We start from the raw sequence: 243,534 nt of genomic DNA, 5'->3' as shown, positions 1-243,534 counted from the left end.
CTTAATAACTCTAAATTTGGAACTCTTAATATCGGTTTAATTCAATTATTTAATTTATTGAATACCCACCTTGTAACAAGGACCAGAGTGAGACTATAAGGGTAAAAAAATAATAATAATAAAAAATAAAAATCTAATAAGGAAACCGGGAAAATACAGTGTGGAGGAACTGATGGAAGACTCATAATCCCAACAGCTGTGAGCTGTAGAATTCCATGAAGTTTAAAATTTTAGAAGCAAGCTTCTTTGACCTGTGCAAAACAGTTATGGGCAGCATTAATCTCCCTGGCCCCAAACACAAACAAAAATAACAATTTTTCTGGCTATCTTTGTTTCCTAAAATAATGTACTTAAGGGAATGTACAAACCTTATGTTTGTTTGTTTCACGGTTTTTAAATAGGCAATATGTGTATGTCTCCGATTTAAATAGCAGAAAAAGGTAAGTGGAGCTCATGCAAGTGGTTGCTTAACCCAAGTTATCAAAGGATCAGCAATCGGCCAAACTGAAATTGGAACCTAGGTTGTCTGAATTCCAGCCTAGAGGTTTCCACATGAGCAGGTTGTGTGTAAATGAATAAACAAAGCCTTTGTGGGTGTGAGGGGGCTCCTGGTATGTAGATGTAATACTAAATTACCATGCATTACCAGTTAACATTTATGGTTTCAAAACTTGTTCCTCTGGAAGGAGACCAGTTTTAACAATGTCAAGAGTGCAGAGCCTCTATATGAAGTTCCCGTGTGTTAATTAAAGACTTTCTATTACAACATGGAAGGAAATCGAGATGGGACATAGAGCGCATCTCACTTTATCCCAGTTGGATTTGAATATTTTATCCCTGACAAAAGGTTCCTTTTGTCTCTCCTCTCAACAGCACCTTCTGGGCCTCCTTCCTGCAGCTCATCTGTCTGACTATTGTCCCCAAAGGGGAGTGAGTCACACCATTTCTACTGTGTTCACACACACATAGCTCAATGTCTGTGATTCTTCAACATTGCCTTTACACAGAACAACTCAATCATTAAAAACAAAACAAAACCTTAGAGATTTTCATAAGAAACACCTCGTATCTCCATGGAGATTTTTTAAAAATGTTAACTTTTGCTTTGTGTGTTTAACAGATGCAGAAGTCCTTTTGTTTATTTCCAGGTCTCATTCTCCTCCCTGCCTGCCTGGAGACAGTCATTACCATGAAATTCACTGTCATGGATGTGTAGCCTTCTTGTTCATTATTATGTCTATCTTTACCTTCATAAACAACTTTTATGAACACTAGTTGTTTTTTTTTTTTTAAGGCATCATGAGTTATATATGAATTTCTGAGGTTTAGTCATGTTGGTAATTGGTGTTCATTTCTACATCATTCCCACCTTCCAATGTGAGCTGTGATGTGACCTATGCCTGACAAGATTTACAGGAAAATGTGTAAATCGAATTTAAAAAATGCACCTAGGAGCACAGCTCCACAGGTTCCTCAGTCACAGGGGACCTGGAAATACATAAAACTGGCATAGAGGTTTTCCCACGCCCTAACACCTCACCCTTAGCACAGGCACTGCTGGGTCCCCAGGACACACTGACTTGCTTAGAATCAGCCTAAGAACCAAAATTTCCTTAAAAAAAGAAATGTTGCTGTACAATTATGTGTTTATTAGGAAAATGGAAATTTTGTCATTCCAGGTCTCTTTTACACAGAGGTTTTGTTGTTAGGACGGCTGGGCCTCCCAATGCTAGACAAGTGCCCCTACCACTGAACTACGTCCCCCAAACAGCTCACCTTCTGATGGGAAACTGTCTTGGCTCAACACTTCACTACTTACTTAAAATTTGAGCACCTTTTAGGACAATTGTGAGATATATATTATAAAAGTTTTCTGAACCGTTTTTAGGTGCACAGATCAGTAGTGTTAAGTAGGATCAAGATTACTTGTCCTGCGGGCTACCAACAGAACAAAAGGATGTCCCTTAAGATTAAGTCGAAGGGGGGGCGAAAAGGAAGAAGAGAAAGGTAAAGGGTAATAATAAAAAGAAAAGCGGCCACGGCTTTGAATGAATGCGGACTCTGCGTGGCTTGGACTAGTCATCCAACCTTTAGGGCGTTTATCTCATCATTTGAAAAAAACGAGATTCGATGTCGATGATCTCTAGAGACTTTTTAGTTCCCAAATCGTCTACGCAGAAAAGAAGAGCGGAGACACTTCCTAAAGAGCAAAAGATGGGGCACACCACCGGTTAGCCACAAGCTTCACCTGTTTAATAAGGTCTTGGCAAAGACGATGCAAATGCCTCCCGGTCCAGGACCCTGCTCCTGTCTGCCGCCGTGTGTCAGCGTGGCGGCTGCAACCGGCAGGTGCCCGCCGCTACCCGCGCCCTGTTCCACCCTCAGTGCCCGCTGATCCGCCTCTGGACCACCCCCAGTCCCGGGGTCCCGAGGTCGGCTCCCGGGCGCTCAGAGCAGGGGTTGGTGTTCTTGCAATGACAGCCTCCCAGGCTGGGTGCTGGGGAGTCGCGGTGCGGCTGCAGCAGGGGAGGCGTGCTCCGCAAGGAGGGCCGCGGGCATCTCGGACGACCGCTTCCCTAGTTGGGGGTCACCACGCTGGTGCAGGACGGTCGCCGACGTCGCCCCGCGCGGGACCAGCACCGCCGCCGAACTCCAGAAGGGAGGCCGGCCGAGCGTGCGCGGCGCGCCTGCGCCGTGCGTGCGCGCGCTCTCGCTGCCGGGCCGCGCGCCCCGGCGCTCGCCAAAGCTCGCGGTCGCTCCGAGGCGCGCGCCGGCGGTCCTCGGCCGCTCGGGGTACCTGAGGGACGCGCGGCCGCCCGCGGCCGGCGCTGCAGCCCCTTGGAGCCCCGCGCCCAGGTCTGTCTGAGGTGAGCCTCGCGGCCTCGGTCCCCGGGGCCGGGTGGGCGGGAAGGGCAGCGGCGAGAGCACCCGACCAGGAGGCGCCGCGGCGGCGGCTGCTGCTCGCCTAACCCCGCCGAGGAGCCTCCAGCAGCCCGGCGCCTCCTCCTCAGGGATCGTTATTCTCGTCGCGGTCAAAACAAAAGCCGTGGGCGCCGGGCTGTGGCGGGCGTCGGGGCGGCTTCCCGCGGGCCGGCCGGGCCGCGGCGGCCGGGGTCGCGGCGCCGAGTTCGGGACTGGGGGCTGAGCCGGGGCTGCCCCGGGAGGCGGTCCACCCCGTCCGCCCCGCCGGCGCCGGGCAACCTGTGCGAGTGTGGACGCGGCGGCTCGCCGCACCCCGCCGCCCCGCGCGCGAGGCCGGCAGGACCAGCGGCTGCTGCGCCCGGCGCCGCGGGGGCGTCGGCGGGAGGACAATGCGCCCCGCTCCGCGTCGCCCGCCCGGGCGCGCCGAGCCGCCCTCGCCGGCCCCGCTCGCGCCAGCACCGGGCCGACCTTTCGGTCCGCAGCCGAAAAGTTGTCCCCTCCAGCCCACCAGTTTGCAAAGTCCGCGCCCCCCGGAGCCGCCCGAGTGCCCCTTCCCCGCCGTGCGTGTGCCCCGGGGCCGGGGCCGCTGGGTCGGGGCACATGGCCTCCGAAATAAAGGCGCCCAGCGAGCGAGCGGGCCAGCAGCGTTGAGTGGACTGGTGTCATTTCGAGAACCGCAAACCTCTTCCTGGAGGCTTTCGATACCTTGGGAGTCTTGGAGTTAGCTGCCTCCGCCTGTAAGAGAAAGGGGCTCTTTTCTTTTTCTAAAAGGGGATTAAAAAAAGAAACAAAAGTGCATGCCATTTTTTTTTTTTTTTTCAGGCAGAGGAGCAGATTTAAACTTGAAAAATATTATGAAGGAGGTCAGTGTTTATCTACTGCAAAATAAGTGAATTTTGGTTCCCTTCTGAATTTACCGGCTGCATGTACAAGTATTCAAGCAAAATCTTTTTTAAAAATTGGATCGGGGATTGAACTCAGGGGCTCGTTCATGCTAGGCAAGCACCCTACCACTGAATGACATTCCTAGACCCCCTCTCTTTTTTTTTATTTTTTATTTTTTAATTTTTTTTAGTTTTAAATTTTTGAGACAGGGTCTAGCTGAGTTGCCCCAGGCTGGCCTCGAACTTGTGGTCCTCCTGCCTCCGCCTCTGGAGTGGCTGGTATCGCAGGCGTACGTCATCACTCCTGACTTCAATCTTGTGTTAGAAAAGTGGTTTTGATAGACCTGGAATATTTATTACTGGAATTGGGTTACTCTGCAAAACCAATACGTAGGAGCAAGGAAACAAAGACCCAGCTGACATGGAGGATGTTACCTCCCCCCTCGGCCTTTTTTTTTTTTTTAAATCCCTTAGTGGTATGTTGGTCACATTCTAGGCTAGAAAAGAAATGCATAAATCCTTAGTTTTGTTATAAAGGCAGTACTCCTGATGATATGCTTTCCATCTTTGCTTTTAAGCCGATCAATATAATCCTTTTCCTCCAGGAAACAAACATCTATTTGAACTGCCAGACCACAGCATAAAGCTAAAAAGATTGTTAGAAATCTTTTGGTTAGGAAAGAAGTAGGTGTAAAAGCTTGCCTGTGTGGGCATAAGATAAAATGTAACTAAAATAACAGCCCTTCTCTTATAATATTCCTTATATTATTAAAATAACATTGTGCCCCCCCCCCCAAGCCTGAGTGCTTTGAAACTATTAGGAAAATAAGTAAATTATTAATAAAGCCAACCATTATACCCCGCTTTCCTCTTCTTTTCCCTCATCCACTACTAATCTTCTCCATCTCCATCGTTCTCCTAAATCTATAACACTGTCCTCTTAATAAAAGAAGAAAGGACTGAGGACTCTTAAGCACTTTTTATTCCTTTTCTCATCTTAACTACTATATTTCTTTGAGCTTTATTGTGTGCTTTGAGTTATTTAGGTGGATTTGGGTTGACAGGAATTTAATAGCCAAGTGCACATTCTTCTTTGGATAGTACAATGTGAAAGCTTTATCATTGGGGAAGGAGAGAGGAATTTTTTTGCTCACAATAGATTGTCTGTTTCCCACTTGACCTCCAGAAAAATTATCTACCCAACTTACATTTCACATTAGTTTGTTAGTAGAAGTTTAAGATTTTATACTCAAAACTACTTGAGCTATTGGTTCATTGGTGTAAGACTTGTGGACTTTATTTTCTTTAGGAGACAGGACGTTGAAAACCATTTTGACAGGAATGGTGTTATCCTCAAGTTTTTTTCTTTGTTTGTTTGGTTTTTTTGTTTTGTTTTGTTTTTACCCCCAAACTCTAGAATTATGACTGCTGAAAGCTGCAGCTCTGTACAAGAAAAGCAATAAGGCAAATTTTAAAAAATGACTTCAAAAATATAGACTGGAGAAATTTTTCAGTATAGATTGGTGAAAAGATACTCAGCCAGGTTTTGAGGAAAGAAAATGATGTTTTTGGAAGTGGTATTTCTTGAAGGCTAGGAATAAATGACGAGTAACAACTCTGTACTGGCTAGGAAAAACTTTTAACTATTGTGACAAAAAAGAATTCCCTCCTTTGCTTTCTAGTTCATTATGCTGAGAACTATTGAAAGTTTGGTGGTCCAAGAAATGTGCTACAAATGAAATATGAGATGAATATAACTGGACTACTAAGCATAACAAATTCTGGTCTCCAAATTTTATCTTAACTGAAATAATTTTGTAAGCAGGTCATACAAATCATACAACCTTGCTAAGGAGGAAGAAGCAGGGGCTTGATACTTTCAAATGAAAATTCCAAGAATATTCTGATGAACAGATTTTAATTGCAAAGGGAAGCTGGACTGGAATTTCAACCAAACCTTGTTTTTAGACCAGAATCTATCCATCTTTTAATTTCCAGTTTTATTTCCAGTTTGATTTTAAAAGCTTGTATGCTATCTTTAGTCTTAGCATTTAATACTCTGTAAATTGAACTTTTAATTCTGAACCCTAGATGTATTTGTTTTTCCTGGGATTATTTTTTTTAAAGCCACATTGAAAGATCAGATTGTTACAAGATGGACTTTAAAAATTAGGTGGAATAGGAGAGATCAGAAAAGAATACTCACTGTGAGTTTAATAGCAATCTAGGTTCTACGAATTAAATAAGAAGTGATATAAATTTTCTTGTAGCAACCAGGAGGCAATATTTTGAGAATCATTATTATTATTTAACAAGATCAGGAAACAAAAAGCTAAAGTCCACATACGCTTTAGGAAAAGAAAAGTAACACTGGAGCAATGAGTATATTCTGAGTGTGTATTTTATCTCTAATAAGACAATAAGATCCTTCAGAGAAGAAAGTGTTATTTAGAGGTAGTCAGTGCCAGTCCTTGTAATGCATTGTCTGAAAGACCGTATCTTTCCTTTCCCACTGTAGCTACTGTGAATCCAACATTTACTTTGAGCCAACCTTTATATGGTATTTTTTAATTGAAAATCAAAAATTTTACCTGTATTTACAGGGTCTCAGGAAAATTAAATCTAAACTGAGAATGATGAAGTGGGTCCCTTTTGGTAGAGCAAGTGTTGTTGAAATAGCATTCTGAACATAATCTTTTGTTGCTGGACACCCTTGGCTAGCCCCTAGGGTCCACTTTTCTCATAGTTTCTTCAGGAATTCAGCCTGCTTTCCTCTTCATGGTTGCTACCTCTTGTTTTTCCCACATAAGTTCTTTGGGTCTGGCTTTGTTGCCATCCTGGAAGACAGTCTTCCAAAGTTGCATTTATTGCTGTCCTTTAGGACAAATACTTAGCTGATCCTATTTTAAGAGTTACAGGCATGCATGCACCACCACCTGGCTTATAGCATTCACTTTTTGCTGGGGCTTTGGTGCCTGAAATTGTTCACTTGGGTTATATTAACCCAGTAGGTCCCTTTATTCAATTGAAATGCTACAGATCCTGAAATTTAATAATATGGTATTATCAGTAAGAAAGCCCTAAATAACTGTTAATGAGTTGTTATACGTTGGCAAGATCTTCTGGGGTTCAGAATCTTCTCTATGTCCTGTAAATGTGGAACTTCAATTTAGAGCTTTTTCATGGATGGCTCTCTTAGAAAAAGTGGCATACTCATATCATCTTCATTAGAAGCAGTTATTTCATTATGTTATTGAAAAATAATTTGAAATATGTATGAGAAATTTTTTAAATGGGTATTCCATTTGATTTAGTTACTAGATGGTCTGACTTAAAGTTTTGAATCATACTGAATTATCATCACATTTTTGCTTATTACCCATACCTTGGCTTATTGCTTTAATTAGCAGCCAATAAAAAACTATTCAGTCAGTATTTATTCTTGTCAGCTAGTCAGAACACATTTATAGATTTTGCAGTTAATTATTCTATATATAAAAATAATGTAACATTGGTTCTTTTATAAAATTTCATAGAGCATTGTTACTATTATTTAGGTAAATTTTTTTATTTGTTTTAATTAGTTATACATTACATTAGAATGCATTTTGACATATCATAGAGTATAACTTCTCATATTTCTGGTTGTACATGATGTAGAATTACACCAGTCGTGTAATCATATATGTACATAGGTTAATAATGTCCAATTCATTCCACTGCGTGTTATTTTTAAATAATTGAAATAGTTTTATTACAGTCCATGCACATATTTTTCCAAAATATTGTTTTACAAACTACTTTTTTTTTTTTTTTACTCATTGTTATTACCACACCAATAAATATAGGTCTGTCTTTTGTGGGGAGTGCTGGGGATTTAATACAGGACCTTCTCATGCTAAGTACACCCTCTGCTGCTGAGCTATACTGCCCATCAGGCTCTTTATTTTTAATGACTATATAATATTCTGTTATGTGATTATACCATAATTTATTTGGCTAATTCCTTATTAGTAGACTCTAAGGTTGTTGCCAGTTTTTTGATATGCTAAAATTTAATTATGCATCATGTGTACTCTTGTGTTTATCTTCTTTGAATAAACAATAAAATAGATTTGCTGGATTAAATTATGCACATTTTAAGTACTTTTAATATAAGTAATCTTTTTTTTTAAAGTATCAACTAATTTACATTGCTTTTGAGAGTGGTTGAAAATATTCTTTTCTTATACCCTCTCCTATATTGTGTTTATTTTTGCCCATCTGATTAGCAAAAAATGTTCTCATGATTGCATTTTTTATTAATGTATTAATGTAATGAAAATTCTTTACTAAAATCTCTATAATCTGCCTGGTTTCTTTTTTCTCACTGCATTCCACTGTTCCCTCCACCCCCTTGTAATAATCATGAATTACAGTGTTACCATATTAAGATCATTGTCTTTCTGCAGTTTAACAGATTTGCAAAAGTGTTTTGAAGCTGGGTGCAGTGGTACATCCCTGTAATCCCAGCTTCTTGAAGACTGAGGCAAGAAGATCCAATGTTCAAAGCCAGCCTGGACAATTTAGTGAGATCCTGTCTCAAAATAGAAATTTTTAAGAAAGGGTTGGGGATATAGCTCAGTGATAGAATGCCCCTGGGTTCAATACCTGGTACCAAACACTAAAAAAACAAAATACATAAATTAAAAAATAAAAGAAATTCTAAAAAGCATTTTGATGTAGGTAATTTGGATGTCATAGTACATAAGGAAACACAAGAAGGTAGGAAGCTTCACTTGCAAGTGAGACAAAAGGAATAAAAGGAAATCAAGTAAAATAGATGAAGTAGGTAGAAGAATAAGGACACGTTTCTTGTTTTAAAAATGCATAAAGGTGTTGCTGAATTTCTTCCTCAAGTTTTCTGTAATTAGTCTTCTCTGAACCATACCTATGAACCCATAAATACTTGAAAAAGAGACTAATCTAAATGAAATTTTGAAATTCTTGGTAACGTGTACAGTCAGTAGGGAGCTATGTTCCCTTTACATTTCTTTAGTTGCAAGTAGGTAAACATGCTGCATAAGCAGCAGACTACAAAGACTGAACTTACATAGATAATTTAATACTTATTATAATCAAATAAAGCTTTCAACAGTTATTTGACAATTAATAATATGCATAATTGGTACCATGCTGCAAGGTAATTAAACTTAAACTTGTTTTTATGTTTAGTATCAGTTTTCTGTAACCAGATCTCAACATTTCTGGGATTAACTTGAAGGAGGAAAAAAAAAAAAAGAGTAGACCAAGGATCTGTCACAGAAATCTCTGGGGTAAAGTATAGGGAGATTTAGACTTTTTGAGCAGGACTATGAGCAGCCTTAGTGTTCCTCATTCTAGAGACCACAGTCTTCCTTTTTCCTTCCACCGTTTTAAGACCATCTACTAGAAATTTGAAAGATTGAGCCACTGTTTTATTTTCTCCAAAGTTTTCTACCTGGAGCTGGAGCTGGAACTGGGGGTACAGAGATCCCAATCATTTACAGTCAACACAGGAGGACAGATTCTTTCCCTGCTCACGCTAAGCTGGTTCCAGGTCTCAAGGTCTAAGCTGTCATTGCTATATGAGTTAGTATTTTAGTTGTCTTATTAGCCTGAGTCTCTAGGAATATCTGAATCTGAATTTCTTATCTTTTCTCACGCTGGACTGACTACAAGAAACAATAATATTTAGTGCATACAAAACAAAATTTGATGAAAACAAAGTTAGCATCATTACTAAACCAAATCAAATTGTGATAGCTTAAAATATGCTTTTTTCATACCAGACTTGCTCCATGCACCCGCTTCCAGCCCTGGCTAAGCATCACATGTATTGTTGCCCTTGGGAAAGTAGGGACAAGTCATTCTAAAGCTCAGCAGAAATGATAACTGTGATTCATTCCTGATTTAAGGGTGATACCTGTTCTCTCTCGAGTCTGGCTGTGTGTAATGGCTATTAGTTAAATGTTTGTAATTCAAGGTCTGTATCTATGGTATTGAATTTTTGTGCTATCTAAAAAGATGATGTAATGTTGAGAAAATTTCCTCATATTACTTTTATAACCTTCTATTTGTCAGCTCATTATTGGTTGATAGAGGTAGCATCTTTATTAAATGTAATTCAGTAATAAAAATACCTAATGTTTGATACTGTTTTACTATTTATAAAGTACTTTTGCATACATTATCTCATAATTCACTCATATATCATTCTGTAAGAGAAGTGGTGGAACATTTCCAAGAAGAAAAATTATGGGTTCATAGACATTAAATGATATGTTTATGTTCACACAGCTAGCAAAAGGCTTAAATTTATCCTTCAATTTATTTTTCAAACCTTTCACATATTCCTTCTGCCAAATCAGTTCCTGTAAAAAAATGTACTATTAATGATTAAAACAGTAATAAATTTTAAATTCAATAATTTAGTTTACAACAAATGTTTAAGTAAAATTTAGTACAAAAGCATAAGAATTTTTCAAAGTGAGTAAGTTGTATCTTGAGACAAATGAAAGATAGCCATCATGGACAAGAAGTTAAACCATGTGTTGTATAAGTAACTGAAGGAAGAAAATCAAATTTGTTTTTAAATACTATTTAAGGACTGTTTAGCATATCTATAGCACAAGTGATAAAGTAGGAAAATATTGTATTTTTATAAGTTACCCATATATTTTTATCTATTAGATCAGTATGATGTCTCATCAAATATTTTAATGCTAAGTGCATAATATTTTGAGAGGAAATGACTAATTTCTCCCATTTTTTAAAATGTTCTTTCAGATATTTCAATCAAAGGAAGAAATAGTTCTTCTCCTAAGATGGAATCTGTGATTTGGGAATGTGGTTGATCAGCTTGATATGTTGGCCAAATGTGCCCTATGTAATAAAACGAAAAGAAGAGACAAGATGATGTCATCTGCCCGTATTGTGAAACCAAAAAACAAATGCCTTTTGTGAAACCAAGCTAACAAACCTCTGACGGTACAAAGAGTATTTAACTTTTGAAGAACTTAGCAGTAAGATAGAGAAGTACTTTCAAGCCGAGACCTGCAGGTGTATATTGACCTAAAATACATACTGAGTAGGCCTGATCATCTGATTCTCATTCAGATCCAGGAAGAATGGCTATGAGTTGGATGGTCTTCTCACTTTGGCTCTTGACTATGTTTGTGGGGCATATAGGTGGGCACAGTTTGTTTTCTTGTGAACCTATTACATTGAGGATGTGCCAGGATTTGCCTTATAATACTACCTTCATGCCTAATCTTCTGAATCATTATGACCAACAGACAGCAGCTTTAGCAATGGAGGTAAGACTTGATCTGTCCTTTGACATATCTTAGAAAATGATATTGCCCTGTCATCTGATGTGTTTGATGAATAATGGGAAAATATTTTTTAAACTATAAATTCAAACTATATCATGTACATTTAAAATTTTATATATTTTGGTTCAGTTGATAGATTGAAAATTCATGTATGGGGAATGCTACTCCAGTTTTACTTTTTAGACATACTTTTACAAATAAATTTGAAGCACTAGAACATGGGAGATAGTAGTCACTCAGAAGTTTAAAATTGTCTAAGTTTTGACACAATTACATCCCTCTTATTTGGCTAATAAAAACTTAAGAAAGAGCAAATTGTAATAACATGCATAATTAAGTCATTAAATATTGAATATAATGTGATTTTTTAAAAAATGAGTTCTTTTGTTCTGCCTTTAAACTTACAAACTTTGGATTTTTTTTTTAATACTGAAAATGATTTCCTGGTCATACCATGTTCACGTCAATATAAGAAGAACTCCCAAGTAACGAAAAAATTTTGTTATGTGGATAATCTGTTTTTGATCTCTCAGATTTATGAAAAGTTTTTGTCTTATTTTGAAATTTTTAATAGTAATTTCTTAGGCACTTCTCAATGATTTTACTTTAGAAACTATGACAAATTAATGGATGTAGTTAATGATAAGTTTAAATATGTGTATATGTGTCTCTGTGATGGTTTTAGAATTGAGGACACAGATATACATACCAAGTAAGAACTGGGAGGCAGCAAACAGTGGTGGCAAGGAGCTTTGGAGTTGGACAACATGGGTTTGAATTATAGCTCCACCACTCTTTAGCAGTGTTATAAGTTAATATGAATTTTTCCACCATAGTTTCTTTCTTTGTAAAAAAGACTAATAATAATCACACAGGCTTTTGTAATATAAAAATACATCTTAGTACTTGGCACATGGTAAATACTCCATAAGTTAAAGTTTTTACCATTTATCCATATTCTTATATGAATATGCAGAAAAAATGTTTTATACTTTAGTCTTTAATCCATTTGTACAGTGCTTTTAGCAAATGCAAGCATACATGTTTTGGAATTCTCCATTTTATAGTAAAAGTCAAATGTTTGTTACTTCAAAGTAAACTAAAATAAATCTGGGAAATTTTGTAGATTATTATTCATAGATTTTGCAATGTGAGGGTCATTTTATATATTCCAAATACTTTAAGATGTTTTAGAAAAACATTTTCTGTTCTTCCTCTGACTACACAAGGTCTAATTGGTGAATAGAGAGATTTGGTGAAGATTCTCAGGTTAGGATGTATGACAAGGGAGTATTTGTTGAATGCAGCGAGTTAGCTCTAGGCATGGTAGTCTTGGTAGTCTTGCTGTATATTAAAGTTACTGATTTTCTTACCAAAAAATTGAGTTAGAAATACCTTTATTTCTAGTATCCTTGTAAGTTATAACTCTTGGAAAGCAAGTAGGGTAGTAAGAAACTAGGCACAAAGCTGTTTTTGTAATGACTTGGATTCAACTTTTAGCTCTGCTGTGCAGTAGGCTCAAGACTTTGGATAAATTACTAAACATTCCTGAACCTTGTTTTCTTAATTTGTGAAAAGGCAATAACACCATGTGTGATTTATAAAGTGGCACAATACATGGTACACATTGGTGATCTGCAAATTTAATTCTATTCCAAATTATTTTTCTAAATTATTTAGAGAGAATTGCTAGAAAGATATTTGTTGCCTCCAAATGAACTTCTATCTTTAGTTGTAGGTTCATGGGGCATTCATAATCATGGTCTGGTAGGCTTTCTCTACCCTCTTCTCACATATGCTCAAAAAAGTCTAGATATTTTGTGGCAGTGGATGCCTCTGTTTGAGTTTCAGGCATTCTGAGGGGAACTCTTAAGTAGGCAATAATTTCTAATGAGAACGTTTCCAGTGATTTGAAGCAGTGTTGGAGATAGTTGCTTACTGCATGGTTGTCATTTTAGAATTGAGTGACCCTGACAGGAAGAATCATCAAACAGTTTGAGAGTGTAAAGTTTCTGTAATAGCAAAAGACATGGAAACTCATTGGACAGCACAGCATGTGCATAACTGCTGATGACACTTCTTCCTCTCTCCCTCTGCTGATCTTGGAACTTTGGATGTGTCTGCCAGCTTTTACCAGGAGGAAGTAATAGAGCAATCAGTCCCAGCAAACTCTTGACTCTAACACTGGAGAGTAGATAAACTGAAAGATAAGTTTCCTAGATCTAGCATTAGCAGACCCACGCTTTAAGACTGCCTGGAACAGAATGGTATTTGGGCAATAAGCTAGGCATACCAAGAATGAGAGAAATTACAGAATCTGGATTATTTTAGATTTGATCATTCACAACAAGTGGGCTGTTCTCACATTGTACATAGAGGATTCCTAATCTGTACTTTTTTTCAGCTAAAATCGGGACATAGTTAAATAAATGGGTTAAGTATCAACCTTGGAATTGGTTGTAAGAATCAAATGAAATATATGAAAATTACTTTTTAAAATTGCAGAGCCAACCCAGAAGATCAAAGCATGATAGAGGTTTGCAAGTTAGCTCACTTTTTCTCCTAGTTTTATTATTCTCTTCAGAAGCTATTTATCACAGTTGCACAGAATATTTTAGCATTACTTGAACCTGCCAAGTCTTTGTAAATGCTCTTTGCCATGAAGGCTATTCCAGTATCCCTATTGGTGATCTCTCACTTAGTTTTCAAAGCCTTGTTTTGTTGTTACTTTGTGAAATCTGGGATCCTCAAAGTCTATGACTCTCTCCTTTACATGCCAGTGTGCTTTATGTGTACCTCTGTTCTGGTGTATATATTATTATGTTGGAATTGTTGATATTTTTATTCTTTCTAGAAAAACTTTAACTCCATGGAAGCAGAACTTGTTCATATTCATCTTTGTATGCCCAGTACTTCACATAGAGCCTCACCCATAGTAAATGCTAAATAAATGTTTGAATTAATTATACTGTAAATCCTTAGAGATGGCAATGGTCATGATTATGTTTTACCTAAGCTCTTAATCTCATGGGGTTATAAATAGTAGTTTGTGGGGGATGATATGATAATTATAACACTAAGTTTACTGCACACTTGTGAACACTAGTATGTTACTTTTTCTTATTTTTCAGTGATTTGAAGCTTTCAATGTTGTGTTTGCATTTATAACTGGTGTAATTAATCAAAGGAACAATGCAACAGAATTTCCCCTTCTCTAGGCTTATGTCCCTTCCTTCTGAATACTTTGTCTTTGCTTGTCAAAATTCTTCTGTACTTGATCCATTGTTGAGTCAGTGGTAGCCAGGTCAGTGATGCCTGGATTGCCTATATTCCCAGTAGCTGGGGAATAGGAGAATAGCAAGTTCAAAGCCAGCCTCAGCAACTTAAGAGAGGCAGTAAGCAATTTAATGAGACCCTAAACAAGTTATCAAGACCTTCTCTCAAAATAATATTAAAAAAGAGGTCTGAGGTTGTAGCTCAATGATTAAGAGGCTCTGGATTCTGGTCCTGATACCAAAAAAAAAAAAAAAAAAAAAAAAAAATCAGGAGTAACAAAATGTGTGGTATCATTCTGGTTTTGTTGAAAAAAATATGCATATTCATGCAGAGTAAGCGATCTGGGTAGGATTTCCATTAAGGTCAACTGTGGTTGTTACTGAATTAACAGTTTGTTTGCTGTTTTCTTCATTTAATGTTTGTATTTTCCTTTTCTTTTTTTTTTTTTTTTTTTTTTTTCATTTTTCAGTGCATGCTGGGCAGGTGTTCTACCATTGAGTTACAGCACTATCCTGTATTGGCATACATTTTCTTATTTTTCTGTATGAAACATATTGTGCTTCCCTACCCCCATTCCCTATCCCCATTCCCCAATCCCCAGCTAGTGCAGGGCTTAGTGCAGGCTAAACTTGTACTCTACTAATGAATTATACCCTTAGCCCATACATTATTTTTAAAATTTAAACTATCATGTTTTGTTCACCTTTCAGGGCAGGGCCTAAGACATAGTATTTATTAAATATAGTTTGGTTGAATGACTATAATATAAGAAAAAACTTGGTGTTAGAAAAGACATGAAGTACTTTCAGAGAGATGGATCATGTGTGGAGACCATTAGAAAGACTTCAAGTTGTATATGGTATTTGAATGAACCTTAAAACTCAGATAGGGGTTTTTTGTTTATTTTTTAAGAGACTAGTGTAATGTACCTCATATAACAATAATTCTGGGTATTCTAGGCAAGCACTCAATCTCTGAGCTACATTCCTTAACCCTGAAGGGACTTTAGAAGCCTGTTGTGTGACCAGAATAAACCAGCCAGAATGAAGTTGTTTTTAAATTGAAAAAAAAAATGTACCTACGGGTAATGCAGAATTAATTGCACCTGATTTTAGGGAAAAATATCAGCTTTTGAACATTTTTCTTCATTTTTTTAGTATGACAAATCACTTTAAAGGAATTACCTTAAAAATAACTTGCTTTATTTTTTATTTATTTTTATCTTATTTTATTGGTACTGGGGATTGAATCTAGGGGTGCTTTACTGCTGAGCTGCATCCCCAAGACTTTTTATTTTTCATTTTGAGATGGTGCCTTGCTAAGTTGGTGAGGGTTTTGCTAAGTTACTAAAGCTGGCCTTGACCTTGGGATCCTCCTGCCCCAGCCTCCTGCGTCACTGGGATTGTAGGTATACACCACCATCCCCTGCAAAAATACTCGTTTTAATTAGATGTAGTGGAATTTGGTTTGCAATGTTTTATTTTTAAGACATGCCATAATTCAGAATTCTCCATGATATTGGAAATATTAAAAGTTTACTTCCTAAAGAAAAGGCAGATTCATGAACTGCTCTGGGAACTTCACTTCGACTTATGAAGGTGAATAGGTTCCTGAGATAACGGTGAATTCTGCAACCAACTTACTGAAAGACTTGGAAGGTACTTTCACGCTGTCATAAGACACTTAAAAATTAAGATTAGAAAAAAATCTGTAAGTTTAGAGGATTTTTTTATAGATGCAAAGAAATAAAGTTTTAGATCTTTTCTTATTAGAAACTATTGTTACAGAAAGAAAGTTTTTAAAAGCTCTTATTTTACTTGCTTGAAGTTATTCTGAAAAGTTATTTTCTATTAATTTCTTACTCTAATTTGAATCTGAAATAGCTATGAATACCATTTTTGACTTTTCAAGGCAATTCCACATTTGATTTTGCATTTAGTGAATTTAGTCATAATATTCCCAAACCCAGTAGGGTGCAGTTTCTATGGTTACCATACCTTTTGTGAAGTGACAAAGGTTGGAATTCTGATTCTCATGAGTCAAATTTTGGCCTTTGACTCTGTCCCCTTTTCACACCCCTTGCTAAGCTTGGGCTGTTGCTATGCTTGGAGGTTTGTCAGCTAGCAGGTTCCTATGGTAACAGGAATGGAAATTTGAAGGAAGAATGAATGGAAGCACAAAGGCTTGGTTGATTTGAATTTGAACAAAGAATGCAAGGTTCCTTGTAGTGCACCTTTGTTGTAGAAACCAGAAATTTAATTTTAGAAAGTTACTTTCCAGTTTGTAAACTTCTTATACTCTGGTCTTGATTTAGTGAACAAAAGCATTACTGTTAGGGAAATAGTAAGAACTTTTTAAATTCAATCAGCTAAAGTTCTCTTTTTCTACTTCATAGAACTTTAATAGTATTCTTTATGTTTATCAACTTTTAAGTGTCCTTGCTACCAGTTTAATTTTGATTTTGTTGTGGTTTAAAATTGTTGGTAAAGTTAAAATCAAGGCAGTTTGCTTATTTGAAAAGTATTAATATTTTGATTTGTTTTTATATAGCAACTTTATTGAGGCGTCATGTGTACACGTAAACTGCACTCTTTAAGAGTTTGTTTCCATGAGTTTTGACGGAGCCTGTGATACCATCACCACAAAGTACAGAACATTTCTGCCACCTCAAAAGCTCCCTTATGTCCCTTTGTAGTCCATCCTCTCTACTCACTGCTCTAAAGCAAACCAGTGATCTGCTTTCTGTCATGAAATAGTTTTCATTTTCTAGAGTTTTATATAAATGGAATTATAGTATCTACATTTTTGTGTGTGGTTTCTTTCACCCAGCATTATGATTTTGAGATTTATTTGTTTCGCTTTTTAAGAGAAAACTAAAACTTAAGTAGAACAAATTGGCTAAGTATAAGGACTCTGGATAAGAATGCCAAGGTTTCTATGCCTTATTTTCTACATGTGTATCATAAAACGAGATTAGTATTAATAGTATCCCTTATGGAATTGTGAGAAAAAGAGAACGTTAACTGATTGATAAAATGAGGTAAAGTGTGTAAGGCACTTTCAACATTTCCTGTCCTACAGTGTCAGTAAATGCTAACTAAGATATAGCCCAAAGTATTTTAAGCTAGTAATTAGCAAAAACATAACTGTTAGCTTTAGGCTCAGTGCAAGCAGCACAAAATAGTCATTTATGGCAATTTTGTAATTCATGTTGGGGCCCAGATGGAGGTTTGGTTAAAGTATTAATATCATGATACCTGATTGATATTTTACAAATTGGTGGTACAAAACAAGTTTGAGACATAAGTCATACATGTGCATAGGTGTTTGAGGTATGTACATATATCAGCATATGACCATAATGCATCTTCAGCTTTTAATATGAAATAATTTGGGGTTCACCAGAAGTTGCAAAAATAATACATTGTGTACCCTTGTGTCTATTTCCTGCCCCATTCTTACCATCTTATGTAACTACTATACTATTAAAACCAGGAAATTGATTCCATTTTCAGACCTCATCATATTTCATCAGTTTTTAGGTGTTTTTATCGTCTGTGTATAATTTGTGTATGTGTATGTACAGGTCTTGTTATTTTCATTTTAGCACATGTATAGATTTCTGTAACTACCGCTGTAATGAAGATACAGAGCTATTCTGTCACCACCAAGGAACACTCTTGTGCTTCCTCTTTCCTTCTTCCCCTTTCCTAATCCCAAACAACCACTAATCTGTTCTCCCTCCCTATAATTTTGTCCTATTAAGAATGATGTGTAGCAGAGGAGAGTCGGGGGAGGATGGTGAAATGAGATGGACTTTATTACCCTATATGTATGTACTATTGCGTAACTAGTGTGACTCTGCATCATGTACAGCCAGAGGAATGAGAAGTTGTGTTACATTTGTGTACAAAGTTTCAAAATGCATTCTGCTGTCATGTATAACTAATTAGAACAAATAAGTGGAAAAAAAAAAGAACAGTTGAGTACCCATGTCTTAGACCATTTTGTGCTACTATAACAATATCAGACTAATTTATAAAGAAGAGCAATTTATTTTTTCATAGTCCTGAAGTCTGGGTAGTCTAAGATCAATGTGCGGGCATTCGATGATGTTCTTCTTGCTATGTTTATGCCATGGTGGAAAGTGGAAGGGCAAGGGTGGGCAATGAGAGCACAGGTACATACATATTTGTGAGAGGGGGCCAAACTCTCTCTTTTATTTATAAGGAACCACTCCTGCAATATCTTAACAGTAACAGCATAAATCCTTTTGTGAGGGCAGAGCCTTCAGAGCCTACTCACCTCTAGAAAGGCCCACCTCTTAAACCTGTAACAATGGCAGTTTTCCAGCATGCTTTTTGGAGATCACAATCAAAGGATGTCTTTTGAGATTGGCTTCTTTCTCTTAGCATAATGCCTTTGAGATCTATCCAAGTTGTTAAAAGTCTCATGCTGCTGCTTTTAATTGCTGAATAGTATTCCTCTTTACAGATGTACCACAATTAGTTTAACCATTTACACTTGAAGGACATGTGGGTTGTTTCCAGCAGTTTGATATTACAAATAAAGCTGGAATGAATATTTGTGGACAGGTTTTTGTGTGGATTTACTTTTCATTTCTCTGGGAAATGCTCAGGAATATGATTGCTGGATTGTATGGTAAGCATGTGTTTGGGTTTTTAAGAAATTGTTTAACTGTTTTCCATAGTGGTCATAACATTTTACATTCCCACCAGCAATGTATGAAGAGATCTGCTCTCTTCCCACTATTTGGTATTATAACTAACTTTTAAACATTTCTACTGTATGTAATGATATCTCATGTGGTTTCAATTTGCATTACTCTAATGGCTAATGATATTGAACGTCTTTATGTGCTTATTTGTCATTCATATATCCTCTTTGGTGAAATACCTGTTCATGTGCTTATTTTGCAAATGGATCATTGTTTTTTTGTTGTTGTCGTTTTGTTTTGTTTTTTGTTTTAACTTTTGAGTCATGAAAGTTCTTTATATATTTTAGATGCAAATCTTTGATTGCATATGAGATTTGCAAATAGTTTATTCCAGTTCATAGCTTGTCTTTTCATCCTTTTAACAGGGTCTTTGGGAGAACAAAATTTTCCAGTTCTAATGAACTTCAGTCTACCAATTTTTTTTCTATTATGAATTGTGGTTTTAGTTTCATTTCTAAGAACTCTTCACCTTCCCTAGGTCTGGAAGATTTTCTCTCTTTTAAAAAATGCTTTATAATTTTATGTTTTACAGTGAAATCTGTGATAAATTTTAAGTTAACTCAGGTGTGGGAGTGCATGCTTATAATCCCAGTGACTCAGGAAGCTGAGGCAGGTGGATCGCAAGTTTGAGGCCAGCTTCAGCAATTTAGCAAGACCCTCAGCAACTTAGTGAGATTCTGTCTCAGAATAAAAAGGACAGGGGTGTAGCTCTGTGATAAAGTGCCCCTGGGTTCAGTCCCCCATACAGTCCCCCCCATTTTTTGAGTTAATTTTTGTGTAAGATATTGGCAGTATTTGTGTTTATTTCTGGATTCTGTATGTCTTTATCTCTTAACTAGTTATCACACTTTTATTACTGTAGCTGTATAGTAAGTCTTTAAATTGGTAACATCATTGTTACCTCTGTATTCTCTTTCTTGTTTTTCACTTTTTAAATTTGTTCTTATTAGTTATACACAACAGTAGAATGTATTTTGACATATTATACATATAAGGAGCATAACTTCCCATTCTGGTTGTACCTGATGTGGAATTACATTGGTTGTGTATTCATATGCGCACACAGGACAGTAATGTCCAATTCATTCTACTATCTTTCCTATTCCCATTCCCCTTCTCTTCCCTTCATTCCGCTTTGTTTAATCCAAAATACTTCTGATCTTCCCTTACCACCCTCCCCCAGTTGTTATTTAGCATCCTCACATCAGAGAAAACATTTGACCTTTGGTTTTTTGGGATTGGCTCATTTTGCTTAGCATAATAGTCTCTAGTTTCATCCATTTACCATTAAATGCCATAATTTCATTTCTCTTTATGACTGAGTAATATTCCATTGTGTAAATGTACTATATTTTCTTTTTCCATTCATCTTTTGAAGGGCACCTAGGCTGATTCCATAGTTTAGCTATTGTGTATTCTTTTTCAAAATCATCTTTTCAGCTGTCTACTTTCTTTTCTTTGTCTTACAAGTGTTTGAATAAGCTTGTCTTTGTCTAATAAAAGTCATGCTAAAGACTTTTTCGTTTAGTTTCCTTTCTTTACAATACTGGGGATTGAACCCTGATGCTCTACCACTGACTTACATCCTCAGCCTTTTTAGTTTTATTTTATTTTTGAGACAGGATCTTATTAAATTGCCCAGGCTGACCTCCAGCTTGTGACCTTCCTGCCTCAGCCTCCTAAGTATCTGGGATTACAAATGTGTTAGATTACCAGCTAATAAAATCATTTTAATAGAAATTTCATTAAATCTAAAGATCATTTTGGGGAGGAATTTACATCTTTACATGGAATCTTTCCAGTCCATGCACAGTATGTTACGGGTTGATATTGAATATCTCCCAAATATATTTTCATTGAAATCCTAACCCTAGTACCTCAGAATGTGACCTTATTTGGAAATAGGGTCATCCCATGTGTAATAACTTAGGATGAGGTCATACTGGAATAGGGAGGGTTGCCTGATCTGCTAGGACTGGCATCTTTACCAAAAGGAGAAATTTGGACACAGAAAAAGATGTACCTAGAGGGAAAACAATGTGAAGAACACAGTGAGAAAGTTATGTAGAGATTGGAGTTATACTTCCACAAACCAGGGAAGCACCAGAGCTGGCAGAGCGGCCTGGAACAGATTCTCCTGTGTACCTCCAGAGGGGGGCATGGTCCTGATGATTTCTTAATTTTGGACTTCTAACTTCTAAAACTGGAGACAGTGAAATTCTGTTGGTTAGACCACTTAGTTTGTAGTACTTTGTTGTAGCAGCCCCTGCAAACCAAAACAAGTATTTTTATACATTTACATTTATTTGCATCTTCCTTGATTGCTTTCATCATACTTTGTAGGTTTCAGCATGTCCTTGTTTTGTTGGATTTATACCCAACTATTTAGTTTGTTTGTTTGTTTTTTGAGTACTGGGGATTGAACCCAGGGTCTATCACATGCTGGGCAAGTTCTTTGCCACTGGCCTATATCCTTGGCCTGCAACTGTTTAATTTTTTTTTTTTTTTTTTTTTTTTTGCGGTGCTGGAGATTGAACCCAGGGCCTTGTGCTTGCAAGGCAAGCACTTTACCAACTGAGCTATATCCCCAGCCCCCCTGTTTAATTTTTTAATGATTATTAATCTAGTGTTTGAATTTTAGTTTCCATGTGTTCAGTGTGTGTGTGTGTGTGTGTGTGTTGTTTTGCAGTACTGAGGACCAGACTCAGGACATCTTACATGCTAAGCTTCCACCATTGAACTACAAATCCAGCCCCTATCCAAATTATTCTGCATTGTTTTTTCTCTGTTTTTTATGCTACTGTTTCCTTCTCTTACTTTGCTGTACATTCTTTTAGTGCTTATCCTTAAAATTAGATGTACCTTTAACTTATGATATTGTAATAAAAGTAGTTACTTCTGTTCGTCACATTAGTATTCCTCTGACCCTGACCTTTTCCATTTTGTTATTATACATATGAGTTTTACATGTATTTTAACATATTATTGTCTTTAAGATATTTACTGTCATTATTCCATGCATTCATCCCTTTTGTTGCTTTTAATTTCTTTGAGTCTTTGTTTTTCTCCTGCTCTTTGAGTTCTTAGTCCTCTCCTTATTTTGCATTAGCAGTTCTCCCATAGCTTTAAATAGATAACTTGAAACTTTTTTACTCTAAGTTCTTAGTGAAAACTTTGTTTACCACAAACTATTCCATCACTTTTAGAAGTGAATCACATATAGTTTATTATTATATACCAAATAGTACATATTTTGTAGTTAACTTCTTTGACATCAGTTTCTTTAATTAAAGTATAATTTTCTTATTACATTACCTAGAGGAGCTCTTGGGACATATTTATCAATGAAGAAGTAAATTAATTGATTCTTGCTCAGTAGAAAGGCCTGGTGGTAAGAATATCTATAACCAGTTTAAAATCAGCAGTGACTCAAACTACCATATAAACAAGTGGAAAAATGGTAAATAGTCAAAAACCCAGATGCACATTCTTGGGACAGTTGATCTGTCTCATCCCTCTGTCTGTGGTTATAATGGTTATTTTATTGTTGTTTTATGTTGGAGCCACTGTCTTTCTCTTTGTTTCTTTAATATCAGATTCAGTTAGCTGAATTTACAACAAGTGATTTCAGTTTAAAGAACCGCTTTAAAAGTTTTTGAAATGGTAAAAAAGAAGAAACTTTAAACCACGAATGGAGACACCTTTCTCCAACCCCAACACTCCAAATAACCACTGTGCATAACTCATCTTTCCCTCTTTTTCCTTTCCTCCTTTTACTGCTTGTCCTTTTTTCCATTTGATGCAATTGGAAAAAGTGTTGAAATTGAATATGTAAAAGAAAATTAAAATCTCTTATAATCCCACCACCAAGTAGTAGTCACTCTTCTGAGTTTTGGCACTTATCTTTTGCAGGATTTTTCTTATTTAAAATTGGTCATGGCCTGGGGAGATAGCTCAGTTGGTAGAAAACTTGCCTTGCATGGACAAAGCCCTGGGTTCAGTCCTCAGCACCACAAAAATAAATAAATAAATAAAATTGTTCATATTATTATTAGTGGTTCTCAGCCCTGCCTATTCATTAATATCACCTGTAACCCTTAAAATAAACACATAGATTCTGGTGTATACCAAATCACAATCTTTAGGGGCAGAGTTAAAAGGATCTTATTTTTAAAAAAAACCCAAACTCCTCATTAGAAGTTTTTAAGAATCTTTTTTCAAGATGGATAAAAATGGAAATAGAACTATTACAAAAGTTTTAACTTGTGTACAGCTCTTTATCTAATTATTCAATTTTATTTTTATAGCCATTCCACCCTATGGTGAATCTGGATTGTTCGAGGGATTTCCGGCCATTTCTTTGTGCACTCTATGCTCCAATTTGTATGGAATATGGACGTGTCACACTTCCCTGTCGTAGGCTGTGTCAACGGGCCTATAGTGAATGTTCGAAGCTCATGGAGATGTTTGGTGTTCCGTGGCCTGAAGATATGGAATGCAGTAGGTATGAAAATCATAGGCTTCCATTGGTTATTATGCGGCAGTGTGTTTGTAAGCATTTCCTAAAGGTGTGAGGATTTATTAGACATTCTGAGAGTTCTGTATGAGTGAACATTAGTAATGATATACTATATTTCTTATAATGTTTTATCCTATTTTATTCTAAATAGTTCAAGTATAAAGAATAATAAGGTGAAATCCTATGTACCTGTGATTATCTAGCTTTGTCCAGTATTAACATTTTGTAATATTATCTCAGATTTAAGAAATAAAACACTGTAGGTACATTTGGAGGTTCTTTATTAGTAACTGTCTTGCCCTCTTACCCTTCTTCCTTCCCAGGGATGAATTTGTTAAGCATTTCCACATTTGGTTTTATACTTAATACATATATACCTGTTCACAAACAATATACTTTTTTTTTTTTTTTTTTTTTTTTTTACTTATCTATCTTTGTATCTGTTGGTCTGGTTCATTCCTCTTAACTGCTAATGAAAAGCTAATATCCTATAGTTATTTAGCCACCTGATGGTCATTTATGTTGTTCCCAGGTTTTTGTTAAAAGCAATATTCATTTCTCCTTCATTTTTAAAAGTAATTGTGTTTGTGATCTAGCAATAGCTGGTGTCCTGGTATGGCAGGTCAAGAGAGCAAGAGAGGCAAACTTTATTTTATAAGGGTGTGAACTCATAAGAGCTTTGTCTTTGTGACTTAATCACTTCCCCAAAGACCCCACCTCGGTGGGATTTAAGTTTCAATACATGATTTTGGGGAGACATTCAGACCATAGCGCCATTCTTCAATTTTATGGACAGTCTCATACTTCTGATCTTTTTTTATTTTAAATATCCCCCTTCCTAATCTCATTCATTTTTTTATTTAGCTTAAACTTTGTCACTTGAAATATCACTTTGTTAGCAATTTCAGCTCATTCTTTCCATTGTGATTGTTCAGATCTGCAAATGGACTGATCTAACCAATTTTATACAAATTAATTATGATATATATTTAATGATTCTTAAGCAATAGCAGTTCTGTTTGTTATTTGTAACTGTTTGTTTTGGTCAGTAAAATTTCTGTTCATTTCCCCTCTGACACCTGTGCCAAACCTACATCACTTAACTTCAAGCTCATGTCCCACCTTTCTTCCTCTCAACCTCTACTTGTCCTGCTTTCCTGAAAATCATTGAGACCATCTTGTGTAATTTGTTGTATCTCAGACCAATCCTTCCCAATTTCTTTCTTGTATTTTCTTCCTCTTTCTGTCACTTGCACAGTGGTGCTTCCCAAACTTCATTTCCTGTTTTATTTGATTCTACAGCTTTTTCTGGAGACTCATTTCAATGATTTTAAACTTTCATTTGTATACTGATGACTCCTAAACTTATAGCTGTAACTTTTATATCTTCCTACTAAGTTCCAAACTTGCATATCCATCAGCAATCAGAAGTTGTAGCCCGAATTTGCCTCATACCTCCATTTCAACATGCCTAAAATCAATTTTATTCCTGGGCTCTTTTTTTTTTTTTTTTTTTTTTTTTTTTAAATAACCTGGAAGTCATCTTCTAGTCTTCCTTCATTGACTTCAACCCCCACATGTAATCAGTTATAAATATTGTTGCTTTTATCTATTTGCATATCTCTCATTCTCATTACCTTATTTGGCTTTTTAAATTTAATTTATTTAAAAAATTCATTCTGTTCTAACTGTTCTCCCTGTCCCCATTTTCATCCAGCTCAAGTCTGTCTTCTACACTGTTCCTAGTTATCTTTTTGATTACTTCTATTAGGGTTATATGAATATATTCAGTTAATGTCCATTAGTGCAACAAATATTAATTGAATGTCTTCAGTGTGCCAGACATTATTCTAATGTTGAAGTGAACAAAAACGAAGTCTCTGTTTTTATGGAGCTAAAATTGTGTTGGTGGTGGTAAGTGAAGTATCAAATAGTTAACACGTCAGATAGTAATGAATTATAATAAGAAAATATAGTGTTAGGTGATAGTGATACCATAGAGGGGAGCAGAGAGGGACTTTTTCTATAGCCCTCAGGGGAAGACCTTTTGATAAGGAGGCTTTAGACCAAGGACCTAAATTAAGTGAGAGGACAAATGATAACAGGTATCTGACAATCCAGGCAGAGGAAACAGTAGCAAGTGCAGAGGCTCCGAAGTTTGAAGCATACTTGGAAAATTCAGAGAACAGAAGACCAAAGAGGCTAGAGCCAGGTGAGTAAGGGAGAATGGAAGGAAATAAGATAAGAAGTTTGGAGGCTGGGAATCTATATAACTACGAGGGAATTTGGATTTGACTCTGAATGAGATGGGAAACCAGGAGATTTTGAGCAGAAGTTGTTCGTCTGTAAAGGTTCAATCTGGGACTGGGGGAGCAGCTCAGTGGTAGAGCACTTACCTAGTATACATGAGACCCGGGGTTTGATCCTCAGCATTGCCAAAAATCAAGGGGAAAAAAGTTAACTCTGACTGCCATGTGGAAATGGAGACAATTAGGACATTGCCCCCAGAAAACTTAAGTAAGAGGTACCCATGGCTCAGACTAGGTAGCAGCAATAGAGAAAATGTGAACTGGTTAGATTCTGGATATATTGCAAAGTAGAATGACAGAAATTGCTACTAGATTGTGAGGTAATGAGAGAGAAGGGACTTCAAGGATGACCCCAAGGCAACTGGAAGAATGAAATCACCACTTACTGTAGGTGGGGAAACATGAGGCATGGAAGTCAAGTGTTTGATGTTAGAAAAGTTAAAGATTGAGGTGCCTATTAGATATTCAAGTATATATATTTACTTGACAGTTTGCAGATACAAATATATCCATAGAAAATATATAGCATTACTTTGTATGACTGTATATTTTATATCAACATGCATACACATATTTTTGCAATAAGCATACCTCTCTAACCTCATCTGTAACAAGTCATCCGTTGATAGAAAATACATCCTGGTCAAGCATTCCATGCCTTTGCTTGCATTTGCTTCCTGGAATACTGATTGGCTTACTGCTGGTACTGAGATACTGATTCACAAGTCTGCATGAGGTACTTGCTCTGTGAAGTCTTTTTTTTTTTTTGGGGGGGGGGGGGTGCTGGGGATTGAACCCAGGGCCTTGTGCTTGCAAGGCAAACACTCTACCGACTGAGCTATCTCCCCAGCCCTTCTGTGAAGTCTTTAATAAACCCTTCCCCCTGATCCAGTTAATCCTTGTCTGTTATTTTTATACCTTCTGTAGATTTTGATTGTCTCATGTATTACACTGGTATATTTTGTGGTGTTTATATAAGTTTGTGTCTCTTTCTGAACTCAAAGATGGAGGGCCTGGTTTTGTTTTGTTTTATCTTAGCCTCAACACACTCTATCAATAAATACTTGATGCAACAAGCTTCTGTAGTTTGGCCCTATAATTCCAAACCCTGTGAAGAAAATGGTTTGTATTAGAAAATAAAAGAATTTGAAGATTTTAATCAACAATGATTATGCATGTGTTTGGCAAACTTTACATTAGTGACAGTTTCTTGGAAACTTTGATGCACATAAGACAGTAAACAGCTAGTAATTGGGAGTTTGAAGGCAAAAAAATTGATGAAGGGAATTCATGGGAATGTTGTCTTTAGTTACTTAAGTTTGTCTGCCATAGAATTTTGTTTTTTTAAAAAATATTTTAGTTGTAGATGGACACAGTACCTTTATTTTATTTCATTTTATTCATTTTTATGTGGTACTGAAGGTTGAACCCAGTGCCTCACACGTGCCAGGCAAGCATTCTGCCACTGAGCTACACCCATTTTCTTTGTGAGGCTGTTACACTTTACCAAGTCTGTGGATCATTTTTCTACAGAAACTTGTTAAAATACAGATTTATGAACCTTAATCACAAGCATTCTGAAATATGATTTGTGGTAGTAGAGACCAAGAATTTACTTTTAAAAGATTCCTAAATTTTGGGCTGGAGTTGTAACTCAGTGGTAAAGCACTTGCCTGGCATGTGTGAGGCACTGAGTTTGATTCTCAGCAACTGCATATAAATAAATAAAGTTCGATCGACAACTAAAAAAGTATTTTTAAAAATCTCCCAAGTTTTTCTTATGTACATATAAGTGTGAAAATAACTGAATTAGAGACTACAAGGGGTTGGAGAGAAATCAGGGATGGTAGGAAAGAACTAGGTGATATCAAGAGACCTTAGAAGCCCTTTAATTAGTTGGTAGGATAAGTAGACAGTGAGTGTGAAATGGAAAGAGAAGATCTAAAAACTGAACCACTTGCAAGAATCTTTTTTCTGTTTTTTTTTTTTTTTAAACTGGGGATCGATCCCAGGGCCTTACACATGCTAGGCAAACACTTACCACTGAGCTACATCCCCAGCCCTTTTTATTTAGTTTGAAACAGAATCTTTCTAAATTGCCCAGGATGGCCCCAAACTTGCAATCCTGCCTTAGTCTCCCAATCCAAGTAGCTGGAATTACTGGTGTGCACTTAACTGATTTGTAAGGCTATTCAATGCTAATCTGACTCACAGCACTTGGGTTGTACATTTAGGGATGATTTTTAACCCTTAGACGTAACCTTTCAGCTGCTTTCCTGTTAGAATTATAATTGTACCTATATATTTTCATATTTTGAAATCATTCAGTCCTAAATAAATACTCAGTACTGTTCATAGTATAGCTGCATTTTACTATTTTATCAAGTACTGATTTTGAAGGTAAAACAAAATTAAGTTTGAAATCATGTCATTTCTTGGTCAAGTGTGGTAGTCTGATTCAATGGCTCACAAACAAGATACTGCATTCACTTTATTCCTACTTCCACAATTGCCCTCCAAGGACATAGGAATAAGTAAGGTCATGGGTCCTAAACTTGGAAATTGAAATATTAAGTGGCAGTACATTTCCCTGTAAGTAAAAATGGTTCTCATCTTGTGTTTTTTAGGTTTCCGGATTGTGATGAGCCATATCCTCGACTTGTGGATCTGAATTTAGTTGGAGATCCAACTGAAGGAGCCCCAGTGGCAGTGCAGAGGGATTATGGTTTTTGGTGTCCCCGAGAGTTGAAAATTGATCCTGATCTTGGTTATTCTTTTTTACACGTGCGTGATTGTTCACCTCCTTGTCCAAATATGTACTTTAGGAGAGAAGAACTGTCATTTGCTCGCTATTTCATAGGTTTGATTTCAATCATTTGCCTCTCTGCCACATTGTTTACTTTTTTAACTTTTTTGATTGATGTCACAAGATTCCGTTATCCTGAAAGGCCTATTATATTTTATGCAGTCTGCTACATGATGGTATCATTAATTTTCTTCATTGGGTTTTTGCTTGAGGACCGAGTAGCCTGCAATGCATCTAGCCCTGCACAGTATAAGGCTTCCACAGTGACACAAGGATCTCATAATAAAGCCTGTACCATGCTTTTTATGGTACTCTATTTTTTCACAATGGCTGGCAGTGTGTGGTGGGTAATTCTTACCATCACATGGTTTTTAGCAGCTGTGCCAAAGTGGGGTAGTGAAGCCATTGAGAAGAAAGCACTGCTATTTCATGCCAGTGCATGGGGAATTCCTGGAACTCTGACTATCATCCTTTTAGCGATGAATAAAATCGAAGGTGACAATATTAGTGGCGTGTGTTTTGTTGGCCTCTACGATGTTGATGCATTGAGATATTTTGTTCTTGCTCCCCTCTGCCTGTATGTGGTAGTTGGGGTTTCTCTCCTTTTAGCTGGCATTATATCTCTGAACAGAGTTCGAATTGAGATTCCATTAGAAAAGGAGAACCAAGATAAATTAGTGAAGTTTATGATCCGGATTGGTGTTTTCAGCATTCTTTATCTGGTACCACTCTTGGTTGTAATTGGATGCTACTTTTATGAGCAAGCTTACCGTGGCATCTGGGAAACAACATGGATACAAGAACGCTGCAGAGAATATCACATTCCATGTCCATATCAGGTAAGGGAAACCTTGTTATAAATTTCAGAATGTGTTATAGTAAAAAGAAGGTATAGTACTATGAAGAGTTAATCTTAACTGTTTCTTAAAAACTCTTCATGAGTCTTCAACTTCTACAATTTATTTTTTTTACTAGTGCATTTTAGTTATAAAGAATAATGAGTTTCATTGTATACATTGAAATTTAAAATGGAGATAATTAACATTGTAGTAAGTATGTAATATACATGTTTGCGTAGACATCTTCATTTTTAAAAATGATTTACATTTCTAAGCTATGGGCTTTTTAAGTGGTCTATTTCCATTATTGTAAAACAGTTATGTGTATTGATTCTTTAGTCCAGGTTTTATTCAGGTGTGGTGGTACATTCCTATAATCCCAGGGGCTCAGGAGGCTGAGGCAGGAGGATCACAAGTTCAAAGCTAACCTCAGCAATTTTTGAGACCCTGTCTCAAAATAAAAAAATAAAAAGGGCTGGGATGTGGGTCAGTGGTTGAGCACCTCTGGGTTCATTCCCCAGTACCAAAAAGGCGGGATTGGGCTGGGGTGTGGCTCTACTGGTTAAGTACCTCTGGGTTCATTCCCTGGTCCAAAAAAAAAAAAAGAATAGAAACCCACATTTGTAGGGGAGAAATATTGTACCAATTCTGATAAGAAGGCATTGTCTTTGATGGAAATTTTACTGATGATCAGATAAGGAAGTAATTGTTACAGTTCAAAAATAATAGAAAACAATTATATATAGCGGGCTGGGGAGATAGCTCAGCTGGTAGAGTGCTTGCCTCGAAAGCACAAGACCCTGAGTTCGATCCCAGTACTGAAAAAAAAAAAAAAAAAAAAAAAAGAAAACAATTATATAAACTTGTGGTCTTATGTTTTCTTCTTTGCATATTGAATATTTTATGATGTATTTTTGGGTTTAAAGATTTAAGATCCTTTGTTAGTCATAGAATCATAGAATTTTAGCTCTAGAAAGATCTTCAAAGTTTGTTTATTAGAATTCCCCCTCTAAAGTTTTTTTTTTTTTTGCGGTGCTGGGGATTGAACCCAGGGCCTTGTGCTTGCAAGGCAAGCACTCTACCAACTGAGCTATATCCCCAGCCCTAGAGTTCTTAAACATCATCTCCTTTGAAGCTTAGAAATCACCTCACAGTGATTTGCTGAGGCTTAGTAAGTGACCGCCTGGGATTTAGTCTTAAAGGAGGTACATAGTCAAGGAAAATAGCTCTCAGGAGTTGATGCTGAGTATCCCTCCACCCTAAATCCTTCTCTAGAACCTATGCCTCTAGCCATTATCCTCTTCCTGCCTTTTAAAACAAGTTTTCAGAGAATACCCTAACTCAGTTTCTCTTGGTTGTGCGCCAGGTGTCCTGGTCTCTCAAAGTGCACTGGCTACCTTCCCGTCTCCCAACCCTTATCTTTCTCTAATATCTTTTCAATACTTTATTAAAGTACTTATGTATTATAGATAATTTGATTTACTTGTCTTTTTCCTCTACTAGAGTAAACTTTACAAGCAAGATCGATTTTTTTTCTAATTTTATTTTTTTTTTAGTTGTCGATGAATCTTTTATTTTCTTCATTTATATGTGGTGCTGAGTATCGAACCCAGGGCCTCACACATGCCAGGCAAGTGCTATACCACTGAGCCACAACTCCAGCCCCAAGATCTTTATTTATTTATTTATTTATTTATGAATATTTTTTAGTTCTTGATGGATCTTTATTTTTATTTATTTATTTATATGTGAAGCCAAGTATCAAACCCAGGGCCTCACACGTGCTAGGCAAGTACTCTGCCACTGAGCCACAACCCCAGCCCAGTCTTTTTTATTTTTTGAATACATATTCAATAGGTTAGTAAATGATAGCCATGAGAATGTGGGTGTATAGTTTAAGAAGGGACATTTTAAAGAAACACTAACAGTGGTACTGGGGACCCTGAGTATGGAGTTAGTACGTGGTCAGTGCTTACATTCAGTGACTGAGAATGCCAGCTTCCCATTTTCTTTGTGGTACAAATCATCCTGTACAAATTATATTTTTATCATTTAATAATTAATAGCTATTTTTTTAAAATAAACCAACTCATAATTTAGGAAAAAATGAATAATTGAAATTCAATTAAATTTCTTGGTAGAGTTGCTTACTAAAAACTTAGGGAGTTTTCAGACCTGAAGATAAGTAATCAAAATTTGCCTCAACTGAGAGAAAAAGGTGGTTGAATTACATCAAATGCTTCCCCAAACAAGTTGTCTAGGATTCAAAATATATTATCTTAAGGATATTGAGTAAATAATGTTTGACTATGAAATAATCTTTAAAAATACCAAACCTTGCCAAGCATGGTAACGCATACCTATAATCCCAGCAACTCAGGAAGCAGAGGCAGGAGGATCACAAGTTCCAGGCCAGCTTGGGCAACTCAGCTAGCAAGACCCTGTGTCAAAACAAAAACAAACCTTAGACATATAAATTAGTAAATAAGAGTAGGCAGGATTTGCTCTTCTTGAGACATTCCTAAAATTATTTTAGCATCTTTAGAACCAGCTTGAGCTACACAGACATGTATGTGTGTATGTATGTTTTTCTGTATAGTCATAAGTTTAAAATGTCCTTTAATGAATTATTTCCAACATGTAAAAGAATAGAGAATGATAATAACGAAGGTATTAAGCTGTAAGATCGAGAACAGGAATCTTAGCTTCATATCATATTTTCATGATTTATTAGTTTTATAATCTTGAGCTAACTTCACTTCTTTCTGCTTCAGCTTTTCATCTATAAAATGAGGATAGTAATAGCATCTACCTTCTATGGTTATTTTTTGGTTTGTTGTTTTTCTTAATAGAAAAATAACTTAGATATGTGCCTACTATATAGTCAGTGCTTAGGTGTTAGCTCCGTTCTTACTCTCTTCTATTGTTGCTATGTGTATGTATATATTATATATGTGATTTTTTTAAAAAAACTACCCAATACCAAGCTTTAACAAATGCTATATTTGCTTAAGACTTTTTGAAGAAATATTACAGATTTAGCTAAAGCTTCCTGTATACCCTTCCCTATTACTCCTGTTCTTTTTTTGGTGGCAGGGTGTAGGTACTGGGGATTGAATTTAGGAGCACTCAAACACTGAGTCACATCCCCAGCCCTGTTTTGTATTTTACCTAGAGACAGTATTTCACTGAGTTGCTTAGCGTCTCCAGGTTGCTGAGGCTGGCTTTGAACTCCCAGTCTTCCTGTCTCAGCCTCTCAAGCTCCTGGGGTTACACGCATGTGCCACCTTGCCCAGCTCCTCCTGCTCTTACTCCCTACTCAGAGTGAGCCATCATCCTTGAGTATATCATTTCCTTGAAAGATTATACAATTAGAAATATGTGTATAGGTCTAAAAATTGTTGTACATAGTATATAAATTATATATATTTTGTTTTTGAGATGTAATTACATTAGTACCACAACTCTAGTTGTTCTTCTTCCTTTTTTTCTTTTTTTTTTTTTTTCCTGGTACCAGGGATTGAACCCAGGGGTACTTAACCACTAAGCCGCATCCCCACCTCTCTTTATTTTGAGACGGGGGTCTTGCTAAGTTGCTTACAGCCTTGCTAGATTGCTGAGGCTGGCTTTGAATTTGTGATCCTCCTGCCTCAGCTTCCCAAGCTGCTGGAATTACAGGCATCTGTCTAGTTCATTTTTTAAAAGATGTCTTTCCTTTTAAGGAAGTTTATATTATAAAATACTTGAAATATATAGAAGTATAGAAAAATAAATACCCATGTACTGATAACCCAACTATCTTGAAGTCTTAACATTATGTCAAATACATCTATAGCTGTGTGTCCATCTATGGAATGTCTGTCTGTCTATATGTCTATCCGTGAATGAAAAATATATTTGATGACTCCTCTGTTCTCTTTTGTATCACCATTCCCTTCCCATCTCCCTGCCCAGAGATAACCCTTATCATAAATAGGGTATTTATCACTCTCCCAAATGTTTTTTGCCTTTACTAAATGTTTATGTCCATAAAACTTGCTGTTTCTTAAGTTTTAAAAATACGTGTAATAAGATCATTCTGTATCTTGCTTTTTGGGGGCGGGGAGTTACTTGGGATTGAACTCAGGGCCACATGACCACTGAGCCACATCCCCAGCCCTATTTTGTATTTTATTTAGAGACAGGGTTTCACCAAGTTGCTTAGCACCTCCTTTTGCTGAGGCTGGCTTTGAACTCTCTATCATCCTGCCTCAGTCTCCTGAGCTGCTGGGATTACAGGCAGGCGCCACCTCACCCAGTTTGTATCTTACTTTTTTCACTCTTTTATGTTTGAGACTATACTTCAATATGTGTACTGCGCAGTAGTGTGTTCTTGTATAAATGTACTGCAATTACTCATTTTTTTCTATTGATGGATATACAGTTTCTTAATTTTTCTGCTCTCTTATAAACCATTTTGCAGCAAAATTCTTACTGTACTCATTTATCCTGCACATGAATAAAAGTTTCTGTGAATTGTTTACCAAAAGTGGAATTGTTGCATTGTAAGATATGAGCATCTTCAACTCAAGTGGTTACTTCATTTATTTTCTCTTCAGGAGTTTGAACTTCCCTTTTCTCCCCATCCTGGTGTTCTCAGGCTTTAAAGTTTTTGCCAACCTTTGAAATGGTATCTCAGTGATTTAGCAATTGGCATTTCCCTTATTAGTAATAAGATTAAGTGTGTTTTCATATGTTTTTTTTGGCCATTTGGAATTTCTCTTCTGTGATTTGCCATTGGTTAACTTTGTCCATTGCTCCGTTAGGTTATTTGCTTTTTGTTGTTGCTTACATATTCTTGGTATTCTGTGTCAGCTATTTGCATTGCAGATCTCTTCTGCTCTCTAGCTTGTCTTTTCACTTTTTTTATGCTTTCTTTGTCTTTTGTGTTTTAAAATTGTTTTAAAATTCTGCCTTTAAAGTCATAAAAGTTTTTTATGCCATGTTTTTTCTAGCAGTTTTTACAATTTACTTTGATTCATTTCTCTAATCCCTTAACATTTATTTTTGTTTCTGTTATAAGGAACATAATTTTATTTTCCCAGATAAGTAAGTAGTGTGCTTTCTGCAGTTTGTTGAATTACAACACAACCTCTGTCAGCTGCAGTTTCATTTTTAGGTGCTTTTGTTCCATTGGTTCATTTGTTTAACAGTGTTTTGGTTCTGCATTTCCCCTACACTGTTCCTCAGAATTATTTTAGTTGCTTTTGGCATTTTTCTAGATGAATTTTAGAATGAATTTTCTATGAGAAAATGTGATTTTGATTAAAACTGTTCTTTATTTGTAAATGAATTGGGAAAATAGCTATCTTTTTAGTACTGAATATTAATATCTTCTTATTTATGTTCTTGTTCATTCATTTGTTTCTGGGTACCTTATTGTTACAATTGTAACACTCCATTACATTTTTTAAATTGGTTATTGCTGGTGTGCAAGGATGCCACTGGTTGCTTTTGTATATTTATCTTATATTGAATATCTGTGCTGAATTTTTTATTAGTTCCAATTATGTATAGATTCTTAGATATTCTTTGTAGAAATCTTTTTTTATTTTTATTTTTTTAGTTGTAGATGGACATAACACCTTCATTCTACTTATTCATTTTTATGTAGTGCTGAGAATCGAACCCAGTGCTCACCCGTGCTAGGCAAGCACTCTACCACTGAGTTATAAACCCAGCCCCTCTTGGTAGAAATGTTGTCTGCAAATAAGGACAGATATGTCTCTTGCTGTTTTTCTAATTCTTATATAAGAACTGTATATTCTTCGAAGGATTTGGCACATCCTCCTGTAAAGCTGTGCAACTGTCCTGCTATCTTTGAGGAAGAGGAGAGGTGTGAAAGATAGTTGTTAGTAGTGATTTTGTTGAGGACTTTTATTTCTTCTTGAGGGACTTCCTGTAATTTGTATTTTCTTGGAGAAGTATTTCATCTCGCTTTACAAATACATTGTCATTAAGTTTGTACATTTTTTTGTTCCTCATGTATGTATATTTTCTTTTCCCCCTTGATCAAGGTTATCTTTTTGGTTCGATTATTTCTGTTCTTATTTCATTCTTACTGCTTTCTTTAGAATTACTTTTTCTATGATCTTGATTTGAAAGCTTAACTCATTTATTGTATTTCCTAATTTTAAAAATGCATTTGATAACTAATTTGAAATTTAACCAAAAAAATCATTACTCACTGGGTGATCACTCATTCTATTTCCCATATTTGGTTCCAAGCAACTCTGATATTCTTTTTCTTTCTTTCTTTCTTTCTTTTTTTTGGGGGACTGGGGAGGGGGGTAAGTACCAGAGATTGAACTCAGGGGCCCTTGACCACTGAGCCACATCCCCAGCCCTGTTTTATATTTTATTTAGAGATAGGGTCTCACTGAGTTGCTTAGCATCGTGCTTTTGCTGAGGCTGACTTTGAACTCGAGATCCTCCTGCCTCAGCCTCCCAAGCCCCTGGGATTACAGGTGTGCACCCAGCTTCTTTTTCTGTCGTGTGTGTGTGTGTGTGTGTGTGTGTGTGTGTGTGAACTTTTTGTTCAAGTTAGAGAATCTTTGACTTTTCTTTCAGAGAAAGGTTTTCTGAAACTTGATGGAAGGGACATTTTTCACACCAACACCAATGATTAATAAAACTTGGATACTTGCATTTTTTTATTCCCTTCAGTGTGTGTTTTTATTCCAGAAATAGTATTAAGCTTTCTCTTTAACATAATAGTTGAGAGGATATTTGGAAAGTGGGTGCATGTATGACTGTTCAAAAAAGATAAAGTGCTGTATTATTTGTTTATTATTTTTATGGACTTCATTGTGTGTGAAATCTGTGATCTTATTTAATAACCACAATACCCTTATGAAATTTATATTACGACTTCATTCCTCCCTCCCATAAAGCATTTGAAGCAGAAGGAAGTTATGTGGCTACCCAGAGTCACATTAGCTGGGGGGTCCATAAACTATGGCCTACCCAACTGTAGCCCATTTGTTTGCTTGCTTTTATTGTAATCTTACATGTACGTGTGTGGGTGTATAAATATATTTCATAAAGTTTACCACTTCATCAGGTACAGTTTACATTCATGTTGTGCAGCCATCACCATCCATCCTAGAAGCTTTTTCATCTTCCCAAGTGGATACTAATTGTTAAATAATAATTCTCTGTTTCTCCTTCCCTCGACCCCTGGCAACCTCCATTCTACTGTCTGTCTCTAGGAATGTGACTACTCTAGGAACCTCAAATAAGTGGAATTATGTGATATTTATCCTACTTTATGCTTTTTGAATATTCAAATATTAGTATATTAATTTTCATTCAAAATTGTATTTTAGAGAAATATTTTTAGACTTGTGAATTGAGAACCACTGATACTAAGTTCCCATTTGAGTAATGGCCATACATAATTGAATGAGATTTGCTATTATTGAGCATGTCTAAAAAACACATAGAGGATTTGATAATTCCTAATGAGAACATTTTTAAGTGTATTAAGCAATGATGGGGTCAATCCTTGGGAGACTTAGAGGAAATAATATTTGAATTGTATTTTATTGAAAATAGGAAGGTTGCTTTATAGTCATTTTATATTACAGAAACTTTCAAATATTTGAAAAATCATTCTGTAAGAAGTGGTTTATCACATTGTTTCAAAATACCAATTGGGTTTAATGCAAATTGCATATATATATGGACTGGTTATCAAGCATTTTAATATCTTTATATGAATGTTCTTACCCAAGACAGAATTACTATCTAGATTTTAAAAATACTTCATACTAATTGTTTTTGGCAAAATGCTAATTTTTAAATGTGTATTAAGTGATACTTGAAAAAGTAATATTTAGTGCCTAAATTCAGAATTATGTAATATATCCCAAGTAGTCAAAGTAATGTCTATTTCATAATTTAAAAATAGTTTACTCTAGAATTTTTTATCATATTTATTTTTAAATGTTTGTAATTTTCCAGATACTTGTGGGTAGGGGGGATTCCCTTTAATTTAATAATTCCTTCTATTTAGTGCCTTCTAAGAGACTCAAAGCATTTTATGAGTTAAAATTCTCAAAGGTTATGGGTATATTCTATACTAGTTTTGCATATAGTATAACATTGGTTAAAAACTGGGCTTGAGGGCTGGGGGTGTAGCTAAGTAGTAGAGCATTTGCCTGGCATGTACTTGACCCAGCACCCCCTCCCCTCCCGCCACAACACAAATGATATGAAAACTGGGCTTAATGTGAGACAGGCTGGGTTTATATTCTGGCTTTACCATTTCTTCATGTAAAATGCAGGAAATAATGTTAAAATAATGTTTACATCATGAATGGCTATGAAGATTAAGATAAATGTAAACCTCTTACTAAAGTACCTTGCACAAAGCAAAATTTCAATATTAATATATGTTGTTATAAGTACATAATTCTTGAGTGTTGAGTATCAGAATCATCTTTTTAAGTGTTGATTTTCAAAAGCATACATTTCTTTTCCTAAAAGACACCTCCATTTTCATCTTTCAGGCGTGTAATCCAATGCAATATGTCCCAAGAAATTTTGACACTAGAACTTCTGTTTTAACAAAAGAAATATGTTACCATAGTGTAAGCAACTTAGCCAAGTCTATCAAATTCACATTAGAGCCATTTGTAGATTTCTAAAATTAAAAAATTATTTTTATAGAAAAACAAACATTATTTTATTCTTCCAGCTACACAAGACAACCCATCTGTTGTTTATCTTCTGTTGATTCGGAAAAATTCAAAAATAGCAGAATAACATTAAATCTAATTTGTTATGATTTTAGTTTCATTTTCTGATAAGAATATTTCCCTTTACCAGGCATTTTCAAAAGGAATTAGCATTATTTATCAAAAGACCATATGGGAAATGGGTATGTTTTATGCCTCCATTCTTAAGACAGTGAATAAGTCTTTTTTGTAAATATATTAGTATTACTAATAGGGGTTGTTTTTGTTTTTGTTTTGGCTACTAGTCTTTAAAGTGGTAAACATCCAGGCTGGGGAGATAGCTCACCTGGTAGAGTGATTGCCTCGCAAGCACAAGGCCCTGAGTTCGATCCCCAGTACCGCAAAAAAAAAAAAAAAAAGTGGTAAACATCCTTCCTATAATGTTCTCAGACCAAATTAACTTCTCCTCAAAATTCTTTAGTTTCATATAGTTTAGAAAAGGAGAATTCCCTGAAAAAATATTCAAAATCTTGTTTTACAGGAAAATATTATGGAATGTTATCTTATGGAAATGTAGAATATTATAGACATTTACACTCTAAATACATAGACTAAGCATCTACTATATACTATAGACTGTTACTACTATAAAAGGTAGAAAAATGACACCGTCAAATGACACTTCCAGATAAATATTAAAACACACAAGTTGTCATTATTCTATTCTGTTAAACAGAATAGCCTAAGCTGTGAATTCAGTTTATACATCAAAAGAAAAAATGTAAGCAAATATTCAGTTTTAGTTAATGATATATATCCTTAAGTGTTTATGAGGAAGTATACTAATACCTGAGAATTTAGTTTGAAGTCCATTAAAAATTAAGATGTATTAATGGATGGAGCAGTAGAACTATGGATAGATATGTGATAAGGAAAATAGATGCTGATGGAGTCTAGGTGATAAGATTATGGGTGTTCACTCTAAAAGTCTTTCAACTTTGTCTTTTGTTTGAAAATTTTCATAATAAAATGTTTAGGAAGAAAAAACATCTAGTGAAAACACCTTAAAGAATACAGTATTGTTCATACTCTATAGCTGAAAATACATAGTTGGTAAGTATACAGAGATTTGTTTAGAACAGCATATGTACTTACAGCTTCTTGTGAAAATTCCTCATTGTCAAGTTAAAGTATTTCTATAAGTTTACCTGAGGAAAAACTTACCTCAGGTCCTAAAGTTTAAAAGTAACCAGATAGTCACTTTAACAATTTTTCAGACAAGTATCTTATCATCTTTACCCCAAAATAAAATGCAGCATTTCATCCCAAAAGATATCTATGAAAGAAGTAAAAATAAATGATATCTTTAAAATACCACCAAATACAGCGCTTTGCATGCAAATATATGCAAATATACATTCTTGTGTGAACATTACAGTTACGTTTTTGCATGCTTGAGGGAAAGAGAATGGTAGCTGCTGTTCTGAAGCCCCAGTGCTCATTGCTTATATGCTATTCATTTGAAAGGATTGTGTCTGTGTAGAGGGCTTTGCCTTGCCATTTTTAATACAAGACAAGCCAGTTGGCCACTTCTGGTCTTGGCCCTATCTGATGCTTATTACTTGTACTGTAATTGGAGAAAGTCAGTGAAAATCTTAAAATGATTAGCCTTTCCTTTAAGGCTTAAAGCAGGAATCTTCATAAGCTACCCTCTGCCTCTTTTCTCCCAGGTTTCTCCTTAATTACAGCAGTCCTTTCAATAGAAGGGACACACATCAAGGGAAAAAGAGAAGGAGAATTATTAATCTTCTCCTAATTCTTTTCATTTTATTCCCTCCTACAGAATGTCCATCTGTTGATACAGTAGCTTACTTTCCCTGACAACTCAGTTTCATTGATCTATGTCAGAGCACCTTCTTCCTAGAGATAGAGCCAAGAGGTGAGACTTGAGCTCCTACATAGATCACAGTACCATAAACAGTTACCAGATACACTCAAAATAACTAGCTTTCTGATTAACTGGCTTGCTAGTTAGAATGAATGTCCCAGGCTCTCTTTAATTTAAAGTTGTGTGAAATGCTTGTTGCATGCCTGAACTGGGTGGCTGTTTTCTGGAATATGTGCTTGTGTCTCTTTCTACCAGTAGAGTGTGTATATATATATATATATATTAATAGTCAATTGGTTATTTTAAAACCAGTTTCACAGTTCTGTGTGTCACCAAAATGTAAAATTGAATTAAATACTAGAGAAAAGAATGAAATATAGGTTGAAAAAAAAAAGCAGTGTTTCATGAAAACTAAGTTAATTGCTTTAGAAAGACTTGATAAAGGCAGATTGTTTAGAACAAAAGGTTGAAGTTGTTGTAAGATAAACTGTCAAAGATTAGGTGGAGGAGATTGTAAAAATCTAAAATTTTGCACTTAATTTGCTTATTAAGTATTTGTGTTCTCTCTTCATTGTAACAAACTTGAAATCATGAATAAGCCTTTGGCACATAAGTAGATACTGGAATACAAATTAGCAAATGCTATTCTTTGGTTATTGAAGGTCTCTCAAAGGTGTTAGTTGTGTGTTAAGCCCTTGGTTGACAGCCTCTGACCCTGTAGGTACCTGATGGGACCCATGAAGGAAGTTAGGTCATTGGAGGTGTGCCCCTGAAGGCAATGTTGGGACACTGGCCCCTCTTACGTCATAGGGTAAACGTGTCGCCACCATGGTGTACTGTGCTCCCACAGGCCCAAAGCAACAGGGTCAAGCAACCATGAAATGAAACCATGAGCAAAAATAAGCCTTTCCTTCTTTTAAGTGATTGACTCAGATATTTTGTAACAGTAACAGAAAGCTAACTAACACAAATACATGTTTGGATGTAAATGGGATTAAGAAAAGATTTAGCCAGACATAGTGGTGCACATCTGTAATCCTAGAGACCCAGGAGGCTTAGGCAGGAAGATCTCAAGTTTGAGGCCAGCCTCAGCCACTTAGCAAGACCTGGTCTCAAAATTTAAAAGGGCAAGCGGGTGTTGTGTAGCTATGTAGCTCAGGGTTAGAATGAGTGCCCCTGGGTCCAGTCCCTAGTACCAAAAAAGAAAAAAGAAAGAAAAGCCTTAGGCTTTGTCAGATAATTAACAATTAATTATTTTAATTAAAATCATGTACTAATTTTTGTGATTTTCTTTTTGAGTACCTGACTTGTTTTTTAAACTACCTGCTCAATCACTTTATCTCCTTAGAGGAATCATACATGCATATCTATATTCTGTCAATAAGTTGGTAGACTGTTAAGGTCCTTGACTTCACCAATATTTTGTAAATTTGCTAAAGAAAGAACTTAGAAGTTTACCAAAGCAGAAGTTTAGGAGAAGGATAACACAAACACTCAGGTGTTTCCTGGCAGTGTGGTTTCTGACCATATCTTTGTAAAGCAGTTAAGGTCTGAACTAGTACAATCTGGGAAGGATACACTTTCCGACATCACAGGCCTTCATGATTTAGGGGGAGATTTCCAAAGATTCCCCACTTCAAAAATAATTATGACTTGGAGCCAGCAACCTAAGGAGCTAGGACTGGGTCAGTCAGATGCTCTCAGGCAATGAAAGGATTTCCTAAATGCAACTGCTGTGGGCAGAAGTTGAGACTTGCTTCAGGAAGTCAGGAAAGGGAGCCAGAACTCCCTTGCTGGCCTAGATCCCCAGGGTCAGAGACTAAAGTGTTTGCAGGTCATTTTTCCTACTGCCAATCAGCAGAAGCACAATTCTTCTGTAGGATTCCCACTGGTTTTCCAGCAAAACATCTCATGATATAATTCGATTATGAAAACAACTCTCCTGAGAGTGTGAAAACATCAAACTTGGGTCAGAATTCCAGGTACTGAAATTGGCAAATGCTGAATAATGAAGAATACATTCTTTTTAGAAATAATAGATACAATCATAACAATTACCAACCTGTAAGAAATTACTTGGAATAGATAAGACAGTTTTGTTGTTGTTTTGTACCAGGAATTGAACCTAGTAGCACTGAACAACTGAGCCATATCCCCAACTCTTTTATTTTAAAAATTTTAGAGCAGGGTTTTGCCAAGTTGCTTAAGGCCTTACTAAATTGCTGATGCAAGCTTTGAACTCAAAATTCTCCTGCCTCAGCCTCCCAAGCCACCAGGATGACAGGCACGTGCCACTGTGCCTGGCAATAACAGTTTTTTTTTTAACAATGAGATTCCTGAAAGAATTTTTGAAATACAAACTCCACTGTGAATTGTTGAAATATAAAACAGGCCTGGGGGTGGAGTTGTGACTCAGTGGCAGAGCACTTGCCTGGCATGTGTGAGGCCCTGGATTTGATATTCAGCACCACATATAAATAAGTTAAATAAAAGATCCATCAACAACTAAAAAAAAATATTTAAAAAAATAATAATAAAACAGGCACACACCTTTAATCCCAGCAGCTAGGGAGGTTGAGACAGGAGAATCCCAAGACCAGCCTGAGAAATCTGGTGAACTAGAAGAAGAGAAGTTTAGTGAGCTAGTTTACACAGGTGAAAAAAGGACAAGAAAAATTTGAAAGTGATGTTATGAGAAATGGAAGATAAAATGAGAAGGCCTAATAGGAGTTTAATCAGAGTGAGGGGAAAACAAAGTGTAAGGAAGACAACATTTAAAGAGGGAAAAAATGGTGAGGATTTTCCAAAACTGCTAAACATATGAATCTGTCAATAAAGGAGGTACTGTGTTCCTCTCGCACAACAAGTACACATAAATCTACATTTTGGTAAATCGGCAGAACACCAGAGACAAAAATCTTGAAAGCAGTCTCAAAAAAGAGAATGTCTAAGATAGACCAACAGAATGACCACTGACTCCTCAACAACAATGAAAACCAGAAGGCAGTGTTATAATATCTTTAAAATGTTGGAAAACAACCTTTTTAATTAGAGTTTTGTACCTTGTAAAAACTAATGTGGCAGATGTGGAGATGTACTGACAGATGGTCCCCAGAGATTTGCTGCTCAGCTATAGGAAATTTTGTTAGTAGACACCCTTGGGCTGCAGAGTTGGCTTATCTGAGGTGTTGGGCTTCCTGGGGCAGCCTGCATCCAACAATCGTTAAATGGACTGACCAGGCTTGAAGCCCAGTGTGGGACACTTCAAAAGTCATTGTTGCTCCAGAGGTCTCCATGAGTTTGGTAGAGCCTCTTCTGATCTTACCTGGTAGTTTAACTTCTGTCCAGTCCAAATTCCTCTCTTTTCCTTCACAGATGTTATTACCTAAAAACCATCTCACACCCAACACTTCATCTCTGCATCTCCTAGAGAACCTAACCTTCAGTCTCAAGAACAAGGATGAAATAAAACAGTTACCACGTAAACAAAAACTGAGCTTGTACCACCAAGAGATGTTTACTAGAGGAACTTCTCAAGGCTTTATTTATTTCAGGGCTGGGAAAGCAGCTCATTGGTAGAGTGCCTTGCCTTGCATGTGTGAGTTCTGGGTTCAACCCCCAGCAGTACATAAAGCAAAACCACAAGAAGGAATTAAGTTATAAATGTGTATCTAAAGCTAATCAATTACTGTTTCTATAAAATGCTAGTAATAGTGTCTAATTTGGGAAGTTAAACACCCAAAATCCAGTAGAATCAAAAAAGGGAAAGGTACACATCTAGACCAGAATTGGCTTACCACTAAAATCAGGGAGATGCATCAGAAATCAGTTAATTGATGGGGATCTGGAAATGCCCCATCCCTTCTTTTCCTTGCTCTCTCCCTCTTATAGTCCTCACGTTCTTTAGGATTTTTTTTTTTTTTTACTTAGAATTTTAATAGGTGTTATATCTTAGCACAATTTTATGTTAAAAACAAAATATATACAGTGAAGTTATTTCTACCCTCATTTTACATATTCTCAATTTCTATCACACCGATAATCCCATTTATTAATTTATTTTCCATATTTTCTTTTTCCATAAGATTGTTCTGAGAATCAAAAAAAAAAAAAAACAATTAATAAGCCCATCACACAGTAGGAGTGTGTAAATTTAATTTTCTTTTATGAAATTTCTTTTATGACATTAAGACCCAAAAAGAAGAGTTACCATGTATTTTGGTGCTGAATGTTGTAACTCTTGCTTGATACCCTATAAACACAAATTAGAACCAGTAAACCATGTTTTACCTTTTTTGTTTGTTTTGTTTGTGTTTTGGTGCTGGGTATTGAACCCAGGGCCTCAACATCTGCTAACCATGTCCTCTGCCACTAAACTATACCCCCAACCCCTATGTTCTCTCTCTCTCTCTCTTTTTTTTTTTTTTTTTTTTTTGTGGTGCTGGGGATTGAATTTAGGGCCTTGTGCATGCAAGGCAAGCACTCTACCAACTGAGCTATATCCCCAGCCTGTTCTATTCTTCATGAAAAGTTCAGAGAGCTTTCCTAACCATGGCTTAATACTAATTGAAAAGACAAATATTTTTAAGTGAATATAATTGATAGAACCTTGTGTGCTTTCTGAAAAGCAAATATGATATGCATGGAATTAAGAAGTGGGGTTGTGCTATTTTTCTGAAAATGAAAAGTTATTGTTTTAGGTATTATAAAAATGTAATCACTTTTTTTTAAGTTTGTAAATCATGAGGTTGCAGAATAATGTTGAGTTTTAAATAGCTCATTTCTGAACATGGTCTAGCCTCTAAATCGTTTTTATGAGGCTTAGGATATGATCTGTTATAGCAGTGCTTGGTGAAACAAAGTATTGTATATTTAATAACAAACTAATATCTTTACTTTTTTAAAATCATTATTCTTTGGTTCATGTTTGGAAGAGAGATTGAAACTTTTTAAAATGATTTCCCTTTCATGAGATTTTGCTTTTGAAGAAAAAGCTTATTTTTTAATCCAAGAAAGTCAGGTTATAATTTTCATACTTGTGCGATCATTATACTGTGAACAAAGATTAGTGTTTTTTTGTGTGTGTGTTTAGTGTTTTTGTTGTTATTTTTGGTGGTGTTGGAAATTAAACCCAGTACCTCCTGCATTCTAGGCAAGCATCTACCACTGAGCTACACCCCAACCCTAGATTAGCACTTTTCTAAATTATTTTTTTATTTTTACAGACTGCATTTTGATTCGTTGTGCACGAAAGGGGTACATCTTTTTATTTCTATGGTTGTGCATGATGTAAATTCATACCATTCATGAAATCATACATGTACATAGGGTAATGATGACTGTCTCATTCCACCATTTTTCATACCCCCTCCTCCCTCTCATTTCCCTCTATGTAATATAAAGTTCCTCCATTTTTCTGTCTTCCCCCCAACCCCCATTATATATCATCATCCACTTATCAGGAAAAACATTCAGTCTTTGGTTTTTTGGAATTGGCTTATTTCACTTAGCATGATATTCTCCAGTTCCATCCATTTATCTGCAAATGCCATAATATTATTATTATTCTTTATGGCTGAATAATATTCCATTGTATATATATACCACATTTTCTTTATCCATTCATCTGTTGAAGGGCATCTAGGTTGGTTCCAATCTAGCTATTGTGAATTGAGCTGCTATAAACATTGATGTGGCTGCATTACTGTAGTATGCTAATTTTAAGTCCTTTGGGTATAAACTGAGGAGTGGAATAATTGGGTCAAAAGGTGGGTCCATTCCAAGTTTTCTGAGGAATCACCACACTGCTTTCCAGAGTGGCTGCACCAATATGCAACTCCACCAGCAATGTAAAAATGTGCATTTTCCCCCACATCCACGCCAACTATATTATTGTTTGTGTTCTTGATAATAGCCTTTCTAATTGGAGTAAGATGAAATCTTAGAGTTGTTTTAATTTGCATTTCTCTAATTACTAGAGGTTTTTTTGTTTGTTTGTTTGTTTGTGGTGCTGGGGATTGAACCCAGGGCCTTGTGCTTGCACAGCAAACACTCTACCAACTGAGTTATATCCCCAGCCCTACTAGAGATGTTGAACACTTTTTCATATATTTATTAATTGCCTGTATATCTTCTGTAAAGTGACCAGTTCCTTTGCCCTTTTATTGATTGGGTTTTTGTATTTTTGGTTTAAAGTATTGTAAGTTCTTTATAAATTTGGAGATTAGTGCTCTGTCTGAAGTGCATGTGGAAAAGATTTTCTCCCACTCTGTAGGCTCTCTTTTCCCATTATTGATTGTATCCTTTGCTGAGAAAAAGCTTTTTAGTTTGACTCCATCCCATTTACTGATTCTTGTTTTGATTTCTTGTGCTTTGGGAGTCTTGTGTTCAACAAATGGTGCTGGGGAAACTGGAAATTCATATGCAGTAAAATGAAATTAAACCTCTCTCTCTCACCCTGCACAAAACACAACTCAAAATGGATCAAGGACTTAGGAATTACGTCGGAGACCCTGCACCAAATAGAAGACAAATTAGGCCCAAATCTTCATCATGTTGGCTTAGGATTAGATGAGCATTCTTTATGCACATCAAGATTGCACATAAATTCTGTAGTGTTTAATTTGTTTCCCACTGATTGTACCCATTATTGTACATGTGTTTAGTACATTTTCCCATTTTCTAGTTATCTCTCATTATAAGACTTAAAGTGACATCAGAGCAATTGTCACTCCCACCCCAGGTATAATTTGGATTCAAGTTCAAAATGATTCTTTTGCTTAATTCAGTACTTCGAAGAAGAGAAATTTTCTATTTCATTATACTACAAAACAAAAGAATGATAGAAGAGAATTATTCCTGTTTTCATCTTTAAGTTCTTGAATAAATTTTGACTTTAAGCCTTTTTGTACCCAATTTGAGTTTTCTATAAGATTAATAACAGTTACAGTAGATCCAGATGTCATGATAAATTTTAAGATTATAATATTCTGTGTTTACTTTTCAGAGCACTTAGATTCTGTCCCACCAGATTCCTTCTGAATCAACCAAGCTCTGCCTTATTTCCTTTCATTTTATTCATCAACCTGATTTTGCATCTCTTTACTACCTACTCTCTCACTTGGGTGGTTGTGTGTCCTTGAATAATGGGATAAAATATGTTCTTTAAATTTTATTTTTTAATTTAAAGGTTGATGTTGAGTTATACAGATCATTAGTGAAGTTAATTAGAATCTAAATTGTTTAACAATTTTCATTGCCACCAGCTACTTTTAAATTTATAAGAAAGAATTCTTTTAAGACAGTAGTCTGTATTTAGGGGGAAAATGCAGTTATTTGTAAAATACTTGAAATGGGGTTTGTATCGATTTCATTCCGGTGATTGAAGGAAAATATGGGAATTAAAATTTTAGTTTATTTTACTTATTCTTCAGCGTCACAAATAAATTGTTATGCAAAGGATGGAAGGATGATAAGCATAGAGAAGAAAAGAAAGACATACATAAATATAAGAGAAGTAGGGAATCACCAGCCCTTTATTTTACCCTATTTAGTGCTACTTTAAAACACTGCTTGCGTAAGGGGAACAGTTATAATTTTGAGAGATTTGACCTACCTCTCTCTCTTCTTTTTAAAAGGCATTATAAATGTTTCTGATGCACAGATAGATATGTGTGTATATTCAGTACATTGAATGCTAATAGATCTGCTGCCCACTTAATAAATAACATACTGACACAACGCCTTGGATACCCTTCCATCATCACATCTCCTGTTTAAACTATTATCATCTAAAATTTGGTATTTTTGTGTATTTACTTACTCATTTATTCACATACATCTTCCTAAATAACATATTAGTTTAAGTTATTTTAAAACTTTATAGTGTCAGATCTGTGTATATTCTGCAGCTTGCCTTTCCCACTCACATTTGTGGGATCTGCCTGTGGTGATGTGTGTTCATCGCTTTCCTTGTTGTTCAGCGTTCTGGTGCATGACTGTATCACACCCATGTATTTATTCTGTTCTTAACAAGTATTTAGGTGGTTTCTTGTATAAATGCTGCTATTCTTACACATCCATGTGAATTTCTCTGAAGTTTTTACCTAAAACTGGAATTTAGTGAGTTATAAGATGTGTGACTATTCGGCTTTATGATGCTAATTGTTTCTGGATTGGTTGTACCAGTTTAGAATCCCATATGAAAGTACAAAAAGTTTTTATTGTTCCACGTTGTTACCATCACTTGGTATTTTAATTTTGCCAGTCTTATTGGCAATCATCATTGCTACTTTAGTTTGCATTTCCTTGATGACTAGGGAGAGTCAACTTCTTTTCTTATGTTTATTAGCTATTCAGATTTCTTCTGAGAATTGGTTGTCTATTCACACAAATATATAAATATATTCTGTTATAATTGTTTTATTCATTTCAGACTGTCATCTAATTGAGCTTTTCATGTTTCAGTGGTATCCTTTGATAAACAGAAGTTTACATTTTTAATGTATATATTATTTTTCATCTTTTTCTTTAATTATTTAAATAGTATCTTATTTAAGAAATATGTACCCAAGGACATAAAAACATTCTCCTGTGTTTTCTTCTAGCAGTTTTAAAAATTTTGCCTTTTAGAATAAGGTTTTCAATCTGTAGAATTTATTTGTGTATCTGATATAAGGAAAGATGCCAATTTTAAAAACATGTAACTATCAGGTGAACACTACTTACTGATTAGTCCATCCTTTCACCACTTTTAATGCTGCCTCTGACATCTATCCAGGTTCCACCTGTGAAACTCATTTTGCTATTCCACAGTCTGTTTCTCTATCTCTGTGCTACACTGTCTTAATTACTATCACATTATAATAAGCTTTTATATCTGATAGAACAAGCAGATGATTTTCCAAAGTGTAATAAACGTAAAGGCTGATGGCTGCATGCCTTGTAGTTCCAGGTACTAAGGAGACTGAGGCAGGAAGATTATGAGTTTGAGGCCTACCTGAGCAACCTAGCAAGACCCTGTCTCATAATAAAAAATACAAAGGGCTGGGGATGTAGCTCAGTGGTAGAACGTTTTCCTAACATGCACAAGGTTCAGTCCCAGTGACCACGCAAAAAAATGCAGAAAAGTTGGAATCAAAAGGTTCAAGAATTGACACTTATCCATTGTATGACGGACTCTGCATGAGTCTGATCAATAGTTCTTTTTTTGTGTGTGGGTTTTAGAGGACCACAGGCTTGATATCAATATTTTGTAATGAATTTATTTTAAAAAGAAAAGCAAACCTAATGTAATATGTGTCTCCACTAGTAAAGTCTAGATTCCACTTGATAAGGAAAGAAGCTAACAACTTGTGCCAACCTGATTCAAAGCCAAGGTCTTAGAAGCAAGAATTGAACTTAGGCCACCAAATAACCCTGAAAATGCCTTAGGTGGTTTTCTTTTTATGCTAGGCTTTTTTCCTCCCTTAGCATGAGTAGTTTTTTTTTGTTTAATTAAAAAGAATGTACCCCAGACAATAAAAAGAAGTCTGTCTTTTCTTTTTTTTTTTTTTCTTTTTTTTTTTTTTTTGGGGTGCTGGGGATCGAACCCAGGGCCTTGTGCTTACAAGGCAAGCACTCTACCAACTGAGCTATCTCCCCGGCCCCTCTGTATTTTCTTAAACTGAAAAAAAAAAAAAAAAAAGAATGTAAGCCCCAGGGTCTTTGGTGGATTATGGATCTAAATAGGAAAAAGCAAATGTGGATCAATGTTTTTCATATGATGGTTGAATAAAATCATATTGCAGTTATATCAGTGGTGTTATGGAGATCAGCTGTTCAGAAGAAAGTGATTGTAGTCTGTTTATAGCTAGCTGGGCTGTTATGGGAGGAGGACAGTAATTGAGATGGAGCTTATGGTAGACTTTGAGGTCTCTTCTTTGCTGGGAATTCTTCATTTCCCAGGTGATAGACCAGAGAAATATGTCAGGTGAGTTTTCTCAGTTACTAAGATTGTATTTTGTGACATCAGGAGGAATATAACGTTTTCAGGGATATGTATAAAAGAATGTTTTTATAATGTTTCTCATTTGTCCATTTTAATATACAAGGAACTGATTTATTTTGTGAATACTTTGAAACCTGTAGACATATAGTTCATTATAAAATAAAAACTGAAAATTATATTTTCCTTTATTCAAATATTTTTATTTAATGGACTTTGCCTTTTTGGCTATTAGTTTCTATTTATCCTGTTTTATAAACTATCTCAGTATTTTTGTGTTCTGTGTGTGATTTATAACCAGATAATATAATACATTCTCCTCTTTCTTTAATTACAAGGGGACTGAACCTGGGACACTCTACTTCTGAGCTACATTCCCAGCCCTTTTTATTTTTATTTTGAGACAGGATCTCACCAAGTTGCTGAGACTGACCTTGAACTTGCAGTCTTCCTGCCTCACCCTCCTGAGTATCTGGGATGTAGGTGTGGTGCTGGGTGTCCAACCAGAGCCTCTCACATGCTAGACAGGCACTCAGACTGCTTTCTTTACAGCAGTGGCATGGCCATTGCTCCCCCACCCCACAGTATCTTGGCCCCTCTCATTCTGACACTGTGCTCATGGAATGTTCACAGAACATTGCTTTCTCACTGTATCCTTACCATTGGCAGGTGCTGACATGTCTTCCCTGGAATTTTGACTTTAACCAGATCCTTATATCAAATAATACCAAATGTTCCATGCTACATTCCTGTTCGCCTTCAATTTCCTATATACTAAAGGTTTTGCTTTTCCATGTAATTGAAAGTTTTGGTTGTTGCTTTTGTTCTTTCTGATTTTGCTTTTAGCACTCCTTCCGTTTAATTCAAGCACTACTCTTATGTGAGCAATGTTAATTTACAAAAGACGTACTATGCAGTTTAAGACTCTAAAGGATAGAAAGGAGAATTTCTCACCTAGCCATGCGCGTCCATTCCCCGCCTGCCTTCCACTTGCCCACTTCTTTCTGGATAATCTTATACAGTCCTCTATGTTTTAGACTATAGTGCAGTTTTGTTTCTGAGCTCTAGAATATCTGTCTACATCATATTTCCATTTAAAAGTCTACAAGGCATTTCAAGCTAATTTGTCTAAAATGCAACTCCTGATTTTTCTCCTTACACCTGCTGCCTGCATCTCATCCCACTTCTTCCCCATTCAGCAAGTGGTATCATTCACTAGTTGTTCAGACTCAGATGTGGAGCTATGTTTGATCCCTCTTTTCTCTCATACCTCATATTCAGTCCATCACCTACTTTCTACCTCCTCACCTTCCTTAGTCCAAGCCATTCAGTAATTCCACAATGGCCTTCTGATTCATCTTGCTTTTACTCTTGTCTTGCTTCTATTCTTGTTCTTTTACAGTTTATTTTCAACATGGTAACCAAAATGACCTTTTAAAGGTATTAGTGAGATCTTGTTGCCCCTTTGAACAGAACCCTCCATTGACTTAGAATAAAATCCATGTTTCTTACTATTGCCTGCAGAGCCATATCATTTAATCCCTTCCTGCTCTCTGACTTAATCTCATACCATTCTCTTCCTTCCGTGCTCAGTTTGTACTGCACTGGCCACCTTATTTTTCTTCAAAGACAACAGATTTTTCCCCCCCCTCGGGATTATAACCACTGCTGTTTCTTCTACTTGGAATACTCATACTCCAGACTATACTCTAAATTCCTACTTAATATCATGTTGCTGGAGAGATCTTTTTTTGTTGTTGTTGCGGTACTGGGGATCGAACTCAGGGCCTTGTGATTGCGAGGCAAGAACTCTACCAGCTGAGCTATCTCCCCAGCCCTGGTGGAGAGATCTTAACTGACCACAACTTAGAATCTGAGATAGCATGCCCCTTCCCACCACAGCACCCCTAGTGGTGTCCCCTACCATGACTTAATTCTTACTGCTACCTGGAATGCTGTTTTCTTTACTTCTTGCATATTGACAACACTGCATCCTCAGCCCTCCCTGGAGTGTAAGTTCAACAAGGGCAGGAAATTTTCTGGCTCATTGACTGCTCTCTCTTGTACAGGACATAGTAGCACTCAGTATCTAAGTGACTTAATTAATTAGCTGTGTGACCTTGAGCAAATCGGTTCATCTCCCTAGACTTTGATTCTACATCTACAAGACAAAAAGCTTATACCAAGTCTCTAAGAAGAGATTCAGACTGCAGATGGTCAGTCAACTCAAAGTCATAAGGTCAAACCACTTATTTTTTTTTAATATATGCATTTTTTAGTTGTCAGTGGACCTTTATTTATTTATATGCGGTGGTGGAATCAAACCCAATGCCTCACACATGCTAAGCAAGTGCTCTGCCACTGAGCTACGGCTGCAGCCCCAAACCACTTATTTTACAAAAAATGATTTAACCCAGGTCATATCCACAATACTTCTAGTTCTAGAACACCCCATGAGACCTTCTTCTGTACTTCTTTGTTTGTAATTCTACTGGTTTCAATTTTTAAGTTCTTGGCCATCTTCTTGTTCTTCGTATTATTTATGTAAGTCAACTCTACATTTACAAACAACTTTAATCAATGCTTATTTGAGACTATTCATTAAATTTGCATAAATGGGGTTGAAGCATACTTCTCAACTGTCTGCTTTTTTCCCCTTGCTGTACTCTACTTTTTTGTGAGCAAAAGAATGTAGACGACCATGGTTAATGTGCATGTTAATTAGTATGGTGACTTTAAATCATGGAAAAGGAAAATAATGTTTTTAGTGAAATTGGATTTAACAACTAGTCTCCATTATCCTAGAAAGTTTGTCCAGATTAAGTAGACTAAGAGAAACCTTGGAATGTACCTGTTCCAATTCCTTGTCTATCAGCTTAGAAAGCACCAAAGGCCACAGTCCTTTTTCTTCAAGGTCTTCTCTGGACCTTTAATGTACTACTGTATAATCTCTTCTAGGGGTGAATTGTAATATTTGTATTCAATTTTACCACATACTGTCTTGTCACAGATAACCTGCTAGTATCTTTTGGGATAGTAGAGTGTCATGGAATACATTTTTGAGGTATCAAGCATAGTTCCAAGTACCTTGCTGGGTTCAACCCTTTTGTTTTTCTCTTTCTGCATTTTTATTATGATGCAGTATTGTTGTACACAGTGATGGGATTTGCTGTTACATACATGTACAAAATATAACCATATAATTTGACTACTATTACTCCCCAACACATCCCCCTCACTCCTCAACCCATTTTTTTATATTACATTGATTTTTTTCCCTTTTTGATATTATGTGAAAGTCTTCATTTAAGAAGTAATATGCCAAAGCTACGGCTGTAGCTCATTTGGTAGAGTGTTTGCCCAGCATGCATGAGGCCCTGGGTTCGATCCCCAGTACCACGAAAAAAAGAAGTAATATGCCATATCAGAGAATGCATATTGGAGAATGCAGGCATGCATGTGTGTGTGTGTGATGCAGACAAAAGTCCTAGGTATTGATTCATTTATAAACTCGTCGTTTTCTATCAAGTTGATCATCTATCTGTTTGTATAGCTTGCTTTAAATATTTATGATATTATCTGTATTGCAGATTAAATATTAATATAATTGTTAATAGTGTCTTGGTGCAATTAATTTGTAGGATATATATTGGTACTATCCTAAGATAAATTTGCATTGTATTTTATAAACTTTTGGTACTCCATTAACACATTAAAAGTTTTCCTGATTAAATGTTTTGTCAATTTTGATTACATGTAATAGTCTTCTCATTTTAAAGAATGCAAGCCAGGCATGCTGGGATCCAGTTACTTTGAAGGCTGAGGCAGGTGAATTGTGAGTTCAAGATGAGACAGGGCAACATGGTGAGACCATATTTATAAATAGATAAATGGTCTTAAAATTGTTTTAAAAGTTTAAAACATGCTCAAGAGAAAAAGCCTCCCCCATCAACTTAACCATTATTTACATTTTACTATATATTTTTCTAAACATTTTGGTTTCCCTTTGGTAGCTACGCCTCAGAGATAGGCACCTCCAGACTCCAGCCAGTAAACCATACCTCTTGCTCTATGTAGTCTCTTTCTTTGAATTGGGCTGGTCCTGTGACTTGCTTTTGATTAGTAGAATGCCACAGAAGTGATTTTGCATGACCCTGAGGCTGTCACAAGAAGCCATGAAGTTTTTGCCAAGTTCTGAAATACTCATTCTGAGAGAAGTTAGCCTCCAGTAAGAATTCAGACTACTATGAGGTCACAGATATGTGGAAGCCCAAGCCATGCATGAGCTATGTGGAAAGGCTGCCTGAAGACAAGGAAGTAGAGAGCGAGAGGTTGAGAGATCACCTCAGCCAGCTCCCTTCTCCAGCCATCCTAGCTGAGATGCCAGGTATCTGAGTGCAGAAACATCTTGTCTTCCATTCAGTCGATTCTAGCCCCAGCCCTCATCATGCACTTTTTTTTTTAAAGAGTGTTATAGTTATACACAATAGTTGGGTTAATCCTGACAAAATCATACATAAATGAAATGCAATTTTAGCTCCCAGTTCCCCCGGGCACCCCCCGCCCTGCCAGCCCAACCCCATTCTCCTTCCTCTACTCTACTGGTCTTCCTTTTGCTTATCTACCTATTTTTGTTTGGTTCTTTCTCCTTATACATAAAGGTGAAATATGCACTTGATTTTTAAATAATTAATTCTTCCTTTCCCATCCCTCTTCTCTCCCTTTTAAACTCCTTCTTCTACACTCCTGATCTTCCGTGTATCTTGTCCCCATTCCTCCTTTCCTTTATTTTATTCTGGCTTCTACATATGAAAGAAAACATTCAATCTTTGAGGTTCTGCATCTGACTTGTTTCACTTAGCATGATGTTCTCCATTTCCATCCATTTACCAGCAAATACCATTATTTCATTCTTCTTTAAGGCTAAAGAAGGCTTCATTGTGTATATTACCACAATTCCTTAATCCATTCATCTGTTGACAGGCATTTGGGTTGATTCTATAATTTAACTATTGTGAATTGTGCTTCTGTAAACATTGAGGTGGCTGTAATCTCTGTAGTATGCCGATTTTATTTCTTTTGGATAAATACCAAGGAATGGGATAGCTGGGTCATATGGTGGTTCCATTTCTAGTTTTTTGAGGAATCTGCATACTGCTTTCCAAAGTGGTTGTACTAGTCTGCAGTCCCACCAGCAATGTATGTGTACCTTTTCCTCACAACCTCACTAGCATTTATTATTGTTTATGTTCTCGATAATTGCCATCCTGACTAGAGTGAGATGAAATCTTAATGTAGTTTTGATTTGCATTTCACTGTTTGCTAGAGATGTTGAACATTTTTTTCATATATTTGTTGGCCATTTGTGTTTCTTTTGAGAAGTTTCTGTTTAGTTATATTATCCATTTATTGATTGGATTATTTGGTGGTTTGTTTTGGTGTTCAGTTTTTTTAGTTCTTTGTATATTCTGGCCCACTTATTGATTCTTGGTTTTATTTCTTGTGCTTTGAGGGTCTTGTTAAGGAAGTCGGTGTCAGCACCAGTAGGATGGAGTGTTGACTGTTTACTTCTAGCAGTTGTGGTTTCTGATGTAATTCCTAAGTCTTTGATCCACTTTGATTTGATTTTCGAGCAGAGTGAGAAATAGGGAACTGGTTTCATTTTTCTATATGTAGCTATGCAATTTTCCCAGCACCATTTGTTTAAAAGGCTGTCTTTTCTCCAGAATATATTTTTAGCACCTTTGTCAAGTATCAGATGGCTGCAAGTATGTGGGTTTGCCTCTGTGTATTCTGTTCCATTAGTCTTCATGTCTGTTTGGATGTCAATCATGCAGACTCTTTTAAAAGGCAACTGAGACTGATTGCCGTGGCACACACGTGTAATCCCAGCAACTCAGGAAGCTGAGGCAAGAAGATTGCAAGTTTCAGGCCAGTCTGGCCAATTTATTGTGATCCTATCTCAAAGTTAATAATAAAAAGGCCTGGTAGAGTACTTGCCTAGCATGCACAGGGTCCTGGGGTTATTTCTAGCACCTCCCACCTCCCAAGAAAAAATCATTATGTGAGTTAACCATGAACCTGACCTCTTTGTATTTTGGTTTTTGTAAACTGTCTGTATCTTTTATCTATTTCTTTATGTTGTGGACTTAAAGTGAAGAGGTTTTTATAACAAAATCAGTGCTTTTATCTGCCATGTAATTTGCAGCAATTTCATGCCAACTTTTTTATTGTCTTTGGCCATATTATGAAAGTTATGGCATTGCAGAAATGTGGGGTTTTATGTAGTCACACTTCTTTCTTTACTTTGATGTCTTCTAATTTTGTGTCATTATTAAAAAGTATCCCCGCACCAAGAGTATAAAAGCTTTCACCTGGAACTTTATGGTTCCTTCCCTCCCTCTCTCTTCCTCTTGCAGAACTGGGGATGGAACCCATAACTGGGACCTCACACAAGCTAGGCATGTGCTGTACCACTGAGCTACACCCCCAGCTTTATTTCTTTTGAGACAAGGTCTCGCTAAGTTGCCCACACTGACCTCAAATTTATAATCCTCCTGCGTTAGCCTTCCAAGTAGCTGGGATTACAGCTGTGTGCCACCATTCCCACTGTGAATTTTTTTACATTTGAATTTTTGATCACTAGCAATTCATCCAGGTGTGAAATATAACTTCAGCTCTATTTCTAGGTGTCCACCTAGAATCCATTTATTGAATGAATAGGGTTTTTTTCTGAATGGTTTGAATATCATTTATATTAAATATAAAAACTGTGTCCCAGTATTACACAATTGTAATTATTATAGCTCAAGGATATATTTCTCTTCTTTTTCAGGAGTTTCCTGATTTTCTTATTTGTTTTTCCATGTGAACTTTAGAATTCTCTAATTCCCAGATAACTCTGTTGGTATTTTCATTGGAATATTGAAAGTATATTAGATTTTAATTACTAAGCTACACATGGTGGCATTTGTGTGATCCCAGTGACTCAGGAGGCTAAGGCAGGAGGCTCACAAGTTCAAAGCCAGCCTCAGCAACTTAGCTGTCTCAAAAAAAAAAGAAAAAGAAAAATTGTTTTAAAAAGGACTGGGGATGGGGCTGGGCTTGGCTCAGTGGTAGAGTGCTCACCTAGTATGTGTGAGGCCCTGGGTTCAATCCTCAGCACCACATAAAAATAAAGGTATGATGTCCACCTACAACTAAAACAAAATATTTTTTAAAAAATTAAAATTAAAGGACTTGGGGATGAAGCTGAGTGGTTAAGTGCCCCTGGGTTCAGTCCCTGGTGTCCCACCCTCCAATTTTTTTTTAATTACTAAATCAAGGAAATCAACATTTTGATAATAGTGATCCTTTTTAGCCAATTTTGACCCATTTTAAGGGTAGTGTGTTTAAAGCATCTTCAAATAAATTCCTCATTTTTCTTTTTTTTTTTTTTTTCTTTTTTTTTTTTTTGCGGTGCTGGGGATTGAACCCAGGGCCTAGTGCATGCGAGGCAAGCACTCTACCAACTGAGCTATATCCCCAGCCCCCTCATTTTTCTTATTAAATTTATTCCTAGGTTTTTGTTGTTATGTTTTTGTTTTTGTCTCTCTTCTCGCTAGGTTGTAATCATTTGCTAGGTCTACCGTGACAAGAGACCACAGGCTGGATAACTTAAACAACAGATATTTATTTTCTCACAATTTTGGGAACTTAGAGTCCAAAATCAAGGTGCCCACATGGTTGGTTTCCTGTGAAGCCCCTCTCCTTGCCTTGCAGATGAGGCCCCTCATTCTCACATGGTCTCTTCTGTGTGTGTCTACTCATCCTTGATCTATGCACTGTGCCTAAACTTCCTCTCCATATAAGACACTAGTCAGGAGATTGACCTCCTTTAACTTTCATTACCTCTTTAAAGGTCTTATTTCCTAACACAGTGCCATCCTTAGCATTGGGCAGTTAAGGCTTTAGCATTTGAATTTAAGTGGGAGAAATAGTTCAGCCTATAACAATGGTGAATGGAGACTTTTCTTTCTTACATGACTGGTTTTTATTTATATATATACTAGAATTATTTTTGCTTTGTATTTTGTACCTAGCCACCTTGTTTGTAATTTATAATAGCTTTACTTTATTCTATTGGTTTTTTTCTACTCTTTGTTGTTTTGATCAGACTAGAGAATGGTCAATTTATTTTTAGGTAATAACATTGGATTTACTGATTAGTGCTTCTTTTTTTTTTCTTGTAATTACTTCTTTTATCTTCACTAATCCTTCATTTTCTTTTCCTTAATTTTGCTTTATTGATTGATAATACAGTTAATGTTCCTAGTTAGTCACCAGTCTATTAATTCAACTTATGATTTCTTGTTCTGTAGAAGGCTTAAATTATTAGTAGTCAAAGCTGTTTTCCTTTTATGACTTTTTATTTTCATATTACATTTTTAAAAAAGCCTTTTTAGCCATCATCCCATTATAAAAATGCTCTATTTTTTTCATGCTTTTATTATTTATTTCTCTCTAGGTTTTTTTATTGTTGAAGTGGCATCCAGATTATTTTGTTTCTGAGTGAACTGGATTGCCAGCCTTTCCAATATCATGTATTAAACAATCTATCTTTTTTCCATATTTGAAATGCCACGTTTTACTCTATACTTAACTTTCCGAGTTCTGTGAAAAATCCTAGTGATCTTCTGGGATTGTATTAATTGTGTAGGATTACTTTGGAAGATAATTGAATTGACATTTTTGTGTAGATGTGAAATATTTCTCCATTTATATTTTCTCTTTGCCCTTTAGTAGAATTTTGTTTTCTTTTTATTTCTTGTTCGGTTTATTCCTAGGGTCTTATAGTTTTGTTGATACTTTAAAGGAAATTGTTTTCGTTATTATGTTTCTTACCTGGTTTTTGATGATATGTAAGAAAACATCCGATTTTTTACACTAAACGTGTCGAGCTTACTTACTGAACCCTTTGATTATTTCTATTAGTTTTTCAGTTGATTCTCTTAGATATTTCTGGCTAGTTCTTGTTCTTTTTGTTCCCAGTACTTAACACTACTTTCTTAGATTTGTTTCTGGCATGATATCATATCTTACTGAATTGGCTTTAGTTAGCTGTAGCCTTATTCTTTATAACCCTGCAGAATAAACGAGGCAGAATAGAGATATTTGAATATGGACAAAACAACCTTGTATTTTATCAGTACTGCTCTATTAATTGCATTCATAGTACAAAACTATGTTGAAAGCAAATTCATTTCTTAGCTAAAAACAGGACTAGATGACTTCTGAGTGATTACTTGAGAGCATTGATTGAATAGAGAGAGATGAGATGAGTGACTTTAAGAGGGCCATAGGGTAGAAAAGGATAGAAGAAAGACAGCAGGAAGAGGAGGCCAAGAAGAAAATGACATGTCTGATTGAGATGAAATATTTGTAGAATATAAGGTGGTCATTGATAACTGATGCTATATAGCAGTATTGGTAAAAGTGTACCAACACGAAGCCATTTTATTTATTAACAACAAATCTGTGACCGGCTTTAGTGTCTTTCATCTACTTCTTAATTGTAGTTCTTAACTATTTTGTGGCTTTAATTTTTATTTTCATCTATCAGTGTGGTGGGAGTGCTTATCAAAACTTCACTCCATGGAACTCAGTGTTATTCTTAAAGTAGTAGTATTTACTGGATAATTTTTATGTAAAAACATAAAAGAATTATACCTTAATTTCAGGTCATGATTGTGATTTAAGTTCTGTGTTTTGAACCAGGCCAACTGGTTCTGTGCCAGTAATAGATAAAAACATAAGAAAATTGTTGATGTAGTCTAGAAGACAACATAAACTTTGTAGAATAGAAACTCAAAATCACAACTAGAAATGAAAACATGGGCCTACAGGACTTGAGGTCTGGAAATGGCTGGAGGTGATTGGGAATTCAGTTTCTACGTGGTATTGGGAAGCTAAAATGTCACGTAGAAGTCAGCAGACCATAGCTAGGCTCAATAGTTAAAAGTAGGAATTTCAAGTTGTGCTGCCCTGCTCCTAAAAGGAGGGTTGGTTGTATAGAAAGTTTCCCGAGGTCATGGTTTATATAAAACAGACTTTTCTGCAAATTAGTCCAGGCACACCTGTAATCCCGTTTCTTGGGAGGTTGAGGCAGGAGGATAGGAAGTTCCAGGCCAGCCTCAGCAACTTAGTAAGACCCTGTCTCAAAAAATAAAATGGACTGGGGATGTAGCTCAGTGTTTAGGCACCCCTGGGTTTAACCCCCCCTGGGTTTAACCCCTGATACTCCTCCCTCCCAAAAAATCTGCAAACTAAAATTCCAAAGCATTATTTAAAAAAGGAAAAAGCTAAACCTAAAAAGGCATTCAACAAAGTCAACAATCAGAAAATTCATTCACTCTCAGATGAAATAATAGACTGATTTTATTAAAAACTTAAAAAATAATAAGTATATTCAAGATTCTTCAAAAGACAAATTGTTTTAAAAGAAGAAATTATAAATGAGAAATGAAATCAGAATAGACAGCTAAGTATAAGAACTGACTACTCATCTTAGAAACGAAATATAAACTTAAGGAAATTAAATCAGAATGAAAACTAAAGTAGACATGTTGAAGGAGTTACCGAAGTAGGACATTGTTCCAGAGTTTACCCAATATGCAGAATACAGAGGGACAGAAAATATTCAAAAATAGTTGTGCAGTTAGGAAACATTAAGATTGAGACTTGATTTAGTAGGAGACTTACATTTAGTAGGAGTCCCAGAAGAGGCTCTTAAGAACAACTAAGAAGCAATAATCAAAGAGCTAATGACTAAGAATTTTCCAGAACTGAAAACTTGTGTCCTCGATTAAGAGTACAATCTGGGGCTGGGGTCATAGCTCAGTGGTAGCACATGTGAGGTACTGGGTTTGATTCTCAGCACCACATATAAATAAATAAATAAATGTCTATTGACAACTAAAAAAATAAATTAAAAAAAGATACAATTTGAATACTAAACAGGATAAATAAAAGTCAAATACAAAGAGAAACATTCAGTGCAACTATAAAACAAAAACATAGAAGAGAAACTTAAAGGCTACCAGAGAGAAAAAAATAAATTTCCAGAAGCGTATGAATTAGACTCTTTCTAACAACAGGAGCTTTAAAATGAACTTTAAAATGCTGAGTTGATAACTTCACTCCATTAAACCACCATTCAAGATTAGGGGGGAAAATATTAATGGCAAAATATATTTTCAGATAAAGACTTTAAAATTATCTCTGACATACCCTATTTGAAAGGGCATCTAGGGCATCTTTTTAGGAAGAAGAAAAGGGAACCCAAAGATAGGAGTGAGTATACTTTTGGGCAAAGTTAATTAGCAACTCTGAAATACCTGGAAAATAATAAGGATGATAAGTAACTACAGATAGGAGCACTGTCCTATGAAGAAAAAAAGATGGAGAAGCTGAATAATTTTTAACTATTTTTTCCCTAATAAAACTACATACTAATATATTAGATGTATTGAATACCTACTATGTTCTAGGCACTGTTCCAGACTCTGGGAGTAAAAGAGTTTTAGTGGGGATAAAATACAGACTGCTTTTAAAAAGGCACAACTAACTCAAACAGATTTAAAGAAATATATTGGTAAATGGTGGGGGCAGTCCTTGAAAACATGTAAAAACAAGGAAGAAAAAAAGCTGTGACAATATTAATGTTAAAAATGTAGTTTAAGGTAAACAGCAGTAAAGAAGTAAAGTGAGGGGCTGGGGTTGTGGCTCAGTGGTAGAGCACTTGCCGTGTATGTGTGTGTGTGTGGCACTGGGTTCGATTCTCAGCACTGCATACAAATAAATGTATAAAATAAAGGACCATCAACAACTAAAAAAAATTTTAAAAAGAAGTAAAGTGAGAAGTTGGAGCAATCTGGAACTTACACCTATCATGGAATTGAAAGTGAAAATTAACAGGAATAATAGAACCAACAAGTTCACAGTCTCATGAGGGATTTCAGCATATTTCTACTAAAACTGGAAGGAACTGGGGGTGTAGCTCTTTGGTAGAGCCCTTGTCTAGCATGCACTGGGCCATGGATTTGATTCCCAGCACTGCAAAAAAAATAAAACTGATAGGCAAACAGTTAGAAAATTCATCAATAATATAAAAGATTTGAACAAGACAACTAACAAATTTGATCTACTACATATAGAAAAATTTTTATCCAACGTAGAGATTCTGCAATAATTTAGAGCACAAAAGAAATACTTTAAAAAATTTTGTCCTAAATGACAAAAAGTCTCCAAAATTTAGGGAAACATACATAACATACTCTCTGACCACAGTAATTAAACAGAACAAGCAATAGAATGAAACAGTTAAAAAACCTCATCCAACTAGAAACTAGAACATGTACTTCTAATAACTCAATATGTTAAAGAGGAAGTTTGAAAACAGCCTGCACGTAAGTACACATAAGTAGGGAGAAGGAAGGGTATATTAAAGATATGAACAGAATTAATAAATAAGGGGGTTTGATACTTTACTAATTACAAAATAGGCCAAGAAAAAGTAGGTATTATTGGAACCTATTTTTGTTCATGGTTTATTTTCTAAGTTAGCAAAGTCTGTCTTTTTCTTTTTTCATTTTTGTGGTACTGGGGATTGAACTCGGGGGCATTCTACCACTGAGCTACATCCCCAACCCTTTTTTATTTTGAGACAGGATCTCACAATAAACAGAGCTCCTGAGGCTGGCCTCAAACTTGGGATCTTCCTCAGCCTCTGAGTAGCTGAGATTGCAGGCATGTGCCACCACTCCAGGCAGCAAACTTGTTCTTTAGCAGATATTTAATGTCAACCAATAAGAAAAACATAGGTCTCGTAGTGACGATACTATGGAGTGGTTTATGGGGATTAAATGTGAAGCTCTGGTGAAAAAAAAGATGTAGGGATCAATACATAGAATGTAAGTTTATTGTCAGATTTTCAAGGGTATATTTTCCATAAAACAAAAAAATTACCTACAGAAACTTAAATGAAAATATCAAATTTGTAGAATTGTTTTATTGTTGCTTATTTTAAAATGTCTATGACCTTTAAAGAAAAGTTTGTTCTGCATATTTGAGGTGTTTTCTCTCCCTTTATTTTAGGTTACTCAGATGAGCCGTCCAGACCTGATTCTCTTCCTGATGAAATACCTGATGGCTCTCATAGTTGGTATTCCCTCTATTTTTTGGGTTGGAAGCAAAAAGACATGCTTCGAATGGGCCAGTTTTTTTCATGGTCGTAGGAAAAAAGAGTAAGTTAATAAATTCTCAGTGTTCATAAACCTCACGTTTATGTAAATTTTTTGTCTTGCTTATCTTAAAGCAGTTTATATTTGGAGAAGTATTCAAACAAGATTGTAACTTTGTCAGCAGCCACCAGTTATGATTGGCACATTAGCATGTCTTAACTAAAAACCATTATTGGTTTGTTTTTTTTTTTCCATTATTGGTTTTTTAAGAATGTTTTTTTTTTAGTTGTCAATGGACCTTCAGTTTATTTATTTATTTATATGTGGTGCCAAGAATCTAACCCAGTGCCTCACACATGCTGGGCAAGCACACTACCACTGAGCTACAACTCTAGCCCCTAAAAACTGATTTTGAGAAGATAGCCAATTATAACCATGCCAGAGATCTATTTCTATACCAATTCAGAATATCTGAAGGAAGGCTAATCTTTATGAAAACAAATCCAAATTATAATTTTCTTAAAATTGAAATCAAATTAATTATTTTCTATACATTTTTTTACTTGACACTCTTTATATTCCTGAGAGGATTGGAATATATCATCTCTGTTTTACAGATGAGAAAACTAAGACACAGAGAGGTTAAGTGCCTAGCCAAAGTCACACAGGTATGTAATGTTAAGAGATAAATTGAGGGACTGGGGTATGGCTCAGCGGTAGAGAACTTGCCTAGCATATTCCATAACTAGGTACAATATCCAGTAATGCAAACCAAAAAAAAAAAAAAAAGGATAAATTGAACTTCCACTTGCAATTGTCCATTGTTCCTCTAAGTATACAGAAGGTGATATGGAGAGATGGACTGATATTACATTCTAATTTAGCACGTTAAAGTTTATAACCTCAATTTATTTCTTTTGTCTAATTGCAATCTGAAACTATTGAAACAGTTAATTTTGAGTGGTGGCAGTAGATAGTCTTATGTTCCTCATCTATTTGTACTTTTTTACAGTTTTGTGTTTTGTTTTTTTTTTTATAAATTAAGAATACTATTAAGAGGATCAAAGGAAAATGTATATAAAAATACTCAACAAATATTAGTCTCCTATCAGCTTTTCTACCCTGTAACTAAAAACAAAAAAGCAAAAACAACAATCCTTTGGTAGTTGGAGAACATAGAAAATACTTTCTCAAGTACTTACTCAATATATGATCCAGTCTTTACATGTTGAGTTTTGTTTTTTTAATGAAATTGCTTATCTAATTTTAACTTTAATTCATTATCATAGGGAGTCATTTCTTTCATAAACCAAGACCAGCCTTTAGAACTATTTAATTAGCTCTTTTAATTGAATTATTGCTTTGTTTCTCATCATAAACATCTACTTTTAATTCTTTCATAGCATTTGAAAACCTTTGCTCATGACAATAATTCATCCCCATAGTTTTTCCCTTAAGCTTTTAATTTGTCTGAGACTAAATTGTATGTTTGCTAAAATTAACTTCTCATATTATTTTTTCCTAATTTTGACTACCCATGTTTACTATAGCACTAGAAAACTGCTTCTTCCACAAAATCAACTTGTAGCCTCAAAACATATCTATTTAATAATGAGACCTCTCCCAACTTCCATAAATCATGCAAGAAAACAGTTTTTCTATTTTATAATTATTTCTTTGTAATATTTTGGTGTCTTGACAATCATAAATTTCTTTAGCTAAAAGAGACCTTTTAGCAATGATGAAATTGTACAACTTTATTTTATAAATGAGGAAAATGAAGGAAAGAAGGGTTAGTGGCTTACATAAGAACACATATTTATTGATAGAGTTGGAACTAAAATCCTGATTTCCTTTTTCTAGTACAGTTCTCTTTCCATCATACCACTTCAGGGAACAGATTGACATGGATTTTTGTTTTATCTTCTCTCAGTCAACAAGGTTACCTTAAATGAAGCCTAAAGACCTAATTTGGAGAGCAGTTAATTTCAAGATAACATCAGTATTTCATTGTGGTATTGTTTCTTGGTCCACAAAGATGCCAGTCTGAATCTTAATTTTACTATTATATTGTCTAGGATAGTGAATGAGAGCAGGCAGGTGCTCCAGGAACCTGACTTTGCTCAGTCGCTCCTGAGGGACCCGAACACACCCATCATAAGAAAATCAAGGGGCACTTCCACTCAAGGAACATCCACACATGCTTCCTCAACCCAGCTGGCTATGGTGGATGATCAAAGAAGCAAAGCAGGGAGTGTCCACAGCAAAGTAAGCAGCTACCACGGCAGCCTCCACAGATCACGCGATGGCAGGTAGGTGTGCTCGTAGCTCAGTTTGTTCCCTATGTTGATTTAGGGGTCCTACAGCTTAAAAAAGAAGAGTGGCCAATTCTGAAACAGAAGTTGAACATTATTAAAACTTTTTGAAATTTACTAGGTAGAGTTGTTCCAGATTATGGTCAAACATGAAGCCAACCAAAGGACTTTAGAATTTAGACCTGATACAGTTAAGCAATATGAAATCTTTCTAGACCATTGAGCAGGAAGAAGACAAGGTGAAAGTGGTAGGTTAGTAAGATAAATTTAGCAAACAATTATGGAATACACTACTGTGGCACTGTGCTAAGGCTCCAGATATGCAGAAATGGCTTAAGCATGGTCTTTGTTCTTATTAAGTTCCTAGTCTATTTAGAAAAATAATGTAGTCAGTGGTGTGGTTAATAACTTGGGTCTGGACTGATAAGCCTCAGTTTCCTCATCTATAAAAGAGAAATAGTATTAATAACTGTCTCTTAAGTAATGTTGTAAAAGTTAAATGAGCTAACATACCTAATTACTTAGAACAATCAGTAGGGGTCTGGTATCTGTCTCTATTATTATTATAAATGAACAATTAAAGTAAAATATAAGTACAATAGTAGAATCCAGGGGTTGACAAACTTTTTCCATAAAGAGCCAGATAAAAATATTTCAGACTTTATGAGTCACACAGTATCTGTCTATTCAAGTCTGCTGTCGTAGCATGAAAGTAGCCATGGACAACATGTAGTGAAATGGGGGTGACCATATTCCAATAAAACCTTATCTACAAAATCTGGAGGGGGTCATATCTGGCCATTAGGTCAAAGTTTGTCAGCCCCTGTTTACTAGGTATAGTAGAAACATAGAGGAGGGAAGATAATTCTGGTATAAGAGAAGTCTGGGATAGGAGTCCTTTGTGTTTCTCATTTGCTAGCAAGGCAATAAAACTTCTTTTTCCTTTTTCTCAAAAAAGAAAAAAAAAAAGAGAGAGAAGTCTGACTGTGGGTTTCTTATTAAATTTGAGACACTAGAATTGAAAACCGCTTACGGGAGAGTAGTGGCAGTGGGAAGAGAAGAAAATTTTTGTTGACCTCAAAGATATGTAGAAAGAAGAAATGATAGGCTTTGGTGATAGATTAATATTAGCAGCTAGAAACAGAAAATGTATCGAAGATTTTTTTCCTTTTTTGAAGATTTCTTGTTTGGGCAAGTGAAAGAGTGAAAATTCTGAAACCTAAGTCAGGAGCATTCTCTGTTCACGTCACAGCATCTCTATCTCCAACTGTTTTATATCCTGTTGATCCCAGGCTAGCCTTCTCTTAGTTTTCTCCCTGTCCTCCCACTGTAGAATGTGACCCTATGACTCTCCTTTTTGACCTTTTAGTTTTCCTTTCAACTTTCTTTCTTTTGACTTCTAATTTGATCAGCTACCCCATGTTTTATTTATTTATTTATTTATTTATTTATTTATTTATATTTTAGTTGTAGATGGACCTGATATCTTTATTATTTTTTTATGTGTTGCTGAGAATTGAACCCTGTGCCCCACACATGCTGGGCAAGTGCTCTACCACTGAGCCACAACCCCAGCCCTACCCTGTGCTTTAAAAAGCAGCAGTCTTTCTTCACCTCTGATATATCTTCTGTGTTGGAGGGGTGGGGGCACGTGCATACATGTGCTACTGGGGAAGGAACCTAGGGACTTGCACCTGCTAGGAAAGTGCTCTACCACTGAACTACATCCCTTTTTATTTTATTTTGAGTCAAAGATCTTGCTAAGTTGCCCAGGCTGTCCTATGATCCTTCTGCCTCAACCTCCTGAGTAGCAGGAGATTACAGGCATACACCACTGTGCCAGCTATATATCTTCTCCTTTACCTATTTCTATGTCTTTGCCTTGCCACATTTCCAAAGTGAATATTTTGAATATTTCCTTTCCATCTGTTGTCCTTCATTCCTTATAATGCTAATCTTTTTCTCCTCCTTACCTACCTGCACTGTACCCTCTACTGTTACCAATGACTTCTTAACCACATTCAAAGATTCCCTTCTGTTTTCTGACTTCTTTCCTTCCACTTAGCACTCCTATATAAGAAGCATTCTTCTAAGTGCTGGGGACACAAAGATGGAAGACAGAAACTAAATAATCAATTACAGTACACTTTAATAGGTATAATAAAAATATGTACAGGGTGCTTTGGAATCCCAGAGAAGAAAACCATTTGCCTCATCATGGAAAATCTGAGACAGCTTCCCAAGATGTGGCACTTCTGCTTCAAATAGAATTTTAAGGAGGCAATTGGGAATGAAAGACAAGAAAAAAGCATGTGCAGAGGCAAGGAGGAAGGCAGGCGGTTAGGTGCCAGGGCACAGGATGCTTGTTCGGCAATTACAGGAACTGAAACCGTGCTGAGGAGTTAAGATTTTCCCTAACAGCAGTGAAAAACTATTATAGGACTGTGAGCGTTGGGGGTGATAAAAATTGAACTTGAGTTTTAGAAAAACATTTGGCAACAGCATAAGAAAGAAGGGGATTATAAGTACAACTGGTTAGGAAGTTTCTGTAGTAATTCAGGGATCCAAATTTAAGATACTAATCAGGAGTCAGAAACTTTTAGCTATGTTTTATCAATTACCACCTTCAACATTGACTTTGACATTACTGACCTCTTCCTTTTCAATGAACAATGAATGATTATTTATGGTACAATTCCTGTACATGTGGCATTCTATGTATAAGGATATATAAAAGAAAAATAAGTGTGATTTCCACATTCTAGGATTGTAGAGTCCTATAGAAAAGGTAGGACATACACGAATGAACCAATTACATAAAAGCTTAGGCCAGGAAATAGTTTAAACAGTGAGTGCTAGAGATGATAGATGTTTTTAGAACTTCAGGAAAGAGGAAGGTTAGAGTGGTCCATGAAAATATAGTAGAGGAGATAAATAGGGTGAATAAATTATAAAAGATAAGTTCATATTGAGCTATAGTAGAGGAAATAAATAGGGTGACTAAATGGTAAAAGATAAGGTCATATTGAGCAGAGAATTTCTAAGGGCATTTAAAGATAGGAGATTTCAACCACTGGTTGTCTGAGTGGAACTGGAGCTTCAATAAGAAAGTTTATAATCATCAGTATAAAGTAGTTGGTAATTAAAATTGTGAGATGGAATGCCTTGAATCACAAGGGAAAAAAATATAAGACCCGGGGCTGGGGAGATAGCTCAGTTGGTAGAGTGCTTGCCTTGTAAGCACAAGGCCCTGGGTTCGATCCCCAGCACCAAAAAAAAAAAAAGACCCTAGTAAATACAGTATTTAATAAAGGGAGAAGAATAGCAGGCTTATGATTCAGAGAAAGTGCTCACAGACCTACAAGAAAATCTGTGAATGTGTATATCATAAAAACCAGAGGATCCAGCATGATTTCCTGCCTCTCTGCTTAATCAAAATCTTACAATCCTTTCAGGCCTGTGTAATTCCAATTTCCATGGCAGTTAATTTACTGCTTTTTATAATTCTTTTGGTTATGATCTATTTTTGGTACCATTTCCTTCCTCAGCTAAGTTTGCAACTTCTGGAGAATGAGACAAGGTGACATATGTCTCTGTATTCCTTTTCAGTATATAGCACTGTGCTAGGTATATGTATAGTAGGAGATGAGCAAATCTATCAAAAAATAAAGACTTTAGAAAATATATGCCTTTCCCAGAAATTCAGGGCCAGAGGTACAATGGCAGCCTATTGAAGGCATTCTATAGAGGCTCATGGACTCATGCTGTAGGACCTGTGCCAGATTGAGAGGTCCCAGGACTACGTTGAACCTGAAAATCTAAACAAGCCTTTTATAATTCCAAAAGTCGTATGATTGAGATTTCTTTCTGTTTCCTTGAAACTTTGCATGCCAATGCTATCCCTTCAGCCATCCTCTCACCATCTCCTGATTTCTTGGCTTTGGGACACAAACATCTAACACTCACCCTAGTGCAGACTACTTAATGAATAATTATTGATCTCTGTACTGTGTACACCTACATATACATGTTAACTTCAAAGGATAAGTAACTGGTAGTTAGATGAGAGGATGTGTAGAACAGAAGTGGATGAGTAGGTGGGTGGAGGTTTGGCAATGAGTGATTAGGTTGGTAAGTAGGTGACCTGAAAGCTGGGGAGTGAATAATGAAGTACTAGTGAAACTATAGTTAATTCAATTATGATGATTAATGGTAGCAAATAGCATAGAGAATCAAAAAGAATAAATCATTTTCAAGTGTTTTTGTTTTTTTTTTTAACTTTGGAATGCACCATATTATCTTCTTAACAACAGCAGCAAAAAATAACCATCCTAGTTGTTTTGCCTAAGCTTATATTAAAATTATTGCATATTTGTAGTATGTATTAGGACATATAGTCATATTGATTTGAATGACCTTGAAAAGATAAATTTGCCAATTCCTACACATAATTGAGGTTAAACACTATGATATTTATTTTCTATATAATTAGTTCCTAATTATCCATGGAAAGGGTGTTCATATTTGAGAATTTTTTGTGGATAGTCATAGATATCACTTTAGACATAATTATACAACAGAGTAATTTTTTTCTACAAAAAAAATGCTTTCTTCAAGTTTTATTTCTAACTCAAAGGTTTAGATTTTATTTTAAAAATACCCAATTCATATTTAAATGATGATTTATTTTTTTATTAAGTTCTGTCATTACTAAAACACTGCATAGTTTGTTTTTGTCATTAACCATATTTATTTGAAACAAATAACCATCGAGAGGTAAAAGATCTCCAAATCAACTGGCAAATTACATTTGGAAACTTGGGAAAATCTTGCTTAGTTTTAGGACAATAACCATTATACAAAATAAAAATTATTAAAGTAGAATAACAAGCCCATTGTGAAATATTTTTATCTGCAAATATTGTCAGTTTTACCAAAACATGTAGTACAAATTTAAATCTGTTTAGATCCTAAATGTGAAATACTTCTAATAAATAAGAATTAAATATTCTTTTATCCATTAACATGAGAAATCATTTAAATATGCATCTTTTCTTTCCTAAATTTTCCTTTTTCTTACTCAAACTGGAAACAAAGATATGCTTTTTTAAAAAATATAAATATTTTTTAGATGTTGATGGACCTTTTATTTTATTCATTTATTTGTGTGTGGTGCTGAGAATCAAACCCAGTGCCTCACATGCTAAGCAAGTGCTATACCACTGAGCTACAACCCCAGCCCACAAGATAGGCTTTTTAAAAATTATTTTCAGAGCTGGGGATATAGCTCAGTTGGTAGAGTGCTTGCCTCGCACTGGTTCAATCCCCAGTACCAAAAAAAAAAAAAAAGAAAAAAATTATTTTCAAAGGAGTTCTTAATTTTCAAACTCGGTAATCTAATGAGAATGTTCTTTGATAGGCACTTCTATAAAAACCTGAGGACCCCCAGGCAAGGTGGTACACTCCTGACTTGGGAGGCTGAGGCAGGAAGGTCACAAGTTCAAAGCCAGCCTCAGCAATTTAGGGAAACCTAAGCAGACCTTAGCGAGATCCTATCTCAAAGTAAAATAATAATTAAAAGGACTGATGGGGCTGGGGATATAGCTCAGTTGGTAGAGTGCCCGCCTCACATGCACAAGGCCCAGGGTTCAATCCCCAGCACCACAAAAAAAAAAAAGGGGGGTGGGGGGAGGTGGCTGATGACTACTTAAAAAAGAAGACGACGACTGGGGATGCAGCTCAGTGGAAAATCACGTGCCTAGCAGGTACAAGGCCCTGGGTTCAATGTCAGTACAATAACAACAAAAGTATTCATTAAAGTTACAAATTATGCTGTTTTCTTTGAGTTTTATATTATCCTGAATTAAATATCTTTTACAAAAGAGTATATGTATGAGCATATGAACAAAAAACAGTTTTTAAATAATATTTCTTGAGGCACTAGGTATTAAAAGATAAATAAAATATGGTCCTTACCCTGAAAGAGCTTATTATTATGCCAGAGAGATTGATAATAAGCTAGTAAGCTCTATAAGCTAAGAAATTTTAAAAATTTTAATTGATTTTCATGACCTTGACTGGCCTAGAGCTAATAATTTCTCCTTCCTCATGGCAGAGAATTTTTTAGTACTCTTGCCTCTGACGGGGCTCAGTGAGTCAGGATTGCAACAAAAGGAAGTTTAAGAGCACCACTGCTGCCTTTCAAGATAAGAACGGTGATGGAGGAGGCTGCCGCTGCTGAGCCACATAGCCCAGTGACTTGCTTGGAGCCAGTCTCGGGCCAGGGATAGAGAGAGTTTGCTGTCATAAGAATATAGGTTACACAGTGTTAGACTACAAAGATGTAGTTTCTATGAAAGAGATTTTTCGCAGTCTCAAGCTCTAATGAAAGTAATTAATATCATTTACAGGTGGTTAATCATCTTTTAACTGGGTTATTTGCTTGCCAATTCATTCACTTATTTTTTTAGGTTACACTAATTTCTTCTCTGATTTCACATGTTCCTTCTTCAGAGACTAGTCTTTTAATAGAATTTAAGTTTGCACTACCACCATTACAACTAGTCTTCTAGACTCCAGGGGCACTGCCATGTATTTTGTATTGTTCTTCCTCTCCCTGGACCCAACAGATTGCCTAAAACTTACTTGAAATGAGAAAAGTGCCCATACTTGGCATAGCTCCATACCAGTCAGCCTCCCTCAACCCTAGCTTAATCCTTTTGCAGGGAATAAGACCTTAATTTTGATCCCAAATGAATTAGCTCGCCATTTTTGTCTTTTGTTAGCTATGTCAGATAATTCTGTAGCATTTAAGAAATTAATCAAAAGTTGGGTACTGCTTTTCCTTGTTGGTTTCCTAATCATATCATTTACTGAGGCATTTTCATGGAAGTTCTTAGTGTTATAATTTCTTTTTTTTTTTTTTTTTTTTTTTTTTTTTTGAGGTGCTGGGAATTTGAACCCAAGGCCTTGTGCTTGCAAGGCAAGCATTCTACCAACTGAGCTATATCCCCAGCCCTAGTGTTATAATTTCTACTGTGTTCTGTTGCCCACTTCAAAACCTGCTCTTCTGCATCAGGTACACTCCCTGCAGTTACCGAGGAGTGGAGGAGAGACTACCTCATGGCAGCACGTCACGGCTGACGGATCACTCCAGGCACAGTAGTTCCCACCGGCTTAACGAACAGTCCCGGCATAGCAGCATCAGAGACCTCAGCAACAACCCTATGACTCACATCACACATGGCACCAGCATGAATCGGGTTATCGAAGAGGATGGAACCAGTGCTTAGTTTGTCTTGTCTAAGGTGGAAACTTGTGCTGTTTAAAAAGCAATTTTATTCTTTGCCTTTGCATGACTGATTGCTATAGCTATTATCCTGCTTTCAGTCAGGTGCAGATTGTGTCCATTGGGAAGGTGAATTTTTGCTTTTTATATTGCATCAAACTTGCCATCAAGGCATCCAAAATACTAAAAGTTATATTGTCACAAATATAAGTCTTTCTAGGTTGTGAAGAGATACTTATTTGTCTGGTAAACGTTTTTATAAGCCCACTTATTTTATATTTAGGAAAATTCCAAGTGTGTGGTGACTGCTTTGTAGTGAACTTTCATATAATATGAACTAGTTGTGAGATAACATTCTGGTAGCTCTGTTAATAAAACAAAGTTTCAGAATTAAAGAAATTTTCTATGCAAGGTTTATTTCTCAGATGAATAGTAGGACTTTGTAGTTTTATTTCCACTAAGTAAAAAAAGAAGTTTTTAAAGTGTAGGACAATTTGATAAATCAGCAAGGGTATTTTAGCTAATAGAATATAAGTGCAACAGAAGAATGTGATTAGTCTGTGGAGACTCTCTCAAAATTCTATCAAAATAATCCAGATATAATCAGGATTTGGATAAACAACAGAATAAACACAGAGATGGGCATTTTTCCCTATAATTGTGTTGCTTTTATTACTTTTGTAAATATTACTTTTATTGGCTGCATTTTTATAATATCCATATGCATGATGGAAAATTTTTAATTTGTAGCCATCTTTTCCCAGTAATACTGTTGAGTCATAGAACTTCATGTTCAGATCTGCTGTATGGAGGCATGTAGTAAGCATCACACGTTATAAGGATCTTTTTTATTTTTGTGGTAACCATAAAATGGCAAAATGTTTTCTCTGTATTCATTGTTGTATTTTACTGTGGTGAGATGTGACCTTGCCAAACCCACCGTACCTTGGTATCTAGGCCCTCCCTACAGTGAGCTGATTGTCTACAATGCATTGTTCAATAGGCAGTTGACTACATCTTTTGCCCCACATCCCTATTTTCAATTTCTAGACCATTCTCGTTTCAGCTGAAATATATAAAATCTATATCCAAAGTGATGATTAATTTGGATATTTGAAAATCATTGTAGCTAAATGAAACATGATTAGTCTTGCTATGAATATCTTTTAATCTTAAAAATATCAAGTCAAACATGTTTGGCATTTTATCTTGGATGTTTAATTTACAATATGAACTGTGAATTTTATTAGGTATGAAATTGATCAGAAGGGGAAAAAAATTCTGGAAAATGCCAAATGTGTTCCGTAGAAAACACACGTGATCCTCAACCTGACTGCAGATACGAATCACTTGGGGAACTTCTGATACACGCTCTCTCCAACATCATTCTCTCATTTAGATGAGAATTGCTAGCTTTTTAAAAGAAGCTTTCTGGGTGATTCTAATTTGTAGCCAGGTTTGAGTCCCATGATTTGAAACTCATCTGCCCCTAATAGAGATGTGATGGCATTGTATTATATATCATGTGAAGATCTAGCTGGATTCAATAATATGGTTTTACATCATTATCTAACAGACTTGTTTCCTACTTTATTGTGCATTATGAAATGCAGAATTCTTGGCTCCACTCCTAGAGATTCCAATAAGTTGAAGATAACTGGGCTTTAAAATCTGTATTAATAAAAATACCACAGATGATTCTTATGCAAATAATTTGGGATCACATTTAGAAAATATTCTAGACTCTGGAGAGGCCTGACTCTGCCATATTGCTAGTTTTTGACCTTTAATGATTCAACCTCTCTGAATGTGGGTCCCCTTATTTGAAAATAAAGATGAAAGATTAATACCTATTTTACCTACCTCACAAAGTTGTCAAATTAAGATCAGTGAAAACAATCTTAGGGAAGCTCTTTGAGAACTGTAAAGCATACGAAATATAAGGGATTAAGATTAGAGGGCTTACGAGATTTGTTTGAGGACTACTGTAGTGCTTTTCTTGACATGTATTTAATTCCTGTGTATGTTCGTTCCTCTCCCCCTTTAAAACAAATGGTACCAAGAGAATGTTGAAAAAGAAGAGTCAGTTTGAAAATCATAATTTGTATATCATGTTTCTTTCATAGCACATATATCTTAATGTGATTATTCTTTATAAGAAGTATTTGAACATTTGTCCCAATCTTTTTTTCCTCTGTCCTCTTTGTCTTTCTCCTTTAAACTAGAGTTAGTGCTCGAACAAGCAAGGTCTGAATTCCCTCGCAACTGATAATTAGGTTTTTTTTTTTTGTTTTTTTTTTTGCGGTGCTGGGGATTGAACTCAGGGCCTTGTGCTTGCAAGGCAAGCACTCTACCAACTGAGCTATATCCCCAACCCCCACAACTGATAATTAGTAAACCCTTCCTCTGAAGAGCCCAAGTTATAACTCACCTATAAATAAATCAATAATTCATAAAGCTTTAAGAATTTCTCCTGAGAACAGCATGAGAGAACCAAAACAAGCACTCACAAATAAAAATGAGTTAAAATAGAAGGTACAGTTTGAGCTCAAAGATGTTGTCATCTATCACCATCTGCATGATATCATCAACTGCCAAAATGTTAATTAGTTTTCTTGTATAAGTGGGCCAAGTATAGACAGTTAAGTGAACATTGCTATGAAAATCTTAACTTTGTGTTTCCAGATCTTTTTTGAATTTATGTGTCTTCTCTGTTAAACTAATTGTTACTATGTATGTGAATGCTGTTTTACCTTCCAGTTACTTTCAGTAAATATCTTAATTTTGCCCCACAAAGTTTACATATGTAATATTGTTAGTCCATTGCCTTAAGTAACCAGATTTAGTTTGGGCCATATCATTTAACAAACTAGTGCTCCAAGTTAAGAATGTTTTCTTTTTGTAGAAACCAATGAAGAACTATAGCAAAAACAGCAATTTCAAGTCACGACTTGCTTAAACCAACTTGAACAAGTGTGGACAGTCTTCTTACCATATGTTTAATTTTTATTTGTGTCATGATTGGCATATGCTAGTGTTTAATGTTTTGTTTGTTCAGTTGACAATTGAGAAAATAGTTCTTTCTAAAATGTTCATATATTACCAAAAGGTTTTTTGAAAAGTAATTTCAATAATATTGTTTTATTTAATAATTAGGTAAGAGATTCAGGACAGTATTAAGATCCAGAAATAATTCGTTTCAAACAAAAATTGATTAGTAACAACTAGCACAGGGCTAAGCATATAGTAAGTCTCTCCATATTTAAATTAATGAAGAACAACTCATGTCACACAATTTGCTTTTTTTTTAATTTGGTACTAGAATTTGAACCCAGGGACACTTCACCACCAAGCCACATGCCCCGCCCCTGTTTCTGTATTTTATTAGAGACAGGATCTCTCTGAGTTGCTCAGGACCTCACTAAATGCTGAGGCTGGCTCTGAACTGGGATCCTCCTGAATTGCTGGGTTTACAGGTATACCACGCCTTTGTGCCCAGCTCACAATTTGCTTTTTACCTTAGTAGTGAGTCTCATGTCAAATAAATTTGAAAGATTCAGATTTAAACTAAGTAAAGTGAAGAATTACATAACTTACACCAAATAAGCTTATTTCTCCTAGAATAACAGTTCATGTTACTATTTTAATTAAAGGAATATTATATACAAATGTGCCAGCCCTTTTAATTAATTTTTAAAAATGAATAGTGATTCTCAGAAATAAGTAATTAGGGCTGGGGTTGTGGCTCAGTGCTGGAGCACTTGCCTAGCACTTGTGAGGCTCATGCTGAGTTAAATTTCTGTGTGCCAGTTGAGTGAATGAATATTCAAGCAAACCTTTTTTTCCTGCTGCTGCTTAGAGCAGATCTATAAAAATTCTAAGAATCTCTTCAAATTAGAAAAATGTTCTGCATTTTAACCTACCTTGTTCTTTTTTTATGATAATAGCTGAAAATAACTGAAATTGTACCCATCTTAGTTTAAGCTATGTCTCCATGAAATCAAAGGAAGTACTTAAAACTTTTTTTGGAAAAATATAATGGGTCATTGCCTGGGCTTAGAAGATATTACTATACCAACATTTCAGTATTTTATAGTGCTTTTTAACATGCCAAAGGTACATTTACATATTCTCATATTTGGTTGATTTACATGATTTAGTGTAATGAAAATTCCACAGGCTTGAAATTCAAAGACCCATAATTATGTCAACTGGACTGGTCATTTAACTTCTCTTAGTCTAATTTCTTTAGTATAAAAAGAAAATAGTGAAATTTTTGGTCCCAGCCTACTTCAGTGGACATTGTGAAGATCAAATGAAATAACGTGTTGGGCTGTGGGGTAGCTCAGCGGGAGAGCATTTGCCTCACGGATGCAAGGGCCTTGGCTCCATCCCCAGTGCTGGGAAACAGAGAGGGCGTGTATAAACTGCTGTACTGATACTGGTTTTGTTAGAATTTGGGGGTTGTAGAAAGCACCAATAATAGTCTTCAGTAGCATTTGTTTTTATCGGTGACAACAAAATAGATAATTAGACCAGTGTTCATTCGATATACCCATTCAACACTCCAGTTAACATCTAAAATGAAGGTTCTTTTTCAAGAGTAACTATTCATTTTAATTGTTTTGCCTGTTTCAGATATGTTACACCAAACTGTGCACTCAGATTTTATATGATTGGATGTCTAAGTCACTTCCAACAGAAATTGGGGGTCTCCATTCTGTTCTTCCTTTTATATGGAACTGTATAAGCACATTAGTTTGGCTTGGCTGAAATTTATAAGAAAAATATAAAGAGGAATGTAGGCCCTGTAATCATTTTTCTTTGAAGACTTTTATGTATCTGATTCTTTCTGATGAAAATGAGTTTTGAAAAGGTGATTGCCATAATTCGTTGATTTTTTATGGTGGCAAAACTTCAAATTTTAAGTTATAATGTGAGAACTATTTGTATATATGTACATGAATTTTTTAAAAACTGTAAAGCAAGACTTTCTTCTCCATTCACACACACACAAAGGATGGCATTTTTATAGGCCCTAGATTTACAAAGGAATTTGTGATTCTCTTAAGCTTCTTTTATGCCTTTTTATGACCAATCAAAATAAGGAAAAGTTTTTACATTTAATTCAGTTGTGCTTCCTAGTATCTATATACTTTTATACATTATTCTTACATAATTTTGATATATGAAATATTTGTACTGTTTAATTCTCTTTTTTTAGTTATGTGAGTTTTGGTAAAGGCATAGGAAGATTAAACATCCTTCACTTTACTTCTATTATTGGTCTCCTAGGTTTTTTCTAACTTAATTTGAATTCTATATTTTTTAGTAATCACATTGATATAGGATTATATTGTTCTGTCAGCATCCAGGTCTTCTAGGAAAGAAGTCTATACAGAACCAGCCACCTTGGTAGACATTCCTGTTTGGTTAAATTATAAAGATTTAATATAGATTAATCAGCATATTTCTTACTGTGGTCTCTAACTAGAAAGTAAAGTTTTACTAATATTTTAGTCGAACCCCAAACCAATCCAACATTGCTTCCCATAAGGCAGAGTAACTCCATCTCATGCATTGAAGGGTAGTTTCCTTCCAAGCACTCTTTTAATAATCACCTGTCTCAGGAAATCAGTAGTGTCCCTCATGGACATTTTTGTTGGCATGATAGTTTGTTCATATTTTATTGGCCCCGTACCAGTTTTCCCCGATGGAAAAACAAATTTTTTACCTTATAATAATACAAAACTTAAAAGATTCCATGTTCCATTGTTCTGCTAGTCTCCTTTAACTAGTAAAGTTGGTGTCTTTAAGATATGTTATATTTGCTGAAGTAGGGGGAAGTACTTTACTACTATTGAAGGCTTAAGGTTTTTGTTATGTAAATCACCTTTTTGTATATACCAACTTGCATTTATTTCTTTGTATTGTGCTTATTGACTTTTCCCTAAAATCTTAGAGCTTAGCAGTTTCTGTTTTCTAAATTGAGGAGCTTTCCCTAATGATTAGTAAAAATGCATTGTTATTTTTAAAATATCCCAGGGTCTTGAGTCAAGTACCCTGATACCTAGTCTTACCCCCCTTATAATCTTATAACTTTGGACAAAGCATTTTTCCTGCTTGGGCCTCGATGTCCTCATCTATAAATGAAGGAATTAGACGAGGTCACATCTCAGATTCCCCTGAGCTCTAATTTGATTCTCCCTTGGCCCTTTTATAACCATGACTCCAGGCTCAATTTTATTCTTGTTATTCCCAAGAATTTAAACTTATTAGATCAACTTTTTCTATTAATGCACTTAAACTTAAATCAACAGGATTCAAATATGTTATTAACTTTGTTTTCCATCATGATTTCAAGTCATTTTAAGAGAAAAATTATATTACAGATAACAAAAATAAAAGTTTTACATACTAGACATGGCCTCCTTTAATGGGAAAAGTCTTCTTAAGGACCAACATAAACACCTTGATACACAGGGGAAAAATGACATAAAATTTGTGATATTTGTTCTCTTGAATATGGATACAGCTAGTTGGCCAAAACTTTACACAGAATGAGCTCAGTGGAGCTGGGTGTAGTTCAGTGGCAGAGCACTTGCTTAGCATGCAGAACACCCTGGGTTCAGTTCCCAGCACATACACACAAATGTATTGAAGATAAAGTTAATGAACAAATCAATTATAATACTGCTCCATTTGATTAAAAAACTTAAGTTTTTGCCAGGTGTGGTGGTGCACATCTGTTATCCCAGCAACTCCGGAGGCTGAGGCAGGAGGATTACAAATTCAAAGCCAGACTCAGCAACTTAGTGAAACCTCCTCTCAAAATAAAAAATTAAGGGGCTAGAGTTGTGGCTCAGTGGCAGAGCGCTTGCCTGGCATGTGCCAAGGCCCTGGGTTCAATACCCAGTATCACATATAAATAAAAGATCAAGTTAAATATATATATATATATATATATATATATATATATATATATATATATGTGTGTATATATAAAATAAAAAGCTGGGGATGTGACTCACTGGTAAAGTGCCCCTGAGTTCAACCCCAGTACTGAAATAAATAAATACCTATTGTATTAAAATAACTACAAAATCTAAAATTATACAGGAGTTGATTGAGAGTTTTCTGTTAAATAATTAAACTGCAGTACTAGATTTGTTGCATAAATATTGCTGCCAGACAGATCACCATGGGCAAGTGAATGCCCTGGTTTAAAATATTGTTAGAAATAAAAATGATTATTATTTTTCGTTTTTTCTGGCTGTACAGAAAATGTTCCTGTAGAGGCATCTTAATTGTCATTTAATAAAATAGAGAGGTTCCAGTAGTTCCATCTTTTCAGTGGGCTACTCTTATGGATAAATGTTCTCTGAGAACCAGGCCATGGAGGTTCCTGTTTCGTTTAAAGATCACTGTCTTGGCCCTCATTGTCTTCATTAGCTCAGATCAGTGTTTTGAACACTTGGTCCGATGATTCACAGGAAGTCCGGTCTCTGAGAACAATGGTGGAAAGTTGATGTAGGAAGGCGTACCAGTTTCTGGTATGATTTCTTTAGACTATACTTGATTCCTTGCCTCAGGTCATTTCTCTGAATCATACAACTCTCCCAGCCCAGAAATTAAATTAGATGCCTAGACTTTCTCACTCAGATGCCTGTACAGACAAGAGGAACGTTGCAGTCAAGGATGGACGGCCATATGACAGTGGTCGCCGGGGACTGAGCACCTAGTGATGTGCGTGTGCACCCCACGATGTGCACTCAGCAGTGAAATCCCCTAACAGCTCATTTCTCAAAATCCATCCCATCACTAAGCAGCACATGCCTGTTTTATGTTATTTTGACTAACTCAAAACAACAAATTTCAGTTTTTTTGTTCTGCAAGTCACATTTGTTGAAATTGAATCTGAGGTCCAATTTCATTGAACATTTTGGGGGTTGTAATAATGGGACAGTCTGTGAGATACATCAAGTAAGCCTTGAGTGATTTATATTTATCCATCTGCCATTTTCATATTTATCTAGCTACTCCTGCCATCCTTGGTTTTGAAAAAGAAATTGACACATTTCTTAGTTCTGCCTCTGAACTAATCTTGTCAACAGAGACAGTTGACAGTTGATATGAAATAATTCTTTATTCCTGAGACAAGATCAGTACTGTAGTGCTCTACATTGAGCAGAAGTGAATACATGTTTGAAAATAATGTATTTTCTCTATTTGTGAACTTAAAAATTTAAAAATCCACTAGGCATGGTGGTGCATGCTTATAGTCCTAGCCCCTCAGGAGACAGGCAAGAGAATTGCTAGTTTGATACCAGCCTGGACAACTTAAATCCTGTCTTAAAATATAAAAACTAAAAAATGGACTACGGACAAAGTACCATGGTAGAGCACTTGCCTAGCATGTTCGAGCCTCCAGGTTCATTTCCCAGTACTGAAAAAAATCATAAGAAGGACTCTCCAGTGTGAAGATATTTGTCTCGAAGTTCTTCTATTTGTACCTTAATGTGAGTTATCAGACTAAATTGGAATTCCTTTTCATTCCTCTTTATAAAACATCTAACACTTCTAAAGAATTATTCTGCCTTAACATTTCTTTAACACCAACTTTAGATAACTTTTCTGCTTTTATTTTCAATTGCCAATTTTTTTTTTCTTTTCTCACTGAAGTTTATACACATGAAGGAGTGACTTATACAGTTTAGACGTTTACTCTGGCACACTAGAGATAACTGTTACCATCCCTTCCCCAGCCTCCAACAAAAAGTTCATCTGACAATTCATGCTGTCAAACTGGCTTGTTTTATTTGAAAGAGCTGTGGAAACTGTTCTTTAAAATTAAAATTTTTAAATTAAGAAAATATTTTCTATGTTTTAATGTAGTCCTGAATTTAGGATTATTTATATAAATGTGCCTATAATTAATTGTGATTATTGTTTCACTTCCTATAAATACACAATACCCAAAGCTCACATTTAATTAATCTGAGCTGGGTTTGGTTTGGGCTTATTTTTGTTTATTAGGGTGTTTTTTTTTTTTAACATTCTATATTCTTGAATATGTTACAGTATCACTGTCCTCTCAGCAGGCAGCTCTCCTGTAGATCAGCTGTTCTCACTGGAAATCAGGCTGAAGGAGGGTCTTGCTGCATGGTTATAGTTGGAGAATATAATTCTGAACTGTAAGAAATTGCTGGTTTTTGGCTGGGATTGTAGCTCAGTGGTAGCTTGCCTAGCATGCTTGAGGCTCTGGGCTCAATTCTCAGCATCACATATAAATAAAATAAAGGTCCACTGACAACTAAAAACAAAAGAAATGACCATTTGTTAGCAATTTTGTAATATATGTTCAAGAAACAACCAAACAAAAGATCTTCTAGAACACATATATTGACTTCTTATCCTTTTAGAGGTTTTATGAAGCAGATGCTGCAGAAAATCTTCCCAAGAAAATTCTGCCTTGTTGCTAAATTCCCTAGGATTTAAAGATATTTTCAAACTGAAGCAAACACATTGTGGGAATACATAAATTACATAAGCCTTTCATTAAGTTTGGGTGTTGTTTTCCAGCTTTTTAGAGGCAAAATAATTTCTGCTCTCACATCTAAAATGGACTCATTTTGCTAATGATAAAATATCCTCTTGATTGACATTTTAAAATAGTGAAAATACCGTTATACAAATCAACAAATTTGCCATAAAATGCCATTTAAAGATTTTTCTCTATACCTGTGTTTGTTATAAGAATAAAGCATGAGTATAAGAATGCATATAAAATACGAAGCTTCTGTACAAGAAATCAACTTTATGATCTAAAAGTTGTAAATTAGGCTGTTCCAAAGTCAGGGTACATCTCCCAATATAAATTGTTATTTTGAATAATAAGGGTAAGAGCTCGCTAGCAAAAAACTAATTTACTTCAGAATACTCTAGAATTACTGTAGGTGTCTTGATTTTGGATAAATTTTTGTAATGCAGAAAACTAATTTTGATCTCTGTAATTACTTGGTACCTTTCTTCCTAGGTGATACCTCATGATACTGAGCCCTGTCCACTTGCATACATAGCCTCTTCTGACCAGTTCCTCAAATGCTACATTTCTCCCTTTCTACCCTCATGCCTTTCTACCTGCCTTCTGTCCCCATTTACCCTTATCAGAATTTCCAAAGCATGACTCATTTCCAGTATTAGGAAGTGTCAGTGACTATAGCTGTTTTATCTCATTTAAAAAGAAATCTGCATTTAAAAAAAATAAGCATGGTGATGTTAGCACAAATTAATCTCAATGAGTAAAAAATTAAGCTTTAGAACAGATGAAAGTAATTTTTTAGTGTTGGAACTGTTTTGAGGCAAGAGATATCAGGAAGTGACCAGGCTTGGAAATCTGCCCCCTTTCCCTGAAGCCATGTGATGTTTAAAAATTCTGTATGTTTTCAGTGACCTTGAGGAAGGGACCTGTTTTGTGAAGTCAGGGCTGCTAGTCTGCTTTTCTCCGTCAGGGATGTCTGGAACATCTCCATCTCCCTCTCCCACACCCTGCTGAGACCAGTTCCATGTCAGTCTGCCAGACCTCTCAGCTGGGCCTGTCTTGCAGCTCTGCTCATTGATACAAATTCACAGGTGAACACTGTCCACGCTTGTTAAGAAAAAGTTTCTCCCCGTCTTATTGTTAATAGATAAGGGGGGAAAGGATATTTCTTTTTTAATATTCTAAAACATTATTATTTCTTAATAGCGGGCACTTAGCAATTTAGTTTTCAAACCCTATTCTGAATTGTTTCTGGGTGATTCTAAAATCTAAAATTTTAATCTTGCTTTATCAAATAACATCTAGAAAATGTTTATGCTGAAGATTTGCATTTTGTGGCATTAGTTCTTCATGTTTCTTTTTACACATTGACTAAAACTGTTCATCCGTGTCCAGATGGGTGGGAAGGTTGCAGGCGCTGGGACCTGTGTAGGGCAGGTGCACTCGGGTAGAGCCCAGACCCACCCCTGGCGTTAGCGGGGTGCTGCGCTCTGCTCTTGTAGATTTATTTTGTTTACAGTAGACCAATGTCAGTTTTTGTAAATGTTTTTTCTTAGCACTTTAACTGTGAGTGTACAAACTGATTTTAAATGTAGTGGTTGTATATTTTGGTTATAAATTGGAAATTTTTAATAAAATTAAATAATTTGTTCTTCTTTCTGTCATTAATACCTGCTTGAATATAATGTTCTATGTCATCTTCTGGACCTCAGTCTACTTATCACACTGCTATTTAGGTTTTATATCTTATATCCTTAAAATGTTACAAAGTTTTTATTCATAATGACATGGGTGGGCATCACAGTAATCCAGGACATAGAAATACATAAACATACTCCATCCCATACCGTGTCCCTTTCTCTCACACTTGTTTTGTCAATATGGATAAGAACCATCTGTGTTTATTGTTAAATTCTCAGGACATAACACTACCAGGCACATAATAGAGGCTAGATGAATATGTTGAAAAAAATAAATATATTGAAGTATCGTTTTTCCAATAAGAAATCTTATATGAGCAAATAAATTGCCAGGTGATTTTTGGTTCTTTCACAAGAATGCAGATCAAAAGATTTAAAGTACTACTGTATTAATATATATATCTTGCCTGGATCACAGCTGCCAGGGACTTTAGAAATCATAAGGTCCAACTTCCCACCCAGAGCAGAAATCCCTCGAAACCACCTTTTGTTAGCCTCTGCTTGAATGGTTTCAGTAGCAGGAAGCTCACCACTTGGTAAGACCTTCCCGTTCCATTTTGAGACAATTTTACTTGTTATAAGACTTTCCATATATTGAGTGTAAAATATGCCTTCGCTCATTGGTCATGTTCTACAGATATTCACGTTCCTATGTGAGCACTGCTTTCCAGACATGGGGAAAGAGGTCTCCTGTTCCCTCCAAACCTTTTCTGCAGGCAGGACATGTCCTTTCTCCAATTCCTCATCTTCAGTTCTCATGTGACATCCTCTCAGACACTTAATTGTTCCTCTCCTCTTAAAATCCATAGAACTAAATGCTTATCTTCAGATGCTATAAAATCAGTGAAGAACCCATTTTACACTATGTTCTGCTCACTCTGCTTTTTTAAATTCTCAACTGAGGCAAAAAACTTCCAGTGACTGAAGGGTCTAGCTGTCCGTGATGGAGATGCCTGTGTGCGCATGTTCAGGTCTTCATACTCTAGTGTTTGTCCACTAAAGCGTAATATTTCCCTGAGGCATTGACCGGTTACCTACTGTGAGCCAGGCAGTGAATCACATCCTTAATCTCCTGACAATTTACTTCCAAATGGACAAAATATTTAATTAAGATGGGAAAACTGGTAGGCAAATGCCAATCTCTAGCAGGTGGAGGTGAATTCTAGTGTGCGCCTCAGCACACACTCCAGTTCTTTCCTATGAAAAGAAAGTATTGGACTTAGTTACGGGATGGATACTTTTATCAAAATAGTGTATGCAGTCTTGGCACAGAAAACAGATGAAAGCGGGCTTTTGTTGAGAGGGAAAGTGAAGTTGCTGGACTCCTACTTACGTGGCCTATCTCTCCTTTCCCCTCCCTCTGCACTGCAGCGTCCTGGAAGCACCCAGTAGAATACTCTCCACTCAAAGTGCCTACTTAAAAATTACTAAATTGTCCTGTATCTTGGCTGGTATTCACTTGAATCTACACATGATAAAATTCACTGGACTAGATAAATACACACAAATGAGTTCTTGCAAAAGGGATGAGGTCTGCATAAGATAGATTGTATCTGTGTCTATCCTGGCTTTGATACTGTATTATAGTTAACAGAAAATGTTACCACGGGGAAACTGGGTGCATTATTTCTTTAAAACTGCATTTAAATCTACAGTTGTCTCAGAAAGTCGAACAAAATTTTTAAAGTACTAAATGACCTCTAGGTTTTTGATGAAATTCTGTGGTTCATGCTCAATTTATTTTCTAGTTGCCTTTTGGCTTCCATTAGTTTCAAGAACCTATTAGCATTTGTTTTGAGGAGACTTTTGGCAAGAGTCTCCTAACCAAGAATCCTTCAGTTTTTATGTGGCCCTCCTAATTTAAAGTTCTCAAATGAAAACAAGAGTCCATTGGTGCAATGTAAAGAAAGTAGTCCTCACAATTCCCTTCTTCCTCTAAGTTTCCCCAGAGCAACAATCGAGAAGTCCAGTTGTTGAGCACCCCTACTCTGAGGCAGAACGACCACACACATGTCCACTCTAACTCCCAGAACCTGGCAATCTTACCTTACATGGCAAAAAGGACTTTGAGGATGTGATGAAGGTTAGAAAACTTGAAATGAGACTATCCTGGATTATCCATGGGCACCCAATCTAATCACGTGTTTCCTTAAAAGTAAAGAACTTTTCCTGTCTGGTCAGAGAAAGATGTGACAACAGAAGAAGGGTAAGAAAGATACAGAGTTGGGATGACTTAACTCATGGCCCTTGACTTCAAGGAGGGAGGAAGCCATAAACCAGGAATGGAACCACCCTTTGACCCAGTTATCCCACTCCTCAGTATATACCCAAAGGACTTAAAATCAGCATACTATAGCAACCTGGCCACACAAATACTTATAGCAGCTCAATTCACAATAGCTAAGCTATGGAACCAAGCTAGGTGGTCAACAGATGAATGGATTAAGAAAATGTAGTATATATACACAATGGAATATTACTCAGCCATAAAGAAGAATGAAATTGTGGCATTTGCCAGTAAATGGATGGCACTGAAGACTATCATACTAAGTGAAATAAGCCAATCCCCAAAAAAACAAAGACCAAATGTTCTCTCTGATATTCAGATGTTAACACAGGAGGGAGAGGGAAGAATAGAACTTCATTGAATTAGACAAAGGGAAGTGAAGGGAAGGGAGGGGGAATGGGAATAGGAAAAACAGAATGAACTGGACATAACTTTCCTATGTTCATATATGAATACCCGACCAGTGTAACTCCACATCAAGCACAACTGCAAGAATGAGAAGTTACATTCCATGTGTGTATGATATGCCAAAATACACTCTGCTGTCATGTATATCTAAAAGAAACATTTTTTTTTTTTTTTTTTAAGGGAGAAAGGAGGCCTTGTGCTAAGGACTGCCTGTGGCCTCAAAGCTGGGGGTGGCTTTCTGCTGAGAGCTAGCAAGAAAATAATAAGATTGTGTTGCTTAACCCCCTCAATCGGGGTAGTTTGTTATGCCCGCAGTAGAAAACGAATATGCCAAGCCTCCACACCTCCACACTGCCAAGCGTAGGCGACACGCAAATGAGTAATGGAAAATGGCCCAAGGAGTCCACCAAGAATCAGGAACATTTCAGAGAGCTGGCCAGTGGCCCTGCCCAGACTGTCGAGGGGCGGAGACAGGCGGAGGTGCCCGGCTGCCCCAGGAGCAGCAGTCCCCGGGCCCGGGGGCCTGCCTTCTGATTTCACCTCTTACTTATTTTTTCATCATTATTCCTGCAGTTTTCTTCCATTCATTCCCACATCCCCTTCAGTTCATCCTACCTTCCTCCTCTATCAAACTCTGCTCTTCATTTTTTTCTGTTTAAATAAGCAGGCGTTCTGTGTGCTAATAAGTACATTCCTACCAGCAAACCCACCCATTTGTCTGGAGGTGGGGGGCAGGTTAGGCCTTGGGAAAATGTTGAAATGTCCCAAGTTTTAGGTTAGGGAACATAATTCCATTACCTGGTCTCTGGGTATTCCTCAGCAGCAGACACAAAAGGGAGTTATGTGTAAATCCACTTATTTTTAAAGATCAACCAACCAACAACAACCACCAAAAAATACACAAAATCAGGCATTCGAAAGTATTTTGAAAATAGCACAAACTTTCAGCCGAGGTGCTGATGACTCACTATTGTTTTTCATTATCTCTTTGTACACAGCTCAAGTCTATAAGATCTGCAGAGCTAATGGAAAGTTTGCACAACCTCAAATAACATTAGATGAGCTACCACACAACCGTACAATAGAAGTACTTAAACACTGCACGTGAAGTGGATCCACCAAGCATATGTATCTTTATTTTAGGAATTTTTGACACCAGACTTTTTAGAAAAGTGTTTGCTAAATATGGGAAATAAATCCATGCACTAAATCCGTAGGAAGCTTCTGGCTCCCCATATGTCCAGGGGCCAGAAGGGTAGAAGGAAGGAAGTTGTTCTTTGGCAGTAGATGGGACAGGATGAACCAGGTTTAAGGTCTCCAGGGCGGGAATGACACACGTGCCTCTCAGCCGTCAACTTAGTGGAATCCAGATGGACCCCTACTGTAATGACGAGCCCCTTGCGTGTCTCAGCGCATCCATAAGCATTTCCGAAAATTCCCTAGGTTTTAAGAGCCATATGGCTGCCAGAAATTGGTTTATTTCTGGCGCCACCAATACAGCACTAAAATTAACAAGCAAATCCAGAGGTTCTCAAGAAAGCAAACTAAATCCTTTAATCTCAAAACCCTTCCTTCTTGAATGGGGGCTCTTCTACCGAAACATGACATTTCATTGTAAGCCTGTCTTAGCTGTCATCGTTTCAGTTTTTTCTCCAGAGACATTTTTCTCCGGATACATTTGTATCCTTGCTCTTGTTTCTTGATGACAGTCATTTTAGAAGGTGTCGTTTCAGGTCTGTGACCACACGATGGCATTCATTCATTTATTCATTAAATACCCCAGGTCGTTGTTTTTTGTTTTTTGTTTTTTTGTTTTTACCTACTCCTTACTCCAGGCATTTAAAGAATGCATAATGACATGGTTTCTACTCTGAGCAGATAAGCTCTAAAACACCTATAAGTACTATAATGTTGGTGTGTTCAAAGTATACTACCCAAGCACGAATGTGGGCAGAGTTACCTCCCCCTCCAGGACGGCAGAATATGGAAGATCCAATCCACAATTAACTGCCGGGGTCCATTTTCTGTTGCTAGAGGAAGACGCTTGAGATTGCGTAATTCACAAAAGGTGTATTTGGCCCACAGTTGTGGAGGCAGAGAGTTCAAAATCAACGACTGCCTCTGCTCGGCTTCTGGTGAGGGCCCAACTGTTGTGCCTTTTGTGGCAGAAAAGCAAAAGAGCCAGGAGGGACGTGCAAAGAGAGCACTTGGTCTGAGAGGAAGCAGAAGAAAGCTGAGGAGGCAGAACTGGCTTTGTAACAGCCCTCAACCATAGGTAGGCCAGTTCCCCGACAGGCAGCGCTCAGGAGCAGTAACCTGTTCCCGAGGCTCCGCCCCCACGACCCAAGCACCTCCCACCAGGCCCCACCTCCCAGCGCGCCTGCGCCGAGGAATTCAAGCAGTCGTGTAATCAGAATTTTAAGTCTTAAGGGAGAACATAGACAATACGTGAGCAGATTAAGCTCAGATAGTGGTAAGTGCTATAACGTTATCCTATAAAAAGATCTCTAGAAGGGATGAAATTGACTAAATTATGTGCATGTATAAATGTCACAATGAATGCCACTATTATGCAGAATTGTAATGCACCAATTAAAAAACTAAAAAGAGGTACTTAAAGGACTTGATAAGGAATATGGCTTTTGTTTAAAGTGCAAAAGATTGCCATAGAAGCATGATGGAGGGATTAACGTGACACTTTTTTTTTTTTAAATCTTGTCCATTTGCAGGTAAACGGATGGAACTAGAAAATATCATGCTAAGTGAAAAAAGCCAATCCCAAAAAACCAAAGGCCGAATGCTTCTCTGATAAGTGGATGCTGATCCATAGTGGGGGGCGGGGAGGGAAGAATGAAGGAAATTTGGATTGCACAGAGGGGAGTGAGGGGAGGGGTGGAGCAGTGGAGTTGGGAAGGACAGTAGATTGAGACAGGCATTATTACCCTATATGCATGTATGAAAAAAAATTTAAAAAGAAAAAAATCGTCCTGTTAGCTCTATGGAAAATGAACTATGAGGATTAAAAATACACATCAGATGGGCTGGGGTTGTGGCTCAGTGGTGGAGTGCTTGCCTAGCATGTGTGAGGCACTGGGTTCCATTCTCAGCACTGCATATAAATAAGATAAAGGTCCACTGATAAATATGTATACGTATGCATTACATATATTATATATAATATATATATTTTTTTCTTTTTAACCAGGCACAGTGGCACACGCCTGTAGTCCCAGCTACTCAGGAGGCTGAAGCTGGAGGATCACAAGTTCAAGGCCAGCCTTGGCAACTTAGTGAGACCCTGTCTCAAAGTAAAAAATAAAAAGGGTTGGGGATGGAGTTCTGTGTAAAGCTCCCCTGGGATCAATCCCCAGTACTTAAAAAAAAAAATGTGCACAGGGAGTGTAATAAAAAAAGGTTATTGCATGAATACAGGTTAGAGGTAAGAGTGATTTGGACTGATGGTGGTTGTAGAGATGGACAAAAAAGGGAGATGCAGGAAGAATTCTGAAGGTGGAGTCCACAGGACTTACCGGATTTGATGGGCGAAGGAAAGGGAAGGAATAAAAGATGACTGTTAACTTTTTTGGCTACTGCAGCCTGGTGATTGTGGTCACCTAATGAAATGGGAAGACAGGGCACAGGGGGAGAATAAGTGTTGAGGGGGAAACCAAGTTAGAAATCTAAGCATCCCAAGATGCAGATGGTACCTAAAGCCACTGGGCTATATACGGTCACCTTGGAGAAGACTGGATGGTGAAGGGAGCTTGTGTAGAAGAAGAAAGACCAAGAAAGGAGACAGAGCAGGACAGCTCGGTGAGCTAGGAAGGGATGCAGAGAATGTTAGGGAAAACCAGAAAGGGGTTTGCAAAGGAAGGGCAACTGGTCAGGGGAGGTTCATGGTCAAAACCAGCCAAACACACAAGCGAGAGGATCGCATCATGAGTGACAGCTGTTCTCCAAAGACTGCATATTTCAGAGTCAACAGAGGCAGAATACAAAATAAAAATGTGGGCTGGGGAGATGGCTCAGCTGGGTAGAGTGCTTGCCTCGCAAGCACAAGGCCCTGAGTTTGATCCCCAGTACCGCTAAATAAATAAATAAAAAATAAATAAAAAATAAAAATGTGATGGGTTTAAAGAAATAAAAGAAGATATCAGATGTATAACTGAGAAACAGTACTATGAAAGACAACTAGGCAGATTTGGAAAAAAATGTTGAATTTCTAGGTACAAACAATTATTTAGTTGAAATTGGAAACAACAAATTAAACAAAACCAATGAGAGATCAGTGAATTAAATGAGGTGATTTTTTTTTTTTTTTAAATGTCCAGCATTCTTTGATATTCTTTCCTTCAAAAGGTGGAGCACAGGACTGGGGAGGTGGCTTAGTGGTAGAGCTCTTGCCTGGCCTGTGCAAGAACCTGGGTTCCATCCCCTGAACAAACACAGGAAAGGGTGGAGCACAATTCTTCCCCACCCCATATGTATGCATCAGACTTAGTGATTTGCTTCTAAGGAATGGATAGAGCAGACGGGAAGGTGTATGGTTTGGGAGAGAGGTCATAGAAGGCACTGGAGCTTCCTGTTGCTTCCTGTTCTCTCTGTCTCTCCCTCCCCAGACCCAGCTGCCATTCGGACAGACACCAGGCAGCCCTGTGGAGAGGCCTCCTGAGTGAGCCATCTTGGAAGAGGGTGCCATCCCTGGTCATGTTTTCTGATGACCGCAGCCCAGGCTTAAGAGACACTAAGCCACTCCTGGATTCCTGACCTCAGAAATTGTGAAATGGTAACTGTTTGTTGCTTTAAGCTGCTAAATCTGGGGATAATTTGTTGTGCATCAAGACATAACTAACACAGGAGTAATTTAAAGAAATTACCCCAGTGCAGCATAGAGAAACAAAGAGGAAATGTGACATGACATTAAATTGGCATTCCAGAAAGAATGGGGGGAAAGCCCATTCAAAGTGCTAATAGATGAAGATTTTCATGGAGCCCACTGAATGCTGATTTTTTTTTTTTTTTTTTTTTTTAATACTAGAGACCAAACCCAGGGTCATGCACACATGCTAGGCATGCACACTGTCATTGAGCTACACCACCAACCCTAAGGTGATTTTTTTTTTTATTTCACTTAGACCCTATAGGAAAACTGAGGAACACCAGAGGAGAAAAAATAAAGCAGCCAGAACAGAGAGATCAATTGCAAAGGAACAGCAATTACACTGAAGGCTGATTCCTTTGCAGCAAAGTGCAAGCCAGAAGATGGGAGATTGTGTGTGTGTGTGTGTGTGTGTGTGTGTGTGTGTGCGCGCGCGCTAATCTATTGCAATAAAAGCAACTGGAAACCAAGAATTATAAGCCAGCAAAACTATCTCTCAAGAACCAAGGCTAGCAGGGTGTGGTGGTGCACACATGTAATCCAACCTACTTGGAGGCTGAGGCAGGAAGATCACAAGATTGAGAGCAGCCTCAGTAACAGCTGAGACCCTGTCTCAAAATAAAGTGTTAAAAAGGACCGGGATGCAGCTCAGTGGTAATGTGCCTGGGTTCAGTCCCCAGCACTACGAAAAGAAAAAGAACTATGGCTAAAGTGGGTGCTAGTGGGGGTAACCATGACCATCCATTCCAAACTGCCCCCTGCTCTTATTATTATTTGATAGGAAGAATAAAATCAGACAAATCGCCCACCTTCAGCACAACAAGAAGACACTGCAAATTCAAATTACCTGAAGTAGAAAATTAAACACTATTTTACAGCAGAGATTTCTCCCATAGTACCACTGCCAAATGTTGCAGAGTCGGAGGGTCCAGAAAAACTGCACTAAAGAGGGAAAATGTGGTGAGCTAAAATCAACATTCACTTGAAGTGTGACAATGCTGGTAAAGGGTCCCGTCAGATTCAAGTTCAAAGGGCTTGAAAACAGATGCAAGATTTTAGTACTCAGCCTAAAGAGGAATGAAGTGGACACTGGCTGGTTAACGAATGAGCAAAAGAACATAATGTGAAGTGAGGCAGGGCAGACTCAGGAGGTCGAGCGTCAAATGTTTTATGTATGTGTGGAAGCTAGAGTAAAACAAGAGGCAAAGGGGTGAGGGACCCCGTGAAAGCAGAAGGGAGATAGGTAGAGGAGAGGAAGGGGGATGAGGAGGGGAGAGGAAGGACAGGGAAAGGTACCAAATCGTGCATATACCACAGGGAATTTCACTATTATGTGTATCTTTAAAGCACTAATTTAAAATGATAAATAAATAGAAGGAAGATTAGTCAAGTAGAAGAAGGGGAACAGGGGCAGGGAGGAAAGGAAGGAAAGGACTTGGGACTGAAGTGGAGCAAGTTATATTCCATGCTTATATGATCAGGTCACGTTCAACCCCAATACTATGTATTATTATAATGCACCAATAAAACATAAGATTTGAGGAGGCAGTCATCTTCCAGGGGAAAAGATAGTAAAAACGATGGGAGGGAAGAAGAGAGAGGTATCCTTTGGAACCTGGTGAGTAAAGGGGGAAAGAATCCAGAGGGAAGATTTTAGCATCTTGCAAGAGAAAGAAAACTAGGACAGTTAATATTTTAGGCTAACTGCAACAGACTGTCGTTGCTTCTCAACCCTACTGGAAGCACAAGAGCCATCATATCAACTATGACAAAACATAAACAGAAGTTGGAGTTGTTCCTATGAAACTTTATTTACAAAAATAGGACTGTAGTTTACTGACCCAAGATCCAGTCAACAGATAACAAAACAGGCCAGGTAACTCAAAGGGAGACCAGGACTAGAAACATACTTTCCCTGAGTCTCAAAGAAGGGTTCTTTCGACTAAAGACAGAGATCCTCAAATTTTACTTACACGAAAATCACCTGGAGTGGGAAAATACGAACACAAACTCCTCAGAGATTTTAGATTCAATAAGTCTGAGTAAAACCCTGGAATCTGGATTTTAAAAGCACAGGATTGTGTTCCTGTGGCCCAAGAACCACACTTCAAAAAAACATGGATTCTCAAATGCCCGGGAAAACCGTGGACCCACTATCACAGAAGAACAGACAAGCAGGTGGGGAGCTGTAAATCTCTCTAGATTGAATTTCCATCTCTGCCGCAGAAGCCCTCGCTCTGCTGTGACATGCTTGTGGGGGGGCGGCAGGTGGGCGGTGTGGGGACACCTGCAGCAGGCCAGTGGGCGGACACAGCTGGAGGCAGCTGCTAATGAGCAGCCTTGCTGACTGACTGCAGGGAGGCCCTCCTTCCGCGCCCATGGCCTGCAGCCTTCTCCAGTAGGCTGGAGATGAGTGGATGACTGGGCTTCACCTTCACCTCAGCGGAAAGAATGTCAGAGCCACAGCTCGGTTCCCACTCTGCCAGAGGGTCTGTGGGCTGTGGGGAAGCTGGCAGCAGTTGTTTGGCACAGAAGTTTCACACCTGATCTATTCTTTTCTTTCTGATCCATTACCCCTGCCCAGCCCACCTTGGTCCCTTAAATGGGGACATTGTGTGCTCCAAGTCATCCACAACAAAGCCTCAGTTCTTTTGAGTACTACCTGCCCCCAGATGCTTAGGAAACATGACCCCTAAGAAAACAGTGTGAGTGTAAGACTATGGCATCAGGAATCTTGTTCCTCTAAGGGGCTGGCCTACTACAGAAACTTCAGTCCTCACTTAGCCCTGCTTCTGACCCCAGGACCTTTTTCCTGTAGCTCTTCATGTCTTGTAGGAACTCTAGAATGAGAATCCTACAGCAAGTCTAAATAGGCAGAGTTAAAGGTTAAGCCTGAGGATAATTTAGAACTCATGGAACTCCACTCCAGAATGCCCTTCTGGGCCATTCCAGCGGGCACTCTGAGGAAAGGCAGGAGCCCAGGGCAGAGGGCAGACTTTGGTCCTTGGGGATGATGGCTTCCCTGGAGATAGACACCTTTAACATAAGACCACACTGTGCAGAAATCTAAGAACCGGGCTTCTCTCCATCCCTGCCCCCAGTTCCCTGTGGCCCCCAGGCAATGGACCGGGAGAAGCCTGGGCCTGAAGCCTTGGCTCCTGCGATCTACCCGTGCCCCCTGGACAACTTCTGAGTTGACAGTGTATTGATTGGAAAGTGTCCGTTTTCATCTATTTGAATCCCTGCATTGTACAAAGGAGAAAGGACGAGAAGCCGGCCCCCAGGGGTACAGTGCCCTTCCCTTGGCTCTAGCATAGCTCCCCACAGTCCTTCCACAGCCCGGGACTCCTCTCAGTGTGAGGAGTAGTGCTGGCGAGGAGAAGTCCCGTGCGCTTGCCAGGCACTGCTGCAGCCTGCTCTGCTGCGGCCTCCACTGCTGCGGCCTGCTCTGCTGCAGCCTCCACTGCTGTGGCCTGCTCTACTGCGGCCTTCACTGCTGTGGCCTCCACTGCTGCGGCCCACTCTGCTGCGGCCTCCACTGCTGCAGCCTCCACTGCTGCGGCCTGCTCTGCGGCTTCCTGCCCTTCCTGCTGCCTCTCTCCAGCCATCTCTCCAGCTTCCTGCCTCTCTGCCTTGTTTTCTGCTTTTGCCCTTCTGTGGCCCTGTTTGGACCAGGAGTTCTTGACCTATAACTCACAGACCCCTGGAGCACAGAGGGGAGAAAGGCAAAGACCACCTCCTAGAGTCATCTCTGGTTGCGGGCTCAGCCAGTCACTGCCCCTGCACCTGGCCCTGTGGTCCCAGCTGCTGCACCATCACCACGCTGCCCGCTCTTCTCGCGGGCCTTCTCCTTTTCCTTCCATCTCTGGTTTTATGCTTTGCACACTTTTTTTCTTTCTGTAACTGGTCATAATAGGAAACAATATTAATCATCACTGTGTGTTGAACAGTATTCCTAAGGGTAAAAGCCCCTGAAAATCATAATTTTCCCTACAGAGTTTTCAGGAGGGGATAGTCACAAGTTTCTTTTTCCTCATCTGCGCGGGTGGATTTTGCTCCCGGTGAGCAGGGAATGGCAAGTTGCCCAGGTTGGTGCCCTGGGCACCTGGAGTGTGATGGCTCCCCCTAGCGTCGCCGTCTTAGATTGCCGACTGGATCTGAGCCCCGGAACGCCCCTGGGCTGCAGGAGGCTGCTGGGTGTTTTTGGAGAGCTAGACACCTCCACGATTTTCAAACGCAGTGAAGGTGTGCTCATCCAGGAGGCTACCTCACATGCCCCCCGGTAATGCTCAAGAGCAGACAGACGATTGGGAAGAGTCTCTTGCAAGAATGAGACCTAGTTTTCAAAGACTTTGATCAAGGGAGTGTTGAAATTGACATTGGTTAGATTTTGCAGCTATACCGGTTAGAAGGGAAGAAGCTAAAAGATTATCCAGATAAAAACGACAACCCAGAGTCAAGAGCGCGATCGCAGTCCCTGGGAAAAGAAGTACTGAGAAGTTGTCTCAAGCAAAATCAAAGGCTGAATAATGTAAAGTGGACACAGAGGAAAATATTTGGAGGTAGCTTATACCTATAATCTCCCCTCTGTTCCCTTAACGAGGGTAAAGCTAGAAAAAGCCTTTGAGCAACTGGGGAAATTCGCACAAAAATATACTCACACCTGAACAATGAGACATTGGAAAATTTTGCTTTTTAGTGTTTACTTTTTTTTAATTGTAAACAAATGGGATACATGTTGTTTCTCTGTTTGTACATGGCGTAAAGGCATACCATTTGTGTAATCATAAATTTACAAAAAGTAATCATAAATTTACAAAAAGTGTCATCCTTGCGCAGGCGCCATGCTAATCTTCTCTGTATCGTTCCAATTTTAGTATATGTGCTGCCGAAGCGAGTTTGCTTTTTAAAAACTGAAATTATACTGCTTTATATTCAATTTTCATGATCAATTACTTTCATTGTATTGTTTTGGAATATTAAAATGCTATTTATAGATATGCAAGTTCTACTTGATAGCTTTGTGTGTTTAACATTTTTTGACTTGAGGTATATTAAACTTTTGTTTTGCAGATATTTACACTAATAAATTCTGTTTTAAAAATATCCATTAAATATGCATATTGTATATGTAACAGTATGTTGCAAATACTTGGCACATTTGGTTCATTGAATCTTCAGGATTCTATTATCACCTCCATTTCACAGATGGTTATACTAGAGAAAGATTAAGTAAATTTCCCAAGATGACTCGACTGGTGTAGGGAGAGCTGGTGATCTGGCTCCAGACTCTAGGCTCTTAAATGCTACATTGTGTAAACCAGAAATATTAGTATTTCAGTATTGCCTGCAACAAAAATCCATACTTTGCTTTGTACCAGGACTGTAATCTGCACATCAAGAGAACTACATTCCAAAAGCCTCCTAAATTCCTGATTCACTTGAGGTACTGCTCCTAGCTCAGCGGCTCAGTACCTGAGGCGTCTGCTCCAAAGTTCACAGTTAAGTCAGTAAGGGCACAGTACAGTGATCTCACCACTGCTCAGGACAGCCCTACAACAAAGGGATTGCCATCTTAGTCACAAATGCTCAGGAGCGCCCACGGAGTCTCGCTGTGGAGTCTGAGAACGCACCCGTGTGAACTCCGTACCTGGGGATGGTCGCCGCGCTGAGAGCATGCGTATTATCATGGGGTCCAGCAAAGATGGAAGAAGGAGTGGGGAAAGCTGCGCGTGTGCCCCAAGGGCACCGTCCCAGGTGAAGCATTTCCTCTATTCTTCAGGGAAGACAGAAAGCTACCTTCACTCAAGGATGAAGTCATACCCAAATTAGAGGTCTCTTGTTTTGTTTAAGGGCCATTTTATGGGATACATAAGTTTTCCTGGTACTCTCTCGCTTTCCCTTTGATTCTCTCCTGTCTTCGGCTGCTCCCACCCATCCCTCGGATCTTTCTCGGAACCCTCCGGCCCTGCCTCTCCCAGGTACCCCTCAGCCCTCTTGGCTTCTTCCAGCCTCGGTCAGCCCTCCCCTCCCCCAGTGGCAGCTCCCTGGTCCATGAACCCCCAGTCCCTCCATCTCCTCTCGTGCCTGGCTCCTCTGTCCTCTGCCTTTCTCCTGTCTGCGTCCTAAGCTGTCCATGGGAAGCTGGGATTTGGGGTCCTGGCACAACCCTGCCCGTAGGATCCAAACAAGGCTGGTCTGAGGTCCACTGCACGGGCGGGGTCCGGTTTGCCCTCACCTCTGTGCTTTCCTGACTCGGAGACTTCAGCCCTCAGCCGTTCTGGTGGATCCTATGCGCCCCTGAGTGCTGTTTGGGTTCCCCCCAAAACCAGTCCAGAAATCAGACTCAGCCTTCCCTCGTGTCCCCTGAACCCTGCTTATGGGGGCACCTACAGGAGCAGGACTAGGGGAGTGTTTGGGAGCAGGGAGCGGGTCAGGCTCAGAGTGGAAGGAGAAGCATGGTGTTCAGAAGCCCCTGGGCCGGGCTGCTGCCAGTGGCCCCCTGGTTGCCCCTTCCTCAGGACACCTTAGCTCTCCTCTCCCACTCCCCTTTCTTCCCAGTTTCCCCAGGGACTGCGCCTCTTTCTGTCTTACAGAGTAATTCAGCTGTGCAGCCGGCTGGTTCTCAAAGTGCCACAACCCATGAGTGGGTGACAGAATTGATTTAGTTGGTCACAAGCAGATTTTCTCTTAAATGAAATGGAATAGAGTAAAAAATATGAATGTGTGCATGGTAAGGATAAGCATTGTTTTGTGAATTGTTTTTATTATACTATATAAATAAGAGTTAGCAAAGGTTATAGTTAAAAAAAAAAAAAAAAAAAAAAAAAAAAAAGAAGAAGCATCGTCCGGTCCCAGTAGGTGAACTTAGCTCCAGGTCCATGAACCATCCATGAACTCAGCAGGGCAGAAGGACCTCTCTCTGAATGTGATCCACTCTCCTTAAAGGCCACGGTGTGGTGGTGTGTGCCTGAAGTGGGCAAGTTTAAGGCCACCCTTGACAATTTAACAAGACTCTGTCTCAAAATAAACATTTTTAGAAAAAGAAGGACTGGGGATATGGCTCAGTGGTAGAGTACTCATCTGACACGTACCAGAACCTAGGTTCAACCCCAGTACTGAAAAGAAAAAGAAGAATACAAACAGCAACAGCAGCAAACAAAGCTGGCTGAATCAGTCCAAGGAAAAGTTTCAAGATTGTCGTTGTTGTTGTTTCTTTTTTCATTTCCTCCGAGCTTCCTTCCTTCCTTCCTTTTTCTTTCTTTCCATCTTCTTCTCTTTCTTCCCCTCATCCTTCTCCCCGCCCGCTTTGCTCTGCAGTGCTAGGGATGGACGTCAAGGCCTCATGCATGGTGGACAAGCGCTGCCCTGGCTACGCCCCAGCCCGAATGTGGTTGTTCTTCTTCTGCAAAGCAGTGTTGCTGCCCCCAGGCCTGTCTCCAAACCTGAACGTGGGTGTTGGCAGCTCTCGAAAAAGTTCAAATCCTTCACGGAATTCATTTGGCAACCCTTCCTTGGCCTAGTTCTATGGGCCCGTTAGAAGAAAGCCCTTACTTCCAACCCCCAGGAGAGAGGTTTCAGCCATAGCTTCCTCCTCTCCACTGCGTCCTCAGGATGAGTCCCTTTGTCAATACAAAGAAGAAACCCAGACAGGTTTGTGCGGAGACTCAAAAAAGTCTTCTATGTCAACTTAATGTTAAATAGCCTTTCTTCCTCTGCTTCCAGAAAGTTGCATTGTAGTGGTCAGATCCAGTAATTTGAGAGAAGCCAACTGAGCAAGTTCAACCTGTACAACACCATTTCCAGCCTCAATGTCAAGGGCAGAAGCATCCAATGGAACCTTGAGCTTCTGCACCCACCTTTTGAGTCAACTCCTACTCTCCTCTCCAAACCAGATTTCTCCTGGGTCTCCATATTTTTGTAAAGTTTGCAGTTCCCTCTCATGGACAGCATCCCAGCTTACATGTCCCCAGGGCTGTTGGGATGAGACCATCCTCCTTGGGACTATCGTCTAGGAGTTGCCTGTAATATTTAAGGTAAAAAACAATGACGGCATTTTAGGCTGTAAAAATGACCCTGCAGACCAGGTACGGTGGCGCACACCTGGAATCCCAGTGACTTCAGAGGCTGAGGGAGAAGGATCGCAAGCTTGAGGTCAGCTTGGGCAAATTAGTGAGACCCTGTCTCAAAGTAGATAATAAGAAGGGCTGGGGATGTGACTCAGTGGTAAAGCGTCCCTGGTCAACCCCTAATACCAAAAAAATTAATCGACTGATTTAAAAATGCCTCTGTAGCAAAGCAGTCGCATCAGACTATCACAAACCTAGCAGAGTGTTACAGAGACTGTCAAGCCAGAAGCAAGTTGGCCCCGGCCGCTGCAGGGCAGTATGTCTTACTTACAGCCTGCTTGGCTACCTGACGGTAGTCAACTTCCCATCTTGTTTGAAGGGCGTGGGGTGGGGTGGGGTGGGATGAGGCAGGAGTGCAAAGGAACCAGTTTTTATTGAAGAGAACCAGCTGTCCCACAGCATCTCATGTGACCTCCAGCAACCGTGTGGGGCAGGTGTGATCATCCTCATTTTGAAGTTTGAAGAGGGAGGGTCAGGTTAGAAGGCTGGATTTTTCTGACTCTTACGTGAGTTGTATAAATGAGTTAGTAACAACTCCATGCAGGGCTGAACCCAAAGGCTGGGGGGCCTGTGATCAACCTCTCAAGAGTATGCAAGTTTCTCACTGGAAACATGATGAGGTGCAGGCCTCTCTTGGGGAACATGGCCTCAATGGATGTGAGAAAGAGCCCACGTGGCGTGGGACCCACAGGACAGCTCTAACCCCTGGCTACCAGGTGGCCCTTGCAGGACAGATTAAGGGTTTGGGTTTGCTGAGTTGGTATGCAAGGTGAGCAGAGAGCTGGGTCCTTCCCAGGAGGCTTCCTGTGGCCTCTACCCCAGCCTTCTCCTAACACCAATCCCCCACCACAGGGTTTCTGTCTCCAGGCATTTTGTAAATGATGGTGTATATAAATGGAGGTCATTTAGAGATTTGAGGTGATTTTCACTTTGAGTACATCTTTTCAGAACTTAATAACAGTGCTACTGTAAATTGATTTCCTGAAGAGAAAAAAAAAACAAACTGGCCATAACACAAATCCCATGGCTTCGGCTTTTTTATCTTTTAGAGCAACAACCACATCCTTTAAAAACTGTTTACATGTAACAATGTCCCCTGGCGCATGGTAACCCTGTTTTGCAAAACAAAATCGAGCTTTTTCTAAAAAAGAAGTAATCAGAATGCTGCAGAGAATCGTGAGATCTTCTTCCACCCACGCCCCAGAGGAAGGAAAGGGGTGGGCAGAGGCAGGGGTGCCAAGATGAAGGAAGGCGCGGGCGTGCAGAGCCGGGGGAAGGGAGCGGCGCGGGAGGGGTGCCGCGTGGCCGCGAGGACTGGGCCCAGGGGTCGGGGTCCTGCGGGGCACCGCAGCGCTCCCACCGCTTCGCTCGGGGCTGCCCTGGACTTCCACGTGCGCCGCGAGGGCGCTGCGGAGCGCAGGTGCCCCTCGGCTCCTTCCGCGAGGCGCGTGCGCGCCCCCTGCCGGCTGCCGCGGGTCCTGCACGCTGCCCGCCGGCGGTGCGGGGCGCAGACTCCAGGAAGCGCGGGCGGCGCACAGCTGCTGTCTGCCTTGGAGTCCGCGGCCGTCCGTGGGCGACTTCATGGTGCAACTTCTGACACATTGTCTCACTTTTTAATTGAGGCGCAACTGAAAGCACACAGCTCACTGCAATTGCCGACAGCATACAGGTCCCTGTAACCTCGCGGGGTTACGATGCAGGGTGCTGCCCCCTGGGGCTCCCTCGGGCCCCGCCCAGGCAGCAAGGCGGGGTCACTTTCCGGGTCTCTGTCGCTGCGACTGGCTCTGGCGGCGCGGATCCAGGCGAGGGCGCGTCGGCGCACGGCCGCGCGGAGTTTGGCTTCCTGGGTCCCCTGCGGAGCTGGGTCGCCGGCGGAGCTGGGTGGCCGGCCGCTGTGTTTTGAGAGCGCTCCGGGCCGGTACCTTTGCTGACCACAAGGGAGAAAGAAAAGCAGAGGAGCAAAGTTTCCCTCCCTCTCTCCCTCCCTCCCTCCCTTCTTCCCTCCTTCCTTCCCTTCCTCCCTCCCTTCCTCTTTCCCTCTTTCCTTTCTTCCCTCCCTCCCTTCCTCCCTTCCTCCTTCCCTCCTTCCCTCCCTCCTTCCTTCCCTCCTTCCCTCCCTCCTTCCCTCCCTCCTTCCCTTCCTCCTTCCTTCCCTCCTTCCCTCCTTCCCTCCTTCCCTCCTTCCCTCCCTCCCTTCCTCTTTCCCTCCTTCCCTCCCTCCCTCCTTCCCTCTTTCCTTTCTTCCCTCCCTCCCTCCCTTCCTCTTTCCCTCCTTCCCTCCCTCCTTCCTTCCCTCCTTCCCTCCTTCCCTCCTTCCCTCCTTCCCTCCCTCCTTCCTTCCCTCCTTCCCTCCTTCCCTCCTTCCCTCCTTCCCTCCCTCCCTTCCTCTTTCCCTACTTCCCTCCCTCCTTCCCTCTTTCCTTTCTTCCCTCCCTCCCTCCCTTCCTCTTTCCCTCCTTCCCTCCCTCCTTCCCTCCCTCCTTCCTTCCCTCCTTCCCTCCTTCCCTCCCTCCCTCTTTCCCTCCTTCCCTCCCTCCCTCCTTCCCTCTTTCCTTTCTTCCCTCCTTCCCTCCTCCTTCCTTCCCTCCTTCCTTCCCTCCTTCCCTCCCTCCTTCCCTCTTTCCTTTCTTCCCTCCTTCCCTCCCTCCTTCCTTCCCTCCTTCCTTCCCTCCTTCCCTCCCTCCTTCCCTCCCTCCTTCCTTCCCTCCTTCCCTCCTTCCCTCCTTCCCTCCCTCCCTTCCTCTTTCCTCCTTCCCCTCCCTCCCTCCTTCCCTCTTTCCTTTCTTCCCTCCCTCCCTCCCTTCCTCTTTCCCTCCTTCCCTCCCTCCTTCCCTCCCTCCTTCCCTTCCTCCTTCCTTCCCTCCTTCCCTCCTTCCCTCCTTCCCTCCTTCCCTCCCTCCCTTCCTCTTTCCCTCTTTCCTTTCTTCCCTCCCTCCCTTCCTCCCTTCCTCCTTCCCTCCTTCCCTCCCTCCTTCCTTCCCTCCTTCCCTCCCTCCTTCCCTCCCTCCTTCCCTTCCTCCTTCCTTCCCTCCTTCCCTCCTTCCCTCCTTCCCTCCCTCCCTTCCTCTTTCCCTCCTTCCCTCCCTCCCTCCTTCCCTCTTTCCTTTCTTCCCTCCTCCCTTCCTCTTTCCCTCCTTCCCTCCCTCCTTCCCTCCCTCCTTCCCTCCCTCCTTCCCTCCCTCCTTCCCTCCCTCCTTCCCTCCTTCCCTCCCTCCTTCCCTCCCTCCTTCCCTCCCTCCTTCCCTCCCTCCTTCCTTCCCTCCTTCCCTCCTTCCCTCCTTCCCTCCTTCCCTCCCTCCCTTCCTCTTTCCCTCCTTCCCTCCCTCCCTCCTTCCCTCTTTCCTTTCTTCCCTCCCTCCCTCCCTTCCTCTTTCCCTCCTTCCCTCCCTCCTTCCCTCCCTCCTTCCTTCCCTCCTTCCCTCCTTCCCTCCCTCCCTCTTTCCCTCCTTCCCCTCCCTCCCTCCTTCCCTCTTTCCTTTCTTTCCCTCCTTCCCTCCCTCCTTCCTTCCCTCCTTCCTTCCCTCCTTCCTTCCCTCCCTCCTTCCTTCCCTCCTTCCCTCCCTCCTTCCCTCCCTCCTCCCTCCTTCCCTCCCTCCTTCCCTCCTTCCCTCCCTCCCTTCCTCTTTCCCTCCCTCCCTCCTTCCCTCCCTCCTTCCCTCCCTCCTTCCTTCCCTCCTTCCCTCCTTCCTTCCCTTCCTCCCTCCCTTCCTCTTTCCCTCTTTCCTTTCTTCCCTCCCTCCCTTCCTCTTTCCCTCCCTCCCTCCTTCCTTCCCTCCCTCCTTCCCTCCTTCCCTCCTCCCTCCCTCCTTCCCTTTCCTCCTACCTTCCCTCCCTCCCTTCCTCCCCTCCTTCCTCCCCTTCCTCCCTCCCTCCTTCCCTCCTTCCCTCCTACCTTCCCTCCCTCCCTTCCTCCCCTCCCTCCTCCCCTTCCTCCCTCCTTCCTTCCCTCCTTCCTTCCTTCCCTCCTTCCTTCCCTTCCTCCCTCCCTTCCTCTTTCCCTCTTTCCTTTCTTCCCTCCCTCCCTTCCTCCCTCCCTCCCCCAGCCCCAGCCCCCACCATTATGTGTTATGATCGCCCCATGAGTTTTGCACGTCTTATTTATTTAAACACGAATACTCATTAAAGCAGCTTAGCTTCGTCTTTTTACAGACAGCATCTTAGAAAAGCCTATGAGCGAACAACTAAGGAAGAGAATATTCTCTTCATTAACCTGTGAGTTTTCATCTGTTAACTACACATATTTTTAAAAGTCGGTCTCAGCTGCCCCTCTCCAGCCCTCAGGTGACTGGGCATCACCCACCTGGTCCCCTGCGGTCATCTCACACTCTCTGTCCCCACTGACATTCCGGAGCTCTGTTCCTCCGGCCTGGGTTGCTTGAGAAAGTCACAGTGAGTTTCTGGTCTGCCTGACGAGTCTCCCTGTGCTGAGGGGAGAGACAGCTAGGAGATACATTCCTGCCGCAGAAGCTTAAGACCCTGCCCCAGGGCTGGGGATACCTGGCAAGCACAAGACCCTGGGTTCAAATCCCCAGCACCACCAGAAAAAAAAAAAAAAAACCTCCCCCCAGCCCCGGTGCGCAGCCACCACCTGAGTAGAGGTAGTACTTGTCAGCACAAAAAGACGGACTGGACCAGAACCAGGTGAGTCCAGCAGCAGACTCACTTTCCTGGTGGGAAATGAGCCATTGAATCAAGCAGGGGACAAGTTTCTATAGGTTACACTGAGAGGTGACTTACTTAATGAGCTTGTCAGCTGGGGCACTCGGGAATTTGGGGTCTGTTTTACTGGGAGAAAGGAGGGGTTGGAGTCGGTGGTCAGTTTGGGCACTCAGGAAACAGGTTTGTGAGAATTTGAAAATTTGTTTTTACTGGGCAATATTTTTACTTGGAGAAGAATGGAGGGTCTGGGGTCAGCGTTCAGAGTTTATCGCTGTCCCTTCAGGGTCCCACTGGACTGTCACTGGGAAGGGTTTATTTGGAAGGATCAGTGCTTTGGCTTCCTCTCTAGGGGTTGTTCTGCCCCAGGAGAGGGTCGCTGGGAACGCTGTCAGCCAAGGCCCTTCCTCCTCACTCCCCTTCCTCAGCCTCGCCCTTTTGGGGTCTTTCATTGTCCATACCGGCAGCGCTGTTCTCTTATTCTTTATTCACTTGCCATTTTTAGAAAAAAAATTTTTGAGTTGTAGATGGACACAATGCCTTTATTTTATTTATGTATGAGTGCCGAGGATTGAACCCAGTGCCCCAGGCATTCGAGGCAAGCCGTCTACCACTGAGCCACCATGCCAACCACCATTTTTTACTTGTAGCAAAACACACATAATATGGTTTTGACGGTTCAGTGGTGGTATACACATTCACGCTGCCCAATGACCGTGGCCACCATCTGCCTGTAGAAGGGTTTCAACTTGGAAAGCTGAAATTCTGTACCCATTAACCACCCCCCTCCTCTCCTCCCCCAGGACCTGGCGACCCCCCATTTTACTTCTGTCTCTGTGTACTCAGCTCCTCCAGGGACTTCAGGTAGGTGGTCTTCCTCTTTGTCTAGTGACTGGATTTCTTCACACAGCACGGTGTCCCCAGCTTTATGCATGCATGTGTTCAAAATTTATTTATTTATTTATTTTAGTTGTAGATGGACATAATACCTTTACTTTTTTTTGGTGGGGTTCTTCTTTTTTTTGGGGGGGTCTTTTCTGGAACTGGGGGTTGAACCCAGGGCTTTGGGAATGCAAGGCAGACGCTTTGCCACTGAGCTACATCCCAGCCCCCTTTATTTTATTTATTCATTTATTTTTTATGTGGTGCTGAGGATCAAACCCAGGGCCTCACACGTGCTAGGCAAGTGTTCTACCACTGAGCCACAACCCCAGCCCCTTCTTTCTTTTTCAAGGCTGAATAATACTCCATCGTATGCATAGACCAGTCTGTTTTTTCATTCATGTGCTGACGGCTATTTGTTGCTTCTACCTTTTGGGATTCTCTGTTTTACTAACATTCATTGAGCACCTACTCTGTGGGGAAAAAAAAAAAATTGATAGTGGTTCAGAAGAGATTTTTTATAAAAAATGAATGATGTAATTCTTTCATCAAGGAGCTGATAAGTCAGGAGGACAATTGCAGGTATGAAAGTAATTATGAAGGGTAAAATTACCTAAGTACGCTAACGGGCGTGCACGCGGAAGAGCTCGGGATGGGAGGCAGGGAGGAACCTCATCGGGAAGGCAGCTGCCCGGAGCTGCAGCGCCTTGGCTGAGCCCCGGGGTGGAGAGGGCGGGAGAAGGCGCCGGGAGACAACCACGGAGATGCACGCAGGTCGTGAGAGCATCCCTCCCTCCCTGCTCTCAGGAGGAGGCTGCAGCCCCAGGAGCCCAGATCCCGGTCAGGGCCTTGAGCGTCCGCCGCCCGTGAACTTGAAGGAGAGGCCTCTGCTCCTGCCCGCTCCGCTGCCGGCGGCTCCTGCTCCAGCTGCTGCGGTGTCCCCGTGTCCCCAGAGATGGCAGCAAGTCCCAGAGGTGCGCCAGGTTTCCTCCCCGGGGAAGGGAGGCTGAGGCTCACCTTCTGTCACCTCCTTCCTTAGGCCTCCCAGGCGCCCCTGGATGTTGCCCTTCCGCCTCCAGAGCTTTCCTCCATAACCACCCAGTCTGTGTTATTCTGATGGGACACAAAACAACCCAAGACTCCAGTGCACTCAGCCTTTGGTGACTTTTCCTCTATTCAATCGACATACCCCCGCTGAGTGCCTACCATGTGCAACACAGTTTCTGGGCATAAGAGTCAGTGTACAAGGAAAATCCATAAGATCCTTGCTGTCTGATAGATCTTCCCCTCTGGTAGAATAAAACAGACCATAACCAAATAAATAAACCAGAAAACTGTCCACAAGAGCCACACAGAGGATTAAGACAAAGTGACACAGTAGTGAATGAATGGGTGACCTAAGGTGGTGACATTAGGCTGAATTCTTAAGGAGCCCACTCTGCAGAGACATGAGGAAGGGTATTCCAGGTTGAGGCACAGCTGGTGCAAAGGCCCTGGGGCAGGACCCAGCAGACCACATTCAAGGAACAGAAACAAAGCCAGTTTGTCCAGAGCACAGTGAGTGAACAGAGAGCTGTAGGAGACATAGCCTGGGGTCAGACCATGTGTGATTCAGAGAATGGAATTTGGAATTTTTTCTAAGGGCACAGGGAAATCAGAGGAAAGCTGTAAATGGAGGGATCCTTTGATGGAGTTCATTTTTCTGAAAGGTCACTGGCAGTTTGTGAAGAGGGGCAAGATGGGAATCAGAGAGACCAGTTAGACTGATGCTGCTGTGGGGAACCAAAGGCTGGTGACCAAGGGGACTTGGGTGTGGACAGGGGTGGTAGGTGGAGTGGTAGCTTTGGAGATGGAGGGAAGGGGTTGGGGTGTGTGGGGGGCAGGATCCTACAAGGCGCAGGAAGATGAGGAAGGGGATGTAGAGTTCCTAGCTCTTCGGCTGAAGCAACCGAGGGGACCCTTCCTGCAGAGCGCGCCTGGGCAGGGCAGGGGGACAGTGCTCTCCAGAGCGAGTGCGCGGGGCGCCTAGGACCCCAGCCTGGCCTGGAGCTCGGGTGGAGGTCAGGGCTGAACGCGGCGCACGGGGAGTCGTGGGGCGACGGGAGGATCCCCGAGGTCCGCTGGGGGTCAGCTCGGGCCCCGTTCAGTGTCAGAACCCAGAGCGTGGGGACCCCGGGAGAGCCCCCCTTCCTGACCCGCCAACGCCCCAACGGTGGCTGCCCCTTGACCAGAGGGGAGAGGGGCGGGCCGGGCTCCCGGACGCAGGCGCCGAGGCCGCCTGGACACCGGGAGCCGCGGAAGGAACAGCGAGGCTGCGCTCGAGGCCGCGGGGCCTCCGCCCTCACTCCCAGGCCCACCGGGTAGCGAGCCCGCAGCCCGTTTCGCAGACGGAGACCCGGGCGCGGGCTGGGGAAGCGCCTCCTCGCGCGTCGGACCAGATCCGTGGGAAGCCTCCTTGCTGTGTGTCCTCGGGACGGTCTTTTTACCTCTCTGGTCGGTGTTTCTTCACGGAACGTTAAAACTGACTTTCACGGTCTCCTGTTGCTCTGGACTTCGAGGCCCCGCATGCGCCTGTATCTATTCACGTGCATTTCTGGTGCTGGGTATTGAACCCAGGGCCTCGCACACGCTGAGCCCTCGCTCTGCCTCAGCTTATCCCCAGCCTCCTGGATGCACGTGAACGTCTTTATCTTTAAGGGTTTTTTAAAATTATTTTTTTATTTTTACTTTTTACAGACTGCATTTTGAGTCATTGTACACAAATGGGGCACGTCATTTCGTTTCTATAGTTGTGCACGATGTAGATTCACACCATTCGTGTACTCATACGTGTACACAGGGTAATGATGTCTGTCTCATTCCACCGTCTTTCATACCCTCCCTCCCTCTCACTCCCCTCTAGTAATCTAAAGTTCCTCCATTCTTTTCACACCCCCCACCTCCCATCCCCACTACATATCATCATCCACTTATCAGGGAAATCATTCGGCCTTTGGTTTTTGGGGATTGACTATTTCACTTTGCATGATATTCTTCAATTCCATCCATTTATCTGCAAATGCCATAATATTATTCTTCTTTATGGCTGAATAATATTCCATTGTGTATATATTCCACAGTTTCTCTATTCATTCATCTGTTGAAGGGCATCTTTAAGGTTTTAAAGAGAGGGTTTTGAGTCCTACTGTGACTGAATGCTTTGGCTGGGGTTCATTTCCTCTGTTCATGGCAGAGATGAGAGTGATCTTGCATTTGAATCACCTGACATGAGGAACTTGTGGTCCTGCTGCTGCAAGCTGGAGGTGACAGTCCCTTATTGGAACAAAGGGCCCTGCCTTGGCTTCTCTATTCCCTCTGCCCCTGCCTCTTTCCTTTCTTTTTTTTTATTTTTAAACTTAATTTTTATTATTATTATTTGGGGGGGGGGGTACCGGGGATTGAACTCAGGGGCACTCGATCACTGAGCCACATCCCCAGCCCTATTTTGTGTTTTATTTAGAGACAGGGTCTCCCTGAGTTGCTTAACACCTCACTGTTGCTGAGGCTGGCTTTGAACTTGTGATCCTCCTGCCTCAGCCTCCTGAGCCCCGGGAGTTACAGGCCTGCACCACCGCGCCCAGCTAACTTTATTTAAAAATTTTTTTTTTTTATTTTTGGGGTGCTGGGGATTGAACCCAGGGCCTTGTGCTTACAAGGCAAGCACTCTACCAACTGAGCTATCTCCCCAACCCCTAACTTTATTTTATTTATTTATTTTTATGTGCTGAAGATTCAACCCAGGGCCTCACACTACTAAGCAAGCGCTCTACCACCGAGCTACAGCGCCAGCCCCCTCTTTCCTTTCTCTGGAAAATGCTAATTTTCTAAATCCTGGTGCTTTGAAGACGCAGTTTGCCTGGAGTGTCAAGGGGTCACAGGCCACACCCAGAGCGAGTCTGCTCACTGCGGCCTCAGCTCTGCGGCTGTGCCCTGGGCGACCTCAGCACAGTCCTGGCAACTATAGGAGTGGAGGTGGGCATCCCAGGAACATCCTTTGCTTTGGGCTTTGCCAGTTGCCAGCCTGGATCCAAAAGAGCGTCGAATGGCAGAACCTCAGTTAGTGGCAAGGTGTTTGGTCAAAACGGATCTTTAGTGCAAATGTCATGTTGGGGATTTCGTTTCCTGTCACATCTGTTAAATGACCGTTCATATGTAAATGCATCTTAAAACTCCAGCACGGTGCTGGGCACGGTGGTACACACCTGTAAGTCATCCGGTGACCTGGGAAGTTGAAGGAGGAGGGTCACAAGTTCCAGGCCAGCCTCAGCAATTTGGAGAGACTGTCTCAAAATGAAGAATAAGAACAAAGGTCGAGCGTGTAGTTCAGAGGTAGAGCGCCCCTGTTCAATCCCCAGAACTCTGAAACCAAACAGAAACTGAGAGGGAAGACTCACCTGAACCCGGGGCGCTTACCACGGCCTCAGCCCTTTTTATTTTTTATTTTGAGACAGTGTCTTGCTAAGTTGCCCAGACTGGCCTTGAACTTGCGATCCTCCTACCTCAATGCCCAGAATCGCTGGGATCACAGGTGTGAGCCAGCTTCTCTTAGTATTCTTGACCAATTCTTTCCCTAGGTAAAATTTATTATCTTACTAATTTTAAAAACAGATCCAACAGGGTTTTTTTAAATATTTCTATTTTTAATTGACACGTAGTGATTGCACATGTTTATGGAGTACAGCATAACATTTCAATACATGTACACAATGCTTAAGGATCAGATCATGGTAACTGGCACATTTGCCGCCTCAGATGGCTATCATTTCTTTGCCAACATGGACTTTGTTTTATGATGACTGGGTTTTGAATTTAATTAAGTGCTTTTTCTACTTCTATGACTGTGATCATATGATTTTTCTTCTTTAGCCTGTTCATAGGATGGATTACATGAATTGATTTTTTAATATCTAGTTTGGCATACCACGGATAAATCCTACTTGATATATATATATTTATATGCATATGTATATATGCATACACACACATATATGTATATGTATATACATACACAGACATATATAGTACTTATACTGAATTATATGTATAGTATTTTATTTATGTATTTACACTATATCATATATAATATTTATGTTATGTATTTTTTATATCATTGGATTCAATTTGCTAATAATTTGTTATTTTTGCACCAATATTCATGAAAAACATTGTCTTGTGGTTTTCCTTTCTTGTAATATCTTTTTTTGCTTTTGGTATTGGGATAAATACTGTCTTCATTAAATGAATTAGAAGTATACCCTTTACTTCTGTTTTCTAGAAGAGAATGTAGAGAGTCACTATCATTTCTATCTTAAAAAAAATTTCAATTCATCAGTGAACCCATATTTTCCTCAGTTTTTTTGGTCAATGTGACCTAAAGACCTGAGGAGAACAATTTAGAGGAGGAAAAGTTTATTTTGGCTCAGGTTTCAGAGGTTCACTCCATGGTTGGCTGACTCCATTGCTCTGGGCCCAAGATGAGGCAGAACATCATGGCGGAATGATATGGTCGGGGAGAGCTGCTTAGGTGCCCCCCTCACCAGGGACAAAATATAAACCCAAAGACACACTCCCAGGGACCTTCCTTTAGCCACACCCTGCCTGCCTGCAGTTACCACCCAGCACAGTAGTCTTTTCAAATTATTAATCCATCAAATGGAGTAATCTCTGATTAGGTCACAGCTCTCGTAATCTAATCATAGGCTTTGGGGGACGCCTTACATCCAAAGAGTAACATGGTGCTTTCTGTGTTGGGTTATTAATTATTGCTTTAATTTCTTTAGTAGAAAAATGCCTATTCACATTATCTATCTCTGTGCATATGAGTTTAGGTAGATTGTGTCTCTCAGGGAACTATTTATTTCATCCAAGTAATCAAATTTGTGGACATAGTATTGTTCATAAAATCCATTTATTAACCCTGGGATAATAGTAATCCGCAGTTATAGTTCCCTTTTCATCTCTGACATTAGTCATTTGTATCTTCTGTTTTTTTTTTTCTTGGTTAGCCTGGTTGGAAGTTTATCACTTTTATTTATCTTTTCAAAGAATTTGGTTTTGATTTCATTGATTTTCTCTACCAATTTCCTGTTTTCAATATCATTGATCTCTATTCTAATTTTTGTTATTTCTTTTTTTTCAGCTTACTTTGTATTTATTTGTTTTTCTTTTCTGAGTTTACTTTTTTTTTTTGGTATCAGGGGTTGAACCCAGAGGTGCCGTACCACTGTGCCACATCCCCAACCCTTTTTTATTTTGAGGCAGGGTCTAAGTTGCCCATGCTGACGTGGAACTTGCCATCCTCCTACCTCGGCCTCTGGAGAGGCTGGGATTACAGGTGTGCACCACCACATCTGGCTCAAGTTTCCTAAGGTTGAAACTTAGATTACTGGTTTTGGATCTTTTTTCTTTTCTCTTTAGCAAATATTAATCTCCAAAAATTTTAGAATTTTCAGCTATTTTTCCTGAGTTCTAGTTTAATTCCATTTTGAAGTTGAGAGCATACTTTGAATAAATTTTATTCCTTTAAATCTGTCAAGAAATATTTCATAGCCCAGGATGTAGGTGGTGAAGAGTAAAAGTTCCATGTGAGCTTGTCAGGAGGTCATCTGCTGGTATTGGAGAAGTAGTCTATCAGGGTCAATGGCCTCCCAATGATTGGTGGTGCAGTTGAGTTTAGTTCCTTCTTACTTCTGTCCTTCTTGCCCGATCTAGCCGTTTCCAACAGAGTGGTATTAGCGTCTCCAGATGTAATAGTGGATGCAGGCATTTCTGGTGGGGTTTTATTAGTTTTCACCTACTGTATTTTGGCATTCTCTTATTAGGCGCATACATGTTAAGGATTGCTATGTCCTCCTGGAGCCCTGACCCCATTGTCATTATGTAATGTTCTCTTTATCCCTGAGAGTTCTCCTTGCTCTAAAGTCTGCTTTGTCTGGGATTTTTTGCGCCCCTACAGATTTCTTTTGATTAGTGGTAGCATGGTATATCTTTCTCTAGCTCCTGGATTTTTTTCTTTAGTATTGTATAAAATCTACCCTGGTAAATCTGTTTCTTTGGAGAATGTAACTTCTCTTGCAAAAGGCAGTATAGTAAGCTATTTTCAGCCATTGATTCTTGAGAACAAATAGCATATAAGATCCTTTCAATAAACAAGTAAGGAGAATTTTGTATGTAGGGGGAGTGAGAGATTAAGAGTTAGTTCCTGAGGCAGGAAGATGGAGGCCCCACAAAGAGAAAGGAGGGGCAGTCGGATGTGAAGGCAGAAATGTGTGCTCTTCAAGATTTTTGCACAGGGCTAATATCGCCTGATTGCTTGAGAGCTTTCCTTTCTAAGTCATTTTAATTAGTAGTTGTGCTCAGAGTGTGAATTGGATATGGAGAGTGAGCCAGGAAGGCCTGGGGCTCCCAGGGATACCTGGTGGTTCCTTGCCTGCCTTATTTGCAGTGGCTTAGGAAATTGAAGGTAAGACAAAATTGACTTGCAGGCTCATTCCCCAAGATTCCTGCCTTCTTGCCGCCACACCCTCTTTCATCATCTCAAACTCTTTTTTCTCAGGCTGCATCAAGATAGTGCAGTGTGCCTAGTTAGACTCAACTCCAGGAAGCCCATTTCCTCTTGGAATGGCTCATTCTCAAGATTTGTCCAGGCAGGACTGACGTTTCAGCCGAACTGAGTCTATAGTGTGTCTCTGGTGTGATTTGGGGAGCATCTCCAAGGTTGCCATGTCCCACTCATGCCTAAAGTCCTACCCGCCTGGAAGCAAGGGACACAGAAAGAAGAGGCTGGTAAGTTACTTCTGAATTTTGTTTGGGGATGTCCCATGACTAGGGTCGTAGAGGGACTTCTGAGTCTACAGATTGGAACGTCTTGCAATCTACCAGTAAACGGACAAAATCCAGTACAGGGCCTCGGGCTTTGGCACAGGGAAAGAAAATCAAAGAGGCTCTCAGTGACTATTTCTCAAGGAGCAGATTAACAGTGATGAGTTGTTTTTGACCCAGTCAGGCGAGGTCCTGGCATTTAACTCTCGCTCAGCGGGAGCTTGTTTGTCTTCTGTATGCTGTATTACTTATGTTCAAGTAAAACTCATGAAATAAAATTGCATGCCGGCACCCCACTCTTTCACTTGGTCTTTATTGGAGCAAACTTATTACTGTAGTGATCTGCTTCACTAAAGTCCTGCTGAGTCCAGTGGTGATTAGAAATCTCTTGTCTCTCTTTGCTGACCGTTTAGTCTTTCAATTGCTCATCTGTTTCCCAATCTTTTCACTCTTCTCATGTCAACCAATTCATACAAACACCCCATAGTAATCTGCACATGCTGTTGCTGTCTAAGGATGGCTGCATGTGACATGTATGAACATCCAAAACAGATCTGTTCTTATTACCCTTGGTCCAGACCCTTTCCCTAATTAGCAGACCCTCCCACTGGCCTCTTCAGGCTCTGTTAACTTTAGTCCTCCACTGTTATTTGGTGGCCCTTCTGGGAGCAAAGTGCAGAGGGATAACATGGAGACATCCCTTGATGCAGCTGGAAGGTTTGGGTGAGGTTCCTGCTTTCTTTTTACTTTTGAAAGATAACTAGATGTCAGCCAAGTCTGTGGCAGAAATAAGATCTTACCCTATGGAGGGAAAAATGTATGTGAAGTGTATGCCAAAGTTCACAGCAGATTCATCCATAATTACCAAAAGGGGGAAACAATCTGTGTCCATCAACAGATGAACGGGTAACTGAAGTGGGTATACATGCAACGGACTGTTATTCAGCTATTAAAAAGGAGCGAGGTTTTGATACATGCTCCAGCATGCACAAACCTGGATATCATTTCCTCAGGAAAGATATCAGACACAAAGGACAAACACAGTACAATTCCACTTATATGAAATATCTAGAATAGACAAATTTATTGAAATTTATAGAGATAAATTTAAGCCAAGCACCATGGGGCACGCATAGTCCCAGGTACTCAGGAGGCTGAGACAGAGGATTGCAAGTTCAGGGGCAGCCTGGGCAATTTAGCAAGACCCTGTCTCAAAATAAAAAATAAAAAGAGCCGATGTTATGATTTAGATGTGAGGTGTTCCCCAAGAGCTCATGTGTGAGACACTGCAAGAATGTTCAGAGGTGAAATGATTAGGTAATGAGAGCCTTAACCTAATCGGAGGATTATTCCACTGATGAGGATTAACTGGGTGGTAACTGTAGACAGATAAGGTGTGGCTGGAGGAGGTGGGTCACTGGGGGTATGTCTTTGAGGTGTATATTTTGTCCCTGGTGAGTGGAGCTTTGTCTCTCTCACTCTCTCCTTCCTGATTGCCATGCCCCTCTGCCATGATGTTCTGCCTCACCTCAAGCCCAGAGCTATGGAATGGATGGACCATGGCCTGAGCTTAGGAAACTGTGAGCCAAAATAAACTTTCCCTCCTCGAATGGAGGTGGTACACAGCAACATGAAAATGAACTAGAACAGTTGAACAGTGGCAGAATCTTTCTGGGTTCAATCCCAATCCTGGGCAAGGGGTGGAGGCAGGAGAGAATGAAGATAAGGGGTTATGAGGGTCTAGGAGAAGGGAGAGCGAGAGTTATTCCTTTTCTGGGGGGGGGGGTTCCTGGGGATTGAACCCAGGGTCTTGTGCATGCTAGGCAAGTACTCTACCAACTGAGCTACATGCCCTGCCTGGGAGTTATTCCTTGAACAAGTACAGAGTGTCTGTTAAGGGTGACAAAACTTTTGGAAATAGTGTTGACATTTGCATAGCAGTGTGAATGAAGGTAACACTACTGAATTCTACCCTTAAAAACAGTTAAAATACCCTTAAAATTGTATTAATATGTATATATATATGTGTGTGTATATATATATACACATATTTTATCACAATAAAAAGGTCTAAAAAGTGTATAATAATGATAAAACTATAGATGTGACTCAAGATTACTGACATGGGTGTCCAAGAGAACTATAGAAAAGAGTGAAAAAACATGAAGGCCCTAACACTAAGAGCCAGTTTAAGTAACAGAAACCCCACCCATTTCTTAGTCCTCTTACCTGCTCCAACAGGTGCCCACTTGAGTCCTCTGAGCTCAGCTGCAGACCAAGTCCCTAAACTGGGGAGAAAATCACACGGTATTGCTCAGGATTAAAGCCATGTGTGTGAGCCTGGACCCGCTTCCCTAAATGTCCATGTTCCTGGCATGGTCTTCTCAGGGAGAGTCCCTACCAGGAGAAGTGAGAACTGCCTCACTTTTGTCCCAAGCTGCTGGACAACCAGGGAGCAACAGAATGCTGAAAGAATGCACCTCCTCCTGGAAGCTCTGCCCTCCCCACCCCTTCCCCATCCTCTTCTCCCTGGGCCATCCTGCTGCCCAGGGAGCCCTACCACCTTTGGTGTCCCTCCAGCACCACTGCCCAGCTGGACTCGGTGCCTAACCTGCAAGAGCTGTCCTTTCTGTCTGCTTTCTACTGAGGTGCCCAGGTGCTTGAGAATCAGGTAAGCCAGTTACTGGGCTTGCTGGAGCACTGCAGGCCCAACTCTGGGCCCTCATGTGAGCAGCTTGAACTCAGCCACGGCGGGGTATCTGCAGCACAGACATCTGCACAGTCCACACGCTTTTATTTCTGGGGAGCCAGGTATCATTTTTATCGCTACATTACAGACTGTGCTTCTTAGATTGTTCAGATTCTGCCAAGAAAAATGGATCCTAAAGTGTTTTATTTTTTTTGGTGGGGGGCTTTGTATCTCTGCAATCTTCTGGATCCCCAAGGCCTCAGGAGGCAGTGACCATGCTCAGCGAAGTCATAAAAGGTTTCTCATCCCCTATGTGGTCTGGCTAACTAGGAGAGGTGGCTCCATTTAGGAAGATATTCAGCTACTGGGACGATCTTTCTTTAGACTCCTGAACCAGAGCTCAGAATTCTTCAGTAGGAGAGAATGTGGGATCCTGCTCCCCACAATCCTCAAATCCTTGTCCTCTCTAGACCTATCCCCAAGATTCACATGCTCTCCCCTGATCAGGTGTTTGGACAGGTGGGCAGGTGCATCTGATACAGCCTCTAGGCAAGTAGAAAGGCAAAGGACAAGACGATGTAATCAGTTTCGTCTTACTGTATTTAGGCTGTTAGAATGTTGATGCATTTAGGATTATTTATTATCATTTGGTGAGTTTTATAAGACTACACTTTGAACTCCCAGTTCTTCCTCTGGTTATGGGCTGAATTGTATTAATATGTTGTAGTCCTAACCCCCAGTACCTCAAAAGGTGACCTTATTTGGAAATAGGATCATTGCAGATAAAATTGAGGAGAGGATACTGCAGCAGGTAAGTTCCTCATCCTACAGAACTGGCGTCATAAAGAGGGGGACTTGGACACAGGCACACATGTAGGAAGGCTGCCAAGGGAACTTGGAGGGGGGCATCTATAAGCCAATGAGAGGGGCTGGGAACAGGCTGTTCCCTCCCAGACCTGAGAATTGGAATCCACCCTGCAGTGCCCCGTGTTTGCTCAAAGACAGCCTTCAGAACTGTCAGCCAATAAATTCACATTGTTTTAGAGACCCAGTTTGAGGTACTTTGTTAGAGAAGTCTAGTAAACTAATTCACTCCCAGATAAATATATTTTTCCATTTTTGCCCCGCTAGGGTTTGAGGGTAAACAAAATTGTCATGGTTTTATAAAGCCTCAGAACTTTTTCTTTGTTGATAACTTTGAAAAAATTGCTTTGTAGTTGTAGATGGACAGCATGCCTTTGTTTACTTTTATGTGGTGCTGAGGATGGAACCCAGCGCCTCACGCTTGCCAGGCAAGCCCTCTGCCACTGAGCTACAGCCCCAGCCCTGTAGACAACTGTTTTCAGTCACTTGGTGTGCAGGGAAATAAACATGACAACACCATCCCACATTAGAACTAGTTCTAATAGCTTAGAATCATTTTAAAAGTTGTTTAATAAAGTAAAAGAAATGCAAGATACATTAAACTATTTGCACTGCTCCGAAGTTTTTGCATTTGTTAGCATTTTGGCATCTCCTGGAATCCTTGGACATGTGCTTTTTTGTGCTCTGTCATTTAACATTACTTGATAGAATTATTTCTACATAGGGACAATGCTCATATTGATACAGCTACTCTGCTCTCACCTGTTGTCATTTGTTAATTTAAAATTTTCTCTATATCTCTGTGTAATTTGCATTTTAACTCCATTTGAACTGTTTCCTTGGGGCATGTCCAGCGGAGAGAGATCGTGGATCATTTTTGTGGTCCCTGTTACCAAACACGCTCTTATTCTCTGGTAGACGGGGCCGCTGTGTGGTTTTGCCAGGAATGACTACACGCGCCGGTCGGTTTCTCCATCATCTTGACTTCACACAGTTTTAGTATCTTAAATTATTTTCCTTAGTTTCAAAAGTCTTCCCTATTTTTATAGTGGATTCAGTTTTCATTTACGTCACTAGAGGAAGGTAGTCACAGCAACTTTTAAAGCCCGGTTTTATTTTTGCATCTTACAGAGAGAGGCAGGCAGCCTGCGCCTCCCGCGCCCCAAGCGGTGCGAGGCCGCAGCAGCTGCACTCCGGGCGTCCTTGCAGCGCCGCCGCCAGGGGTCAGTGCAGGCTCGGCGCTGGCCTGCGGGTCCCAGAATGCACCGGGCTCCGGGCCCGCGCGGCGGCCTGCACACAGCTGCCGACCGCGACCCAGCCGGGGTCTACCGGCGGTGGGTGTGGCCGCCCGGGGCGGGGCCTGCGGCGAGGGGCGGGGCCTGCGCGGGGGCGGGGCCCGGAGCCGCGCCGCGGGCCGTCGTGCTGTGGCCCGCGCTGTAGACCTGGCACCTAGCGCTGTGGCAAGGTAGGGGCTGCCGGGGGCCGTCCGGTGCGTGGGCGTGAGTCTCCCGGTGGAGCGGTTCGGAAGCGCGGCGCCCGTGCGGTCCGGGGACCGCTGCCTACTTGTCGCCGACGCGCGCTCCGGGCTCAACTCTTTGTCTGGCCGGGTTCTCCCGCCTGCAGCCTCCGCGGGCTCGGGAGCGGTCCCCTGGCGGCGGGTGCGGGCGGCGACCCCCACCGCGGCCCTGCGAGGGAGCTGAGCGCGGGGACCTGGGCGGGGCGCCGCGGGGCGAGGGCCTGAGCCCTGCGCCGCGGGTGTCGTGAGTGGCCTCTGCCCGCGCCCCCGCTACGGGCGGCGGTGCTCTGGGGCTGCGCCGCGGGTCCTCCGGTGCCGGCAGCGGGACATCGGCAGCGAGAGGCCGGCGAAGAGCCGCCGCCACGCCCCCGCCGCCGGAGCCGTGGGAGCCTTTCAGAAAGTGAAGTTGGCAGGTGGGCAGCGCCGCAGTGCCGGGCGCCCGGGTGGCCGGCCGGGCGGGCCTCGGTCCCCTCCGCCAGCCTTGGGTCGCACTGCCAGGCTCTGTCCAGTGTCCCCCTGGCATTAGTGCCCTAACCTAAGGCTCGCGCTGCAAAGCCAGGGCGGCGCCGCCTCCGCCCACTTTTCAAAGCCCAGCCAAGTTCCGTCCTCTGATCCCCGTCCCAGTCACAATAAATCATTCCTATATATGTTAGTTGTACCGGAACACAATACCTTTATTTTTATCTGGTGCTAAGGATCAAGCCCAGTGCCTCCCTCGTCTAGGCATGCGCCCTACCACTGAGCTATAGCCCCAGCCCTAAAACAAATCATATTTTTAAAGTTGTGTTTTTCTTTAAAATCTATACCCATGTTATGTCCATTCTCATAAATATCAATTACTTCCCGCCCCTGCACTTGATTACATTTATTTGTGAACTCTAAGCAGTTTTTCTTGTTTAGTAGTAATGATTAGGATAACTATCTAAAAGATATTCTTCAGGTGATCATGATCCTTATGTTAGTTGATAGTAGAAAGCAGTACTTTACTGTTCCTTCCAAAACTTTTTGTAGTGGGGATTGAACCCTTGGTGCTTTACCACAGAGCTACATTCATCGCCAATAATATTCTTTTAGTTGTTGATGGATGTTTTAACTTTTACTTATTTATATGTGATGCTAAGAATCCAACCCAAGTCCTCACACATGTTAGGCCAGTACTATACCACTGAGCTACAACCCCAGCATCCACCACCACCAGCACTTTTTGTTTTTCTTTTTGAGTTAGGGTCTTGATAAGTTGCTTAGGGCCTCATTCAACTGCTGAGACTGGCCTTGAGATTTTGATCCTCCTGCCTTAACCTCCTGAGTCTCTGGGAGTACAGCCATCTGCCCAGCACCAAGTTGTTCCTTCCAAATCTAAAATGCTAGGAATGAACACAGACTTCTTTTTTGCTAGTCAGATATCTTGACTGTGATGATCAAAAATAAGAAAATTCTTTCAAACTGTTATCACTTTACCTTGGCCTAAGGAAAGGAGTTGAGTCTAGGAGTTAGGATTCTAAACCTTTTTTAAGCAGAAACTCTTAATGGTCTTCAACTGTCTCTCCAGGTTCCTTTCTTTAGAAGTGCCAGTTTTCTTTCAGGGTATGAAATTATGCATTGTTCATTGTGTATAATATTTTTGTTTGAAAGATATCTGCATGTTCCACATGTAACATTAATGTTTATTTGAATGCATTGTGTATTTGTGAGTAGTAAGATAAAATTCCTTAAAAAAATTTAAAAACAACAAAAAATCCATCATAGGTAGTATGCATTAGTGATTCCCATCATGCCGTCTTGGGAGTGACAAGAAGCCAGAAAGAGAAAAACAAAATCTAGTAAGTCACTAATAGTCAACAACACTCACAAGAGGTGCAGGAGGGCTGGGTTGTGGCTCAGTGGTAGAACGCTTGCCTAGCATGTGTGAGGCACTGGGTTTGATTCTCAGCACCACATATAAATAAAATAAAAATAAAGGTCTGTGGACAACTAAAAAATATTTTATAAAAAAGACGTAAAGGTCACTATTTGGAACTTAAAAGGAGCCATTTAGAGCTATTTTACATCAAGACCACTTTGCACAGTAGAGGGCAAGCACTGGTGAGGCCAGGGCTTCCAGAACTCTCTGTGGATAGGGACTGACATATGAAGACTTTTAAATAAAAGCCATGGGTTCACTGAAAATGAGTAGTTGCCCACATGAGCTGTAAGTACATGCACTTGGGGTGAATTTAGGAAACAGGTGGTCCACTGCTTTGATGACCTTTCAATGCCCTTTGTGCTTTAAAAAAAAAAAAAAGGGCTCAGCTGCCACAGTTCTTACTTCAGAGGGAGGTAAGTTTAAAACTGACCTGCAGCCACAGACTGGTTTACAGGAATTGGCACGAATGGGTGACTCATCAGTCACTCATTTTTGCAGCAGATCTTTACCAGGCTCCTGCTGAATACCAGGCTGGATGTATTGCTGTGCCCACGCCTACTGGTAACAAGGCACACAGGATCTGCTTATTGGTCTGTGACAATGAGACCTTGGAAGTAGGGGGTGCAGGGCATTTCTTAGAAGCTGATAAAGCCAGAGCAGCTCCAGAAGATCCATCAGGACCAAAATAGCTCAAATTTTTTTTTTTTTGGTTTGGGGGATTGAACCCAGGGCTGCTTAATCATTGAACTACATCCCCAGTCCTTTTTATTTTTTATTTTGAAACAGGGTCTCAAAAATATTTAAACCCTTGTTTTAAGAAGCTCATCTAGTTGGGTAAATCAGCCCAGAGACTGTTATAATACAGAGTGGCTTTGGCTTAGTGATGGATTTCTGCTCATAGTGCTTTCTACTCCTATTCCAATGTCATGGAGTTTGGGAGGGGGCTTCTGGACAAGTCAGTGCCTGAAGTCAGGATTAAAGGATGACTAACTGGGTGCAGGGGTGCAGGCCTGAAATCCCAGCTGCTGGGGAAGTGGAGGCAGGAAGATCAAAAGTTCAAGACCAGCCTCAGTGACACTGAAATCCTGTCTCAAAATAAAAAATTTAAAGGGATGGGGATGTAGCTCAGTGGTAAAGTGTCCCTGTGTTCAAATCCCCAGTACCAAAAACAAAAGCTCCATTTATATTAGCCAGAGAGAGAGCGCATGGGGGCAGAGTAACACAGAGAAGGAATAAGACTGAGGAGAGAGGGTCCATGCAGTGAATGAGGGCAGGCCCTGGAAACCTCAGCAGGAGATTGCCAGGAGCAGGCCTGCTGGCTACCTTGGCCTGATGCCGAGCGAAGTATTACCATGAGGCAGGGTGGCTGTAGCGTTTGTGGGCGGCTGTGCAGTTTTCAGCTCTCACACTCTTCTGTTTGGTTTTTATAACCACCCTCTGCAGTTGGTAGGATAAGATTAATAGCTTCCTTTTTTAAGAGTTTACTTAGGAGCTTTGTGTACATCATCCCTGATCCTTATGAAAGCTCTACAAATTAAGTTCTGTGAGCCCACTTCACAGAAGTTGACACAGAGCCCAAGGTGAGGAGCTGGGGCAGGATCAGCCCAGCCCAGTGCAGTGGCCTGCTCTGCCCAGCGTGGGGCAAGACACCCTTTAGGCAACTCCACCCCTGGGAGACGCCTCTCCTGAGTAGCACCAGTGTCCAACCCTTGAGCAGCCCTGTCTGTGCATTTAAAGCCCCTTTGAACAGGACAGTCCAAGGTTCCTCAGAAAATGAAACATGATTAGCATGTGCCTGGCAGTCCCACTTCTGAGTTTAAATCCAAGAGAATTCAGAGCAGGGACTCATATACTTGTACACCCCTGTTCATAGAAACCCTTTTTTGGTTGATGCTGGGGGATGGAATGCAGGGCCTTGTGCCTGCTGGGCAAGCACTCTGTCCACTGATCCACATCCCCAGCCCTTTTCAAATGTTGAGACAAGGGTCTTGCTAAGTGGCCTCAGCCTCCTGAGTCGCTGAGATTACTGATGAGCACCATCATGCCCAGCTCATAACAAACACTCTTTAGCCCCAAAGTTGAAGCAGTTTAAGTATTCATGGATGGCCAAATGAAAAATAAAACGTGTGTATATACAGTGGTTATTGAGCATCCTTTGAAAAGGAAGGGAATTCTGGCACATGTTATCACACAGATTACTCTCGAAGACGTTACGCTGAGTGTATAGCCAGTCACAAAGGACAAATGCTGTATAATTCCCCTTGTCTGACGTTCCTAGAGTAGTCAAATTCGTAGCACTGGGCATGGTGACGCAGTTCTGCAATCCCAGTGACTCAAGAGGTCGAGCAGGAGGACCACAAGTTGGAGCTGGCCTGGGCAACTTAGTGAGACCCTCCCTGTCTCAAATAAATAAATAAATAAAAGGGTGGGAGGCATGAGACTCAGTGGTAGAATATACCTGGGTTCAATTCCTAGTACCACCAAAAGAAATTGTCATAGAAGGAATCCTTGTTGTGAGGGGCAGAGGGGATAGGGATTGGGATCAGGGTGAGATGGACAGTGGAAACTCCCAAAGACACAGTGACACTGGGGATGACATTGGAGATGAGAGAGGGGTGGAGCAGAGAGCAATCAGAAAAGACCCTGATTTCCATGGGTGCTGTCCCAATACTGTGCCAGGCCAGCTCTTCACAACAGTGCACACCAGTTGATAGATTACTGCCCCCTACTTTTTAAAAGCCTATGTGTGGATCTGCCTGCTTCCAGGAACCTGAGATGTAGGATACAAGATAAAATAAAGCTTAAGAAACAAGGTACTAGAGTGATTTAATAAAGCAAGCCCCAGTTTTGAGACCAAATTCTCCAACTGTGACCTTGGGAAAGGTACTGAACTCATCTGCAGTGTACAGATGAAAATTGCAGAGTGATTGTGGGAATTGTGTTCCCACAGTCACCAAGCATCAACTTAGTACCACTCCCGTGTTAGGGGCAGGAGAGGAAGAGATGGGTGACGTGGTTCTTAAGAGGTGCGTCCCTGCTGGCAGGGAAGACAGCCGTGGACAGGCAGGTGAGCGAGGGGTCTCTGCTGGACACATGCCTAATACCCAGGATGCAGCCCCCTGTTTAAAGTTGTAAAACATGACAGTGGCCCCCGCGTGGTACAGACACAAACACTGTTACACCGAGAGGAAACCCTCTGGCCTGGAGTTCAGCCTGAAGTTTCTTGGAATCCACGACAGAAAAGCAAACAGACTGGGCTGCCTGGTGGTTTATTCTGTCAGGTATACAGATTCCACCTTAAGAGGACATTGCGTAGAACTAAAGTCAAGGAAGTGTTCATCACCAGGGCTCCCTGGAATGTGGTTCTGAAGCTATGCACAGCGTCTTCAGTCACGTTTTTATGGACAGCTCTGAAAATGTCAATCAGCTGAATGGTTTTTATGCCACAGCCCTCCTCCCACTTTGGTGGAGATGCTGAGGTTGTCCTGGAACGTGCAAGCTGTGCTGTGGTGCTCGGTTCGCTTTAGGGAGTTGAGTGAAGGTGAGTCATCTGAACCCTGAAAAGCGGGAAGAATTGGAAACCTGATGGGAAGGGCCTCATTGTCCTGAGATCCTGAGTGCACTGCAGGTTCTCATGGGAGAGAGGATGCCTTGGCATGAGTGAGGCCGAGAGGCCCAGCAGGCTCTGGATGGTAGTGCCTGCTGCTGAAGAGTAAGCCAGGGATTACAGCCAGCCAGGGAGCATGCTTCAGATCGACCAATCAGGAGGCGTTCTGAGTCAGTGGAGATGTGGGCTTAGAGGTCAGATATCAAGTGAAAATTACCGGAGCTCCTGCACTAGGCCCCGTACACCAGGCTAAAAATCAAAATAGTGTCTCTTATGCTAAGGTTCCACACCACCAAGCCGAAACTAAGCAGCAAATCTGAACTTCTGAGAAGTCAGAATTAGATGAAAACAGTCAAGTGTCCCAGACAGGCCAGTTTCAGTTGGCATGCTAATGAAATTTGATGTTAACCCATTAGTTATTTTCCTCTTGTCAGTCTCCCTGTCTCTGTCTTACAAACAAAGTAACTTTAGCCAGTCATGGTGACACACACCTGTCATCCCATTGACTCGGGAGACTGAGGCAGGAGCATCACAAGTTCAAAGCCAACCTCAGCAACTTATTGAGACCCTGTCTCAAACCAAAAACATAAAGAAGGCTGGGATATGGCTCAGTAGTTAAGCACCCCTCGGTTCAATCCCCAGTACCAACAACAACAACAACAACAAAGTGAAGTGACCGACCACTGTTGTTTTGTTTCTGCTTTCTTCAGCTTTTCTCTATTAAACCAACTGCTTCCGCTCAGCCCACCAGAGCCTTTGTGTTATGAATCTACTTGATTGTATTCTAGAATTGAAAATAAAGCCAACTAAGATGTTTAAGCCATGGGCTGGGGAGGCAGCTCAGGGGTAGAGCACTTGCCTAGAATGTGCGAGGCCCTGGGTTTGATCCCCAGCACTGCAAATCTTTAAATATTGTCATTTATCCTTTGACACAGGTGAACCTCAGAAATCCTAGCTCTGCTGCTGACTAAGCAGGTGATTTCACAGATTAAATTTTCTCCTCCTCAATGGGATATTAATATCTACCTTGTATTTGTTGTTTTACCAAAGATAAGTTATATAAATGAAGAAAGTAAAAGTCTTAGTGTCCTACATTTAATTGCAAAGGAGGGTGGAGGGAGAGAAGAAAGAAGGGAAGTTAATCAATTAATAGCTGTGTAAGAAACCAACAGATCATTTATGCTGAAACCTTCACCTGAATCCCATCAGCAGGGCAGTGGAACCCTGTACACATAAATTTTTTGGATGTTAAACCCAGATCAATCCAAAGACAGTGACCTCGCCCTGTGGACTGTCCTCCCATCCCAAAACTCCCTTGCCCTCTGTAACCCCAACCCTCTTACCTACGGCCAGTGGAGGTTCAGTGAAAACAACTTATAACTTCCCCAAATCTTCATTATTAAAAAGTTCTCTTAGCTCTGGTTCAGTGGACGTTTTTCCAACTGCTACCTAACCTTGCTGCTGCTACTTTGAAGAAATCTGCCCCAGGACCTGATCTTTTTCTGGCTAGCATTTGTAATAGCTCCATAAACTCTTTATTTCAGAAAACCGTCATTCTCGAGAGTTCTGTTTAACAATAAGTAATAATAATGGCAACAAAGCTTGGGCTCTCCCTCAGATCAGGTCCTACGGTTAGTACTCTGCATGCATTATTTTCTGTACTCTTTTTTTTGAGCTGGAGCTTGAACCCAGGGGTGCTTTACCAAGCTGTATCGCCAGCCCTCTGGCTGCTCTGAACCGTAGCACCAGAGTTGAATGATTTGACAGAAACATGGATGTCCCCCAAGCATGCTGACCCTACTCGAGAACAAGACCCCCAGGGCAGCTGCAGATCAGAAGCTTGGCCGATCTCAGTGCTCCCAAGGCTGATTGGGGCGCTGTGCCTAGGAGCAGCACAGGTCCCCCTGCCCCCTCGCTGAGGCCTGTGGACCAAGGCTGTGCTGGGCTGTTCTGGTGTCAGCATGGACAGGGTTGACGGTGCTGGCGTGGGCTGGGTGGCCTGTAGCCTCTCCTGGCCGAACCAGTCTGGGGCTAGAGCTCAGTGACACAGCTGAGAAATCTGGGGTTGAGCCAGGTGCAGTGGGGCACATCTGTGGCCCAGCTACCCAGGAGGCTGAGGAGGGAGGGTCTCTTGAGCCCAGGAGTTTGGGGCCAGCCTAGGCAACATAGTGAGGCCCTGTCTGTATTAAAAAATAGTAACAAAAGAAATCTGGGATCTGTGAGCTCTTTGTTGTTATGCTCTTCTGCCCTCCCCCCATTTCATATTTGTTTGCTTTTACTTTTGTCTTTCAGCAAAATATTCTCTTTAAAAGTTTCTGATCTTGGACTGGGGCTACAGCATAGTGGTAGAATGTCTGTCTAGCGTGTGAGGCTCCACTGCAAAATAAATAAATAAAAATGTAAAGAATTCTGAGCTAAGCCCAGGGGAAAGCCCCGGGGAAGCGTGATTGATTCCCACCTGGCCAGGATGGCGTCCACGCTTCCCAGCTGTTCTCAGGCCCTGCGGCGTCTGCTCTGGCTTCCTCTCCACATCTCTCCTGTGTCCTGCACTCACGCCTGCTCTGCAGCCTGTGGTGCCGTCAGCCCGTGCACCCCTTGGGCTTGTTCATAAACTGCTGCTGCTTCTGCTTCCCATTTACCTGTGGCTGTGTGAGAGGCGGCGGAACCTCTCAGAGCTGGGGGAGGGTGGGGGATCCGTAGGTCATTGGGACCTACCCTCAAAAGGGATTAACACTGGTCTCATAGAGTGAGTTCTCACAAAAGCAAGTTGCTCTAAGGAATGCCTCTGACTCTGGCTTCCTGTCTTGTCACATGATCTCTTCTCCACACACCCTGGCCATTGCGAGGCCTTCTAGCACGAGGTCCTCACCAGAGGCTGAACCAGTGGGGCTGTTCAACCTTAGATTCTCAACTTCCACAACTGTGAGTTACGTAAACCTCTTTTCTTTACTCAGGTATGTTGTTACAGCAACAGAAAATGAACTAAAATACCACCCTTCTATACCCCCTCTACCTTGGGAAATCCTCGGCTTTCAAGATTCTGCTGAAGCATTGCCTTGGCATTGAGATCTCACTGGGTCTTTCTTCCTGTCCTGGAAGAAGGGGTCCTCTCTTCCTTTTTGCCTCACTCCATCTTCTGTCACAGTCTATCACTCTCCTTAAGCATTGGTTACTCGGTCTGTGGATTCTTTTTGTTTATTTGCAGTGCTGGAGATTGAGCCCAAGGGCATGCTAGGCAAGTGCTCTACCACTGAGCTACATCCGCTGCCCTGTCTATGGATTCTTTATGCTTAGCGATGGCATTATAATCTTAGTACTTCAGGTTGCACAGGGTCAGCTAGAATGTGTGAAGGCTGAGGAGAATCAGTACCGGGAAGGGCCAAGAGGAATGAGCTTTCTAGCTCCAGAACCTGGAAATCCGAGGTTAGAAATGAGGCAGGTAAATGAAAATCCAGGCAAGCAAACTAAGGGTGGCAACAGTCCCCCTTGGGTGTTTTGTATTTGTTTTTCCTTTTGAAGGTATTGAATAATTCAGTAGTGGAGATTAAACTCAGCTACAGCAAAAACACGGTTCACACAGTGTTGGTGTCGTACCTCTCGGAAGATGGCTATCACCCTGTATGTAACTCTGAGTAGACGTTTCAGAGGAGGCTAAGAGTACAGTCCCAAAACCCTGTTGACAATAAAATACAAGTATAGAACTTGAAAATGCAGATGACTAGTGTGGCTGTTAGAGGAGGGCTTGGACCACAGGTGCCTCACGAGCTGAGTCCTCCAGGCAAGAGATGGGAAGGGCCTTGCGCTTGCTCCATACAAGGGTGATGTCTGCTTTAAGAGAACAGTTGCCAGCGGCTTGTATCTGGTAACTGGGTGATCCCTGAGACCGTAGAATCTTTAGTTTATAAACACAGCTTGAGTTGATGAGGTTTTGTTTCAGTACTGGGGATTAAACCCAGACTCCTCTGCAGGCTAGGCAGGCCCTCTGCCACTGAGCTGTGTCCCCAGCCCTTTTCATTGGGAGACAGGGTCTCACTAAGTTGCCCAGGCTGGCCTTGAACTTGAGATCCTCCTGCTTTAGCTTCCTGAATAGCTGGGATTTCAGATGTGCATCACACCTGGCTGAGTTGGTATTTCTTTTTTGGTAGCAGGGATTGAACCCAGGGGTGCTTAATGACTGAGCCACATTCCCAGCCTTTTTTTTTTTTTTTCTTTTTTGGTACTAGAGATTGAACTCAGGGGCACTCAACCGCCGAGCTACATCTCCAGCCCTTTTTGTATTTTATTTAGGGCCAGGGTCTTGCTGAGTTGTTTAGGGCCTCACCAAGTTTCTGAGGCTGGCTTTGAACTTGGGATCCCCCTGCCTCAGCCTCCCAAGCTGCTGATATTACAGGTGTGCACCTCTGTGCCTGGCTGGTGTTTTCTTTTTCTTTAAAGCCTAGAATGGTTGTCTTACTCTAGCCTACTGAATCTTGTCATCCACTGTATCCCTGTCATCGAGTGACTCATTGCCATCATCTTTGCAGTTCACTATACAGAAAATTTAGTATTATGTCAGCAAATTTCAGATCATTAATGAAAAATGGGACTTTAAAAAAAATAAAAGATGCTGTTTCTAGATCACTTGCCTCCTTATAGTTCAGTGTTGCTTTGCCGATTCTGTCATTTCTCAGCAGGCTGGTAAACCTGGAGTGGTTTCTGTCACCCGCTGTTAACCCTCCTGTATCTCCTAGAGCTCCCCCTGTATTCTGCAGCCCTCCAGGCTCCCCTGGCTCTCTGCAGAGGACCTGCTGCTTTACTTTATGGGGAAGGTCGAGGCCCTCAGGCAGCTCTTTCACTCTCTGGATTTCCCTTCCCTCTCGGGGACCTCTGGGTTGAGCGTCCCCTCTCCTGTTTTCTCGTCAGCATTCTCATGCTCTCCATGCTGCTCATCAACACCCACCCTTCCCAGCAACCCTCTGCACAACAGGGTTCCCGACTCAGTTGCTAGTATCCAGCACCCTCCGGTCCGGCCACTTCTCCATGGTGCACTGACACCATCAGGTCACCGAGTCCTTGCTGCTAAACCCAGTGGTCTGTGTCTGTATCTTCCCATCTCTCAGAAGCACTTGGCTTTGCTGACCTCCTCGAGAGGCGCTCCTCTGTGGGCCTGTGCTGTCCTGGTGCCGTTTGTTCTTGGCTCCTTCTGGGGCTCGTCTTGCTGTGTCACTTCTACCCTGGGCTCCCCATGCTAGCTGGACCCAGCCTCCTGGCGTTCTTCTGGTTCTGGGTGACAGAATCCAGACTCAGACTGGACTAAGCCACCAACCAAACCACTACCACCAGTGAAAACAACATAGGAAGCCTGTTGATCCACGTGGAGCTGAGCTGGCTTGTCTTGAGGCAGAGATAAAGGCCATCACAAGTAGCCTCTCTCTGCCTCTTAGTTGGTTCTCCTCCGGGTTCTCTGCCTTCTCAGGCAGCCTCTTGCCCATAGGTAGCAAAACACCTGCCAGCAATTTCGGACTTGCCCGGCGGCGTCTCAGCTAACAAGGAACGCTTCTCCCCAGCTCTCCAGGCTGGGGCCTGGAATCGATTTTGGCCTCTCCCCACTGCGTACTAGTCCAGTCCCCGCCTCTCACACTCTGACTTTGCTGCGCATCTTTGGTCTGATTTCTGCAGCAGCCTCTGGTGGGTTCCGGCTCTGCCCGGCTGCCCTGCGACCTAGTCTTCACAGCACGTCCGGAACCACCTTTCGGGAATGCTCATGGGGTCCCGTCCCGTCCCGTCCGCAGACGAACCCCCATCAGTACAAAGCAAAGGCAGACTGTTCTTCTCTGGAAGGGCCAGCCTGGGGGGCTCTGGCTGGCTGCCCTGGCTGCTGCTTCCCCTTGTCCCTCGTCCTGTGCACGTCTGCCCCAGACGCAGAGTGCCAGCTCTCCTGGTTCTCCCCTTAGTGCTCCCTCCCCCGGGACGGCTGTGCTCCTCAGCTCTCCCTCCGCCCACAGACTTGTGCTTGTGCTTTTGCTCTCACGTTGGCCATGGCTTCAGGGAGACAAGTGCGCTTCTTGTTAGATATCCTTTCTGTCTTATCACTTAACCACTTGTTGTTAGTGATTGCTTGTTAAGCCATCTGTGTCCCTCTGCCCACTACAGGTCTGCAAGGCAGATAGTGCCCTCCTTCTGGGAAACAGCCTGGCGGGACAGAGCACTCAAGGTGTACTCCTGAATGCTAAAATAAAATGAGATGCAATTGCACCGGGTGATTTGCCAGGACTCATCTAGATTTTAGGATGTGGATTGATTCCATATGCTACTGGAAAATCTAAAATTGTAATTAATATTTACCATTTCTCTTAATTTATGTGCATATTGGTTCTCCTTAAAGGATAGTAGAGTTTTCAAGTTGAAAAAGATCTTGGTAATCATCTGGCACCAATTCACGTCCTTTGACTAGTTAGGGGGGAATTGTTCAGAGGGACTCAGTGACGTGTGAAGCCGCCGAGCTATTTCTGATTGCACAACTGGACTTGAACTCTGAGCTCTAGACTTCTAGTCCAGGGATTTTTCCTCTTGCTATTAACACATAACATTTCGGGGCAGGGTGCTAGAGGTTGAACCCTTGGCCTTGGAGCCACAGCTGGTATTGGTGTCTTCAACAGGCTTCGGTGGTACACTTTTATATGATACAGAAGACTTGATGCTTGTTCCCCACGTGATTTTACCGATCCTGTACATTTCAGGATTCTAACAGGTTTTCTGGATGACACTCACTCCCCAGCCTGCACAGCCTGAGGTTCCTTGAGGTTCTGTCCTCTCTGGTAGGGCTGCTGTCCCACAGGTCACCCAACAACTAGCAGTTGTTCGACATCTTCACCTGAGAAGGGTCATTGCGAGCAGACGCCACCTGGATGTGATGCTTTGAGAAGTGAACACCAGGTTGTGCAGAGGGAGTTGTGAACTCGGGCTCAGGGCTTTGTACCAGCTGCTCTTCTCTGTCCCCTCTGGAACTCACCATCTCTCCACTGAGAGTTGAAGTGAAGGCTGGGAAAAGGCTGGAAAGAGTAACCTCCTTTTTTTTTTTTTTTTAATTAAATTTTTTTTTGTAGTTGTAGATGGACAGAATGTCTTTATTTTTATGTGGAGCTAAGGACTGAACCAGCGCCTCACACATGCTAGGCAGGCACTTTGCCAGGAAGCTCCAGCTCCAGCCTTGGAAAGAGTTCTAAAAGTAATTCTGATACAATTGGGGATGGGTGAAAAAATCACTGGGGAAAAGTAATTAAATTTTAAAAATATTTTTAAAAATTAATTTTTAAAAAATTTGAATCTTTAAAGAAATCAACATAAAAAAAAAACCAAGGGTGGAATCAGTTGACCAATGCATTATGAAACTCCAATTAATGGATCTATTCCAAGAGAAAATTCTTTGGCTGTTCAGGGATTGGGCATAAATGTTCTTCAAGTGTTAATTTAAAAATAAAATGTTCAGTGTGTCTTTTCATCTTGAGTCTTTAACTGATTATTGCAGTTAACAGTACATACTCTTCTACCGAATGTGTGGACTCACATGTTTCTGATTCTGTTCATGTAGTTCTTCTTTTGGTTTTGAACTGAGTTTTAAGCTTTGCAAGGACTAGGGCCAGACCTGGGGATTTCATTGCTTCTGCGTCTTACCGTAGTGCCTGGGGCCAGGTTTGGCGTGTGCTGCCGGTGTAGCTGTATGCACATAGCTCCCGGTCGGTCCTGCCAGTCTTTCTCACTGGGGGTCAGCATTACTGTGGTGTTGGCATCTTTTGTCCTCAACCTGGACACATGCTTTGCTTCTTCTGGAAAGGGGACTGAGAGAGGGAGTCCTGGGTAGAAGGAGGTGCTTGGTCTGTCTCTGTTGGGACTTGCTGGGGGTTGGCCATAGTTCTTGCCACTAAAAAATAAACTCAGAGAAGTGAAAGACAGGTTTAAAGTATACTTAAAACAGATGTTTGTGCTTGAACTTAAAAATTCCAAGTGTAACCCCCTGACCCAGCAAGTCAGCTTATGAAAGTCTGGCCTTCTATGAAAATAATTGAACACATGCAAAAAGATTTTTGAACACATGTTCATCTCAGTCCCTTTTTTTATCCCCTTTGTTTGGTTTTGGTTTTGGTGCTGGGAATGGAACCAGGGCCTCACACATGCTCAGCATGTGCTTTACCACTGGGCTACATCCCGGCTCCTCAGCCTTGTATAGAATGGAGAAGAATTTTCAATTATAGGGACTTCACATAAAAATACAATGAAATTCCTTTGTTAAATAATATATCCTGACACAGGTATTTATGATATATTGGAAAGCAGAAAATGTACATTTCATCCTATTTTTTGTAACCGAAAATACATATTGACTAAGAAGCTATTCATCATCATTTAGTTGTGATAAAATAATTTTTTGCTTCTCTGAATTTTAAGCTTTTCTACAGTAAGGTTTCATAAAATTTTAAAAAGCAATATTTGTATTTATTTAGTTTGTTTATTCATTTATTTTGAGACAAGGTCTGACTCTGTTGCCTAGGCTGGCCTTCAGCTGCTGGGCTCAAGTCATCCTCCTGCCTCAGTCTCTTGAGTAGCTGAGACTAGAGGCATATGCCACCACACAGCTGTAAGGTGTTTTTTTTTTTTTTTTTTTTTTTTTTTTAGTTGTCAATGGATGTTTTATTTTATTTATTTATTTATATGTGGGGCTGAGGGTTGAACCTAAGGCCTCACACATGCCACGCATGTGCTCTACCACTGAGCCACAACTCCAGTCCTGTTTGTAAAGGTGTGTGTGTGTTAGTGAGGGTGGAATACAGGGCCTCTCACATGCTAGGCAAGTGCTCTACCACTGAGCTGCATCCCCAGCCTATAAAGTTATTTTATTTGTTGGTAGTAGGGATTGAACCCAGGAATGTACCCACTGAGCCACATCCCCAGCCTATTTAAAATATTTTATTTAGAGACAGGGTCTCACTGAGTTGCTAAATGTCTTGCTAATCTGCTGAGGCTGGCTTTCAAATCTCGATCCTCCTGCCTCAGTCTCCTGAGTTGCTGGGATTACAGGCATGTGCCACTGTGCCCAGCTTAAAGTTATTTTTAATGTAAAAATTCTTCCAGGCATAATAGTTTCTATTAATGTCATTATTTTATATGACTTATTTACCCCTAAAATAATCGATTGTTAATAGTCAAGATTTTGTGAAAGGGAACATATTTCTTTTGCTTTCTTGCCATGATACCACTTTTGTAGGAGATAGAGTGGATTCCAAAGTGTGGAAAAGTCATGCTAGGTTGGAGTCTTGCAGGAACAGGTGACTGGATTTTATTCTGTGCTACTTATGAATTCTCTTTTTATCTCTGGGGATGTTTGCTTTTCAGCTTTTTGTCCAGTCACTCTCTTTGAAAACCACGCAGCACTCCTTCATTTCAGTACCCAGCAGAGGTACTGAAAGTGTCCTTGGGGCCAGGGGCGTGGTTCAGTGGTAGCACTTGTCTTGCATGTGTGAGGCCCAGGGTTTGAGCCCCAGCATGGCAACACTATGAAAGTACCAGTGGGCTCCACTCCTGAGGTGAAACACAGCCCATGTGGACAGCAGGGGAGCCCTGCAGGTCGCCTGGTATCGCTCCCCACAACTACGTGAACGCTCACCGAGTTGTCTAGGAAAGTCTGGGCCACTCCTTATTCATTAATTCAACAAAGTCTGAAAGCCAGTAACCTAGACTCAAACCCTGGTTGAAGGCGTGGCCTACTCTTTAACTTTGCAAACTTGAGGAAGTACATTAATTTTCCCTGGGCCTCATTTATAAAACGGATCCTTATTTGTAAAATGTAAGATACATTATTATTGTAAGGATTGAATGAAATGCCAAATGTATAATGCACAGCATACAGCAAACTCTCAATAAATAGTAACTATTAAGGGCCTAATCTGAACCAGGTATCGAGGTTCAAGACCATTGATTCAGCAAATGTTTGAATGAATGCCTTCTGTGGGCCAGCAGTATTCTAGGTGCCTGGGTTATTTCAGAGAACAAGGCAGACAAAAATCCCTCTTGAGAGGCTTACATTTGAGCAAATGCAAACATTAAATAAAATGTAGCTCAATTCATATTCATTAACAATAATTACTATTAATTGTGTATTAATTCTGTACCACGTGTTAAGTGATTTTCATAGCAGAAAGAGGAAGTATGTTCCTCTTTAACTATCAGGTAGGGGTTATTGTTATTTGATAGTCCGAACATCTGAGAGGTGATATAAATGAACATTGGAGGAGCAGGCACTCAGGCCAGGTTGTTGGGTGCTCACGCCTGGTCTAACCACCGTACTTCCCGCCCTCCCTTGGTGAGTCTTACTTTCAGCTGTGGTGTGAGGTCATCATTTTTGCTTATGGTTCTTTCTTTCTTTTTTTGGCTGGGTACTAGGGATTGAACTCAGGGGCACTCGACCACTGAGCCACATCCCCAGCCCTATTTTGTATTTTATTTAGCGACAGGGTCTCACTGAGTTGCTTAATGCCTCGCTGTTACTGAGGCTGGCTTCGAACTTGTGATTCTCCTTCCTCAGCCTCCTGAGCCTCTGGGGTCACAGACCTGTACCACCATGTCTGGCTGCTTATGGTTCTTTCTTTTTTTGAAAATTTAAAATTTCTTTTATTTTTTTAGTTTAGATGGACACAGTACCCTTATTTAATTGTTTGTGGTGCTGAGAATTGAACCCCGTGCCCCAGCATGGGAGGCAAGGGCTCCACCACTGAGCCACAACCTGGCCCCTGGTGCTTTCTTGATAGTCTTACCATGTAGTAGGAGTTGTGATGGAAAGAAATTGGAGATTTACTCGTTTTACATTAAAATTCTTAATTACCTCTGCAGGAAATGATCAGGAGAAGGAATAAGTGACAGGTCGCTTAGTGTTTCCCTGGATCTGGAGGAGTTTCAGCTGCTCTCCTCAGTCTGCAGAAGGGAGGACTCACTAGGGAAGCGGTCAGGCTGCCGCCGTGAGCGTGGCACAGGGGTGGGGAGGCTGCAGAGCCGTCCTCGATGCCGGCCACCCACCCACCAAGGTGAAGGGAACAGTCACTGCCTCCTGTGTGCATCTCAGTGTTGGATCTTCACTTCTGCCTGAGTCTTTGGGTAAGATGTGACTCCTCCACCTACCTGTCTCGCTTCCTGGCTGGTCTGCAGTTGCCCAGCTGTCTGGAACGTTCATGTCCACCAGAGGCAACACTGAACAAGTGCTGCTGGAGTTAAACAAAATCATTAGGAGAAATTTCAAGTATTCAGAAAAGTACAAGGAATAATACATTCATATGAATAACAGCACTTAGCTCTTTCAACTTTGTTGCTGGCTGGAACCCAGGGCCCTGTGCATAGTAAGCATGCGCTCTGGCACTGAGCTGCACCCCCAGCCTTCCGGATTCTTTTTAAATTAAAAACAAACAAACAAAAAGCTCCATGTAGCTGTCTGCCACTTCTGCTTATGCGCATGTGGTCAGCGGTGCACATTCTTGGGCCCTTTCCCTCCATGTGCACAGGAGTCTCTAGGATGCTGCTGTGGCGGGTCACAGTGAACGCCCCCCACGGCCGGATTGTTCTGCAGAGTGGTTGTCTCCCCCTGGGCTGTGGGGCAGCTGCCATTCCTCCACCTCGGTCTCGCGTCGCCTGACTTTGGAAGTGTCTTGCTGGCCTCGTGTGTGAAACGGCATCTTGTAGTTGTGTGTTCCTGGTTACCAGGGAGGCCGAGCATTCTCTCATGTGTTTTTTGGCCATTTTGGTCTCCTCTTTGTGGAGTGATCTGCGCATGTTCTTTGCTTTTCTTGGTCTGTAGTGTTGTTATGTCTTACTATGGCGGTGCTGCCTTACATGTTCTGGTTACTGACCCTTGACCACTCGTGTGGTGCAGATACTCTCTCCAAGTGTCTTGCTTATCTTTTCACCTTATTTATGGTTTATTTTGATGAGTAAACAACTTCAATTTTAATATGGTCATCTATTTCATAACCATTTCTTTATTGGTGTGCTTTCAAGTCTCATTTTAAAAATCCCGTCCCCGGGCTGGGGCTGTGACTCAGAGGTGGGGCACTCATCTGGCATGCAGGAGGCCCTGGGTTCCATCCTCAGCCCCACATGAAAATGAATAAATAAAATAAATGTACTGTGTCCATCTACAACTAAAAAAATTTTAAAAAAAATTCTTTCCCCACTCACAAATCATATATATATTATCCTTTATTTGTTTCTTCCTAAACATTTTTAAAAGTTTTAATTTTTTTTGTTACACATGTAAGCATTCCACATGCCTTTGAAATATAGATGTAGTTGAAGTCCCCTCTGTACATCTCCTGAATTTCAAAATGTATTCTGTGACCAGGCACAGTGTTGCACGCCTGTGATCCCAGCAACTCAGGTGGGTGAGGCAGGAGGATCACAACTTCAAAGCCAGCCTCAGCAACTTAGTAAGGCCCTAAGCAGCTTAGTGAGACCCTGTCTCAAAATACAAGAAGGACTGGGGATGTGGGTCAGTGGTTAAGCGCCCCTGGGTTCAATCCCTGGTACCAAAAAAAAAAAAAACAAAAACAAAAAAAAAAAAAACCTGTGGTTGGTGCAAGGTCCCAGGGATCCGTTTTTCTTTCTTAACAGTATGGACAACTGGCTGGTCCAGCACCGTTGTGTCTGATACCAAGTTCCCATGCAGGTGGGATCTGTCTGGGATCCCTTCAGGTGGCTGATCTGGTTTTCTGCTCCGAGGCTGACATCACATGGCTGAAATACTATGATCGCCCACTGCCCGTGGGGACAATCACAACGCATACGCTCTTCTTGATCAGAGGAACCAAAAGCAGTTTATTCCGCAAGTCTCAGACTTATATCAAGAACATCAGCCTATCAGAGAGTAGACTACCAGGAAAGTCAGCCTATCAAGGAACAGTCTCCAGGCAGATACCAGGATTGCCTCATGTACAACAGCCAACCAGAGTTCCTTCCTAAAACTTGTTTATGAGTGCAGCTAAGTCTGGCAAGCTGCCAGGCGCCATCTTAGAGATCAGGCCAGGGTGTGGCTCTGGGGCCCTCAGAGCCCGCCCCTGACATCTCCCCCTTATTCTTTAAATAAAGAAAAGATGACTTGGGACCATGCCTGTCTTAGGTTGTCCATGGCAAATTACATCCTTACCTGTCATTGGAATTCTGACCTCCAGGCGTCAGAACCCTGTCTTAGGTTGGTATGCATTTCCACAGATCTTACCCATCTTTGACTACTGGTCCAGCATGCTTAGCCATACTTGGGGGGATGTGCCTGTCTCAATGGCCGTCAAAGCCTGTACTATAGTCCGTCGATGACGTCGGGCATCTTGGCGAGTTCTGATTTGGCTGCGTATAACATAGGCTATCCCTAAGCAGATAATAATCAGAACAGCTACTGTTCCATCCCACTGTTTTGTCAATCCCAGGGTTTTAGATAACAAAGAGAACATCTCGGATACCGAAGCAACTTGAACCCTGGTGGCACTGACTCTGAGTATTTCAGCTTGTAGCTGACTGGTTAAATTATCAAACGTAGATGACCAATTGCCAGTAAGGTCGACAGAGATATTTTTAGATAACATAGCCGCAGAGCTAAGGTTATTATAAGCAATAGGGGTGACACACACTGCTCTTAAAGGATAAACACATCCCAGTCCCAAAAGTTCTTGTAAGACATCCACTTGTTCTTGTAGTAAGTCCACTCTTTGATTTACAAGGAGTATGCCTGCTCTTAGATGTTGGTTTAGGGTCTCTTTAGTCTGTAAGGCTGCAGCTGTATTTTCAGCCAAGTGATTGTCTGCTGTTGCTGTAGGTATGGCAGTTGCTAGTGCTGCTGTTGCAGAAACCACTATTGCAGTGACCACAGCCGCTGTAATGCCAAAATCTATCTTGTTTCTAGATAGTAGTACTGGCAGTTCTGTATCTGTAACAGAGACTGGAACAGGTAGGAAGGTAGGAATATGCATTAAGACCACCAGGTCAAATGCAGAAGCATTCCAGCATTGAGAGAGAGAGAGCAATTGCTTGAGGTGCAATTGAGAAGAGAAGAAGTTGAATTTGGTTTATTAGCTAACAAAGACATAAAAAGAGGGGGACACACAAACTGGGGTAGGTGGAAAGATAGTATTTCTGGTACACGTAGATTATGAGGCAGCACCAGTGAACCTAGAACTGTTTGTCCATGTAGAGGAGTTCCAAGTACATAGCCGAAATGCCTCTCCTAAGAGACTAAAAAAAGATTGTAAGTTAGTATATCCTGAAGCTGCAGTGAAAAGCATCCAATTGTCAAAGGGGTTGACACGTTTCATGCCTAATTGAACATCATTATTAGTGAAGTTATCATTAGCAGTGAAAGAAGTGAAATTGGGAGTGAAAAAGAATCCATTTTGTACAGGAGTCGCTGGTCCTGCATGTTGACAACCTGTCCATATAGGAGGTGTACTGTGTTTAGGATTACAAGGAGGGAAGATTCTAGGAGTTTTGAAAGTAGTTCCTGTAGCATTATGTCTGCAAGGTACCCATCCTGAAAGTAAAACAGCATCTTCTGTTAAGTTTTTTATGTATTCTTGAAATGTAGAACCATTTTCACCCGGGGGGGAAAGAAAGCGTGGCTAAGGGGTGAAAGACTGTCAACAGCATGATCGTCAGGAGTGTCTTTGGCGTCTTCATTTTGTTGATCCGAATTACTTGTTGGTAACGTTGCCACTGGTCGAGTCAGCCGTTCAGGAACCCAGATAGGTGCTGTTTTATCCTGTGGAAACACACAAACCGAGCCGCGGCTCCAGTAAAGCACCGGGTCCGGGCCGTTCCATTGTCCAGTAAGAACATCCTTCCATTTTACCGTCGCTCTATCATGTTGTTTATGATTGCCATGTCTCTCAGCGGCAGAGAGACCCTCATTATCCAGAGTTAAAAAATTTAAAATAAAGAGGCAAAGAGAAAGTTTATCTTTAGGGGACCTGAAGGTCTCCCCTATTCCCCCTTTTTGTTTATAAAGAGTATTTTTGAGGGTGAGATGTGCACATTCAACAATACCTTGTCCTTGTGGGTTATAAGGTATACCTGTGGTTAGAGTTATTTCAAATTTAGTGAGAAATTGGTTAAAAGAGGTTGAAGTATAAGCAGGGCCATTGTCCGTTTTAAGTTGTTTAGGAAGTTCCCAGGCTGCGAAAGCCTGGAGATAGTGGGAAATGACATCTTTGACTTTTTCTCGCTGTGTAGCGACGCAAAGATGATACCTGAACATGTGTCTACAGATGCATGTACATATTTAAGGTTACCAAATTCAGGAATGTGAGTAACATCCATTTGCCATAGATGATTAGGTAACAGTCCTTTAGGATTAACTCCTGTAGAAGTTGGATGATGGAGGACTGTACACTGGCCACAAGATTTAACAATAGCACATGCAGTTTCTTTAGTAATGGGAAACTTCAGTTTTAATGTTGTAGAATTAACATGGAATTGTTGATGATAATTTTTTGCTGCCTCAAATGCAGAAAAAATGTGGGGATCCTTAGTTGCTATGTCTGCTACATTATTCCCTAGAGCCAAAGGTCCAGGTAAATTGGTATGAGCTCTGATATGTCCAATAAAGAAAGGATTATAACGATTCCAAATCATTTGTTGTAAAGTCCGTAAAGGATGAAAAATAGTAGAGTTTGAGGCAATAAACCCTGCACATTCTAAGTTACTGAGAACTTGAACTACATATAAACTATCTGAGTAAACATTGAATGGAATATTAGGGAACATTTTAAAAACTTCAAGAACTGTTAAGAGTTCTGTTTGTTGAGCAGAAGAGTTAGGGAAAAAGGAATGTTTGGACTTTTATCTTGATAACAAATAGCTCCAGTCCCTGTTTTGGATCCATCAGTGAAAATCACAGGAGCCTTAGGAATAGGTTGTTGTCTGGTAACTCTTGGGAATATTACAGAATTATTACTACAAAATTGTAGATGGATCCAAAACAAGGGACCCGCTTGCCAAAAGACTCCAGTGGGCATCAATACGATCTACCTGGGCCTCATCTAATCTTTTTTGTATAATATTCAAAACCAGACACGGTTCAGGAGTGAGCTCTCTGGGAGGTGTAGGATGGGGATCCCCTTGTAAGATATTAAAAAGAGGAAGTAGTTCTCCTGTGGAAAGCCTCAAATACAGACGAATCCAATTTATATCCCCTAGTAGCTTTTGAAAATCATTTAATGTTTTTAGATGATCTACCCTGATGACAGTTTTTAGTGGCTTTACTACAGCCCTGTTTAATTGGGCTCCTAAGAATTCTTGTGTAGTACCAACTTGAACCCTTTCAGGGGCTATAATGAGTCCCCATAATTTGAGTTGTTCTATTAATTCAGAGTAAATATCCTTTAAAATATCTTCCTCAGAGTGGCATAATAATATATCATCCATATAATGATAGATAATAAGTTTGGAGTATTTTCGTCGAATTGGCTTTAATGCCTGATCAACATAAATTTGACACATAGTGGGGCTATTGGCCATACCTTGTGGCAAAACAACCAATTCATATCGTTGATCAGGTTGTTGGTGATTTAGAGATGGGAGAGTGAAAGCGAATCTCTCTCAATCCTGAGGATGTAATGGAATAGAGAAAAAACAGTCTTTTATGTCTATAATTATTGTAGGCCAATCTTTTGGTAAAACAGTAAGGACTGGAAGCCCTAACTGAGTTGGCCCCATAGATTGCATAGTAGCATTAATAGCTCTTAAGTCATGAATGAGCCTCCATTTTCCTGATTTCTTTTTTATGACAAAAATAGGGGTATTCCAAGGAGAAGTTGAAGGTCTAATATGATTTGCTTCTAATTGTTGTTGTACCAGTTCTTGGGCCGCTTTAAGTTTTTCTAATGTCAGGGGCCACTGAGAGACCCACACTGGTGCATTAGATTTCCAAGTTATTTTTACATACTTTTGTTCAGTGGCCCCAAGGAATAATCCACACCTTGGCGACCTTGATTGCCCTTAACACGAATTGGCTGGGTATTTCCCTGGCCATAGCGGCCAAGCCCCTTGTCCCATTTATGACCTTGTTTTACCATTAGATTTTGAGCATTTTGGCTATAATGGCCTTCTGTAGTGAGTACTAAATCCACTTGCATGAGAATATCTCTGCCCCATAAATTAACAGGTAAATGGTCTAAGACATAAGGTTGAAATGTTCCCTGTTGGCCCTCATCGATTTTCCGTGTCAATACAGAACTACTCCTTTGTGGGCTAGTAGCTACACCCAATCCCCTCAGGGTTTGTTCCGCTACTTGTAGAGACCGTTCTTTTGACCAATCTTTTAGGGTAATAATGCTAGTATCAGCTCCTGTATCTAGGAGTCCTGAAAATTCTCTATTTTTAATCTTTATTTTAAGCATTGGCCTTCAAGAGGAATTCCATTGGCCCGGAGCAAATCCTTTAAGGGACCTTCCATGCGCATTCGTGACATTTCAGTGCCCATATTTCTCTATTAAACGAACAGAATGCAAAGCACTTTAACTAGCAAAACAAAAGCAAAAGCACTTACAAACACTCAATCTCCATCGCTTATTCCATGAACTTTAACTCCTTCGCTTATTCCACGAACTTTAACCTGGCCAGACTGTACTTTACTTACCCTGTATTTACCTGATCAGTTCCTTCTTTGTAACTTGAGTTCCCGGGTTTCGGCACCACTTATGATCGCCCACCGCCCACGGGGACAATCACAACGCGTACGCTCTTCTTGATCAGAGGAACCAAAAGGAGTTTATTCTGCAAGTCTCAGACTTATATCAAGAACATCAGCCTATCAGAGAGTAGACTACCAGGAAAGTCAGCCTATCAAGGAACAGTCTCCAGGCAGATACCAGGATTGCCTCATGTACAACAGCCAACCAGAGTTCCTTCCTAAAACTTGTTTATGAGTGCAGCTAAGTCTGGCAAGCTGCCAGGCGCCATCTTAGAGATCAGGCCAGGGTGTGGCTCTGGGACCCTCAGAGCCAGCCCTTGACAAAATACTGTCTTCTTAGTCTTCATCTGCCACAGGGAGGGGCTGCTTGTCTTGTTTCCTTCTTTCAAAGTTACTTTGTTATCCTCAGTTCTTTGTTCTTCCATGAGGATTTTAGAATCGGCTCACCTAGTACCTTAAAGACAAGTGCTTGGTCTTAGTACTTCTCTCGGTTTCACCTAGACCATCGTGCTTCTCTTTGCACCAGACACCCTGACTTTATCCTTCTCAAATTTCACCACAGATTCTCCTTCCTGGATTCACGTTCATTTTGCACAAATTACTGTTTCTTTTTCGTACCTATAAACGTCGGCCACTTTTGTGTACGATTCGGCATCTTAGTTGCGTTCGTGGTGTTGTGTAGACAGCACTGCTGTCTTTCAGCTGCGGTCGACAGTGCTGCTTATGAACAGTGCTATACAAATGCCTGTCTGAGTCCCCGTTTTTAATTCTCTTGGCTGTTCACCCAACATTGGAACTGTTGGGTCCCGTGGTGTTCTGCTTAGCCTCCCGGGAGCTGCCAAGCTGCTTCCTAGGTGGCTGCACCACTTGACTTCCTATCTGCATGTGCAGGTGTTCCAGTTCTCCAGTCTCTCCAACACGTCTTCTCCTTTAAAAAACAAAAACAAAACCTCATGGCCATTACAGTTGGTGTGAAGTGCTACTTCACTGTGGTTCGACTTGCATGTACCTAATTTCTAATGATGTGGAGCATCTTGTCATGCGCTTCTTCTTCGCCATTTACGTATCTTCTTGGAGAAATGTCAGAAAATCCTTTGTCCTTCACTCCCTTTATTGTTTTTTTGAGGGTTTTAGAGTTCACAGCAAAACTGAGAAGAAAGCAGAGAATTCCCACACACCCCAGCCCCCACACGAAGCTCCCGCCCTCAGCGTTCCACGCCCAGGGCACATTTGCTGCGATTGATGAGCCCACGCTGACCCATCACGGTCGCCACAGTGTTTTATTAGGGCTCCCTCTCGGTGCTGGGCAGTCCCTGGGTTTTGACAGGCGTCCAGGGACAAGCATTCCTTCACAGCAGAGAAGCCTGTGAGATGGTGTCCTCGCCCTGAAGACCCTTCTGCCCCACCCGTTCACCCCTGCCTCCCCACTCTGCCTCTCTTTGCCCACTTTAAAATTGGATTTTTGCTTTCTTGCTGCGAGCTGTAAGCCTTCTTTATATATTCGGACTCGGAAACCATCATTGCACATGGCTTACAAATACTTTCTCCCGCTTTGTGGATTATCTTTTCGTTCTCTTGGTGGTGTCTTCCGATGCACAGAGGTCTTTCGTTTTCGTGAAGCCAGAGCTTCTGATTTTCCTCTTGTTGCCTGTGCTTTTAGGGTCATGCTCAAGACACCTTTGCCTATCCGAGATTGTGCAGATTTGCTCTCTCATTTTCTTCTGAGAATTTCATAGATCCGACTGTTAACTCTAGGCCTCTGGTCCGTTTTGAATGAATGTTTCGGTCTGAGGCAGTGTCCAATTTCATTATTTTACTTGTGGACATCCAGTTTTCCCAGTACCACTTGTTGAAGAGACTGTTCTTTCCCTAGTGAATGGTTTGGGCACTCTTGTCACAAATGATTGACTGAGCCAGGCACGGTGGCACAATCCCAGCTACTTGGGTAGAGAGGTTAAGGTAGAAGGATTGCAAATTTGAGGTCAGCCTGGGCAATTTAGTGAAACCCTGTCTCAAAATTTTAAAAAGGGGAAAGGGTGCTGGGGATGTATGTAGTTCAGTGGTAGAGGGCCCCTGGGTTCAATCCCCAGTACTGCCAAAACAAAAAAACAAACAACTGACCGTAGACATCTGGTTTATTCCATTGGTGTATGTGTCTGTTCTTACGCCAGTATCACCTTGTTTTGGCTACTGCAGCTTTGTAGTATATTTTGAAATCAGAAACTTGGAATCTCACAACTTTTATCTCCCTTTTCAAGATTTCTTTTTTAAAAAAATTCTGTTTTGTAGTTGTAGATGGATTTTGTTTATTTTCGTATTCAGTGCTAAGGATGGAACCCAGGGCCTCACACGTGCAGGCAGGTGCTCTGCCCCTGAGCCCCAGCACCAGCCCATCCCTTTTCAAGATTTCTTTAGTTATTCTGAGTCCTTACAAATGTAGTATGAATTTTAAGATGGGCTTTTCCATTTATGCAAAAGATACAAAAGATGCCTTCAGGATTTTGATAAAGATTGCATTGAGTGTATATTTTGCTGAGGGTAATATTGCCATCTTAATAGTTTTTCTTTTTTTTTTTTTAACAAGTCTTAGAAATCTTTTATTTATGACAGTTACATCCAATGTAGGTGAAATTCAGTCCTTATCCTTTCATTATCACTGAGGAAAAAAGACAAAGCTGTTGTTGAACCTCAGTAAAATAAATCCAGAAACAACAAATCCACTCTAACAGTTTCAAATTCTTTCAACACCATGGTAAACCCCGCAGGTGCTTCTGGGATCCTTTTTCAGTTCTCCCTAAATGTTTGACAATTAATAAAAAAAAAAAGCAGCAAGAACTTTATCACTACTGTAGACAGAATCACCTAAAGGGATTACTTACAGTCTTTCTCCAAGCATTAAAATGCCCTACAAGGAAAAGTAATAAAACAGTGCTATAATTTAGGCAAAATTAAATGTTAAATAATTTTGCATAAGGAAATAATGATTATTGAAGAAATAGTTTATATAAATCTATTTAGTTAGCAGATTTACCTTAGCTAAAGTCCAGTTCTCACTGAATACCATATATTTTAGTGAAACCATTTCAAGTGTTTGTCTACCAGCTCTTGCAGGTCCCAAATAATTTGCTTAATATGACTCAGCATAAATATCTTTCTCTTTTTCAGACTAAAACTTGGTCGCAAGGAAATTGTGTTAACATGGTATATCTTCCTTGAACATTATCTAGTCTTCACAGCATACTGTAAAAAGCCACTTCAGTTATCGTTTTAGAAACAGGCACAATGCATAGGTATTTTTAAAAAATCAGTTCTCATTCCCTTTCTCAACCAAAGGAAATTGTACACTTTATTTTGATTAGATTAAAGACAGTCTTACTTAAGAGGTAGTTCACTTAAGCTAGCTAACACATGAACATTATTCCATTTGATTAATTATTCTGAAATAAGATTGTTTTAAAGTTTCATTAAAGCCAAAAGATAAAATTAAGTCTGAATTGTACATAGATTTAGGATGAGTCAATACCTACCAAAAATGATTTTTAAAAAGATTTTAAGCTAATAAACTTCAAAAATAATTGTAAGAAAAAATATATGGGGGGGCTGGGGATATAGCTCAGTTGGTAGAGTGCTTGCCTCATAAGCACAAGGCCCTGGGTTCAATTCCCAGCACCACAAAAAAAAAAAAAAAAAAAAAAAAAAGAAAAAATATATGGGGCTGGGGACATAGCTTGGTTGGTAAACCCGCAAGGCCCTGGGTTCGATCCCCAGGACCGGGAAGAAAAAAAAAAAAAAAAAAAAGAAAAAAGAAAAAATATATGAAGCAAAATAGTTTTGAGATTTTATTGTTCTTCCCTAATTGTTACTGAAGAAAAAGAGTTTGTAATATTTGTAAAGTATAAGTCAGGTTAGCAGTCTCCTGTCCTAACTTTAAATAAGTAAAATTAAAGGCTTGTTTCTTTGGATACTTGCATTTGACATTTAATAGTTACTTGTGCTCCATCTTAAGTTTTAAGTCTTCCAATCCATGAACATGGGCTATCTTTGCATTTATTTATATCTTATTTAATTTCTTTTAACAGCATTTTTTTAATCTTTTATTTCTTGCCAATTATATTTTAAGTTGGTCAATTGCTCACTAGGAAGATGGTAGTGTGTCTCTAGAATATAAGAGTTTCTTTCTCAGATGTAGACTCTTATAAATTTTGCCTTACAGGGAAAAAGCAACACAGTGTTTATATTCAGTATGGAAAGTGGTGACTAGGAATAGGTCCTAGTCATGGCCTATGGGGTCCTGTATAAGGTCAAAAAGATGGAAACTCACCTGGCTTTCAGATTCTTGGGCGACTCCCTTCCACCATGTCATGCTCGGTTGATCACAATGAAATGAGTTGACCTGATGCTGAATCTGATTAAACAAAAAAAGGACTTGCTGAAGGAAATGATTGTTGGATTGCTCAGTATCGCAGCATCTTCTCTGATTCCACCTCCCACCTTCAGAGTCATGTCACCGTCCACATCACATAATGATCGAGGACAAAACACTCCAAGTGTTTGACTTGGGGACGCCCTGTCTCCTTTCTCATTCCCCAGTTTCGTCTTGATTCCTCAAACATGCAAACTTACCTGCACATGCCCTGCCACCCACTGCCGTTAAGGTCAGCAGCACGCACAGAGTACTGGAGTTCACTGAGACATACTCAGTGCCTTCTGTCTTCTTAAGTGGAGGCTGGTGTATCCAGTCCCAGGAGGATGACTCCAGATCTCTTTTGTCAGATAATATGTCCACGTCAAAACACTGCAGAGCAAGGAAACGGACTGTTCTTTAATCCAGCCTGTTAGGCTTGGAGAACAAGGGCAGGAGTGTGAGGGGACCCGTCTAGTCTCTGACCCTGCGACCCTGCGTTCCTCTTGCCTGTGTTTATTGCCCTTTGGGAGGTTAGCCCAAGGCCGCTGACAGCAGCGGCACGTGCAGGAAGAGCTTCCAGAACCTGAAAGCCGAGCGCCGACCTGGTACTCAAAAGGCTTTGGATTTTGGAACATTTGGCTTCGGGATTTTTCAGGTTAGGGCTGTTCAACCGGTGAAGTCTATGCCAATAATCTGAAATCGGAAATAGTCCCAACTTTGAAACACTCCTGGTCCAAGCATTTTAGATAAGAAGTGTTCACCCTGTATTGAGGATACTCCCTCGGTACTCTGAGCACTTTAAAACCTGGCACCTGGTTTAAGCATCATAATAGGTCTTTAAGACAAGTGTCACCATGTCTATTTCATGATCAGATCAGACTGGGAGGGATCAAGTGACCCTGAGAGTGAGTGGTGGAGTAGACTCAAGCCAGAGCAGTCTGAGTCCAAAACCCAAGCTCTTCTCGTTTTCTAAATGCTTTTCTGGGGGTGCTGGGGATTGAACTCGGGGGCACTTGATCACCGAGCCACATCCCCAGCCCTATTTTGTTGCTTAGCACCTCACTGTTGCTGAGGCTGGCTTTGAACTTGTGATCCTCCTGCCTCGGCCTCCCGAGCCGCTGGGATTACAGGCCTGTGCCACCAGGCCCAGCTCATTTTCCTAATCATGGCTTCATTAGAATATCTTGGGACTCAAACATCTCCCCCCTGCCAGTCCTGGGGCTCACTCCCAGGGCACCCTACCACTAAGATGCATCCCAATCCCTTTTTAAATTTTATTTGGAGACAGTTCTTGCTAAGTTCCCAGTCTGACCTCAAACTTTGCCCTCCTCCTGCCTCAGCCTCCCATGTAGCTGGGATTACAGGTGTGTGTCACCACACCCAGGTAAAAATCATTTTTTTAATTAAATTTTTTTTTTTTGTTGTAGATGGACACAGTATCTTTATTTATTTTTATGTGGTGCTGAGGATTGAATCCAGTGCCTCATGCATGTGAGGCAAGTGATCTACCACTGAGCTACAGCCCCAGCCCCCATTTTTTATTTATTTATTTTGAGACAGGGTCTCTCTTCGTTGCTTAGGACCTCACTAAGTTGCCGAGGTTACAGGTGTGCACAAAATCATTCACTGTTGATAGGTATTTACCTAACAAGGACCCAGGCATCCTGTTTCTTGCTCTGCTTTGTACAGAATGACCCACCCTGGTCATGAATGGCCCTGACACAGGACAGTGGTTGGTAGAGAGAGGAAGGGACTAACTGCAGAGTGGCTGTTGGCACAGAAGCAATAGGAGCTTGCTGGTGATTGAGCGGCGGGGAAGGAGCAGGTGGCGTCAGGATGAGTTAGGATAGGGGCTCACTAAAAACCATTCTACCTTTTTACAACACACTATTCACTTTAGAGAAGCTCCTGCCATTAACAATACTTCTCTCTGAGGCATGCTAGACACTTGTCATTTATAATTTATCATCCATGAGCAATCAGGAGGTTGAGGATACTTAGCAGCCTGGATTCGGCCAAGGTGAACCATTGTAAAGTATGTGTGGTCTGTGAGACTGAGATGTAGAGGGGAGCTCTTGCTCCTAAGAGAGCCCAGGCAAAGGCCTAACCCTTTGATCTTACTGCAGCTCTGCTGTGTAAAAAGTGTTTTCCATAAAAGTCTGAAATACCACATTTTTCAATTTTACAGCATTCTATAGCATTTTACTGAAGTACGGTGGACCTCTGTCTTAATCTGCTTTATGTTGCTGTAACAGAATACCAGAGACAGGGAAATTTATGAAGAGCAGAGGTTCATTTTGGTTCACGGTTCATTTTGGGGCTGGGATGTCAAGATTGGTGGCTGCAGTGAGGGCTTCCCGCTCCTTCAACTCATGGTGGAAAGTGGAAGGACAAGCAGACTGTGATATGCTTTATAACCACTGCTCTGGGGGTAATTAATCCAGTCCTACAAAAGCCAGAACTCACACCGGGAGGAGGCAGGGATCCTTTTTTAAGGGTTGTGTCCCTGTGACCCAAACACCTCCCTAAACCCTGCCTTCAACACTGCTGCGTTGAGGACTTAAGCCTCAACATGAGTTTCAGAGGGGACAAACCAGATTCATACCTTAGCACCTTCTATTTGCTTATTTATGTATTTTGGTCTGTCTCACACCCTTGTGTTCTGAGAATTCTTCCTTCCTTCCAACTATTTGATTCTGGCAGGGGCTGCCCTGTTTTTACAGCTGATTGGTACCCTTCAAGCTGGTCAAAGACTTGCCCCAGGATTTTCCTCTTTTGCAGCAGTGAGGACTGAACCCAGGGTCCTGTGCAGTGTATGCTAGGCAAATGCTTTACCATTTAGCTACACCTCAGCCCTTCAAAATTTTTTATTTTGAGACAGGGTCTTGCTAAGTTGCTGAGGCTGGCCTTCAACTTGTGATCCTCTTGACCCAGCCTCCCAAACAGCTGGGATTAGATGCACGTACCACTGTGCCTGGCTCACCTCAGGATTTTTGAATTTACAACTAAAAGAAGCTTGAGGGACTCGTTGCCAGCCGTAACTCTTGACCCCCCAATGCCTATGACCGTGAAAGAGTCTTACAGTGAGCAGCATCAGTGAGGGACAGGGTCCCGGTTTAGCAGAGGCCTGCTGCACGCCTGTGTTTTACTAGGTTTGCTATCCAGCTATTCTTTGAACTCTGTCCTCCACCACATGCCCCGTTCTGTCATCTGACTCCTGTAATTTATGATGAAGAACTCTGGCTAGTAAAGGGGGAAAGGTTTTGTGCTATCCTGCCATTCCCAGGCTCGGGAATCTTGAAAGTTTTAGGATAAATATTTTGTAAATGCCAAGGCCTCCTATATTTTTTCAAGCACTGAAGGGTTCAGTTTTGTCTCTAATTTTATTAACTCTCCTTTGTATAAAACTGTTTCTTAAATGGTGAGAAACTTTGCTAACTTTTTGCTCAAACCTTCTTTGATAATTAAAGTTTCCCACAGTTGCTAAGGAGCTAAGGAATGAAATTGGTGACCATTCGAACAATATTGGTTAAGTTCCTGAGATGACTGGAACAGTCCCTCATTAGGGATTCGAAGGTGGAGGGAGGAAGTGGCTGAAGGGCTGGAGAGGAGCTGGCCAAGGGACTAAGTGCACCTGGTCGCCAGGCGTGTCTTTACCGCTGTCCTGCCTCGCCTCGCCACCTTGGACAGCTCCACTCTGCCTGGCCTGGCTGTGGGGTCAGCCGGATGGCATCTGCAGCAGTATGGGAAATTTCTAAAAATTGTAGTACTTTATTTTTTGTGATGCTGAGGACCAAACCCAGGTCCTTGTACCAGGTGCTCTACCACCGAGGTCCAAAATTGGGTAATATCTTAATTTTCATTGTTTAGAACTGAAACGATTTTTCCCCCCTAATGGTGCTGGGGACCAAACTGAGGGCCTTGCTCATGCTAGGCAAGGGCTCTACTGAGCACACCCCAGCCCTGTGGCTGTGACATTCTTCTTTCTTTATTTTTGGAAACAGGGATTGAACCCAGGGGCCCTTAACCACTGAGCCACATCCCCAGCCCTTTTATTTCTATTTTTTATTTTGAGACAGGGTCTCACTAAGTCCTTAGGGCCTTGCTAAGTTGCCGAGCCTGGCTTTGAACTCCCGATCCTCCTGCCTCGGCCTCAGCCCCAGGGAGGCTGTGTGACACTCATGCTACCCACCTGAGCTTCCTCCTTTATCCTTCAGGGTTTGTGGACTACATAGGAATTGGGTTTGGCTTTGTTATTTTTTATTTTTTATTTTTTTGCGGTGCTGGGGATTGAACCCAGGGCCTCGTGCTTGGAAGGCAGGCACTCTACTGGCTGAGCTATCTCCCCAGCCCTGGCTTTGTTATTAATGCACACATCTTTCATGTTTTACACTGAACTCTTTTGGGTATGTAAGAGTCGTCTATACTCATTAGAAAAAAAGAAAAAAAAAAAAGTTGGAAAGCACATCCAGGTGATCAGTGTAAAGACCAGGAAGAAGCCGCCGCCCTTATTTCTAGCCCAGAGGCAGCAGCATTCACATGGGGCACATTTCCTGGTGTCTCTGGGGGGTGTCCAAGCTCTACCTGGCGGTGGGCCAGGCTTTGACCTCTGGGGTTTTGCTTGTCCCCAATAGGAGTTTCTTAATGGACCCTCCCTCTGCTTTCTGCCTCCCAGTAGGAATTACAGCCAGCTGCTGGAGGATTCTGTTAACTGGCGCAGGGAGCAGCACAGGATCACGCTGGCAGGAGGGCAGTGTGGAGGATTGGGCTGCAGACTCTGGCTGAAGCAGAGGCACCTAACTGGGGAACTTGCCAGCTGGGCAGGACCCAGAGGCAAGGCCTTCCTGGGCTCAGGGACAGACAGCTCAGGGTCTGGGCACAGTAGCAGTGCGGTCTCTGCTCTCATTCTGCATCCAAAGCTGGAAGCACACGCTTGACCCCGGGGAAGCCCCATGGAAACCAACTTCCTCCTCCGCATGCCAGGCCGGGGGCCGAAGGCTTCCCGGTCCCTCTTACCTCCGCTGGAGCTGGAAGACAGTTGCACAGCTCATACAGCAGTCTCCCTCCTTTCCCTCTCCGTCCACCCTGTTTTAACCCTTCTTAGCCCATTTTCTGGGGTCTAATAACCCAGTACCACAGACTGGATAAATTATGATGAGGTCTGTTTGGGCTCACGGTTCTGGTCCATGGTCAAGGGGCTGCTTCTGCCTTCCTGCTGGCAGCATCCTGAGGTACCGGGCATCTCAGGGAGAGACTAGCCGAGCTGATTTCATAGCAGACCCACTCACAGGACAGTCAGGCCATTAATCCATCGTGAGCTTAGTCCATTCATGAGGGCAGAGCCCTAACCCCCTGGTCTCCCCTTTGTGTCTCATAATGAGAATTATGACTTCTGGAGAGAACAAACCATGTTCTAAACAGCAGCCTCCTTCAGCCTATTCTGGGTAGTTGGATTTTGGAGCTGTGTGTGTGTGTGTGATTTTTTTTTTTTTTTTTTTTTTTTGGTAGTTCTGGGGATTGAACCCAGAGCCTTGAGCATGAATTTGAGCAAGTGCCCTAGCCCTGAATTACATCCCCAGCCCTTTTATTTTGAGACAGAGTCTTGCCAAGTTGCACAGGTTGGCCTCCAACTTGCCATCCTCTTGCATCAGCCTCCCCAGTTGTTGAGATTACAGATGGGTGCTGCCATGCCTGGCTATTTGTAAATAGCAAGGCACACAAATATGTTCTTGATTTTCCCTCTTTTTAAATAAAAGGAAATGTCACATACATTTTCTGCACCTTGCTGTTTTTTTTCCCCCTCACTAATAAGTTGTGGAGAGTTTTTAAACATCTCTACATTGAGCGCTCCTCCTGCATTTTTATGGGTTCAAAATGCCTCCCCCCCCATAGGGTGATGTATTTAACCCGCCCTGCCCAAGGGTATTGGAATTTTCCCATCTGTTACTTTGAGTCACTCAATGAATCACTTTGGATACACGTCATTTCTGAAGTACTGCCGAAGAGCGAATTCCCAGAAGTTAGTTACTGGGTCAAAGGGAGATCCTCATTTCTAATTTTGCCTCTGGCTGAATTGCCTCTGGTTTATCCTCCACCAGGCACGTGCAGAGCCCTTGCTCCTCCGCGGGGTGGTGCGTGCTTCGAAGAAGCTGCCCTGCCTTGTTGCTGTGTTTCCCGGGATGTCCTCCCCAGCCCAGGGTGAGTGCAGAGGGCGCAGTCGCGCCTTCCCAGCTCTCGAGGGCTCTGCCCGTGCTGTAACCCTGCGGCCAGGAGCTCAGAAATACTTCTGGCTTCTGTGTGACCCGGCCAGTGAGCCAGCTGGGCTGGATGTGCGAGGATGGGAACTCGGGAGAGTTGAGCCGGACCGTCTCTGCAGGGAGCGGCTGGCCGAGTCCCTGCGCGGGTCGCAGCCTCCGGACCTGTCAGTCAGGCCCCTCCGCCCAGCCTCCCCGAGGGTGTGGCCGGGTGTGGCCCGTCTGCCTGCAGCCCCATCCTGGAAGCTGGTCGCCGGCAGGCCTGCTCCTGCCGCCGGGCTCCGCCCCGTCTGGTCCTGGAGGAGTTGTGAAGTGGCAGACCGCTCAGGGTTTGTGGGTCCAGTGGTTGTGAACGACCTTACAGGACATCGTCAGTGTGGCCAAAAAGGCTGCCGACCACGGGTACACACGACCCACCTTGTTCTTTAGGGCGCTGTGTTTGTATACACACACGTATGTGTAGATGGATGCTCCCCAGCCTTGCTTTTTGGTGTTTTTAGCACACTTTCGTATGCAGTCCTCCAATTTTTATTGTGTTAAAATCCGCCCAACATCGTTTGTCATCTGAACCATTTTTATATGCATAGTTCACTGACATTAAATCATATTGTGCAATCCTCACCACCTGCCCACCTTTTTTTTTTTTTGGTACCAGGGATTGAACCCAGGGGTGCTCAACCACTGAGTCACCTCCCCAGCCCTTTTTATATTTTATTTGAGACAGGGCCTGCCAAGTTGCTTTGAACTCGGGATCCTCCTGCCTCAGCCTTCCCAGCCACTGGGATGACAGTCGTGTGCCACAGCACCTGGCTCCATTCTGTAATCCATCTTTTCATTTTGTAAAACTGAAACTCTGCATCCATTAAATAATAACTCCTCATTTTTCTCTGCTGCTACCATTCTCCCATCTGTCTCTAACTCTGACTTCTCTAAATACCTCAGAGAAACCCACTCAGTATTATTTATTTATTTATTTATCATACTAAGAAATTCCCCTCTGTTCTTTTTCTCCCCCCACCTTTAAAAAATTCCTATTTTAATGGCGAGGTTTTCCTTTTTTTATTGTTTGCATTGTTTACATATAATTCTGTTCAGTCCCATCCCACTTACAGACTATTCTCATACTTATTTTTATCCTTGAAAGTTTTTTGGGTGCTCACCATATATATTACCCAGCATCAGGTGTTTTATTATAGCAACAGAGAATGACTCAGACAGGAATAGGAAGAATTTGTTATAGCAGTTAATTTTTTGAACTCAGTCTGAACCAGAAATTCTGTATAGCTATATCAATAATTATTTTTAATCCATTTTGCCCATCATCCCATATGTGGAACACCTATAAAAACTTAAATGTGGCATACATATAATAATATGACAGTTATGATATTAATGCAATAATCTATGTAAGATTAGATTATGATTTTCATCCTATTTCAATGGTCCTGTGTCACTTTCATTGACATGTTAGCAGAATTGAAAACCAGGACTTAGTGGGTTGATAATGCACCGTTAGTTTGAAACTCCACTGGGTCTCCTTTAATTTGGGTGATAGCAGAGCATTGGGAACCTCCTGAGTTGCAGGTTTGCTTCTTTCAGTCCTTACAGTCTCTGGTTGCTTCAGCACCCACAGATTGGGTGTGGGGCTAGGGAGAAGAGCCATTGTAAGGTTAGGCTGGGTATAGGATGTGCTCCTCTTCTGTAAAGGGGAGGAGGACTAGTGGGGAAAGGAAGAGCTGCCCCTAAGTCACAGGCAAGATCTCAGGCAGGTCAGAGGCGGGAGAGAGCTCATGCCGAGCACCTGGAAATCCATTCCTCCCAAACCAGTGGTGCCCCACACTGATTGGCAGGTGCTCGCATGACCCTTTGAAGACATGCCTCTTTGAAACCCCTAATCTCTCCCACCTTGCAAGACTGCATCCCCCATCTCCCCTCAACAGGACAGTTCTAGACAGGCTGTGGTGGTCCCTTCTGTCCTCTCCGTCACAGGGCCCAGGAAATGCCTGCTTCACCCACAGGTCCTCCCCCACCTGAGAATGCAGGCCCAAGACTGGACTCTTTCATGGACAGGAGTAATGAAGGGACTCCTGGGGAGGCAGGGTGAGCAAGTGAGAGTGTTGCTGACTCCTTGTCCTTTAGAAATATACATAGGCCCTGACGTGGTGACTCTCCAGACTTGACAGAATGACTGTTGGTGACCAGGCACTGGCTGGACCATTGATAGAAAGATCAGAGAGAGGTGAAGCAGGATTTGGCTGGGTGGCTCAGAGTCTGGGCTGCCACAACAAAACGTCACTGCCTTAGTGGCCCAAAGAGCAGAATTTATGGAGCAGGGATGTAGCTTGATGGGAGAACATTTGCCTAGCATGCATGAGACCCTGGGTTCCATCCCAGTGCTGCAAGAAAACAAAACACAAAACAAAACAACAGAGTTTACTTTCTCACAGTTCTGAAGGCTGGAAGTCTGAGGTCTGGGTACTGGTATGGGGGTTCCCTTGAGTGTCCTCTTTCTGGCTTGCAGGTGGCCACCTGTCAGTGTGCCCTTACATGACTGATGTGTTGGTGGAGAGGGAGATGCCATCTCCCTATGTATAAAGCCATCAGTGGCCAGTTCTACTGGATTAGTCCCCAGTCCATGACCTCATTTACCCTCTTGACTCCTGTTTAGTAGTCTCCACCTACAGTCACATTGGGGCTGGAATTTCAACATATGATTTTTTTTCCCCTTTTTTTAGTACTGGGAATTGAACCCAGGGGTACTTAACCACTGAGCCACAGCCCCAACCCTTTTTTGCATTTTATTTAGAGACAGGGTCTCACCGAGTTGCTTAGGGCCTCGTTAAGTTGCTGAGACTGGCTTTGAACTTGCAGTCCTCCTACCTCAGCCTCCTGAGCCACTGGGATTACAGGCATGTGCCACCGTGCTGAGCCTCAATATATGAATTTTGAGGGATGAAATTGAGTCCCTAGCTGTGGGAGTCAGGATATGAAGGCTCTAACTGGTGCTGCCATGCAGTGGCTCTGACCCTGAGGAACATGCCACTTGAGGGTTTTTCTGGGTTTCAAGGCAGGTGTTTGCGACTGGGGAGGTGGTGACCCCATCCATGGTAAAGCAAGACACCATCCTGAGTTGAGAAACAACCTGCGTTTCCTTCACTGTGTTGTTCAGTCTGACAAAGATTGAAACTAGCGTATTCAAAAATAGTTTTAAAATAATAAACATTGGTAGAGGATCAGGGAGTTCAAGGCAATAGCAGGAAATGATCAGTTTTCCAGAGAACACCCTGGGTAAGTAGGGTTTAATCGAGAAGCAGCCCTGAAGCAGGAAGAATGGGTAGAGATGGAGATGGAGTGAGTAAAGAAGGAGCAGCCCAGATTCGGAGTTCCAGTCTGCTGACAGGTGCTCAGCCAGCAGTGGGCGGGAGGGACGGTGATCTATGGAAGAGTGAGCGTCTCATCTGTCAGGTAATTTTTTTCATGCAGAATGAGTGGTGGCAAACTGCTTTGAGTTTCCGCAGGTCTAAGTATCATATTTTTCAATGACTCTTTAAGCGCACAGCTCAGCATTCAACATATTCTTTGCCTCAGGGTGACACCCACCTGTTGTCTTCCAGCAGCCAGTGTGGTTGATGAAGTCTGACGCCGCTGTTAATGCTTTCTCCTTTTTATATGCATTTCTTGCCCCATACTAGAAACTTGCAAAATTTCTTGGAGTTCTGAAATGTCACAGAATGTAACTCTGTGCGGTCTTTTGCTGGTCACTCTGCACGGCAGCGATTGAGCACTTTTCATCTGAAGACTTGGCGCTCTCACTAGCTAAAGGACGTTTTCACGCACATTTAGATGAAAATGTAAGCACACGTGTACATCTGGTATGTGAACTTTTCATTGCTGGACAAAGTACCCGAGACCATCAGCTTACAGGAGGAAAGGTTGATTTGGGTTTGTGGTTTGGGGCCACGGTCGTCCGGCCTGTGGCATCATAGCAGGGAGCACCTGGTGGAGCAGAGCGGTTCACCTCAGGACAGCCGGGAAGCAGGCCGAGGAAGTGAGGAAGGGCCTGGGGACACGCCCAGTGACCTATGTGCTCCACCAGGCCCCACCTCCTTGAGCTTCCGCCGCGTCCCAGTAATCCATCCAGTTATTAACCCAAAGTGGATTAATCCACTGATGAGATCAGCCCTCATGATCTGATCACTTTGCAAAAGCCCCACCTCCAGACCCTGCTACACCGGGAACCAAGCCTTCAACACGTGCCTTGGGGGACTTTGAGATTGAAACTATAATTCTCTCCCTCTCGCCACCCCCATCCCGCAAAATCAAGACAGGGTCTCCTTGTTGCCCAGGCTGGTCAGCCTCCCACCTCATCCTCCCTAGTAGCTGGGACTGCAGGTGTGTGCCCCTTTGCCTGGCCCCTTGTATTTTTGATGATTTCCACTACCTTCTTTTTGTCCTTTTGGAATCCCCGTTACAGGTTTGGACAATCTAAATCAACCATGAGCCTTATCTTTTTTTCCCTTATGTTTCCATATTTGTCTGTTTGCTCTTATTCTGAAAGCTTTCCTTTATGTCCAGATCATGAGTTCAGTTTTTATGATAAAGTCTGTTGGATTACCCCTGTAGTCACACCTTAGCTCCCAGGCACTTGGTTCTTTTCTGTATTATTTCCCACGGCTAGTGGTGGGCAAAGCCAGCAGTGTTTCCTGGGACGCACTGGAGGTCCCAGCTCCCCCAGTGCTCCCAACACTGCCTTTCACAAGTCACCCAGTGAGTGCTGGGTGCCCTCCTGTGCTTTCTGTCCGTTGCCACCGTCAGAAGATTCCGTGGACTTCTCTCCATACCTGGCCTTCTCCGCATGTTTAGGTCATTGTTTCCATGGCTTGCTGCTTATTTTTGTACTGCTGTTATTATTTCATTCTTTTCCAAAATATCTATTCATCAGTCTGAGGGGCCTTGGGTGGGAGAGGCCCAGCTCTGGGGAGAGCACCCTACATTACTTTGATAGTGACTGGAGCACTCCTTTAATGGCATGATTTTTGTAGCAGTTACCGACACTTGCACATGACCGAGCGTTGCCAGTGTTTGGCAGCTCATGTGGTCTTTCCTGCCTAGCCAGTGCTTTTCTCCAAGTTACCATATGCACACCATCATCAGTCTGTGGCCTCTTCATGTTCAAAGTGTGTCTGAAATTTTCAGGCTGTTTGGGAAGGAGTAAATGTGTGTGTTGTACAAAATCAGGGAAATGGAGAGGACAGAATCCTGTCATCTTTACAGTAGCACATGTGGAAAAGTTAAGACCAAAGTCAGAAATGGCCAGGTGAGATTGTGCACACCTGTAATCCCAACTCTGGAGGCTGAGAGAGGAGAATTAAGTTTGAGGACAGCCTGTGGCTTAGGCCAAGTCTCAAAACAAAGAGGACTGGGGTTTAGCTCAGGGGTAGAGAGCTTGCTGAGCATGCACAACACCCTGGGGTTCAGTCTTCAGCAAAACACACACACACACAACAGGATCCTGGCAAATCGTAGACTGCAGATGTTTTTGCTTTTGAAATTGTTTCTAACTTCTCTACTTTCCGATAATTGTGGAGAAAAGTCAGTGTTGCAGGGTGTTACTGTGCATTCTCACCTAGCACGTGTCCCCTTTTAGCAAGTCTCAGCCCTGACTTTCCTTCTGGGACTCAGAGCTGAAGAGGACTGACATCACCCCTGGGCTCCTCAATCTGAGCCCCTCTACTGGCTTACCAACCCAGACGTCCTGAACAGGGAAAGGTTGCTGGGAACAGTGCTAATTTGTACATTATTTTCAGTTGTAGATGGACTTTCTTTTATTTGTTTTACATGGTGCTGTGGATCGAACCCAGTGCCTCACATGTGCTAGGCAAGATCACAACCACTGACCATAACCCCAGCCCCAGTGCTGATTTTTATTACAGTAGAAATTAGAGCAAAAAGCAGGTGACTTAGAAAGAAATTTTTGTCCAATGAAGACTATCGAGTCCAAAGATCTACAGTAGCCAGGCTGGAGACCCAGCAGAGCCTTAGTGTAAGTCCCAGTTGGAAAGTTGTGTGCTCAAGACTCAAGGAAGTCCGGTGCTTCAGTCTTGAATCCGAGGGCTGGAAAGCCAGAGTCCTAGTTCAAGCAGGAGGTAGCCCCTCAGTCAACCCTTGGTTCCGTCCAGATTTCATGGGTTGGACTAGGCCCACCGAGGTCCAGGAGGGCCATCTGCTTTACTCGTCTGACTCAAATGTTGATCCCAACCAAGAGTCCCATCCGAGACACACCCAGAAAAGTGTATCACCCAATGTCTGGGTACCCCATATCCCAGTCAAGTTAACAGGTACAGCTAACCATCACAAAGTGCCTGCTCTTCTGTATTACTTTGGCAGTAGGACAACCCCTGCAACTTTTGGAAGTGTAAGTGAAGGAGAAGAATGGAGCAAGCCCTTGGTCCCTTCTTGAGAGCATCACCCTCCTGCTCTGGCTCTTCCTGCCAGTGTTAGTTGGACCCTTCCCCCAGCTGAACCCATGTTAATGCACGGAGGAGTCGTCACTAGAGTACTTCCTTCCATGGGCACCACTTTGCAAGGAGAAGGGAGCCCGGGAGAATGGTGTGATTTCTGTACTGTGCCTGGCTTTCTGCCCCTGATGCTGTGGTTTCAGAGGTGAACAGCCCTGCGAGTGTTAGAACCTGTGTTACTCTGGCCTCCCCAGCCTTGAACATCTACTAACCCAGCCAATGTCCTCTGAGCAGCATGCAGGAGGTGGAGGTGATTGAGGGGTGCAGTTGTGGTGATTATTTACTTTCCTTGTGATATGGTTTTCTTAAGGCAGATGAGATTAGTCTCTCTTGGCAGATGGTCAGGTGTAGCAATTATACGCTTGAATTTACTGGTTCCCAGAGTTTAGTCTCTTCATCAACAACATCAACATCCCCTGAAATGTGTTAGAACTAGAACTTCTTGGGTCCCACTCCAAACCTACTAAATTGGAAACTCCAGGGGTGGGATCCAGACATCTGCATGATTATTAGCCCTTGGGTGAGTCTATGTACACTAAGGTTTGTGCACCTCTGATGGAGTGTGTTTGCAGCTAAGTTCACTTGGTGGGGATGCATATATCTTGAAACTGATCTAAAAGCTAGAAAGGTAACACTATAACCTAGTGAACCTCCAAGTCATGTGGATAGCGTATTTTCAATCAGTGGATATTTTCATCACTAATGTGAATATAACTCCTCAGTTTGGTTATGCCTTTCTGATAGTAGTATGTGTCTACTTGACCAGATTAAACTTCATTTCTTTCTTTCTTTTTGTTTGTTGGTGCTGGGGATGGTACTCAGGGCCTCGGCTGTGCTGGGCAAGCCTCTCTGCTACACCCACAGGCCCTGAACATCATTTCTGGACTGTGTCTGTGCAGGTGTTTCTAGGTGAGATCAGCGTTTCAGTCAGTGGACTCCCCAGTGAGGGCGGGCATCGTCCAACCCACTGAAGGTCTCAGTAGGACACGAGGTGGAGGAAAGAGGAGTTTGTGCCCTTTTTCCTTCCTGTCTGCCAACTTGAGTTGGGATGTGTCACCTCGTCTTCTCTGGCCATCAGACTTGGGTTTATACCACTGGCTCCCTTGGTTCCCAGGCCTTGCTAGGTGACCTGAACTATCCCAGCAGCTCTCTTGGGTCTCCGGCTTGCAGGTGGTAGATCAGCAGACCTTGCCTCCTCAGTCACAGAAGTCAGTTCTGTCTCTGTTTCATGGTTTGTCTGTGAGGGTGTTTGTAGATGAGATTAGCTCACATTCTCTCTCTTGCTCTCTCTTCCCTGCCCTGTTCCAATTCCGTTTCTCTAGAAAACCCTGACTGATACAGATTTTGGGAGTGGTTCTAGAGGAATACAATTCTGATGATGAGTTTTCTTAATTGGTTCTGGAGGTTCTAGAATTCCCTATCTGATAAAATTATATTTAAAGATGCTAATGACTATTTCTAGAGACAGTAATGACAGTACATAGCGTGATTTCTTACAGAGATACATAAAGTACTGAACTAGGTACTATTAATCAACTTCTCATAAGCAGCAAGGAGCTAAGTAACTATATGTATGATAACTTAAATTCTTCAAGATTACTCACAAATATAATCATGTCGGTTGAGGAAGTGATTAAAGAAAGACATGGGCTTGAGGATTCAAATTTCCAGCTCAAGCACTTCATAAATGACCTAAAACAAAGGCTTCTATGTGTGTCCTGAAGGAGTGCCTTATCCTCTCTAGCCCGAGGGCTGAAATTGCTGCAAATCAAACACAGGCTGATTTGCAAGGAAAGTTAGGCTCCCAGCCTTGCAGAGTGTTTGTTGTTAAATGGAGGGCATCGACTGGGAAGAGGGGGTGAGTTGGGATGGGGACCTGTGGGAGACCTGATGAAGCTGGGCATGGAGCCCCAGGATCTGGTGTCTTCGTTACCACTAGCTCAGGTCTTCCACCCTCAGTGGATTGGCCTCCCCACCCCCAGTAGTACAGGCCATCCCACCTCTGAGGGGATTCGCCCTCGGAACCTGAAGAAACTGTGACAGTCTCCTTCAAGCCAGTTGCCACACAAGACGATGCTATTCTCCTTAGGAGCCACCTCCACAGACCCTCTGTGCTTTTAGACCTATGGCTAGACTCAAACTCCAGCAGGCCCCTGAAGGGGAGCCACAGCCTGGGACCGGAGGGACACTGCATTTCAAGAGAACTACTTGAGGTCTAACTGGTACAGACAGATAACCAGGGGACAGATGTGGGGATGAATTCTGAGGGTGTGGGATATTGGTGGAAGGAAGATGAAGTTGGATCAGGCTGCATTTACCAGTAAAGGCCCACGAAGCAGAGGTTTAGTACTTAAAGGCATAGCTCGAGCAGTTAGAAAGGACTCTGACGGCTTGTTTGCTTGCTGGGCTGAAACTTGGGCTGAAAGGCGGCCCACCAGGAGCTACTGGAAATGCAGGACATGCCTTGGTTTAGAGTGGAGGAAGGAATGCAAAAGCTCAGGGAGACTTGGATGTGAGCTTGGATTTGAGAGGGACTCAGCCACAAGCCACACCGGGCGGGTCTAGAAGACACACTTTCCCAGTGCTATGGGGGATGAGTTTGTGAGAGGAGACTGCCGTCCTTGGAGAGCTCTGCGGTGGCTCTGCTGCACTCCAGCCCTCAGAGTGGGAGCTGCAGCCGGTGACTTGGGAAACCTCAGTGCAGTGGTAGTCATTGGACCCCAGCAAGCCACAGGGACCAGGCAGCTTCTGCTGCTGCCATGCCATCCAGACTGTGCAGAGGGGCTTAGGAGCCGCTGAGTTCATTTCAGACATGCTGAGTTTAGAAAACCGTGCAGCGTTTTGGTAGAAAGGCCCAGAAAGCAACTGGACACTTCAGGGTCTCAGAGAAGAGGCCAGGGATGGAGACCTAAAACTGAAAATCATTGGTATGGACTTCTCTATGTTGAAACAAGGAACAGAAGCAGACTTTGGGTGGCCGAGTTCTCTTAGAGAAAAGGAAACGAGGAAAGCTGAGGTGTAGGACAAAGCCTGGAGATACAAGCATCGGAGGCGCGAGGAAACGATGGGAGTGATGAGGGAGAGAGACGTTTCTCAGGCTCCACGTCCTAGGGATCACCTGGGGAGCCATCAGGACTCAGGTTCCTGGAGCCCCACCCACAGTGACCCGGATTTGGGGTGCCTGGGGGCGGGGCTGAGTCCAGCTCTTCACATACAGGATGCAGGTGGGCTGGTGGGCAGACCACCTTGGGGGAGCCTTGGAGGAGCCTGTGGGCTCTGCTGCTGAGGGAAGGAAGAGGAGGGCGTTTGAGGGCAGTGGGAGGTTTCTGGGACATAAGAAAGTTGTGTGTGTTTGTGGGCTGAGGTGAAGGAGGCTGTAGAGACAGGCATCCAACATCCTGGAAAGGAAAGGGGTACTAATGAAGGAAACCGATGGAGGGATAATAGGCACAGAAAACGAAGATGGAGCATCAGAAATGGCCTTGGTAATCAAAGGGCTGTGGCGTTCACCTTTGAAAAACCAAAGGCCCTTTGGAGGAGATGAGTTCTGGTCGCTTCCCCTTCTTTTATGATTTTCTAATGATGCCCTAAATCCTTGAGCTGCTGTTTACTGTCCCGGCCCTCCCACTGGGCCAGCGTCCTGGGGGCTGCAACGTCCATGTGCAGATCCATAAAGAGATGACTCGCTACAGATGAATGAGCAACGAATAGATTTTCAGCAGCACAAGGCCTTTCAAGGATAAAGGAAAATTTCAAATAACATTTGATCATTATTGCTAAAAATTGTGTTTCTGCCCCCTTGATGCTAGCACAGCCGGCAGGCGGTTTGACAGCTCCCCTGGGGTATCACTCCCTGGCAGAGCAGTGGGTACAGCACAGCCACAGCTCTCCCTCCTCTGCTCACCAAAGCCTGCTGCCTTGGAGCCCTCGGACAAACTAGAAAAGCTTTAAACGTCTCTCTGTACAGCTACAAAAAACAACAGCCCTGAGAATAGCTGTGAGCAGCTCTGTGCCTGCGTGCACACACTCTGAGTTCAAGACAACAGAAGTCCTGGAAAGGCGCTGGCATCTGGAGAGTAGCACAATGCTGTTGGATTCTGAGCGGCCCTTCATGTCCTGAGCCAGAGGTGGTATGGTCACAGGAGTCAAACTGGGATTAAAATAGCTTTGCTGCTGCTGAAGCGACTCTGGAGGAGGTGGCTTGGACCCAAGGCCTAAACAGGCATCTGGTTTCTTCCTCCATTAATAGAATTTTTCCCTTAGACTTAGGTTTCTCCTTGACATAGGCAAAGTGTCTGCACAGTGCTGTACCCGCTACCAAATGGAGGAGAGGAGAATGCAGGTGGCCTGTGGGCAGACATCTCCCTAAGTGGAATTCAGAGGAGGTTGGACAGGGAGTCACAATGACCCTGACCTGGTCTCATCAACTGTAGAAATAATGCTTCTATGAGGAAAAGCAAGTAAGGAGGATGTGTTAGTCTGTTACTATAGCAAAATACCTGAGATGATTAACTTCTAAAGAGAGAAAAGCTTACTCTGGCTCACAGTGTTAGAGGTTCCATCCTGATGGCATGGACCTGTTGCTTAGGGCCTTTGTGGGCATGTCAGATGCAGCGGTAGGGAGCAAATGGCTACCTCATTGCCAGGAAAAAAGAAACAGGAAGGGGCTGGAGTCCCACAGTCTCCTTTGGGGTCTCATCCCAGTGACCTAACGGCCTCCCACAAGACTCCTCCTACAGGTCCATAGTACCTCCCAACAGTGCCACTCTGGAGACCACACCTTTAACCCAGGGGACGTTCAGCCCCAAACTGTAGCAGAGTGCACAGGAGCAGGGTGAGCTCTGAGGAAAGCAGGCTGGGCGGGGTAGGGGCAGGGCTTCTGCGGTCTCCAGCAACCTGATCTGGACCCAGTAGTTCTACCTGGTGGGAGTGATAAGACAGATGCCGGGGCTGGGATCCCTGGCTTCAGCAGTGATTCGGCTCCATGTCCATGAGGACTCTCTGGCACCCAGGACCACCGTGGCCTGTCAGCTTTGCTTGCAGATGGTCCCATGGAGGGACAGAGCTGTGCACTGGGGACATCAGTGGCAGCACTGCTCAAACCAGAGGTTGGTTTTCTACTCAGTTCCCAACTCAAGAATGTCCACTGTGCCCTCTGAGTCCATGAAAGCTCTCCAGGAACCCTGCCCCAGGATACGAAGTCACCCTGAATTAGAATACCCCTCCATTATTCAGTGCCAAGTTTTTGCCTCAAGAAGCTCTCAATCAAATAGACTAAGAAAAGCTTAAATCAATAATTACACCCAATTTGGGCGTTTTATAGTAAAAATAAAACACATTTATAGCAACTTAGAGAAGTCAGCTTTGACTTTATTTTTTGAAAAGCGATATACAGTTCATCTGTCCTTTTTTGGTTTTTATATTAAGAGCACAGAGTCAGAACATTGTGTGTAACTTACCTGAGTTAGTGCTCTCCTTATTTATTTAAAATGTAGTGGGTTCAGTTGTTCCTGCTTGTTTTCATTGTAGAGGTTTCCTGCACTCTTGTTGATTTGCTTTCAGTTTTCCTTCCCCACAATTTATAAGTGCTAACAAGATTTAAAAAGTCAGAACTACTTAAAAAGGCCAGAGAACTGTTGCCTTTCTCCCACTGCTGTGTGGAGAGCTGGGTCCTCCCTGGGCTGCCCAGGCTGGGCTCAGATGGTCCTCCTGCCCCAGCTGCCCGTGTAGCTGGGACTACAGTTGCACACAGCCACGCTTGGATCCCCCATTCCTTTTGTACCTCCAGCTCAATTAAGATGTAATTGACAAATAAGAATCATACCTAATTACAGTGTATAACATGATATTTTGATATATATACACATTGTGAAATGATTAAATCAAGCTAATTAAGTATGCGATGAATATGTTGTTTGTGGTGAAATATTTAAGATGTCTCTTCACAATTTTCTTTTTCTGTCTGTACTGGGATTGAACCCAGGGTTTTGTGTATGTGTTCTACCACTGAGTTATATCCCTGGCTCTGCAATTATCAAATATATAATACATTCTTTAAAAAAAATCTTTTTGTAGTTGTAGATGGGCAGCATGCCTTTATTTTATTTATTTATTTTTAATGTGGTGCTAATGATCAAACCGGGTGCCTCATATGTGCTAGGCAAGTGCTCTGCCACTGAGCCACGGCCCCTGTCCCAGTAGTACATGAACTGTAGTCACCATGCTGCACAGGAGATCTGAACTAATCCATGCAACTGGGACCTTATGCCTGTCCCCACAGCCCTGGTGTCATTGTTCCACTCTCTGCTTCTACGAGTTTGAATTCTTTAGCTTCCGTATGTAAGTGAGATCATGCAGTATTTGTCTTTCTGTGCCCGATTTACTTCTCTTAGCATAATGTCCTTTAGATTCAACCACATTGTCACAAACGACAGGATTTCCTTCTTTTTTAAGGTTGAATGGTAATGCCATATAAAATATGCATAGGAACGCTATTGCAGTGTGTACACACGCTTCTCTCTCCATGTTCTTTATCCATGCATCCGTCAACAGCATCCAAATGTGGATGGATTGTTCATGGATCTTGGCTATTGCAGATGGTGCTGCAGATTTCATTTCCCTTACATACATACCAAGAAGTGGGATTATTGGATCACATGGAAGTTTTCTGGTTTTAGTTTACTGGGGAAACTCCATACCGTTTTCCATATGGCTGCACCCATTTACCTTCTCCTCAGCAGTGTACAAGTTAGGGTTCCCTTTTCTTCACATCCTCGCCAACACTGGTGTCTTGCGTTTTTCTTTTTTTTTGCGGTGCTGGGGACTGAACCCAGGGCCTTGTGCTTTTGAGGCAAACCTCTACCAACTGAGCTATTTCCCCAGCACCCTCTGTTTTTTTTTAACCTTTATTTTATTTTTATGTGGTGCTGAGGATTGAACCCAGGGCCTCAGACATGCTAGGCGAGTGCTCTACCACTGAGCCATAACCCCAGTCCGGTGTCTTGCATTTTGATAACAGCCCTTCTGACAGATGTGGTAATATCTCGTTGTGATTTTAATTTGCATTTCCCTGAGGACTGGTGATGTAGAGCGGTTTTTTTCATATACCCCGTGGCCATTTGTACGACTTCTTTTGAGAAAGTCAGTTCAGATCCTTTGCCCAGTTTTAGAAGGGTTGTTTTCATGCCATTGAGTTGCTTGAGTCCCTAATGTGTTTTGCATCAACCCCTCATCAGATGTTGTGGCTTGCATATTGCTTTCTGATCACTGGATGTCTCTTCGTTGGTAATTTCTTTTGTGGTGTAGAAGCTTTTTAGTTTGATACAATCCCATTTGCCTATTGCTGCTTTTGTTGTGCGTACATGGGGATCATCAAAAAATCATTGCCAAACCATGTCAAGAATCTTTTCCCCTATCTTTCCTTCTAGTAGTTTTAAAATTTCAGGTCTTGTGTTGAAGTCTTTATTCCATTTTGAGTTTACTTTTATATACGGTATGAGGTTAGGATTCAATTTTATTCTTTTGCATGTGGATGTTTACTTTTCTTAATGTTGTTTTTAAGAAAGACTGTTCTTTTCCCATGGTGTGTTTTCTCGGAAGCTTCCTTGAAGGCTAATCTACTATAAATGCATGAACTTACGTCTAGGCTCTCTCTTCCATTGTTTCCTATGTCCATCTTAGACCAGCACCATGCTGTTTTGATGACTGTAGCTTTGTACTCTATTTTGAAATCAGGTTGTATAATGTCTCCAGCTTTGTTCTTTTTTTTTTTTTTTTAAACACTTTTTAGTTGTAGATAAACACAATGTCTTTATTTTTTATTAGAATTGATTTTTAATGATTTCTTGATAGATTGAAAAATGAGATAAAGCAAACCAAATAAAACTTATAGGAATAATCCTTAGGTTTTAAAAAATTACATCCAGAAAGTCAACTAAATAAATACAGTCATTCCTGGTTCTCCACAGGGTAATCATTCCAGGCCCCCAGTAGATCCCCAAATCTTCAGATGTTTGGGTACCTCATATAAAATGGTGTAGTATTTACATACAACCCGCATACATCCTTCAATGTACTTTAAATCATCTCTAGATTGCTTCTAATACCTGACACAGTATACCTATTCAAACTGATGTCATAATCCATTGTTTAGGGAATGCCGAGGAAAAAAGGTGTGTGCCTGTGCAGTACCAACATGAATTTTTTTAAAAAATTTATTTTTATTGTAAACAAATGGGATACATGTTGTTTCTGTTTGTACATGGAGTAACAGCATACCATTTGCATATTCATACATTTACATAGAGTAATGATGTTTGATTCATTCCATTATTTTTTTCCTTCCCCCCCACCCCTCCCACCTCTCTTTTTCCTCTATGCAGTCCCTCCTTCCTCCATTCTTGCCCCCCCCTCCCACCCCCCATTACATTTCATTATACGCTTATCAGTGAGATCATTCGTCTTTTGGATTTTTGAGATTGGTTTATCTCACTTAACATGATATTCTCCAATTTCATCCATTTGCCTGCAAATGCCATAATTTTATTATTCTTTATAGCTGAGTAATATTCCATTGTGTGTGTATATATATATATATATATATATATATATATATATATATATATACCACAGTTTCTTTATCCATTTATCAATTGAAGAACATCTAGGTTGGTTCCATAGTCTGGCTATTGTGAATTGAGCAGCTATGAACATTGATGTGGCTGTATCTCTGTAGTATGCTGATTTTAAGTCCTTTGGGTATAGGCCGAGGAGTGGGATAGCTGGGTCAAATGGTAGGTCCATTCCAAGTTTTCTAAGGAATCTCCACACTGCTTTCCAGAGTGGCTGCACTAATTTGCAGTCCCATGAGCAATGTATGAGTGTACCTTTTTCCCCACATCCTCTCCAACACCTATTGTTGCTTATATTCTTGATAATCGCCATTCTAATTGGGGTGAGATGGAATCTTAGTGTACCATCCAAGAAAAGCCCAGGACCAGATGGATTCTCAGCCGAGTTCTACAAGACCTTCAAAGAAGAACTCATTCCAATACTTCTCAAAGTATTCCAGGAAATAGAAAAGGAGCGTACCCTACCGAAATCATTCTATGAAGCTAATATCACCCTCATACCCAAACCAGGAAAAGACACATCAAGGAAAGAAAATTATAGACCAATATCCTTGATGAATATAGATGCAAAGATCCTTAACAAAATATTGGCAAACCGTATCCAAAAACATATTAAGAAAATTGTGCACCATGATCAAGTGGGGTTCATTCCTGGAATGCAAAGATGGTTCAACATTCGTAAATCAATAAACATAATCCATCATGTCAATAGACTTAAGGATAAGAATCATATGGTTATTTCAATTGATGCAGAAAAAGCGTTTGACAAAATACGACACCCCTTCATGCTCAAAACACTAGGAAAAATAGGGATAGTAGGAACATACCTGAACATTGTAAAGGCTATTTATGCTAAGCCCGTGGCCAACATCATTCTTAATGGAGAAAAACTGAAACCATTCCCTTTAAAAACGGGAACAAGACAGGGATGTCCTCTTTCACCACTTCTATTCAACATTGTCCTCGAAACTCTAGCCAGAGCAATTAGGCAGACTAAAGAAATTAAAGGGATACGAATAGGAAAAGAGGAACTTAAGCTGTCACTATTTGCGGATGACATGATTCTATATTTAGAGGATCCAAAAAACTCCTCCAGAAAACTTCTAGACCTCATCAATGAATTCAGAAAAATAGCAGGCTATAAAATCACACACATGACAGACTAGCGCTTGTACGGAGACAAGATGGCTAACGTGCTGGATCTTCATGAGGCCGGGGGCGAGGATTTAGCCATGGATGAGGATGGGGACGAGAGCATCCACAAACTTAAAGAAAAGGCGAAAAAAAGAAAGGGCCGCGGCTTTGGTTCAGAAGAGGGGTCCCGAGCACGGATGTGTGAGGATTATGACAGTGTGGAGCAGGATGGTGATGAACCTGGACCACAACGCTCTGTTGAAGGCTGGATTCTCTTTGTCACTGGAGTCCATGAAGAACCCACTGAAGAAGACATTCACGACAAATTCGCAGAATATGGGGAAATAAAAAACATCCACCTCAACCTGGATAGGTGTACAGGATACCTGAAGGGTTATACTCTAGTCGAATATGAAACATACAAAGAGGCCCAGGCTGCTATGGAAGGACTCAATGGCCAGGATTTGATGGGACAGCAGATCAGCATGGATTGGTGTTTTGTTCGGGGTCCACCCAAAGGCACGAGAAGAGGTGGACGAAGACGCAGCAGGAGTCCAGACCGGAGACGTCGTTGACAATTCCTCTGTTATCCAGATGGTCTCTCCAAGATTCCATTTGGCCATGCAGCCGTCAAGAAATAGGGCTGAGGCGGGCCAAGATGGCGGACTAGAGGGCGGCTGCATTTCACGCTGCTCCAGGACGCAAGATTCAAAAGAGGAGATAGTGAGAGACTTGGGACCAACTCAAAGCTGCCGGGTGAGTCTCTCCTGTTGGGGAGGCGTCCCGGATGGGGCAGGAGCCCCGGAACGCAGGGAATTTGTGAAGTGGAGTTGCTCGGCGAGATGCCCCTCCCCCCGCTGGAGCGGTAAACACGGACAACTGGGATCATCGTAGAGGAGGCGGCTCAGCATAGCGCTTGGACTGGAGCAGCCGCTGTGGCTCCGGGTGGCTGCCTGGGGAGGAGCTGCGTGGCGAGCTGTTTGGACCCAGAGTGACCGCTTCCAAACACCGGGGGGCTGCCCGGAGGAGGAGGAGAGGCCCGGCGGGTCGCTTGGCTCTAAGAGTGACTGCATCAGAGCCACGGGCGGTTGCCAGAGGAGGAGCTGCGTGGTGAGCTGTTTGAACTCAGAGTGGGCGCTCCTGAGCGCCGGGGGACTGCCCGGAGGAGGAGGAGGAGCACGGCGGGACGCTTGGTCTGGGAGTGACTGCATCAGAACCACAGGCGGTTGCCAGAAGAGGAGCTGCGTGGTAAACTGTTTGAACCCAGAGCGAGCGCTCCTGAGTGCCGGGAGGTTGCCCGGAGGAGGAGGAGGAGCGCGGCGTGTTGCTTGACCTGGGAGTGGCTGCATCAGAGCTGCGGGCGGTTGCCAAAGGAGGAGCTGCGTGACGAGCTGTTTGAACTCGGAGCAGCTGCTCCAGAACACTGGTGGCCTGCCTGGAGGAGGAGAGCGGTGGGACGCTTAGCCTGGGAGTGACTGCATCAGAACCACAGGCGGTTGCCAGAGGAGGAGGCGAGTGGTGAGCTGATTGGACTAAAAGCAACCGCTCCTGAACACCGGTGGCCTGCCTGGAGGAGGAGCGTGGTGAGTCACCTGGTCTCGGAGCCACCGCTCCTGAACACCTGGGGGGCTACCCCAAGGAGGAGGAGGAGAAACAGGGCGGGTCACTTGGACTTGGAGTGACTGCCTAGGGCTACGGGTGGTTGGCGGGAGGAGGAGACCCGAAGTGAGTTGTTTGGATTCCTAGTGACTGCGTCGGAAACCGGGCGGCTGTCCGGAGGAGGAGGTGTGTGGCGGGTCTCTGTGTCTCGGAGCTATTGTACGGGGCTCCAGGTGGGGGCTCAGGGGAGGGGCTGCATAGCCAGGCGATTGGTGCAGAGCAGGGTCCCAGGAGCTAGGTGGCTTCTTGCTGGAAGAGCCGCACAGAGACACGCCTAGGGGTGGAGCGAAGTTTCCAGGGCTGCGGGCAGATTCTCTGGGAGAGACTAAGGAGACTCGCCTGCGAAGGGTGAGGCTCCCAGGCCCAGGACGTAGGTCCGGGCCCCTGGGATCGTTGCAGAAGAAGACAGCCCAGCCCAGGAGGTAGTTGTAGATTGAGGGGAACCTCTAGGAGGGCAACTGACTAGCGAGACGTCCCCACCGAGTGACTCTTCCCGGCCGGGGGAGGTTTTCCCACAGGGACGGTAAAGCCAGAGACATAGGCACAAACAGGCCTTGCCTCAGCCCACAGTCTACTTCCCCATTGGATGACCATTGGTCAACAAGTGGAGGCACCTCCGCCCACTAGCAGGGAATATACGCCACCTGAGGGTTACCACACCTAGAGAGGCAGCTTCTTCGTGGAGCTCTGCATTATCAACCTCCTCCAAGACTTCAGGCTACTGAAGGATAAGAGGGGATATACTAGCAATCTTCAGGGACATTATAAGTTGATAGAGGAAATCTGCAATATCTTAATGACCCACTGATCCCTGAACAATATGAGAAAACAAGGGAAGAAAATGCCCCAAACAAATCTAGATGTTACATCAATAAAATCCAACGACAGCATGGCAGAAGAAATGACAGAAAGGGAGTTCAGAATGTACATAATTAAAATGATTAGGGAAGCAAACGATGAGATGAAAGAGCAAATGCAGGCATTGAACGATCGCACCAATCGACAGTTAACAGAGCAAATTCAGGAAGCAAAAGATCATTTCAATAAAGAGTTAGAGATATTGAAAAAAAACCAAACAGAAATCCTTGAAATGAAGGAAACAATAAACCAAATTAAGAACTCCATAGAAAGCATAACCAATAGGATAGAACAGCTGGAAGACAGAACTTCAGATATTGAAGACAAAATATATAACCTCGAAAACAAAGTTGAACAAACAGAGAAGATGGTGAGAAATCATGAACAGAATCTCCAAGAACTATGGGATATCATGAAAAGGCCAAATTTGAGAATTATTGGGATTGAGGAAGGCTTAGAGAAACAAACCAAAGGAATGAACAATCTATTTGAAGAAATAATATCAGAAAATTTCCCAAATCTGAAGAATGAAATGGAAAATCAAGTCCAAGAGGCTTATAGGACTCCAAATACACAAAATTACAACAGACCCACACCAAGGCACATTATAATGAAAATACCTAACATACAAAATAAAGACAGAATTTTAAAGGCTGTGAGAGAAAAGAACCAAATTACATTCAGGGGGAAGCCAATACGGATATCAGCAGATTTTTCAATCCAGACCCTAAAAGCTAGAAGGGCCTGGAACAACATTTTTCAAGCTCTGAAAGAAAATGGATGCCAACCAAGAATCTTATACCCAGCAAAACTTACCTTCAAATTTGACGATGAAATAAGATCATTCCACGATAAACAAAAGCTAAAAGAATTTACAAAAAGAAAGCCAGCATTACAGAACATTCTCAGCAAAATATTTCATGAGGAAGAGATAAAAAACAAAGAAGCAAATCAGCAAAGGGAGGAATTATCCTAAAGGAACTGTCAAATAAAGGAGGAACCAAGATGTGTCAAAAATTTTAAATATGAACCAAATGACTGGGAATACAAATCATATCTCAATAATAACCCTGAATGTTAATGGCCTGAATTCATCAATCAAAAGACATAGACTGGCAGATTGGATTAAAAAGAAAGATCCAACAATATGTTGCCTGCAAGAGACTCACCTCATAGAAAGAGATACCCATAGACTAAAGGTGAAAGGATGGGGAAAAACATACCATGCACATGGGCTCAGCAAAAAAGCTGGAGTATCCATCCTCATTTCAGATAATGTGGACTTCAAGCCAATGTTAGTTAGAAGGGATAAAGAAGGACATTTCATACTGCTTAAGGGAAGCATAAATCAGCAAGATATAACAATCATAAACATCTATGCCCCAAACAGTGGCTCATCCATGTATGTTAAACAAATCCTTCTCAATTTTAGAAACCAAATAGACCATAACACAATAATACTAGGTGATTTTAACACGCCTCTTTCACCACTGGACAGATCTTCCAAACAAAAATTGAACAAAGAAACCATAGATCTCAATAACACAATCAATAATTTAGACTTAACAGACATTTATAGAATATACCATCCAACCAAGAGCGAATACACTTTCTTCTCAGCAGCACATGGATCCTTCTCTAAAATAGACCATATATTATGCCACAAAGCTAATGTCAGCAAATACAAGAAGATAGAGACACTACCTTGTATTCTATCAGATCATAATGGATTGAAGTTAGAAATAAATGAAAGAGTAAAAAACAGAAACTACTCCAACACCTGGAGATTAAACAATATGCTACTATATGATGAATGGATAACAGAAGATATTAGGAAGGAAATTAAAAAATTCTTAGAGGTAAACGAGAACAAAGAAACAACATATCAAAATCTCTGGGACACTATGAAAGCGGTACTTAGAGGAAGATTTATTTCATGGAGCGCATTTAATAAAAGAAGTAAAACTCAAAAAATAAATGACCTAACACTACAGCTCAAAGCCCTAGAAAAAGAAGAACAGACCAACACCAAAAGTAGTAGAAGACAGGAAATAGTTAAACTGAGAGCTGAAATCAACGAAATTGAAACGAAAGAAACAATACAAAAAATTGACAAAATAAATAGTTGGTTCTTCGAAAAAATAAACAAAATTGATAAACCTTTAGCCACACTAACAAAGAGAAGACGAGAGAAAACCCAAATCACTAAAATTCGGAATGAACAAGGAAATATCACAACAGACACGACCGAAATACAAAACATAATTAGAAGCTATTTTGAAAACCTATACTCCAACAAAATAGAAAATTTCGAAGACATCAACAGGTTTCTAGAGACATATGAATTGCCTAAACTGAACGAGGAGGACATACACAATTTAAATAGACCAATTTCAAGTAATGAAATAGAAGAAGTCATCAAAAGCCTACCAACAAAGAAAAGTCCAGGACCAGATGGGTTCTCAGCCGAGTTCTACAAAACTTTTAAAGAAGAACTCATTCCAATACTTCTCAAAGTATTCCAGAAAATAGAAGAGGAGGGAACTCTCCCAAACTCATTCTATGAAGCCAATATTACCCTGATTCCTAAACCAGACAGAGACACATCGAGGAAAGAAAATTTCAGACCAATATCCTTAATGAACATCGACGCAAAAATTCTAAACAAAATTTTAGCAAATCGCATACAAAAACATATTAAAAAGATAGTGCACCATGATCAAGTGGGTTTCATCCCAGGGATGCAAGGTTGGTTCAACATCAGAAAATCAATAAATGTCATTCACCATATCAATAGACTTAAAGTCAAGAATCACATGATTATTTCGATAGATGCAGAAAAAGCATTTGATAAAATACAGCACCCCTTCATGCTCAAAACACTAGAAAAAATAGGGATAGTGGGAACATTCCTTAACATTGTAAAGGCCATCTACGCTAAACCCATTGCTAATATCATTCTAAATGGTGAAAAACTGAAAGCATTCCCTCTAAAAACTGGAACAAGGCAGGGATGCCCTCTTTCACCACTTCTATTCAATATCGTCCTTGAAACTCTAGCCAGAGCAATTAGACAGACCAAAGAAATTAAAGGGATACGAATAGGAAAAGAAGAACTCAAACTATCCCTATTTGCTGATGATATGATGGTATACTTAGAGGAACCAGGAAATTCCACCAGAAAACTTTTAGATCTCATAAGTGATTTCAGTAAAGTAGCGGGATATAAGATCAATGCACATAAATCGAAGGCATTTTTATATATAAGCGATGAATCTTCAGAAAGAGAAATTAGGAAAACTACCCCATTCACAATAGCTTCGAAAAAAATAAAGTATTGGGAATCAATCTCACAAAAGAGGTGAAAGACCTCTACAATGAGAACTACAGAACACTAAAGAAAGAAATTCAAGAAAACCTTAGAAGATGGAAAGATCTCCCATGTTCTTGGATAGGAAGAATTAATATTGTCAAAATGGCCATACTACCAAAAGTGCTATACAGATTCAATGCAATTCCAATTAAAATCCCAATGATGTACCTTACAGAAATAGAGCAAGCAATTATGAAATTCATCTGGAAGAATAAAAAACCCAGAATAGCTAAAGCAATCCTTGGCAGAAAGAGTGAAGCAGGGGGTATCGCAATACCAGATCTTCAACTCTACTACAAAGCAATAGTAACAAAAACGGCATGGTATTGGTACCAAAATAGAAAGGTGGATCAATGGTACAGAATAGAGGACACGGACACAAACCCAAATAAATACAATTTTCTCATACTAGACAAAGGTTCCAACAATATGCAATGGAGAAAAGATAGCCTCTTCAACAAATGGTGCTGGGAGAATTGGAAATCCATATGCAACAGAATGAAACTAAACCCATATCTCTCACCATGCACGAAACTAAACTCAAAATGGATTAAGGATCTCGGAATCAGACCAGAGACCTTGCATCTTATAGAAGAAAAAGTAGGTCCAGAGCTTCACCATGTTGGCTTAGGACCAGACTTCCTCAACAGGACTCCCATAGCACAAGAAATAAAAGCAAGAATTAATAACTGGGATAGATTCAAACTAAAAAGCTTTCTCTCAGCAAAGGAAACTATCAGCAATGCAAAGAAAGAGCCTACAGAGTGGGAGAAAATCTTTGCCAATCATACTTCAGATAGAGCGCTAATCTCCAGAATCTATAAAGAACTCAAAAAACTCTACACCAAGAATGTAAATAATCCAATCGACAAATGGGCTAACGAAATGAATAGACACTTCACAGAAGAAGATATACAAGCAATCAACAAACATATGGAAAAATGTTCAACATCTCTAGTAATAAGAGAAATGCAAATCAAAACCACCCTAAGATTCCATCTCACCCCAATTAGAATGGCAATTATCAAGAATACAACCAACAACAGGTGTTGGCGAGGATGTGGGGAGAAAGGTACACTCTTACATTGCTGGTGGGGCTGCAAATTAGTGCAGCCACTCTGGAAAGCAGTGTGGAGATTCCTTAGAAAACTTGGAATGGAAACACCATTTGACCCAGCTATCCCACTCCTTGGCCTATACCCAAAGGACTTAAAATCAGCATATTACAGAGATACAGCCACATCAATGTTCATAGCTGCTCAGTTCACAATAGCCAGATTGTGGAACCAACCTAGATGTCCCTCAATTGATGAATGGATAAAGAAAATGTGGTATATATATACAATGGAATATTACTCAGCCATAAAGAACGATAAAATTATGGCATTTGCAGGCAAATGGATGAAACTGGAGAATATCATGCTAAGTGAGATAAGCCAATCTCAAAAAACCAAAGGAAGAAGGATATCGCTAATAAGTGGATGATGACACATAATGGGGGGTGGGAAGGGTTAGTGTTGGGGTTGGAGTTGGGTTTAGGGAGGGGGGCAGGAATGGAGGAAGGAAGGACTGTATAGATGGAGGGGAAGGGTGGGAGGGGAGGGGGGGAAGGGAAAAAATGGCAGAATGAATCAAACAACATTACCCTATGTAGATTTATGATTACACAAATGGTATGCCTTTACGCCATGTACAGACAGAGAAACAACATGTATCCCATTTGTTTACAATTTTATAATAAAAAAAAAAAAAAAAAAAAAAGAAATAGGGCTGAGGTGGAACTCACTGTTTATATTTAATCTGTTACCCTGCTTAATGTTTCTTTTGAGTGATGAATAAATGTCCCATTTTGGTTTTCAAAAAATAAATAAATAAATAAATAAAATCACACACATAAATCTAAAGCATTTTTATACGCAAGCGATGAAACAGCTGAAAGGGAAATGAGGAGAACAACTCCATTTGCAATAGCCTCAAAAAAAAAAAAAAAACAAAAACTTGGGCATCAATCTAACCAAAGAGGTAAAAGATCTCTACAATGAAAACTACAAAACATTGAAGAAAGAAATTAAGGAAGACCTTAGAAGATGGAAAGATCTCCCATGTTCTTGGATAGGCAGAATTAATATTGTCAAAATGGCCATACTACCAAAAGTGCTATACAGATTCAATGCAATTCCAATTAAAATCCCAATGACGTTCCTTACAGAAATAGAGCAAGCAATCATGAAATTCTGGAAGAATAAGAAACCCAGAATAGCTAAAGCAATCCTTAGCAGGAAGATTCAAACAGGGGGTATCGCAATACCAGAACTTCAACTATACTACAAAGCAATAGTAACAAAACCAGCATGGTATTGGCACCAAAATAGACAGGTAGATCAATAGTACAGAATAGAGGACACGGACACAAACCCAAATAAATACAATTTTCTAATACTAGACAAAGGGGCCAAAAATATGTAATGGAGAAAAGATAGCCTCTTCAACAAATGGTGCTGGGAAAACTGGGAATCCATATTGCAACAGAATGAAACTAAACCCCTATCTCTCACTCTGCACAAAACTCAACTCACAATGGATCAAGGACCTTGAAATCAGACCAGAGACCCTGCATCTTATAGAAGAAACAGTAGGTCCAAATCTTCACCTTGTTGACTTAGGATCAGACTTCCTTAACAGGACTCCCGTAGCACAAGAAATAAAAACAAGAATCAACAACTGGGATAGATTCAAACTAAATAGCTTTCTCTCATCAAAGGAAACTATCAGCAATGCGAAGAGAGAGCCTACAGAGTGGGAAAATATCTTTGCCACTCATACTTCAGATAGAGCACTAATTTCCAGAATCTATAAAGAACTCAAAAAACTCTACACCAAGAATACAAATAACCCAATCAACAAATGGGCTAAGGATATGAACAGACACTTCACAGAAGAAGATCTACAAGCAATCAACAGATATATGAAAAAATGTTCACCATCTTGAGTAATAAGAGAAATGCAAATCAAAACAATGCCTTTATTTTATATATTTATTTTTATGTGGTGTTGAGGAACAAACCCAGTGCCTCACATGTACTGGGTGGGCTCATTAACACTGAGGCACAACCCCAGCCCCAAACTTTGTTCTTTTTGCTCAAGATTTCTTTGGCTGTTTGGGATCTTTTGTTGGTTTCATATGAATTTTAGGATTTTTTTTTTATTTCTGTGAAAAAATATCACTGGCATTTTGTTAGGGGCTTGTCCATCTGGGTAGAGTGGATACTTTAGCAATACTATTTCTTATGTTCTGGGGACCCAAATAATCTTTCCACTCATTTGTGTCATTTCCAATTTCTTTTACAAAGGTTTATAGTTTCAGAAGGGAGCATTAATTCTGAGAGTGGAAAAAGTTTCACAAGAAATAATTTCTGCTCTGTTTTTCTTTCTCTGGACACACACAGGGGAGAGGAGACAATTTATTTATCTAAAACCTTTTAAAATTACAAACATCCTGATCCTTTGCCCTTAAATATTTTAGCATGAATTTCTTACGCAGGACAGTATTCTTTTTCCTAACCACAGTGTAATTTTAAAATTCAGAACATTTAATTTTGCTAGAGTGCTATTATATAATAAAGAGTTCATTTCCAAATTTCACCATTTGTTCCCCAAATGTATTTTGGGGAGTTTTGTCCAAATCAACGACCAGTCCAGTATCCCACATTGCATTTAGTTCAGCTTCCCTTCCTCCCTCTCGAGGTCCTCTTCCTCCCTCCCTCCCTTCCATTCTTTTTTCAGGACATTGACATTTCTAGAATGCAGGCCAGCTGTTGGGTAAATGCTCCTCAACTTGGGTTTCTTTGATTGTTTCCTCATGATTAGATTGCATCATGCTTTGTTTTTTCTTTTGAAATTATTTCAAATTTCCAGAACAGTTGCCAGAATTCTATAGCATTTTGCAACTCTTTCGTAAGTTTGAAATCATCCTTTACCAGATTCACCATTACCAGATTTACCAAATCACCTTACCAGATTTAACAGTTTGCCATATCCACAGTGGCAAAATCGTCATTGCTTCTCTCTCTCTTCCTTTATATGTGTGTGTATGGATAGAAGAGTTTTTGTGAAAATTTGAACCAGTTCAGAATAGTGTCACCCTTCAAGTGGCAGCTTTTGAATTAGGTCTTGAAGGATAAAGATGCTTGCCAGCTGGACAGAGCTTGGCTATGGGGACGGAAATTACAGCCAGAGGGATCAGTATGTGCAGAGATTAAGGCGGTGTGGAGGTGAAGTGGCCGTGACTATTCTGTTCTGGAGTAAATAGGCTGGGGAAGAAGGAACTGGAAAAGCAGTTGGAACTTGCCACTTATTATGTTAAGGTATTGGGACTTTGTTCCTAGGAAAGAAGAAAATGTTGAAGATTTTCAAGGTTCTCTAGAAGAACAGAACCAACAGAATATGCATATATATGTCCACAAAAAGAGGATTAATTAGATTGGCTTACACGACCAGAAACTAGATAGTCCACAATGGCCGTCTGCAGGCTGGAGAGCTGGAGGAACCAGTAACTGCTCCATCCAAGAACCTGGAGCTGCAGAAGAAGGAGCACCAAGGATGCAGCCCCAGTCCAGGACTGAAGGCCTGAAAACTCCCTGGAGAGTTGCCAGAGTCCACTTTGGAAGAGGAAAGAAGCTGGGGTCTGGTGTCCTCAGATGATCGCAGCAGCGATCCAGAACCCACTCAGAAAGAATCTAGCTCGCATCTGGCCCTACTTCCTCGTTCTTCCACCTTTTTGTTCCATCCCAGGCCCCCAACCTATTGGATTGTGCTACCCACATTTAGGGTGGGGTCCTCGGGTCCCCACCTCAGTTTGGTGTCCCACATGCCTATCATTCCTAAAAACACCCTTACCTACATACCCAGATAATCTTAGGCATGTCTTAATTCAATCAAATTGACAATCCAGATTAAATACTGCAGGGATGAATGTTTTTGACTCATTTTCTAGAAAGATTAACTCTAGTGCAGTTTGGAGAAGAAAGGACAAGGATGGACCAACCAGGTGGAGATTGCATTGCACCAGCTGGGGAGGAAGACCCGGAGGAAGAGGATGCAGGGGAATGTTGGTAATATTTGCTGGTCATTTTCCATACGATGTCTCATTTAATTATCACAAAAACCTGAGGCCGCAGATCTTAAATAACTTGGTCAAGAACAGTCCCAGCAAGCTAATGGCCTAGTAATATTTGAATCTAGGCCCATAGGACTCTGAAGTCTGCCCTGAGAAACAGTGAGACCATGCAGGACAGAGCAGAATGGGAACCAGATTCCCTTAGGTTCCACTGTCAGGCTGATGGCCATTTGGACATGGTGGGTGAGAGAGATGGGAAGGATGACAACCAGTGTCTCCAGCGTGGACTGCTGCCGAGAGTGTGACTTTATTAACCAAAGAAAACAATTTCTAGAGATGAAAAAGAAGTTGGGAAGGTAGAGAAAATGGTGGTTTTGTTAACAGTCTCTATAAATTTGGTTTGGACAACTGGGTTTGTGCAAGTTTAGGACAAGAGATCCAGTGGGCAGTTTGGCTCAAGAGTTCAGAGGGAAGTTGAGGCTAAAGATAGAGATTTGGCTGCTCAAGTCATGCTGTGTTCGCCCAGAGGTACTGTGGGAGAGATTGACTTGCGGGAATCCTCAGCACTTGCCTTTAAAGGACGGTGGGAATTAAGACTCAGTGAAAGCAAAGAGAGAGAGCAGTGAGAGGGCAATGTGGGGCGGGGGAAAAAAGATGACCTTTTCAAGAAAGGCATCCACTAGGGCTTTAAGTTTTGCACAAGAGTTCCAAAAGGAGGCTTGAAGAGATTCACTGGGATTTGTGAATCAGGAAGTCACCAGGCACCTTAACGAGAGCAATTTCACTAGAAAAATCCCTGCTTCCAGGGATTAAAGTGTTAATGCAGTAAAGGACATGGACACAGTAGAGAGTGCTTTTAAAGAATTTTGGTGACGATGAAGATGATAGCAGTTAGCATTAGCCAGGGCTTCCTGTGTGCTAGGCGCTGGACTAACAAATTAACATGCAGCCAGGGAAATCCTTGTGATTATGAGGTGGGTGGTACTGCTATTCCCATTTTCTGATGTATGAAATTATAACTGAGAAAATGTAGAGGTTAAATAATATGTCCAAGGTTCTACCTTTAATAATTAGTGGAGCAGCGATTCAGATCTCAAGTTCTTCTGGGTTCAGAGCCCAAGTTGAGAGATTGTGGCAGCTTGGACTGCCCTGTTTATTAGCAGAGGAAGAAGCCCTCCCACGAGCAGGGCATGGATTCTCTAGGCAGCAGAGTAAATACATAGTGGCGCCAAGTCTACGGGAAGGATATTAGGTCACATTAAAACATGGAACACCTAGTTTTGGAAAGGAAGTGGGGACATCTGTTTGTCAAAGGCCAGAGCAGACGAAAGAAGGCCGGATGGATATGTACCAGATGTCAGCCAAGGTAACATGCTTTGAGGGGTTTAAGTCACTTTGGTTCAGGCTTCTCTCTGTGTCCACTGGGAAGGTCAGTCTGAGATTTCTGAGAATGCCTGAGAGCCCATCTTCTTATGGATTCATTGGTTTTGAGTGTCAGCTTCCATTAAATCTTCATCTCACTTAACGTTCAGCTCCTGTGGTTACTCTTCCCCTTTTTTTTTTTTTTCCTGTAATACTAGGGATGGAGCGTAGAGGCATTGTAGCTCCAAGCCACACCTCCAGCCCTTTTTTTATTTTGAGACAAGGTCTTGCTAAGTTGCTGAGTCTGACCTCACAACCCTCCTGCCTTGACCCAGAGTTTGCTGGATTAAGGTGTGTGTCACCATGGGCTCAGCCCTACCCATTTTCTTTCTGGACCACCCCCACAACTCCCTCCTATAAGGCATGTGACAGATATTACCTAAGGTTTAGGGGATTTTATATCTTCATCAATACAAATAAGTTAAAATTTAATAATAGACATCTTTGTTTTCTCCGGCTCCACCATCATCGGGTGCTCTGCGTAGGCTGCGACCTCTCCTGTTAGGAGCGCCCATCTCTTCTTATCTCCAGTATCCGTGCTCTTGGACTTTCTCCCCCTTTTAGTGTATATTTCTAAGCCACATTCTCTTAGTGTCACAGCAAGGTGGTTTCCTAAATAAGACACTTTGCCCCTCTAAGAGGGACTCTGGCCTCTACTACAATAACGTTTTTCACACCAGTACTCAGAGATAGGTTTAAAGTTGGAAGGAAGGTATTTAAAAGAGCTCATGTCTGTTGCCTTCTATTTTCACAGTGAAATGTGAGATTTGCTCCTCTGCTGAGCTAGGCATGGGTCTAATGAAGGTTTGGACAGCTGGGGTTAGGGATTCTGTCAATAGAAATTTACCAGATTTCTAAAATTTCATAAAATATCACATTTACATACTATGATTCCTTTTGCAAAGCCTGCGGACGTACGGAATTGATCCTCATGCTAGAGATGGATTGTGTAGTTTACTGAGTACTCTGGTCAATATGAGAAAAGTGGAAAAAGCGCCTGAGGAGTGAAAAGTCAGAATCAGTAAACTACGCTGGGGATTGGGCATCAGTCTCTGCTGATTCTCTTCCAGCACAGGCATGAGCTCCCCGGCCAGTGTGCTGCTGGGGGCGGGGGCAGCTGAAATAAGGTAAAGGGGTCGTATTAATTCTCTGTTGCTCCTTAACAGACTCTCTCTCAGACTCGGCCTTGGAGATGCAGATATTAGCACACGTTCCTGCAGCTCAGGAGTTCAGGAATGGCCTAGCTGGCTGGTTCTGGCTCAGGGACTTTCATGAAGCTTCACTGGGACTGGGGGACCTGGCCCCAGTCTCACAGATGTGCTGTTGGCAGGAAGCCTCAGTTCCTGGTGACGAGTCTGTGGTGTTGTGCTGACATGGGGAGCCTTTGGCAGAGCGAGCGATGTGAAAACAGTTGTAGCCACCACGATGGAAGCCAAGTTGCCTGTGCCTCTTAATCTTGGGAGTGACCTACCATCCCTGTTGCTGTGTTCTGTGGGTCACACAGACCGTCCTGGGTTACATGTGTGCGGGACCACACAGGGCTGTGAACGCCAGGGTGCAGGATCCCTGGGGCTGAGTCAGAGGCTGCCTACCACAGGAGTGCTTCCTGTTGTGGTGGGGTGTGTGTGTGTGTGTGTGCTGCATTCCTTAAAATGCCGTGAAGGAGTGCAGTTGGACAGACTGGCAGTTAGTTACCAGACTCTCAGAGGTGATAGGCTAGTAAAATAAAAAAATGCTGGGGAGGGGATACCAAAATAAGTTTTAGTATTTTGTCCAAGTAAATATTCCATCTGCTACCACTATCATTTCATAAAAGCACAGCACATTTTGACATTTAAAAACAGGAGGACATGATCTTGGAATGAAAGACATCGTTTCAATTGAATAGGTTTATCTTTCTTCAAATCTCACTAACTTGCTTTCTTATGAAATTGTGGATGAATTAAAACTTATCCTGGTCCATGAACTGTCCTTCGAAGCCACTGAGCTATTCCATGGGATGAGCTAGTTGCCTGACTGATTGTGGTACCGGGGATTGAACCACTGAGCTTCACCCCAGTACTTTTATTTATTTTGAGGCAGGGTCTCCCTAAGTTGCTTAGGGTCTTACTAAGTTGCTGAGGCTGGTCTCAGACTTGTGATGCTCCTGCCTCAGTCACTGGGATTACATGCATGCTTGACTATACCCAGTAAGCTAGTACCTTTAGAGTTGACTGCGAGAATCACGTAGAAACACATAATAGTGCTTTAAAAGCAAATGAACAAAGAACTCAAAGTGGTTGATACATATAGATAGCAGTTTGATAACGCTTATTAAGCTAATCAAATATGAAATGAAAAGAGCATCATTTTAGCATAGTTAAATGTACACAAAATAAAAATGAATAGTAGCATTCAAACATCTATAGAGTTTCATATTTACTTAATTTTACATGTAGTTAATGTATTTTTGCTTAAAAAGATATGCTTTTCTAGCTAGTTGCAGTGGTGCATACCTGGAATTCCAGGTACTCAGGAGTCTGAGGCAGGAGGATTACAAGTTTGAGGCCACTCTGGGCAACTTAACCCTGACTCAAAAAGTGAAAAGGTCTGGGTGTGTGTGGCTCAGTGCTAGAGCACTTTGCCTAGCATGTGTGAAGCCCTAGATTGAATTTCCACTACCATTAAAAAAAAAAAAAAAAAAAAAAGCTTTTCTTAATAACCTATATGTGTCTCTTTTTAGTGAGGATGAAATATCTGACACTCTATCCAGTATAGATGAGCTTTGAATTCTTAGTGCCCCGTCCATCAATGATTTGTAAAAATAAGGTCACATTTTCATTTGTTTTATCTTTGACCTCCAGCATAGTATTTGCAAGGCTGCAGGCTTGGGTTGGGGAAGGGATCAATGATTATTTTGTTATTTGGCTCCTGCTAGAATTATGCTTTTACCAGTTAGGTTGAGAATTAATTTTGAATAATATTAAGGAAAACAAATATTTTCTTTTCAATAAAATCTTGTTGCATGTCTTCATGAATTGATTTAAAACCTACACGTTTTTCTTTAGAAAATCTTATTGGTAGAAACTTTTTTTTTTCATCCATAAACTCATGTTATTATAAACAAGTTATATATGTTTTGAAAGCATATACTGTGTGATTACTTCTGGAAATTGTGCTTTTAATTTCTACTTTAGTCAAACTGGTTAACTGAGAAGTTAATTGATATATATATATATATACATATATATATATATATATTTATTTATTTATTTATTTGCCTACTGGAGAGCCTACCACACAGGTGTTTTGAAGTGAAAGTAGTGAGCAATTGCTTTTTTGAGTCTGTGGGTAACTTCCTTCTTCCTTGGTTGTAAGGACAATCTTGGAATCGTACAGCTGCGTACACGTGTCCCTTGATCTCAGCCATCGGTTTACCCTTTTCTCTGCATGGAGCGCTCATTACTTAAGTCCTTGGAGCAGTGGGACCATGTTGTGGCATGCTATGTCTAACCCAGCGGTTTTGTACTAACGAGCATGATTTAGGATACACGTAGGTACCTCTGGGTTGACCTTAGGAGCATTCGCATCATTATGCAAGATTTCCAGGCCCAAGCTTTCATTGGTGGCATAATGATGTCCACTGTTGGACAGCTAATATCCACTGGTAGCTCATTTGACTTCCTCCTGTAGTACACCTCCAGCCCCCAAATATATTTGACAATAAAATGTGCTTTGTCTTAGAGCTGATGTTAACTCAGTGTTCTGGCTGCAAATGACCTGTGAACCACTCAACCTGCCCCCCACCTCTTGCCAGACAAAAAACAGCCGGTTTCAAAAGGTAACATCACTTAGCAGGGTAATGAGTGCTGTCCCTGGAACCTCCGAAGATGACCTTTTGTTTCTTTTGGCACTCATGGACTGAAGATAAGAGTGACCTTGGAGCCCAAATAGACATTGTCATGCATTGTTCTAATTATAAGCCACAAAATTGCCCAATCACTTATATTTAGAAAAGATCTCAAACAGTGGCTGTCAGCACTTTCTTTTAAAATCAGAGCATTACACACAGAACAGGTTCTTATCTGACTTAAACTCACTGACAATTCCTGAATGGTACCTTCTGAAGGTTGCTGGGGGTCACCAGTGGCTTCTTTGTGATCGATCTCCGAGGCTTGCCGAGTGGCCTGTGGGTCTGGCAGTCATCAAGATGGAGAGTGACCGCTGGCGCCACACTCCCTGAGACTTAAGAACTTCTTGTCCATTTCTGCTTCCATAGAACTAAAACCCCATTCTCTTGGATATTAAACATTTGGGGGGGTCAGCAGGGACCTCCCCACCCTAAGCATTTTGCTGAAATTTGTAAAATAAAGAATTTCCTGGTAAGAGGACATCATCTTGTTTGGTATGACTTCATTATACTCTGCATGTTCTAACATCTACGACTCACACTGAAATTCCCTTGTGAAAGAAAGATGCTAGCAAATTTCTCTAGACAGTCCATCCTTTGTATTGTTTCTGCATTTGAACTCTTTCAGCAAATCAGATGACTTAATCAGATCCATTAATACAGCATACAGTTCACAGTGCTGCTCTTAGTGTTTCCCTAAACTGCCTTGGAGCGTATTTGTTGAGATTTCAGGCTCTGCATTCAGACTGCTTGGGTCCAGCACCTGGTACTACCACTTTCTAGGTGTGTGATTTGAGCAAGTTACTTAACCTCTCTGTGTTCCAGTTTCCTCCTGTGAAATGGGAATGATCATGGTACTTACTGTGTAGGGTTGTTAAAGGACTAAATGAGATAATAGGTGACATGTGCTAAGAGCAGTGTCTAGCACATAAGAACTGCACAGCTTTTTCCAGGGAGGAGTATTATAACTTTAGTCAGGGCATATTTGATTGCTGGAAACAAAAAGCTAATTTATGTTAGCTTAATTTTTTTTTTTTTTTAATAATAAGGCTACACAAGCAATCTCATGGGTACCTGATGAAGTTGGGATGTGGCACCAGAGTTGAAAGTCAGCAGTCTTTGTGGCACCTCCCTCCATCTCTTGAGTTATATGCTTTCCTCTGCATGTGGGGTTCTTCTGATTCCTGCAGGTCAGTTTTCTTGGTACATCATTGTGCATGTGTCTAGAAATGCCTTCCTCCAACCTGTATAAGTTATCGGCCCTGTTCCTGCAACTCAGTTTCACAGTGTCCCACTCCCAAGTGTCCAGGAGAGGGATGTCCAGCCAGACTGGACCAGAGGGGATGAGGTCATGTGGTAACTATGGTGGCTCCTTCCCCAAGGTTGCTGGTGTGTGGGGTTCTCTCAGAAGGTGGTGTAATGGAGGGGGCAGGGGTGATAACTGGTAACTTTAGGATAATCATGTTGTCAAAGTTCAAGGGGATTCGGATGCCTTTACTCAATTGAGCGCCCCCAATCGCTTATTTTAAAAACTTTGTATTGAAGGATGCTATACATATAGAAAAGGGCATATAGGGTATGTGAACAACTGGATGAATTTTGGCAAACTGAGCATGCATGTATGAGTACCCAGTGTCCAGCACTGGAAACAGCATTCCCATACCACTTAGCTGCTCTGCTCCCCTGCAGTGGATTCCTTGAGGTGGATCAGTTTTGCCTCTTTCTGTGCTTTACATTGGTGCGGTTATATGCTGTACACTTGTTTTGGGTCTGGCTTCTTTTTGCTTCACCTTGTGAGTTTCAGCAGTATTGCTGTGTGGATTTGCAGAGTGTTCGTTCTCATTACTCTGAAGTGGTGTGCTGTGTGAACATACCATATTTTATCTGGTCTACTGTTGATTATTTGGGCAGTTTTCTCTTCTTGTCTAGTCCTCCTTGCGAACTTTGTTGAACACAAAATACACATCACTGTTGACTGTTTACTGCCAGAGGCTTATACAAGGTGTGGAAATTGCCTCCCACTGTGTGTGATTGAATTGCTGGTCTCTTGCAGATCAGTACTGTTTTGCTTTTTATTTTGTGGCTTCTTCTTTTTCTGTATGATGACGCTGATGTTGTGAGGGCAGGGCCACATTGTAAACATTTTGCACGTGTGAAAGAACCTTGGGTACATTTCCATAGGTGCTCAACTCTCTGGGAACAATCCCTATTTCAAGCAAGGCTCCAGTTGTCATGTTGGGTCCTACCTGGCCTGTTGCTTAGTAAAAGGGGATTAATCCAGGGGTGGACACACCTGGGTCATATCTATGCCAGGTTTGGAGTCTCTGTTTTAGGTGTAGTGCTAACATTATTATAAACAAGGATATTCCAGGAGAGCAAGGGGGAAGGGATGAATATGAGTTCAGTGTGGGGTATTTTAAGTTTACTGTTCTGGTGAAGGATATGGGGTTAAGAGTTGGCAGGACTGAGAGTCCACCTGTGCTTTGCTCAATCTCTGCGGTCTTGGGCACCTAATTTATTTAGCCTCTTGAAGTTTCTGTTGCCTCTCTGTAGGCTGGCACCTCCCAGTAAGATTAAAACAAGACAGTGCATATAAAGGGTGTAGCTTATTGCCTGGCAATTAAGTATTCATAAAGTCTGCACTAATAGGATGATGGTGCTGTGATGGTATCTGGAGGGCCACTGGAAAACAGGGACTGGAGTGCTGCAGCAAGAGATCTGTCACAGGTGGAAACCACCCACAGCACCTGGTGGGCGGACAAGAACAGGGTGTGGAAAGCAAAGAGATGGTAGCCCAAGTCACGCTGTTGCAGGCACAGCTTTTAGAAGAAGGAACAGGTGCTGGAGGAGGAGACTGGAGAAACAGTTTGAGAGGAATTGGGCAGGCCCCCAGAAGCCTGAGGAGGAGGGGTGCTCCGCAGCAGCCAGGACACCAGTGAAGTGGGCTCCTCAAGTTTCAGGTGAATGTCCTTTTTCTTCTTAAAGCTTGGCTTTGTTAAAATCAAAAAGTCAGTGGTAGGGGCAGCAATGTGTTAAGTTACTCTAATGCATAAGATGACTGAGTCCTTCAGGCAGCAGGTATCTGCATGTCCACTCTCGCCAGTGGAGATGAACCAACAACACCTGGCAATTCTTTCCCTGTCTCCTGTCCTGTCTCCTCCCACACTGCCAGGCTCCTGCCTGCTGCTGCCACCCACCTCTGGAGGAAAGCCAAGTAGATCAACTGTAAAATAACCCAAACAAACAAACAAAAAAGATAGTTCATATTACACGGACAACAGTTTTCCCATTTTCACTTCCTGGAATGCTTCTGGTTTTTTCCTCTTCAGACTTGCCTCAACCAAACTGGTGAATGTTCATGTTTGTACATATACACTGGTGGTGGGACTTTGAAAGAGGATGTTCACATATAGTAATAAAGGGGCAAGGTGCCAGGAGAAAAAGACAACAGGAGAGGGGAGAGTAAAAACACTTCAGGAAGGAGAAAGGAGCAGGAAGAGGAGGGGTGATTTGGGGGATGGAGAGATGAGGAGGGCGCCCCAGGAAATGGGTTGCTAGGGGTTTTTCAAGTTTTGTTTTGCAAACCGAATCCTCAACCCAAACTGTACCCTGTGGGAATCAAATCAGTCTTCCTTGTTTTCTCGGCCTCAGTACTGGGCCTGAGCTCCCCTAAGAGAGGGAGTGGATGGGGTCCGCAGCTGCTGAACAGTCTCAAGGGTGCAGTTCTCCTAAAAGGGACAGACCACCCAAGCGCAGGGATAGGAGCCAACCTTGCCTGGTGTATCTGGGCTTCCCTAGAAGTAGAAGCCTTGTCCTTTTGGGGATTAAAACTATTTTTTTAAATATGTTGAAGCAAATTTGATCTTAGTTTATACTTCAATTATAGATTTTAAGATGGTTTTAATTCATTCCTGAATTAACAGTGAGTCCTTTTAGGACTGGTAGAACCCCCTCCACCATTCCTTAAGTTGTCCAACGGGTGTCTTGTCCTGATTTCCAAACGTGGACATAAACACTTGTGTGTTCCCTGGGGGCAGCCAGTGTGCATTTTTCGGTTCACCAGTACTTAAACTTTTTATCCTTTTTAACCGACACGGTGATTAACCTGTTGTTTTTGCAAAGCCCCGGGATTTTTGCTAAATATCCGCGCAGTCCGGCCTTTGTTGCTAAATATTCGAAGCGTTTCCAAAGTGCAGGCCAGTGCCGGGCACGGGCCGCTCCTTTAGGAAGGTCTTTTTCTCCCGGGGTGGGTTTATTTTTAGTCGGGGGAGGGTGACTTGAATTTCCCAAGACCCTGCCGAAGCGGGGGCAATCCGACCCCGCGCCAGGGCTGCCGGCGCCCTCGGCGGAGGGGCTCCGTACCCGCGCAGGGCGCAGGTCCGGGAAGCGGGATCCCTTCCTGCCGGCGCGCCCCCCGCGCCTCCCACAATCCCCGGCGCCGTCCCCGCGCCCCCGACCCGGCGAGCCCGGCGCGGAGCTGGCGGCCTCGGCGGCCTTCGGGCGTCGTCCGGAAAGTCACGAGCGCTCCGGCCCCCGCCCCCGCGCGCGAACGCCTCTTCGGCCGTTTCCGGCCCGGTGCACTTCGGCAAGTTCCGCAGGCGCCTGTCGGAAATGGCTGCCGGCCGGCAGAGGGAGCGGGGGATCCGGCGCGGCCTGGGAGGCGCGCGGCCGGCCGCCAGAGCGACTTCTGGGAAGCCGAGTTTCGCGCAGGCGGCGGCGGCGGCGGCGGCGGCTCGTCCCTGACCTGGAAGCCGGTAGGAGTCTGGGCGGCCGGCGGTCCCCGGAGCGGGGGCGGCGCGCGGAGGGGCTCGAGGGAGGCAGCGGGGCGAGCGCAGGGGACGCGGGCGGGCGGGACCGGTCAGGCCGTGCCGGGAGCCCGCTGCCCGGGCGGCGCGAGGCTTGCGGCTGCGGAGCAGGCCTGCCCCGCGCCTGGGGGGCCTGGCAGCGGGCAGGAGGAGGGCCGCGGGTGATCTGAGCTGGAAGCCTCGCTCCCCACCCCCGCGCGACCCCGCCTCGCGTTCGGGCTGCCCGGGACCCGCCTCCACCCCTCTGGACGCTCGCCATCAGCTGTCCAGCGTCCTGTGCTGGCTGAAGCCCTCCACCCTCCTCCGCCCGGGTGTGGGTCAGCTGCTCGCGGGGAGCTTCTTCTGTGGACGAGGGCCAGCCCCGGGCCGCGTGCCCCACTCTCCCCGGGCACACTCACACCCCTGCCCGGCCCGGCCCGACCGCGCTCGCCGCCTGCGGCCGCCGCTCCTGGGGCTCTGCTTACTGGGCTCGCCTCCTTTCCCGATGGCCGCTTCCTGCCCGGGTGCAGGTGCGGTGTTGTGTGCCTCTACATCAGGGCTCGGGGGTCGCGGCCCGGCCTCGGGCACAGCAGGACAGGGCCGCGCGCGACAGCCCGGGGCCGGAGCCCTGCAGCCCTGGAGCCCTCGCCGCGCCCTGCCCCTTGCCCCGCGAGCGGGCTCAGCTCCTTTGGATGCCTGTGGCTCTCAGCAGACTGAACCGTGGTGGGCTCCTCGCAGCCTGGGCTGCTTCTCCTTTCTTCATAAAATCTCCAAGGGCTTCATTGGGTGCTCTTGGTTAGACTCCTTTAGTGGAGGAGAACACGAAAAACACCCCTAGTCCGTTTGTTTCTTGCCCACGTGTGATTTATTTAAGAGGCGTCCTAAGCCCTTCTCGCCACCTTGTGCAGTTCGCCCTATTTAGACAGCTTCGCTCTTGGAGGCTGGCCGCCCCATGCTGCGTTTTTGAAACCTTGGTGCCGGCAGTCAGGTGGACGTGTTGCTCAACAGTTAGCCTTGCGCTCCGGGGCCACCACGTCCGAGCCCGGGACAGTAGCGCGTGGGCGTTGACAGGCTTGGGGGAAGCCAGGCGTGCTCAACTTACTTAGCCCCGGGACTTTCAAATATTTCTGGATGAAAGAAAAGCCATTTCCTTAAACTCTTATTTGGTGTGTTAAAAAATACTTTATCCCGTGGGAATTTCCTGATCTTTGCCTGTGGGGAGCCTGAGGAGTTGTAAGTATCTTGAGTGTGAGAGGAGCTAGCCTAAGTGTTTTCTGGAAGAAAGCTAGAATTGTGGGTCTTCAGAGTTTCTGAAACACGATGTATTTGGCGAAGGAAGATGTGAGGGGCATACCTGACAGCGTGCTTGACAAGCCTGCGTCTTCACCCCGTACCCCTCGCTTTCCTACAGAAAAGTGGGCTGTTATTAAATATTTGGCTTGGTAAGCAAAAGACTTTTAAGTGAAACAGGCCAGAGGAAGAAATGGACTTTCTAGGAGAGGGAACCCTCCCAAGGATGACTGGAAGCCCTAAGAGTCTGCTAGAGAAAGCGATACCCTCAGGTAGTAGTCTGCTGTCCTACAGAAAGAACTGAGGTGGTGCAGCAGTGAGGTGGTGGCCATGGTCCCCCTGGAACCGTGACTGGTCTTCTGGAGAAGGGTTGGAGGTTTTGCTTGGGTAGAGACAGGTATTTGAAATAAAATGAAGATCCTGGCAGATTTCCTCCTGGTGAGGATTTGTGTCTTTGCATACAGTTACTTGGTGAAGGAAGGAATATGAGTCAGTGACCTTTTTCATAAAGCTCTAAAACTGCCCACTGGTTTCTGCTGGAAATTAAGTTTAGCTCAGAAAATTTCTGTCAACATATTTCCTTCCATTTGAGTTTTGTTTCCTTTTAATTTTTGGTAACTGTTTCTTTAAAAAGCCTGCAATGATGGGGCAGCTAAACAAAGAAGAAAAGGATTTTTCATGTGTTGTAGATTCCATGAAAATAGCAAAGCTCGGGCAGATGGAATTGAGAACTCAGGAGAGACAGGTGGGCTCTGCTGTAAGTCAGTGTGATCCTTTCCTGCCTGAACCCATCACACACTTTTTTACATTTTCAGACTTTCATGGGTCTTGGGTGATGTAATTAGTTGGAAGAGAAACAGGATTTATGAAATCTGTAATCTTGGAAGTAGAAGAGGAATATGGAGGCCCATTTAGAAACGTACCTCTCCTATACTTTGGCCATAATGTGCAGTATAGTTATTGCTCAGAGGTATCCAAATGACCCATTAAAACCCTGGGGGATGCAGATAGGAAGATGAACCATAGAGTCTGTTGTAGAGTGAAAGCAGCATATACACAATATATAACGGAGCTTAGTATATGTAGTCATACCTACCTATAATCCATAACTGAATGAGCAAGGCTATCTTCTATTGAAACCACTAAGAGAAAACAGGCAGTGGCCATAGCTTGCCAATGCCTGCCCTAGAATACCACTCCTCACACACATGCCATGACTTTGTGTATTCCTCAGTTCAACTGGATCCAGTACCTTTCATTTGAACCCTCCAAGTTCCTTTTTTTTTTTTTTTTTTTTTGTACCGGGGATCAAAACCTGAGGCACTTAACCACTGAGCCACATCCCTAGCCTTTTTTATCTTTTAATTTTGTTTTTAGTTATAGATGCACATAATATTTCTTTTATTTATTTTTATGTGGTACTGAGGATCAAACCCAGTGCCTCGAATGTGTTAGGTATGCGCTGTACCACTGAGCTACGACCCAGCCCTTTTATTTTTTATTTTGAGATAGTGTCTCCCAAAGTTGCTTTGGGCCTTGCTAAATTGCTGAGGCTAGCTTTGAACTTGTGTTACTCTTGCCTCAGCCTCCTGAGTTGATGGGATTATAGGTGCGCGCCACTGACTAGTTCCAATTTCCTTTTAAATAATTTTCAACAAATATTTGATGTTCTAAGGGAAAAAATAGATTGGGAATATACCCTTAACATGTGTAATAAGAGGTAAGACATGTATAATATAAATACATGTTGATAACTTATGATAATATCTTCAATTACTGTTTAAGTTCTTTGACATCCTGTAGTGCTTGCACATATTTTTTCTTACATAGATTCTGATCTGTAAAGTCCCTGAGAGGTAGGCTGAACTTAAACATATTTCTTTTTTCAAGGGGGAAAGGTAGGTAGGAAAGAAAACTGTGTCTTGGAAAGATTAAGGTATTTGACCAAGATCAAATGTAGTAAGTGGCAGACTTTGTGAATTGGCCAGTAACATTTACCAGCCTGTGCCTGGCTAAATTCTTTCAGTGCTATCACCTTTCTTGGGCAACCCATCCCAGTTTATAGACCAGGTTCTCAGAGGCTTTTCCTGTGGTTTTGCCTCCCTATGAGTGTTATATAGAACAAAACCGTTTCTGTTCCCTGTAGCTGTTCAGGACAGCCACTGTTTCACCATGACACAGGTTGCACGCTGGTGTGCCTGAGTCAAGTAAGGCCAGCCCAGTTTACACAAAAACGTAAATGAAGTCAGCTTTTAGAAATAGGGAGATTTAACATTAAAAAATCATCACTTTTGTCTTCTTTTGAGGAAAAGGATTTGGTGGTACCCAGCTCACATTACTGATGTTGAATAGACTCTTCATTTTGCTAAATTTCTACTAGCAACTTCACTGTTTACTCGACTCCTAGGGCATGCGCAGTTGTTATTGCTGTCCTTTTGTAGGTCCTTTATTCCTCAGGCTAAATATCCCCTTGTCCATTAGCTATTTCTCATTTGACAGTTTAAAATCTCCTTGCCAACTTCTGAGTCCCCTGCCCTCCACTTACTGTGTTAATGGCTTTCTTCAGTGTGGCTCTCAGTGCAGGATTCAGTATTCAGTGTACAGTACTGACTGACAGTAACCTTCTTTCCTTCTCTTCAGCACTCCCTTTAAAAAAAAAGACAAAAATCAAGGAGATAGTTTTTTCTAAACATTTTTGTACACTTGACTCACTGAAGTCCTACCAACTGAAATCACAGTTGTGTTCACAAACATGTGCTACTGTTAAGCTAAATCATTTTCATGTAGTTTTGAGATCTAAGTGCTGAACTTTGTCTTTATCTTTATTAAATTTCCTCTGTGTAGAAATTCCGGACTGATAAAGTTCTTTTGTGTCATGGGTTTTCTCTTAGTCTCCACTTAACTCCTCCCAGCATGACTTCCTTTATTTCTGAAGCTGTAAAATATAAAAGCACAATATCTTTAAATGGAGAAGATAGCTGATAAGGTCCTAAACCATTATTAATGGATTCATAGGGAAATTTGAGGCAGAGCTTGAAGAAAAGCATTGTGCTTGAGATTTTGGAAAGGGAATAAGAAGGAGGTCTTGGGAATAATAGCCTTGCTGCCTTGAGTTGATATGTATGCGGACACCCCCCTGCCCAAACAAAACAAAACAAATACACACACTTGCTGGTTGCAAGGCAGTTATAAGTCTGATCCTAGAATCTGAAAGCATTTTGAGGTCATCCAGTCTGACCCTTTAATTTATAAGTTAAAAAAGGACCAGGAGCTTGAGTCAAGAAAAACAAGGAATTTGAAATTAGGGGTAAAGCAGAAAGATGCTGATAATAAAGTAGTGACAAAATTAGAGTCTTAAGGTAAATTCACTGCAGAGGGGGCAGTGGGATGCTGAGTCCCCTAGCTGGTTCAAGAATGACTTGGCAAACTTTTGCTTCAGTTTCTGCACCTCATTTAGGCAGGCACAGGACTCTAATGATAATGCGTATCCCCATAATATAAAATAAAAATATTTTCTTGAGAAATGGAAACCCTAGATTCGCTTTTACTCTAGGCACTTGAATTGAACATCAATGAGAGTTCAGGGAAAATCCGTTAGCAAAATCCACCTGAAGACCTTATTAAAAATTGTTCATGCACCTCTCCCCTCATTTATAAAAATGCATTGTCATTTTTAGAAGGGAGAGAGTGAGAACTATGAAGAATGCAAAAGTCACCTGTAATTCCATAATCTAGAAGTGTCACTGTTGGTGTTTTTACTCATATTTGTTTTCTATTAAAAATATATACATTTGCATTTTAAACATTTTTATCGTACTGGATATACGGTTTCAAATCTGTATTTCCCACTGAACATTACATTGTGAACATTTTTTCCCCTTTATTAAAAATTATTGAAAAGCTTACTGACAGCATGATGTCTTATTAGTGACTTCTTTTTTGGTAGTACTGGGGATTGAACCCAGAAGTGCTTTACCACTGAGCTAAATCCCCACCCTTTTTAAAATTTTGACATGTACTCTTGCTAAATTGCCCAGGCTGGCCTATAACTTGTGATGTTCCTGCCTCAGCCTCCCCAATAATGACATTTCTTATATTAAGCTTGCTGCTATTCTTGGACATTTAATTGATATGTTACATGTTTTATAAAGAATGCTGAGGTGATTGCATCTTTATATATACAAATTTTTGTTCACCTAGAAGACATTCCTAGAAAGTGAAATTTTTGCATGCCTGTAATCTCACGGACTTGAGGCTGAGGCAGGAGAATCACAAGTTTGAGACCAGTATGTTCAACTTAGCAAGACCCTGTCTCAGTGGTAAAGTGCCTCTGGGTTCAGTCCCCAGTATTGCCAAAACAAAACAAAAGCAAAATTGCTGAGTCAAAGATAAGAACATTTTAGACTTTTGTTAGGAATAGGAGTGACCTTCCCACTAGCGTAGTTCAAAGAGCTGTCACATTGTAGTGCTGCCAAGTTCAGAAATGTACTGCCCTTCATTATCTTTATTTTAATGTTTTAGTGTGAACATTTTTGAGGTTAATTTTTTTTTCTTACTAATGAGTCTTAAGTCTTCAGAATAATTTCTGAAGTGGAATTTCAGGGCCAGAGAAGAGGCTCAGTTTCAGCACTTTTGATTCACTGCCAAACTGTGCTCTGGGAAGGTGTGCCAGTTTTCAGTCCCTGCAGCAGAGTGTGGGAATGTTTATCCTGGATCTGATTAGCACCAGATATTATGATTTACAATTCTGACTATAGATGGAAAATGTCACAGTATCTTGTATGAAATGTACATTTCTTTGATTGCTAGGAAGGTTAAACATTTAAACATTTTATAATTTGAACCCTTTTTGTGTAACTTCCTGTTGTTCCTTTGGCCATTGTTGAACTGCTTTTGCTTTTTCTAACCTGATCACGTTGCAACCGCTTCCCCTGTCTTTTAGTCATTTTTTTTCTTATAAATACACAGAATCCTTGGATTTTTGTGTAGTCAAGTCAGTTGAACTTTTATGGATTCTTCTTTTGCTTGAATTCCTAGAGAAGTGGGGCTGTACTTGAGATGAAATTGTTTTCCTTTTTTAAAGGTTTCATTTATTGATTTTTTACTTTATTAAAATACTGAGTTTATTTCACATGTATATTTTTGTCTCCCCATTTCCATGTCTGACCACAACTACTATGTCCTATCAACATTTCATACATACTTAAAAACCAAGCAAAGGGTGGAGTAGGTTTTATTTATTACAATTAATTCTTAAATACATCTGGGTTTTAATTTTTAGTTTGGTTTGTCTTGTGGAAATCTATTTTTTTCCCCAAACAGGTAATTATCATATTTATTGAAATATGTAGGTGGTGTTGCTGGTCAAGGTGGCGCACACCCGTAATTCCAGCAGCTCAGGAGGCTGAGGCAGGAGGATCTCAAGTTTGAGAATAGCTTCAGGAACTCTGCAAGGCCCTCACCAACTTAGCAAGACCCTGTCTCAGAAGATAAAAAGAATTGGGAGTATAGCTTAGTGGTAAAGTGCCCTTGGGTTCAATCCCTGGTACTGAAAAAAAAAATACACATATCTAGGTGGTGAAATTTAAAATGACTGCAACAAGATATTTTTCTTAATTACAAGAGTAATATGTGCTTATTAAGTAAAATGAATTAAGACAGTGTTTTATTGTAAGTAAACATAGTGAGCAGCAGTGAACAGGCACTGGGTGGTACAGACTTGGATTTGTGACTGGCTCAGCTTGCTTGCTGTACTGTCTTTAACGAGTTGCCCTATCTCCACGGTTCACTTCACTACCCCCATGTGGTTGATGAAATGAGAGACTGCTCGGGTATCTGGAATACAGTGCCTGGAATGTCAGAAAGGTAACTGAGGAGTAGGTACGGGTGTCCGCCCGTCTCCTAGGGGTGTGTAATGCAGTCTGCAGACTTCCCGCGTGAATTCAGGTGCAGTGCTGTTTGTCTTCCTTGGTTGTTTGTTAACTACCGTGACTCAGATGTCATCACTGAGTACTGCCATCAGTTCTTCACTAGACTAATGCCTTAGGAGGTAGAAGTGTGTGCTCTCCATTAAGATCAGTTGGGAACATGTCAAACTCCAGGAGCCTTGGCCCTGCACTTGGGAATTCTGATTGAGTACGTGTGGGCTGGGTTGGGGTTTATTTGAAAAACATTGAGTTGTGGATCTGATTTGTATTTCTAAGTTAAAAAGTGACTAGAAGACAATTGGATTTTAATTATCAAACTGGTAGGGGAAATAGGCAGTGCCATAATTTTCAATTGAGGACCTTATTTTGGGAGTTGAGACTTCTGGGTTCAGGTTTGTTGGTGATGGGTTAATCAGAATCAGCTTAGTTGTTATTACCTATACCAGGAAGGACGGCTTATTGCTTATTGAAGGGCTTCTTTTGTGTAGTTTGTGATTTGCCTGCTAGTGGCAGATATGGAACACCTTGGTCTTAAAAATCTGCCTTAGAGTCCTAAGAGTACTTGTTTTCCACTTCCTAAAGTTCCTGTAATAGGGTGGCTTGACTCTGGTTGTCTGATGGTGTCATTATCTTCACTCTCAGCATGTTAAAGGCACAGTCAGCTTCTCACGCCTGATTTTTTTTTTTTTAATTGCTGACATTGTTTCCCTTATTTTACACCCAGGTTAAGTTTGTCAAACCCATGTCTTTTTTGATGTCCTGTAACTTGTGAATGGCTTACATTCAGTTCTTAGAAGTCATTCTTGTTTTTTAGTTGTAGATTGACCCAATAGCTTTATTATATTTATTTATCTTTATGTGGTGCTGAGGATTGAACCCAGTGCCTCACAAGTGTGAGGTGAACACTCTACCACTGAGCTACAACCCAGCCCTAGAAGGCCTTGTTTATCTACAATTAGCTTCTTGGGAAAGGGCCTTTTGTTTAAACAATAGGAGAGAAGTCGGAACCTTGACAGTGGTAGTCTTGGGGAATTTGCTTTAGTGCTTATTAACATACTTTCTGATTTAATGAACTAAGTACTACCTGGTCAGGACAGATTGATTGTACATTTGGGTTGTTAGTATTTAATAACCCAACCTATGAACTATTGTTTTCAGTAATCTTACTGAAATTATTTCCTGTACAGAATGACCTTCACCTCATTCGAAGGGCTTGAGGCAATGACAACAACAACAATGTACAAACAATTGTGTAGACCCTGTGCCTGGGTTGTGATGGGATTCTGACTTTTTTTTTTTTTTTTTTTTTTTTTGGTGGTGGTGCTGAGGATCGAACCCAGGGCCTTGTGCTTGCAAGGCAAGCATTCTACCAACTGAGCTATCTCCCCAGCCCGGATTCTGACTTCTTGATGGGCCAGTTTTGGCTTAACTGAGAAAAAGTACTATGTGCACATGTGTGCAGGTAGTCCCTGGGTGCATTGCAAACTTTTTGCTCTGACTATATTGTTTTCTTGTATTGTTTAGCAGATAAATACTCTAAGTATGAATATAGTGCTAGCTTTAAGTTTTGCAGTGTTACCATGTGTTTCAATTATAATCAGTCTCTATTCATGGTTACAGTTAACAGTGACTCAGTACAGTGTTGGAGAATATAAAAATAATTGTATGCGTGTGCACAACTGTGTTCCTTGAATTAATATCACAGGCCCTTTATCATAATGGTTAGGACATTGAATATGGACCCTAGAGTCAGTTGATTGGTTAGAATTCAAGTTTTACCACTTAATGTGAATGACTTTGGCCAAATTATAACCTCTGTGCTGTGGTGTCTTCATGCACAAAAGGGAAGGAGGAGTGGTATCTCCATGACAGGACTGCGTGAGAACAGGGGGCTGCGAGTGTGGTAGGTTTAACCTGTGCACAGTGCGTGTTGGCTGCCATCCTGGTCATTGAGATTTACCTTGGAGAACATTTGGGAAGCATCTAGCTTCTGTTCTTTGCCCCATTCTCCCTTCAGACTTTTCATATGTAAGATGTGAGAGCAGCCCTCATGGAACCGGCTACTCCCTTCTGTGGTTTCATTTTATTTTTGGTATGCAGAAAATTATACAACTTTATTTATTTATCTAAAGAGATCCTAAATAGAGATATCCCAGATCCATGATAGGAAATCTCAGTATCACTGTTTCAGTTTTAAAGGCAGAAAGGTCTAGTTAGGATAGTTGTGGTACCAACTGACTTTTTTTTTTTAATTGGGATTGAACCCAGGGGTGCTTAATCACTGAGCCAAGTCCCCAGCCCTATTTATTTGCAGTGCTGGGGATTGAACGCAGGGCCTTGTGCATGCAAGGCAAGCACTCTACCAACTGAGCTATATCCCCAGCCCCATCAACTGACTCTTGAAAGGAGGTCCTGACTGGCCAGGGTACTGTTCTGCTGGCAAGTCAAGGACTGACTGATGTGGTCAGGAATGTGGGTGGCAGCCTCAGAGAGGAGGTGAGAAGGCGCTGGCCTTTAGAGTGAAGGGGTGAGAGGAGGAAGCGGGAGCACAGCCACAGCTGGAATTCTGAACTAGAACTCCGAGTGTTGCTGCTTCTCAGCCCCCTCCTGCCTCACCTTACAGGCCTTTCTAGCTTTCCAGGAATACGCCCTCAAGCCAGTTGCTGGCAGATCCAGAGCTGCACTTCCATCTATCAGCAGAAACTTGATTGAGGAAAGAGTGTAAGAGCAGGACGTCAGCCATGGTGTGAATGGTCAGTCCCTAACTGTACAAGTATTCTGGCTTCTTTTTTCCTTGAGAGAAGACACCTATGTCGCAACTTCTCCTTAGAGTGGTAGATGTGTCCTTCTGCCACTGGAACATCAAGGTGCAAGTGTCTTATGTTGCTGACCGCTGGAAGAGATCTCCTGGGGGGAGGTGAAGATGGGAAAGGTAAATCTGAGAGGCAGCCAGGTGGCGGGGGAAGGCTAACTGAGGCTAAGTGGCCAGCTGTAGGAAGTGAAGACAGGAGAGGACCCCTTAAGGACAAACCCCTGGGGATCACCTGTGTTTAGGGAGCGGTGGAAAGAAGCCAGAGAAGAGCAGCTGGGTGGGGAACCAGGGGTGGAAGACTGAAAACAGAAAATGCTCACAAGAGATGGACGGTGGGGGAGGACAGCAGCATTTTGATAGGAGAAATAAAGGAAGGTGTGAATAAATGGAGAGAATTTTTATACTTCTAGATAAAGTTAACTATATTAAAGTAACACTTTCCTACTTAATACATTCCAGCGGGGTGTTTCAGGAGGCTGAGGCAGAGGAGGATCATGAGTTCAAGGCTAGATTGGGCAGCATAGGGAGACCCTGACTCAAAAAAACAAAACTGAACAAAAACTTACCTACTTACATGTGATACAGTAGGATTCTTTTTATATATTTCTGAATTCTCTTCTCTGATATTTTGTCAAGTAGTTTTATGTCTGTATTCACGAGGTACTTGTTTTCTCTTTTTGGTACCTGGTGTGGTTTTGGTTTCAGGGTAATGCTAGGTTTGTAAAATGAGTCAGGAAGTGTTTGTTCCTTTGGAAAAGACTGTAGAGTAGGTGTTTATTTTTCTTTGAATAGTTAGAATTCCAAGTGAAACTATCTGTGCTGGAGATTTTTTGGGGGAAATTAATTTGCAAAGTCAATTTATTAAAATAAGACTAATTTAGAAGATCTGTTTTACATTGGGTGAGTTGTGGTAGTTTGTGTCTTTCAAGGAATCAGTCCATTTGTTTGTGAGGTGTTCGTAATCTTCTCTGGCTATCTTTTTGATGCCCATAAGGACTGCAGTGCTAACTCATTTTATTCTGACAGTGTTGTTGTGTCTTTTCTGTTTTGTTAGTTTTCTGTTTGTCAGTCTCTTGACAAACCTAGTACTTTCAATGATTTCTGCTCTTTATTTCCTTCCATTTATGTTCATTTGGTTATTTTTCTAGGTTTTTGAAGTAGGAGTTTAGGTTATTCATTTGAAATGTTTCCTCCTTTTGAATGTAAGCCTTTCTTTTTGTTTGTACCTGAGACTGGACTCAGGGGCACTTAACCACCGAGCCGCATCCCCAGCCCTTTGCTGTGTTTTATTTAGAGACTGGGTCTCTCAGAGTTGCTTAGGGCCTCACTAAGTTGCTGAGGCTGGCTTTGAACTCATGATCCTCTTGTCTCAGCCTCCCTAGCTGCTGGGATTGCAGGCATGTGCCACCACACCCAGCTGATGTAAGTGTTCCATGCATGAATTTTCCTCTTGGCACTGCTTTAGCTGTGTCCCACAATTTTTTTTTTTCATCTGTAATATCTTATTTAATCTCCACAGTAACCCCAGCACCAGGTAAAGGTTTTTCAGCGTCAGTTTACAAAGGAGGAAATAGGCTGAGAGAGATTATATTACATTGCTAAATTCTCAAGGCTGAGCCAGGGTTTCTACTCCAAGTCCTGATGCCTTTTCAAGCCTCTTCATTTTTATGGTGTCTTGTTTTTGCCTTAAATCAAGGCACGTGAGCTCCAAATTTCCAACTTGATTGGTAATGAAAATGTGAACCAAGACTTAAAACTGAACTGGTATCATTTATTGAGCAATCACCTGGTACTGTGTGGTACCCTAGGGGGATTTTAAAGTGGTAAGAAAAATAGTTCCCTTCTATAAGGAGTTTTTAATCCAGCTGGAAATATGTTACTTAAATGAAACTAATGAAAAAGTTGGCGATGGACCTTTTACTTATTTATTTATATGTGGTGCTAAGAATCGAACCCAGTGCCTTGCATGTGCTGGGCAAGTGCTCTGCCACTGAACCACAGCCCTAGCCCTAAGTTTTTAATCTTTTGATATTGAGTACAGTGAGAGTTTAGAGAACTGACAAATCCTTTGTAGTTGGAGAAAACTTTATGAAAGAGGTAAGACTTGGAACGGCCCTACAGGCACCAGGGTTTAGGTAAGTGGAAAACCAAAAATGCCATTCCTGGTGCAACCTGTCTCCTGGGGAAGAAGCTGTAAGACCAGGAGAGCCAGCTTGAGCCGCCTCCTCCGTGCTGGGAAATAGGCCTGAGGAGTAGTAGGCCTAGGGAATGAGTAGAGCCAACCCTGGTTGAAAAGAAACTCGATAGCGAGGTAGAAGACTGATATTGTGAGCAGGGAATGTGGCGAAAAAGCAGTTTTAGAAATAGAACAGTTGGCAAAGCCTGTGGACTGGCAGTTCATGAACAGAAAAGTACGGGCCCTTGATAAACAAATTATTCAGCCTCCAATAATAAAGAAAGATAAATGAAAACACTACAGTGACATTTTACCTATTAAGCTGTCAGATTGAAAAGACAGTGACATTTGATGGGATCAGTTTAATTAATGTCTGACTGCAACAACAGACTGAAATCTCAGAGGCTTAGTTGTGACAAAAGTTGGAGTCCCGTTCACGTGGCCCTCTTCAACAGCGCTCCTCCAGCGGACTGTGATCTGTGCCGCTTCTGACTTGCACCTGCACAGTTTTGGAGTTGGTTCCTTTTGGGTTCTCAGTTGGGAGGAGGGAGAGAATCTGTACTTGATCTTAGTTGCTTGTTACTGTGAGTGACAAGTGACTTCTGGGAACCCTCCCTTTGGCAAAAACGGGTCTAATGGCTCTGACCAAATTGTAAGGCAAGGTGGGAAATGCAGGGGTGCCGCAGGTACTCTGAGTAATCACCGATTCTGCCACACCGTTATTGGTGAGCTGTTGGTAAGTGAATGCTCTCTGTATTGCTGCAGGGAGGGTACATGACCATCTTTGAGGTAGAAGAATGGTAACGTGTTCCTACTCTGACCCAGAAGTTTCACATTAAAAAATTCTGTGGACATACATATGAAGGTAGCTGCAGGAGAATACCTCATAGCATTAATTATAATGATGAAAATTGGAAACTTAAATGTCAAGCAAAAAGGGATTGATTAAAGAAGTTAGAGTCTTTCTGTATTATGGGATGATACTCAGCTGGTGATGATCATGTAGTAGGATTTCTTTCTTTTTCTTTTTTTGGTAGCTGGACTCAATACCTTTATTTTATTTTTAATGTGGTGCTGAGGACTGAACCCAGTGCCTCACACGTGCTAGGCAAGCACTCTATCACTGAGTCACAGCCCAGCCCTTGTAGTAGGCTTTCTAAGGTGTGGGACAGTAGACTGTTCCTGATGTTAGTGAAGAAATCAGGTTACAAGAAAGAACATATGGTGTCCCATTTTTGTGAATACGTATGTAGAGATAAAAGAAGAGGGGCCTGTGCTTTTGGCAGAATTGTAGGCTATATAAATATAAACCTCTCTGTTAAAAATGCATATCGTGTTCTCAAGAAGAAAGGTAAGTTCTCATTAAAATAAAAAAGTGGAGGGGACGGGGGAGGGTGGGGGTTGAAATCAAGGTGTGTGGTGAGCAGTCAGAGCTGCAGTGCTCTCGAGTGTTCGCCAGTTTTAGTAATTGTGCCTTAATTTTCTGAGAGATGAGGAAAAAAACCTTGAGACTGACATTAAAATTGAGACACCAGATAAGAATGTGGCTCTTCAAAGGGCTGAATCGTCAGTAAGACAGTAGGTGGACTATAAAAAAAATCAGCTCATGAGCACATAGATGTCTTTTTGGACTGGATCTGGATTGGCGGTGGGAGGTGATTCCAACTGAGAACTCATGACCATGGTTTCCTGAATTTTGGGTTCACATTTACAATACCTGTGTGGGGTGGGGGAATCTCCAGATTTAGAACTTGATGTACTAGTAGTCTGAGGCTGATAATATATGGCAGACATGTCTGTCAAGCACACTATTCTACAGGGACTTATTCTCAACCCCACCACACAGATTTCCCAGAAATGCAGGACTACCAATAATAAACTCAGTACAGAATTACAAATTGAAAGAGGCAACAAGATCCACCATCCTCTGTGAGCAAGAATTAGCAGAGAAAAGGAAATAGGAGAAAGAACAAGGTGCTGACACAGAAATAAAGGCAAGTTTTAAAACCATCAGTAGGACTTCTGGCAGTGTGAAAGAGTTATTAGGGGAAAGCCTCGTGAGTACTACGTGGTAGCTTAGACATGGAAGAGAGAACTAGTGAGGCCGACGAGGGGTTGGCAGACCACGAGATGACCTGAGGGCTAAATCTGAGTTGTGGGGGACCAGGAATTGAACCCAGGGGTGCTTAATCTCTGAGCTTCATCCCCAACCCTTTTTAAAAATATTTTATTTAGAAACAGGGTTTTGCTGAGTTGCTTAGGGCCTCACTAAATTGCTGAGGCTGACCTTAAATTCACAATCCTTTGCCTCAGCCTCCCAAGCCCTGGGATTATAGGTTTGTGACATAGTGCCCAGCTGTGGCCTTTTATAACTTCCAAAGTAAGAATGATTTTTATATTTTTAAAAATATTTTTAGATGTAGATGGACACAATATCTTTATTTTATTTATTTTTATGTGGTGCTGAGGATTGAACCAAGTGCCTCATGTGTACAAGGCAGCACTCCACCACTGGGCTACATTCCCAGCTTGATTTTTGTATTTTAAATATTATTTATTTATTCGGGCACTGAGGATATAACCCCAGTATGCTTTCCCACTGAGCTGTGTCTTCAGTACTTTCATTTATTTTTTGATTTTAAGACAGGGTCTCACTAAGTTGCTGAGGGTCTTGCTAAACTGCTGAGTCTGGCCTCAAACTTATAGTCCTCCTGTCTTGACCTCCCCAGTTGCTGGGATTGTAGGTGTGCACTACCATGCTCCACTCTAAACATTTCTTTTAAAAGACAAACTATGCTGCACAGATTATATGTGACGCAGAAAACCTAAATTATTAACTGTCTGGCTCTTTGGTGAAAAAGTTCCCCAACCCCTAAACTATACAAATGTGAGGAACTTTCCAGAAGCTAGCACAAGGGGCAGAGACAAAAAGGGAGGTTCGAGGGATAGAGGAGGATGTCTGACATATATCCCATCATCTGATGGCAGTTCAAGGAGAGACTGGGGGATAGATAAGATGCACAACGATTGTGGCTGATAGTTTTCTAGATTAATGAGGACATGAATCCTAAGATCCAGAAAGTTCAGGTTTTTTGAGTCCAAAACAACCAAAACTTCCACAAGTAGACACTTTGTATTGAAATGCAGAAGTTCAAAGACAAAAAGATCTTTAAAGCAAGCAGAATGAGAACTCAGATTGCCCACAAGAAACAGGTTGAAGTGACATCTCACTTTTCATTGATGACAATGACATCCAGAAGGTTCTCCGCATTCAAGAATTAGGTTGAAATAAGGTGTGTTTGCAGACTCTCACTGAAGAAACTGCTTTAGGAGAAAGGAAACAATTGGAAGGAATGAAGTGCCAAAAGAAATGTGCAAGGAAATTGGTAAATATGTGGGTGAATATATAAATGGGCATCACTTTTGTTACTGAGAGCATGAGAGAGTACAACCAAAGTGGAGCCAAAACCTTAAGAATGATATTTAACTCACTGTAGGTTATCACAGGTAGTGTTTTAAGGGTCTTCTATTAATCAAGGAAAGAGAAAATGTTAGAAATATCGTTAAAGTTTTGATTTGGTTGAGTCAAGAATACATGTAACCACTTTAAGGGTAACCACAAAAAAGATAAATGAATACAGTCATGCTTAGTGTCTGAGGGCTTGGTTCCAGAGCCTACTGCAGACACCCACAGCTGTAGGTACTCAAGTCCCTTACAAGGTGGCATAGTATTTGAGTGTAACCGCACATGTTCTCCTGAACACTTTAAATCATTTCCATATTAGTTGTAATACTGTATTATGAATCAGTCTTTTTTCTGTCATTGTAATGAAACACTTGAGGCTGAGTAGTGTACAAATTAAAGAGACTTATTTAGTCAGTTTTGGAGGTTGAAAGTCAAAACAGCATTCTGGTGGCTCTGGCAAAGGCCTCTTGCCTGTGTCGTGTGTTACCTCATGGTGGGTGTCATCGTGGGGTTTAAGTCCATAGGTGTCCCTGTTAGCAGATAAAAAATTTAATTTTTACTGGGCATGGTTATTTGTGCATGCTTGTAATCCCAGCCACTATGGAGGCTTAGGCAGGAGGATTGCAAGTTCCTCACCAGTTCCTGAGACCCTGTCTTAAAATTTAAAAATGGAGAAAAAGAACTGGGGCTGTAAAGTGGTAAAGTGCCTCTGGGTTCTCATCCTCAGTAGTAAAAAAATGGAATTCTTATAAATATGGTAAAGAAAATAGAGGGAAAGATAGGAAAAAATGAATAGATGTAGGATTTCAAGTGCAGAATGGGATATCTACAAAAGAGAAATGGACATTCTAGACCTGAAAAATATGATACCTGAAATTGAGAATGTATTGGCTAGAATTTACAGTAGGCTGGATATATCAGAAGAATGGATTGGAGAATTTGAAATTATTCAAGCTGGAGCACTAATTAAGATAAAAAAATATTGATTTAGGGTAATACAGAGTGAACTGGTGGAAAACATGAGATTAGGCATTATAATTTGTTGTGGGCCAGGATTGGTGAAGGCAGTAGAATAATAGAAATATAAAAGAAAGGGATAAATGAAAAATTCATTATTATTATAATGATTATTACAATCAAGAATTGGCAGGGTTTGGTAGGAGATTGATGTGAATGTAAGGAGTTGGAGGAATTAAAAATAACTCAAGGCTTACAGCTAATATGCAGCTTATTTTATGCCAGATAGTGTGCATTGTGTTTATTCACTATCTGAACATGGGTGATACCTTCTTATTCACGAAGGAAAGTGTCTCAGAATGGTCAACTGAGCACCTGATAGCTTCCTGAGGGGTTTGGTCCTGGCCTGGCTGCTCCGTGGTCCACAGTCTTCCTGAGAATCACATTGCTTCTTGCTTGAGGGGCTGGAGGAATTCCGTGTCACGGGCAGAACTGAAAGTTAGTGGAAAGAGGAAGTGTTTGAAAGTCTGAGCTGACTGTAATATATCTTAGGAGAGGTGGGTTTTTTTTATGGTACTGGGAATTGAACCCCCATTTTTATTTTTATTTTTATTTTGAGGAAATTTCTTAACTAAGTTGCTGAAGGTCTTGCTGAGGTATGAAAACTGGCCTTGAACTTCTGATCCTGCCTTCATCTCCTAGGTCACTGGAATTACAGGCATGTACCACCATGCTTGGCTTATTTTTTAAATTTAAAAAAAATATTGTTTTGTATTGGAGATTGAACCTAGGGGTGCCCTACCATTGAGCTACATCTTCAACCCATTTTATTTTTTATTTTGAGACAGAATCTTGCTAAGTTGCTGAGCTGGCCTTGAACTTTGATTCTTCTGCCTCAGTCTCCCAAATTGCTGGGATTATAGCTGTGTCCTGGGGTAGGAGAGAGATCCTTAGGGAGCTGGGAATACTGTACTACTAGTATAAGGCAGAAAGGCTAGGGTCAGAGTCATGGCTTTGGTGCTGGTCTGATTGGTGGGGATTGAAGCCATTGTAGTGGATGGATTCCTGAACAGATGGTGCGGAAAGCCTTGGGGAAAACTGGAGGTAGGAGGAAGACTATGTGTACTGAAGCAGAAAGGTAACAGCGGGCAGGGAGATGGGTGGGAAGACCAAAAAAGAACAGTGTCGTGGAAATCCAGGCAAGGGCTGGGAGTGCGATACGACTCATTAATAAACTTGGTGTGCCAGAACTGTGCTGGGAGTTGGTGACATGGCAGTAGACAAGGCTCCTGTCCCCACTGAGTAGGTTTTGACAGGGAAGGTGGTAATGAATGAATTAATTAATGAATGAAGAGATATGAAGGAAATCAGTAGATAATGCCAGAAAGCTTCTGGGGTAATAAAGGCAACTTTAAAATGAGAATGTTAAGAAAATTGACCTGAGGGATGAGAGTCATCCCAGAAAAAGAGCAACCAGTCTGAAGGTTCCAGACAGTACAGAGCTTGGCAAGAACGAGGAGTTGAAAGGTCAGGGTGGCCAAAGTTGGTAAGCATGGGGAACAGCAGTGGCCAGTGCACTTGGACAGTCATAGACTGGTCAGCATCAGGCTGGCTGTGCGGTGGGAAGCTCCTACAATTCCTAAGAAAGAGAGAGACATGTCTAATTTGTGTTTTAAGGAGACCATCCTGGCTGCTTTGTGAGATGTGCTGTGGGGGCCAGGAACGGAAGGAGCCGGTCAAGTTGGGCCTGCATGCTATGGGGCATCAAGCTGTGTACTGTATTTGGACTCAGCCTCTAGAGGTTTTTCCTTATCAGTGTTGCAGGGATATTTGTTTCTAGATCCTGATACCTCATTGTTGTTTTCCCGAGAATGACAGAAGAGTTCTGTGTCCTTTTCTTTTGTGCTTGAAATAATTTAATTACCATTGAAGTTCATGCTATTGGACATTGACTTCTGCCTTATTTTAGTAAAAGAGAGAGAACTTAATGGGAATAAATTATTTTGAATTATTGCTGAATTATTTGTTTCTATTATTATTATCATAATTATTATTGGTACTGGGGACTGAACCTAGGGGTTCTTAACCACTGAGCTACATCCCCAGACCTTTTTATTTTTTATTTTGAAACAGGAGGTAAGACTGGCCTCAAACTTGTGATCCTCCTGCCTCACCTTTCTGAGTAGCGGGGATTACAGGTGTGTACACTGCACCTAGCTCGGTTTCCATTAGAATGTTTGTTTCTACTTCCATCTCTACTTATGAGTTGGTCAGTCTCTGAGGGACTTTTTAAAAATGTTCCCTTAGGTGGGAGGGGTGGGGGGAGGGGAAAAATATAATAAACATCATTACCCTATGTAAACGTTAAAAAAAAAAAATGTTCCCTTAGATTCTGTATATAATTTTTTTTTTTAGGTTTTTGGTATGAACAATTTCAAACGTATGCAAAAACAGAGAACATAAATATAATAACCCCCCATGTATACCCATCATTCAGTGCCAGTACCAGTCAGCTCTGGCTGTTCTTGGTTCACCTGGCCTTCCAGGTCCCCCTCGGCACCCCTGTTTATTTTGAAGCAGATTCCAGGTATGTTATCATCTATAAATTGCTCAGCATATAGTTCTAAAGGCAAGGACTTCCCACATTTTAGTGCTGTTTTAGTCTGTCTTCAAGCATGTAAGCGAGTCACCTCTCTGGTTTGCTGTGAGGTCCCAGTGTGTACCTGTTGTCCTGGTGTAGTTACCAGTAGAATGCTTTTCACTTAAGAGCTTTCCACTTAAAAGAGTGTCTGTTGGGACAGTGAATTCTACGGCTTCCTTACGTATTCAAGGGGAGCCTTTTCAGAGGAACAGTAAGTTCTTTAATAGCACCTTCAGCATTGGTGTTTTCCTAATAGCATGCTACCTTTCTGTTTCCTTTTTAAAACAGGAGAGCAAACCCTGGTGTTCACTATTTGGAGAAATCATTTTCAGAAGGACAGCGTGACGTACACCTGCGCAGGGAGGCTCCCGACGTGTAGGGACGGAAGGAACGAGCACTGTGCTGCCTCTTGCCTTCGCCGCCACTCGTGTCTCCTGTCGCCATGCCGCAGAGTTAACCCTTCGACTCAGAAGGCAACGCGAGGCCTTCAGAAGTACTGATCTCCCCAGGTTCTTGGGAATGTTTGGCCAGGTTGAGATTATCCAGATTTTGTATTTTCCAGGATAAATTTTTTTGTTTCTGTTGTCCTCACTTGTTCTGCCGAAGCCTTTTGGTAACACTGATACCAATTCTGTTACTTCAGTGTGAGTGAAGACTACCAGACCTTTCTTAGTTATGCATCTTGAGCCAAGGTAGAAGCTGAGGAGCGACTGAGCCCTGACTTGGTCCCATCTTGTGGCAGTGCCCTTGCTGTCCATCTTGTCTCCAGGCTAAGAGAAGTTCCCGAGGTCAAGGACCACTGTGCATTCTAGAGCCTCCCAGTTTTAATAGCTTGTCTTAGATGTTTCAAGAGTATGTGAATACTTTTTGGGGGAAGAAATGAATGAAATATTCATTTATGAATTTTCTTTGGCACAGTGTATTATAACTGACTTCTAGATATGCTGAATTTGAGGAGAACACCGGTGGAAAGATTCTGTAGCCTCTGATAGTAAAGGGACTGGGAATGTTGTTTCAAGATTGACTAGTCAGGGCTGGGGACATAGCTCAGTCGGTAGAGTGCTTGCCTTGCAAACACAAGGCCCTGGGTTTGATCCCCAGCAACGCAAAAAAAAAAAAAAGATTGACTAGTCAAAGTACCTCATTTTCACAGCCACACAACATATTGTTATCGCCACACACTCATCTCCATTTAGAAGATTAGGGCCCTGAGAAGCACGTGGTCTGATAGCATGTCCGTCCCTGAAAGATAAGAAATAATGCCTCTCATTTCTAAGTGTGTTCTCCCTAAAAGACCAAGTTACTATTTCTAATTTAAGAAGGAGCACATGATGTCTGCCAGTGGAAGATAAATAGAAGCAAATTGGGAAATACCTTTTGTCTCTGGATTACTAAATCTGCTACTGGCTGATGATCAAAAGAGTTTTCTTCAGCTCTTTTCAGATCTAAATTTAACAAATGGAGCCCTTCAGGGTCTTTTTTGATCAAGTGGTTCAAAAGGATGTTTTAATATTGGAAGTGAGCATTGGGAACAAGATTGTTGGGAAGGTGTTTCTCTTTATCTGATGATGCCCTGGTCTTGAATGTCTGATTGTTATTGCAGACATCTTTTCCCACTGTTGATTTTAGTTGATCATCATGTGATGGGGCACTAGTGCTGCTGTAGATGTAGTTAAACAGGAAAAGGTTGGGTGGGGTGCATGTAGACTAAAGCTGTTGAGGGCATTTATCAACCACAAGCAGTGTGCACGTACTGGGCAACGTCTCTGCCTTGGACTGGCAGTGTTCTCTGAGAACACCCTGATGTCCCAGCCACTGCTATATCTTAGAAGATTTAAGAGTTTTCTAGAAACACACTGGGGTGGGAGGTGGTGTTGAACATGATCTTATAAACACTGACACGTTCTCTTTCTCTTGCAGGCCTGATTGTTGGCAATGATGTGGACAAGAGGCTGGTTTTCTAACTGCCAGCAGTTCTAACCAGCTACTGTGCAACTCTGCAGTAGAAACTATGTATATTTGTTGGTCAGCAAAACCAAGGAACAAGAACTATGACCATTGAAATGGCCTTTGTGATTCCAGGGTATTTTTCCTGGGTTTCATCATCCAGGACCTCCCTTCCATCTCAGCAACAATGTGGTACCTTTTACTGTTCAGTGAAGATTAAGGAAATGCTCTGTGGTCAACAGCCAGAACTTAAAATTTGCTGGAATAGGGTCAGGGACCATTTCATTCGCAGCTGAGGAAAATGAAATTTCCATTTTATTTGGTGCCTTGTACAGGGAGTGCACTGACTCTTTCAGGAACGTGCGAGTGAAAAAGAGGCTGCGTTTTGCTAAATAGAAACTCATGGTTATGGCGAGTGACCCAACGTGATCAGAGGGGGCAAGAACCACAGAGAACTCATGACGGGCTATACCATGTTGCGGAATGGGGGAGTGGGGAACGGAGGTCAGACCTGCATGCTGCGCTGGTCCAACCGCATCCGGCTCACATGGCTCAGTTTTACGCTCTTCATCATCCTGGTTTTCTTCCCGCTCATTGCTCACTATTATCTCACCACGCTGGACGAGGCTGACGAGGCAGGCAAACGGATTTTTGGCCCACGGGCAGGTAATGAGCTCTGCGAGGTGAAGCACGTGCTGGACCTCTGCCGCATTCGCGAGTCGGTGAGTGAAGAACTCTTACAGCTGGAAGCCAAGCGGCAAGAACTCAACAGCGAAATTGCCAAGCTGAACCTAAAGATCGAAGCCTGTAAGAAGAGTATCGAGAACGCCAAGCAGGACCTGCTGCAGCTCAAGAATGTCATTAGCCAGACTGAGCATTCTTACAAAGAGCTGATGGCCCAAAATCAGCCCAAACTTTCTTTGCCCATCCGACTGCTCCCAGAGAAGGATGATGCTGGCCTTCCTCCCCCAAAGGTCACGCGGGGCTGCCGACTGCACAACTGTTTTGATTATTCTCGTTGCCCTCTCACCTCTGGTTTTCCAGTCTATGTTTATGACAGTGACCAGTTTGCCTTGGGCAGCTACCTGGACCCCCTGGTCAAGCAGGCTTTTCAGGCTACAGCACGAGCCAATGTTTATGTTACAGAAAATGCAGACATTGCCTGCCTGTATGTGGTGTTAGTGGGAGAAATGCAGGATCCAGTAGTGCTGCGACCTGCTGACCTTGAGAAGCAGTTGTATTCTCTACCACATTGGCGGGCAGATGGACATAACCATGTCATCATCAATCTGTCACGCAAGTCGTACACACAGAATTTACTGTATAATGTCAGTACAGGCCGTGCCATGGTGGCTCAGTCCACTTTCTATGCTGCACAGTACAGACCAGGCTTTGACTTGGTGGTATCACCACTAGTCCATGCTATGTCAGAACCCAACTTCATGGAAATCCCACCACAGGTGCCAGTGAAGCGGAAATATCTCTTCACCTTCCAGGGTGAGAAGATTGAATCCTTGAGATCCAGCCTTCAGGAGGCCCGATCCTTTGAGGAGGAGATGGAGGGTGACCCCCCTGCTGATTATGACGATAGGATCATTGCCACCCTGAAGGCAGTCCAGGACAGCAAGTTAGATCAGGTCCTGGTGGAGTTTACCTGCAAAATCCAGCCGAAGCCCAGTCTGCCCACTGAGTGGGCACTGTGTGGGGAGCGGGAAGACCGCCTGGAATTACTGAGGCTGTCCACCTTTGCCCTCATCATCACTCCTGGGGACCCCCACTTGGTTATTTCATCTGGGTGTGCAACACGGCTCTTCGAAGCCCTGGAAGTTGGTGCTGTCCCAGTTGTGCTGGGGGAACAAGTCCAGCTTCCTTACCAGGACATGCTGCAGTGGAATGAGGCGGCCCTGGTGGTGCCCAAGCCTCGTGTCACTGAGATCCACTTCCTGTTACGCAGTCTCTCCGACAGTGATCTGCTGGCCATGAGGCGGCAAGGCCGCTTTCTCTGGGAGACTTACTTCTCCACCGCTGACAGTATTTTTAATACTGTGCTGGCCATGATTAGGACTCGCATCCAGATCCCAGCTGCTCCCATCCGGGAAGAGGTAGCAGCTGAGATTCCCCATCGTTCAGGCAAGGCGGCTGGAACTGACCCCAACATGGCTGACAATGGGGACCTGGACCTGGGGCCAGTAGAAACAGAACCACCCTACGCCTCACCCAAATACCTCCGCAACTTCACTCTGACTGTCACTGACTTCTACCGCAGTTGGAACTCTGCTCCGGGGCCTTTCCATCTTTTTCCCCACACACCCTTTGACCCTGTGTTGCCCTCAGAGGCCAAGTTCTTGGGCTCAGGGACTGGATTCCGGCCTATTGGTGGTGGGGCTGGGGGTTCTGGCAAGGAGTTTCAGGCAGCACTAGGTGGCAACATGCCCCGAGAGCAGTTCACAGTGGTGATGTTGACCTATGAGCGGGAGGAGGTGCTCATGAACTCCTTGGAGAGGCTGAATGGGCTCCCTTACCTGAACAAGGTGGTGGTGGTGTGGAATTCTCCCAAGCTGCCGTCAGAGGACCTTCTGTGGCCTGACATTGGCGTCCCCATCATGGTAATAGAAAAACGCTCAGTCTGTCTTGCTGAAATAGTACCTCACTCTTAATACCTTTCCCTGTAGCTATCTTAACTTTTACTCGTGAGAATATACATCTGTCTTTTAAAAAACTGGCACAGATCACTTCTCCTGTGGAATCTCTGCTTACTGCTCCTTCAAGTCTTGCCAGTTCATTGCTGCGACTCCCTTCCCACATTGTCTCAGCACTGCCACAGCTGAAATTGACCCTGCACCCAGAAAGTGATCCCTGCTGATCCTAGTGATGAGAAAGCACGTGTTTAGAAGAACCTAGGGGCTCGGCATTGTAGTTAGTGTTATGTGACGTATGATTATCACGGTTTCTTCATTTTATATCTGTGGGAACTGAGGCTTGGAGAGGTTAATTAATTTGCTTAAGGCCGTGATGAGTACTGGAGGAGGTGAGCTTTAGAATGTCTGATTCCAGAAGCTTCAGTTTGAATCATCCCAAAGGATTTGGAAAGGAGAATGGTATCATTTCACAGGATTCTCTGGAAGCCTTCTGGAAGAGTGGAGTGGAGTTTGGTATTGTGGGAGTTGGAGAGCCTTCTTTTGTAGACTGTCTTACAGGCCGTTTCTCATTCTTTTTTTATTTTATTTTTATTTTTTAATTGTCAGTGGACCTTTATTTTATTTATTTATGTGTGGTGCTGAGGCTTGAACCCAGTGCCTCACACGTGCTAGGCAAGCGCTCTGCCACTGAGCCACAACCCCAGCCCTCTTTCTCATTCTCTGTCTCTCGTGTGTAGATCCTGTTATTTTACAGGGAAGACAAGAGCTAAAAATGTAGGATTGGGTGGCATTCTGAGGCTTGTTGTATCTACCTGCCTGAATGAAACTTGGCAAACTGACAGAGAGATGCAACCCATCTCTTTTAAATGAGAGGCCTTAAAGCAGACCTGTCAACTACTTACCGTGCAACCTAGGTACTTTCTAGAAAAAGGTAGCAAAGAGCAAGGTCTGATGGGCCATGCCTTTACTAGAGTCTTGCTTAAGAAAATCAGTGAGTTTTAGGAATGATTTTAGGTGATTTTAGGAATGATTTTAGTGATTTTAGGAATGTGTGAGGCCATTCAAAGACTATAGGATTCTTAAAACTTTCTGTCCCATAGTTTATCTTGTGCATTAATAAAAATTCTGTAAATGGAGATATTTCTTTTACAGACTTTTTCCCAAATAAATTTTACTCATTTCCTTTCTTAGTTACAACTTCATGACAGTCATTGAATTGAATTTAAAAAAAAAAAAGCAGCAGCACTGACTCTGAAGGGCAGATGCCATCGCACAGTGGACATCAGGGCTGCCTTTGCCTTCTGTTTTTCTTGGGCGTTCTTTGCGTTTGGTCAGGATGAGGAGAAGCTGGTGCCACCCAGTGAACAGTGAGCCAGAGTGCAAGAGCCCTTGCCAGAACTGCCCCTTTCTTTAACTCTGGTGGGAAAATAAGTAGTCCTCTTCGGTTTCTAGGCGGCCAATGCAGTAGTGCCTTACCTAGATGGAAGTGCCTGAAACTTTCAAAATAAAGGGCCATTCTAGAAAGCTCATATTAGGAATGCAGGCTTTTTTTGTTTGTTTGTTTTTTTCCTCTTTTAAAAAAGCGCCAATAGTTTCAAACTGGAGAATCTCACTCCATTCTTTAAATGTTTTGACTGTGCTTTCCATTTAAGAAAGGCAGGTGCTTTGAGCAGCCGTTGGAATTGGTGACCTCCTGGGTGCAGGCAGGCATTGGGGTTAGAAAGACAGTAGCAGCTGCCTCCCCTGTCAGAGAATGGCTGTCCTGCGATGCACCTCAGAGTGGCTTTCCACCTAGAAGCCACCTGTAATGACATCACCTAGTCATTATATTAGGGTTACCAGGGCTTATAGAGTCAGCAGCATGGTGGTTCCCAGGCAGTCTCACAGAGTCCAGTCCTTAGGGAGAACGATCTAAAGTCAGCAGTATTGGTTAAGTGAATCAACCCAGGACCCCTGTGACATTTCAGAAAATGCTGGGCAATTTGTGTTTCTCTTCTGTTCAGCTTCTCAACTAAGTGATAGGCATACATGCTAGATCATATGTGGACTGTAAACTCTGTTGACCCCCAGCTATTGAAGTGGAAAAGGATTATCTTAGGGGCACCTGGTAGATCTTCTATGCTAAAACTCCTCATCCTTTTCTAATAATTACATGACAGAGGGATCTGGCTTAGAATAAAAGTGGGTTTTATTGCCACCATCCTTGGACACTCCAATTCCACATGCTCTATGCAAAGAGAATTTCAGCTCACATGGAATAGCGTCTGGGCAAGAAGCCAGGACCTGCGGAGACGGGGGAGAAGTGTGGCGCTCTCCCCTGAATGCCCTGGGCTGCTGCAGAGAGGTGCGGTGATGCTCTCTGCTCTCTCTGTGCCACTCCTTCCTCTTATTCCTTCAGGCCAGAAGGACTGGGTTTTGTCTGAGAGGTCCTGCTGTCGTTCACCGTGTCGTCCTTGGCCGCCTTTGTTGACAGTGAGTCAAGCACCTTGGCTCCTGGAGCGTAGCCACAGAGGTACCTAACGGAAGTCAGATGGAGAGTATGACCATGCTGAGGAATTGATGTCGATTCCTCTGAAAAGCTCCCCACTAGGTTGGGACCATGCTTTCATGGCACCTTAAAGACATTCTGCGGTTCCTGGTGATAGGTCAGTGGGTCCCCTACATGTCATGTATGGCTTTCTCTGACTGCTTTCAGGATCGTTTCCTTATCTTTGATTTTCAGCAGTTTGATACTGATATGCCTTGGAATTGTTTTTCTTGGTCTTTATTCTGAAAAGTGTTGATATTTTGTCTTATGAGGCAGATAATTTGGACTCAAATTATCTTGAATGGCTACTCTAGAGTTAGTTGAATTCTTTTATATTCAGCTGCTCTGCCTACAACCTGCACCAAACATGCCCAGGGTAGAAGTGGGCCAGAGACCAGTTTATACCCAGCGCTGGGACTCCTCTTCTCTGGTTCTTTCCTTCTTAGAGTTTTCTCCATTCTTTCCAGATGTGGTGGTTGCCTCAAACTCTTTTTTATCCTTCAGGCCCGCATGATTGAGTTTTGTCAGAGAGTTCCAGCTGTCCTTCATGGTGCTGGCTCTGTCCCCTCTCAGGGCGACTCCCTGTGTCAGCACTTCCTTCCCTCTAAATGTCAGCTCCCCTCCACAGTGTGCCTTGTATGGTCACTCTCCAGTGCTTTGGGAAAGTTCCTTCTTGGTGTATTTGTACAGAGTTTACGGTTGCCAGCCATAGGAGGATTGGCTGGTAGGAGCTTAGCCCTCCTAAAGCAGAACCTGCAGGCAATCCCTCTTGATATACAGCCCCACCAAAAGTCTGGTTTCATGGGGCTGGGGCTGTAGTTCAGTGGTAGAGCACCTGCCTTGTGTGGGTGAGACACTGGGTTTGATCCTCAGCACCACGTAAAAATAAAGAAATAAAGGTATTGTGTCCATACAACTAAAAAAATTTTTAAAAGTTTGGTTTCAGTTATTGCTTTTTCTGTCCTGTTTGCCTGTCTCCCTTTTTTCACTTTACATTCTGGAAAATAGTGATAAGTAGGGTGGCCTTTTTAGAGCAGTCTGTGAAATGAGAGTCTTCAGATCTGTCCCGATGGTGTGTGAAGACTTGGGCTGTTAGGAAAGTGACGTCTTTCAGTTATTAACAGCTTAGACGAGCTTTCCCAGAGCAGTGCTATCTCCACACTGCATGTCACTTGCTTCTAGGACGGGCTTCTGAAGCCAGTCCTGGAGACGGACGTTTTCATTCTCTCTCCATAAAGGGTACAGACTGATTTACACGGGGTGCCTGGCAAGGGCTCTTGGACCTTCGAGAAGCTCGTATGGAGCAAGAGAGCCTGTACGTGAGGCATCCACAGGCGGTGGCAACTGCGAGAAGCAGCCCCCTGTATTTGCAGTGGTGCTTTTGGGAGTTTGGAGGGAGGTGGGAGAAGGTGGCCAGGGCCGGCATGTGCAGAAACGCGCAGGCCGAGGTGAGCAGCATGGTTGTGTCCTGTGTGTTTGAGGGTGCCTCTCAGAGGGTCGTCTGTGTGAGAAAGAGTGCGGAAGCAGTAAGGCTTGCAGTAGCCCAGGGGAGGGGTGGTGTAGGCTGGACCAGTGTGTGGGGCACAGAGAGGATGCGTTCAGAGGGGAGCGGGATGCGTGTCCTTGGAGACTTCAAGGCTTCTGGAAGTGGAACGGCTGGAATGCATCATTTTTTTTCCCCAAAGAAAACTATAGCGATATGAGAGAGACTTGAGCTTGTGGACTGCGGATGTGGCCCCATGGTAGAGCGTTTGCCTTACGTGCATGACGCCTTGCGTTCCAGGCCATGCGTTCTGTCCCCTGCACCATGAAAAGAAAAAGAAAAGATGACCAAATCAAGGTTTAAAGTGTGTGGTTTCCAGTTGGAAGAGAACAAGAGATGAGTTTGTTTCTCAGGGCCCTTCTCCTCCTCTCTCAGCCCTTGGCATTCAGATAGAACAGGGAGAAGCCTCTGTTTTGAGAACTTGAATGGTATGCCAGGAGAGTTATTTTTTTAAACTATTTTTTAAGTTGTCAGTGGATCTTTTATTATTTATTTATTTTGCTGAGGATGGAACCCAGGGCCTCACATATGCCAGACAAGCGCTTTACCACTGAGCCACATCTCCAGCCCCCAGGAGAGTTATTTTTTATTACTATTTTTTTTTCCTTTTGAGATAGGTGCTTTCTGAGTTGTACAGGCTGGCCTGGAACTTGCCATCCTCCTTCCTCAGCCTTCCGAATTGCTGGGATTACAGGTGTGCTCCACAACACCTGGCAAGAGTTCTTTAATATTGCTTTCCAAGTAGTGTAGTGGGGAGGAGGGAACGGCCTCTGGGGAGCAACCTTGGGGTGTTCACTTCTTGACTCAGGCGGCCTGAGGCTTTCCTGCTGGCTAGACTTCCATGGAGAGGAGAGGTCATTATAAAGGCCTGTGCCTTAGAAACTTGATAGGTTCTGTTTTTGTATGTGTCCATTCTGCCTTAAAAAATATCTCTCGTGTGAATCAGATGGTAATTGTCCAATGTTGTGATTTCTAGGCGAGTTGAACAGAGGAACCTCCTGAGCTTCTCCAGGTCACGGCTCTACCAAGGCTGGTTGGCCTCACTGGGTGTCGGCGGATCTGGGTGCTTGGGTTTTTTTATTGACTTAATGACTGTAACTCTGATTTTCTCTTTCTGTTTGAGATGAACTCTATGACTGTAAGAAGATTATAAAATAAAGCTACCAGAAATTGGAGTAACCAAAATTATAGAAATTTAAAGGAATTGCTGAAGAGTCATATTGTAGAAATGATTTGCTAATAGTATCAAGTCACTTAATGTAGGTAATCTCTCCCCCTTTCCATTTATTTGTACTTAGTTAATTCAAAGTAAGGAATCTGAGATTGCAAGAATATTATTGCTTCAGGTCATTTGACTAATTAATACCTACATTAGACTTGTGAAGTACCTTGTAATCCCAGCTACTCCCAGCTACTGGGAGCAGTGGGACCAGTACTGAGGCAGGAGAATAGGTAAGTTTGTACCTCAGTGGTAGAGCACTGCCTAGCTTGTGGGAGTCCCTGAGTTTAATCCCTAGTACCACAACCAACCAACCACACAAAAACACCTAAGTCAGAACTGGATTTCAGAACTTTTAGCCAAAGCTCAGTGCATGTTTTTTCTTTTTTACCAAGCTTAAATTTCTTGGAAAGGTACAAGCTTGCTATAAATGAATAATACATCTATATAAATATATAATATGTAAAAATTAAAATGTATATAAAAGCTATATGTAAAACATGTAACAATTAAAACAGGAAGAGGTTGTGCTAATATCATGGTAAATAAAGCAATTGTCAATAATGTCAACAATTTTGGACCATTTCCTCTGTGCTAGGCACTGTGTATGGTCTTATTTTAAAATTTTTTGTTCTGGAGATCGAACCCAGGGCCTGTACATGCTAGGCTCCTAGCACTGAGCTACCTCCACAGACTTTTTTTTTTTTTTTGACACAGAGTCTCATTTCGTTGCCCAGGCTGTACTTGACTTTGAGATCCTCTTTCCTCAACCCCCTATGTAGCTGGAATTACAGGTGTGCATCACCATGCCCAGTGTCTAGGCACTGTGTATGGTCTTTATATAGGGTCTCTCATTTGTTTCTGAACCTCTTTTTTTTTTTTTTTTTTTTTTTGTACTAGGGGTGTTGTAGTGCCGGGCTGCATTTCCAGCCCTTTTAGTTTTTATTTTGAGACAGGGTTTAACTAAATTGCTTAGGGCCTTGCTAAATTGCTGAAGCTGGCCTTGAACTTGGACTCTTGCTTCAGCCTTTTGAGTGCCACTGCACCTGACTTGAACCTTTAACTTTACCATTTTACCTGCATTTTTACAGGGATCATTGCCAACTTTTGTAAGTTATAAATGGAAAACAAGTTCACCCTGTTATTTTCTTCCTACTTTCCCTTCCTTCTCTGCTCTTCCTGGACATGCCCCACCTCTTGGTGTTCATTGATGAATGAGTCCCTTGGGGGATCCAGGAGTTGTGGTGCTTCTCTTTTGGAGTTGCCTCTGCTCCTCTCCACCGCTCACCACAGCTGCGTTTCACACGGGTGTGCAGGGGTTGGGTACACGTGATGTGTGTCTGTGCCTCTTCTGGAGCCTCATTTTCCCAGTTCCCGAGCTCCATGATGGGCTGCTCTCTTCAGTTAGAGGAGGAGCAGGCTGGAAGACTGAAGTTGGCTGCTGTGGCCTTTCTGTCCGTCTGTCTGGAAACAGTGTGTTCTCAATGGGTCATTACAGAAATGAGTGGTGTGTGCCATGGCACTGGAGGCGAGGCTGTGGCCCTGGTGGGCCAAGGGCAGTCAGAGAGGACAGTATTTTAAGTGTGTTAAAATTGCTGCATTGAGTAGGCGGCAGAGTTCTAGACCATGACTGCTGTCCTTCCTGTTTTACTGTGATGAGAAGGAAGGTGTGATGATAGAAATGAAGGCTTTTGTGAACAACGCAAATGGAAGGACGAGGGAGGCACCAAGGGAGCAGTGTGTGTGAAACCAGGATGATGACTGGTGGATTTTTTGTTTAGGTAAAAATACTGAGAGACTTCCTAATTCCTCTCTAATTAACATTCTTTAATATTCTTAAATATATTGATTATTTGTTGATAGCTTTGATCTTTTTAGGTCTTTCTTTCATATTCTGAAAATCGAATGGAAGGGCTCAGTGGCGTGCGGTTTCCAGCGCATTCACTCGTAATGTATAGAACACTTGTTGAACGTCTGCTGTGCACCAGGAACTAGGCGCTGCTCGTTCTGGTCAATGTCATACTAGTGATTAGAGCATTACTTTGCAAGTCATTCTTCAGGTTCACAAGTTACCAAAGTGTGACCATAAAGTCTCTGGTAGCACAGTGCTGTAATATCACCAAGAAATGCAGTGTTGGGGTGGGAGCTGTTCTAATTTGAAACTGAACAATGTCATTAAAGATGACAATTTTTCCTAAATGTCAGGCACTACCTCTTGTTGACCAGTTTCTTTTACATTCTCTCAGCTCTTCTCAAACTCCTGATCAGCTGATGCCGATCTCTGTGTCTGCCTTTAGAAATGTGGAGTCTTTTTGTCCTGATTTTGGTGCCAAAACCAATAATGGTTATTTAGTTGCGCTTTTGTCTTGGCATTAAGCATCATAGCTTTGAAGTGAAACTTGAAAGAAATCCCCCCTCTTCCTCCCTTACCTCACCTGAACTTTAGTTTATATTTGCAAAGTTTGTAAGGGCAGACCCTTGTGTTTATGGGGAAGAGGTGTTGTCCTTGGATAAGGAACTTCAGTTATTCCTGAAATACTGATTGCTTTACTGTCTTTTGGAGACCAACTCAATCAAGGTGTCTCAGTGGTGGCACCAGTGACATTGTAGACTGATCATTCTTCATTTGCCAGGGGAAGACTGTCCTTTGCCTTGTAAAATTTAGCAGCATTCTGGTCTCTTCCCACCCAAATAGCTCAGCCTCCTTCCTAGTTGTGACAACCAGAAATGTCTGCAGACATTGCTAGATGTCCCCTGGTGGGTGTGAGGGGGCCACTCCTGCTGGAAAACCCCTGCTCTGAATTTCCTGTCTTTTCCTTGTGCACCCAAGGCTGCCTGCTTGCGAGGCAAGCCCTTGGCCACTTAGCCCATCACCGTCCCTGCTCTCAGTCCTTACAGCAGACTCGCGCTGACCACGGTTGTTGGTCAGCCAACCACAGAAAAGCTGCAGTATTGATGCTGTGTTTCTGTAAATGCTACCACATTTCGTTTCTCCGATGACTACTCTGATGGTTAAAATGCGGTTCTCTGTACCTGAACATCTTGCTGTCAGTTCTGGTCCAGGGAAGGTGCACCAGGGCGAGCAGAGGTCCGAGGTATACTGTTCCTAGAATCAGTGGTGGTTGTTGCTTCCTTGCCTCTTGATACCCAAGTGATGGATTTTAATAAGCTTACTAAAAAAATTGGTGGCATAATTTAGACAACACCACGTTGCTCCTCTATCTCTATGGCTCCACCCAGGTCTTATAAAAATAAGTAGGTTCTCTTGGTTTGGTTCATTTTGTAAACCAGTTGGATTATTTCAGGTGTGTCAGATCATGATTATATTAGGTTTTTTTGTTTCTCCTTTTCACATTTTGGTTGCCTGTAGGATTGTTAAGTTTGTCTTATAAATAACTTCAGTTTTTGTGGACAGCATAATGCCGTGGTGTTGTAGCTGTCGGGTGCCCATGTTCCTGACTCCAAAGCTGTACTTTTCCCTTTGCACTAATACTTTTCAAAATTTGGTGTGCACAGCAGTCATGTGAGTCTTCTGAAATACAGATCCCAACAGGGCTGCTCAGGGCCTTGGTTCTGTCTCACAGTTCCAGTGATGTCACTGTCACTGGGCTGTGGATAACACAGGGTGCTCTGGCTGTGCTGTTTTCTGATCACTAATTCAGCTGTAGATAATCCTCGTGGAGATTAGCCCACAAAGTTGATAATCTACATGTGAATATTCAGGCTTTGAGTTTTTCAGTTTTTTACTTTACGAGGTGTGTCTTCCCTGCCAGACTTAGCTATGACTGTCCACTGCTCCAGCTAAGATGCTTTGTTCAGCAAACTGGCAGAATCCCATTTGGTGAGAAGCGAATGCTAGGTGTGTTAGGAATGAAGAGTCAGTGGTGGGGTGGGTGCATTGGAGGAGTCTGAACAGCTAAGGTGGACCTTATTTATGTTTTTACATTTCTGAAATTGGATGTCTTAATAAAACTTGCCAAATGGTGCTCCCTGGGGAGCCAGCAGCTGCTGAGATGGGAACTTGCAGGCTCCCTCCTGGCTGCTCTCTCCTCCTGGCTTGGGCCTCAGCAGCTTGGTTCGGTTGCTGAGTCCTAGCTTAGGCCTTCTACCACAGACTCAGGGTTTTGTGCAAGTCAAACATGCTTCGGGGCAAGATAGATTTTGGTGCCTCTTGCTTGACTCTGACATCTGGTATCTGCAGCAGCATACCTGCTGCAGATCCTTCTTCATTGTGATTGGGCAGGAACTCCTGTGGGGCTGAGGTAAAATACATTCCAAGTGACCAGTTATTTCACATAATGGATGGCGTGTACATTAGGAATACAGTTTCCATGGTGACTTTGGAGTGAAGAAGTTAGTAAAGTTGGCCTCAGCTTAGCAGGGAAGGACTGGGCCGGAGTGAGGAGCACAGCGAGAAGCCAGCTCTTGAAGCCACTAGCTGTGTCGTCCCTCTGGGTGTCAGTTTGTTCATGATTAAAGCAACAGTGGACCATGTCAACTCCAGGGCCCTTCAGACTTTGAATTAATTAGCTCCTAAATCTGCTAGATTGAATTAGTTCAAGTATGAGGACTCGGCTTCAAGAACATAGAAGTGACTCATTCTGACGAGCAGAGGGTGTGACAGGAGGCATCTATGGGCAGAGGGGTCTCTGGGGGAGACTGCTTTTGTACAGGGAAAGGAGAGGTGTTTTAAGGTGGGCCGAGCTTGATGGTTTGGCCATGGGAGAACCTTCAAACCACTTTGGGTACAGTTGACACACCAAGCCAGGTAGACGTTATCTTCAGCACAAGGGAAGTGTCTGTCGTTGACAGTAAGATGATGCCCCTGGCTTTCTAAAAAGACCCTTCTCCCTGAGATGCTCTTCATTTCTTGAGAATAAAATGATGGTTCCCCATCACTGGGACTAATTGACTAAAAATTCTATAAAAATAAACTGAGCTGTCCACGTACTGACTGCGGTCATTAACGATTTGAGACTCACATGGCAAGGTGAATAACAAAGCTACCAACTTCACTGGAGGTAAACTGTGCTTATCTGAGATATGGTTCAGATAAATTTTTTTTGTTTATAATATTGTTCTACCCTTTGAGGTACCAACCCTTGTTTTATGAAGCAGATGCTGCCTTGCATATATGGATCACTTTGCTTAGGATTGACTTCACGGACAGAAGATGTGGCTTTTTGCTTCACTGAGCAGGTCTAGTTTGAGAAGGAAGCAAGCTTTGGTCTGTGCAGTCAGCATGTAGGTGGGCACTGAGGGGAGGTGACTGATCTCAACCCCCAGGTAGATCAAAAAGGATAGGCTGTGCCTTTTTTTTCTTGTTTTATATTCCTCCCAAAAGCCTCAAAGTTGGGGGATTTCTAAGTTTGTTTTAGAATTTATGGGCAGGCTGGAGGACTTGGGGCTGGGAACTAGACTCCCAGGTCCACTCTGCCACCTCGTGTTCTCTGGGAAGGATATTTTTAATCTCCGTAGGTCGTATTAGCTGGAGAATCCTCAGCATCAGTTTGTTTCACAAGAAAATTGGTTAACAATGAATAAAGTTTAGATGTGAAATCCTTGTACAGTTTTTGAACTGTAAGGCAGTTATTATTTCTGAAAGGTATATGCTTGATTTTACAAGTGGTAGGTAGTCAGGCCAAATAAGTCATTAGATTTAGCTAGTCTTCTTGGACCTAAGGACAGTTTTGGATCTGCTTTGTAATGCAGCATTGATTTCTTGTGTTTTTCCCTTGTTCCAGGTGGTCCGTACTGAGAAGAACAGTTTGAACAATCGATTCTTGCCCTGGAATGAGATTGAAACAGAGGCCATCCTGTCCATTGATGATGATGCTCACCTCCGCCATGATGAAATCATGTTTGGGTTTCGGTGAGGACTTTTTCAATCAAGAACACTTGAGTGTGCAAGTGATAGAAAACCAACTCAGGCCTAGATTAGGGAGAAGAATGGATTTCTTGGCTGACAGTGATGAGAATTCCTCGGAGGTAGAAAGGACTAATGCCAGCGTGTCTGTCCAGGGACTCTGGTGTTGGACTCCATTTCTTGTCCTCCCCAGCTCTGCTCTGCTCCTCTGCTCTCACATAGGCTCTTCCCTGAGGCCAGGGAGATGGGATTTTTTGATTGGCTGGACCAGGGTTACTCACCTGTTCCTGGAGCTGCAGGTGTATCATTCTTTTTTTTTTTTTTTTTTGGGTGCTGGGGATCGAACCCAGGGCCTTGTGCTTGTAAGGCAAGCACTCTACCGACTGAGCTATCTCCCTAGCCCCAGTGTATCATTCTTAACCCCAAACCCTGTAGGCTTAGAATAGAAGCAAGGGATATTCTCTCAAAAAAATCCAAACCTTGCGACAGAGAAATGGGAACCAACTCTCAGGCAGGTAGAAGGAGCGTGTTGCTGTGTGTTGAAGCAGTACAGAATCCTGGGCCTGGGAACATGGTGGGGTGCAGGGGAAAAGAGGTGCAGTAGGGTAGTAGAAAGATGAGGGAGGAGGAGAAGGTGGCGGTAGTGTTGGTGGCGGTGGTACTTGACATTTGTGGTGCCCATATTGTGTGCCGGGGACTAGCTGAGCACTTTGGTTTATCTCAGAACTCCTAGAATTTAAGTTGTAGTCATATCCGCCTTATAAAGGAGTAAATGGAGATAGCAGAGAACAGAGCCACAGAGCCAGAAAGTTAGTGGCAGACAGAGCAGGAATTCAAATGCAGGGTTGTGTGACTCCAGAATTCACTCAACCGCTGTGCTGTGCTGTTTTCTTGAATCTCAGTACACACATGCTATATGGCGTAAGCGTCTCAGCCGAGAATGTTACAGGTAACTGGTGTGTGGGTTAGGTCAGTCTGTTACATATCCACAGGGAGGTAAGTGCAAAAATTGAGGGTGAGCCTTTAGAAACTTTTAAAGCAGTTTGACATTGCTGTGACATCAAGTGTGTGATAACTTTTCTTGCAGTTCATGTTTTGGTATTGTTTACTGAACATAATTTTTATATGTTTTACTCATTTAATGTATAATTCAGGGGCTTTTAGTGTAATCACTACAATTTTAGAAAATTTCATCACCACTAAAAGAAACCCTGTGCTGGGACTGGGGTTGTGGCTTAGTGTTAGAGCGCTTGCCTAGCATGTGTGAGGCAGTGGGTTCAGTTCTCAGCACTGCATATAAATACATATATAAATATAAATAAAGGCCCATGGACAACTAAAATAAATATTTAAAAGAAAAGAAACCCTGTGCCCATGAGCAGCCCCTCTCTATTTTCCTCCCACCCTTCTAAGTTCTAGGCAGCCACTAAGCTTTGTGTCTATGACTTGCCTATTCTGGGCATTCATGTAAGTGAAACTACGCAGGAAGTGGCCTTTGTGACTGGTTCTTTCACTTAACCTGATGATTCCAAGGTTCATTGGTCTAGTAGCATGTGCCAGTGCTTCCTGCCTTTGATGGGATAGACCACACTTTGTCCATTCATCCACTGATGAACATTTGGGTCTTTGCTACTTCTTGACTGTTACCAATAATGCTACTACACACATCCATGTGCAAGTGTTCGTATGAACGTTTCATTTCTCTAGAGTCTATACCTGTGAGTGGAATGACTGATAACAGGGCAGTTGTGTTAACCTTTTGAGGACCTTCCAGACTGCTTTCCAAAGCACTGTATCATTTTACGTTCTTACGGCAGTGTGCGAGGGCTCCACTTTCTCCACATTCCTATGAATACTTGTTCTTTTCTGTTTATTTCTAGCCATCATAAGTTGGTATGAAGTGGTAGCTCATTTTAATTTTATTTATTTTTATAATGACTAATGATGAGCCTCTTTGCATGTGACCTGTTGCCCATTTGCATATCTTCTTTGGAGAAGAGAAATGTCTGTTCAGATCCTGTTCCACTTTGTTGGCACTATTTATCCTGTTATTATCGAGTTGTAAAGCTGTGTATTCTAGAAGCAAGTCCCTTATCAGATAAGAGTTGCAAATAGTTTTGCTCAGTTGATGGTTTCTCTTTTCACTTTGTGCCCTTGAAGCACAAAGTTTTATATATTGATGAAGTCCAGGTTAGCTTTGTTATCTTTGTACTTTTGGTCATATTTTAGAAACCATGCAGTTTATATATTTATTTTTAAAAGGAGGAGAGATTTGTTTTGACTTATAGTTTCTGAGGTTTTTTTTTTTTTTTTGGGTGCTGGGGATACGAACCCAGGGCCTTGTGCTCGCAAGGCAAGCACTCTACCGACTGAGCTATCTCCCCAGCCCCCTAGTTTCTGAGGTTTTTAGTCCATGGTGACTTGACTGAGCAGAACATCTTGGAGGGAAGGGTGTGGTGGAGCAAAGCTCCTCGCCTCATGGCAGCCAGGAAGCAAAGGTATGCATTTCATTTTTATTGTATTTTACAAAAGTTCACAATATGTTGGGAAAAATTAGTTGTGTATTTCAGCTAGTTTGAGAAGCTCTGGAGTAGATTTCCTGGAGGTTCTTGTGCAAATTGAGTTTGGATTGCAGATGGAGAGCTCTTTCTCTGCAGTGCAGCTGTACTTCCCTTCTGTTTGCTGGAGGTCTCCCTGACCTGCCTACCCTCAGGTTTCCTTGGCTTAGGTCTGTGAGTGCAGAGGTGCAGATGAAAGCCCCAGCTTTATTGCTGTGTGTGTCTTATATCCACTTATGAAGAACGACTCCACATATTTCTGACACATTAGAACGTCTATTCTTTCTCTCCCCACCAGCCTCTCACAATTCCTTTGGCCTACTAGATTGTTGAAGCAAGTCTGTTGCTGTCTGTGGTTTAAAAAAATTTCTGCTAAACTGGATGTGTTCCCTTGTACACAAAAATAAATGGCTATCTGCCTGTATGAAAGAAGAAAGCCATGTCGTGATTCCAGAATGCCTTTGCTATGCAGATGTTGCTGTAGGTGGTGGGGAGAGGGAATGTATCATGGCAGTGTAGAACCTTTGGAGGGGCCTTGGAGCTGTACACAGAGCCATGGGTGTTCACAGGAGAGCTGACAGTCACCTCTCACTCCCAAGAATGATTTAGATAAAGAGGCTCAGCTTCCATGAGCTCGAAGTTTATTTAGAGACTGGTATTACTTGTCTTTTGCAGCTTCCAATTTATGAAAACTTTTGACTTTTTCCGTGCCATTTCTCAGCAGATTTCCAAGTGGTGAGAAAATAACAGGAAGCCTTTTAATGCTCTCTTAACAGTCATTTGAAATCTGAGGTGTAGCCTCAGGTAATGGAACTGGTTCCGCCTAACCTCTCCCACCCTGACTCTTCTCGTTTGGGCATCCTTTGATCTGAAGGCTTATTCTTATTAACCTCCTCAGTTTACTTACTTCACCTGAATGAGAATGAAACAGACTAAGGTCTGAAGTGAAAGGGAAAGTATAAGAACTCTTCCCTCTGGCAAAAGGTGGATCTTGATAGACTCAAACTTCTGCAGCCAGGCAGGAGGCAGATGTGGGGCGGGTGGTGTGGGGCATACGTCCACACAGCAGAGTGAGTGATCAGGGCAGCATCTGCAGTCCTCAGATAGTGAACACGAAGTCGTACTCTGATTCCACTGAGCAGAGGCATCTGGAAGTCAGATCCATAGAGGCAGGTAGAATGGGTGGGTGCCTGGGGCTGTGGAAGGGGAGTGGCGAGTCGGTGTTTAAGGGACAGAGTTTCATTTGGTGAAGATGAAAGTTCCGCATGTAGGTGGTGATGGTGGTTGCACAGCCACTGAACTACACATCCCTAAAAGGTTAAAATGGCAGATTTTGTTTGTATAGTTTGCCACAATCAAAAAATTATCAATTGTCTAAAAAAACCTACATGTAAGGCTATTGTAATAGGAGTTGTGATTTGTCATCTGTTGGACTAGATTAGTTGTCCTCAAACTTACTAGGAGAGGAACTCTTTTTTTTTTTTTTTTGGCGGTGTTGGGGATTGAACCCAGGGCCTTGTGCTTGCCAGGCAAGCACTCTACCAGCTGAGCTATGTCCCGAGCCTGAGAGGAACTCTTTAAAGTGGAATCTTCTGGTTCAGGAATTGAAGCCTCTTGTAAGGGGTGGTGGTGTTTCTTAGGCAGCTTGAATCTCCTGAAGACCTTCTAAATCCTATTGGCTGTGGTGGAGCTGATGTCTTTCAGCTCTCCAATTTCAGCCTGTTTGAGGACTGGTTTTATTTATTTTACTTTGCCTATAAATTTGGAAATGCTATAGAAGTTTCTCTTGAAACTTTTCAAACATACTGTAACACCCTGAATTCTCAATTTACTTCTTGGATTTATTGGAACCTCTCATTTGAATGGGTCTGCAGAGCACTTCTTACTATACAGGTTTCTCCCACAGCCCTGCTCAGTTTAGGAATCAGGACTGTGCACTTGAGTCTCTTGTGGTCAGACCAGTGGACCCTCACTGTGGACCCTCTGAGAGAAAGAAAAGAATGTGCACAGGAAAATGACGGAGCGTGTGCCTTACTGAACTCATGCCTGGTGCTCATTAAGAGGAAGCCTTGTTAAAGAAGGAAAATTAAATGCAAATAAATAGAAATGGATCTCTTCTTCTTGCTGCTTAGGAGATCACTGTACATGCCACATTCTGGAGACCCATTCCCACCTCAGGACTGGAGAGATGCTGGCTGTCATAAATTAGTGGGGTAGTACGCAGTGCTTATTAAGGAGGCTGCATATGATATGGTTTATTTCTTTTTATCCTATGTGGCTTGTGATTGATTTTATTAAAAAAAAAAAAAAAAAAAAAGTAAAAGGCGAGGGCCAGAGAGCCTGCAAGGTGAAGGCACTCCTTTTGAGTGCTCCTGATGGCTCAAGAGCTGCGTACTCAGGTGTGTGTGTGCTTGTGTTTTTGAGGGTGTGGAGAGAAGCACGGGACCGCATTGTGGGCTTTCCTGGCCGGTACCATGCATGGGACATCCCTCACCAGTCCTGGCTCTACAACTCCAACTACTCCTGTGAGCTGTCCATGGTGCTGACAGGTGCTGCCTTCTTCCACAAGGTAAGACAAGCTGGTTACAGTGGCATCCTCTTGGTAGCAGTTGCATCTTTGGTAGTAAAATTCCATCCTCACGTTAGCTCTCCTCCTGCTTCTTATTTTGGCTCTTCTGTGCTAGAAGTGAGTTATTCTTATTTTTAAAGACTCCAGTCAGCATGCTTAGAGAGACTGTAGGATAAAAAGTTAGGATGAGGGCTGCCTGTACAGTTGCATGCAGGCTGTGAAGACCAGTTTCTCTCTCCGGGTGTAGGCACTCCCTCTGTGTCAATACAGAGCCTGTGCTAAAGGAGCTGTTAGACAGCTTCCAGTTTCAGCATCGCCGTCCCAGACAAGCCCTGCATCAGCAGGCTGAACCTGGCACTCTTCTGACTCGGAGTGACCACTGCTGTCCCTGCCAGTTCTGCCTGAGTTCCTCAGCTTGTCACTTTCCCCAGGTCTCCTATCCTGATCTTCACTGAACACCCAAAGTGTGCACCCCTTCAGTCATCGAACCTCTCCCGTATTGTTAGCACTGTGTTGTGCTGTGTTTTTGCTCCTGACCCATCTTCCTTCTGTTTCTCTTTTAAAGTAGTCACTGGCCATATGTGGCCACATGTGGCTAATGAACATCTGAGAAGTGACTGGTCAGAGTTGAGATGGGCTCTAAGAGTGAAGTGTACACCAGGTCTAAATGTAAAATATCTCAATAACGTCTTACATTGATAACATGATGAAGGGAAATTATTTTGGATATACTGTGTACAGAAAATACTAATTTTTACTTTTTTTTTCTTTTGGTGGTGCTAGAGTCAAGCCCAGGGCTTTAAGCATGCCAGTCATGAATGGTGCCAGTGAGCTGTGCCTCTAACCGTCTTTTTACTTTTAAAAAATGTGACTACCAGGAGATTAAAATAGACATGGGGGCTTGCATGGTATTTCTGCTGAGTGTGCTGCCCTGTCCTCAGCCTGCTGAGGCTTCTACCAGACTCTGAGTGAGCAGTTCCCCTCTACTGCCCCCTGCACAGAATGCCCCACCATCCCTCCACCTGATCCAACCTGGCTCTTCTCTTGAGGACATTGTTTTCTCTCAGCAATGCCCTGTAGGCTGTGAGCTGACTTGTTTCCTCGCATTTGTTTTTTTAGAGGAAGGTATAGAGAGCATTTTCATTGTTTACCCATGATGCTTCTGGATGCTGACCTCTCAACTAATATCAAAAGTCTCATTGGGGGCTTGTGATCTGTTTTGTTGCTGCCATCTACCAGCCTTCTGCTCATTCACTCAGTCATTGTGGTAGGTAGTTTTTTGTCCCTGTGACCAAAATACCTGACCAGAACAACTTAAAGGAGGAAAAGTTTATCTGGGGCTCATGGTTTCCAAGGTTCAGTCCATGGTCACCTGGGGCTCCATTGCTGTGGACTTGAAGTGAGGTGGAACATCATGGTGGAAGGGATGTTGCAGAGGAAAGCTGCTGAGAGAGAGAGGGAGAGAGGGGCAGGCAGACAAACACAGACAGACAGACCAGGACAAGATATAGTTCCTAACAGCATATCCCCAGTGACCTACTTCCTCTAGCCATATCTCACTTCCTGTTAGTGCATTCAAATCATCGAATGTATTAATCCACAGATGAAGTTAAAGTTCTCATAATTCAATCTTTCCACATGTAAACACTCCTGGATCACCTAACATAAGACTTTTTAGGGACATTAAAATCCAGACCATAATAGTCATCAAAAACATTGGCTCCTTTTGTCTCAGTGTCCACTGTATGCCACCTGTCATTGTGGGTGCCTTCGTTGTCCTCAAGGAAGACCATCCGCCATGCTGTCTACCCTTTAAGTGGTGAAGGAGCCCAGGGGTCTAGCTGCTGCGTGCTGCCCTTCTGACCTTGTGTCTTCCTAGGCCTTCTCATACTCTGAAGGTGTCACGGCTTTTCCTCGCACTTACAAACTGAAGCTTTCCGTATCTATATTCCAGCCGTGACCTTTTGCTGAGATTTGTACATGTGTATTGAATTTTTTTTTCAAGATGTTTCCTTTATGTCCTTCAGGTATTTCAAACTGAATTTTCCCCCAAAATGCTCCCAATCTCTTCCCCAACTCTTCTGGTGTTTTCTTCCATATATATTTCATATCTTAGCACATCACATAAAACAGAACTTTGGAAGTCATTTTATTGCCAGTAGCAGTGGTGCATAGCTGTAATCCTAGTGACTTAGGAAGCTGAGGCAGAAGGATCCCAAGTTCCAGGCCAGCTTCAGCGATTTAGCGAGACCTTGTCTTAGAATAAAAAATAAAAAGGACTGGGAAAAAAGACTGGGGATGTAGCTTAGTGGGAAAGTGTCCTGGGGTTCAGTCCCTAGGATTAAAAAAAAAGTTCTCTTTTTAAGAGACATTCGAACTAGCCTCCGAAGTCATTAAATCTCCAGCTGTTTTTTTCTTTTTAAAATAAATTTAATAAATGACACTCATGTACTTAGTCCATTCTTGAAGTTTGCCCTTGTGTTTCCAAACTCTGGTGGGCCTGGGGAGGGCTGTGACTTGCAAGTGTGGTGAGATGGTAGAGTTGGACAGCAGGTGGCTGAGAAGCCACCTCTAACCAGTGCTCATCTCGGGAGCCCCTGTTTAGTGTCTGCTCACTCACACCTTGTCTGCTGGTAAGTCTGCCTTCTCAAACTGATTGCTTTTTAAAAGTTAATGGTCAGATCTCTTTACTTTTCTTTTATGTAAAAAAAAAAAAATTTTAGATGTTGATGGACTTTTATTCATGTATTTATATGCAGTGCTGAGAATCGAACCCAGTGCCTCACATATACTGGGCAAGCACTCTGCCGCTAAGCCACAACCCCAGCCCCTCCCTTTACTTTTAATAAACAAATAATTTCCTTAATGATTTTCTATTTGAAAATCTAGAGGAAAATTTACAAACTCATAGCCGTGGAGCTTCACTTGTTGCACAGAAATGCTTTTGCTCCCCCAGTGTTACCCCACTTTCAACTTTTAAAAAAATCAGAATATTTTACAAAAAAAAATATGGACTGTGGTAAAAACGGAGGCCAGCATATTACTAAGAGCAATAAACAGATTTAATGCAGTCCCCATCAAAATACCAATGACATTTTTCACAGAACTAGAAAAAACAGTCCTAAAATTCATTTGGAAGAATAAAAGACCCAGAATAACCTAAGCAATTCTAAGCCAAAAAATCAATGCTGGGGGCACCACAATACCTGACTTCAAATTATACTACAGAGTTAAAGTAACAGAAACTGTGTGGTACTGGCACAAAAACAGATACATAGACCAGTGGTACAGAATAGAAGACATGGAGACAGACCACACAGATACAGTCATGTGATCCTTGACAAAGGCACCAGAAACACACTGGAGAAAAGACAGTCTTTTTAACAAATGGTACTGGGACAACTGGTTGTCCACATGTACAGGAATGAGACTAGACCCTTAGCTCTCACTCTGCACAAAAATCAACTCAAAATGGATCAAAGAACTAGGAATTAGACCAGAAACTATGCAACTCCTAGGAGAATGTAGGGTTAACACTTCAGCATATAGCAATGACTTTCTCAGTAGGACCCCTAAAGTTCAGGAAATAATGCCAAGAGTTAATAAATGGGATGGCTTCAAATTAAAAAGCTTCCGAACAGCAAAGGAAACAATTAGGAATGTGAAGAGAAAACCTACAGAATGGGAGAAAATTTTCAGTAGCACTCTTTTGTCAGAGGATGAATATCTAGAATACAAAAAGAGCTCAAAAAACTTTACATGAAAAAGCCAGATAACCCAATTAAAAAATGGGCAAACTAATTAAACAGACACTTCATAAGAAGAAATACAAATGACCGACAGATACAGAAAAAATGTTCAACATCATTAGTAATTAGGGAATCGCAGATTCCCTACCCTGGGATTGTCCTTCACACCAGTCAGAACGACAGTCAACAAGATCACAGGTAGTGAATGCAGGAGAGAATGTGGGGAAAAAGGAAGACTTTCCCACTTTTTTGGGATTGTAAATTAGTTCAACCACTATGGAAATCAGTGTGGAGGTCCCTCAAAAGACTGGGCATGGAACCATCACGTAGCCTAGCTATACTGCATCTTGGTATTTATCCTGAAGATAAATACAATGCATATATATGAGATATACGCATACCTATGTTTAGAGCACAATTCACAACAGCCAAAGTAGGGAACTAGCTAGGTGCCCATCTACGGATGAATGAAGAAATTGTGGTATTTATACACAATGCAGTTTTATTCAGCCATAAAGAACAATGAAATTGTGGCATTTTCCAAGAAAGTGTTTCCTATGAGATAATGAAACTAGAGACCATTTATATTAAGCAAGTCAAACTCAGGTCAGGGGAAGTATGTTTTCTCTCATATGTGGAAGCTAGAGAGAAAAAAGGAAAATAAAGGCAGATGTCATGGAAATCAAAGTGAGAGCAATAGAGGAAAGGCATCAAGGGGAAGTGTCAGGGAGTGATATTGTCCAAATTGTCTTGCTGTAATGTGTGGTGTGTGAATATGTAACAACAGGTCCCATTATTATGGACAACTATAGTGCACCAATTAAAAAATGTGAGGAAGAAAAAAAGGGCCCTATATGTAAACTGTGGACTTTGGGAATGATGATGCGCCTGTGTTAGTCACTGATCATAACGAATGTACCACACGTGTGTGGGGAGTGTGGGAAGGGAGAGGACAGGCATGTGAGGGCAGGGAGTATGTGGAAAATCTCTGTACTTTGTTCACAGTTTTGCTGTGAACTAAAACTGCTCTAAAAAAAAAAAGTCCTATAAAGAGGCACCTTGTTATACTCACCTTTAAACATCGAAGTGTAAATGTCAAAAAATAATCCCCAGGTTTCTTAGATTTCAATGAAATGACATTGCTTAGAGTGTTTCCTATGAGATAATGAACTTCCTGCCCACTTCCTAAAGTTAATGTTCATTCAACCCTCGAAAGTTAAATTTTTTATAATCATTTTATATTTTATCATGCCTCTTAGATAGTCTTTATCGAACAAGAAAATTGTGCTAAATGAAACACTTGATTTTTTTCTTTAGATGGTGATAGACCTTTATTTTTATTCATTTATTTGTATGCAGTGCTGAGAATCGAACTCAGTGCCTCACACATGCCAGGCAAGCACTCTACCACTGAGCCACAACCCCAGCCCCTTGTTTTTTTGGTACTGGGGATTGAACCCAGGGGCACTTTATCACTGATCTTCATACCCAGCCCTTTAAAGGTGAGCCAGGTTCTCACCTTCTTGCTCAGGGTGACCTTCTGTCTCAGTTTCCCAAGTATCTGGGATTACAGGTGCGTGCCATGGTGCCTGGCTCTCTGGGGTGTTTTAAAGACTGGCTGTTCCTCTGGGTGGGATGGGAAACCATTGAAGGGACCAGGGAGACTGTGGGTAAGCCAGGCAGGAGGTGGTGATGGCTGGGAACAGAGAGCAGTCAGTGGCCATGGTGAGGAGCAGTCAGATTCAAGAAACCATTAGTGAGGCCAGAGAGAGTGAATGTCTCCTTGTTCTGTGACTTATTGAGGTCTGAGGAGATAATCAGTCTTATTTCTTATCACCACTGTCAGAGGTAGAATATTGTTCAACTGAACCAGCGTCTGACTTGGTTTTACAAAGCTTTGTATTGATTTCAGTGTTTCTGAGATACCAACGAAATCACATGGAGTTCTGTTTCTTAAAGCGGAGAGCAAGAACAGCTTGAATGGGGTCATTCTTCATTGCAGATCTGCATTGCAAGATAGATTGTAACCCTGACCCCAGCTCCCAAGGGCCAGTAGTGCTTCCCAGTTATTGCCACATCCCAAGCACCACCACACACTTCCAGACAGCCCCTAGATCCATGTGTATTTTTGCTGAAAGCCAAAGAACTGTGTCCTCTAACAGACTATGCGATTCTTTTTCTTCTCCCGACAGTATTATGCCTACCTGTATTCTTATGTGATGCCCCAGGCCATCCGAGACATGGTGGATGAATACATCAACTGCGAGGACATCGCCATGAACTTCCTTGTTTCCCACATCACGCGGAAGCCCCCCATCAAGGTGAGGTCTGCTACTTATGGCACTGTTGCTTGCACACAAACTTAATTCACTTGTTTTGCCTCCCTGCAGTCCATGCTGGCGTCATGCCCAGGGTCCCTCAGAGAGTGGGTGATGACTGCTCGACTGCAGGATTAGAGTTGATACAACAGGGCTCTTTACTCCTGAAGTTGATGGATATTCTGAGGGTTTGGAACTTGGAGGGAAAGATGTTGCAGCTTTAGTTTTACTCATCTTTAACTGGAGTTTAGTATTTACGTGTGTGTGTGTGTGTGTGTGTGTGTGTATGCTGTAACTGATTTGTGACTAGAAGAAATCAGATATTTTCACATCATGATAGATTTGCTGCGATTTCTTAAATTAGGCTCAGTTCATCACTACTTTGAATTTGTGTAGTTATTAACTTTTCCCTACATTTGGTTATTTAAGGCATTAACAAAAGAGCATGTACATTACTGATGTCAATATGATTTGTTTCTTTTGTAATTCCATGTAGTTTATTTTTTGCATGTAAAAATATTCAGAGGAGTCCACAGGCTTCACCAGATTGCCAAATGGGAGTGTGGGGAGGTGTGGGGTGGGTGTATCCATGAAATAGAAATGTAAGAATTCCTGAGTTAACACATGGAAAACTCTAAGAGGTGCCTGGCATATAAGTAGGTACAGTATAAGGTATTTGCTCAAAAGTAGTAATCTCAGAATTCTGCAAGTGTGCATTCTGATTTTTGTTCTGGAGTTACTGACCAGGTTTGGGCTGGATAAGCCAAATTCACATGCAGCACACAGAAAACTTGGTTCCATCTCCTTTTCCCCATCACTGCAGGCTCAGGCAACAAAGCACTCCATTAAGGGTTAAGATGCAAAGTTTCTTTTGTGAGTGTTGTGCTGTGAGTCAATAATACCATGTGCGTATTTCATTCTTCCTTTTTGTAGGTAATTTCTAGATTAAGTATCCATCAGCATGCTCTAATAACTTAAATCATATATTTAGAGGTAAACAGCACAGTGGATCCTCATTCAATGCAACAAAGTACAAGAAAGATGGAGAGAAATGCATTTGGGGGCCTCATGCCTCCAGTGAACATCCAAGCAAACCTTTTGCCATGTATGACCCATGGTTATTACTTGACTTCTGATCACCATGTAGTTTCTTCTGATGCTGAGGTTTGTGGTAAAGCCTCACAAAAGAACGCTAAGTAAACTAATGCATCAAATAGTTGACTTAAAAAAAGTCTCTGAATAATGGTCACAGGCTATACATATAAGAACAATAATTTTCCAGGTACAGTGGCAGATCCAGTATTAAACAATGAAAAACCTATTTCTTTGTGGTCTTTAAGACCACAAAAAGTGGCAAAGATCTCATCCTGTCACACGTCCAGAGTGGGCAAGGGAAAGGGTTGTCAGAGTGATGGGCCGTCTGTAAATTAATTGTTAAGAAATTTGTTTAATAGAAAAAACAATTATCTTTTGAATCAGGGGGTGGGAAGGATTGAGCCATGCTAAAGGATATGACTCAAACAAAGATGGAAAAGTGCACCTCTCCTTTACTTATAGCTGTACAGGTAAAGGGGGACCAGGAGGAGCTTCTGTGAGAAACGGTGGGGTGGAGGTAAGCCATTTTGCTGTAGCGGGCGAGTCATGTGGCACATCTGAGACATGCAAATTCCCACAGTGAGCCATGCTGCACGGGAACCGCATGCTTTAGACCATCTGAAACAGTCTCTCATGACTGTCAGTTCCTGAGAGCCAGATTTCTGTGTGTAATGGCTCAACCAAGCCTGGTTTTATTTGCTAGTCATGGATGGCACCCTGTAATCTCATAAAGAAATTAATGACTGGGGAAATTTCCTATTCTTGTTCCTTTTGTGACTATACTTCAGACAAGATGCAAGCTTTTTCTCATTCCTCTGTAGGACATCAGAAGACATTATTCTTGATATTTCAGAAGTATCTGAGTGATTAGGTGTGAAACAGTAGCAGCATTCACCTGAGCACTTAGAAACTTGTGTGTCTACTATGTTATTAGGCTAGTGTTTCCTTAGCTAAGTCATCTTTTTGGTGTAGAGTGAGAGAAATAATAGGCATGGTATACATAACTCTGTGTGTGTGTGTGTGTGTGTGTGTGTGTGTGTGTGTGTGTTTGTGTTACTGGTGCTTGAACCCAGGGCCTTACACATGGTGGGTAAGCACAAAGCTACATTCTCAACCTTTTAGTTTTATGTTGAAACAGGGTCTTACTAAGTTGTCCAGGCTGGTCTGAACTTGTGATCGATCCTCTTGCCTCAGCCTTCTTAGTAGCTGGGAGTATAGGTGTGTGGCATTGCACCTGGCTGTACATAACTCTTACCAAGTGAAAACTTCAAAAATATATCATCTCAGTGAATTTCCTCAGTCCTACCAAAATGTAAGAACAATTCAAGATTGATACGACTTTTTAACATCAAATACTCAATAAATTAAGAATTTTCAAATTGAGTTAATCCCTTCAAATTCTGGTCTATTTATTTCATAGTATAGAACCAGCAAGGAAGAAATGTTTTATTTGTTTACCTAATTTTTAAATAGTATTTGGTACTGTTTTATCTGCAGATTTAGTGTGATTTCCCCTTTTCATCAAATTTTCACTTGTTTGAAATAGGATGATTCAGCTTCTTCCTTGTTTGAATTAGGTTTGACTGGGTTAGCAGTGTTCTTTCAGTCATGTTCAGTGTCTTAACAATATTGACTTAAAGAAAAAGGAGTTAATCTGTTATTTTTGCAAGGAGGGGAAAGACCCGTATGGAGTTAGGCTTCCTTTAGAATAAAGGATTAAAATCTCATTTAGAAACCACTGAGAAGTAATGGGGTTCAGTGTGAAGGACTAGAGAGGGGAGGCGGGGAAAGCATCCGCCTGATCTTCGTTCTCTGTGGTCACAAGTTCTCAGCATCTACTAAGGATTTTCCTTGCTGTTACTGAGTACAGCAAGCACATTTCTTAGACTGAGTTCTCTGGAATGTTCCCATGTGAAACATAATCCATAGGACTGAATATGTATACGTTCAAACTTTGGTTTATATTAATTTCCTTTTTTGTATGTTATGGAATGCAGTTTTATGTATACATATATATGTGTGTGTGTGTGTGTGTGTGTATAACATACATATATGTGTGCATCCAAAATATATTGGGGACAGTATCAATGTTTTTACTGATGGGTTACATGATTTAAGACATGTAGAAACCACTGCACCAGTAAAAACTGGTTATAAAATCTCGTAGAATGAAGTGATTTATAGGTTAAAGGACTTCCTCCAAGGTTGGATTCTGGTGTCTGGGATGAGGAGGGAGTTCAGGTTTGGTGAGAGCAGAGTGGAATGGCCAGAGGCGCTGCTGGATGACGTTCTTATCCACCGTCCTGAGGCCGGCTCCTATCTCAGTGAAGGCTGGTGGAAGGGCAGTGACTGGTCCTGCCTGTGGACCCGCAGGACTCAGCTGCTAGGGGTGAGAGGAGAGCTTGTTTTTCTTGGTACTTTTACCATCTAAATTTGTACCCTTAAACACTATAGCTTACTTTGAAAGCCAGCTTCTATTTATTCATTTACTTGCAGTATTGTGGCTTGAACTCGGTGATGCTCTACCACTGAGTTACATCCCCAGCCCTTTTTAAGAATTTTTTTGTTTTGTTTTGAGACAGGGTTGAATTATTATAGGTGGGTGCCACTGCGCCTAGCTTAAATGCATTTTTCATTTAAAATATTTTGTTTAAAAGAGATTAAAATAGATTTATTGGAAAGCATAGAATTATTATATATCTCTTTACTCTAGCGTGGTATATTTGTCACATTTAATGAGCCCGTGTGGACATACTGTATCATCAAAGCCCATCCTCTGTTCAGATCTCCTGAGTGTTCACTCATGGATCTTTCTCAGTTCCAGAAGCCTGGTTACCTGGGTGAACTTATGTGAATTACATCATATAGTGTTTCTTCATGTTCCTTAATTCTTTCATACTTTCCTGTATTCTTGTCAATATTTTCCATTCTGGGTAGTAATTTTGGATGTGCCTTTTTATTACTAATTTTCTCTTCACACCCAACCATTGAATGTCTAATTTACATACTTTTTATTTCTATCGTTCAATTTATTTTATGCCCATGAACATTTTTTGATAGTCCTTGGTTTCTTCATCAAACTTTAAGTATCTTTCAAATTCTTATTGTGCATAATATATGCATTAATTGTTAATAGTCACTGATCATTCTGTTCAGTGTTTTGGGCACTGATTCTATTATTTCTGCAGGTTCTCTTTGTGACTCATTCACTTTTCTGTGACTTTTGATTGAGATTGTACTCTTTTGAATTTTATTCAAGGTAGTTCTTTGAGGCCTGAATTTGTGCCATGAACTTTTAACTTAATCTTATTTGTTCTTCTTAGTCATACATGACAGTAGAATGTATTTTGGCATATTATACACACATGGAGTGTAACTTTTTCTAATTAGGATCCTACATGATCTGGAGTTACCCTGGTGGTAACTAGGAAAGCTGTGTCTGATTTCTTCTACTGTCTTTCCTATTCCTTTTCCCCACTCCCTTCCCTTATTCCCGTTGCCTAATCCAATGGACTTCTATTCTTCCCCTCTCCACCCTCCCCTGTTGTGGGTTAGCATCCATATTTCATAGAGAATATCTGGCCTTTGGTTTTTTGGGATTGTGTGCCATGAAAATTTGCATTTGTTTCTTCCCGTGCCTGGTGTCACTGCCTTCTTGAAACCTATGTAAACTACATTAGCATATTGGGGCTTTGCAGGGCACATAAGTAGTATAGATTCTAGCCTCAGCCTTGTGTGTGACATTCGCAGAGGTGACTTTCCCTTCTCTAAGCTTGAGAAGAACACATTTCTTCACCATCTTCTGCTCCACTGATCTTCCCTATGTATTTATGGTATCTGATCTCCCATCCTTCTTTTCCTTATTTTTTTCTAGCTTTCACATGTAAGAGAAAACATTTGACTTTGGTTTTCTGAGTCTGGCTTATTTCATGAGCATGATGTTTTCCAGTTCCATCAATGGATATATAGTATTTTATAATCATTTAACTAGTTCTGATTTTTGGGTACTTTCCCAGTATTTTGCTATTAAAAACATTGATGAAATGAACAACCTTGTACTAATATCTTGCTTTGCAACCAAGACAAATACTGGAGGTAGAATTACTGAGACAAATAATACTATATATAAGTTCATTGCTATTACTAAGTTGAGGTCATTTGGAAAGTACCCCTTACTAATGTTTTACACATGCACATGGTGGGAGAGGGTCCTGGGCTGGTGTCCGGCTTCTGACTTCCCTGTATGATTGGGGCTGCTGGTTCTGTGCTTCACTGGAAATGGCATTGGATTGGCAAAGCTGCAAGGTTTCCGTCAGTGTGAGATTGTGGTTCTTACTCTGTGTTCTTTCTTCCCTGTTCTCAGGTGACATCACGGTGGACTTTCCGATGCCCAGGATGCCCTCAGGCCCTGTCACATGACGATTCCCACTTTCATGAGCGCCACAAATGTATCAACTTTTTTGTCAAGGTGTATGGCTATATGCCCCTCCTGTATACTCAGTTCAGGGTGGACTCTGTGCTGTTCAAGACCCGCCTGCCCCATGACAAGACCAAGTGCTTCAAGTTCATCTAGGGGCATTGTAGGTTTTGGGGAGAGGAAGGGAGAGTGAGGGAGATGGCTCCCAAGGTTCCCAAGGCATGAAGGACCTTGGGGACATCCACTGGGTGGGTGGCCCAGACCCTCTGCTGGGAGAGGCAGCAGGAAGAGTGGAAAAGAAGTAGCTGCCTTTTTCTTAAAGTCGGCCACACTGGGCCTGGAACCCTGGTCATCAGACCCAGGGCTTCCACACAGGGCACTGACTGATAGCGCACACTGAGGACCATGGGGACTCTGGAGAGTCGCTCACTAGTTCATAAGCCCAGGACAGCTAGTTTGTGGTTTTTAAATTCAATAATTATTATTTAAAAAGAGAAAGTTTCAGATCTGCCATTCAAGGCTTATTTATATGTGTGCATATATACACATGTATGTGTATGTACATATGTATGCACACACACACATATATATATATATATATATATATATATATATATATACACATATATATATATATTTGGCAGGAGGAGTTTGAACTTTTTGCCTCCCTCTGTGGGAGGGGACCTACCAGACTCCTTGTGTTCTGTATTTTGGAGGAAATGGTTCCTGGCCTTGTGTTATCTGGCATATCCTTTACCTCTCCCATGCCCCAGGGACATCTGAGTGCAGAAAAAAGAAAGGGATGGACTTGGCCCTCTTACCCAGCCTTGGCCAAGGCTAGATCTGTGATCTGTTCCTGTCCCTTTCTTTTGCCAGCTAGTGATCTGTAACTCAGCTCCTCCTCCACTTCCTCCTCCCAGGAGCTTGGGGACAGTCTGCACCATGGAGAGCAGCTAAATGGTGAGCGACCTGCTGGGTCTAGTGGTTGGGATTTGTCATTAGGCCAGAGCTTGTCCCAGGACTTATCCCTGCTCTCCCATTCTCTCCCTTGTTTGAGAGAGAGGAAAAAAACAGCAGAGAATGGGCAGGAGTAAGTCCTGCACTGCCAAATGGCTGTGGCTGGCCAGCTCCTGGGACAGCATGTGCCTGTGAGGCAGGCTTCCTCAGACACTCTCTTGGATGAGATGCAGGAAAGTGTGCAGGCTACACCTGAAGACGTGGTTGCTGGTTTGTGGGCCTGCTAGCTTTGGCGTAGGATAATGCACGTGACCTTTGAGGATCCCACCCGGCTGGCCGGGAAGACTTGCAGCAAGGCACTTGGCCTTGGATAAATACCTTGGTGAAATTCACCTCCCCCCACCTCTGTCTGGACCTTCACCTGTTACCTGTGGTTTTTGGACCCCTAATGCTAGGTTGGCTGTAGGACCCCCTGAGGTTTGGTGTGTACTAGAACAGTGGGAGGCTGTGATGTGCTAGGTCAGTTCAAATCCAGCCTTGGAATTTAACAGGCATTCACACCTCCTTACATTTCCACTACCAGTTTAATTTCTGTTCCCTGGGCTGAAAGGGAAATAAGCTAATTTTGGTCACAGTGGCAGTGGGGGAACTCAGGAGGGTGTTGGTGTCATTTGTTGGGGATTTAACCCATGACTGCTGTTTTTAATTCTGAGCCCCACTTTCTGAAGTGGAGTTGAGCATAGGTTTCCAGCGGTCAAACAAAAGCTCAGGTCTGTCCTGGTCATCACATGCCTTAAGCCAGTTCCGTCTTCCCTAGACCTTGACATCCTGTGCTTCTATTTCTTGGGGTATGTTCTCCTTTGGCCTGTGTGTATTAAATGGGTTCTCTTCAACTGTGTTACAGTCAGGCGCTTTCCTGTAGATCCCACTCAGCTCCAGGGCTGGCTTGGCCTAGGGGAGCGCTCCTCATTGCCCAACAGGCCCAGGGGCTCCCAGGCCTGCGTCTCCACATATTCCCACTGGCATCTTGTGGCTCTTGCCAAGGCAGCTACCTGGGAAATTTGGTTATGCTTCTCGGCAGCCAGCAAAGGGGTCCAGACCCCCTGTTCTCTACTTTCTAACTGCCCTTTCCTTGACTT

At 41.8% G+C, this 243,534-nt stretch overlaps 3 protein-coding genes and 3 non-coding genes across 12 annotated transcripts; 4 read left to right on the top strand and 2 right to left on the bottom strand.

The window, feature by feature from the left end:
- Positions 1–2,731: 2,731 nt before the first annotated feature.
- On the top strand, positions 2,732–79,905 carry Fzd3 (frizzled class receptor 3). 4 transcript variants are annotated; one of them, XM_047551200.1, is made up of 7 exons: positions 2,732–2,867; positions 10,614–11,143; positions 23,483–23,679; positions 28,631–29,648; positions 63,376–63,524; positions 65,540–65,773; positions 72,855–79,905. In XM_047551200.1, exons 2-7 carry the CDS (start codon positions 10,955–10,957, stop codon positions 73,066–73,068), a joined length of 2,001 nt encoding a protein of 666 aa, XP_047407156.1. In that variant the 5' UTR covers positions 2,732–2,867; positions 10,614–10,954; the 3' UTR covers positions 73,069–79,905. The 4 variants fall into 4 exon arrangements, with proteins under 4 accessions (XP_047407156.1, XP_047407157.1, XP_047407158.1 ...); XM_047551201.1 differs by having other exon boundaries at positions 2,780–2,856; XM_047551202.1 differs by lacking the exons at positions 2,732–2,867; positions 10,614–11,143 and having other exon boundaries at positions 23,545–23,675.
- On the bottom strand, positions 26,771–26,851 carry Trnaa-ugc (transfer RNA alanine (anticodon UGC)). The gene has a single exon. It is a non-coding gene; the product is annotated as a tRNA-Ala (tRNA).
- A 16,768-nt stretch (positions 79,906–96,673) lies between the features above and the next one.
- Positions 96,674–96,776, bottom strand: LOC124984187 (U6 spliceosomal RNA). The gene has a single exon (XR_007108640.1). It is a non-coding gene; the product is annotated as a U6 spliceosomal RNA (small nuclear RNA).
- Positions 96,777–118,399: 21,623 nt separating this feature from the next.
- On the top strand, positions 118,400–242,043 carry Extl3 (exostosin like glycosyltransferase 3). Of its 4 annotated transcripts, none has more exons than XM_047549969.1 (7): positions 118,400–118,424; positions 209,280–209,522; positions 210,912–213,544; positions 224,611–224,738; positions 229,715–229,859; positions 235,801–235,929; positions 241,385–242,043. In XM_047549969.1, the coding sequence occupies exons 3-7, from the start codon at positions 211,397–211,399 to the stop codon at positions 241,592–241,594; spliced, it is 2,760 nt and encodes a 919-aa protein (XP_047405925.1). In that variant the 5' UTR covers positions 118,400–118,424; positions 209,280–209,522; positions 210,912–211,396; the 3' UTR covers positions 241,595–242,043. The 4 variants fall into 4 exon arrangements, with proteins under 4 accessions (XP_047405925.1, XP_047405924.1, XP_047405926.1 ...); XM_047549968.1 differs by lacking the exon at positions 118,400–118,424 and adding an exon at positions 189,464–189,692 and having other exon boundaries at positions 209,280–209,484; XM_047549970.1 differs by lacking the exon at positions 118,400–118,424 and adding an exon at positions 189,464–189,692 and having other exon boundaries at positions 209,280–209,500.
- Trnam-cau (transfer RNA methionine (anticodon CAU)) lies at positions 145,282–145,355 on the top strand. Its single transcript has one exon. It is a non-coding gene; the product is annotated as a tRNA-Met (tRNA).
- On the top strand, positions 168,658–176,369 carry LOC124983068 (RNA-binding protein 8A-like). Its single transcript, XM_047549971.1, has 2 exons — positions 168,658–169,269; positions 176,287–176,369. The coding sequence occupies exon 1, from the start codon at positions 168,672–168,674 to the stop codon at positions 169,194–169,196; it is 525 nt and encodes a 174-aa protein (XP_047405927.1). The 5' UTR covers positions 168,658–168,671; the 3' UTR covers positions 169,197–169,269; positions 176,287–176,369.
- Positions 242,044–243,534: the final 1,491 nt, after the last annotated feature.

This window comes from Sciurus carolinensis, chromosome 4 (assembly GCF_902686445.1).
Source record: "Sciurus carolinensis chromosome 4, mSciCar1.2, whole genome shotgun sequence".
NCBI classification, from domain to species: domain Eukaryota; kingdom Metazoa; phylum Chordata; class Mammalia; order Rodentia; family Sciuridae; genus Sciurus; species Sciurus carolinensis.
The sequence above is the reverse complement of the archived record's forward strand: the minus strand, read 5'-3'. Positions and strand labels throughout refer to the sequence as shown.

Excerpts from the sequence above, each read along its gene's own strand:
- Extl3 (XM_047549969.1), top strand. The coding sequence starts at position 211,397 with ATGACGGGCTATACCATGTTGCGGAATGGGGGAGTGGGGAACGGAGGT. Across the intron at positions 224,739-229,714 it reads GAAATCATGTTTGGGTTTCG|GGTGTGGAGAGAAGCACGGG; the intron begins GTGAGGACTTTT and ends TGTGTTTTTGAG. Across the intron at positions 235,930-241,384 it reads CGCGGAAGCCCCCCATCAAG|GTGACATCACGGTGGACTTT; the intron begins GTGAGGTCTGCT and ends CCCTGTTCTCAG.
- Fzd3 (XM_047551200.1), top strand. The coding sequence starts at position 10,955 with ATGGCTATGAGTTGGATGGTCTTCTCACTTTGGCTCTTGACTATGTTT. Across the intron at positions 23,680-28,630 it reads GAAGATATGGAATGCAGTAG|GTTTCCGGATTGTGATGAGC; the intron begins GTATGAAAATCA and ends TGTGTTTTTTAG. Across the intron at positions 65,774-72,854 it reads CACAGATCACGCGATGGCAG|GTACACTCCCTGCAGTTACC; the intron begins GTAGGTGTGCTC and ends CTTCTGCATCAG.
- LOC124983068 (XM_047549971.1), top strand. The coding sequence starts at position 168,672 with ATGGCTAACGTGCTGGATCTTCATGAGGCCGGGGGCGAGGATTTAGCC.